At 36.3% G+C, this 258019-nt stretch overlaps 26 protein-coding genes and 2 long non-coding RNA genes across 44 annotated transcripts; 15 read left to right on the top strand and 13 right to left on the bottom strand.

Moving 5' to 3' along the window:
- Positions 1–5805: 5805 nt before the first annotated feature.
- On the top strand, positions 5806–11855 carry LOC113707781 (protein DETOXIFICATION 40-like). The gene is made up of 7 exons (XM_027230103.2): positions 5806–6310; positions 6622–7253; positions 9363–9419; positions 9567–9805; positions 11017–11135; positions 11293–11379; positions 11552–11855. The coding sequence occupies exons 1-7, from the start codon at positions 5945–5947 to the stop codon at positions 11615–11617; spliced, it is 1566 nt and encodes a 521-aa protein (XP_027085904.1). The 5' UTR covers positions 5806–5944; the 3' UTR covers positions 11618–11855.
- Positions 11856–13441: 1586 nt separating this feature from the next.
- On the bottom strand, positions 13442–23649 carry LOC113707780 (heat shock 70 kDa protein 16-like). Of its 3 annotated transcripts, XM_072064724.1 has the most exons (11): positions 23369–23648; positions 21789–23044; positions 20175–20387; positions 18182–18277; positions 17948–18100; positions 17464–17661; positions 14664–14810; positions 14452–14580; positions 14234–14364; positions 13909–14017; positions 13442–13814 (listed from the first exon to the last, which is right to left on the bottom strand). In XM_072064724.1, the coding sequence occupies exons 2-10, from the start codon at positions 22953–22955 to the stop codon at positions 13948–13950; spliced, it is 2304 nt and encodes a 767-aa protein (XP_071920825.1). In that variant the 5' UTR covers positions 22956–23044; positions 23369–23648; the 3' UTR covers positions 13442–13814; positions 13909–13947. The 3 variants fall into 3 exon arrangements, 2 of the variants coding, with proteins under 2 accessions (XP_071920825.1, XP_027085902.1); XM_027230101.2 differs by having other exon boundaries at positions 13442–14017; XR_011820983.1 differs by lacking the exons at positions 13442–13814; positions 13909–14017 and having other exon boundaries at positions 14243–14364; positions 14664–14773; positions 23369–23649.
- A 17579-nt stretch (positions 23650–41228) lies between these two features.
- LOC113709629 (polyadenylate-binding protein RBP45-like) lies at positions 41229–45944 on the bottom strand. The gene is made up of 7 exons (XM_027232422.2): positions 45474–45944; positions 44148–44616; positions 42463–42518; positions 42256–42386; positions 42079–42175; positions 41809–41985; positions 41229–41544 (listed from the first exon to the last, which is right to left on the bottom strand). Exons 1-7 carry the CDS (start codon positions 45807–45809, stop codon positions 41542–41544), a joined length of 1269 nt encoding a protein of 422 aa, XP_027088223.1. The 5' UTR covers positions 45810–45944; the 3' UTR covers positions 41229–41541.
- Positions 45945–47615: 1671 nt separating this feature from the next.
- LOC113707822 (uncharacterized) lies at positions 47616–49910 on the top strand. The gene has a single exon (XM_027230146.2). It carries the CDS (start codon positions 47762–47764, stop codon positions 49652–49654), a length of 1893 nt encoding a protein of 630 aa, XP_027085947.2. The 5' UTR covers positions 47616–47761; the 3' UTR covers positions 49655–49910.
- A 454-nt stretch (positions 49911–50364) lies between these two features.
- Positions 50365–51670, top strand: LOC113707940 (15.4 kDa class V heat shock protein-like). The gene is made up of 2 exons (XM_027230349.2): positions 50365–50962; positions 51137–51670. The coding sequence occupies exons 1-2, from the start codon at positions 50821–50823 to the stop codon at positions 51406–51408; spliced, it is 414 nt and encodes a 137-aa protein (XP_027086150.1). The 5' UTR covers positions 50365–50820; the 3' UTR covers positions 51409–51670.
- An 85-nt stretch (positions 51671–51755) lies between these two features.
- LOC113707818 (uncharacterized) lies at positions 51756–63915 on the bottom strand. Its single transcript, XM_027230141.2, has 20 exons — positions 62989–63915; positions 62006–62474; positions 61791–61876; positions 61535–61648; positions 61226–61414; positions 60862–60927; positions 60588–60638; positions 59909–60031; positions 59688–59804; positions 58366–58473; positions 58128–58263; positions 56903–57040; positions 56024–56200; positions 55329–55927; positions 54439–54616; positions 54138–54352; positions 53012–53201; positions 52481–52706; positions 52241–52396; positions 51756–52167 (listed from the first exon to the last, which is right to left on the bottom strand). The coding sequence occupies exons 1-20, from the start codon at positions 63727–63729 to the stop codon at positions 52065–52067; spliced, it is 4182 nt and encodes a 1393-aa protein (XP_027085942.1). The 5' UTR covers positions 63730–63915; the 3' UTR covers positions 51756–52064.
- A 6038-nt stretch (positions 63916–69953) lies between these two features.
- Positions 69954–76613, top strand: LOC113707879 (tobamovirus multiplication protein 1). Of its 2 annotated transcripts, XM_027230262.2 has the most exons (11): positions 69954–70296; positions 71002–71092; positions 71164–71216; positions 71686–71778; positions 71908–71979; positions 72518–72590; positions 72756–72801; positions 72947–73010; positions 74753–74806; positions 75859–75936; positions 76162–76613. In XM_027230262.2, the coding sequence occupies exons 1-11, from the start codon at positions 70147–70149 to the stop codon at positions 76252–76254; spliced, it is 867 nt and encodes a 288-aa protein (XP_027086063.1). In that variant the 5' UTR covers positions 69954–70146; the 3' UTR covers positions 76255–76613. The 2 variants fall into 2 exon arrangements, with proteins under 2 accessions (XP_027086063.1, XP_071920373.1); XM_072064272.1 differs by lacking the exon at positions 75859–75936 and having other exon boundaries at positions 70006–70296; positions 76162–76484.
- A 556-nt stretch (positions 76614–77169) lies between these two features.
- Positions 77170–81054, bottom strand: LOC113707880 (derlin-2.2). Its single transcript, XM_027230263.2, has 6 exons — positions 80536–81054; positions 80010–80109; positions 79151–79365; positions 78985–79068; positions 78284–78337; positions 77170–77654 (listed from the first exon to the last, which is right to left on the bottom strand). The coding sequence occupies exons 1-6, from the start codon at positions 80632–80634 to the stop codon at positions 77472–77474; spliced, it is 735 nt and encodes a 244-aa protein (XP_027086064.1). The 5' UTR covers positions 80635–81054; the 3' UTR covers positions 77170–77471.
- A 7523-nt stretch (positions 81055–88577) lies between these two features.
- Positions 88578–90136, top strand: LOC113708887 (pentatricopeptide repeat-containing protein At1g11630, mitochondrial-like). Its single transcript, XM_027231579.2, has one exon. The coding sequence runs from the start codon at positions 88751–88753 to the stop codon at positions 89948–89950; it is 1200 nt and encodes a 399-aa protein (XP_027087380.2). The 5' UTR covers positions 88578–88750; the 3' UTR covers positions 89951–90136.
- A 634-nt stretch (positions 90137–90770) lies between these two features.
- Positions 90771–94546, bottom strand: LOC113709519 (CDP-diacylglycerol--glycerol-3-phosphate 3-phosphatidyltransferase 1, chloroplastic-like). Its single transcript, XM_027232300.2, has 8 exons — positions 93813–94546; positions 92779–92845; positions 92577–92651; positions 92365–92416; positions 91871–91956; positions 91714–91788; positions 91197–91291; positions 90771–91109 (listed from the first exon to the last, which is right to left on the bottom strand). Exons 1-8 carry the CDS (start codon positions 94331–94333, stop codon positions 91016–91018), a joined length of 1065 nt encoding a protein of 354 aa, XP_027088101.2. The 5' UTR covers positions 94334–94546; the 3' UTR covers positions 90771–91015.
- Positions 94547–96954: 2408 nt separating this feature from the next.
- Positions 96955–99964, top strand: LOC113708888 (probable serine/threonine-protein kinase PBL23). Its single transcript, XM_027231580.2, has 5 exons — positions 96955–97357; positions 97814–97995; positions 98077–98266; positions 98464–98855; positions 99325–99964. Exons 1-5 carry the CDS (start codon positions 97198–97200, stop codon positions 99556–99558), a joined length of 1158 nt encoding a protein of 385 aa, XP_027087381.2. The 5' UTR covers positions 96955–97197; the 3' UTR covers positions 99559–99964.
- Positions 99965–102327: 2363 nt separating this feature from the next.
- LOC113709514 (phospholipase A I-like) lies at positions 102328–112160 on the bottom strand. 4 transcript variants are annotated; one of them, XR_003452727.2, is made up of 19 exons: positions 111154–112155; positions 110302–110449; positions 110044–110122; positions 109783–109936; positions 109492–109701; positions 109165–109410; positions 108910–109072; positions 108567–108827; positions 108364–108485; positions 107815–107976; positions 107502–107694; positions 107244–107380; positions 106430–106568; positions 105770–105973; positions 105195–105675; positions 104878–105094; positions 104676–104765; positions 103469–103995; positions 102328–102615 (listed from the first exon to the last, which is right to left on the bottom strand). XR_003452727.2 is itself a non-coding variant. In XM_027232293.2 (18 exons), the coding sequence occupies exons 1-17, from the start codon at positions 111847–111849 to the stop codon at positions 104604–104606; spliced, it is 3774 nt and encodes a 1257-aa protein (XP_027088094.1). In that variant the 5' UTR covers positions 111850–112160; the 3' UTR covers positions 103185–103995; positions 104600–104603. The 4 variants fall into 4 exon arrangements, 3 of the variants coding, with proteins under 3 accessions (XP_027088094.1, XP_027088092.1, XP_027088093.1); XM_027232293.2 differs by lacking the exon at positions 102328–102615 and having other exon boundaries at positions 103185–103995; positions 104600–104765; positions 111154–112160; XM_027232291.2 differs by lacking the exon at positions 102328–102615 and having other exon boundaries at positions 103185–103995.
- Positions 112161–113417: 1257 nt separating this feature from the next.
- LOC113709351 (N6-mAMP deaminase-like) lies at positions 113418–116551 on the bottom strand. Its single transcript, XM_027232098.2, has 11 exons — positions 116300–116551; positions 115914–115984; positions 115726–115817; positions 115585–115644; positions 115170–115400; positions 115007–115083; positions 114838–114907; positions 114631–114744; positions 114225–114291; positions 113900–114004; positions 113418–113808 (listed from the first exon to the last, which is right to left on the bottom strand). The coding sequence occupies exons 1-11, from the start codon at positions 116377–116379 to the stop codon at positions 113684–113686; spliced, it is 1092 nt and encodes a 363-aa protein (XP_027087899.1). The 5' UTR covers positions 116380–116551; the 3' UTR covers positions 113418–113683.
- Positions 116552–123819: 7268 nt separating this feature from the next.
- LOC113710361 (cytochrome P450 77A1-like) lies at positions 123820–125662 on the bottom strand. The gene has a single exon (XM_027233316.2). The coding sequence runs from the start codon at positions 125596–125598 to the stop codon at positions 124060–124062; it is 1539 nt and encodes a 512-aa protein (XP_027089117.1). The 5' UTR covers positions 125599–125662; the 3' UTR covers positions 123820–124059.
- Positions 125663–132799: 7137 nt separating this feature from the next.
- LOC113709232 (RNA pseudouridine synthase 6, chloroplastic) lies at positions 132800–137928 on the top strand. Its single transcript, XM_027231941.2, has 9 exons — positions 132800–133187; positions 134467–134595; positions 134706–134960; positions 135042–135123; positions 135700–135815; positions 135892–135946; positions 136133–136244; positions 136535–136704; positions 137329–137928. The coding sequence occupies exons 1-9, from the start codon at positions 132919–132921 to the stop codon at positions 137599–137601; spliced, it is 1461 nt and encodes a 486-aa protein (XP_027087742.1). The 5' UTR covers positions 132800–132918; the 3' UTR covers positions 137602–137928.
- A 592-nt stretch (positions 137929–138520) lies between these two features.
- LOC113710644 (beta-glucosidase 46-like) lies at positions 138521–139449 on the bottom strand. The gene is made up of 3 exons (XM_027233760.1): positions 139227–139449; positions 138794–138968; positions 138521–138653 (listed from the first exon to the last, which is right to left on the bottom strand). The coding sequence occupies exons 1-3, from the start codon at positions 139447–139449 to the stop codon at positions 138521–138523; spliced, it is 531 nt and encodes a 176-aa protein (XP_027089561.1).
- Positions 139450–140829: 1380 nt separating this feature from the next.
- Positions 140830–148732, top strand: LOC140014456 (protein PLASTID TRANSCRIPTIONALLY ACTIVE 14-like). Of its 2 annotated transcripts, none has more exons than XM_072065335.1 (13): positions 140830–141076; positions 141398–141667; positions 142535–142672; positions 142827–142952; positions 143194–143322; positions 143990–144079; positions 144191–144341; positions 145034–145143; positions 145857–145928; positions 147094–147199; positions 147280–147480; positions 147797–147839; positions 147927–148732. In XM_072065335.1, exons 1-13 carry the CDS (start codon positions 141056–141058, stop codon positions 148003–148005), a joined length of 1536 nt encoding a protein of 511 aa, XP_071921436.1. In that variant the 5' UTR covers positions 140830–141055; the 3' UTR covers positions 148006–148732. The 2 variants fall into 2 exon arrangements, with proteins under 2 accessions (XP_071921436.1, XP_071921437.1); XM_072065336.1 differs by having other exon boundaries at positions 140836–141076; positions 147283–147480.
- A 726-nt stretch (positions 148733–149458) lies between these two features.
- Positions 149459–152941, bottom strand: LOC140004315 (rhomboid-like protein 19). The gene is made up of 8 exons (XM_072065337.1): positions 152644–152941; positions 152412–152533; positions 151738–151798; positions 151424–151590; positions 151109–151214; positions 150786–150988; positions 150548–150688; positions 149459–149675 (listed from the first exon to the last, which is right to left on the bottom strand). The coding sequence occupies exons 1-8, from the start codon at positions 152668–152670 to the stop codon at positions 149573–149575; spliced, it is 930 nt and encodes a 309-aa protein (XP_071921438.1). The 5' UTR covers positions 152671–152941; the 3' UTR covers positions 149459–149572.
- A 541-nt stretch (positions 152942–153482) lies between these two features.
- LOC140014455 (uncharacterized) lies at positions 153483–169256 on the bottom strand. The gene is made up of 16 exons (XM_072065334.1): positions 168736–169256; positions 167453–167628; positions 166648–166801; positions 166340–166392; positions 165828–165971; positions 165588–165692; positions 165380–165505; positions 164248–164445; positions 163803–163909; positions 163556–163718; positions 163308–163373; positions 162950–163043; positions 162014–162126; positions 156028–156098; positions 154892–155045; positions 153483–154266 (listed from the first exon to the last, which is right to left on the bottom strand). The coding sequence occupies exons 1-16, from the start codon at positions 169043–169045 to the stop codon at positions 153829–153831; spliced, it is 2472 nt and encodes an 823-aa protein (XP_071921435.1). The 5' UTR covers positions 169046–169256; the 3' UTR covers positions 153483–153828.
- LOC140014457 (uncharacterized) lies at positions 157425–158547 on the top strand. The gene is made up of 2 exons (XR_011821218.1): positions 157425–157871; positions 158235–158547. It is a non-coding gene; the product is annotated as an uncharacterized lncRNA (long non-coding RNA).
- Positions 169257–172317: 3061 nt separating the features above from the next.
- On the top strand, positions 172318–173922 carry LOC140014319 (chlorophyll a-b binding protein 6A, chloroplastic-like). Its single transcript, XM_072064991.1, has 4 exons — positions 172318–172600; positions 172721–172823; positions 173166–173454; positions 173578–173922. The coding sequence occupies exons 1-4, from the start codon at positions 172410–172412 to the stop codon at positions 173727–173729; spliced, it is 735 nt and encodes a 244-aa protein (XP_071921092.1). The 5' UTR covers positions 172318–172409; the 3' UTR covers positions 173730–173922.
- Positions 173923–192900: 18978 nt separating this feature from the next.
- On the top strand, positions 192901–194844 carry LOC140014013 (uncharacterized). The gene is made up of 2 exons (XR_011820867.1): positions 192901–194341; positions 194496–194844. It is a non-coding gene; the product is annotated as an uncharacterized lncRNA (long non-coding RNA).
- A 6243-nt stretch (positions 194845–201087) lies between these two features.
- On the top strand, positions 201088–212106 carry LOC113708617 (aminodeoxychorismate synthase, chloroplastic). Of its 2 annotated transcripts, XM_027231139.2 has the most exons (14): positions 201088–201247; positions 202427–202800; positions 203746–203877; positions 204305–204372; positions 204732–204796; positions 205071–205137; positions 205922–206209; positions 206286–206409; positions 207699–207970; positions 208866–208945; positions 209057–209159; positions 209903–209985; positions 210344–210961; positions 211297–212106. In XM_027231139.2, exons 2-14 carry the CDS (start codon positions 202491–202493, stop codon positions 211793–211795), a joined length of 2709 nt encoding a protein of 902 aa, XP_027086940.2. In that variant the 5' UTR covers positions 201088–201247; positions 202427–202490; the 3' UTR covers positions 211796–212106. The 2 variants fall into 2 exon arrangements, with proteins under 2 accessions (XP_027086940.2, XP_027086941.2); XM_027231140.2 differs by lacking the exons at positions 201088–201247; positions 202427–202800 and adding an exon at positions 202840–203641.
- Positions 212107–215798: 3692 nt separating this feature from the next.
- Positions 215799–221711, top strand: LOC140014281 (chorismate synthase 2, chloroplastic-like). Of its 2 annotated transcripts, none has more exons than XM_072064831.1 (13): positions 215799–216089; positions 217089–217239; positions 217411–217487; positions 217585–217643; positions 217736–217819; positions 217934–218026; positions 219057–219137; positions 219290–219421; positions 219569–219671; positions 219862–219956; positions 220109–220174; positions 220905–220989; positions 221308–221711. In XM_072064831.1, the coding sequence occupies exons 1-13, from the start codon at positions 215942–215944 to the stop codon at positions 221448–221450; spliced, it is 1317 nt and encodes a 438-aa protein (XP_071920932.1). In that variant the 5' UTR covers positions 215799–215941; the 3' UTR covers positions 221451–221711. The 2 variants fall into 2 exon arrangements, with proteins under 2 accessions (XP_071920932.1, XP_071920933.1); XM_072064832.1 differs by having other exon boundaries at positions 221209–221588.
- A 5208-nt stretch (positions 221712–226919) lies between these two features.
- On the bottom strand, positions 226920–240168 carry LOC113708089 (patatin-like protein 6). 4 transcript variants are annotated; one of them, XM_027230561.2, is made up of 4 exons: positions 239831–240168; positions 238441–239623; positions 230183–230491; positions 226920–227867 (listed from the first exon to the last, which is right to left on the bottom strand). In XM_027230561.2, the coding sequence occupies exons 2-3, from the start codon at positions 239605–239607 to the stop codon at positions 230207–230209; spliced, it is 1452 nt and encodes a 483-aa protein (XP_027086362.2). In that variant the 5' UTR covers positions 239608–239623; positions 239831–240168; the 3' UTR covers positions 226920–227867; positions 230183–230206. The 4 variants fall into 4 exon arrangements, with proteins under 4 accessions (XP_027086362.2, XP_071921286.1, XP_027086363.2 ...); XM_072065185.1 differs by having other exon boundaries at positions 238441–240168; XM_027230562.2 differs by lacking the exon at positions 226920–227867 and adding an exon at positions 228374–228825 and having other exon boundaries at positions 238441–240168.
- Positions 240169–245291: 5123 nt separating this feature from the next.
- LOC113707876 (uncharacterized) lies at positions 245292–248752 on the top strand. Of its 2 annotated transcripts, none has more exons than XM_027230254.2 (5): positions 245292–245442; positions 246337–246443; positions 246992–247068; positions 248196–248339; positions 248485–248752. In XM_027230254.2, exons 2-4 carry the CDS (start codon positions 246343–246345, stop codon positions 248330–248332), a joined length of 315 nt encoding a protein of 104 aa, XP_027086055.1. In that variant the 5' UTR covers positions 245292–245442; positions 246337–246342; the 3' UTR covers positions 248333–248339; positions 248485–248752. The 2 variants fall into 2 exon arrangements, with proteins under 2 accessions (XP_027086055.1, XP_027086056.1); XM_027230255.2 differs by lacking the exon at positions 245292–245442 and adding an exon at positions 245449–245670.
- A 57-nt stretch (positions 248753–248809) lies between these two features.
- Positions 248810–252162, top strand: LOC113708807 (uncharacterized). The gene is made up of 8 exons (XM_027231410.2): positions 248810–249714; positions 249829–250024; positions 250166–250556; positions 250700–250837; positions 250926–251085; positions 251270–251423; positions 251530–251673; positions 251872–252162. The coding sequence occupies exons 1-8, from the start codon at positions 249632–249634 to the stop codon at positions 252064–252066; spliced, it is 1461 nt and encodes a 486-aa protein (XP_027087211.1). The 5' UTR covers positions 248810–249631; the 3' UTR covers positions 252067–252162.
- A 483-nt stretch (positions 252163–252645) lies between these two features.
- LOC113708808 (V-type proton ATPase subunit G 1) lies at positions 252646–256124 on the bottom strand. Of its 4 annotated transcripts, none has more exons than XM_027231411.2 (4): positions 255931–256124; positions 254370–254481; positions 253342–253442; positions 252646–253028 (listed from the first exon to the last, which is right to left on the bottom strand). In XM_027231411.2, exons 2-4 carry the CDS (start codon positions 254455–254457, stop codon positions 252885–252887), a joined length of 333 nt encoding a protein of 110 aa, XP_027087212.1. In that variant the 5' UTR covers positions 254458–254481; positions 255931–256124; the 3' UTR covers positions 252646–252884. The 4 variants fall into 4 exon arrangements, with proteins under 4 accessions (XP_027087212.1, XP_027087214.1, XP_027087213.1 ...); XM_027231413.2 differs by having other exon boundaries at positions 254370–254458; positions 255931–256121; XM_027231412.2 differs by having other exon boundaries at positions 255737–255937.
- Between the last annotated feature and the right edge of the window lie 1895 nt (positions 256125–258019).

The raw sequence follows: 258019 nt of genomic DNA, 5'->3' as shown, positions 1-258019 counted from the left end.
GAAGCAATAACCTGAATTCTTGTCAAGTCTTTTTGAGTGATGCAGACCAAGAAAGTAATATGTTGCTGTTCACATGCTTTTGGAAAAGGAACATAAAATGGATCATCGACTATAAAGTTGGATCACTATGATTGGTCTAAGCAATAGGCTTTTTTTTGTTTTGTTTTTTGTTTTTTGACTGAGTCTAAAAGACAAGATAAAGCAAAAGGGAGTTTGACAAAGGATAGATGAGTTCGATTATTTGGGGGGAAAATTGCACAGAAGATGCATAACTATAGAGATTGAATTATAGGCTTTTAAGCTCACAAATGTTAGGTAGAAATTAAGAAAATAGGTACATATAATTACTTTTCTCTAATAGAAAGGTACACACAAAAATGTAAGATCACAATTTGTTATGAATGCAATAATTGTTCTTGAAAAAAGATCATATGAAATTCGAGTAAATGCAATTATAGTTATATGCAATTATAAATGTTAAATATAGTTCAGCATAGATTGAGTGAGTTTACTAGTGTTTTTTCAAACACTTTACTTTGGATACAGTTATAGAGAATTTTTTTTATTTGATATTTTCAGGGAGTTTTTAACGCTTTAAAACTTTTTTGAGATGCTCTGAAAATTTTGTAGTTTAACCCTTCCCCTATCTCAACCCTCCTAACCACCCTTTACCTCCACTCTCAAAATCACCGCCACCGCTTTCCCTCAACAACCCCCTCTTCCCCGTTAGCCCGCCGTTCGCCCTTTCCATCCTTTTCCTTGATACCATCCTATTATCCCTTTCCCAACCCTCTCAACTTTTTCGTATTATTTTTCTCTTTGATAGGATACTAAATGTCCTATATTGATACTTTAAGGATTTTCGACCACATTAATAATATTTTTAATCACTCCACTCATTGCTAATTAGTATTGAGATGAAATTTCAAGTTCTGTATCATGTATCAGAGTTGGAACTTGGATTTATTTATATCCTATTTATAGTTTTCTCTTGTGATTAAGAGACTCACGTTGATAATCTAAGGATTTCTAACCACATGTTAATAAGATCTTAGGCCACACGATTGATTCATTGTCAACTGGTTTTGAGATAGAACCACAAGTTGTTATCACCCTTCTTACTGGCATTCTCATGTCACCTGAAAGCAATGTTTTGAAAATCGGATCGGACCGGCCGGTTCGACCGGTTGAACCGCGAACCGGCCATGGCACCGGCCGATTCAATGACATTGTTGACTTTGCTAGAAATCCGGTCAAAGACCGGTTGAACCGTGAAAACCGTCAAACCGGATTGAACCGGCGATTTTCCGATTTTCAGCTTTCCTCTTTTTTTTTTTTTTTTTTTTAGTTTTGCAAAATGCAACAATCAAGATTCGAACCCAAGACCTTTGTAATAAAAGACCAATGTATTAACCGTTACACCATCACATCTTATTAGTTTTTTTTGATAACTTATTTATATAAAGCAAATACTCATATTTCTTTTTTCCATTTTTCTTACAAAATCTCATCCCCTCATGGCTCTTTCTTTTTAATTTTCAACTCTCTCTCTCTCTCTCTCTCTCTCTCTCTCTCTCTATCATTTTTTCTTTTGTCACTCCCTTTTTAATCAAACCTCTTTATTTTTAATTTATTAATGTTTTCTTCCATCTTTTAATTTTGTTTTTGTCCATTAAATTGAAAAAAGTTAAAAAAGAATTTTTTTTAACCCAAATTATTTAATGCCACAACCACTCACTTTTATCTTATTTTTTTGTTTCTTATCAAGTTTACATTTCTATTTTCGATTTTCTTGATTTCCTTTGAACTCCAAATTTTCTTTTTTAAATTGCAATATCTAAATCTCAAAACGTAAATTAAAATTTAAATTCATAATATCTAAATTCTCAGATACATGAATTTTGTATAATTTCAAAATATTGTGATATTTTGGGGTTGGATTTAGATATAATTGAAATTGAGATGAAATTTATTTGTTTTAACTTAGAATTTAAAAAATTTATTTTTAAAAATCCAAGTTATTAAAAAATAGTAAACTTTTCATCATATAATATATTAAATTAGTCCATTACATGTCTTATTTTGTACATATATATATTTATATAAATTATTTTTTAAAAAATTCATTGAACCGAGGTTGAACCGGTCTGACCGGTTGAATCTCGACTCTTTCACTTCACCGGTTCAATTAACGGTCCGATTTTTAAAACATTGCCTGAAAGCAAGAGCAGATCGCAGGGGAAACGGCTGCCATCGACCTTTTTTGGGTCTGAAAGATCACTAGGGTCTCGTACAATCGAAAGTGCGTGGCCGAACAAAAGCCCGCGTACAAGCGGAATGCCACCTCACAGGTTGTGGTTTCGGGCAGAGATCTAGTATTGCGCGATAATGATTGATATTTTGAAGTTGGGCCTACATGAGTGCCCCGGTTAGGGATGGGTCTAATGTGTTGTTACATATACCCAATAACACAAATTAGACTCATTTAATTTATTTTTTAAAAAAATTAGACTCATTTATTTCTTGATGCAGATTTATTGTTATCAGTATTACTTTTTTAATTTTGTCATGTACTTCTGCATGTGACATGTCAACCATCAGAAATATTGGTGGAGAGAATTAGGGGTGCAAACGAGTCGAGCTCGAGCCGAACTTTGGCTAAACGAGCCGAGCTCGAGTTAATTTTGTGAAGCTCGAGCTCGAGCTCGAGCTCGACGAGCTCAAAATATCAAGCTCGAGCTCGAGCTCGAGTCAAATTCGAGTCGAGCTCGATCTTAAAAAATAAAAAAAATTATTATTATTTTATTTTTAAAAAAATAAAAAATAAATATTTATTTTTAAAAATGAATAAAATAATATTTTTTTAATAAATAATAAAATATTAGGGATATATATGTAATTTTACTATTAAATAAAAAATAAATATATAATTGAGCTCGCGAGCCAACGAGCTTAATATTTTTGAACTCGAGCTCGAGTTCGAGATCGACTTAATTGGCTCGACCTCGACTCGAACTCGATATTGACGAGCTCGAGTCGAGCTCGTATTCGACCCGCTCGCGATCGGCTCGATTCGCGAAACACCCTAGAGAGAATGTAGCGACAATTCCTTGAGAAGGACGGTCTTTGACACCTCACGAAGTTCGAAAACATTGAAAAACATATGAAAAGCACAAAGAATACTTGAAAGTTGCATTTGATGAGTATGAATGGACTTGAACATTGAATTAATTCTCTTCAATTGCTTCATGTTCTGCACAAGGCATAATTTCCGAAACCTCCCTTGAGATTTCCTTCAATTTCACTGAGCATCTTTAACGTTTCAAAAATTACACTTACTTCTTTATGATGGTTGATTAGTATTGAACAACAAATATGAATATAAAAAACTTGTCACTTATTTCTTTGTAATTGTGCTAAATTACTTCACAATTATTTAAAAGAATAAATTAAACTTTGTTAGATGAGGGCATTTTAAGGTTTTTAATAAATTTTTGACCATATTTTAAGGTTTAATTACTGAAAGTATCAAATCATAGGACGTAAATGCAAATTTAAAATATCGAGAGAGCTCCGTGACTGCTGCCATGATGGAAGACTTGAAACCCCTGCAAAAAAAAAAAAAAAAAAAAATGGCAAATAGAAAAGCATCATCATTGTTTTGCACCCCCATCCCGCTAATTTGTTCGTTTCTCTGGAAGCAGGAATTATGTGCAGGAACATTTGTTTTTTTCTCGCGAAGCGTGCCTAGAGCGCTGAAATCTGAATTATCTACTTCACATCGTGAAGCATCTTGTTACTTGCTACTTTTTTTTTTTTTTTTTTCTGTGGTTCTTCTCAAGTGTGATGATCAATGCCCCAAATGATCAGACTGCAAGCTTGATTTTTTAATTTTTTTTTTCCAAAGGTACATGACGACCTTTTCAAACTTGATATATCGCATCATAGTTCTAGATAACGAAGAGTTAGACGGAAATAAGGACTCTTCAGTTTCAACAGTTCTCTTCGATTGTGTAAACTGATTGTAGAATTTTGATGTAAATGAAAATGATAACCAGTTAGTACAAACTCACAATTATGTGAAAAATATTTGAAATAATTTTCAGTGTGAACTAGTATGCATGTGTGTTTGGATAGGAGTTTATTTGAAATAATTAATGATGTATATAAAACAAAAAGTCGTTAAAAAATAAAAAAAAAAGTGTATTGAGAATATATTTATGATGCAAACAGATAATTTTTATACAAATATTACCTATCAAAGCATCAAAATTATACTAGTTTGCACAATTGGACAAAACTGGACGGATCCTAATTGAAGAGGCCTCAAATTCGAGTTAGGCAGAGGAGCAGCAGGATCAGCAACCGTTCTTGAAGGTTCATAATTAAGATTTGGTAAAAAAAAAAAAAAAAAAAAAGATCTAGACTGCATCTCATATATCATTTTTCACATTATATGTGGGTTCACAAAATTTTGTTCTATAGTTGTACGTTGTTGAAAGTGAATTATACCATATGTATATAAAATTACATCTTATGCATTTTGCACAAAACCAACCTGAACAGTTTTTTTAATAATCGTACGAGCCCCATGTCCGAGTTAGGACATCTGCAACGGAGTGTGATGATACGTGTAATGCCTGCCATGATACGAGTCCATTACATGCATCATTCTGATGATGTGTGTAACAGGTGGGCTAGTGTCAGCAGACCAATTTTTTTGAAGTTGTAACAGACTAATTTTTTGAAACTACAATGGACAAAATTTATACCAGCAAGTTAAAGTTAGCAACATTCATTTTTTTTTCCAATGGTTATGTTTTAATTCTCTACATAAACACGCAACAGACTTTTTTTTTTTTTTTTTTCATATCCTGCTATTCTACTCTATTATTTCTTTTACTCTTTCACCATTTTCCTCAATCTGCTTGCACAATTTTTTAAAATTTCAATATTTTGTGATTATGGATGAGAATTTTAGTAGTTTTACAAATATGTTAAATGCTCCAAATATAGAAAATTCATCCTCCTCACAAAATCAAAACCACCAAAATTTTCCAAATTACCCATTTTCTGGACGTATCATATCTTCGCATTTGAGGTATCACATATTTGTTTAATAATTGCATAATTATTTTTCAAAAAATAACAATATATTATTTTTGAGAGATAGAAAAAGATATATTGTTCAAACTTAGAAATTAATAATATTATTTTTTAGAAAATAAAAAATTGAAAAGGTAAAAATTTTAATGAAAGTTAATAATTTATTTTTTAAAAATAACAAAATTATTTTTAAAAAATACTTTATTTGTTTATGGGATATGAGTTATGTATTATTAAAATAAATGTTTGATTTAATTGTAGACTCATGCTATTACACCTTGTGGAGTGTAATCCATTGTGAGTGGAAGTATAATAAAAAAGAAGAAAGTGAAATGCTGACGTGGCACGTGAATCACATCCTAAAAAGTGTAAACCATTGTAAATGCTCTTAGACGTAGCAGTCAAATATATTGATCAGGTCAATTTATACCATTTTTAGGGATTTGGGGCCTCTCCAATTGTAGTTCCCTTCAATTATGTAAACTAGCATAATTTCAGTATAAACTAGTATATTTTGGTGTAACCGTGAGTTTTACACCAATTTATTATAACGTATGTTTGCACCAAATTATACCAGTTTACACCAAATTCGATTGATTTACACGAGAGAATTAAAACTAGGGCAATTTCGGTATAAACTATATATTTTTGGTGTAACCATGAGTTTTACATCAACTCAATTATGACTTCTTTTACACCAAATTTGTACCAGTTTGAATTTGAAGGGCCCGATTTCTCCCTTCCTAGACCTTTCAATTCACGTTTATAGCTCATTATATAGAACTCAGTTTTGCTAAAACTAAAGGCTTAGCTGAGAAAGATTCACAGAGAGCTTAGCATGGATAACTATCAAGAAGAAGAAGAATTGCATCAACCACTCTTACAATCCAACCAACAAACACCATCACCGCCGCCGCCACCACGAGTACTGGACTACTCCCACTCGACAGCCTATGAAGCCAGCACCGAGCTCGAGAAGGTGCTCTCCAACACCCAACTGCCATGGTTCAAACGCTTCCGACAAGCCTCTTGGATCGAACTCAGGCTCCTGTTTCGGCTAGCCGCACCTGCCGTCATGGTTTACATGATCAACAATCTCATGTCCATCTCCACTCGAATGTTTGCCGGCCAACTCGGGAATCTTGAGCTTGCTGCTGCCTCCCTCGGCAACCAAGGCATTCAACTCTTTGCCTATGGCCTCATGGTACATAATCTCTTTAAATCCCCTACCAATACACATAACCTCATATATTTGCTCCTTACAACCAAGTATTATAAACTTTCAATACAGAAAAGATTAATACATATAATATCTGGAAAGAGAAAATGTGTCCGATAAATGCTTGAATTAGCCGGTGTTTTTTTTAAAAAATTATTTGCTCGTATCTCAAACACTATTTTTATCACCTTTTTATTTCACGTATGATATATCATAAACATGTTACAGTAATTATTGGAAAAAATCTTTCAAATAATCTTCTATCCAAGCACACTCAAGCTTCTTGTGTTTTACAGCTAGGAATGGGAAGTGCTGTGGAGACTCTATGTGGGCAGGCCTATGGAGCTCAGAGGTATAATATGCTAGGGGTGTACCTTCAAAGATCAACGGTGGTACTCGTCTTAACAGGGTTGCCGGTGACCGTGGTTTATGTTCTATCAAAGCCACTCCTGCTTTGGCTGGGAGAATCCAAAAGCGTGGCATCAGCAGCAGCAGTATTCGTATACGGGCTGATCCCGCAAATCTTTGCCTACGCAGTGAATTTTCCCATACAGAAGTTCCTGCAAGCTCAGAGCATTGTTGCACCTAGTGCCTATATCTCACTGGGCACCTTATTCTTGCACGTACTCTTGTGCTGGATTTCGGTGTACAAGATAGGACTTGGGTTGATTGGGGCATCACTGGTGTTGAGTTTGTCCTGGTGGATTATTGTGATTGGTCAGTTTGTTTACATAGTATTGAGTGATAAGTGTAAGACCACCTGGACAGGGTTCACATTGGAGGCTTTTACTGGACTTGGGGAGTTTGTGAAATTGTCGGCAGCATCAGCAGTCATGTTGTGCTTGGAGACTTGGTATATGCAGATTTTGGTGTTGATTTCTGGATTGCTTCCAAATCCTGAGCTTTCCTTGGATTCTCTCTCAATCTGGTAATGTATCTTTTACTGTTTCTTCCCATATAGGAGTGATGATCTTTTTAATTCCATGTCGTTCCAATATGGTTCCGCAGTACAAATTCCTGAATGCGAGGAAAAACAATTCATATCTAAGTAGTACTAATCAAAATTGACCAGTCATCTACTTTAGTGGAAAAGAAACGACAAGCGCTTTTTAACCCCACTTAGTTTGTGCTTTTAATTTCACTTGCTTCTGTACTTCTTTTGGACAATAAATTTACACTAAGTAAGATACTGGCTCGTGCTCATTTTGGCTTGCAAAGTGTAGCCAGGGAAAGCACAGAGAATTGGGTTCTCTTGCGAATATTTTTGGGGGTGACAATCAATTAATCCCCTTGGCCCCATTTAGTTATCTGATGCCTATATTCTCATAAAGTTAAAAGCTGAATATTGACCATGAATAGATATATGCTAAAAGCATTCTCAATCAAGGGCTTTCCATTAATCATAGATCTGAATCAGTTAGAACAGAATAAATGAACCAAAGAATATGAGTAGAAAGAAATGGTTCTCAAATCATCATAAATTCTAACATGTTATATAACTAAGCCCCAGTATCTCCACAACCATGCATATATGAATATGGGCACTTTTTTTTTTTTATTATTCCTTAACAGTTAGTGTTAATTTCACTTGGCAAATGAATTTCAGTTTAATTAAGACATGTTAAAAAAGACAGATTTCCTTTTATCTTTTCATTTCAAAGTCCTCTCATACTACTTATCCCAGGTTTTGAGTGTTTCCAATTACACATGCACCATGATTATTAGGGAGAACAGGAAGGACCAAAAAGTTGAAAGAGCTTCTTTTCTTCCTTTTCTCTTTAGGAGAAATTAAAGTGTTTTTTTTTTCTTAAGACACAAAGAAAAGCTAAATCTGGTTCTTAACGCACGAACCTTTTTGTAATATCATCTTTAATTATTGTCAGATCAAGAAGCATTTGATGCCTGCGCCTCAGACAGGCAAGCTTTATTCCCAACCACTGATGCCTGGTCATTGTGGTCAATTGAACAGCCCCTCCATATATTGAATAAAGGGCTAAACACAGATGCATTAAATACCCCATCCACCCTCCATTTCCAGCTCCATAAACCTTTATTTATTAGGGCACAGAGTACTTGATAGAGAGTTTCATCGAAGCTTTGTCTGTTGTGCATTAAGAGTCTGGACACAAAACTATTGTATTGCTGGGTCCTCTCACAAGGCAATATTTAAGGAACTAGATAGAATACAAAAGCTGTTCCTGCAATCAAAGCCCCAGATTTTTACCTATAATGTGTGCTTGGTCCACTATACTATTGTTGAATTATTTCTGTAGTTTCACATCACGTTTTATGTCAAGAATAAAATAAAAAAAAAAAAAGAAAAGACGTCTTACCATCTCAAATTGATCTCTATAGTATGCAAGCGGAATTGTAGTTCATCTCGTAATCGAGTATTATTGGTCATCGTCTATGATCTATTACCTCTCCTTATTTAGTTTCAATTACATTAATGAGGTAACTTTGTCCAAGGGAGAAAATGATCGAGAAAATGTGCACACTCTCACACACATGGCGACGATCGAGAAAATGATTGCATGATCATCATGAGAAAAAAGTATAATTAATACTGCTAAATTGTACTCCCTCCGTCACACTTTGATAGTCCTGTATTCCTTTTTCATCTGTCCCAAATTGTAGTCCACTCTCCAATTGAAGAATATAGTTGTATTTTCATTTTCCTAAAATACCCTTATTCAATATAAGTAGTTATTACTATAAACCTACCCCATTTAATGAGAGTTGATTCTTTTTTTACCATTAATTCAAGTTTGCATAAAGTTGTATCATATTTAATGCGAGGGTATTTTAGAAAAATAGCAATCTAAATTTACTTTTCCAACAAAGTTAACTCCCTTTTCTTAAACTGTGTGAAAAAGAAAACATGACTATCAAAGTTGGAGGGAGGGAGTACCTGATTTTTGCACTATTAATTAACACCTATAATTCTTGTAATTAAAAACCATGATACAGTCGTCGTTCTAGTTGATTTTACCATTGCGCCGAGAATCTTATGGTCTGTCTTGATGACCTTGTGCAGCTTGGCTGTAAACGGATTATTATTCATGGTTTCGGTTGGCTTCAATGCAGCAGCTAGGTGGGTTCAGCTTTTAATTAGTTTTTGTTGATAAATTCATAAGCATATACCATCTATCTAGTTCAATCATTAATTTCAGGTAATACTCTATCTAAACATACAAATTTGTGGCATTAATATTTGAGATGGGATTAACATGCATGGCAGCGTGAGGGTTGGGAATGAGCTAGGAGCAGGAAACCCAAAGTCGGCAGCATTTGCAGTGTTTATGGTGAATTTTGTGTCATTTGTAGTTGCAGTGGTGGAAGCCATCATCGTGTTGTCGCTGCGACATGTTATTAGCTACGCATTCACCAGTGGGGAAACCGTAGCCAATGCCGTGTCGGATCTTTGCCCATTTTTAGCAGTCACTCTCATCCTCAATGGCGTCCAACCCGTCTTGTCTGGTAAGAGTTTAGTACACCTTTTCAACAACATTTACCTCAGAGAATTAACCATATTGTTGTTAATCATGTGGTGCTAATTACGTAGTTAAGATTCCAATCTTAAAATGTATTCTTCTTTTTTTTTTTTTGGGGCAGTTCTTGATGGGAATAATTGGGATTAATTAGCGTATAAATGCATGTTATGTTTCAATAAACAATGATCCACATGCACATATACGACTCAGATTACTCATCCTAATTACTAACCAATTAATATAGGATAAAAATATGCGTAAGTGTGTCTTTCTCGGTTTGGAGCCTTGTGGATTATATCTTTGTCTATGCTGTAGTAATCATGGTTTGGCTCAACTGCTCATGCAGGAATCCAAGACAACGAAATGGGCAAGTTGAAGTCACTTTTATATGCATGCACTCACAATTCTCTTTACGTAACTTTCTTTTGTTTTATATATATACATATATTTTAAGTATAAGTGAGAGATTCAAATACGGGATTTTTTATTATATATATATATATTTTAGTACTATCCAATCCGTCTCTCTTAGATCTGAAAGATTTTCTAATAGGTGAAATACTCTAATTAATCCCCTATAATAAGATAGTATAAAGCATCTGTATGGAAGGGTTAAACCCCCCCCCCCCCCCCCACACCCCCCAAAAAAAAAGGGGAGAGAAGAAAGGGAGAATCATCATCGGATGGTTAGAAACCTGATATGAAATTTCCTATCAAAAGAAAAGGACGTCTTTTTGCTTTCTTGATTGAGAAGCTGTGTATGGTCTTGAAAGGAAACGAAGCTAGCTAACATGCATGATGGGTGTAAATTGTACATATCCTATTATATTACATCAAAAAAAAAAAAGAGCCTTTTGTGACACATTGATTGAAACCTTTAGGTCCCTTGATTACCACTACAAATTGGCAACCACTGAGCTCTTCATGAAAGACAGCCAAGACAAAGACCAAAACTTTGATGATAAATGAATATATTAGTCACGCTGATCGATCAATGAACTGTAGAATACGTACAGTACCTTTTTTACCAACCTCTGAAATTCTTTGTTGATCGTCCACTTCAACCATAGATAATGCAGCAGCCTTAATTTATATAAGTGCAATAACTAACACCTATACATACATCTTTTCTTCCTTAATTAGTTGTATTGATATCATCAATTCAAGAGACTCTTTTTATGCATTGATTTTCATCAGGTGTTGCTGTGGGGTGCGGATGGCAAGCATATGTAGCTTATGTAAATGTGGGATGTTACTACGTGGTAGGAATTCCGTTGGGTTGTCTTCTCGGCTTCAAATATAAACTTGGAGCTAAGGTATATGAATGAAATTAGGCTTTAATTTCTTCTTGCAGTACTACTTCTTATATATACCTGAGGTATATATAGCTGATACAGGATCTTGTGTTGTGGATGGAAGGAGATGGAAATTTGTTATTGGTTGGCAACTTTAATTAACCATTCCTACTTGCAGGGTATATGGTCCGGAATGATTGGAGGAACAATGATGCAGACACTTATCTTAGTATGGTCTACATTTCGGACGGACTGGAATAAAGAGGTTAGCAATAACTAACTGGTTAATATCGATCCTAAATTAATTAGAACCTCTTTAGTTATGATTTTAAAATTTTTTCCTTTCATTTTTGTTTACTAAAAAAAGTTATTTACGGTTGTTCAAGAAGGTTATATATATATATGAATAGCTCAAAATTTAATTAATGAGTTTTCAGGTGGAGAAAGCAAGAGAACGTCTGCGAACCTGGGATGACAAGAAAGAACCCCTTTTGAAGGATTAGAGGCTAATTATGATTGAATAGTCCTTATATTTGTCCCGAATTACAATTGAGACTGCGGCGAAGTCCCATTGGGTGTCAATTCCCTTCCCCACAAATAATAATAATATTTCATGGCTGGGAAAAATATGAGCATAAGCAATAGCTCATTGAGAAATCTAAGGAAGACAATTCTGAAGTTTATAAGTGTAATTCATTGAAGGAAGAGAATAATGAAAAGGGGCAATGAATTTCCCATAAATGCCGTGTGAATTAGATATTTTTTTCGCCTGTTTTTCATAAATTTTAGTATTATAGTAGTGTATGAAAAAATTGTTACTGTAATTGTTTGTTAGGGTGTTTTTAGAATTTCAAATATTGTTGGAGTATTTTTTTTTTTTTAAAAAAAACCGTCCATCACTATTACTTACCACGACAATCACACCACCCCCTCCCTCCTCCTCTCTCTTCCCTCTCTCTTTCTCTCTCTCCTTTTCTTCCTTCTCTCTCCTCCCTACTCCCTTGCCGGCAAAACCCTCCTCCTTCCTTCCAAAAGCCGCTCGCAACTGGAACTTCTGATTGCGGAAAGGGGAGAGGATTTTGGGGAAGGAAAGAAAGGGGAGAAGGGAGGAGGAGAAAGAGAGAGATAGGAGAGAAGAGGGAGGTGGTACTGGTGGCGGTGATTAGTGGTGCTGGTATTATGTGGTAGGAATTATTTTATTTTTTATTGCATTTGAGAATGTATGTATGGATCAAATACTTTTGGAATTGTATTTAGAATGTATTATTGCAACATTATAATTGAAAAACATATTTGTGAATCCGAATAGAGCCGTCGTTCCTTTTTTTTACCCAGTTTTTAGGACGTTAACCCCTTGGCCGGGGATAGAGCAAATTAATCCTTATCTACGGTGATGGCCAGCACAAAGTCTGAATTTTCATTTTTTTTTTTTTGTAGTTGATCTTTTTAGTTGTGCTTAGGAAATTCCAGGCTTGAAAACCAAATTGAAGGTGATGAATTTCAGTCTGAATTCTGGTGTTAATGAGTTACAAGCAACAACCATTTGTGATAGTTTCAAGGCAACAAACCATTGTTTTTGTCATTGATGACCAAACTTTTTCTTTTTCGATGATCACTTAAACTTTAGAAGTTCAGATATGATAATAAAATTTACACATTGCACTATCAAAAAATTAAATTCATGCATGCATTAATCCCTATGATGAAATTTTGAAGAAGTATCGTAATTAATTGAAATTGTGTTCAATAATATGAAAAGGGTACAGAAAAATCAAATAATCTCAATGTTTTTGTACTTAGGTTTTTTTTTTTTTTTTTTATGCTTTTGTACTCAGTTTTAACAATGTGAAGCAGTCCTTTCTTCTTTAAGTAACAATAATTCTAACTTCAAGACCTTTGTCTAAACAAGAGGAGGCAATGTGAGGAGGGAACAACTGAACAAAAGTTGAACAAAAATTATTACTTTTACAACCTTTATCCTTGCACCGATTCCTTCTTAAATTTAGTTGAGAGGAGGGAAATATTCAGAATCCCCATCTCGCTGTAACTTGTAATCAAATACAACTATTTTATATGAATGTCCAGAAAAAGAGATTTAGATGAACGCTCAAGCAAATAAAGCCACAAATCTTTTAGATTGATAAATATTTGAATTTGTTATATATATTATTTACAATCAATTTGTCTTCCAAAATTCATGTTAAATGGATTTAGGCTGTATGTACACCATACAAAGCTGCATGAGAAAATAGATTACTTTTTGTCCTTTATATCTCTCATCCAAATTTCTATGGGAGGGGAAAGCACATGAGAAAAGGAAAGAAGCATAATCAACGAAACTAACACTACTTATACTATGAGTAAAACAGTGAGTAAGGCTTACTGTAATTACAAAATCCACAAGAAGTTACCTCAGAAGACTTGTGACTCAAGAATGGTTTACATCTTCCTCGAGTGAAGTATTGGTAATCTCACCAAAACTGTTACATCTATGTCAGTATTTTTCCTCTACAAAAAAACGTAAATCCACAAGGACTACAAAGAGCAGTAAAATTTTCAATCCTCTGAAATGTTGGATCTACATCTGCAGGTGCTAGTCCAACATGGTCATCATCTGTGTAAAGACACAGCTTAAGGGTCGTAGCACCCCAGACATGAGTATAAATGCCACCAGCATTCTGTGTCCAACCATGGAGAGACCTTACAATGTGATGGCAGAGAATTATTCTGGATGAGGCCTGGCAATAAAAATACTATCCGCATAAATTCAAATTCAGTTGATCTGATTGCCTACCCAAGCTAATGCTGATCATTCCACTGGCATGCAGATCCTTCAGTCTGAATTCGGTGCATCATGCGGTGTTGGCAATGAAGACTTGGACCTCATTATACGTTTGCACATCCTGAAACACATATCATCCAAACAAATCACATTACACTGCAAAGATGAGATCAGAAATGCAATGATCACTTGATACTTCGAAATGTACAGGACACAACAGAGAAACTTATCATACCTAGAAACTTCAAATGATATTGCAACCAAGATATTCTAAACAAATCTTCCAAGAATCAACCAAATTAAATAATGAGCAAGCTCAACAAGAAAACACACATACACATCAAGAGCCTCAGTTCTTCTCCTAATTTCAGACGATGAGAGTGTAGGATCAGCATTTTTGGGTAATGAATCCTGCAGCTGGGTTCTCTCTCGAAGCCACTGCTCTGCTTTACTGCATTCGTTATATACCTGCAAAATGAAAGAGGTCAAGCAACTGAACGCTATAAAGACAATGCAAAAATATACACCTTCAAAATGATGCGAAAGTGACCGTACAGCATCTCTCTCACTTGGTGGCAGTGATCCTACAGCCATTCGATTCTCCACGATGCAATTTAATAAACTTCTTGTTGCCTGTGCCCTTGCCTCTTCATCTTTATACCGATGTTCAACAGGATTGACCATCTAAACAAAATTCTGACAAGGTTATAACGTCCACCAAGAAGAAGCATGAAAACGTTACACTAGGGCATGTACACAGGAAGCACCTTTTTGAGATCTTCAAGTTTCCGAGCATAGACGTGTTCAGACTCGTCATCTCCATCATCATACAGCCATTCCTCAGTCTGTTGCAGACTACTGGAAATTCCTTCTCTTTCTGCATCGGTAGCAAAGCTCCGATATGAATTTAAAAGCTGCGGATGTGATGTCATTTTCACACTAAAAGTGAGTTGGAGCATGAAAAGGATTAACCCCAAAAAAAAATGTTTGTGCACCAAAAGAGGACATTGATTACAGAATTTCATAAAGCAAAAGAAAAGAGCATTGATCATTAAAAGTTCAGGAAGAAAAGTTCCTAAAAAGGATTGATTTCAAAAGTTCACCAATCAAAGAATACACGACTTAAGATGAACAGGAAGAAAAAGAAGCAGAAAGAATCTCCTCTTTCGGCTACTCAGATGTAATATAATTTTGAATTCACTGACAAGTGTTTCTCAAATAAGAACAGTGAATGAACCACGTCAGTTGACAAATTCCAGAAGAAGAAGAAGAAAAACATGATGAAGGTGTTGTATGTTATTACTTTAGAACTAAAATAACATATTTTAGCTGGACTATCCCAAACTCCGAATTAAAGTATATAAGAAAAACAAAGAATGGCCCAATGGATACTAAGTCTTTCTTCGACTTTTCATCGCCAGGCATTCATTCTTAAATAGCTTGCTATTTGGCATAAATCTTTTCCCATCCAGTTTCAAAGAAATTTATCATCCTGGTGATAAAAAGGCGGACAGATTTGAAGCATTGACCTAAATAGATGCAAAATGAACGGCTCCACAGCGCCAAATTCCACGTCAAAGTGGATTAAAGGTCCTCAACTGTTTTCAGGCCAATCTTGAAATCAGAATGCTAATTGAAAGATGCTCAGTCAAGTCTTGGTTAACAAGATTACCCACCATGTGCGAATTAGTGGCTCCTAACAAATGCAAAGGTTTGACAGGGAGATGCAGCATTTATGTAAAGATAAGATTGAGTGGGCCTGGTTGAAGGAAAATCTTAATATTGTTTGCCCAAGGGATCTGAATAAACAAGTTGGATCCCAGCCAGCCCCGACTGCAGATACAATGACTTTGTTTACCTAGGTCTTGCCTTAGTGCGTGTTTCACCATTTAAGGTTTTTGCCAAGTGTTAAAACCATACATTTTCACTTTCCAGTCAATTGGATCTGCCTCTACTCTCACTGCATTAAGGACAACAAACTTTCCAACAGTAAAATTGGGTCTAGCTAGTGCTAAATCATGTGGTGTGCTGGCAATTGTCCAGAGTGGATGGCTGCAGAGCTAGTATGACCTGGCATCTGGCATTCATGAGCTGAAGTGTACAAAATGTACAATAATGAGAAGTTGTCCATGTTGACACTGTGCTAATAAGTTTCTTAGCACTGTTAAATGCCAATGCATTCTTTTGTGCAAATGAAACAGTGAAAACAGGAAAAACTCTTATCCTGTTTACAACTTACTAGTATTTTCAGAGGAAAATTGGAGGTAACATAATGATGGATCATTAAGAAAGGGCTCCATCTACTTTCAATAATCTGAAAGCAGAATCAATTAGGCTCTAGAGTTATATCCTGTGGAAACTGTTAGAAACCCCTTGCTTTTACCCCCAAGCATTATGCATCTTAAACTGAAGAATCTACAAAGCAAGGTGGTAGCTGCTTGGTGTAGCAGAAATGGCATGCTCACAACTTCTAAAAGGGCCATTTTTTATGTTCTAAATGCATCCAACAAGTTCAATCAACGGTCTAGTACTTTAAGCAACCTGAATAAATTTCAAATTTTTATCACAATTTCTACATTGTGTCAATTGTCAAATATATTTTCATTGATATGCATTATTAAAAGTAACTTTCAAAATGTTCATCTAACTATTTTGGACATGCAAGAAATCAGAAATATTTGATACAATATCATGCATGCTCCATGATTTTTAACCATTTGGTTTAAGTGCCAAATATGAATTCCAGTTAAGAAACAATTTTTCTGGTAGATTGTGACACAACTACGAATATAGTTGATTTGAAGTGTTTTCTTATGTCTTGTCCAAATTATTCAAGGAATGCAACTTAGAAGTATCTGTGCTATGTCATATTCATTACTCCTGTACATGGTGTTCTTCTTGGCTAGTGGCAACAGTAGCTAAGGAACTTATAGTCTAACATTAAAAAAAATAACAGAAAATGAAGATGACAGGAAGCAGATACAGCAAAACTTAAAGATAATGACAGGTGCAGCCTGTGGATGTTCCATAAATGCACCAGAAACAGGACCAGAATACAGAAGGAAATCCAACTGAAAGAAATTACACCAAGCCAACCAGCACAGATAATTTGACCAATTGTTGCCGAACAAACTAAATGTGTTTTGCAAACATGCCGATGTAAACAAGTAAATGTTGGCCAGTAAAAGCAATATATGGCCAACCTGTTTGCTCTTGGATAGTCATAACTACGACAATGCACCTTTATCAGATATCTGTCTAGGCAAACCAAAAAAGAAAAAAAATTACAGGTACTGAGTGTGTTTGAATACAAGTGCTTTTTTTTTTCCACATATTATTTCGCTTGCATCATAGACACATTTTCCAATCACCATTTTATCTCACACACATCATTTCACAAAAAGTGCTACAGTATTAATCTGGATATCTTTTCCAAATAATCTCCTATCCAAACACACCCATTGCTTTATGTACCATATTCATACAGAGATCTTATGCAGCTTGATCTTTTAGGCCTGGTTTCCAAACTGAAACCTGACGTACACATAACTAGATATTGAATCATACCTTGTTACGGGTGTCATAGACATAAGACTCGAGGGAGTTTTTACGATCTTTAGTTCTCTCCATCTTTGTATCTTGTTCAGCCAATTGAAGCTCTTTTTCTTGAGCTTGGGACAGTTCAACTGGCGTCATCCCACCACATATATTTTCACTGATTGGTATATCCTGTCTCCTTGTTGCTTTTGCCCTCCTTTCATCACCCTGCACAAGGATATGAATATCATACCATTTATTTACATTCAACAATGATAATCTAAGTTGAATTTGAAGGGAAACAAACTTAGTTTGGAGGACCAGCAGACTCATTTTGTAACTGAACAAAGTAAAGGTACTAGAGCTATGTTGATGTCAAAACAATTAAATTATTGAAGATGTATGCCTCTGTATCTTGGGCGCAAGCCTATCTTTTCTTTCAATTGATAATGGGGAACAACCTCAGCAATGTAATTATTCCTCAAGCCAAAAGACAAAACTTCAGAAAACTTACAGCAGCTGCAGGTGAAAACTTTGAATGTGCAGAGTTTGAGTCACCAGGACCATTAGCTGTGTAAAAAGTCTCATGATTGCTTGTCTCCATGTTCTCTGAAAGAGCATCAGCATAGTTATTTGAAGTAGGATCATCCGCATGATCTTCAATCAGCTGAAGAAAGATAAAAATTTCATGAAGAATTCAAATGAATCATGATTTACACATGTTTCTCAAATTATAATCTACACTCACCGAAGCTGATTCAACACCAACTATTCCATGGATGTTTAGGTGAACTCTTACTTTAACCTTCGCCTTCTCCGAATGGGAAACTTGGTAGGGGCCAATCTAAACCAAAAAAAAGAATATTTAACTTGAGTTTGCTTATCTTCCTAATCCAACAAATTCAGCTTGAAACAAGAAAAGCTACAACTACAGCATAATCATTGAAAGTAGGAAAGAAAATTATCCTGTGATATAAATAGAAAGTAAACTCTTTGAGAATGAACCTCAAACAAGAAAAAGACGAAACAAAATAGCATGCCAACTTTCACCCCAAAAAATCTGGTGCATTTGGGTTGAGAATTGTATATATCAGTTTCCACTTTGGAATCATCCCCATCTAGAACTGTGTTCTTTATGACCGTAATCAGTGGCCCAGAATTTGCAGTGTCTAGATCTTGTTTTTCTGGAATCCCTATGCAATGAATCCCTCCAACATATGACTTCCAATTATCACAAAAAAGTATGTCACATAAATCCAACGAAGATGTAAATTCTCGTTCAAATGTCCACATCTGTCCTTAGTGCTGAAAAAGAAGTCACTGGGAAGACAAGAAATGCCTTTTTTGATATTTTGCAAAGGAAGCTAGTGGAAGTTTACCTAAAGTTAGAGGCCTAGCATAGTTTTAGGATGTGGATATGACCATAATATTAAATATCCATATATAGTTAGCCTTCATACTTAAGATCAGGTTATTTGACTGAAAGATAATGGGAAATTTCCATCCCGTAATCTCAAAAAAAAAAAAAAAATGCAGTTCTGATACTTTTGCTCCCTAAACTAACTTTGAGGCAAAAAATTTCCCCTCATTCTAGCTTTGGCATCCAATTGAATCTAAATCTAAACAAATCCTTCAAAACCAAACTAAGAAGTTACACAACAATTACCACATTACAGTACCACGACAATCATATTTCTTTCCAGAATATCTTAATGAAGATGCAACATCTTATTTCAATTCTTAAGTAGTTTTCTTCTGAACAGACAAAATTAAATTGACACTAGATGGTGTAAAGAGGAAGTAGTGTCAAATCCCATATGCAATGGAATACATTCCTTTATCTCCTTAAAATATTTTCAGCAATTAGGTAACTTTCATTAAAACACTACAAAATGGTTTAACAATTCTATTCATCGACCAAAAAGGGATTTGATAGTTTATTTTCTGGTTTAATGGGCATTTTGAAGTGCAAAATTCACTTTCAACAGGTAACGACAGCAAATTATTTAATCTACAACATCTTGGGAACTGGCTAAAGCACTCAATCAACTAAATCAATGAGTTTGGACCCCCTTATTCAAAGCAAGAATGTTTGGTCATAGCTTTACATCATGCAGTTAAATTTCCCACCTGCAGTACATTGGCATAGAGTGCACCATACATGACAGCAAGAAGATGTAAGGATTAAATACATTCAATAATTCCACAGGGCCATCAGACTCTCTTCACAGCAGAGTTGAAATCCACCAATATCCAACTTATTTGCTAGAATATATAAATCATAAATGTTTCTGAGACATAATAGACGTCTCTCCCTCTTTGGCCTAAACTCTCTTAATGCAGTAACCACAACATCTCTTCCCAATGAGAGATCATTATTTTCACATAACAATTGGACCACCAGATGCGATTGATGATTCCAAGCATTTAAAGATACCGCATGCATTTAGAAATAAAATATCATTCAGTCAATTCATATTGAGGATGAGCAGGATGGATATATGTGAAACAACAAATGAGGAATATTAGTTGCACATACACATTCATAGTAAATTCAATGATAGAGATACTTAAAGGCATGGAAGCACACAAATAGTTGCATTATTGTAAACATGATTAGAATTGTTTAACATCTACAAGATAGCAATATTACAAATTCTGCACAGAGAACCAGATAAGCTCTCATTCGCTTAATTTAGCACATAATTTAGCAAAAAATTGCCAAGTAAAAGGAATATTACCATAAAATCACTAATTTTGGTAGACGTACAGGGTAGCAACTCATTCTCATTCGCATAAAAGGCTTCCATTTGGAATGTATTACTCTTCTGCAATGTAAGCATCTTAACACTCGGAAAAGGATGACCTCGTGGAAACAAAACACAATTTGATTGTGCACAAATTGGGCCATCACTAAGAGAAAATCCTATGGAAAATGGAAAAGAATCTTGCACCTGCAAAAAAAATAAGGCCAGAGAGAACATTATTCTATTAAAACAGCCCACAATTTATCCAACTGCCTGCAACAAAACTTCAAGGATATTGAAGTCGCTGTCCTGTCTGCTAACCGCATAGAATGAACAAAATCTTAGTATCATAATACCACTAATAAAAGATTATCTTCATTTCTTTAGTGTTCAAATTATCATTTTGGATATGCTAAAAAAACTAGCCTCTTAGAATGATCTCCAATTGTCTTCACATCATTAAAAATGAAATAGTGATTAGACAATCAAGAAAAATGGTACCAGTTGAGAAAAAATGAAAATCTAACCTATGAAAACATTATCTTTAATTGAATCTGAACCATCTGATGTCATTGAGGGACATTCATTGTGGACTGAAGGATAGTTTATGTTGAGATTAAAGAAACTAAATGTTTTTATCTTCATCGTAGGACACTCTGTTTAAACCTTTATTTTAGATTCCACAACTGAGTTTAAAATTAAGGCAATATGCTTTTGCATTTTATGAAACTAAAGACATTTGGCCTGTCAAGAATTCTTGACATTTGCACTTTTTAACTGAGAAAAGTTCAAAGAAATGTAAACCATGGATTTTACCTGCAAGGTTTTAGTATATGCCTATTTATCAGCATGATGCTTATAAATTTTAAGTACCTGTATACTATGGCTATGGTTGGTGAATTCCTATTTAAGAGTCATTAAAACCTAGAATACACAATTGATTCCCCATTTTACCAACTCATAATTGGTTACCGACCAATTTCACAGGTCAATACTATGTCACAATATGCACAATGTGACACTAGAAGAACAAAATTTCAACTAAAAGCATGAGAAAAGAGGCTGTTGAAGCACTACATCGCAGCAAGTGTACAAGACAACAGCTATAATTGTAATGATAATAGGGCTCATAATTATGGCAATGGAAGCCCGGTTACAAATAAAGGAGTAACAAGTTCCCGTTAGCGAGTCTAAGATGCTGCCAACGATACATAGAGGCATCTGCTACTCACTGATTTTGCTCTAGAATTTCATTTGTTCAACTACTGGGACAGAATCATTTTGAAGAAGTGTGCTTTCCCACAGGAAAACTACTTTAAATGCCATAATTTTTTGCATCCTCTTTTGATTCCGGGGTTTTCTCTTGAAGAGGAAGCCAAACTTAGCAAGGACATGATCATGCATGGGGAAGAGCAATGACATCATATTTTGGATTCTCCCTAAAACAAGCTACAAGCACATTTAATGACTTCTGGAATAACCATGGTGAAACAATATTTTTTTTTAAAGCAACATAAGAATAATAGACAGGAGCAGAAATAGAGAAACAGCACATGCTCAAGTAAGAAAGTAAAAAAAAAAAATACAAATGAACCATGTTTAACGAACCTCAAACTCCCTAACACGGAATGTTGGGCTCAGCATTGCACATTGAAGAGCACAACCACGAGCCACACACTCACTGACATTTATCGTTCGGCTGGGCTCTCTCCTGAAAAGGGCACTTAAAACCTTCATGATTGCAGGAATTCGTGAGCCTGATCCAACAAGCTCAACAGTGTGAATCTTTTCCAGAGTCAGACCAGAGTCAAGCAAAGCCTTACGGCAGGGAAAGCTGATTCCCTCCAACAAGTGTGATGATAGCTTCTCAAAATCTTCTCTCTTAATGAATCCCTTGACATCTTTCTCATCCATCAAGCATTCAATGTTAAGTGGTGCCTCTGGATTCGCGCTCAAGACCTTTTTCAATTTCTCACAAGCAGCCCTCAACCTTATAGAAGCCCGAAGATTTGAATGGACATCAATGTTGTACTGTTCCTTGAAATTGGCAGCGAAATATCTGAACAAAACCTCATCAAAGTCTCTGCCTCCTAAGTTACTATCAAAAGCATGAGAAAGTATCTTCATTTGTCCAGGCTGAAATGATGCTACAGCCACCTGCGTATCACAATGGCCAACATCAACAAACACAACATTTGCCGGACCCCCATTGAAGTCTGTCTTGTATATACCATAACCAAGAGCAGTAGCAGTACAGTCATGCATCAACCTCAAAGGTTTCAGACCAGCAATCTCAGCTGCGTGCAAATATGCTCTTCTCTGCAAGTCAGTGAAGTATGACGGTATACCAATAACACAATCCGAGACATGAGTCTCCAGATTTTTCTCCGAAATCTGCTTTAAATGTCCAAACAACATCACCATAATTTGAAACGGTGTAAAGCTTTGTTTCTCATCCAAGTAGTACAGATGAATCAAAATACCACCATCAGGTCCCTCAGAAGTCTCAAAAGGTACCAACTTTAAATCATCCTGCACACTTGGTTCCCTAAACTTCCTACCGATCAATCTCTTAACCTGAGAAATCGTTGATCTCGGGTTCATGGTAGCAGAGGCAGCCCCTACTGCACCCATAAACCTCTGCTTCTCACCAAACGACACCACAGCAGGGGTTTCACGTTTTGATTCATCATTCAACAGCACATCAATGCCCCGCTGTTTGGCCACTGCTACAACACAGTTCTCATTTCCAACATCTAACCCCAACACACTCATTTGCAACTAGAAGCCCAAAGCAATCAAAACCCACCAAAATTTTAGCACAGAACAGCAAAATTCACTCCCAAAACAACAAGAAAATACACCTACACAGAAAACCATTATCACAATATCAGTAGCTCATGCATTCAAAAAACTAGCTGCACCCCACAAATTCAGAAGCAGAATGAATGATCAGGTCATGTGAATTAAAAACCGATTCATAATCACAATAGAAACAGGTTTCATCATAATCACTATCAAAAACAGACTATGAATTACTGACATAATTCAAAAGATACTACTAGCTGTAGTGATAAAATATCGCAGCTCTACAGTGACGCCGGCATCTGATCATCAATGTTGTTCCACAAACAGATTAAATACTGAGAAAAAATAGAATTGCGTGGGGAAATTGGAACACATGTTACCTGCAAAAGTGAGCGATGAAAATGCAGAGATATTGTGGGGCGCCGGGCGAATAGAAGGAACCCTAAAGCATTAGGAGGAGGAGGAGGAGGAAGGGAAGAGCCTAATGGAGGAAAGAGAGATAATCTCCGGAATGATTGGGGCGAAGAGTCTTAAGAAGATCCCTTCGCACCCTTTACTTATACACGGACGAAAACGGATCAAATCATGTAGCAGTACCTAACGTATGTTCCATGGAATTGTACTTTACTTCCGCCACTGTCTTAATGGAATGATAGCTAATGAGTGAGCGGAAAGATAAAAAGGAAAAAAGACTGCTTATGCCCTTGCAATTCCGGAAATTGGCCTTCTCTTTTCTGATTGGTTTCTCCCCACCAATGCCCTTTCCGTATTACTCGGTTGCCTTTGCCTTGGCGTCTTGAATGACATTTTTCACGCTGCTCTCGAATTTGGACAGTGTATTATTTAAAATAGTTACTGTAGCATTTTTTGTGATATGATATATATAACATAAAAAGGTGATTAAAAATATAAAAAAGTAGGTTGAAAAATATATTTTCGATATAAACGAAATATTATTTGAAATAATTTTGATATCCAAACACTCCCGAAGTTGCTTCTTCACCTGCAAAAATCAAGAATCAGCCAAGCATGCAGCAAATATTTGATTCAGTGCAATTAATCCAGTCTTCCGTTCTTCAGGGCATATGACTTGCCTGAAGTTTTTTTTTTTATTTTTATAATTGAATAATTGATTATGACAAAGGTGGCCAAATATGCATTACACCTTAAATTTTGTTGTGCATCACGTCAAAATTATGGATTAACTAATTTTGTACCCGTTCGTTAAACGGGAATCGTAGAAAAAAAATAAACTATTTAGTCAATTTTATAAAAATGTCGATATAAAATACAAATTTAATGTATAATATATTATAACTTGTTAAAAAGTATATTACTATGTGCACATTGTAATATAAAGTATTCTTATAATATAAATTTGAACATCTAATTCAGTGAATAATAATTCAAAAATGGAAAAAATAACATTCAACAATACCATAACATTCAAAAATTTGACAATAAATAAAAAGTACAGTAAATAGTATCAAATAATATTCTACTCTTCATAAACTTGTTTTTGTTTTTCTTCTGTTTGAGCATTCTTCTCGATTTATCCGTGCAACTCAACATTTATTGATTTTTCATTATCACTGCATGATAGCAAAGCATGATAACTAAGTATAAAAAAATAAATGATTTATCGCATTCAAGATTATGTATAACAATATGTAAAGATTATAACTTAAGAAAATAAAATAGTATATTAAATCTACCTTCTCATGCAAATCTTTTTATGAGAATTCCCTTTCTCTGTGATTTTTTATGAACCATCTGATAAATGATTTATATGAAGTGTATTGAAATGCTGTTGATTAGAATCATCTGTTGTACTAATTGGGATCTGAGAAGAAGATACTTTAGGTTAGTATTGGTTGTCGGTTCTGCCAATCTGATAATGATTTATCAAAATTAAAGGTAAATATATTATGTGAGATATAGTATGTGAAACATAAGAGAAATTTATTGCACATTACCTGTGAAAGCATGAAATGCATTTCCCTCCCGAAATCACAGTGGAACTATCTACTCACTATAAATCTATTACTACCTTGTTCCAGATTGTAATTGTTCACCTTGATTTGGAATACAAAAGGTTTCCACGTGATCTTATTTATAATTGATGATACAATTTCATTGCTAAATCCTTCTTGGAAATGAAATGCGTAATAGATTTTTTTTGTTAGAATATTCAATAGCTGAGATAAGCTTCGGATTGTCTACTATTATTAAAAATATTTTAAAAAATTAGATATAAGTTTACCTTGTTAAATTCTTCAAGAACAAAAGAAAGTTTGCGTTTTATTATTCTTTCAGTCTTTTGATCAAATATAACAAACCAAACACTACTGGTTGCATCACTTGCCAAGACTTTTAACATATACCTATATAAATACACATATTCTAAAAGTTATGTTTATGTAGATATTGTAGCAATTAAAATGATAAAAAGATTAACACCTACGACATACCTCAATTTAAGATACTCCATATTTTGATTGCAAGCAATACACAGTTTAAGATACTCCATATTTTTCTTACAATACAGGGCCTTGGATGTCGACTACTAACAATATTTGAGAATACTCCTTGGATGTCGACTACTGACAGCATTGATAGTGGTAGCTAATATTCTGAATGTAGATAGAATTTACTTTTAAACTTCTTGATTATGGGAGCAAGGAATTGATGTATTCTGTAAAGCACTTTCATGGCGCTATTTATGAAGCATAGACTATAAGTGTATATAGCCAATAGTTGCCGGAAGCTCATGTTGTTTAAGTGATCAGGTTCTTGACCTCTCTTCTATTTAAACTATGTTGATAAGACATAAGGCTGGATATTTTTTTAAAAACCTTATGAAACCATTCTCAAGTGAATGAATATTCTCAAGTGGATTAATTAAGTAAACGGCTAGAATCTTTTAATTAACTAATGAATTTGCAGATATATCTAATAAAGATATTTATGTCTCTTGTATTTATATTGCATTACTTTCCAGTGCCTTTTGTTTTTTGTTGTTTTTCCTAAAGGCAAATTAACAAACATCTTAACATATGATCTCAAAAATCAATTAACAAACATGTTAGCAAGAATCTTACAAAAATAACGATAAAAGTACTTATTTAAATCCTATGTCTTCATACAAAACAAACATAAAATAAAACAAAAAAAATTCAAGATATGTTGCTAAACTCTTACAATTGAAGATCAATATGCCTTTTTAAAAAATATATATATTGAAAGAAAATGTACCCAAAAATGGCAATGGGGGCGGGTGACTGCGAGCACCCGCCCCGCGGGGGGTTAATGGGGAAGGGGGTGGGACTGGGGTGGGGCGGGGACGGGGGGAAAAATATTCCCCCCGCTTAGAAACGGGGCGAGGGGCGGGGGAGTGTACCCCCACCCCGCCACCCACTTTAAAAAAAATATATAATTATATATAATATATAATTTAATTAGTTACAAACTTATGATAATGATATTATTAATTATATGCATTATACAATGTCTATTAATATATATAATATAATTGATATTATTAATTATACTAATAATTAAATATGTATACTAATACAAATTATTAATTGGTTATACTAAATTTACTAATACATTTATACTAAATCCCTAATTACATTTAATACAATAATATTTTTTTCTTAAAAAAAGTATAAGCACAATAATGAATTAGTGATTATATATGTGCCAAAAGTGAAAATTTGACTACTTTAGTTATATTTATTTCATTATGTTGGATTGTATTCAAATATTTTTTGTTTGATTGTTTTTATAAATTTCAATTGTAAAATTATAATGAATAATAATTTGATGATGTGTTAATATTTTAGTATTTGATTATTTGTTAAAATTTAATCATAATAAAATTATATAACAAATTTTTATTAGCCCCGTGGGAGCACCCATGGGGGAAGCGGGCGCGGGGCGGGGATGTACGCGGGGGGAGCGGGGGACGCGGGATGGGGGAGTTTGTAGGCAGCAGGGTGGGGGATGAGGGAAGGGTCCCGCGGCCCAGCCCCCGCTCCGTTGCCATCCCTAGACGTACCTGACAATTAAGAGAAGTGAAAATCCAAAATCGATACTTTAATATGCCAACCGCTTGCACTGAAAATACCTAACCATGAATCTGATGTTTGAAATCAATATATTAGAGGCTATATGTAGTGTAGGCATAAGAAATAAGAATTAATAAGGATATAAAGAGATATTAATAAGAACATTAAAAGTAGGTTTATCTTGATTTAAGTTGCTTAAAGTACATAACTTTGGGTAGGAAATAAAAATCGTATAATATTAAGAATTCTTATAGGAAATAAAATCACAATCGTCCAAATAACTTTTTTTTTAAGAAAATATGATTTATTAATTGAAATTAGTTACTTTTCTACTTCTTGTAGTGATAACAATTCTTATTTATTTTGGTTCCTTATGTAGTACACAAATTATTGGCATGAATTTGGAGATATATCTAATAGAGATATTTATGTCTCTTTTATTTATATCGCATTACTTTCCAGTTCTTTTTTTGGGTAGGAAATAAGAATAATACAATATTAAGAATTCTTATAGGAAATAAGAATTGATATAAATTCAAACAAAAAAGGAGCAACCCACGTAAAAAACTACTTGACGTCTCATTAAATCACGTAGGAAAGAAAAAACATGAAAGGATAAGAATGAGGGTGCAATATATATATATATATATATATATATATATGATTCATGGAATCTTAAAATTTGCACTCCATTAGCAATAATAAATTGTTGTGTATCAATCAGGCGTGGAAAGTGTAACTGGATCAGTATAAGTGAGTCCACAATACTTAGTATAGCATAAAGCCTTAAACCAAGATTTTGCAGTTGGTGTTGCAAGGGAGCATGACAGCCCACAGGCCCTATCTAAATATGTTTAGTATGGTGTCCCATTGTGCAATCCAGCAAGGGAGATTCAGGATACCTACACCCCTCATGGTTGTACTTAGAGGTGTCAAAATGGGTGACTTGGATGGATTAGAGTTGGGTAAAATGAGTAATAAGTATAAGTGAGTCAACTCAATTATATCCATTTAATTAGATGCGTATAAATGGGTAAGTCAAAAAATGAATTGGGTAACCCAATTACCCATTTATAACCCATTTATTTTAATTTTTTGTAAACTTATTTAAATTCATTTTTACAAACTAAGTTATCAATTTATACCACCCTTTGCACCCATCATTAGTTTTAAATATTTACTTATAATGTTCAATAAGTTTAATTATCAATTTTTTTCCATCCGTACTCTATGTCGCAAAATTATATACTATTTAATAATTGAATAATAAGAATATAAAAATTTGAACTAAGTACTATAAAAGTTAACATAAAAAATGTAATCCAAAAATTTTGAACTTCTAACATTTTTTTCATGTGTAAATTTGAAATTTCATTTTAGAAATGTAGGAAAAGAGGGTAAAACTTATCATAAATTGGTAATGCTGAAAAATGAGGAAGTTAACAAACTAAAAGAAAAAAAATGATAAGATAAAACCAACAAATAATAATAATAATGAAACAAAAGTAGTTAACATCATGATAAAATAAAAAATTTGAAAAAAAAAATAGGTGGGGAAGAGAGGAGACTTGGGAGAAGACAATTTTAAATGGGTATTATTGGATAACTCATTTATACTCATATACAAAAATTAATAATACCCATACCCATCTATTCATGTACGGGTATGGGTAAATTAAGTTTAATGAGTTGGTTTGCCACCTATAATTGTACTAGTATAGATGCAATAGATGTGGTTGTGTGAAAATTCTTGCATATATATATTTTTACATTTGGATTGTCATTTTTTTTCGGAACAAATTTTTACATTTTTCGCGAATACATTTTTCAATCACATTTTTATCTCATATGCATCAAATTACTATAGTACATTTAAAAAAAAAAAACTTCAAAAAATAGCAATTAAAGCGGACAGTATGTCAAAAAATTTCCTTTTTCTTCCTTTTGGTCGACAAGGGATGTTGACATGATATGGCTTAAACGAGTAAACCGAGTCACTCCAATTGACACCTAAAAATATCATCTAGCATGAGCTAAACTCATCCAACATGGGGTTAACAACAAGAAGCAAACAATTTTTTGCTTTGTATTACAAGGAATTTCGTGCATTGAGAAGAAGAAATGCATGCATGTGAAAGAATGACATGCTCTCCTTAATTACTCAAAGGTTACTGGAATGCTGAATCCAGTTGTTGGTTATAGACTGTTCTCAATCATTCCGAACCATCAAAATGGTGCCTAGGATGCCAATTTCATCCAATCAGTGGAATGCAATGTTCTACGGGGCTATCCTACCTAGGACTTCGATCACAAATCTTAACCATGCCAGTTTTATCTAAATTAAACCCATAATCATCAGCCCATGTGATACCTGATTTACAATGTACTGGCACCTTTCTTCTTGATCTTTCCTTCTCAATCATGTCGGGCTCAGACCCATGGAAAAGATTTGTTAATTTAGGATAAATGTGAACGAGTTGAATGCACAATAAATAATTTGAGTGGAGAAGAGTGCAGACTAATTATTGACATGTACGGCTGCAGTGCCCACCAGCCACCACGACGACAGGCGTTGGCAAAGTCCTGCTGTCGGGGAAGGGCGGGCCTGCTTCTTCTTCTAAATTTCTCAAGCAAATGGATCCATCTTGATTTTTGATCCCACCACTTTTCATGTTTCATTCACTTAGCATGGGCAAATGATCAAGGCCAAGGTTTCTTCCGAGACAGGAAGGCAACTAGATAAAAACCTACGTAATTGGTCTCCCTGCCTTCTCTAGTATTCCCCTCAGTGGAACGGAAAAATACCTATATCAGAGTAGCATCATCATGTGTGGATGAACAAAACTATTCAAACCAACAACGGGAACCGTCGAAATGGGTGAATTGAGTGAATTTATAATTCATAACTCATTTATAGTCATTCAATTAAAACATCAAAATCACTGAGCTTGACTCAATGGCTACCAGAGAGGGATTTAAGTTCTTCCTTAGACTGTAGGTGAGGGTTCAAATCTCACCCGCAGCAAAAAAAGTCTAAAGATTGTATCGTTACCGAAAAAAAAATTAAAGCGTCATAATGGACATATCAAATAATTAAATGAGTCTAATTGGATTGCTCGTTTGGAGGTTAGGTCTCCTTAAAAATAAAGACGAACTCAAAATGTAAAGGTCGAACTCAAACTCAAGCTAGAGATTAAAAAAATAAAAAATTATTATTATTTTATTTTTAAAAAATAAATAAAATACTAATTTTACTTAATAAATAATAACATATTAGAAATATATATGTATTTTTAAAATAAAAATAATATATATATATATATATAATCGAGCAGACTAAAGAGCCAATGAACTGAACATTTTTGAATTCAAATTCAACTTGACCAACTCGAACTCGATTCGAACTGCCCGCAAGTGACTCGATTCGGCGAGTCATCTTGATTGAATTGATACTGACACCTGTGCCAACAACCGGCAGATGCTTGTTCACATGAAATTAACTTGTGGCAAGAGTTTTATTGTTGACTTCAAGACGAGCAAATATGTGGGCAGCCGGTCAAAGAGAACGGCATGCGTGAATGTTAGTTCTAAGCTGACTGCCATGGAGACTGGACTAACAGCAGCATTGTGGAGGGCCACCATGGAGAATTAATGTTCCTTGAAAAATTTTCAATGCGTGCGTAGAATTTTGTTCGCATTGTCTTTTAAAATTTTGACCAATATACAGTGTATTACTTGCTTGTTTATAGAGCCGGAGGTTTTTTTCCTTTTATTTTTTGATTTTTGGTTTGTCGTTGGAAGCATGGAGTGCCACAAAGAGGGACATATTATATATAGGTTTTTCCGATCATAGAAGCATGAAAATTGTCTCAATCTAGGTATATGTTAACTGTTGCAAGGTTGCCAACAAGTAATTGATTTGAGCTCGAGGATAATTATTGAAATCACCTTTGAGCTTGAGTTAGTATTTACTCCAATTTTTCTCGTTTTGATTATGCAATATTTATTTAATCAAAGGGATGAAAGAAGAAAGGGGTAATTGAGCACCTAACTTGTATTTCAATAGAAGATTTTTATAAACCGACTCGCCTTAGGGTCTGTTTGATAACATAAAAAACTGTTGAATCTGAATTTTTTCAGACATTCAGATGTTTTGAGTGTTTGATAAATGAAAATTCATTTGCTGAACTTGTTAAGTAGTGCTGAACTTGTGTGTATTTCTTTCAGCGCAAGAATCCTAACTGAATGCTTAATTCTGATAAGAATCAATAGAATTACTTCAATTATCTTATCTTATCTACCAAATCTACCCTTGTTTGTTAATTATGTTCAAAATTCTTATCTAATTAAACAATCTAATATTCTCTATTTAATGATTTTCTATTTCTTTTTTCTCCCTTTTGAATGATTTTCACATCTTCTCCATACTCCTCATATAATATGTTTCATCTTTTAAATTAATTTGATTTAAAAATAAATATTGTCATTTTTATACCTAACATTTTTAGCTAATTAAATCATAGGTTCTATTTCTTTTTTGGATGAAAAAATATAAGGGCAAATTTGTCAAATTTAACTTATTAAACATTCAGTTATAAATGTTTATCAAACGGTATAAATATGTTTAACATTAAAATTCAGACATGCATATATTTCTTTTCAGTACTTAAAATTCAGCAAATTAATTGTTTCAGTATTCAGATTCAGTTTTATCAAACGAAACCTTAAACGAACTGATAGCTAGAAAAATTTGCTGAAACTAGTATTCAACAAGGAACAAAAACAACAAATTAAATGTGGATAAAGAACAAGGAAAAGAAAAAGGATTCATTCAAATTTCAACGAGTTAAAATAGTCACGGGAAGTGGAAACGCCCCTACGTCGATAGTAGCGTAAATATCATATACAGTTTCTGTTGTATGTGATATTACAGATCCAACACAATCTATAGTAAGTATCCAGACTGAATATATCTAAGTATTTTCATACGGACATTTATTCATTTATCATTAGTCCAACTGTGTCACTCTCTACTACCAGGTTTGCTGCCAATTGCCAAGTAATTAATGAACCATCAAATCAGAATCGAGGCACAAAGAATTTGCTGAAACTAATTCTGGGACCAACTGCAAAAACAACAAAAACTGGTTAAAGCAACTTTGAAAGGCAAAAACAGATTCAGTACTCAAATTTCAATGAGTTACAATTGTCACTCGAAAGTAAAACACCCTCTATATGTATATATGCAAGTTTTCATAGGCCAAAAGTTCCAGCATCTTTTCACGAACAGTAATGCTGAAGATTACAGGAAAATAGATTGAAAATTTTATCTGAACATTGGCTGGAGGCCTACAATGGAGGCCCCTTGACCACGAAACAGGCCTTTGAAAGCTTTTAATTGAGAAATGATTTGCTTGTGCAAACCAACTTCAGCAGCATATACGGTAGAGAAAATGCTCTTTCTTAGCCGTTTGAACCTCCTCCCAATTCTAATCTTCAACTTATTGGTTTTAACCTTCAACCAAGATGGCCTTTTTCTTGGAGAATCTGCTTGTTGGAGGGCCTTGTAAATCAAGAATTGTGCTCTTCTATGCCTTACTTCATCAGGGTCTTCCATATCCATCTTGGAGTAAGCAAATGGTCTATTCAAGAGACTCATTTTGCTCTGAGGAAAAACCCAAAAATTGGTAGTAGAAGAAACAGAGGAAGAAGATCTAATTAGGTTAGGTGGAAGTAACTTATGCTACTGCACTATTTATAGTGAAAAGAAAAGGGTTGCAATAGATATAAATTATGCTTAGCGGGGTCCTCAGAGAGGTCATGTGGTCATGAAACAATTCATGTGCACAACTGTTTGTGTTTGTTAGAAAATAATTGAATTTTAAAATACACTCAGCAGCTGGCCAAGAATGCACCAACGGTGAAATAAATATTTGCAATTCTTCAAACAAGAACGCTGAATCTGTTTAATTTAGGTGTTGTGGATGGAGAAGGTAGTGGTGGACCTTTAGGCAGTGACTATGTATTGAATAATATAAATTAGATAAGCTTTTTTTTTTTATACATTATTGTAAGTATATAATTTTTTTTTATACTAGTAGGTTTAGATTATGCTATATAATATAAATTTAAAATTCAAATTCAAATCATGCACATTTGATATACATCTAAAGTTGTTAGTATAGAAAAATCACTATACTATCGGTGTATAAAAAGTTAATCCACATAAATGATGTGGTGTATAAATTTCATAGTCTATTATTACCCCAACTTGACGTTTACATGCATGTATAAGTGAATGATTGGACAAGAAAACGTTAAAAGATAAAAACGTAAATAAGGCATCCAATGCATACAAGCTGATGATTCTAACAGCTTACTTGCAAAAGAAAGTGCAAACAATTAAGTTTCTCGAATGAATTCTTGAATCCCTAATTATAGCCATCTAGTTGATGGTTATATATACATATATAGCCGCTATATCTTGCTTTTCTCTGTTTCTTTCCTTTTTTTTATTTTGGTTTTGAAAATGATGAAAGTACCAAATATAATTCGTGTATAGTAGGTATATAGTAATGTTATCTATTAGAGTGCTAATGACCCATTTTCTACTTGCAACTTGAGTTAAGGACCATCTTCCCAAAAAACCTAGAAGTTTGACAAAATTTTGCCGTTAATAATGCTAAGCTTCATTTTTGCTAGACTACTAATGGAGTTACTATCAAAAGTACCGTTACATTATATATAAGCAAGTATAAATAAAGATTGACAATAACGTAGCACCACACACTCTTACATCTTGATGACTACCAATATTTGGTCTATAATCGCTTTAATTGCACATTGATTATGTAATTGATAAACCATTGGGATGGGACAGTGGAAAGTTTTTAAGGTCTTTTTTAATGTCAGTCAGATTCACAGTTTTGAATTTTGCGTCTGACAGTTAGGGGTGAGAAGGGTGTGAAGTGAGGTAAGAGGGTTAAAAAAATGAGGGAGTTTGTAAGTGATAATTCTTCTAAAGAATGTATCGTAAGCACCATAATATGGACCTAACTAAGACCTTAGAGCTCTCTTCTCAGCATAATATATTTTATGCTTATCAACTTGTGGTTGACCCCATGCCCGAAACCTTCATATATGTATTTGATAGTTTATGACCAAACAGACGAAATGAAAGACCAGTCAGCCTGCAATTTAGATTTTAGAAAGGCTATAAATTGTAGGTCAATTATCAAGGCCAGTGAGTGATGGTTTACTTTAAAAAGGAAAAAACAGGAAAGTTATAAGTTTTCTTTTCTATAACTGAATTCGGAATTCTCATCCTTAAACTTCTTAGAATACTTTAGTCCCTATATTGTAAAATTTATTGTACTTATATCCCTAAAATATAGAACTTGTACATTTTTATTTCTAAAGTACAAAAATTGTTCCAATTTAGTCCCTAAAGTAGATAACCACATAGGCATAAAATCTATCTCACTTCTGGAATGAATGATGTTACTTAAATGGGGCAAATTTATAGTTTAGGGACTTAAGTATCTCATTTTTAAGTTTAAGGACTAAAATGAAAATTTGGATATAGTTAAAAGGTGTAAGTGAAATTAACCCTAATTTGTAGGTCAATTATCAAGGCCACTAGGTCAAAAGTGATTGGTTTACTTTAAAAAGGAAAAAAAAAAAAAAGGAAAGGTATGGTTTTCTTTTTTTATATTTAACAAGTAATTATAATGGGGAGATGTTAGGGTATCGAAATCTCTAATTTTCTATAGTTCTTTATGAACCAATCTCTCATTTTATATCAATGCTAGAGTATCGAAATTTCCATAGTTCTTTGGGAACCATCAACCATCCCATCATTTTATATCCAATGATGAGTTTCCACAGCATTCAACAATAATAGGGGTGTACATTGTAAATAATCTTTCTTGACACAGTCTCTGGGTCAAGAAAAAAAATTTTCAGTTGAATTTTAACATTAAAACAAAGGGAAAAAAAGGAAGAAAACTTTAAAAAAAGCAGTTGAATAGTATTGCAATGCAATGGAATGGGGTAGTTAAGAAATGCAATAAAGCCGTCACTGCATGGGGTCATTAAGAAATACAGTATAAAACTGCCACAGGGTAGTTCTTGAAAAGCATGAATAAGTTGAAGCATTATTGCGCCAACAACTGAAATAAACTATAGTATTAGTGTGCCAACAATAATTACTTTCCCCTTTCTACCAATTAATTCAATCAATTAAAGATCATTACCTCCAAGGCTCCATCCTTCATTTGGAATAAGAAAAAATGAGAGCAATTAATTAATATTTGATCCAATCTATTCTCTAAAAGTCGAAGTCCCTTAATTATGAGATTAAATTTTAGATCTCTTATAAGTTAAAATCCCGAAACGCGTATTGACACGTACAAGAAAAATGTTTAATTTGTTTGTGAAAATTTTGGAGATATGAATTCTTCAGCCAACCAACTTAATGCGAAAACAATAATATCTTTAGAGTGGAAGACGTTGATTTTGAGATAAATTATAATCATTCACCTCTAGTTTTTTCTTTTCTTTTAGTATAACTAGGAAGGAAGACTCGAGTTTGAGATTTCTCACATACACTCCTTCACCCGAATCACCCGACTCATCCCACCTCCCATCTCTAGTTAAATCTTCATGCAGCTGCAGTAAACAATTGGGCTGACTAACTATACACTTAAAGTGGAAACCTCAAAACATAAATTTATAGGACTTGGGACGGGAACGTGCCTGATCCAGTTTGCATGCTCCTCCGGGCATACCCTCCGACATGTTGCTCATTAGTATTAGCAATAAGAGTTACATTTTGCGTGTGTGTGGCAAAGGAATTCAAGCTTGTACCAATTTCAGCTCTACAAGAATAAAGGAAATTTGCTATATATTCAACTTAACCAAAAAAAAAAAAGAAAGTCAAGCTGCAGAATTTTATCTGCAACTAACCGCATTTGAACAGTAGAAATTAGGAGGGTGTCCCGTTTAGCACTCTCCAGTCGCCGTCCTACATCAATTACAGGGAAGGATGGAAGCCTCTTCACTACGAAACAAACAGTACTTGAAAGCTTTTAAATGAGAGATAAGTTGCTTATGCAAACCAGCTTCAGCATTAGATATGGTGGACAAAATGCTCTTTCTCAGTCGCTTTAATCTCTTCCCAATTCTAATCTTCAACTTGCTGGTTTTAACCTTCAACCATGATGGCCTTCTTCTTGGCGAATCTGCTCTTTGAAGAGCCTTGTAAATCAAGAATTGAGCTCTTCTACGCCTTACTTCTTCAGGATCTTCCATCTCCAACTTAGAGTAAGAAAACCTTCTGCTCAGAAGACTCATTCCTAGGTTTTGGGGGACGAAAAGCCCAAAAAAAAAAAAAAAAACCCCCAACAACTTGAGAGTGGAACAAATATTAGAGGAAGAAGATCTAATTAAGTTGGCAGTGAACTAATGCTGATGCTACATTTATAGTAAGGTCTTTGGAGAGGTCATGTGGTGGTGAAACAATTCATGTGCACCACTGTGCGTATAATTATTACATGATTGGGTTTTAAAATGACAATTATCAACTGGCTAGGAAAACCTGGAGAAAAAATTTAACAAGGTTGTTTAACCTTATCTGTTATATATAGTTGACCTTTAGGTTGTGGTTGGTGGACAAAGCGGATAATCTTCTAAAAACAATACTGTAAATTACACGTAACTCATGAAGTTTGTAGCATGTGTGAGACTAAATATGAGAAGAGAAGGTTAACAGACGAAATATAAGATGGGGTTTCCGCTAATGGTAAAAACTAAAAACACAAGATTATAGCTAGCGTACTCCATCAATGTCCTAAACCACACGGACCAACTGAGCATAGGTATACAAGAACTCTTTGTTGAGCCTTTACTCCAAAGATGTTTAATCCTTTGATCGCAAGAAAGCTCCCCACCGCCCGACTTACAACTGATAGTTACTGATATCTTTCTGCAGATGAAGTGTATCATCTATCTTAGTTAGTTACCATTCATAATCTCTTAAGCAACCGACCTCTTTAGGATTCCTGTTAATTTATTAAAAACCTTGTTCATTATGAACAAAACAATGTTAATTGACGATGGAGAAAAGAGGCCATTTCCACATAATAAGGAAATGATGGTTTATATGATAAAACTAAGTCCTCCAGCCATCCAAAATCAATCATCAAGCAAATGTGTCCTGATTGTGGCTGCTCCTCAAACTAGTATGAATTCGGGTTTCTACCTTTTTCAATCATATCTGTTCAAATTCAAATTCATGAATTGCATGGTGCACTTCATCTAGCAATCGTAGGAAACCTCAATCCAAATGGTGTTGCTTGACTGCTTCCTTGCCAGGGGTACGCTTCTAAAATTCATGCTAAGAATTTGAGGGTTCGGCATAATCTTTACTTTCCCGTTAAGAGATTATCGAATAATTAATGCCAAACATTTTTTTTTTTTGAACAAAAGGTTCATAATATGATTCTTGAGACGTCTAACATGACCTACAAACGAATAATGCCAAACATATAAACCTCACGCCAATCTTACTTCTGGACAGCGACTTCCTATTATGGGATTTTCTCTAAGAAAAATGAGAAGGATGAGCTTGTGATCACTTGCGTGTACAGGCCCAAAAGTCAAAGGGATGCTCGGCCAGACCACATTCACATTCATATATATATATATATATATATATATATATATATATATATATATATATATATATATTATGGTTAAAAACTCCACCGGCATGAAGGATGATGGTCAGCGGTGCAAAAATAAATAAAATTTGAAAATTGACACGATTGAGGAAAAATGGAATAAAACAAGGACAAGCCTGCAAATGTCATCCTCCAGCTCCAGGCACTCTCAAGTCTCAAGGCAATTGGCTAATTTATTGCATGAGGTTGGCAGGTACAATGATTAACCATCTTCCTTTCAAGTTACACAAGCTAACTATTTGACTTTGATCGTAGTCTGTAATCCTCATGTAATTTTGTATCCTCAAAAATTATAAGTGACTGAAGAAAACGTTTCCTTATGGAAACCGTTTGTATCTCTTAGTCCAATGTTAAACAAATCAAATCACAAAGACTATAAGACTAACTCCCGCCCGTGCATGGGCACATCACAAGAAAGTCTTACACAATACATCAATTAAGGACGAAATTTCAAGAGACTCCAAGTCATCCCCAGTTGAAATAGGACTCATGATTGATTACTCTAATCTGCTATATATGTCTGGTAGTATCTGCTATAATGTTACTAGTTAAATAGCTAGTAGTGCCTCGGTACATCTAATTAATGCGGGCAAGAATATGCGTAGAAACCTTCCCAAGTCGTTATGTCCTAAGATAGAGTGATATTTGAATTCGGGTGTCAACTCTGCTGTCCATTTTTAAGCAAGTACCGAGGAGGAAGTTTTAGCTAGAGAAACAATGCATCATATGTTTTTATCTACAAAGCTACGAGCTTAATTAAGAACCTGCTTTAAAATTCTTCTACTATTTCAAATGTGCCTGATTAAGTTTGCTCGCTCCAAGAATCACGTACCAAAGAAAAGAAAAAAAAAAAAAAAGTTTACTCCAAGAACCTGTCAAATGAATAACACTTTCGTCCCCTCACCCATTTCCGAAAGTTGTAGATGATCAACCCTAAAAACAATTGAAGGGCTCAATGGAATCCCACATTTACAAATATCTATCTATAAGTGACCACATTTTAATGGTTTAAAGTTTTTATGTTAGAACCCTCCCTCTGATCTGTCTCTACACCGTTGAGTGAGTGAGCCGTTTGGGCAGCTCATCAACTCTTGGCTCTTTGGGATCTGGAGGCAGAGATATAAAAGGATTTAAGGGCATGGCTAGTAGGCTAATTTCCTTTAACTTAGGACCCTGCACTGAAATGAGGAACCTGTCTAGATGCAGTGAAGATCCATTTCTTTTCTTTCCCATCTCAAAAATGAGGAACCTGTTTCGACGTGATATCAAGTGCCTTCCTGTCTTGATTTATGTGCTTGGCTTAGAATATACTAGTAATATGAAAGAGGACCGTTCGCATCTCACTTAGTGGTACTGGTGAAATGACCAATAATTGTTCATCACAAATGATTTGAAGGCACAGATTACAGGCTGTCAAAGTCACTTAGTGCCTGTTTGATAACATAAAAAAGTGCTGAAACTGAATTCATTCAGACATTCAGATGTTATGGGTGTTTGATAAATAAAAATTCACCTGCTGAACTTATTAAGTGGTGCTGAATTTGTATGTATTTTTTTCAGTACAAGAATCGTAGCTGAATGCTTAATTTGATAAGAATCAAGAGATTTACTTCAACTACTTTATCTTATTTACCAAATATATCCCTGTTTGTTAATTATATTCAAAATCCTTATCTAATTAAACAACCTAATATTCCCTATTCAAAATCCTTATCTAATTAAACAAAACAACCTGATATTCTCTATTCATACCCTTTTCTCACACAAAGAAACATTGTCATTGAATGCATTGCTCTTCACAATCATTGTCATTTTCATACCTAACAATTTTAAGTTAATTAAATTATAGGTTCTATTTCCTTTTTGAATTAAAAGATAGAAGGGCAAAATTGTACAATTTAGCTTATTAAGCATTAAGTTATGAATATTTATCAAACAGTATAAATAGATTCAGCATTAAGATTCAGACATTCATATATCTCTTTTCAGTGCTTAAAATTCAGCAAATTAATTATTTCAGTATTCAGAATTCAGAATTCAGATTCAATGTTATCAAACGGAGCCTTAGTACTGAAACTTGAGGATTAAGCAGTTACAGGCCATGTTGAAGATGTGCCAACGATATATATATATATATATATTTTTTTTTTGAGAGAAAAAGTCTGATTATAAAAGTTCTAATTACGCCTATTTATAAGACATGAAAGTCCTATCCTAAAAGGGAACCGAAATATGCTTCTTAACCCTAAACGAACAAAGTTATGTATTTGACTGGGATTATGTCTAGCGCCGGACATAAGAGACCTGACATTATTATTGTTTGTCCATTATTCCTAAATATCAAATACATTCCATGCCAGTAATACTAATAAAACTCTAAGAAATCTAATAAAAATACTACTAAAACTATTACGAGTACCCAATTTTAACAATACAAAACGATGGACTGAAGAACCAGCAGGGATTCCTTGCCCTGTATCGATGTGGTTCTTGTATGGTTTTACTGAAAAAGACTGCAATTTGTAATGGATATGTACTAGCATTTTTGCAGACCAAGAATATGTACTTGTATTCTCTTTTCAAAACTGTCTGAAGTGGGTCATCTTCGGCAGTAGAGAGAGGTTCTTCACACAATTGGATGGTGATCTCCTCTCCGTGTATGTATGAAAACGGGACCCTTTTGGATTTTCAGTAATGGGTTGCTGTGAAAAGCTTGAAATTCCATTAGCACGAGGTGAAGCCATCATACAGCTTTGTATCTGATGCTAAAGTGCAGATGACGGTCCTGTACTTCAGGAAGATAGAAACCTCGTATTAAGAACATGAAAAATTGGAAAATTTCTGTGTCCGGACTCTCTGTCTATGGTACTGGAAGCAATTTTGTCTGCTATATCCTTTCCCCGAGTAGCAAGTCCAATTGGACATGAGACCATAGAGGCTGTTCAATAGATGCTTATCGAAGCATGTTGCATGCATCCTTCCAAAAAAAAAAAACAATAACAATCCCACATTGTTTTTCTGTTTCCTTTTTCTTTAAAAGATATTTTTGTCAAATATTTGCTTCCATACCGGGGATCCTCCTCGTACATTAACAGACAATTGTCACAGTATAACATAATGTATTCCCACTTTTTTCAAAGCAAACTTTCAATCTTTTACTTCATCACTCCGCGATTATCAACTTTTGTTTGAAATCGTGACCTTCATATTCTTGGTTGAGGGAGTACAAGAAAAGCCTTGGTATAAGTCAAATGGAACAGAGATTTTCACTCGAAAGGGCTCGATCGAGACTTTGCTTGAACAAGACTCGACCTACTTTGGTTTTATCCAGGTTTGATATATAGTAGTATTTGCCAGTTCAGGGTTCACCGGGGTAATCAATTTCAGAACAGGACAGCAAAATCTATACGGCAATCAAGAGCACATAACTCAAACCAGGCACGGGTCGAAAATAGAGTTAAAAGTTGAACAATAAACCAATCCAAACGTATAAACACATGCATGCAGCTTGCACTACAGAGAGCCAAATTGTTAGACCAATTTATAAACCGGAAATGGGGAAAAAAAAATGGAGTACACAGCCAAAGGATGCCTCTGGCAGAACACGACTCATATTTAGCCCAGTCTATGATATCCAGCTACACTACACTGCATAACTCCCACAACTGCGCAGCCTCTCTTGTCAAGAAATGGTCCAAATTACCAAGAAGATTTCCATCACCATCTCTTACCAGCAAATCACTGCAAAATATTTGGCACCGGTCATTTCCTACACCAGATCAAACCAAGAGCCCCCAAAAAAGAAAACGAAAAAAGAAGAAGCGAGAAACGTATCCCTAAGGCAACTACCACCCGTCTCGGGGCAGGGAGGGATAAAGGTCCCGGGTAAACAGATGCTTCCTTTATGAAAATAGTTGTAGTTTTCTGATGTAAATAAGGGTAAAAGAAAAAGTTCTGATTCATAGTTCTCATTCTATCTTTTTGAAAAATTAGCAGAAAGAAAACCTGAGGTTGCTGCATCATCTGCGGCTGCTGTTGTGTCTGTGGCGGGTAATTCCCATACCCAGGGTACCCTCCGTAGTACATGTTTGGGTCCTGGGCTGCTGGAGCATACCCATAGGTTTCATATCCAGAAGCATAGCCGTAGTAGCCACTATTCCATTGGCTTGCATCCACTTGAGGCTGAATAGTTAAACAGAATATACATGTTGTATTTCAGCATCACAGAACATTGGAATAAAACATGGTAAAAGCAGCTCATTAAACATGAAGAACCTGTTTGTTTGAAGGACTACGGCCCCATGAAAGTCGAATGTTTTGGCCACCCAGTTGGGTTCCATTCAACAAACGCAGAGCTTCCTCAGCACAGCTTCTGTTGCAATGAATGCAAAGAACATTTAGAACATTGTTTACCGCATCTCTTCTCCATTGGAAATATTTCAAATCATTTACCTATCAGCGAATTGAACAAAACCACATCTCTTTCCTACTGGTATCTTCACATGAAGTAACTGCCCATAGTTCCCAAAAACCTGCCTCAGATGTTCGTCTGTGACGTTGGAGTCCAAGTTCCCAACAAACAACTGCAATTATAATTACTCAATGGTGAGCAAATACTTCTCAGAAAAGCAGATATATCATATCACACAATATACTAACTGTTGTATTAGATGGATCATCCTCATTCGGAGTTCCTTGAGTACCCTGATATGAAGCTGCAAAATTAAAAGCAAATATGAGGGTAACAGGGAAAATAACAAATTCACTTGCCGCCCAGAATATACACGATGACCTGTTTACAACATCAAACTAGACAAAAAAAATTGGCAAACAACAAACTGACAAGTAGAAGACCTCTGACAAACAAGCTCCAAGATAATCATATCAGAAGAATGAAGAACACAGATTTGCACATCAAATGACCAGACATCTAGGACACTCATTAATGGGCAATATAAAAAGTACGTGAGATGAAAATGAAATTGCAAATATTATTTGCTCCAGTGCAATGATAGTAATGTAACACGAAGATTAAAGAAAGGGCAAATAGAAAACGGAAAAGAATAATCCAGCTAAGATCTTTTTGGTTTTCTTTTCTAGAATGGAAAAATAGACTGCATAAAACTTCCACGTCCAGTGTAAAATAACATCATGATGAATAGGTTCTTCCGCCAACAAGTCCAAATATGCAAAACCAAATTGATTCTTAAGAGCTACATAGATCAACAGCAGTGAGGAAGTCTAACTTATAAACAATAACAAAGAAGAGGTTACATACACACAGAAACACTCAACATTTAACTAAATTATCTTCCATTCAGACTTGATAATAAGACACAATTTCAGGATAGTTCACTTTTCCCCCATTGCAAAGAGAAGTTCATATGGAAGCAAAGCTTATTGCAAGAAAGGGAAAGGTCAAGTGGATAAAAGCAAATTGAACATAAATGGATTGACCGAACCACTCCATCCATCTACTCCTCAAAAAGCTATTAACAAGAACAAGACCACGTCAAAAACTGAAAGCATACCGACTAGGCAAAGTTTCAAGACCTGACCCAGAGATTTCTGTGATAGCTCAATGAAGCGCTCTGATGGTGACACAGGTAAATAAAACTAATGGATGGGTAATAGGAGTAAACTAAACAAAACCAAATTGAACTGCAGTAAGGAATTTGTAGAGGGAGATTAATACTTGGCTTTCATAAATAAGAAAATGACAGTACTAAAATATGAAAAGTGGCTGGAAATTAAAGGAAAGTAACTTGGCTGAATGGTAAGTAAGCAAACTGAATTGAAGAAGAGAAAATCGAAAAATTGTAGTAAAGTAACTCCAAGAGGAACCGAAATAAAGACAAAATTAACGACATCAATATAAAACTGACCTACGCCAGACCACGCACTAAAAGGGTTATCATTCGGCTGAAATTAGCTCCAGGCCCCTAAATGATAGAGCCTCCTGACACCCTGCTTTGAGACAACCGGAGTTTTATAAGATTTTGCAAGTTCCAATTTTACATCCGAATATGTTTAAAGTACGCGAAGGAAATGAGGTTTTAAACTGGCGATTATCTTCAAGAATTCAAGCGCTAAGTGAAAGAAAGGAATCTCAACAGCAGACTTAATCAAGTGAGATCAAAAGAAAGCAACATCTCCAAGTAACTAAAATCCAGCCCCAGTCAACAAAAAACTCAATAAGCAAAGCCAATCATACAGAATGAGACCTGCAAAATTCCTCCAAGTATAAAGCAGTATCAAACCATAAATCTCAAATCAACATCCATTCACTAATTGTTCTGGCAATAATGTAGCCATCAGAATTACACGATGAAAGTTAAACATACCTTTTGTCTGGCCACCCATAGTTTTCTTGTTAGCAGCTGGACCAATTCTCATGGGCCTTGTTGAACAAAACTTTCCATTCATCTCAGTCATAGCATGCAATTGTTCACTTTCATCTCCAAACCTTACAAATCCATAACCCTTTGTACGCCCAGTAATCCTATCAGTTACAACTTTTGCACCCTTGACTGAACTATAGTGGGCCCTGAATGTCTCTTGAAGCATATAATCAGTAACGTCAGCTGCCAAGTCCCCAACGAAAATTGTGTAATCAGGAGAATCATCTGAACGCTTTTCGCCAGCACCCATAGATGCCCAGTTCAATCTAAAGTGTTGCTCGACATTTGGCATCAAGGTTCCATTATATGCCTGTAGGTTCCGCTCCGCACCAGCATGACTCACAAACTCAATGAATCCGTAACCCTCTGACTGACCCGTTTGCTTGTTGCGAATAACTTTAGCTGACAAAACCTGAGTATCAAACAGCAATTATTAAAGGCACATTCCCACGAAAGGAAATAAACATGGCAGGAATAGCAGCTAGATGCAAGAATCAAAAACAAAGAACAAATCCAACACTGTAGCAAAGCTTCTAAGTTTTTCAAAAGTATCTGTAACTCAGCGAGAATGTCACTTTTCACTAGCAAAACAAGACCGAGTAGATAATATGCATCAAAAGAAGCACTTCAAACAATGGTCCTCAGCAAAAACGCACAAGGAAAAAACAAAAGCACCAACTTTTCATGCAAAAAGTAGATTAATTCAAAAAAATAATAAATATTTTCATTTTTCAGCTTGAAACCTTAAAAAAAACGACATCATCAATTCCACATTGCACCTAAGCTTCGTAAATCATATTCACATTATACAACCCTACCAACAACGAAAATTCCACCCAAGATCATTATTCACAAAAAAAAAAACTCCTATCTCCATGGCACGTCACCGCATGAAAAGGAAACCCAATTCCCTTTACAAGCTAACCACATTATGTAACATGTATAAACACATCCAGAATCATCCTTACAACTCAGACTGAAGGCCCTCCTTGTTAACCCCCTTCAAACATATAAATAAACAAACTAAAGTACAAATATATTCTGGATGCCCAATTTTAAAGATAACCATTTGCTTTTCAAGTGAAAATTTCAGATACACCCATAGATAGCTCAATCCAAAATATACCCTTTCCATTTATAGCCAAAAACAAATCTTCTAAATTTCCCTATGAAACCCTATTCATTAATGGCGATGAAAGAAGATATAAGAAAGTAAATCATAAATTTTATGTCAAAAGAAAAAAAAAAGAAAACTTTATATACACACACCTCGCCGGTTTGGGAGAAGCAACTGAGAAGGTACTGCTCGTCCATCCAATACTGCAGATCTCCGATCCAGAGGCTGCGGATCCCGTCGGAAGCATTGGGATCGGCACCAACCGCGGCAACAGAGGCGGCATACTGCTGCGGTGGCTGCTGCTGCTGAGGCGGAGGCTGCTGATAATAATAAGCAGGCAGCTGCTGCTGCTGTGGCGGCGGGACCTGATACTGCGGCTGCGGAGGTTGCTGCTGCGGGGCCATCCACTGCTGCGGAGGTGGTGGTTGTTGTTGGTATTGTTGCTGTTGCTGTGGTGGCGGAACCATAGTGGTGGCCGGTTGCATCATGGTTAATTTCTAGGAAAGGAAGAAAAAAGCCCTAGATTTGAGATGGATTTGGTAAAAAGGAAGAGGAGAAGCGATTAGGGCCAAAAAGGGGAGGAAACCCTACCTGTAGCGGGGGAATATAATGTACCTGGGAAGGGTAGGGGGGAGGACTTGTGGTGTAAAATAAATAAGCCAGGAGGATGAGAGGGGAAAGATATTTTGGACGCGTGGATTTGGATCCATCCGATGAATGGCCAGATGATTTCTACTCGGATTAGGAGACTGAATGCCCACGCTCCGCCCTGTTTTGGGTCGGTATCTCTACGGTAAGAATTTTTTAGAGGTTTTTGTTAAAAAAATAAATTATAGTAATTTGATGGATGTAGAAAACAAATTATAAAATGTGTTCACAGAAAATATGAAATTTTTTGCTTGAAAAATTGCAACCCATAAGATTTATTTGCATGGACAAAGATAGAGAAAAATAAAATCATTTTTTTAAAATTTGTTTTCCCTCTTATCCTTCAAGTTTTGATCTGGCAGTGGCGGACAATCTTATTACTGGAGGTATATGTCCGTTTGGATACTATAATTCGAAAAGAAATTCAAATATTAATCTGCTTGTATTATAAAAATAATTTTGAACTATTTTTTCATTTCATATACATTATATCACAAAATAATTCATTCGAAATGGTAGCGTGTTTGAATTGGAGATTATTTGGAAAAATCTTTTGGATTAATAGCTTAACACTTTGAATGATGTCACACGTGTATAGCAATTTGCATAATATGATATGTGTCAAATAAAAATAGTTAAAATGATTTGAAAAAAATAATTGAAACACATTTTCATGATACAAAAAAAAAATTGGCAAAAAGTTATAAGACTAGCTATCGGGACACACTCAATGCAAGTGCAACTTGTCCAAAAAATATTTTTAATTTAAAGAATCATAAAAATAGTGCAAGTGAATATAACTATTTTGTGTAACATGCAATAAAAAAGTGTATTATACAAAAATATGAACAATTTTTTTTTTATCAAAGGACAAATTCTATATATAGATTCATGTGTCAGCTGACAGTAGAAAAAAGAGTTAATGGATTATAGAGATAAATAAGAATAAATTTGAAAATATATAAAGTTAACACCAAGTTAATTACTTACATAGGCTTTATTGTTGTAATATCTAAAAAATGCCTTTTACAGTTATTCTTTCTGTGCAACCAGCTATCCGGTCTGAGTAACTGCTTATTCCTTGGCCACCTGATTTGTAGAGATTGGACACGTGTTACCCAAAACTCCCATTAAGAGAAAAATAGAAAACCCCGGCGTATAAAAACTGGACTAAAAAAAATTGTAGACTGCCCAAAAACTGGGCCAAAAAAGGGCCCAAAACTGCAAGAGACCCAAAACTAGAGCCCATTTGAGATTTTCAAATTTGATCCAAAATATTGAAACTCCACACTCCATGTTGACTGCCTAGATGTTCTTTGAACCACTTCAGACTTTCTTCAGCTTTGAATAGTTCAGTTCACTTCAGGCAGCAAAATGGAAATGCAGAGCAGAGGCATAGAGCTGGTACGAACGCGAACTCATGGTCTTTATCAACAACTATTTATTCAGCAGTACATACTATTTACAAATTGAATTGCGCATACACGAGATTAGCTTTTGATCTATGCTTTTATCAGTGGCTTAATTCAAGAAATCGTGTGATCCCTCATTCAGAAATGCTTCAATAGCTTTCATTATAGTTGAAGTGAGTAAAGATCACTTCTTTCTTGTATGTAATTTGTGGGTTGGCTGTTTCAAGGCAAAATATCATTGAAAGGGGTAGTCTTGAACCAGTTGGAAATTCTGATAGAACTGATATGCCCGAGTTAAATTGCTAGACTTGGAGGTCTAAATTGTTTGTGGGTTTTCAAGAAATTTGGTCGATCTGTTCTGCGGGTGTGGGGAAGTTACTATGGATGTGCATTTGAAGAATTTGTTTACTAGATATCAAGAACAATTTGGGTGTGGCCCAGGACTTGGTCCTGGATCAGGAACTTGTTTGTTGAAGGTGGATGGCATTACTCCACCTTTTATTAAGTCTCTGCACAGAACCGCCGCTGCTTTGTACAGGACTGATCCATGGAAGTGGTTGCGCCCGGAGCATTTGTTTGGTATAAAGGTGGGGAAGGATTCAGACTGGTCTAGCAGAAAACAGCCATTTCCTTGTGTTCAGTTTATTGGTGGGAATGGTGGGGATATAGGGATTTACATGTTCAGGGCTCATGATGATGCAAAAAAAATGACTGCTTCTAGGGAGACTATTCGAGTTCCAAACACCGAGCTTTTGAGGGTGACTTATGAGCTGGAGTCAATCATGTTCCCTTCAAATAAGAGAATGATAAAGTCATTAGCTTTGGAGGTCTCGGGTACTGATCGATTTCCAGTTATTGACGTTGTTCGCTGCACATCATCTGTTGAACTTCAGTTCAGAAATCCTACTCTTGAAGAGCTTAAGTTTGCGTATGCTGTTTTAAGAGCCATTCCTTTAGTGCTTCCTCTCCTTAGGCAATATTATGATGCAGGACCAAAGTGGTCTCGAATGATGTACTTTGAATCATTTATTGAAACAGTTGATGTCCAATGGCCCCTGGAAATGGCAAGAGGGAATGATCTTGTTGCTGTTACGGTTTCACACCCTCCTGGCCACAGGTATGAGGAACAGAATAGCTCAACGGCCAGCTCAACTCCTACCAAGCTCTCAGAACCATCTAAGGAGGAGACTTTAGTTGATATGGACTCAGTGGGCAGCTTCAGACTGTGCATGATGTGTGAGAAAGAGATTAGTGGTGAGCAATCAATTTGTTGTGGCCGCTGTGGTGCAATAGTCTATTGTAGTTCTCTCTGCCAGCATCAAGACTGGAATGTTGCACATAAGGATACATGCGCTCTGTACAAGGCCATGATGGAAAGAGAAGAAGAGCTGGCCATGACAATTTTTATGTTCAATTGTTCGGCGGAACAACCATGTAAATGGCTTGAATCGTTGGGTGTACACCAGAAAGGCATGTGGAAAAGAAAGTGTAATTGCTTTTCCCGCTGGTTCTATGGCTTACTTCCTGTTGAAGGTGACCTTCGTGATTCATGGGGTGACCTGGACGACGATCAATATCCTCATGATTCACCCATTGATGATTATACAAGGGACGGTTTGTCAAGCATAATCCTCCTTTCTGGTTGGTCCGAGTATTACAACCTTCGGTCTTTGCCCTTTTCAAGCCCTGTTGCTGACATTCTCTCTCACCCATTGACAGTATACTACGCATTAACTGCTCTTAGTATCAGTTCCAAAAACCTTTTACTGAAAGGCAAAGAGGTGATTGTTCACTACATTGGACCTAAAGGGGAGTTGGATTGGATGCCAGCGTTTGCGGAGATCGGTCATCTGCTCAATGGTCTGGGCAGTATACAGATGTTTATGATTGGCCCTGAAGTACCAACAAATTTATCTGGGACAACATCTGGAGTAAGCAGCAGAGTCAGGATCAATTTTGTAAGAGGTATTTATCAAGAGGAAGTTGCTTACCTTCCTAGTCCGCAAGTTATCTTGGCTTTAAATTGTGAGTTGGAGACCAATGCAAGTTGGGTTGGAGCACTTGACTTGATAAATTTGAGGGAACATCCTGCCTTCTTCTCTTGTCAGTCTGAGATTTCAAGCTCAAGTGCCAAACAAGTTCTTCGTGGTGCAGGCTTGCATATTAGCTATCCTATGACACCAAATCCTTTCAGGTCTCCAGTTAGGAATTATGGGCCTTCTAGCAATTTTCCATCCTATAGCAATGGTTTTCTGCTAGGAGTAAATACCTGATCCACAATTTATCAGAGAGTACTAACCTGGAATTATGGTTTTGCTGTCATGCCGCAACTCAATAAATTCTTGTGGAAGAGAAACCCTGATGTGTAATCTAATCACGTTTAGGACATGTACTGATTTGTTATAATTTTTCTATTTTTGGCTGTTTTTGCTTGGCTGCAGCTGGGGTATTTAATCAACGTTGCAGCCAATTATTCATCTCAGCAAGATCTTGCCCTTTGTGTAGTTAATATGTTGTTGAAGCTCGAAACACCAGTAGTTCTTGGAGCTGAGTGCTTCTAATAATGTCCTTATCGTGGTCATGCCGAAAGTACTTTTAGATTTCACTTTTACCCATCATCATCATCATCATCACTCAGCTTTCACTGGCTAAAATTTTCAAGATATGTACTGTACCTTTAAATAATTCAATACCCTGCAAACAGGCAGACACAAAGAACAGATATTCTTTCTTTACAAAACAAACATTAAAAACCAAAAAGAAATCTTTTTTTCACAAACATCAAAACTCATCAAAATATATAATTCCGAGTAATTTTGGAAATTCTGGTGCAGCTAATTTCACCAAGCTACAATAGTAGTATGCTTAGCAGTTAGCAGCACATCATTTAGATTGTTGACAGCTTGTAGTCGTCTTTTTTGACCAACCCAGTCTTGCACACATGAGAACTCCTTTTCGGCTAACAAGTAATCAAATCATAAACATTAATCTCAACGATTTTATGGTTGCACACTTGGTCAAGTAGCCATTACAGAATGCAAGCACCAATGCAGCAGAGCACCATAAACTGTATCGGAGCATCATCTGATATTTCTTGGCTGACGATTTTTTGGTCCCACGAACATAAACCACTTGCCTATCTTTTTCACTGGATCTTATAGAGGGGGATGGAGACGCCCCTTAGAAACCTTTATCAGTTGTCTAGTCATAGCTAGTGCAGAATCCCGCAATCGGTTAGTACACCTCACATGGCCTTTCCAATTTCAGAGCCAATCATTTTCTACTTCCACCTTTAAAGTTTAAAGCTCGCCATCCCTTTTGCCTATAAATGGCTAAGGCAAACCCCATTTCCAACCCCTGAATTAACCAACATCATCCGAAGTCATCAGAGATACCAACCTTTCTAATTTTCTCTCATCCCTTTTCAAAGAAAACGATTATGGAGTACTCAACATTTTATCCTTCAACCTGGAATTCTAACTTAACAGAGTCTCTTCTCTATCCCTATCACTTTATCCCTGAAAATTATGTCCACTGGACTGAAACTCCAGAGTCTCACATTTACTCAGCTGATCTTCCAGGTAACGATCTAGAGATACTTTACTACTACTAAAACATCTCAGACTCTTTGGCCTAGAACCTTTGTTCTAGTTTTCTTTAGTTATTGCAGAAAAAGTTTTTCTTTTTTTTTTTTTTTTTGTTTGGTGGTAACTGATTTTCATTTTCTTGAATGGATGATGATATATGAGATACAGGGGTAAAGAAAGAGCAGATAAGAGTGGAAGTTGAAGACTCCAGATACCTGATTATAAGAACTGAGGCTGCTACCGGTGAATCAACTGAGCCAGCCAAGAATTTCATTAGGAAATTCCGGCTGCCAGAAATGGTTGACATCAGCGGAATATCAGCTGGCTATGAGAATGGTGTCTTGACAGTTGAAGTACCAAAATCTTTTGTGAGGAGGGGATTCTTTATTGAACCAGCTGATATGCCTGAAAGAATGCATGTTCTTGCAAGGGCAGCTTAAATTTGGATGCATGATTAGCTTCCCAGTTATTAGGTTGAGGGATGCTTAGATTGATTTGAAGATTGTGGTCCATGAATTTTTATGCAGACCAATTTTATGAAATCTATTAGAGCATAAATGGGGTCTTATGTTTTAGCACAGAGTCCATATTATTTGGTTCATGAAACCTGGAAAAGGTTCTGTAATGTTTATATTGGTTACTCAAGCACATACTCGGGTGCTTTGCTATGCTTATTTCAATAAAGATTCATCTTTTCCACCATTTGCAATCTCAATCTTGTGCAGATTTTGGACAACTTAAAAGGCCAAAAAAAAAAAAAAAAAAGATGAAAAACAACTCTAAGGTCTCAAACTTGGAAGATTTCATGACTTAGTATTGTAATGTAACATAAGCTTCATCTTTTTGCCAATTTCTACTACTAATATGCTACTTACCTCTGTTACAATCACATCTTTAGTAATAGCAAACGCTTTAAAATGTTGCAAACAATTTTGAATACACCATATTGTCCTCGGTAAAATCACACACACATATGCATTACATACATGGCAGTTCCCATGGCATGCCACAATGAATCAACTGTCACCAAACCATTTCACAAGAGCAAGACATAAGTATGTACACATGTATGACAAAAACATGCTCTGCCAGACGATCATTGACGAAAGGTCTTTCCATTTCTGATCAATGCAATGAGCTCAACGGCTTCTCTTAATCTTCTATCAATCTGTTCTCTGGATACCAAGTCCCGGTTGCTCCTGTATGTATGCAAAGATCATTAACAATGCTATTGTATAACAAAGAAAGAGCATTATTTCTCCAGCAACTTACCTCTTCTCGTTTCCAGCCTTCTTTGCAAGGTCTTCCACAAGGTTGTGTAATCGTTTCAAAAGAGCTGGTTGCTTGTCCACAGCCTCTACTCCTTTTCTGGTTACACATATCTTCTTAAGTAGGTCAGACGCAATAAAGTACCCCTCCTCTTTGTTACTGAAAAAGACATTGTAAAAAGAGAAAGTTGAAAAATATGATGAATATGCACATAGCCAGAACCACGATCAGAATAGTACAAACCGTATAAACTCCCATAAAATTGTCTTGACACATCCATCATTCTCGATAAGCACTTCTGTCAAGTGAGGGTAGCGAGCCAGGTTTCTAAGAGTAGACAGTGCATGCTTCAGAACTTCTTGATCTGGTATGCTCCTGCTGACAGAGCCAATTAGCTTCAGCAAAGTACCGATAGCTCCTGCAGCAACAAGTTCTTCACAACATCTCTGTGAATGTTCTGTAGCCATATCTGCAAAATACAAAATTGATCTCAATTCTAAAAGGTTCAATCTTCATTTCACATCGCTACCTATTGTCAAACAAATGCGAACCAGCAAAGCCTTAAAAACCAATAAGACACACTTCGATAAAAATAAATTCACCATAGCAGATATGATTTCTGACCATAAATGATTCAATGAGTCACTAAAAGCAACAACTCAGGAGAATGCTTATCATCATTAACAAAGTAGATTCTAAGAGTTAGTGAGTAAAAAGCCAAATCTACAAATTAGTGAGTAAAAAGCCAAATATGCTTTGATGTTGAATGTTTACCAAGCGTTGCACATGTATGGAGAATGCCGCTAATACTTCTCTTACTCAGGAGCTCAGAAAGAGCTGCAACAAGTCTGTTTATTAGGCGCATGCTATCATCTATATTGGCAGCAGATTTCTGCACTCTCAAACGTAAATCTAGTAGCTGCCCTCTGGAAGCTTTTCTTGCAAGGTAACCTTTCCAGCATGACTGTTAAAACAGAACAATCAAGAAAATCTTAGGATGCTGTTAATAAATCTTATTTTGAAAACCTTAGTTAATATGATTAAGTAGTTTGTAGCGCGCCAACAATCTCAAATTCCAAAGCCAAAGTGAAGCTTTGATAGAAATGCCAATGTGTGACAAGGGAAGAAACGCATTGCATGAGCATTCAAAACATAGGGAATGTGTTTGAGCATTCAAAACATAGGGAATGTGTTTGGGGGATAATCAACTTATATTCTTCTTTTGATCCCAATACACGATTGACAAGAAACATCATCTAAAATGGGGAAATTAAATGTTTGCATACGGCATATCCTTAGTGGAAGATGCACACAAACTTCTAATAATTTTAGTAGTTAGGGGATTCAACTAATTTTATTGCTCTCATGAAGCTGGCCATTTAATCCAGATTCTGGTGGAGGAAATAAAAGCATCCTGCGTCTTTGTTCACTTTGTGTGCTTCTATTACAATAGCCTACAACGTCAACTGTCATTTCAGCTAATATTTTCACAAATCTTATGCGGTAAAATATCTGGGCCCTAGAACTGCTCAGAATGGATCTTCTGTTTGGATGTTAAAAGCTGCAGATGGTGAAATATTTGAAGATATCATACAGTCCAAAAAGGCTTAGTCCGATGTTTAAAATGAAATTTTAAACAAAGCTACTCAAAGAGAGTAAGTGATGCAGCTAAGGGAAATGAGTGACATTGAACTTCATTTGGGTAGGCAATGAATCAATAGCAACACTGCACATATGATGTAGATGGTTTTGCCAAGTAAAGCAAAGTAAGGGAAAACATGCTTGCTCTATATGTAATGAACAATCAGTAGGAAAACTCTAATGAATAATTTTGCAATCCAATGTCGATTACAGGTGATCTTAAAGGAGCATGCCAATGCACACGATGAATATGACTCACTTGGATGACAACAATTCGTTGCCTGTCTCTTGCGAGTCTTTGACGGGCAATCCACGCCCGAGAATAGGACTGGATAATAATTGCAGACTCAGTTCTCAGCTTCTTGAATAAAACATCCTTCCACCACCTCTGTAACTTCAGAACTGATAGTGTAATTATTTTCAGTTCAAAGTTTCTGATGCCATTGTTTGAGACCTTCCGGCAAAAAGAAGCACCTATACCACAATGTTGATCCAACTGCAGTTCTTAAAGAAACTTTGAATTTGAAAGAGATTTTTCAATCATATCAAAAGAGAAATACCAAGAATCCTTTTCCTTGTCACGTGTCCCCTGACAAACCGTTGGATATCTACAGCAGCAACTCTGGTACAGAAGTATGCCTTCTGTTGTTTCATACACCGAAAGGCATTTTGAATCTTTATAGTAGCCTCTTTCTCGAATAACAGCTCCTTCCTCGTTAACCACCCGCGGAAATGGCTCTGAAGTCATATAAATCATTGCTTTATAAAAGGTGAAGAGTTGATCTATGGTCAGAATTTTGACCTTTACCCAAGATGCATCAATTATTCTGTAAGGCCTAGATCATTGCTCTAGATATTTCTCAAAACATCTCCCATTGACTTTTCATTGAGAAATAAAATATAATTTGTATACGTAAGAGTACTTGAGTACTTGCTACACATTCTAGAAAATTCAGGCAAAATTTCTCCCATAATGATGATAAATACTCAAATGCCTAAAATCACAATAATCATGTATTCTTACAAGTTATTCAGGCGCAATTTAGACAGTTTTATTATGTTCTTGCACTTAAAATACCCTTTCTAGACTAGCAAAGAAGAAATTTTCATGAAAAAGTGATTGTTTTCTGTAAGCAACGATTCAGGTTTCTCAGTTTGATTGAAAAAATGGTAAAAAGAAGTAAATAAGATGTTGAATTCTCTACAGCTGCCTTTTTTTTTTGGTAGCTATAATTAATTTACCCAAACAATAGTTGCCAATAACCAACAACTTCTGAAACTAGTGTCAAACAGTTTTGTAGCAAATCAAACCAGTAATTAGTACAAAGGGATGACAACATATAGTTAATTGTAGTGTATATTGGACCTATTGGTTAGGTAACTAAAGTGTAAACAAAAAGGAGATCACTATACATCAACAAACTCCAGAAACATAAGAAGGATGACTTACTTGGATTATCAAGGCATGAGATCTCAGCGTATATGCTCTTCTTCGTGCAATCCATCCTTGAACATGAGACTGGATAGTTGTTGCTGCCCTACACTTCTTTCTGTAGTGCTGGAGTTCCCTCGAACATCTCAAGCATTGGAAAATGCTTTGAACTTTTAGTACGGCGCTTTTTTGCTCTAAAAAATGTTTTCTCATCATCAACCTACGAAAGCAGCTTTGGATTTTAATTGCAGCCAAGTGCTGCTTTCTGAGAGAATTGCCAACAATGAAATTTCTCCAAGCTTTTTGGATGGTAAATGCAGCATGTGTATGAAGATTGTACAATTCCTTTTCTTGGAAATGGGTGAGAGCTTCGTCTTGAATACTACTACGCTTGCAGAAATACACAGATCTAGCTTTCCATCCACGAAAACATTTCTGGATAACAATGGCCGCATTTGACAAATTGTGACACAGCATATTTTGGGCACGGCTTCTTGAAATCCGGGCTCGTATAGCATGCTGGATGACTACAATTGATCTCTTCAACTGGACAAAGCTATGCCGGTCAACCATAAAGGTCATGTACATATCACAATTGCTAGAACTCATCCTCGTAGCTGTATAATGTGGTTAAACGTATCAATGAAAACTAAAACCAACAAAAGGAAACACACAATATAAGAAAAATGAAATTGCTCAAGAAGAGTGCATACAAAGGAATGATTTATGACGGTTTAGTTCACCAAATTGCTTGATTAGCAATCTTGATTTTATGCTCAGCCAAGCACGTATAGCAGTTTGCAACAGGCAGGCTGCTTTTTTAATTTTCATATATCTGCGAAATTGCACTGATCGCCTGAAATGAGACTGTATTATTTTTGCTGCATTTTCTGGAACAATCACAAAAAAAAGTATCAACATTACATTCCTAATAAACTAGTTTCCAGGACAAACAACATTCTGCCATGTTCATATTCCTCATTTTTCAGCACAGAGGGAAAAAGATTGACTGAATTTATAAAGAACAAACTCTTCTCAAACTATTAGATTTTGGCACCTTTATTTACATTTTACAGAATCCACCCAACTTGAGTGCCAAAGTATTAGATTGGCGAAGTAGACTTGCACAAGTAAAGGTGGACACACCAAAGAATTAGAAAATGAAAAATAAAATAAAAAGTTGAAAACTTGGGCAGTTTAGACATTCGAGAATTTGCAGCTCCCAAAAGAGAGGTGTGATCAATCTCTCTACACCCAGATACAGGAAAATAAAATTCTAAACAACTCATTATTAGAAAAAAAAAAAAAAAGTGCATTACTTCACCATTCATTTTGTTTAGCAACTACTGACTTTTACATCATATAGAATACTGCAGACAGGGTGTATTGCTCCACTGGTGCATTCGACTGTCTTCAAAGTTATGCAGCTCAATTTGAAAAGGGAAATTTTTTGATATAATCCTCAGAACCAGACTACACACTTTAAATCATTTCCAGCAAGAAGAGAGGTACAGAAAATGAAAACAAATAAATAAATTCCAGGAATAGGTACTGCATAAATAAATATTTAAAAAAAAAAAGGTTATCATCACCTCTTCTGATAATGCTATCCCTTCTGCTAGTCAAGTACCACAGTGGACTTATGGTAGCTGTCTTTAAATTGCATTTGTTGTTCCTCTGAGCCATTTCTTGCCACCAAGCCATTATGGCCTTGAAATTCCTCGAAGCATCTGCATAAAAGAGATGTGAAACATGAGAATTTAGAAAACCAAGCCAATGATTGATAATGATGCTATGCACAATAACAAGATGATAGTAGATATAGAACAACATGGAAAATTATGCCGCCACTATCCCATAAAAAATTCATGTTTCTTAGTTATACAATTTGTCTACATAAAGGCTATGAGATAAGTAGGTCGGCCATGAATTAATGAAAGAAAGGTAGTACAAACGTTGCTATTCTGACTTGATTAATGTAGCATTGTAAAACAAATGATGAGGCATCTGCTTTTCCAACATGGAGACTGATATAAGTAATCTGACAGAGGAAGTAACACAAAAGAGGAAGCCTAAATGCAAAACGTATTGCAAGATTAGGCTAGTTTGAATGCATCTGCAGCATCATTGGCAGGAAAAAAATTTCATAATGCATTTCAATGACACATAGACAGGTTCAAGACTGGTAAGAGTGGCTTCTCTTGGTGTAGTCGAGTGTTGAAAGTCTACTATATAATGATCATATCAAGTCTGGATAAAATAACACTCCAAATCACCATTCAATGTCAAAATAGTAATGGAGAACCAGTCTTCTAGAATAATTCATTCATCATCTTGTCTTTTCTCTGTTTTAATACTGAGTTTGTTTGGATAAGAGTTTATTTGAGATAATTACTGTAGCACTTTTTGTGATGTGATGTATGTGAGATAAAAAGGTGATTGAAAAGATAAAAAGGTGGTTGAAATTTGTGAAGTCAATTATTTTATCTGAAATCAAGTGAATCCAAACAAACCCACTATTAACTGCATCTATGCATAAAGGCCTATTTAGTATCATGAAACACAGAAAGGAGAATGGCAATCAAATCTTTCAGATCTCCATAAGAAGCAAATTAATAATCAAGTTGCAAAACAAAGTTAATTATTCAGGGAAAACTAGTAACACATGTCAGAGTAATGTAAATTCAGTCTTGTTGATGCCACTGCATATGTATGAAGCAAAATTAAGCCAGAGCGTATTACCTACTTAAGTGGACTACAGGCATACAAGAAATATGGGCACGTAAAAACTATACAAGTATATAGACTTTAAGAGACCTTCACCATGGCTGAACAGACTCTCTTTTGCATTTGAAACAGCTGGAGAATGCAGAAACCAATACTTTGTACTTGAGCATTTCCTTTCTGGAGTTTGACAGTAAAAACCCAGCAACTTATGAAAATTTAGCTGATCCTGGTCAAAAGACGGGAATGACAAATCTCAAATCTGTGAGAAAAACAATCTCAAAGTTTAGATAGCATTGAACATCATGTTTCAAAAGAATAAAAAAGGTACCTTGTTTCTTTTCACAAGCAGTTGAAATGACAGAAACACCAACAGAATAACTACACTACGATCGTTACATGCACCATTATGTTCAAGTATGTCGCTGACTTGCAAAACCTGAGAGAGTGAAATTTGAATGTCATTGGTGCAAGCATTCAGCATGCTTCTTTAATATGACCATTCTTTTATGCACCAGGAGTGACTTTTCAATTGACTGGGCCTTTCGCATGTGCAAAATGATTGGTACACAATCTTTAAGTGATTAAGTGACATTAATTAGCCCACTTATGCAGGTTGAATAACACTGACTATGCACAACAGATATGCTCCCTATAAATATGTGTGTGTGTGTGTGTGTATATATGTATGTATGTACGTATGTATCTGTGTATGCATGCATGTATGTATGTTTGTACGTAAAACAAAGGTTAACCTGCCAAACATATTATTCATAAACTACAAGCAAATCTATTTGTATTATATCAGGAAAACCATGACTATTGCAATCAAACTTCCCATTTTCCAAAGCATCTAAAGAATAATTTAGAAGTTTCATCAATGATTCTCCTACCTTTTTATTTATCACAATTTAAATTCCTTCAGAATATGAAAACAGAATATACATGAGGGCCAGGACAGGAAAATTGAACATCCAAGTTCTTGATGATAATGTTATACTTCATTTGGAAAGCAACATGTGAATAAAGTAGCCTTACATTCTTTAACAATTACTGTATGATGAAACTAGTAATCAGCTCTAGTATTAGAATATTGAAGTCTTCAAACTATTTTAAATGATTCATAAATGATGGAATAGGAAATATATTTTTCCTGGGAAAGAGGGATATTGGAAAGTAGACGGATGGAAGAACCATCAGGTAAAGTGTGAGTATCTTAAAAACACGAGACAAATCTCTAAAAGACCCTTTCCATTTTGTTTTCTGAATGACATGAATTTTTTTTTGGACTTTGTCATATGGGGGCTGACTATTTTGAAAATAAGCTCACTTAGGGGGTCTCACAAACATTCATCTTTATGTCAATTACAAATTCGAGAACTTCAAGGACAAAAGTCCGCTACAAATAGGGCAAAATAAAAGTATATTTGCGGATTTACCCATGGAAGGTTTCTTATTGGTGACACCAACCTCTATTACTACATGAAACTGTGCACTGTATTTATGCACAAAATGTCTAAAAGAGTTCCTTCCAATAAATCAATTTGCTGCTTTGGCATACTTAGGCAGACAATGAATCAAAAACTTCTTTTGGAAGTTGGTGAATACGATAGAATTGATTCAGTTACTGGCAATTATCTGAAGTACTTTTACCTCAGGAAAATTGCCCAATAGTGATGTCAATTTCTGAGACAATATGAAGTTGTGCACTGCATCTGTGTATTCATTTGCCGACACTAGAGAGACTGTTTCATTTGTTCTACCCAGATCCTGTCACCATATGTTTCAGCATGTTGAAGCAGCAGCACCAACAAAAACAACAAAGGAGAGAAGGTAATGTTTGAAAACTGTAAACTAAGTGTAAGGATGAAAACCTTAGAGGAAAAGGCAGAATGGTGTTGTTTGCGGAAATAATAATCCAACAAGCACCACATGGCTCTTCCGTCAACCAGTGAAGAGAAATTTTCAACCTTCAAATCATAGCTATCACCTATTGCCTGGAAGAATAAGAAAAAAATTTTCAATTATTAAAATAGGCAAGTCCATAGGCTCAGAAAATGTTCTCCTACCTAAATGCATTTCAAATTTGACATGATAACAGCACAAACACGTACAAAAGCCAGACAAGATCACTTGCTCATTTTCCGAAAGCATTGCTGTAAAGTTTGACTCTGGTAAGGTAGATTTCAACAAAAACAGGTTACACTGAAGAGATACTGGTGCAAACTTAACACCAACAAAAGGCAATAACTCAGATCTGAGCAGGCAATCTCAGCATCAGCAGCATACAAACTCTAAAGTTTATTGCTGAAAGAACAATCAGAATTAGTTTATGCAATCTCAAAGAGCAGGTATCAGACACTTAAACAATATAGTACTGTATAGCAAAGCATGAGGTGCTCTATATGATTTCTTCTGTGAAACAAATCAATGACAATCACCTGCTCAAATATTGTTTAAGCATCTTGGTAAAAAATTTCAACAACTCATTAGAGCGGCATCCGTTGTCCTAAGGAAATTACAACAGTTCATTTATTTAGATAGCAACAATACCTGGATCCAGTTAAGCAGCATGTCCAATGTAGAGCAAGTGTTTGAATGTTCCTGAAGGCGTAAAAAGTGTCATTGATTAGTGCAATGGGTAAAAAAGCATATAGGAAATTTTAAGTATATATTTAATACTATATAACAAACTTAATACAAGACTCAATCCCTATTTGATATTGGACAGTTTCCTCAACACTAAACTACCTTCCATAAAAAGCTAGTAAATTAATTTATTCTGTGCCTAACAGAGTTGAGAACAATTATCCAGATTGAAGCATACCGTAACAACTCCTCTTATTTTGGATATCTCCATGGCTAAAACCTTTTTGTTGATTAGAAGGGGCAACTGCAGATTCAGATACAAATTAATGCAAATAGAAGCTAACAAAGTTAATCAAAAGTATACCTAATCTTAAAGAGAGTGTCATTATTGCTCTAATGGAAAAGAAACAACGAAACAGAATTCATATATTAAAGTAGGTTACAGATAATACATAACATCCGTTTATCTGGAGAAGAAAATATTGTACAGAAAAGTCAACCAAATGGACAACACACTGACAAATTTAATGGTAGGAGGGCTAGAAAACTGGACGTTCCTTGACGTAGACTATTTGACCTCATATAAAAGGTGAAAAACAGACCTGCAAGTGAACAAACATGTTCCACAGCAAAGAAAGTACAAGCTCCTTTTCTCTGTTAACAATATCTGCATCGGTAATCAACATTCCGTCTTCATCAGAAAGAGGCACTCCAGCTTGTTTCAAGTATTGGAGAGCAATGCCACAGTTGGATAGACTCTTTTTGTGAGTATCTGATGGGACTACTAATTTCTGTCCATAGAAAAGAAAATGTCAAAACGGATTGTCAAAATTCTCAATAGCCAAAAAAAAAATAGAGAGTGAAAAAGTAAGATTAGAAGAAAAATTAATATCAATCAGTATTAGTCTAACCAATAGAATGGAAGAATCGTGTTGCAATAGCTGAATGGCTCGGCAAAGCCGGATACCATCTTGAAGATCTTCAAATAAATCCTTCACTCTAAAGCTATACTCAATCAAAGAACTCTGCATCACAATAAACATTGTTTCAGCAAAATGCTTAGATAATGTGCACGGAATATGCTTAGTTGCTTTTAAATTGAGCTAATCTAAGTACTGAGTTAATGCAACCTAAATACTGAGTTAATGCAAAGTTCAAGCTGCTTACCTGTTGGTAAGTCACTTTATACCCTACAATCATTAGATGTGCAAGAAGATTACCTTCTCCAAGCATCACATCCGTTGATAAAAAATCTAAGTTTGTCCAAGAGAAATCAAAGTCAATCCAAATGTGAGTTTAAAGAACCCCAAGGAACTTTGGTGGGGTTTTTTTGGTTGTTTGGGGGGGGGGGGGGGGGGGAGGGGAGGGACAAGGGAGATTACCAGTAATCAGTTGACGGCTTGACTTAATATTGGATTTCAATGAGAACAATAGGGGAGAACCCCCATCCAATCCATCTATGCCATATTTAGTGGGTAGGCTGCTATGAGATTTGGCTCTGTCAAGTATGAGCACAAGCAACAAAAATCGCTTCAAAATAACATTTCCGAGCTTCTCGAAGTAACCCGGCCTATATAGGCCATCAACCATTTTGTTATAAGCAAAGGTCTTAGCAAGCTCAGCATGTGACAGGAACTGCTTCTCAATTACCAACCTCAAGAACGCCATTTCTTCCTCAGAATTAACCTCTGCATTTGGCAAAAGCGAGTCACCTCCTAAAATAATGTGTAGTCCTATTCGCAGCCATACTGGGTTGTAACTCATAAGGATTCCCATGGATCTCTCTTTCATCCCAAAATCTGTCACTATCGGGCAGTTGGCCCTTATCTTCAATCGCCCCTCATCAATATTCTGAAAGATAATGAGCAATAAAGCAAAAAGGTAAAGAAGTTTAACATCACTGAGTAAAAAGGCAGCAGCTTTAAATAGCCTAACCCCATAACTTAAAACTCTAATATTCAAAAGCTTGCTGTCCCGAAAGAAGAAGTATTCATGATTCATTAAGCAACGTTGTAGGAAAACTCGAAATTGAAAAGTAAGCAAATTTAGAAGGAGAATGACACGTATGATTGCAACTGAATAGTTAAAAAACCAAACAAACATAGACATCAGCAAAACTTAACCTACACAATTAGAATGCCAAATGCTCGCACCGACTTCAGAAATTACTAAATTCAGAACACTCCACAAGCATTGCTTTCTTAAACACTGGTTAAAAAAATGATGGCATTAGTTACTGAAATGAAACTTGCAAGATATAAAACAATTATACATTAGCTTCCCTAGAAACATTAACAACTTTGCCAGCCAAAGAAAAAAAATCAATAATTCCAAAAAGAAATGCAAAATAAGTGCAAGTTTAGACCTTTGCTACTTGAGTCATCATATCAAATATCTCATTACAGCTTTCCAAGCTCAAGTAAGCCCTCATTCTCTCCTTTAAGTCATTAAAACTGCAAACCTCCCTCAACGAACCCTGCAGTGCCGAAAACGTCAAATCTGGACACCCAGAGACCCTCTCTCCATTCCCCGAACCTTCTCTCCACGTTAGATCTCTTTGCCTCTTCGGCCCACGCCAAGGCCCGTCAATGCCAACCTTAACCCCATTGCCCGGCCCGGTCTCTCTTTTCCCCTTGGTCAAACCCTCCTTCTTCTCTGCCACCCCAGAATCCCCACCAATGGGGTCAAATTCCCCAGTAAACGTCGACACGTCGCATCCACAAGATTTTGGGTTCTCAAAGAGAAAGTTCAACCAAACCGAAAGCGATTTTGCCAGTGATTTCAAAGACTTCTCTTTACTAATCTCATTTCTCCTGGCTGACTTGGATTGCTCGAGTTCAAAAGCTTTCAATCTACGGGCAACCTTTAACTTGGCCGTGGTAACCGATGTCTTCCTCCGAGACGAAGAGGAAACAGGGGTAGCAGCTTTCTGGACCGTGAAAAATTTAGGATTGGATTCAGGATACGGAGAAAAAGGGACATTAGGAGTTTTGGAGACATTTTTAGGGGTCCTGTAATTTGAAATGTCTTTGAGGAGTGAAGAAGAAGAGGATGGTAAAGGCGAAGGGCATGAAGTCGATTGTTGTTTATGATTTCTAGATTCCATTTTCTTTTTTTTAATCTAATTTTTGGGTAGATTTCTGCGTGGTTATGTTGAGTCTGTAATGGGTTTTCAGAAATTTCTGAGAAATTTACGAAGTATGGAAGAATGAGAAGCAAGAATCTATGGATGGATAGGTAGAAGGCGAAGAAGATGAATTGCATCTGCAGGAGGAGGGTTTTTTGACCGTTTCGGTTTTTGAATTTGAATCTGAAGAATGGCGCTTCTTCTTTTGACGGGACCGCTGTAATTAGTAAAAGGGTGCGGAGTGATCACCTCGCTTTTCTACTTTTCGCGAGTTGTGGCCCGTTTGGGCTTATGGCCCGAGCCTCTTTTTTTTTTTTTTTGTTACCGCTCATCTTTTGGCCAATAAAAAATAGGGTGTCAATAAAAACTAGTAGATTTTCAAATGGGTGTGGCAAAATTTCACTGCTGGATATTCAATTAATCATTCTCAACCCCATTATTAAATGATGATACTCCAAGATTTCAAAATCGTTTTTACAAATATTTTGGTGTTAGTTGTCACAATTCATCAGAATTAGGCTTTTTTTTTTGGCACCTTTATTATCAAAATACCTCCAAATACATTAAACATTTTCAGGTGCCTGCACTTCTTCAAGCACTCAAAATTCAGTTGCATTAGGCTTCACCTCATCATGGAATATTCTTTGCTGTGTATCTCATTAGGCCTGTCAACGGGTCGAGTCTAGACCCGGATCCGGACCGGATCCGTGAAATTATTATGGGTATGGGTAGGGATTTAATTCCGTTTCCCGGATCCGGATCCGTTTTGTCAAACAAAAAAACGGGTCGGATACGGAATATAGTATTCCGGCCCGTATTAGACCCGGATCCGGATATAAATGAATTAATAATTTAAAAAATATATATTTATCAATATAATTTGATTAGGGTGATGTATTTTAATAAAGTTAATTTGATTTCTTTTCTTATTTGATTTTTTCTTTGCATTAGTTAGAAATTAGTTTACAAGTATATTTTTTTCTCATTTTTATTAGAAATTATAAAATTTGGTAAATTTGTTCGGGTAGACCCGGATTCGGATCCGGAACGTAGAATAAAAGACCCGTCGGGTAAACGGGGTCGGATCCGGATCCGGCATAGTAATTCGGGTCCGAGTCCGGAATAATGAATTCCGACCCGAACCCGACCCGTTGACAGCCCTATATCTCATTGTGCTGCTCCTCCTCCTCCTTCTTTGCCTTTTCCAGACAAGAAAGATCTTCAAAAAGGCTCCCACCAGGTTCAATCATCAATGGGATTGCTGACTATTGGAGGGCATAGCCTTGGCTAGGACCGCAAACAAATTGAATCGAGTTGAGTCTTGGGCTAATCGAATCGAGTCTCGACTAAATTTTACCGAACTCGAGCTCGACAAGCCGGCAATTTTAAAGCTTGAGCTCGAGCTCGAAAAAAAATAAAAAAAATAATTATTTTATATTTTAAAAAATAAATAAAATAATTTTTTTAATAAATAATAAAATATTAAGGATATATATGTAATTTTACTATTAAAATAAGAAAATAAAAAATATATATATACTTAAAATTACAAAAAATATATTTTATATATAGATATATACTCGAGCTCGCGAGGCGGCTCACAAATTAACAAGCTTAATATTTTGAACTCGAATTCGAGCTCGATTTCCACTTGACCCGCTCGCGAGTTGGTTCGATTTGTTTGCAGCCCTAACCTTGGCCTTCTGAAAGCCATGAGAACCAATGAGGGCGAAAATAAAGTGGTAGGATGGATGCGGAGATACCAATGCACCTGAAGAAGCATTGAGAAGGAAAGCCAGGGATTGCGTTATGTGATAGCTATGCATGTTAATGGAAACATGAAAACCTGATCATCCTCATTTTGGATTAATCTGGCTATGAAATTTAAGTAGTAACACCAGCACGAACGAACTATGAACTGTCACTTGCACAGACGATTATACACAGACTAGCGATGACTGCTTGAGTTAGCGTGCTCCAATGAGGTAGTTGTGTCTGCATCTACTCAAGCATATGACGATTGTATCAAGCCACCTTAGTTCTTGATATCTGATACCCTGCTAAAGGACTCGTTCCTGTTCTAATAGGAATATTCTCTAAGAGGAAACTAAAGCCAGCTTAACCCCTTTAAATCTTTGGAAGAATGAAAATTTATCTGATTGTTACAAATAACTGATCTGGAGGGAACTTCGTTCCATCAAAAGTCAAACACAAAATACTGGTGTCATAGGAAAAAAATGACATAAAAACAGTGATTGATATCTGTTGCTCTGACCATATATAAAATAAAATTTTATGCTAACTGTTGCAATTTTTAATAAGTTGTTATTGAATCACGAGAAAATGAGTCTAGAATTAGAGGATCTATTACGTAACATTTCCCTTCTATAAAGACGAAAGACAGTAACAACAATAATCAATTGAAAATTAGTAACTAGTACCCTTGATGGCATCTTGGCCCTGCAGCAGGCAGGTCTTCTCTAATTAATTGAAAAGTTGCTTTCCATCAGTGATATCTATCTCAGTTGTCTATAATAGGTAATATATATTAAGCTCCCTCCAGTTTTCGGGTATCAAAAGCATATGAGTTTCTTACCTCCACTCCATCAAGGAATCTGCTGTCTATTTCATTTTTTCTGTTACTCTTACCACTTTTCCTTCTTCATAAGAAATGATTAGCGTCAACCTAATCAAAAGTACAAATTGATATCCTTAAAGATGGCAAGCTGGCCTGTAGGCTAATGACCTCCTCCAATTGGTTGAAGAGTTGCTTTCAGCAGTAAAATCCATCTCCCTTCCCTACAATAGGTTCTGTACAATAAGCTCCCTGCAGTTTTCCAAGCATTCAAAAGTGTAGGAATTGCTTTCCTTCACTCCGTCATGGAATGTGCTATCTATTTTTCTGTTACTCCTACCACTATTCCTTCAAAAGACATTTATAGTATTGACCTAATGAACTTTAAAATCATATTCTTGAAGATGGCATCTTGGCCTGCAACAAATAGACCCCCTCCAATCGGTTTGAAAAGTAGCTTTACATCAGTGAAATCCATCTCCTTTTACATACTATAGGTTCTGTGTAATAAGCTCCCTGCAGTTTTTCAAGTAGGTATTCAATGACCATAAAACATGCAGGCAATGCCACTCATGAAGACTTTTGACTTTTGATATTATATGCTCCATGATATATGGCATAGAGTATCAAAGTGCAAAATCAAAAAATTTCGATTTACTGATCGAATTTCAATTGAATTTAGAATTTTCGAAATCGATAATTCGAAATTCGACACTGAAATCGAAATTTCCAATTCGAATTCGGAAATAGAAATAGAAATTTCTGATTTCAGTTTCGTTTTATAATATATATATTATTATATATATTTATATAATAATAATTTTTATAATATATGTAATATAAAATTTATATTATATAACAATACATCTAATACAAAAGGAAAAAAAAGGAATAAAGGTTTTCAAATTCGGTGAATTTGGAATTTACCGAATTTGGAATTTAATTTGGAATCGAATTCGAATTCGGAACTGGTGAATCCGAAATCAAATTCTGTCGGTACTTCTGCCGCCAAGTTTTCAAAATATTTTGAATTCAAACTTTCGAATTACTGAATTTGAATTCGTTACGCACTCCTAGCATAGAGCACGGGAGAAGAAGAGATTTACTTGTAAAGCTCTTCGAGAAAGTTATGGAAGGAATGCTAACAGTACCAATAGATTTGCCATTCACTCTCTTCCATAGCAGCCTCCAGGCCAGTGCAAAAGCTAAAGCCATTATCGTGGAACTCATGCATGAGAGGAGGGAGGAATTGGAAAAACACGGTGCTTCCTCTAGTCAGGATTTTATTACTTGCTTACTTAGCATCCGCGATGAGAAAAACTTGCCTGTCATGTCTGATGAGGAAATTATCGACAGTGCTTTCATTGTAATGATTACTGGACATGAGACAAGCTCGATTCTGTTAACATTCTTGGTCAGACTTTTAGCTAAAATTGAATCTGTTTGCGCAAAAGTTGCTCAAGATATGTACCAATGACTTCCACTGGTCCCTCCTGGCTCCTATTCTGATATCCTGGCTCAAGGTATGGAATTTTCACGCGTGGAAACTCTTGCAATGAATGATACATTACCTTAGCTGGTAACTGGCTTTAACTGGAATATCACATCTAAGGACGATTCTTTCTACAGAGACCTAGTGCCTGTCTTCAAAGACGGGCTACAAATAAAAAATTGAGGACAATTTGTCTGTCATGTAATTTCAAGAAATGCAGGTCCATGGACTCACCATCATGCATTTGAAATTTCCAGTGTCCATGTTACCTACTCTATTCCAATAGACCATGCATCCATAAGACAGAACAGGAACAGGATTTAAGATTGTATAAGCCAAACAACAGTTGACCGGCATCTGAACTGTGGCTCATAACGTGTACTGAGATCAGTTTTATGTATTTTCGTGCAAAAATGATCTTCAATATTTGACATTCTCCAATCATTAAGGTGCAGCTTTTCTGAAGTACTACAAGAAAATTGGACAAAAGTCACAAATCTAGAACCAAAGTCACTGCCCTCTATCCCACAACCACTATGCTCTGTACAGGCCTTAATTATGACTTTTACGATTCTTGGTGCATGAATGGTGCGGATTCTGGACGGAGGAATGTGAATTTCGTTGAATCATCCGTTTCATAAATTCCAACTTGATTCCACTTTTGATCAAAATGATGACACGACAAAGATCAATGGCAGTTAGGCAAATGCTAGACATCCAATGAAATCACTTGGAAACTACGTATGGTGGCATATGCAGACTTGTCCTTGTGTCTTTTTTTTGCATGGACCTCTTTCTTTTCACTCTCTCTTCACTTGGGAAATGAAAAGAAAGAAATGATTCAAAATTTAAAAATTTCATGTTCAAGAAAGATTGGCTCCTAAATTTTGAAACGGACCCAAAACTCTCAATTGAGGGTACAAAGTTGTTGTCTAGCACATAATATTCGAATGGTGTGAACGTGATACATCAACTAACCTAATAAATCCATTTGATCACCTCGCTAATCCATCTATTACCACTAATCTAGTACCTGTGAATTGATAAGGTACTGTTATTCGTGATAACAAAAAAATGTCCAAAAGAATGAAGAAAGCTGCGTCGGATTAAATGAATTGAAATCCTTTTTTTTTTTATCACAACGATAACAGTTGTATAATCTATTTTAATTTAATTTAGGAGGAAAGGAAGTCGATGGATTTTTTTTTTTCTTCAAAGAAAGTCATAATTAAGTGACAAAGTGAAAAGCAACGACTGAAGTGTCTTGAAGTCGAGGAAGCCTTTGGCAAATGAATTGGAATCGGTTGGGTCACAAAAATACGTGTCATCAACTAGACAACTGCCACCAAAACGCAGAAAGACATGGTGGACGCTTAGGTGCGTGACCCAAAAACGACTGCTTAAGTCGTAGCCCATGACTCAACCCCCGTCCGTAATCATAGACCGGCAGGTGCTACCATACTAGTACTACTTAAATAAGTTAAATAAACTCAACCCTCGCAATTATTTATACAAAATATTATTCTTTTTTAACTTGAATACAAAATGTATTAATTTTTTTTAATCAATTCCAACAAACATGTTCTAATGAAAATTATTTTATGTTAATGTCTAAAGTGTCTAAGTAGTTCTTTGAAACTATGCAAATTTATAGTTAAAGTTGTTTTTTTCTTACAATTAAAATTTAAAATTTGTTCGGAATGTTTCGTCTCCTTCAAACACGTTGTAATGTCAAGACTTAATCCTTACAATAATTAATACATATTTCTAGTTGCGTTAAAGACAGAAATAATGATGTAAAATTTTGGATAACTGTATTATACAGTGACAGTGTATCATTTTTTTATGTCAATAAATTTAAATTATATCTCATAATATAAATTTAAATTTAAAATTTAAATTATATATATGTGATATATATGATATGTTCTAAAATTATTAATATAAAAAGATCGTTACGCTATGAATGCATAAAAAGTTAATCCACCGCCAAAATTTTAGTGTAGAAACAACTGTTAATTTTTAGGGTACAACAGTAGTAGTAGCAGAGAGTATGATTGTCCCTTCGACAGCACACACGTGAGACAACTTCACTTCGTATTTTAAATGCCTTTTCCATCGCTTTCCCTTTTTCTGGGGCTGGATTGCACCCAAGAAGCAAGTAGCACTAGTAGAGTGGCACTAAACTTTGTAGTTGCGGGGAAAAACGATTCTTTACGTCTCATTTCATTCATTAATCGGCTATTATTTCAGACACGAGGGACTGTATTTTCTCTTTTTGGGTTGAGTTGAGTTTGACTTGCTTCCACACGTTGGGGAAAAGCTGAAAATGACGAGAATGCCACTCAGCTTTCCGGCGACCCACTTCAGCCGGCCGACGGCCAACTGGTGGCACAAGATCAACGAATCCGTCGAATGGCAAGATGGGATCTTTTACACTCTCTGTGCTGCCTACGCCCTTGTCTCCTCTGTTGCCCTCGTATGGTTTATCCGCAACCATGATACTCTTCATTTCTATACATTTTTTAATTCATTGGGGGTCAAAATTTTCTGGAATTTTCGAGTTAATTTCTTATTTTAGTGAGTCTTGAAGTTTCACATTTGTTTTCGTGGGATGGATTGAAGAAAATTTGGAGCTTTGTTTATTTTGAGCTGGGTAGCTCAGCAGAGCAGTTAAAATTGTTGAAATTATGCTTGTAAAAAAGTGATCTTTTTTATTTTTCTTCTTTAGGTTGCAAGTTTAGTTAGTTTAGAACTTACTTTTTGTATCTTCTTCCCGCTTACAACCCTTTTGAGGAGGTTCATTGTTTCAAGAGAAAAGAACTAGTAATTTCTAGTATATCTTAGTAGTAATTAATAACTCAACTTATTTAAGTCGCTGCAATACTAATGATGGACAAAAAAAAAGGAATCACAGTGAAATGAAGTTTTGCTTTGCATGTATCATTATTCTCAACTCCCGTTCGCTTTCTGAAGCTTACTGGTTGTATTGTCTTGATTGCATGTTCACAATTTTATCTATGTTAAGGTGTATAATCATTAAACCATGTTAGGTTAAAGCTATAGAAATGTAAAATTTGGTTTAGACATTTTGGGAATGATGTGTTGATGTCTTGGTCTAGACATTTTAAAGCTGCTGAGTTGTTTTGTACGTTTTCTTTGACACTGTAGTGTTTGCTTGCAGATACAACTAATAAGGATAGAACTTAGAGTCCCTGAATATGGCTGGACGACTCAGAAGGTTTTCCATCTCATGAACTTCATTGTCAATGGAGGTAATTAGAAGGTTGTTTTAACTTAGTTTTGATGTCTATTAAAGGTTAACATGTTTCTTTTTATTTTTCAGTGCGTGCTATCGTCTTTGGGTTTCACAAAAAAATATTTCTTTTGCATCCTAAGGTAAGTTGGTATCCTTGTTAGAAATATTGCCAGCATACTTATGCATTAGTTGCTTGTAAAACTCTTGGTGTTTCTTTTTTTTGCTGAATCATTATACTTGCTACGTTTAACTCTAGTCCTATGGTCTTCCTTTCACTTCTTTCCTCCTATTGATTGGTAAGAGTTTAAGAATTTCTTCTGATCATTCACTTTGAGGCAATTCTTGAATGAGTTCTTGTGACAACTAATTAAACCTGCTCGCTGTCCTGATTTATATGCCATAATTACTGAGTCGTGATGCTAGCGCACCATTTATTTTGGAATATTCTATAAAAGCAATTGTCCTGTATATTATTCTTTTATGTGTCCTTGACATGTTGCCTTCAAGTAGTTTAAGAAGATGAAAATATGTAAACGGAAACATACTGGCTTCTGCAATAGATACCCTTTTTTATTGCTTAATGCTCATCACCATCTGATCTTGGACCAGGTTCTGACTTTTGTACTCTTGGATCTTCCTGGGCTACTCTTTTTCTCAACATATACACTTCTTGTCCTATTTTGGGCCGAGATTTATCACCAGGCATGTGAAGACTTATGCAATCACTTGATAATTACAAATTATGACTCTTGATTCTCTCTCTCTCTCTCTCTCTCTCTCTATATATATATATTGGCATTTTTTCACTTGTTTGTCCTTTTAAATGTGCAGGCCAGAAGTTTGCCAACTGATAAGCTCAGAATTTATTATATCTCCATCAACTGTGGAATATACTTCTTACAGGTTTATTGCATTTATTTTTTCTGTTATTCTCCACGCTTGAAGTCCACATGTACTTTTCCTTTAATGAATTCCCCATTTGTACTCTTTTGTTAATTTTATTCTGGTGGTTGTTAGCTAGGTATAAGAGCATAAAAAAGTATGTTGATTGGTTCTGTTTAAAGTGTATCCTTTCACCTAATTGTTATACTTGTATGACATGTATATCTTTTTATTGTTGGATGTCCATTTACAACATAGTCATAGTACCTTCGCAGACATGCTTGGACTCGTGAATCTTAGTTTTGAATACTTATCTGGACATTGGTAATGTGCAAAGTAGTAATGGTTTACCTGCTTGCTTCTTCCAACCTAGTATATCAGTAGAGCATTGTAGTCTTGCTTTCTGGCTGCATGAGTATGATCTGGAACAGGACATTCATTGACATCAAACCATTTTAGACTTTATGTTTATGCACTTGTTGTCTTAAACTTGCTATAGGCATGTTTATGTAGCCATTTTGGTTCTTTAAAATTCAATACTAAAGTGCTTTCAAATCAGGTTTGTATCTGGGCTTACCTCTGGATTCATGATAATAGCGTAGTTGAATTCATTGGGAAGATATTTATTGCAGGTAAGTTTCATGCTGTCCAATCTTATGCTGATAACCATTTATTGTATATGCTCAGAAAACATCATTTTTGTACCTGACTAAATAAATGAAGACATCATGTTTGTTATTCGTTAGATATTGCTTCTCCTGCCTTGCCATTTGCTAATGTCTCTCCATTTTTGGCAGTGGTGTCATTTATAGCAGCACTTGGTTTCCTATTCTATGGAGGAAGGTAAACAGTCTCAACATCTACTCTGCTGTGTTTATCTTGGATGATATGTTCTTCTTGTTTGCACACTGCAGAGATAATTTGTCTTATCATTTTTGTTTAATTTCTAAACTTTTTACCTGTTGAATTTGTCATTCTACTCAACCAGGTTATTTTTCATGCTAAGACGCTTTCCTATAGAATCAAAAGGGAGAAGAAAGAAACTTCGTGAGGTTTGCACTTTATCTTCCATAATGTACAGGATCCACATTATACGATGGTTTAGTAATCTAGTGTTTTGTCCCCTTTTTTTTAATTCATTTTGTTTTTCCTGCTATTGGTAGTTGCATGAGTGTACGAGTTTAAAATACAAAAACACTCCAATTACTAATTGAATAAGATGATAACTAAATCTATCATGGTCATGTCAGTTGCATTTGCATCATCTGGATCCAGTGGCATGCTTCCAGGCTTAGATATTGCCCGGAAGTATAGATTAATTTGGTATTCTGTGAATTGTTTACTTTTTCCTGACTTTGACATTGAGAGACATTTGAAATTGAATACGTTTCAAGAAGCGGTAAAGTGTGATCCAGAGAAAATGTTTCTGTAAATACTACCGTATCTCCAATTATTAAGTTGAGGGTAGTGATATTCACCTGCCCTTTGAATGGTATGCAAGTCAAATGACAAGCATGTCTTGTATTCTAAATGCTCAGTAAGGTGTGCAAGATGCTAAAAAGGGCATGTGGGTATCATTTCCCTAATTTAAATAGTAAGTTTAAGAAACAACCCAAACAAGGAACTGCTAAAACATCAAGAACAGCAATATAGTTTGAGTTCTTGCAGTCTTTAGCGTGTATTTATGGTGCCTGTATATCTCTGAAATGGAACCAGCCCTTGTAACTTCTTTACTGTCCTTTAAAAGAGATTTCAAAGACCGCATTTTTTTTTTCCTCGATGAGCTGCAAAACCGACCCTTTTGGAATTAATGTTAATGCTACCATTCACAAAAGGTTGTGCATTGTTCTATTAACCTTTTAGAGTTTGTCTTTTTTCTGGGTAATGTTAGTGAGCTATTCTCACGCATGTAGGATCAGGGCCTTAAACCTGATCCTTATCCTATGAGAATTGGCCTATCCAGGAAATTATTGCATTAAATTGGTTTGAAAAGGGCTGGATTCACATGAAAGCGCTTCTTTGAAATGGTTCTTAACATGATGCTTGTGATTCCTGGGTATGCTGACTAACATATATCACCATAAGATATGTGGAAATGCATGTTTACAGAGTAGCTTTAGAGCGGCTAGAAGTTTTTTTCCATAGGAACTGCAGACGTGTGTCTTTTTGCTTTGACTACTAATTATGATAGTCTGTTCAAGACAGAAAAAAGTATTGTACCATAGGCTGGCATCTTCTTGACTTGAAAATAAGCTTTACATTCATGTGCAATGGCAAAGCATGGGCCTGCACTTGTTCACAATGGCAAAAGAGTAACTTGTGGCTCTGATGTGTTCCAAGATATTACACTGTACATTGGCTCTGTATATGGTGGGAAAGCATGCTATTTAAGAGCCTGCGTGTAGCTTGACCCTGTTTATGAATGAAATACTTGGTTCATGACATTTTACAACTTGACTAACTTGAACATGACTCCCTATAGGTATCTTGCAGACAAAAGGAAAAATAACTTCATTTACAACAATTTTTTATCTGCATATGATATCTTTTTGGAGCTGCATTCCCGTGAAGGGAAACAGAGATCTACGCTGGTCAGCCAACTAGCAATAATTGATCTACAGTAAACATTTTTGTGGCACTCCATTAATGCTGTTAGAGTAAGCTGCATGTGGTTAATTGCTCCAATGATGTGTCTGTAAAGAGCCTGTGAAATTCTTAACATATTCCAGTTTCAAGGTACCCTGTTTCTATATATAAAATGCTTTTGTTGCCTGACATCTTTTCCCAATTGTAGGTTGGATCTGTGACGGCGATATGCTTCACTTGTTTCCTTATAAGGTGTCTCGTGGTAAGCTTTAATCTGCTCATGGGCTGCTTTCTGCGATATATTGAGTTTTACATTTTAGTAATTGTTTATTCATATGCATATCTATTTTGTTCTTATTGCTCTTATTTTATTTTTCTTGGTTGTAGATTATAAATCAGTGTCCTACTTTTATGTTGGTAGACTAGTGTTTTAACTGAAAACTTCCACCTTTTTCTTTTTTGATTTCAAAGTCTATGATTTTTCTTTGCCACCATTGATGTTGGCAAGAGCACATTTTACAAATTTTGGGAGTTAACATTACATTATTTATGCCAGTTGATTGACCAAAGGAGGAGTACTTGCTTGTGCAAGTAATCTAGAAGTTATCACTCTGTTTATTTAACCCATTAAATACCCAATTCAATATGTTGGAACAATCTTAATCTTTACTTTGATGTATCTTCTATTTACGTATTCACCATTTGATCCTTTGCCTTTTTTTTTTAATTCAATATTCAATTGTCAGTACCTTTTTTTTTTTTAACATATAACTTCTGTAAGCATTAGTACCATTGTCGAGTCTATCTTAATGAAATTTTCTTTGGATGTTATTTATATGCATTGTTTGAAAGAAATAGTAGCCTAAACTGTGTTTGACCAAAATGTGCATGCGGATTCACACAAAATCTTGAAGGAAGAATTTCTGTACTTAGACCACGTGAATGTTTCCCTGGAGCTGGCCTTTACTAGTAAATAGAATTATGGAAGATGACCTAATTAAGTGCAAAAGAGATTGCTTGATGTCTATGTATAGGAAGACAAGGGTTGTTTTTTCATTTGTAAAGTGTAGACAAAGCTTCTTGAGGGGTACTTAGACTCTCCTCAGGGTTGGATCTCTTCCTTAAGTTCCACAGTGACTAGAAATTAACCCTTTGTAGAATTAAAATGAAACTGAGAACCAAAAAAAGAAACATGCTTTACTTGATAGTTGGATATCATTATCTGCTGTGTTACTTCTTGCTGGTTTTGGGCATTTCTGCTGATTTGCAGTTTATTTTAAACTCCTTTCAGCCATATTACTGATCTCTATGCAGGTTGTGCTCTCTGCTTTTGATGCTGATGCATCACTGGATGTGTTGAATCATCCTGTGTTGAATCTGATATATTACATGGTACGGTGTATTTCAACAATTTGCTCTGCAGATATGTATGTTTGTGTGCAACTGGGTGCATACATGTGTATATGAATGCATAGTATATATCTGTATGTGTAACTCAGTATTTGGCCATGTTGAGTGTTTATGTAGGTGCACTTGACATTTTTATTCCTGTACTGAGTCCCTGCTTCTTCTTCTTAATTTTGCTTCCCTTCCCTTTGCTTTTGTTGGTAAAAACAGTTGGTTGAGATTCTTCCTTCGGCTCTTGTGCTCTACATCCTGAGGAAGCTACCTCCCAAAAGAATATCAGCCCAATATCATCCCATCCGTTAGCGAGGTTGCAATTTGTGGTAATTCATCATATCCTTTGCTGTGGCTGTGAATTAAAAGCTAGCTTTGTCTGAACAAGAACAGTGGAGCCAGAAATACATCCATAGCTGTTGTTAAGATAGTGGTTTGGGTAATTAATGTCAATGAATTCTTTTTCAACGCCTGGTTGAAGGCAACTATTTTGATTGAGTTCCATAGGGTGGTTCCTTCATTAGTTTTTGGAGATTAGGAAATTGTACTCGAGTGACATCGTATGCGTTTAGTTGGGTTGGCTGGTCAAATTAATTTCTTGTAATATTGACGCTGAGGATGCTTTCTCCTGTTCCAAAGTAATACAACATATTGCCTCCAGAATCTCTAAACTTTTGTAGTCTTCCCCCAAGACAGATTAGACTGTATTTTCTGTAGGTTATACTGTACTGTTCTTGCAGAGTTGGTCTATTTGTTTCTTATTCCTGGTCGGATTTATGTCCTTAGAGTAGTACAGTTCTTTGAGTGCTTGGCCCTAGTGCCTATGATGATGTATCCGAACTCACAAAGGCTTCATGCCACTTGCTTTACTGGGAAAGAAATTGCGAAGGATCACAACCTCCCTCTGCTAGCAAGAGCTTCAAGGAGTAGAAAACAAATTTCTGAAGCATTTCTCTCTCTCTCTCTCTTTCTCTCTCTGTTTTTTTTGTTAACTTTTCGTGATGAACCATGCATTCAATTGATGTCTGAAGGACTAAAATGTGTGGCCGTAATCTGTCAGCATCAAAATTTTGGAGAGAACGTTAACGTTATTTAGGTGGCTCTTCTTGAAGCAGGAGGCCGTGCAAGTACAAGATATTGCGACACTGAGCTGCTGAGTCTAAAGCACAACGATTTCATGTTTATGTACATGTGAAACAAAAACAAAATGCATTCCCTAAGCACCTCTTCTTGAAAACTCATATATTTCATATCTAATATATAGTTCTTTTGATTTGCAATAGACACATGAAAAGTGCCCTGTACTAGTATGAGATGACCCTTTCCAGGTCTAAATTACAAAAAGCGTCTTCAAACCCACTCTATGCCAAGCAGCGACACCAGCAAACAATTTTAAGGAATGAAGACAAAAAGACTTGACAAAAGAGAAACACCACAGTCACTGACAACAGGATAGATGACTACTGCAATGGGCCGCTCCACAAAATCTCCTGGCAGATTATCACCAGCACCATCTCCCAGCTATCTGATCAATTTGGTGGAACTTGATCTACTGGAGGCGGAGCAAATCTGACATTTGCAGGTCTTGCCATCACTACTGGTTCCTCAGCAAACAAAGACTTGATAAAAGCTGGTGTCTTCAGGGGACGCCGGCCAGTCATTCGTGGATACACGTCTTCCAGAAAATAGTAGGCATGACCTGCTATCATTCCCTGAAGCACAAATCAAACAATCAGCACATTAGTACAGCTTCAAACACAGAACAGGAACCAGTTGTATATCTGAAGGGTGTGTCAAAAGCAGAATCAATGAACTGAGGCTTTAAAACATGTTTACTTGTTACCCATGCTAACTAAGCCTTATTCATGGATCCTTGACAATCGTGACCGACAATGGATGATTGCATCACCTCTAAAAAGAATATATTATCCATGGGAAGTAATATGAGATTGAATACTAAAGATAACACTTGCGTCCAGCATTATTATTTTCTTAACAGTTGCACAAAATCCCCCTATATAAACAATTTTTAAAAGTTTGTTACATGTAAGAACCATAAATCTACAATAATGCATTCAAATTTGGTCATGCTAACTATAGGAATAGTACACAATCAGCAAAACCACCGCAGCATACTAAAATGGCTTACATGATCACCTAAGATACAAATCCCAAAAGAATAAGCTAAACATAAAGCTTCCTCATTCATGATTCCAAAACAATAAAGAAAAACATTTTTGACTTGCCAAATGATAAATACATTTAAGATTTTTTTCCTCTCTCTTACACAAAGTAAAGTTTGATATTCAAAAGGTGACACAACAAAAAAAGAAACACTCACCAGGAGATCCACCCAAGCACTAGCACCAACAAGCACTGAAAAGCCCAAAAGAACCTGCAAGAGAAAGGACGGTAAATAGAATCAAATCAGAAATAGGACTGCAAAGAAAAACTAGAAGAACATAAAGAAGATGAATTAAATGAACAGTAATAAGCCTCGACCAAGTACTCTCTCAAAAGCACTTTAGAGGTATAATATGTTAAATCCATAAGATTACCATTTAGAAAGTGCACGTGTATCAAGTGAACAAGAAAATTTACTAAAGGGTTTCATGGATATTAAAAGTTGTCAAAACTTCAGGGGATGCTTGTGCTTGCGAAGTCAAGTAACAGAAATGTCAATCCAACTTCACAAGTCTGTTAGCTACCATATTAAATGGTTACTCATTGAAGCAACAACTGTTTCATTTATAACATCCTAATGTTCTAGAATATCCATCAGAATGCAACACTTAACATGAGATTCAAGAGGATAAGTTAGTTCAACCTTAACTTTTTTCTAATGATAAAAAAATGAAAACCCAATGAATGCAAAAATCTTCTAAGACGAAGTCTAAGATACTAAAATATATTTGCCAAATACTAGTCGTGTTTCTACAGGTAAACTAAGGACCTAGAGAGAGAGAGAGAGACCACTTGGAAAAGGCAGCAGCATATAAATTTGGATGTCCATGCTAAGCGATATTTATAAGAATCACTAACCCATGGAAGGTAAGCAGCTGTGAAAGTAAAGAGACCCAAGAAGCTCATGTGGATGAATGGATTTTGCTTGCTCCAAACATAAACCTATAAAACAGCCAGAAAAATTAGTTTAAACAAAAATGTGAAACTTAAGGACAAACTCTGGAGCTAAAAGTTGTAAACTAACCATCATAAATGTCAGTGAATTGCTGAGGAAGATGATCCTTGCAAATGATTCTGAGACATAAGGTATCATCCCACCTATAAGAACTATTCCAGTTAAAACAGTGGCTCCAAACAACAGCATGTAAAAGAAATCTGCTGTCCTTCCCCTGAAAGAGTTTTCCTCAAGAAGCTTGCAGTAGCGAGCCAGAAAAAACATGTGAAACAGAAAGTCCAAGTCTGCAAAAATCAGAATGACATATATTTATAAAAGTGAGGAACTAAAATTGATCACATTTACTCCCAAAAAAAAAAAGCTCGCATTCTAATCAACTGCAATGCTATAAGTCAATCCTATACATCAAGGCTCAACCTAAAAAAATGCAGACACTTCAAATCTCACTCGTAAATTTCTCAAAAAGAAAATGCAAATGCAGATGTAAGAACTTAAGATTCAACTTTAAAATCTGATTGCCTCCTGAAACAGGGCCTGTCTGTGTTTTAAAATACATCCTATGTCATACAGCTTAGGAAAAGCCAAAAGCTCCAATGTAATAAAGAAGCAAATACAGGCAAAAGGCATTCAGACTAAATTGACACGATTAATAGAAAACAACCAAAAATATGGTCCGCAAAATGCAAATGTTACAACCCTTTTCCATTCTATAAGTTACAGACTGCCCTGTACTTCTCATAAAAGAAATTACATGCTGCCCTGCACATCTCATCCAGCAATCAACACTAAACACCCTCGAGTTTCAAAAGCAAAACTGACTTGACTTTTTGACTCATCGTAGCATACAGCACCTCAGCACTGATCATTGGCAGAAACAATTAAGATATTCACCAAAATGAGGTACACATCTACTTTGACAGTTAATTACCCATTTTACGGAAGTACAGGAAATTGGTAATGAGGCGCCAGAACTGATAATGCTTCACCACCAGCTTGGGATTCAAGTACAAGTTATACGGAGATATTATCTGCAACAACCACCCAAAAGAAAGCCTCAAGATTGCAATCAAAACCCCAAGAAGATTATGTAAAAAAAATGAAAGTTCAAAAAAGAAGCAATCAGATTCCAAATTTGATCAAATTGTGGCAATCAGTCCAAATCCGTATCAATAATTCACACCCACTTATCACACATCACCCCAAAAAGACCTAATTTAAACTTGTGATATGCACAACCAGAGTGTAAAACTGTACAAGTACAGTGTAAGAAAACAAAACCCTAACTCAACAACTCCAAAAACCCAATTTCCCAACAATTAACGAAACCCACAAAAATCCCAAATCCAAAAGTCCCTTTCCCCAAGACCCACCAAAATTTCACCCAAAAAAAAAAACAACCACAAAAACCAATAAAATCAACCAATACATGAAATGGAAACAAAAAAAGCACATACATCGAGGGAACAACCGATGGTGGTGACAATTGCAGCTGTGAGGTAAGAGCGGGTAATGATGGGCATCTGCTTATACCATTCTTCCACTGCTTGCGCCATTTTTCCCTTCAATTTTTTCCCCCCAAAATCAATCAAATCCTACTTTTTTTGCTTCCCCTTTTACACCTATATATATGTATAGACAGAAATTCTACTGGGATTTCTTGAATTCCAGCTCAACCAGGCGATACAATCACCAACCCGTAATCCTACCAATATATGTTTACGTATGGGAACAAATTTAATTGGAATGATGAAAATGCCCAAATTCGCTGGGACTTTTTTGTGCTAATCTTCTTGAGTTGGGCGGCAGGGTACCACTCGCGGATATGTGAGGTGAAATTCACGGACCAATGGATGATTTAGGTGATTGGCACTGACCAATTAAGTGTTAAGTGGTGATGTATGAGACCGGAGCGTGGATGAAAATTTGAATTTTGGATTTTTGGATTTTTTTTTTTTTTTTTTTTTTGGTTTAGTAGTGGGGAGAGAGTTTGTTTGGATTATATGTATTTACATGTGAAATCAATCTGGGTTCCTGAAAAAAAAAAAAAGAGAAATCAATCTGGGAATTTATGGATTGCAGTTGTGGCGCCAGGAGGCACGGGCAATCAAAATCTATCTACCTACCTATTACTCCCTCCGTCCCACTTTAATAGTTCTATATTTCTTTTTCATCTGTCCCAAATTATAGTCCACTTTCCAATTGAAAAATATAGTTATATTTTAATTTTCCTAAAATATCCTTATTCAATGCAAGTAGTTGTTACTATAAACCTAACCCATTTAATGAGAGTTGATTCTTTTTTCACCATCAATTCAAGTTCTCATAAAGTTGTACCATATTTAATGTGAGGGTATTTTAGGAAAATAGCAATCTAAATTTACTTTTCTAACAAAATTAATTACTTTTTTTTAAATTGTGTGAAAAAAGATACAGGACTATCAAAGTGGGACGGAGGGAGTATATAAGAAAGAAGCGAGATTACTGTAGCAGTCTCTATGACTGTCAAATGGCTCCCATTTAGTTTGACATGTGGATCATTAATCCTTTGAAGAAGCTATCTATATTATTTTTCCTTTTTCTTTTGGTTTTCTTTTTTCCCTCATTTCTTCTTTCCTTTTTGGCAAAAGACAACAACCACAAGAATCTTTATCCTTATCTACACTATCACTTGCACGTTCAATTTTCACTCTGTTCTCTTTTCATTTTTTTTCTCTTTTTTTTGCTTCACCCTAATCGTTTACTCTGCTTTTGTTTTTTCTATTGAATTAGTTGATGCATTTTTTTTTCAAAATTTTCATAATTAACTAAATGAATGGTTTTTGTTGTTGGAGTGGATGAGGGAAGACAGCAATTTTTGTTGAGGGAAGCTAACAATTTTTCCTCAATTGAAATTCATTCCAATTTTAGTTTTCATTTATTAAAATTGTTATTTAATAATAGGCTAATAGTGCTGGAATGAAGGAGGAAGAATTTGACAAGTGAAGATCCAAGATAAATGATGACTAGGAAGGAAATAGAGAGGCCTATTTTTTAGTGAGATTACTGTAGCAGTCTCTATGACTGTCAAATGACTCCCATCTAGTTTGACATGTGGCTCATTAATCATTTGAGAAAGCTATCTATATTTTTTTCCCTTTTTCTTTTGGTTTTCTTTTTCCCTTCATTTCCTTTTTCCTTTTTGGCAAAAAACAACAACCACAAGAACCTTCATCCTCATTTATACTATCACTTGCACGTTTAATTTTCACTCTGTACTCTTTTCATTTTTTTCCTCTTTTTTTTGCTTCGCCCTAATCGTTTACTCTGCTTTTGTTTTTTCTATTGAATTAGTTGATGCATTTTTTTTTAAAATTTCCATAATTAACTAAATGAATGGTTTTGTTGTTGGAGTGGATGAGGGAAGATAGCAATTTTTGTTGAGGGAAGATAACAATTTTTCCTCAATTGAAATTCATTCCAATTTTAGTTTTCATTTATTAAAATTGTTATTTGATAATAGGCTGATAGTGCTAGAACAAAGGAGGAATAATTTGAAAAGTGAAGATCCAAGATGAGTGATGACTGGGAAGGAAATAGAGAGGTCTATTGAATTTAAAATTAATCAAAGTCTGTTAATTTATAGATAGATAATTATATTTCCATATTTTGATTTATTTAAAATTTCTTAATAGCGACAAATGGTTATTTACTAGATGAGAACGATGATATGTAAAGGAATTGTTAGGGCTACTAACTTAGGATATGAATAAAATATTTCGTATAATCTCTTCATTTTGGGTTACTGACTTGTATCCATGATAGGTGGTTTATTTTCATAGTATGATAGTTTGAGAAGACAAGAAGTGCAGAATTAGATTTTAAAATCATTTGCTTAAGTTGGTTCTATGAATTTGTTTTTTTTTTTTATCACTTTTATTGTCCTAATGATAATATAAGGTAGATGTGGAACTGGATATATCATGACTATTTGGCTGAAGTAGTTGATAATTTTTTATAAACTCAAGTAGCTGAATTGATTGCTGTTGTTAAGGAATTGCAATTAGTGGTGGAAGTCAAAATTGAGACTTTTAACCTAGAGAGTGATTTGACAAAAAATTTGTTAAAAAATTCAATCTTGATTAATAAGATATTTTTGCGATCAAATAAATGGTTGGTTTCGAATTTGTACATGTACATTTGCAAACATGGCAGTTCATATTTTTATCTAATATTGCTATTTGTATTCTCAAACTGTTTGGCAGATAATGTTATCACCTATTTGTAATGCTATTAAAAAGGATTAAAATGGATGGATTAACAACTCGCCTTTTCTCTAAAAAAGACAAAAAAACAATGTGTAGGTTTGTATGTTTTGAAAAGGATAGAAAAATATGCAAGTTTGTATGTTTTATTGATGTTGAAAATTGTGACAGATCTTGGCAATTTTCTAAACTTTTTTCTAATTATTAAACTGCTAGAAGTATTATGACTACTTTTGGTTTAGTCACAATTAAAGCTATGCTGCCATTAAATTGGCAATGTAGTGTACTTATTATCTCTCCTTTTTTTGGTATTATTATGCACACATAGAATTGGTTCAAAAATCTTTGTCCAAATCACAATAAATAGCAGACTAACTTCATAAACGAAATTTCTCTTCATAGCAAATTTTAATTGTTTTGATGCTCAAAATTTCTCCTGTATTTACCAAAAAGATTTATTGCTCTATGTTTAACTAAACTTCTAAGGGGCACAGCACGGCCAAGATACATCTACTAGTAGTATAAATATGGTGTAGAAAACAAAATGTATTAGTGGACTGAGATTTTTTTTCCTTTTTATTTAACCAAAAAATTTTTTTTTTTACTTTTTCTGTTGTCATGCTTTTGGGGCAGGTTATAGGGTACCCGCCCTTAAAAAAAATATTTTCCAATAAAAAATATTTTTCATTTAATATCAATATGTTTTCCAATAAAAAAAGTATGCTTTCCAATTAACATTGGTAGAGATATTATAATCAAAATCCATGCATCACCATTCTCACACATTTCATCCAATAATCAAACCGATTTCATAAATTTAGTACATATTAGAATTATAATATCTAATAAATAAAATGAAATTTTATGATAATTTAGAGTACATCATCATTCTCAGGCATTTCATCCTCTACAACATAACAAACACAAGAATAATAAGTATATGACAACTTTTCCAAGTATAACAAACACAAGGATAAAACGAAGTTTTATAATAATTTTGAGTACATCACCATTCTCACGCATTTCATCATTTTACAACAGAACAAACACAAGGATAATAAGTATATGGCAACTTTTCCAACTTCCTTAAGGATGTTATGGTACAAGATTGCACTTAAAATGAGTCGATTGTGGAATCATGTCCGGAAAGAAATTGAACAGAGCTAATAATTTTTGAAGAAAGTATAACCAAAATAATCTTGAAAAATTTTCTCCAACTTTTACCAAAATAATTTTGAAAAATTTTTTCCAACTTTTTTACATCTTTGGAATAGGCCTTTTGCATTAAAGGTGATGAAAAGAAAAATAAATTTCTTGCACTAAAATAAAGGAGACAAATTTAAGAGACACAATTGCAATAAAATAAATAAATAAATGAAAGACACAAATTCGATTTGAGTATTCAAATGGGTGATAGGTGGAATAATGTCTATGCAAGTTGGATTTTGAGATTTTGCCTGATTATAATTAATCTAGGTCAGTTGCTTGGAATCCATCTGAGATTGTTAAAAATCTGGAATATTGTCAATGACTTTAATGGTAGATAAGTGGTGTTTTGTAGAAAGAAAGGGGTCAATTAGACATTGAAACTTAGGTTCTACAAATCACAAGAATTACTAGAGAGCATTTGGAGGTTGTTTGTCAAGATTTAGGTGAATTGTGCAGATTTTTGTCCTTTGCAGGCAAATATAGGACTCTCATGTAATGTAGTTGCAACTTGACGTTTGATTTGAGTATTTAAATGATGGGTGGTGGGTGGAACAGAGTATATGCACATTGTATTGGATTCTGTGATTTTGTTTGGATTCTAATTAATTTCAGTGAGTTCCTAGGAATCTATTTGGGTTTGTAAAAAATCTGGAATGTTGTCAATGACTTTAATACGTGGTGCTTTTGGAGAAAAGATAAAAGGTTAATTAGAAACCGAAACTTAGGTTCTGGAAATCCCAAGAATTACAAGAAAGCATGTTGCACCAAGGTTTATAGGTTGGTTTTTTACGATTCTATAAGGTTAATGGCAAAGAGTAGCAAGAACACACTAAAGTTTAGTTTGAAATTTTTTAGACTGTATATCCTTTGCTGGTATATATAGGACTCGTATGTAAGGAGGTTGCACTTTGGGAGGAACAAAGTGTACGTGCATCTTGTTGCAAACTAATTGATTACTTGGAATTTATTTATGAGTTGTTAGATATTTGGAGTATTGCCTATGAATTTTACAAGCAATTAGTAGTGTTCTGGTTAAATAGGTGGAGAAAAGAAAAATATGTTTGAGAAATCCCAAGAATTACAAGTATTGCCACAAGGTTCATTTGGAAACATTTTTTAGAATTCTACAAGGCTTAAGGTAACCAGAACTTTCCATGTTTAGTTAGAAGTTTGCTGTGTTAATTGTGCAGAGTTAGTTCCTTTGTAGGCATTTAGAGGAGTCATAAACAAGGATATTGCACTTCGGGATTTAATTGATTGGCCTGATGGTGACACAAGGAATTGAATATCGCATCTTTTGGATTCTGTCTAATTTAATTGATTGGCCAGATGGTGACACAAGGAACTGAATATCGCATCTTTTGAATTCTGCCTAATTTAGGTGAGTTACTTGGGATTTATCTACTGGTTTGTTACAAATTTCGAGTATTGTCAGTAATTTCATGGTAGAAGTAGTATTGAATTGAAATAGATGGACAAAAAAGAAACGGTATTTAGAATCAGAAAAATGGTATATAGACAAGGATGATTAGAAGTTTGAGTTGTGTGGAGTTTTGCCCTTTGCAGGCACATATAGGACTCTTGTGTAAGGACATTGCACTTTAGAGTATCCGTTGAATACTCAAATGGTGATAGGAGGAACAAAGTATGTGCGCGTGCTATTGGATTCTAATTAATTTAGGTGAGTTGCTTGGAATTTATTTCTAGGTTGTTAAAGTTTGGCGTATTGTCATTGAATACTATGATAGATTACTGGTGTTCCGGTTGAATGGAGAAAAGAGAAAAGGTCATGTAGCGCAGAAACTTAGGTTCAGAAATCCCAAGGATTACAGGCAAGCATATTACAGCAACGTTCATTTGTAGTTGCTTTTTAACCTTTGTGCAAGGCTTAAGGCAGAGAGCAACTACAACATACCAAGTTTAATTAGAAGTTTACTGGTGTCGTGCAGACTTAGGTATCAATTGAATATACAAATGGTGACAGGAAGAGCAAAGTTTATGTTGTATCTTGTTGGTCAAGGTGAGTTTTTGGGAATTTATTTGTGGGTTATTAAATATCTGGAGTATTGCCAATGAATTTTACAGTTGATCTAGTTAAATAAATGGAGAAAAAAAGAAAGGTTATTTAAAACAGAAACTTAGGTTTGGGAAATTCTAAATCTACATGTAAGAATATTGCAGCAAGGCAGTTTTTAGGTTGTTTTTTCTCCATTCTGCAAGGCTTGAGGCAAAGAGTAACCAGAACATACAAAGTTCAGTTGGATGTTGTGCAGAGTTTGGTTCATTTGCAAGCATTTAAAGGACTCATTCATATACAAGGACATTTCACTTCTAGATTTAGATTGATTGGTCCATATGGTAATATGAGGAACTAAGTATTGCATCTTTTGGGATTCTTTCTAATATAGGTTAGCGGCTTGAAATTTATTTGTTGGTTGTTAAATATTTGCTGTATTGATGATCAATTAGTAGTGTTCTTGTTAATTAAATAGAAGAAAGAAAAAAGGTTATTTAGTAAAGAAACTTAGCTTCGAGAAATCCCAAGATTACTACTAAGCATATTGCAGCATAATTCATTTGGAGGCTTTTTTACCATTCTACAAGGCTCAAGGCCAAGAGTGACCAGAACATACCAAGTCTAGTTCATAGTTTGTTGGCTTTCTGCAGAGTTTGGTTCCTTCGCAGGCAATTTGGGAGGACTTATATTCAAGGACGTTGCATTTTGGGATTTAAATTGAATGCCCAGATGGCAACACAAGGAACTTAGTATTGCATCTTTTTGGATTCTATCTAATCTAGCTGAGCTACTTGGCATTTATCTGTGGGTTTGTTAAAATCTGCAGTATTACCAATGATTTTGTGGTAGGCAAGAAGTATTGTGGTTTTTAGAATCTGAAAGTGAACTTCTGCAACCAGATTTACAAGATAGCATAGCACATTGTAGCAAGGTTCATTTCAGGTGAGTTGTCCAGAATTTTGTCCTTTGCTGAAAATTATAGGACTTTTATTTAATGACATTGCTCTTTGTCATTTTTGGCATTTTAGGTGATTTGATTCAAAACAGTTGTTACTTGTTTTTGTTTTTCCCAAGTATATAGTTATTCTTGTGGCATTGGATAGTGAAAATTTTTAAATGCTAAAAGACCTAGGCTTCATCTTATTAATCCTCAAATGGTGTAATTTGCTAAAAGAGTGTGATGGGATCATGGGACCATCGTAATAGAGTGATGGACCATAATGAAGGCAGTGGTACTCAGAGTGAGCGTGGATACACATCTATCGTGAGTGTGAACATTTTTAGTATTACATTCTTTTTTTTTTCTTCCTCGAAGGTAGAAACACACACACACACACACACCCGCTGCACTCAATGATGCAGGAAGCATCGAGAAACTGGCCTAACAGAGCAATCTAAGAGGGACTCATAGAGAAACCTTATCCAGTCAATTGGTGACAGGAAGGGTTCCCATGGACCTTAAACCTAGAGTAAAGATCCCACGATCTTTCAATTTGGGATGGTGCAAGCCCTTCGATCTTTTGATAGTATTACATTCACTTGTGGAGTTTTAAGCATGCAATCGATTAATCTTGAGTTTTTTTTTTTAACATATGATTTTTCCACCCCTCCTCGCTCCCAGCTGTAGGATTCGAACTCTGAATTTGACAGTGAAAAACTCTTATAGCTTTCCCCCTATTTTGAGTGAATGTGTTTTAGAACACTTTGTTTAGAAATTATCGTAGTGTGAAAGTATTTTTGGACGATTACTATTTTATCGTATTATAAAAAATTAAAAACTTTCTATAACAATTTTTTGTTTTATAGCTATGTTGGTATTAAAAATGTGGTTAATTTGTTACAGAAAAAAATAAAAAAGCAATTAACTTTAAATAAGAGTTAGTCTTGACGCTACATTATCACGATTGAATTCGGTGATACGTCAATAAAATTTGTTCAAATTTTACACATATAACATATTTAAAATCGTTTCATAAACATTTTTTTTCCAAAGTTTCACAACAGAAATAGTAGAGAGCCATTAATCCTACCCACAAATTGCAAATATGAGCAAAGGCTGGGGTTTCATTGCAAATTTGCAATGGACGCGATTCTTTGATAAGCTCTCCGAATCTCTCCACAGTCCCCAGCATAAACCCTGAATCTCCAATCCCGCATAAGAACAAGACAATCCTCTGAATTCCTAGAACCCTAGATCCCACAATGGCCCTTCGCCTTAAGCTCCGATCAATCTTGCTGCTTCAAAACCACCGCCGTTTCTCAACCTCAATCCTAAATCCCAACTCAAATACCCCACTGACCAGCAAGGAAAAGTCTCGGGCGGCGCTCTCTCTCCTTCGGGCCGAGAAGAACCCAGAACGAATACTCGACATTTGCCGCGCTGCTTCGCTGACTCCGGAATCCCATCTCGACCGCGTCGCCTACTCCAAAGCCATTTCCAAGCTTAGGGACTTAAATTACTTCAATGGGATTCGGTCTTTTGTCGAGGAATCCATGGCCCGGCCCGATATGAAGTCCGAGAGATATATTTCCCATTTTGTTGTTCTGTATGGGCAGGCTGGCATGGTTGCTGATGCACGCAAGACGTTTGAGGAAATGCACGAGATCGGTCTCGATAGAACGGTAAAAACACTTAATGCTTTGCTGTTTTCTTGCGTTTTAGCCAAGGACTACAAGGAAATGAAGCGGATTTATATGGAATATCCAAAAATTTATGGGATTGTCCCGAATTTAGATACTTACAATACTGTGATCAAAGGGTTTTGTGAGTCTGGTGATTCGAGTTCTTGTTACTCGATATTGGCTGAAATGGGTAGGAAAGGGGTTAAGCCGAATGGGACAACGTTTGGGACGATGATTGCGGGATTTTATGAGGAGGAGAAATTTGAGGATGTCGGTAAAGTGTTGAAGATGATGAAAGAAGAGCATAGCATAACTCCTGGGACTAGTATTTATAGCATTAGGATTCAGAAGCTGTGCAAGTTAAAGAGGTGTAGGGAGGCAAAAGCATTGTTTGAGAGCATCTTGTCGAGAGGCTATAAGCCGAATAAAGTAACTTATCATCACTTAATTCACGGGTTCTGTAAGGAGGGAGATTTGGAGGAGGCAAAAGGGTTGTTTGAGAGGATGGTGAAGAGTGGGATTAAACCCGAAGGCGAATGCTATTTCACTCTGGTTTACTTCCTGTGTAGAGGTGAGGACTTTGAGGCTGCACTAAAGATCTGTAAAGAGTGTCTTGCAAAGGGTTGGGTTCCAAATTTCACGACTATGAAGTTGCTTGTGGAGGGTCTGGCTAGCATTTCAAAGGTCGATGAAGCAAAGGAGATTATTGGGCACCTAAAAAAGGAGTTCTCAGCATATGCTGATCGGTGGACTGAGATTGAAGAAGGATTGGCAAAGTAGACAGGATGAACATGGTAGTCTATTGAATCTGCTTCTGCATCATACGATGATCATACTGAGACCAAGTTAGAAATAATTTGTACGTAATTTTTGTCTGGATAGAATTGTAGTTTTCTACTCAGTTATGGTAGCTCGACAAGTTTTGATTTTGATAATTTTGTTATGATCAGTTGCGCAGTTTATTAAGGTGTTTTATCAATTAAACTAACTCTGCTGGAGATATATGGTACACAAATGCAGTTCAACGTATCATATTTCCTTTCGCATACATTTGGAGATACGTTTCAATAACATGAATGTACGTACCGGTGCTGCTTTTTTTATGTATTAGGCTTCAGACAGGCTCAAGGACTCAGAATTTTCACGAGATATTATGCTTACAGGCTCCAATCGTACTCTCTGATTGATGTTAGTGTGGGCATTAATTATGCTGAATGTGGCATGTGTAGGATCATGCATTGCGATTCGGGTGTTCTTTTCAGCTGAATAAACATTCGTGCTTCTCAACCAAAGCCTTTACTCTCGAGGAATTCAATGGCCTATAACCTGCGGCTAGGTTTATTAGAATCTTACAGGACGAGCATCATTTGCTGAATGAATAATCTTTTCGAGACAAGTGGTTCACAAATGCCAGAATGTCAGTTCATTATTACAATCCTGGGTTACTTGTTCGCCAAAGAAAGAAAAAACCAGTCCCCTCCTTGTACCGCTTTCTGGGTGCAATGTGCGCTTTTATTGACAAGCTGCAAGTCTGAGAATTGCATACGAGCATGAATATTAATCTGTCATCAATTGTTGTAAATTCGAGGCTATAGCAAAAGGCGTAAAAAGTGTTTTATTTAAAAAAAATAAAATAAAATTTGGCGTTCTCATGTACAATGATTCTGTTAAGTACAAAAATACATCTGAAGCATTACTTTCTCTTCCAAAAGAAAGAAAGAAAAAGATAAAAAATATACAAGAAAAGTGAACATAAACTCATGACTCTGTTTAAAAAAAAAAAAGCAAAAACACAAAATTCCAGCTCTGCTTTTGCTCTGGACCAGAAAAGCACATAAATTTAGGCTACAACGAAGTTGCCATTGACTTGGACCCGGTCTTTAGGTGTTGTATTCCATATGCGGCTGTTGAACCGACAGTTGTTAGAGCAACCAACCAACTGAGAAGCATGCCATGTGTTATTCCGGTGTAAAATGACACAATTCTACTACATGAAATGCCAAACTACTTCCCCAAAGTAAAGTACCTCAGATATGTAATGTATGACTGTGTTTCCTCGCTACCAAATTCTGGTTGCAGAAGAGCTGCAGCAACTAGGACCAATTGGAGAACTGTGTTCAACTGTCAACATATATATCAGAACTTAGCTAAAAAGAAATAAAATTTATATTTAGGATGAATCAAGTGAGCAATATACAGCTGATCCAATACAGTCATCCTAACAATTTCCCGCACGTCCTCTCATGATATTAGTGTGCTAAGTAATCACTAGAAGCAGATCCCGACTCAGTTAGCTTCCTCTTTTCTTTTTTCCCTGCTTAAAATGACCTTGGTTTGCCACTGAAAACAACTTACTAACATGCAGATAGAGATTTCATCTTTTAGTTATGAGAAACCCATCCTTCCCTCTTCCTATCTCTTCTTGGCACATTTAAAGAGGACATGAAGAAGCATATCAAACTGCTCTCACTAAATTGATGGATTTCTGATTATTGTGCTGCATCTTTTTCACCAAGTACCCAGGCCTGAGAAAATGAACATACCTTGCTTATCAAGAGAGGTTCAACTTTCTCAGGGCAAGTCCCATCAAGGTTGAAGAAATCAAACCAACTCTTCCACTGTTACAAGAATTTAACTCAATAGTGTCAAGCAAAGATAGAGCAGCTTAGTCATAAAGAGCTTCAGGTAGATCTCCCTCACCTGCCATTGCAAACTGCTAGCTCTTTTATAGACTGCCCCGCCAACAAGGGCAACATCACGCAACACAACAAGCGCAACAAGTCCGGCTACAAAAGATAAAAGACCAATTGAATAAGTTTCTAAAGAAAGGATGATATTATCTTCAAAAATTTAATTTTAATCCTAGAAATTTCTCTTGTATCAGTTGGCCATATAACTGGCAGACTTGCATAAATATATCTTTGACAAAGTTTCTAGCTCAAAAGGTGGACATCTCTTTTGTAAAGAAAATTAACATCACACAAAGGGGAATATCTGACATACAATTATTTGGTACTAAGTATACAGAAAATAAATTACTAATTGTTTTAGAAAAAGAAAAAGAGTAATTTTTTTGTCACCACACTGTTACTTGCAATGTTACCAATGGCATTAGATATTTGATCAGTAGTTCTTCGATTTAAAAAAAATGACAAAAAAGGCACATACAAGTAGGAAACCAATTACACACTTACGGTGCAGAAGACCTTTATAAACCATGCCCAAAGCAACAGATCCAATTAGTACCTGCACCCATGAATGCAATGAAATACTGAGAAAAATTACACTAACCAAGTAATGCTGTGAAAAAGATGTCACATTCATTTATTAGAAGTGTAAGACAAAAGGAAAACAATATTAAAATTTTTTAATGTAATCGGGCAGCCAAGAAAAAGTTGATTATTACCTTGTCAGCAAGAGGATCAAGGTAGGAACCCACCACAGAATTGATTCCCATCTTCCTGGCCAAGTAACCATCTAGCTACAAAATTGGAAAAATTAGAAGATATTGGCATCCATCCAGCTACAAGGAAGATTGGAAAACTTAGAAGATATTGGCATCTCCTCGTATCAAACATCCAATAATGACAAGACTAGAATTCCCATACCCAATCAGTCACACCAGAGATACCTAGACCAACAAATGCTGAAAGATACATTTCATGGGTGATCATCCTGCAAAGTCAATTAGAACAATACTTTATAATGGCCAAATATACAAGACAAGTTGAATAATAGAACTGTTGGTTAAGAGCACAGTTGAATAACTGAATGTAGAGGTGACTGAATAAGCATCTTACTCCTATAACACTATTCCCACATGCAATGATAAGCAAACTAGACTGAAATACTATAGTACCAACCCAACACATCATATTTCAACTCTATTTGCCAAAGCAAATGCAAACACGCGCACAAAGAGAAGATAAACCTTTCAAGGATTCTAGTACAAGCATGTTTAGGAGATAATAATGGGATACTCAGTGCTAAAATTTTGGCTTAAACTGTTATATAATGTTCCTCAAGGCCCATGTGCTATCATAAACCTGATCAAGAAACAAACAATAAATAAAAGGGGGAAAAAAGGAGGAAGCAGCAAAACAAAACCCAGTAATAGAGGATTACTCACATATCCTCATCGAGGATCAGTATTGCAGAAAACAAAGATCACTATACTACTTTTGATTCCTAATGTAGTATGCAAAGGTACATTGTTACTAAACAACCGATAAATGTTGTGCAGGTTCATAATCCAACAGTCATTATTGTCTTTCAAGGTTGCCTGAAGCCTGGACTGCACTAAGAGATAAATCCTAATTTCTTAGAACGACCACTTTCTCATGTATGTTTAGCAACTAAAATCCGACTAAACAAATTAGCAAGCAGTAAAATTATGGACTTTTACAAATTAATATTCTTTACTTCTCCATCTTGTTCAATTATGCTTGGATACATCACAGAGAAAAGGTTGTAATTGAGTTTTACCATAAAGTTTTCAGCAAAATGTGGTTTTTCCCCTTCATTTCACCATCAATATCGAAAGCACGTAAACATTTTATATTTTCCGCATGAATCAAAAAACCAACAAACATATTAAATTCATGAATTTAAAAAAAGGGCCAAATTTGAAAAAGAAATATACCATCCAAGCAGTGGGCCGGAGACTAATCGACCGAAAGAAATAAAATTGGGAAGATTCAAATAGCTATCAGTAACTTTGACCAGAGCATCAGAATCAGTATGATCAAGCTTGGACCCATTAAATCCCTCACTATATTTCTTCTCCTTGCTGTTTAAATCCTGAAACCGTAGTTTGTACGTAATAATGTTATTCAGGGCATATGGGACCCTGGGTGAAAGATTGAGCAAGGCGACGTCGCATTGGAGGTGAAGGGGAGTGGCGGATTGAGATAGCTTCCAAGGGGGCGACGAGAGAAATAGAGGGCCAAAAGTGGACGAAGGGATAGGAGAGAGAAAATGGGGCCGAAGAAAAAATGGGTTTTTGATAATGTTACTATTGGAATTGTGGGATATGTAGGACTGGGAACTGGAGCAGAGGGAGACGAAGGTTCTAGCAGAAGAAGAAACAGAATTAGGGTTTTGAAGCGGGGATTTCGTGGATTGGGAAATTAGGGCTTTAAGGATTGATCGGAAGAATGCCATGGGCGATGATGGTCAAGCATTGTTTTTGCAGTTGCAGAAAGGTGGAAAGACAGTTTGAAGGTTAGGGTTTTACAAAGGGTTTTAGAGGAAGAAGATGACACGTGGCAAGTTTACACGTGTTACAGTCAGAGGAGCGGTTTTCTTTTTTTGTTTTGGAAAAATTTTCCTTTTTGGGTTTCATTCTCCTGGCTGTGCTATTTCAATTGTGTTATTTGAGATACGGCTAAGTATTTCTATTTTGAGTATATTTCTTGGAGTAAATAATGAAGAGAGTAAAATGCAGTTTTCAAACCCAAACTGTAACCGTTGAGTAATTTTGGTACTCAACCAACTAGGGGTAGATGGCCGCCATGGAGAGATTTAAAGCTTTTCTTGGATGTAGAGGAAGGGATTATTTGCATTCTAAAAAATCTAGAATTTCCTGAAAAATTTCACCAGTAGATACATAGACTAATAGGCATCCGAATAGGTATGTGGCGATTCAATTTCCTTCAAATTTCCCGTTTTGATCCATTTGGTCCTTCTTTCCCCATATAGGAGTAGTTGTAGAATGGAATGTATTGTATGAAAAAAAAAAAAAGAGTAATTTTGATACTCAAACTTCACAAAAACAAATTTGGTATTTGACGTTATAAAATTTAATCACAATACACTCATTGGAATTCTTCACATTCATTCCTACTATTAAAAAAATACATGCTGTGTATGTCAACAAAATTATAAACCAATATCAAAAAAATTGGAAAACAACACTCAAACTAGATTCCAAAGAAAGTTTCAAAACCTAATATTGAACGAAAAGATCCAAAGAAAAACCTTTCTCTATCTTTGTGACACTTTTGACTTGTCTCTCAATATTTTTCAATATTTTCGAATATTTTTAAAATTTTGCTGACATACACGTGATAGGATGTGACTTTTTCCAAAAGGAATTTAAAAAAAAAATTCCATCAAGTGAAGTATGCTTAAATATTATAATATTGAGTACCAAATTTGTTTTGAAATATATTCTCTCTAAAGGAAAATATATTTCTCTCTTTTTTTTTTTTTTGCTTTGTCAACAAATGTTACTAGGAACTACATAAGAACAATCAAATAAATTTGATAGATGAAGTTATTGTTGTCCAATAAATATATGGGACGTGAATTTAGCATGACAGGGTGTGGATTTAACCCCTCTCGTTCAAATACGGCATGTTTCATAATTGAATGAGCAATTTATTTATATATGAATGTATATTTTATGTTGGCTTGGAACATCACATGAGGTATCCTTAGATCTGCAAATGAACTCGAGCCGCTCGCGAAACTCGAATTCGAGATCAAAATATTAAGTTCGAGTATATATATATATATATATATATATATATATATATATATATTAGGTATATATATATATTTTTATTTTAAGTATAAAATTACATATATATTCTTAATATTTTATTATTTATTAAGAAAAAATATTATTTTATTTATTTTTTTAAAAATAAAATAATTATTTTTTATTTATTTCGAGCTCGAGCTTTAAGTTGCCAGCTCGTCAAGCTCGAGTTCAATAAAATTAAATCAAGACTAGGTTCAATTAAACCAAAACTCGACTCGGTTCGACTCGTTTGCAACCTTAGGTATCCTCTTCTCTCGGTTGTATGGGATTTAGTGATGATATTCCATAAACTTGAACTAGAAGCAGCCATTTATTCTGCTTACCCATCCAATGCCAAGAAAGGATTTAGTCAACTTTGCAATAACTTGGTCATATTCATACGATATATCTATAATAGAAAAAATTCTTCAAAACATCCCTTAGATTTTGTCAAATAAATTTTTTTGTCTTTTATTTTTAAAATAATAATTTTACATCCCTTATAGGATCAAGTTGATAAAATTCGGTCCAACTTAATTGTTTGGATAGTCATTTTCCACCGAAAAATGATCTTTGTTTTCCGTGAACACATTTCCCTATCACCTTTTTACCTCACATACATCAAATCACTACAGTAATTTTCCAACGAAAAATCCATAGAAAATGCAATCCAAACACAATAAGTTTTCGACCACTTTTTATTTTGAACCCACTCACACGTGATCATTTTTTCAGAGGCAAAAAGGTTTTATCTCATATATAATTAAATAAATGGTTTAATCCGTCGGTATTTTTAACCCTAAAAAAGTAAGATATAACCCTACTTATATTCATTTTTTCCTAAAAAATTGAGATCTGACCTAATCCATATTCATTTTGCCACTAAAAAATTGGGATGTGATGTGACCTTTTTGTACATGAAAAATGACTGCAAGCTGGTCTGTAGTAATTTCAGGCTCAAAAGTGATCGAAAATTTAGAATGGGATCAAATTTTGCTAATTTGAATTTTTAAGGGACATAAAGTTAATATTTTAAAAATAAAGGATAAAAAAATCATTTGACAAAATCTGAGGGAGGTTTTCAACAATTTTCCGTTTATAATATTCCGCTTATAATATTCTCGTACTTCTCTGCCTAAGACTTTAACGAATATAACGGGCTTCCATGTCATTAGCTGCCTGAAAGTAGTTACTTCCACGACCCCAATTGAGTTTCTTACCAAATCTTCTTCCAACACTTTTTTTTTCTTTCTTTTTTCCTGTGAATGAACAACCTTCTTTAAGTTCAAAAACAATACATTCTTTAGCTTTCTTTTTCCTTTATGATGCCAGCTTGAATTTAATTAATCTGAAAATATCCTTCGGCTCCGAGGAGGTATTGAAACATTACCTGGCATTGTCAATAAATGAAAGAGAAAGATGGAAAGATACCACATTTTGTGATTGTTTTCGAACCTGAGAAGGTTTGTTGGGAAAATCAAAAGGAGGGGTGTGGAAGGAGATGAGATTATTGGCCTGTTGCACAATGCAGCGCAGCACCACAATGAGGAAGGCACCTTTGAAAGCATCTAAGAGTTCTATCAACGACTTGAAGATCTCCAAGAAATATGATGACTCTGATGCATTGTCCACCATTGTCAGAAGTGTTTCTCTGAATACAGGTTACCCCAACCAAACAATATTTCATCTCGTCTTTCATTTTCGAGCTTTTTTTTCCCCTTTTTGTTTGGCGATTTATGTATCTGATAGGTTTAATCTATACAAAGTATGTGCATTTTACACCTGAACATGGTTTTTGCAAGTGTGCAGAAAATGTCAAATGTTACTTTGTGCTCCAGCATTCTTAACAGACTTAATAATGTTTGATCAATCCTCTTTTTTGACCTTAAGGCTTGTAGGAAATAACTGAATGCATTAAAATTGATCACCTTGTTAAGAACAAGAAGATTTCAACACAATTTCCTGACCACACTAGATTCTTCTTCCCAAATGCACAAGCGCAAGCCTTTGCAACATAGAGATTATGAGATTGCAGGAATATAAGCTGATTGTCTTGTTGCTTAAGATTTATCTTGTTATAACCCGTATTATACACACGAGTGTGATTATCTATTCAGGCCCTAGTAAACAAAGAACAGTAGCTGAGGACATACTTCGTTATGGACATGTTAAAGTTGCAGCAGAGGTATTCACATTTCGCGAACTCGCAGCTGCAACAGACAATTTCAATTCTGAACTACTGGTGGGAGAAGGAGGATTTGGAAGGGTCTATATGGGACGCCTCAAGAAAACCGATCAAGTATCTCTCTCTCTCTCTCTCTCACACACACACACACACACATATTTGAAGTATCATGACCATCCTTGTTCCCATTTAAAGGTTGTTGCAGTCAAGCAACTTGACAGGAATGGACTTCAAGGAAATAGGGAGTTTCTAGCAGAAGTTCTGACACTAAGCCTTGTTCACCACCCAAACCTCGTAAATCTCATAGGGTATTGTGCTGATGGCCGCCAAAGAATTTTGGTCTACGAGTACATGCGTAATGGATCACTAGAAGATCACCTCTTTGGTAAGCACAATATTAAGTTCGGGGACAGCGACATTTCCCATGGAGAACGATCCCAAGAAGCAGTATCAATTATTTGTCAAAACATACATTATTGTTTTGGTTTTATCCTTCGACAACATGCTAATTGGTCAATAGTATAAAGATTGTTTGTGCTTTATGTCTTACATTACATTCTAATGATGTTATCTGTTTTTCAGATATTCCTCCACATAAGAAGCCTCTAGATTGGTTTACTCGGATGAAAATAGCTAAAGGTGCAGCACAAGGACTCGAGTACTTGCACGACACAGCCAACCCACAAATCATCTATCGCGATCTAAAAGCATCTAACATCTTATTAGATGATGAGTTTAATCCTAAGCTCTCTGATTTTGGACTTGCTAAGTTAGGTCCAACAGGAGACAAAGATCATGTCTCCACCAGGGTAATGGGGACCTATGGCTACTGTGCTCCAGAGTATGCAATGACAGGCCAACTGACGACGAAATCTGACATCTATAGTTTTGGGGTGGTCTTGTTGGAGATCATCACAGGAAGGAGAGCTATCGATAATACAAGGCCTACAGCAGAGCAGAACCTGATTTCTTGGGTTAGTTTCTGGATTTGCTATTTTTGAATTGACTAAAGAAGCTTCGGCACTTATTTCTATAACTTAAAGAACCAGTAACCAAGCCATCTTTCGTTCTGAGATACCTTAATGTTCATTTGGATAATTGGATGCAAGATTTTTTTGGGTTCAGTATTCTGCACTAACAATTTGAAAGTCAAAAGGCAAATATTCTACACGTCTGTCTGCAGGAGTAATCATGTCAATTGGAGTAATAGCTATACTATACTATGGTACTGAACAAGAAACGTTTCAATATAGTTTATTTGTATAAATTTTTATTGTCATGTTGAATACATGTGCAAGGCAGGTGCATTTTCCTAGTTCATGTAAAATGGGGTAATAGCTATACTATGGTACTTACCAAGAAATGTTTCCCAACAATGTAGTTGGTTTTAACATTCTTTGATTGTCATTTAGTTTGCCCATGATTTTGTTCTCATTCTTGCAGGCAAAACCTTATTTTAAAGATAGAAGACAATTTACATTCCTGGCTGACCCTTTGCTGGAAGGGGATTACCCTGTAAAGTGTCTTCATCAAGCTGTTGCTGTTGCGGCTATGTGCCTCCAAGATGAAGCTAGCACCAGGCCTTTCATTGGCGATGTTGTTACTGCTCTCGAGTATCTAGCCATGAGCACAGATGAAAGCTTCAGCGACGAAGAAGAAGCGATAGATTTTCAGTAGACATAGAAAATCATTTGCTGACACTCATAGAGTCAGAAAATTAAATGAGGCCATAGACATTCCTATCCCATTGAGAAGGTATCCTTATATGAGAAGGTATCCTTAATTGACCTATCCCATTTTGCATTTGACAGGAAGAAAAAAGGAAAAAGAGAGAAACAGGAAGAAGAAAAATGGTAATTGACGACTTTTGGGAAGTCACAAGTTGTATAGTACCCTCAAAGGAGGGGGTTAAGAGTGTTTCTAGCCATTGAGAGACAAAGTATTAAACAGTTCCCTGTTATGAAGTCTGTAGGTTATCATCTTATCTGTCAAAAGATTAGCTAATGGTTGCTCTATTTGCATTGATGCTTCAGTATCCTCATTAGATATAAGCACATGTACCTCAGTACATTGACATTTGAACATTAAAAAGCACATTTTCTTGAATCTTCCACCTGCAACCTATATCTGTTACTTCACATAAAGGAATCCGAACTGGTAAGTTTCTAAATTCAATGCAGCATAATGTGCCTGCTACAGAACCTTATACATGATCACTTAAACACCTGAATACATAAAAATTCAGAACACAACAATGTAGTTGTATTTGTTTGAAATAAGCCTGGAAACAGTTGTAGGATATCATGCTTTTAACCTTGGAAATGTGCAGCTTGACAAGCAGAAATTACACTAGTTAAATGGAGTTACCCGTGACTGCATAAACATGTTTACATTCAATTGATACTTCTAAGTTCCTGTCTAGCGTACAACTAAATATCAAATTACATGAAGAAAGGGGACATGAACCAAGTACATGGTCAATATAAAAGTAATCTTCTCTTTGATGAACCAAGAGAAAGAAAAAGAGACAGAAAAGGTCCTCTTAGCTAGAGGCAGTGAGGATCTTGAGGTAGCACTATTTGGGATCAGTGCCTTCAGACTCGGATGGCCAAGCAACAACTGATCTGGCTTTTGTTAAAGACCACAAAAACCAATTGCATATGTGACAAATTCCTAAACAGGGACACCATGTACAACCAATTGCCCTCTTCCTGTAAAGGTCCTCAATCTTTAAGGGAAGCTGTTATGAGAAAGTAAACGTCATACATGATCCTCATACCTGCGGAAGGTACTACTCATCAATAAAAACATACCAAGTGAAGTACTTCAGCACGGTACCATACCAGTGGCTGGAGGTTCATTACCTGAGGAATTATACTGAAGCATGAAAAAGTTGAGATAAAGGAACTGAATCACAGTTTCTGATATTCACAGGCAACTTTTTGACGTGTATCATTTAATTTTGATGCTAAATAAACATGGAAAATCAGGTCCCATAAGATAGGAAGTCCATGAGAAAGATAGAATGTTATCTGAAAACTTTCTCCTGCCTAACAACCTTATGAAGCATCAAACTAATGCTCCATAAGACTATGGTACTAGACCTCAAACTCCTTCATATCAGCTCTGAGATTTCTATAACTGAACCGAGGAAATTCACCCAATCGATGGCTGTCGGATACTTCCACCATTGAGCACATGCCTGGTCGCACACCAGAACCTGTACCTCCTCTTCTTTTCTTCCTCCTCCATGTCAAATTCAAGAACCTGAAACTAGGCCAGGATTTAATTCCAGTGGATGTGAAGTCCTGGACATGTCTCTGAGGTTGTACAGAGCTTCCACAGCAGTCTACTTCCAGTCTTCGGAAATACTCAATCTCCTTCTTGAGAAGTGATCCAACCGTCCCCCTTGTGCCAACTTCAACTGGAGCACCTGTACCCATTTGTTCAGGCAACTTGCTAGTTATGTTGCTGACACTATATATCGTTTGTCTGTACACTGCCATGGCACCAAAGAATTGGTATGGAAGAAAGGTTGTTTGAAGCCTTTTAGGTCCTTGTCTTTGATGAAAGTGTGCTTTTAAGTTTGGATCACCTCATCTTTGATTTGCTTTACTACATGCTTTATCCAAAGTGGACAGCATGGGAAGTATGATTATAAAAGCAGCAGTGGGAATATGATCATCATATATGTTTGCAATCAAAGCAAATAAAAAGTCCTAACTGTTCCCCCTTTTTGACTTCTTGATCATGCAATTGCTTGCATATGTAACACACCCTTCATCATGATCAAGGTTCTTTCACTATTTTTTTCCCCTCTCAATGGGAGTAGTAGTTCAAGTCTCCAATGTTCATTTTCTCCTTTTTTTCTTCACATAATCGCATTTTCTAAGAATTGAGCCTGTAGCAACTGTTACCGGTTAGTCAAGAACTTTTAATGCCAGGAATCAAACGTGGTGTGTGAAACAGGCCTAAATTGCCATTGTCAATAGGCAGTTAAGAAGGATAATGACCGCTTTAGCACCGTACGAATGCACTCAAATGGTTCACTTGGGATGTAGAATGATTACTTGCGAATTGCCATCAATTGCTCGATCTTTTGAGTGCTTGTTTGGACGGACTGAGTCGTTAGAAACCATAAATACGCATCAGGCATTTCATTTTGTTTATCAAATTGAAAATGTTTATATGCGTGTGGGGTTCTTCTTGCTTTTCTTTCCACTTTTACTAATGGCGGATTCTTAAAGTGGAATTGTTGTTGAACGGTTTCAACATAATCTGCTTCAATACAAAAATTTGCAGCTTCAGGCCACTAATTGATGGAATCCAGTTTTGGTGGTGGAATAGTTCAGCTAGTCTGCTTCCATGGTTGAACAAAAGCATGCTTGCACATTGGTGGTATCTAACAAGAAAACTGTATGGGTTACTTACTCTGGTACATATCGCTGATTGAAAAGTCAGAAACCACTAAATATATCACCTCCATCTTCAAATCCATCATTTGCTGGGAGTCGTACACATTAGACTATCTATCAGATCATCGGAGGCAGGTAGAAAGGCATTCCTATCTAAGAAAACATTGACGGCGTACATATATATGTTCCAAATTTGCAAAATTAACAATCGGCTGCTTACGTTTCAATTGTACAATACTCCTCTAAACACCAATGTGAATTTGTGCAATTTGTCCACCATTTAACAGCAGAAGTGAGATAATACACAAGGTACTGGAAACTGAAACATGGTGAAATAGAAGATCGGTAAGTATGGAAATGGCATGGCATTGAGTCGGAATATATTCATTCTTCAGCGGTGACAGAGAGAGATAAATATATGAACTTGCATTTCTACTCTTGCCTTCAAATGTATAAAACAAAAACAAGACATTAAAGTTTGAATTAACTTTCAATAAAGCCCACGTTTTGACTAAGCCCTAATCCCCGGACAAGAATATTATGCAAGCAACACCCTCGACAGTTGACAGTTTTATTGTTGGAAAAACCAAGAATTTCCATTCACAATCATATTCAATTGCCTTTGTTGCATGGCTTCCATGACATGGTGGCTTCCCAGAATTTATAATTTAACCGTGGACATGAGAATATGACTTCAATTATCTAAAGAACAATTTTGTAAAGAATTTGATGGCAGCATGAATCATTTTTGATGCCCCTAAAGAATATGCAGTATTACAATTTTCTGCTCTACAATCAAAACACAGAAACGATATCAGAAGTTTATCTGTCCAGGAAAACAAGAACATCGCATAAAAATAATATAACCAACTTAAAACCAACAACATCTCAAGAAATTAGCGCATTGCAATGTAATGCTCTTGATAAAACTGAAAGATGCTTTATTCAAATAGTTATCAAATAAATTACAAGCCTCAAACTTGAAGAGCTTGCGCTCTCTCCTTTACTTTTTCCATTTTTTCCCTAACCCCCATTGTTGTTTTTTACTCTTTCAAATTTTTTTTATCCAATTTTCCTTTATTTGGATTTACATTTTCACGTATAATATAGGATTTTCTCAATATCATCTCGTATGTACTTTACAGTCTACACTGAAAAAATGATGCACATACCTCGGCAAGGCAAGAGCATGCTGCTGTCAAAGACCATTCAACTTGCACCTCTTTAGTCAGAAAAAGTTAAAATGGCTGGATCACATTATACTGGGAAGGTGGCATGAATATCTGAGGCTGCGATGCAAGGCAAGAGCATTTTGTAAGGCTACATCTACTCTTGAACCACTCTGAAACAGTGAGTCATACAACTGGCAGACAAACTGAGACAATTCCTCCTCATCATCATCCCAGTAATAATGTGAAGGTGCTCCGTTTTTTTCAGGTTCACTGTCTTCCCAGTCACTTATTGGACTGGCAGGTTCCATGTCTTCATCTTCTGCTTCTTCATCTCCAATCTCAAACTTCCCATTCTCTACAGCATTAAATTCACCAGACCCCTGGAATGTTGCCAACTGTGTTTCTTCAGGTTCAGCAGAAGGGCATATGACTGCTTTAGCACCAGAATCAAGAAGTGATTTGATCAAAGCCTGGGTAGGCCCGTAGATGCCAGTGAAGATTATAATCCTATCCCTCCAAGCCCCAACCTGGGTGTCAATACAAAGCAAGAGAATTGGTCTCGACAACAGACATGCTAAATGAATCACAAGTATCCAAATATCTAATATGCTACCAACTTGAAAGGCCGATATGCAAATCCCAAAATTTAGGGAACATAATAACAGGCTGAGAATGTCATTAGGGTAAACATAACTATTCTCTTCCAGAGGATAGAGTTTCCCAGACATTTATATTTTCAAAAGATTAGCAAAAGCAGTATTAAAATCTGAACCAAAGTATACTCAGACACTTTTCTTTTAAACCTTTTTCCACCGTTTCCCTAAATCAACAATTTAAGTGGGTAAAAATTGCTAAGGAAACTGCACAAAATGATTCTGAATGCTGAAGCACTTGTAAAAATACCAAAACTACAACTTTGGGGCAATTTACACAACCTCGCTTACTAAAAGTACCTTGACAGACAAAAGTATCAAGGGAAAAGGAAGACAAAGAGGAGTAGAATGAAGAAGAGGTTAAGGGGATTGATAGAACAATGAATCATTGAGGCATAAACTCTTTGTTTTTAAAAACCACACTGATTTACTTAGTTTAATAGTATCAAATGCCAGTTTTGAGTAACCACTATTTTACCGAATCATAGGATGGTTTCTCTAGAATTCATTAAGAATGGAAAGCCAAATGAAAGCAGATGTAAACTAGGCCACACCATCAGACGAACATCTTCTGGAGTTAAGTGAACAGAAGGAACAGTCCTACGGAACATATATGCAGCAATTTCTCGATCATCTTCCATAACCTTCAGAATATTCCAAAAGGAAATCAGATTAGTAATAGTCAGTTAGTGAAACTAAATTAAGTACAAAAAGGAAAAATAGAAATAACACAAAAAGGAAATCAGATTAGCATACTTGTGTTTGTCTTCCAATATATCGATGAACAACACCTCCAATTTGGAAGTAGGGCCTACACGAAACCAGGTCAGAAATTGTAGAAATGTCTGTGATAATTGATGCATTCTTCCTACGTCGTCCTCGAAACATTGCCAGTAGGCTATATTTTACAGTCTGCAGAAATTTTTCTGCTAGTTCTCCCGGCTCAGCAACCACAAACACTTCATTCTGCCAACTATATTGGGAAAAGAAAGGAAAAAAAAAAAAGACGCTTAAGTAAAAATGAAACAGCATTCACATGTTTTGTCGGTAGAAGATGATGATGCAAATGTTACCTTAATATGGACCCATATATATCATTTTGCAGAGCCAAATGTATCAGTCCAACTTGAGAAGAATTCCTTAGTTTGTCATGCAGTGAAAGGACAGGTAAAGTCAATTGCCTGCGTCTGGCAGGAGAGTCAGGCGGTGAAGCAGTTGTTTTTGCAGATTGGGATCCATCCAAGCTTAAAGGAGGAACCAAATCAATCCGGCCAACCCTCTGATACCCAAAATCTGGACTGTAGAACGGGGGGCTTGATGGGAAGCTCCCAGTAAACAAAGGTGATGTAAATGGTGTTGGGAATGTAGACCCTGCAGTTGCTCTGAGGGTGCCTGATATATCATTCACTAGAGATAGCTTTATTCCAGAGCGACCACAAAACGTCTCAAGTGAGCGTGCATGATGAAAAACTCTTCCAGAATCTGGACTGTTAGAAGCCTCAACAAGAAGCACGGCTTGTCTCCAGCCTATAGAGGGGCTGTTGTCATCTAGCACTGCCAACACACAAGACTTCAAAGCTAAGGACAATAAACATCAAAATAGAATCAAACCTCTGAGTAGACAACAATAAGAATTCAGCACATATACCAGATTTTAAACCTTTCGCTTTAACAAACTGCTGAGACTTTAGACTATCTGGAAATTTTTCATCATGTGAATTCTCCAGCAAACTCTCACATACAGTTCTAAATGACATAGAGTTCTTCTTGATGTAATCATCTGTGGCAGCCTCCAATCTCAACCAAACCGTTGGATCAGTCTCATCTAGCTCCATCTCACAACGCTCATCGACTGCCATTGCAAACAAAGAAAATCTCGGTTGATAAATAATCTAGAAGTTAAAAATAACATTATGCAAACATTCAGCACTATTATGATCAGGCAGCTTGATTTCTACTCCCCTAGTTTGACAACCCAAACTCAAAAGCAAAAGCAGGAGGAAGAAATCAAATCCGATTTTTTTTTTTAAAAAAAAAACACTCCAAGTGCTTGTCCTACTGGTTTCTTAGATGCTGATACAAAACAGAGTATTTCAATAACTGTTTGAAATTCTCCTCGTAAATTAAAACATATAAAAGCTAGCTTTATAGATGCATGCACTTACATTAGAGGCGCTATACTTCAATGTAGCTTTCTGCTCAATAAAAACTAAAATTTAGTTTACTTTAAGCCCAAAAAAAACCCTAAAAAATGCCACAGTTTGGAGTTCATAATTAACACATTTACTAATAGATAGAAATGGTGTACCTGGATTGAACCGAAAATATTGTATGTCAGGAAGCATAGTGAGCAACGTGCTTAAAGCTTCCTCCACACGATCAACTGAGCATGCACTTTCAATCAACACCTGACCAGTATCCAAATAACGCCATCCTCCTTTCCGAACCTAGCATAGCATGAAAACAGTAGCACAACAATAACTAAACAAACAAGATGAAGAAGCAACAATAAAACATGTACATCTCAAACTATCACATCATCTCAGTTATCTTTAAACACCCATGCTCGCCCAGCTGCCCACCCTCATTCCATCTCTTGATGGAAAAAAAAATTGTGTAAAAGAAAGTGAAGAAAAAATAAGATGAGAAAAGAAAACTATTGTATTTAGGTAAACGAGTTTAAATTTCTCAGACAATTGATTAGGTGAGAATGACCTAAAGAACAGGCCATCTGCTCCTAGGTAATAGCCTCCTGATAATTATAAGCAAAATAGCAACAAATGCAAGTGACTTGGAGTTGAAAGTAATACTGGCCAGCCAAAAATTCATGATCACAAATAAATTTCATATAATCTGATGTACATGATATCTGTGAACCCTTACTGTTACCTTCAAGTCTTTTAACAAAAATATTGATCCATAATCATTTACTGCATGAAAAATAAATTTGGTTTTAAAACATAGAATGGATTTGCAACACCTTTCAGATATTATAACTTCCTAGCACACATGCTCTTTAACTTACTTGGTTGGGGGATCTCCTGCAGGGGGTGGGGCAGGGGGAAGGTGGGGTGATAAAACTAAGTCAAGTCTCCAAAGAAGCTTCAGGAAAATCGAACTACCTTGGTAGGGACAGAACAACATCCAATTGACACTAAGCAATCAATTCTAGCATCTGGCCATAATAATTGTGCTTCTCGTACGGCAAAAATAGTAGGATTATTTGCAACAATAGCTCCATCCTGCCAACGGTAAGCACCTATGAAAACAAGACAAGAAAGAGGAGCTCAGGTGAAGATGCAGGTGACAAAGCTAGGAAAACCAAACATAAAAAACGAGAACAATATGAGCGGTAACTCAGCAAGAACTGAAACAAATACCGTCAGAGAAATCATCAAGGTAATATGGTGCAGCAGAAGATGCTCTTATAGCTTGCCATACGTGGTGCTTACAACTTCCAAGAAAGGCGTTCCTCTTGGATCCAACTTGGGCTCCAGATGTTGCTGCTCCAAGGCCACCTGTTGTCAAGTTCTCAGAAATTGCGGAGGAAATCTCTGGAGTCCCAGCAGGGTACTGCACTTCATCACAAATAAAAAGAGGAAAATAAAGCAAAACATATAAACCCTAACAAGAGACCTACAAAGAAAATACAGACGTAAAGATTGAATAATAGATAATCTCCTCACAAGGCACCTGGTAATTGCGGAATATGAAAGGCTGAGCTGGTGCAACACTGACAAGAGTTGATACCACAAATACTTTGGGAACCCGTTTAACAGCTGATTCTATCAGAAGATCTCCATCCTCATCAGCACACATCTCCTTCAATAATCGCTCAAACTGATCTGCACTGTGCTGGAAGATGATAAAAGATAAGTCTCTAGTATAAAGACATAAAGGTGAATGTCATTCAAAGGGAAAAAAGAAGCACACAAGAAGTCTCCAAAGAGAGAACAAACACTCTCTTAACCAATATCACTTACTAAACATCTCTAGGACATACAAGAATGCAAAGGGTATAATCATTTTATTACTTCTTCAAGAAAAAAAGTACCCCGCAAGGGAATATTAGTCATCTCAACTCCAAATAAGAGGGGAAACTTTAAACAAATCAATAGAAAAAGGAGAAAACTCTGAGAGCACTTTTAAAAGTAATTCACATTCTCCTCAATATAGGTAATAGGGGCTAACATTATTTCACTGAAGAAAAAGAAATTGGGTGCAAAATAGAGCATTACATACTTTGGATCCGTGCACAACAACTCTGAAACTCTGAGATGAGCTTTTGTAAAGTTGATCCAATTTTTCTCTCCAACTTGCTGCTTCATTGTCCTTCGGAACAGGTTCAGCAAAAACAAGTTTCCCTGGAAAATGTGGGGAAAAATAACATCATAAGAAGGTATAGGAACCACAAAGTGGAATGCCTTTTTATGCAGAGAGCACACCTAGCTCTTTGTATATCTCTTCACATCTTTCCAAGGACATCAATTTAATTGCAAGAGCAACTGCAAGCATGCCACCCGTTGATGTACCACAAATAAGGTCAAACAGCTCATGTATCTGTTTCCCAGTGCCCTTTTCAATTTCCTTGAGCATCCTGACAGTTGCCAGACCTTTCATGCCACCACCATCCATGGAAAGGATACGCAGCCCACGCTTTGGGACTTGCCGGCCTCTAATAGCACGCCGCAGAACCTCATTTTCGCCTGAGATTGCACAAACACGTCTCATCTTTCTGGAGATCTAAAGAGAATTGATAGCTAAACATGGATTTCAACATTGACAAACCAAGTATAGCCAAAGCACGAGCTGCAGCTTTATTCACACGTGGCTCGGATGCAACTGTCAGTCGTACAAGAAGATCCCTCAAACTTTCTGAAGTAACGAGTGTATGCCGATTCTCCAAGCAGAAAGCTAAATTTCCCACTGCCAATAAAGCTAATGTTTGTACCTGATCGATACAAAAAGTCCTTTCAGACAAATAGTGAAGATTAAGTTTAAAAAAAAAAAAACACACAAAAAGAAGCTCTAAGAGAAGTATACCTCCGTATTTCTATGGGCGCATAATAATTTCAAAGATTTTAGTATATCCTTAGTCAACATTTTCTGAGCCACAATATCAGACGTAAAAGCCAACTTAACCACAACTTGCAGCACAGATATTACTTCTTCTTGACTGGCAGATTTCAGCACTCCTTCAATTGGTTGCATGATGTCAGTCTTTATCAACTGCATTGCCACAGAAACATCTGAAGCAAGAGATGAAAGAGCAGAACAAGCTTGCTCAACCTGCGAAGAAAGCACGAATAATTAGACCTCACACCTGATGTGAAATTAAGACAAAGACAGACAACAAATTGAGTAACAAACCACGTGTTGATTGTCGCTACTTATCATACTTATGAGCTGCCGCACTGCATTCTCATCTTTCCCAACGACAACCCGATTTCCCTCATCTTGCATTATCTTTGCCAGAGCAGATGCAAGCAAAGGGTGATGACAAGAAGAAAACCGGAATATGAGAGAAAAGAAGGCACTCAGTTTATGCCGAGATGCAACAAAGTAAGAACTGTTCTCCATCTGGAAGAATCAGAGAAGAAAAGGAGTACTTAGCACTGATAGTAGAACACCAAAAAATGGGAATAGATAATTGTCTAATACCTCTATCTGCACATTCAATGATCTAAGATTGTCATCTGCAACAATCCTGATATTTGCAAGAGACAAATGACGAAGTTTATGCAATGGTAAGATATCAGGGAGGAACTCCATTGGATTTCCAAATAGCCTTAGAACCCGCAACTCAGCCATAGACCTGTCATAAGCTGGAAATGAATTAGGCCTCAAGGACAATAATTATAACCAAATTCAGGCATAAGCAGGTATAAATCTTCAACCAGTGATAAAGGTAGCTTCAATGACCTGAAATCAAGAAGAGGCCGGACCAATTTGTTGTGTTCCAGAGACAATTCAAGTAATCCATCACATTGCCTTAGTTCAGCTGTAACAATATCATATCAAGACGAGCCAGAAAATACCATGGTCACAACAACAGATGAAATAAGCATATATCTTTGATTTAGTTCAATTAATAACATAAAATACAGTCACAAGTAACATCCCTGGAGATGATACGAGATATGTAATCAACATTGTATGCAACATATAATTGGATCTTACCAGGAACAGAGGCCAGCAGGTTGAAGTCAACTGCAAGAACTTTCAAGTTTTTTAGCCCACCAAGCTCAGGTGGCAAAGTTAATAGCTTGTTGTTATCAAGATATAGCTTCTCAAGTAGTGGCAGTTGGGTTACCTCCACAGGCAAGACCTGTAATAGCAACAACAGATTGTAAAGAATTAGTAAACCTCTAAAAACTAAATTAAATTAAATAAAATCCCAGCCCCCTGCGAACAACCTCTAAAAACTAAATTAAAAGAGAGAGAGAGAGAGAGAGAGAGAGAGAGAGAGAGAGAGATTCTGTCTTCATTAACATCCTCAAACCATAAAGTACCAAAGTCATCTTGCTACTCCTGATTAGCTTAAACCAACCTCCATGAGAATAATAGAAAATCTTCTCCTCTATGCTACTGCTTCTTAACAAATTCAAAGGAGGCATTCTTGCGAATATTTGACACTGGACCAGTAATAAAGTGGGGAACATTGGGCTACCAATAGCTATTGTCATGAACAGTTTTGCCACCCTATAACTTCTACTAATATAAACAGTCATAAGTTCATCAAAGAGAAAATCATAGAACAATAAGTAAATCTTCCATCTTTTTTTTTTCCTGTATGTCCCCTACTACAACGATTATAGTACGAAGAACCATACGAATCACACTGTGATAATTTTTCTGTTCATCTCTCCCATTTTTTCTGTTCCAGTTGGTGGCAAATGCAGAATACTCTATAAACCATATTGGCTTTAAGGAAAGAAAAGGCAAAAGTAGACATTGCATTTGCATCTTATAAAACTGAAGAACACCACAAAATCTATCATCAAAAGAATACCATATGAAATGAATACTCACTGATAATCCCAGACCACAGAGACTGACCAAAGTGACACTCTTCCAATGCTCAGCACACCCTACGACAGCCCCAACCCCAGCTCCGTGCCCTGCTCCAGCCCCCTCCGCAGCCGCACCTCCACCTCCAACCCCATTCGCAAAATTTGACCTCATCAGCCTCACAAAAACTCCCATCCCATCACTCTGCTGGCCCGATCCCCCAACTCTCCACATTATAACCCCCTTCAACGGCTCCCTCCTCTTCACCACCCTCATCTCCACTCCCACCTCTCCCCCAAAATCCTCCCCAGCCACGCCGCTGGCCACACTACCCTCCCCACTTTCAACAATCTCGCCGCCATTTTCCAAATTTCTAGGACTCTTCTCCTTCTCGTTCATTTCAACTTCGACAGTGTCCTGCGGCGACGGCAGCGCGACCATGACCTGCGACTGGAGCCGGAGAGCGACCTGATCCTCATCCTCGCCGGCAGTCCAGTCGAGGTCAACTCGAAACCCGAATTGCTCATGATTATTTTCCTGTGAAAGCATTGCAAGGGATGAGCTGAATGACGAGGACCCACCCACGCCGGCGGCCGACGACGCCGACGACGATCGTGATGACCTTGGGCTGGCGTCATCCAATGCGTCATCGGCGCCGTAGCTTAAGGTGACATGGAAAGTATCCGATGGACGTTTCCAGCCCAACCCCCACGACATTGTTGAATTTGGATTTCCTTTGTTTTCTGTTGGTCATCAAATTTTATTGGACAAATTCGATCTGATTAAATTTGAACGAAAATGGTGATTGACATATCATTTTTCTGTAAACTTTTTATAGGGTTTTAGAGAAATCGTTACTCTCTCATGAGTGTGGAGAGAGAAGAAGAGAGACAAAATAATGTGTTTTTTTTTCCCCCCCCCAGTTTCAGTAGTGCAGTTTCTCCGATAAGAGGCGGGTTCAATGAGCAAGAAGACAACTCAAAAGACGCCGTCGGCTCTCGGCTTGCTTACTTCGTCAATAATCCAGAAGTCAGACCAACCATTTACGACGACGTGTCCTCTGGAATATGCACCGACCAATTATTTCATTCTACATTTTTATTTTCTTTTTTAAAACATTTCATAATTGTTTTATTTTATTTTTGGGAAAAGAGAGTATACTTTTGCGTTACTTCTAAAGCACTCATCGGGGAAGGGTCCGATATCCAGCTACCTTAAATCATCCTTTTGGTTGTTTAATTGCATTAATTCACTCAATAATCTTCCACTTGCTTTACTTCAATACAAATCCTTATACTCCTATAAAATTGACCATACCAATGCCTATCCTATGCCCTAATAAAAAAGTTTGGTTAGGGTTGATGACCGAAAATTTTGATAAATCATTTATTCTGTTCTAGATATAATATGTTAATCAAGGAGTCCTCGATACTCGTAAGATAGTAAAAAAATTTAACTAATTTATTAGGATTAATCTTCTTACACCAGTAACAAGAGTTTAACTAATTTGTTAGTATAATTAATCTTTCTTACACCGGCGAGATATAGATGCATCACATTATTTTAATCTAAATTTGATACTGAATTTGAATACCAAACTTTACATTACATATATGATGACGTCCATTTACATCCGCTAACATTATATACACTATCTGTGCATAAAATATTTACCCAATTTATTGTGTCATATTTTCAAATGTAATATCTCGTGGTGTTTTTAAGTCAAACTGCAATTTTTCTTTTTTTAAGATTACAAAGAACCATGATACAGGAAATAAATATAATTAACAAAAAAACCAGCCAACAAATGATGCAAAAACAATTTGTAATACTTTAATATACTGTTGTGTTTTTTATTGCAAAAACAAAGTGGAATTGCATCACTCATTCGTCATCTCTTGAGCTAGTTATCTTGACTAATTATGTCAAAAAAAGTTGTCTTGACTAATTATATGTCAGATGAGCTAATGGACAGCATAACGTGTAACTTGAGATAGAAATACACCATGCAGTATTAGTCCAGCAAATGCAAATATTAAAGAGAATAGTATACATCCCCTGCAAACTTTTGAGAGAGGGCAAAGAGAATTGTCAACAGATACTAAAGGGAGGACAAAAGAGAAGATCTGGATTTGGAGAAACATTTTTGACCAAGCAAAGGGGGAGATGGGAAACTGGAAAGGCAGGGAGCCACAGAGAAAAAGAAATTTGGCATGGAAAGGCAATAATTGGAATGACTGTACCATGGGTACAAATAATAAAGAGGTTAGACATCACAGGAGTAGATGCAAAAAAAATACTTCTCTAGAAACATTCTGGAAACAAATATGAATTTGGGCAACTGTAGAACCTGAAGAGCAGCAACAGTAAATAATAACTAAAACAGGAGGGAGGCATTGCCGATAATCAAGCAAATAACAGCAATAACACAAAACAATGCCAGATAGATCTCTGCAATTCTGAGGAACTTTAGAGCATACTATCTCCCTATCCTGTGAATGGTCTCTGAATGGTGCCAACAGCAGATCATAAAGCTCGTAAACCCTGATTACGCCTTCAGTTCCTTAGAAACTGAGGCAAATATCTCCTTCAGTTCCTCTTTCGCATCATTGCCCGCAAAAATAAAGTTTATGGCATCCCTTGCAAGTGTATGCATTTCCTTCATTCCAAGACCTTGATGAAGTTGAAAAAACTCCAATCAAATTCAGATGAGAGCTAAACATGAACTCTTATCACACGTACCAGAACAAGAATTTGTACAAACCATATGCAGAAGCAGCAAGCCTGTACTCGTGTGATAGGCTAGTAGAAAATACCCCCATGTCATCAGTGCAGAGGCTAACTGGATGTTCTGAATTATACAAATCAGCTGCAACCAGGAATCTTAAGGTTATATAGGTGAAAGAAGAACATCCATTCAAGGGCGAATTTCTTTTTGATTTCAAAGAGGAGGAATTATAAAAAAATAGACATTTCTCATTTCATATTCTAGGCAAAAGTTAATTTGAGTTCAGATAACTTTCCATCTTTATTCAAGATATAAATTAAAAAAAAAAAACAGGAAAGATAGACGAGTTTAGAAGGCCTACCAAAATGGTGAACATCTAACGATGGGATTGTTTCTGTTCTGATGTTCGATGTCAAACAAATCTCAACCTGTGGGCATGCAGTAGATAAAGTCCAGAAGCTCAGCTAAACGAATGTACAATTGCATCAAAAATTTAAATGAGGATGCCTAATATGAGAGAACTTTGATTTGACTCTTTCCAATATGAAAGAACTTTGATTTGACTCTTTTTTTTTTTCCCATGAAAGGATTATTAAGATGAGTAACATGTACACCTTTTTAGAACAACAACAAGAGGACCAAACTTACAATTTATTGAACTTATGAAGTGGGAACAACAAGATGTGCCCTCTTCATTTAGTTGGTTAACCAAAAATAGAAACCATTGCAGCACTGAATCTCCTGCTCTTCAAGAAAGAATTACATACCGGGATCTTAAATGACTTTAATTTTCTCCAATGGTCTTCCTCAAAGTAGCAGGCATGGCCAATTCTTCCAGGAAGAAAATCTAGCATTGCATGCACTTCCTCTGAATTCGGTACCTACAAGCACTAAGTTACAAAAACAAGATACTCAGAATGACCAGTAATAGACCAGTAACAAAAGCTAAAGAAAGAGGGACAAGCCAAATGCACCTCCCCAGAGTGCAGAGTTACAGAAAGTCCTTGCTCTTTGGCAAACTTCAAAGCAGGCAAAAATGTTTGCCTACGTATCAAAAAGCGCAAAAATATTTTACACCTCTAGGGTGAATAATGGATGAAACAAGAACATAATGATCCAAAATTATATAGCAGAGAGAACTACCATTCACCAATTACAGGATTGCCAGAAAGGTCAATTCCCACAACTCCTAAATCCTTCATTTGTAGAGCAAGCTTAACCTTGAAAAGGCAAATAAGCAAAGTCAATACTTGGCTACCGAAATACAGATACATATCAAATGTCTGATACTATCTCGTTAACATACTGTTTCCATTGCAGCCTCCGTTGATTCACGCCGGTCAATACTTAGAAGAAGTCTCACACATATCTTTTTCCTTCGACTTTCACTATTTCTATCATTAGCAGGATGAGAATTTTCAATAGCTTCCGCATCTAGTTTATGAGCAAAATCAACATCAACATTGTTGACGGCCCTTAAACCTTCCACAACAGCTTGCATGTATGATTCTTTGCTCATCCCTTTTGAATCGTTTCTCTGTATCATTACAAAGATAACAGTCCTTTACTAAAACAACTAATGGCCTATACTCGCATTGCCTAACTGGTTGACAAGACAATAATTTCTGAAAATAGTTCGAGAAGCAAGAGGACTCCACACCGCCCCTAATTCGAGTAATGAAATACATAGTAGCAAAGCCCGATTAACATAACACAAGTACCTTCGGAGTTGTTCTCAGTTCCAAATACACGACATTTTCAGCTGCAAAATCTTCAACTACCTATCAGCCATGACAGGGAAAAATTTTATTCCTAATATCTGCAGCACAATCAAAATGATCATCCGAGGGAATCTTTTATACCTCCTTAGTAATTTTTGTAACAGTTTTGTGGTCAGTAGTAATAAGGTGGATCAAATCGAACAACTTGAAAACCTCAACCAGTGAACGATCATCTGAAAATGATTTAGACTAAGTCAGTTCTGGTCTATCTCAGAATATTCAGGAACCAAATTTAGAGATTGCAAAACCAAGTGACAAAATGGACATACGTTTTAGGATGACCTGCTCAAAATCTGAGAAAACTATAGTTCCCTTATCTCCCAATTCTCTTGCAAGTTCCCTGCCCATAGAAATCTCAAACCAATAGGTGTTATTTTGAGTCAACACATAACAACAAAAGAACACAAAAAAAAAAAAAAGCGAAAAAAAAACTTTCATTTTCTACTTAATACCAACATAGTAGCAATTAGTCAAAAGTTATCCAAAAAGCAGTCAACTTTGAGATGAATTCAGAGACCAAGTATGAAGTTAGATGAAGTGAAGTTAATAAGCAAAACCCAGGTGCCCTTTTACTTTAATTATCATCAAACAATCAAAATCAAGAAACCAACAGCCCGAAAATTGTAGCATTCGGAGAGACAGAAAAGGAGCATACAGCAAAGTGGAGTCCCGGATGGAGCCATTAAGATGTGCGTGTAGTTCAATCTTTGGCATAGTTTTCCACCATTCTTCCATCTCTTTCTGGTGGGATGCTTTTTTTTGTTGGTTGTCTTGGGTGAGAGAGATTTCTGGTTCTTGATTTGAGCAGGCCTGACGGTTTACTTCAGCGGGTGGAGCACGGTAAATTCAGGCGTCACAATTAGCTCTGTTTGTTTGACACTTTCGTCGCGGAAGAAAAAGTGAAGTGAAGTGGAGTGAAATAATGGAAAAGAAAATTAACTTTTTGGCATGTGCTTGATTAACAAGAAAATGATGCAAAAAAAAATATAAATTTTTATGTTTGTTTAGCCAGAAAGTCACGAAAAAAATTAGTGAGTGTGTTCATTAATTAGAAAATATTTAATATTGAACTTCTTTATTTTTTGTATTTAATATATGTAAAAACAAGCAATAGTTATCATAGTTTGCATATTGGAAGAGTTGTTTACTTAAAAATTAATCAGGTTCTTTAACAATAAGCTTAAGTTTATGTGTGTGTGTGTGTGTGTAAGTTATTTCAAATATATATATAAACATAAAAAAAGGAGCTTAAATGTAAAAGAAAAAAAATACTAATGCCATATGAATTCAATAAATTACTAATTCATTAATTATTAAAATAAGAATAGCATGTCTAACTACAAAGCCGGTTTTGAATTATAAATTCTAAAATACTCTAATTTATGTAGAAATTTAAAGTGGAGAAAATATTTTAAAAAAAAGGAAATTGTTAAAAAAATCTGATTAATTAAAATTTTCCCGTGACTCACTTTCGTATCAATTTTAGTAAGAAAATTTTATAAAAAAAAAAAATGAGCGGTTGCAGGAAAATTTTATGTAATGGATCCCATAAACTTGCAGGCAAACAAACGTTCAGAATTTACGGGAAAGTTATTTTCTTTCACTTTCCTTCCCTCCTCCTCCTGAAAAACAAACACACAAGAAATCTACGCGAGTCAAATTTATTGGGCCTATCAACTGGAGCACTTGTATAATCGTTGCAGGAAAAGCTCTCATCTCTTGAACCAAACTTGTCCCAGCAACACACGGTATTAAAAGCCCAGTTTGATCGTTCTACATTTTTGGACTTTGGGCCAATGTAAGAGAGTTAATCTTCTTTTTTTTTTTTTTTTTTGAGAAAACTAAAATGGCAATAATCTTTCTTTTTTTGGTTGAGGAAAAAAAAATGAAAACAATCTAACCAAAGCTATCATATGAGGTAAAATCTTAGGGATCTCATGAATTGCCATTGGCAATGTACGCCAAATCACTTCCGGCGAGCTCGATTCCGTTTGAATTGCATTTTTTTTTTGGAATTTTGTGAGTTTTTATAATGTAATGTATGTAAGGTAAAAATATATATTTGAAAACGTGTTAAGCAAATATTTTCACAAAAAACTCAAAAAAAAAAATTTTTTTCTCACCAAAACTAACTTTACACCAAGAAAGTGCAACTACTTAATACTTTAGCCCAAGAAAACATGGGTTGTCTTGCATCTGTTCCAACCCTGCAGTCAATCTTCAGAGACAATCTCCATAAATTCGCTGAAGTTTCTGCAGAAATTGCAGGCTACTGAGGCATTTACTATTCAGTATTGGTGGGCAACAAAGAGCCATGTGGATGTTCTCGCTTGTCCCTTAATGTAAATGCACAACTGCTACGGTACTAATATCTTATGTTTCATCAGCCATGGTGGGGTAGGAAGGACTGAGGGAGGAAATGCAGCATCTGTGTAGTTTACTGAGGAGCGCGCAAAACGAGGAAGTTTTTGAGAATTAACCTAAAGAATTTTCAGAAGGATAATGATAATAGTACACCTAAAAAAAAGTCCTGCATTTCATCTTTTTTTTTTGCTTTTAAAGGGAGGATATCCGCCCCGGGGTCGGCTCGACTAGTGTTGGGGTAGTTTCATTAGGTCTTGGCACCGTTAGAGCTATAATCGAGTCGAGTTCGAGCGAGTAGTATTGTTAGAACTCGAGCTCGAGTTCGAAGCTTGCTCGCAATACTCGAGCTAGACTCGTATGGGTTCGAGTGCATGCGAGTCTTATCGAGCTCGGTCAAGTTCGAGTTATTAAAATTCATTTTCTTGATAATTTTTAAGCGAAAAGACATTATTACCCTTTTAAAATTTTTATATGACTTAAAATATTTTGTAAATTCGACAATTCTTTTGGGTATAAGAGTAATTTTATAATAATAATATATTAAATAATTAAAATTAAAATGCTCGATAAACCTCGTCGAGCCTTCGAGCATCGCTTTTGAATGCTCGAACTCGATTCGATAAGCTTATCGAGCTGCTCGAATTCAACTAACCGAGTTCGAGTTAAGCTTATGATTGAGCTACTCGCGAGCAGCTCGGTTCGATTACATCCTTAGGCACCGTGTGATCGTGGTTCAATTTCTCTATCATTTGGTGTATCTTAGAGGCGGATACACAAATTCAGGGAGATTAGTCTGAAAGGAATACTCTTTGTGATGACAAAAAACAAAAAGGAGGATATCCTAGCGTCACTGGCCGGCTATCGTAACTTAAGCAACTCGGACTTGTGCGGACCGTGTCACTAGGAAGGATTGTGACCTCTCGAGTTGAAGAAGTATTGTCCAGTTACATTCAATCATGTAATTGCTATAATATTTGGTCTAAATTTGAGTATAAGTATGAATTTGTTAATTACTAAGTTAGAAAGAAAAATCACAATTACACTAAAAACGTATAAAGTTATGCCAAAAATTACAACAATCAGACCGAACTGGACAAAATTTAACGTGAAAGACCCCTAATCCATGGGAGGATATATGGAGCGCCATATAATCTTCCTTTTCCAGAAAGGGTAAATGCAATTTCTCTGCACTATCCTCGCTTTCTACTTGCCCCCAACTATCAACTTTAGCAATTTAATATGTACGTCTGTGACTATGAAATTTTGAAACATTTAAAATTCAATGATTTTTTTTTTTACAAATTTCTGTTGAAAATACTTTAGTACTACCTCTAATTTCATCCGTTAATCGATATAAATTCATTCATTTAGGGGTATTTAAGTCTTTTCATTCAAAAATCGCTATCAAAATTTTTGGACTATTAATTGATTTGAGCAATGTGCTATAAATTCATGATATAAAGTATTCGGGTGTTACAATTGATAGCGGAGAGTATAGACTGGAAATTATTGAAACTTTGGGGATGCAAATTGTTATTGTTCTAACTTATTTGAAACTAGCAGCAACTCAAGGAGGAAGACTACTTACTAGAACTACAAGTAGCTTTGACATCTTTTTTCCCTGACGCGATCCTCTGTCCATTATATATCTTCATTTTTTCTGTTCAATGCAAAACTACATAGTTTTATTTATTAATATTGCTGATGTGGCACATAACATTGAGTGCATATTTAGGGTTGTTTGATAAATGGGTTTTAAATTCAATAATATCCTAATTGTACTCATAGGCTTCTACTTTTGAATTTCATGCTGCATGATTCAAATGAGATTAGGCAAGCATTTGAGGACGAGATCTTTGAATTTGTCAGAGCTGCAGTTACGTGCAGTCATGTTGATTCAGAAAGTAGGCCGTCCATGCTAAAATTGAATTTGAAACCCATTTACCAAACACCCCCTAAATATGCATTCAATGTTATGTGCCGCATGAACAGTATTAGTAAGTGGAATTACGTAATTTTACATAAAACAAAAAAAAAATGGACAGATATAATGGACAGAGGATCCCGCCTGCTCTTTTCCCTTTTTCCTACTAAATTTGCTCTTGCCGACTACTTATATTTATTAAATTGAATAATCTGCGGCCTCTTCGGGCAAAATTTTGCCCCTTTATTCAGGATTATGGTACATATGAATATATATGATATGATTTTTTCTATTCCCCAAGGACACATAATAAGAACACACCCAAAAAAAGAAAACAAAAGTGAACTCAGCATTAAAGCTTTATTACCACCCACCCTCCCAAATTATAACTCTTTCTTGGAAGAAATTTGCCTTTTTGTACAGACAAAATAACACTGATACTTTCTTATTGTGTGACTTTTGGCACTGGATACTGCAGAGACGAGCCTATAGTATCATAAGTTATCTATGCTTACTTATAGTGTAGCCTGAGTGACCAAGCTATGCTTGCTTATAAAACACTTCATTATTGGCCGAGTATTCAAGTCTTTTCCTCATAAATGCACTCTACTAAGAAGCTGCAATTTCTGCGCAAGAACCCCAGCAAATCCTTCAGCGAAGCCAGTTGAAGTGAAAAAAAACATGCAGAATACAGATAACGATGGACGTGGACGACACCCATACGGCTGGAACTCAAAATTTGCAGCTTCGATAGCCAGTAGCAGCAGTACACATAGCATTCCTTGCAAAAGCCAATATATGATTATGATATGTATTTATCTTAGACCAAGATTTCCGCAATACAAATCAACCAGAGCCAGAAAATTGCCCCATCATGTTCCGTTCAGAATTCTCATTCCACCAGAAAAGCATTGAGCAAAATAATATGCTGATAATGCCAAGTAATATATATACTGTGGCCATAACTCACTATCATACGGCCCATACCAGCTTGTAAGAGGTGATACCATTTGCATTAACTGTGTTTCAACTGCCTTGTATCCCACACTTTGCTGTCAATTGTCGGTTTGTAACAAATGCCATACCTGCCGGAGCAGTGTGAAGTTATACGTATTCATTTTACTGAGCCACCAAGTTCTACCAAATGTATAGTAACTAAATGCGTTTGTTTCATTCGCGCGTATTAAATAGCGAAACAAACAGATTTAGATCCTGTTTGATAATGCGATTCATCACTTAAGTTCGATGATTCAGATTTTAACATATTCACACATGTTTAATAACAAAAATTTGAACACCTAAATTGACTAATAAGTGATACTGAATTTTTTAAATAAAAAATGTTCCTAAAAATAAGTAATAAACTATCCACTTATCACTTAATGTTATTATTTGATGTGATATATACTTAAACATATTAGATTTAGTACTTAACAAGTCAATATTTAATGCATAGGGATGTAATCAAGTTGAGTTTGAGTATTACCATACTCGAGCTCGATTCGATATACAAGAAGGATATTCAAACTCAAACTTGATCTCGAGCGAGTAGCATCACTGAAGCTTGAATTTAAACTCGATATATTGCTCACAGAACTCAAGCTCAACTCGCATGGAGTTTGAGTCAATGCGAACCTTATTGAGATTGAGTTAGCAAGATTTGGAAATTTCATTTTTCTTGACAATTTTTTAGTGAAAACACATTATTGTCCTTCAAAAAATTTCATATGACCTCAAACATTTCATAAATTCAACCATTCTTGTGGCCATAAGGGTAATTTCATAATTAGAATATATTAAAGAATTAAAATTAAAAAACTTATAAGGCTCGACGAACCTTCAAACCTTACTAGTGGATACTCGAACTCGATTTGTTAGGCCTATCGAGCTACTCGAAATCGATTCGAACCAGATCAACTCAAGTCCAAATCGAGTTTTTGACCGAACTTCTCTTGAGTAACTCGATTAGATTACAACCCTATTAATGCATTTAAATTTCAATTTACTCGCGAGCAACTCGATTCAATTGCAATCCTATTAATACATTTAAATTTCAAATTTTAGACTTCAATTTTATCAAATACACTCTTATTAATTATTCTGATTTGTTTATCCGTCTTCAAGACAATAGAAAGCAAAATATATATTCCTATGCATTGTGCATGTTTGAATGTTTCTTTACTGTTCATTACCGCGATACAGCTGTATCCTTATTTTGGACCATGCTAACCATTCTCAATTTGAATACGTCTTATTCTTTGATTCCTTCGAATCACGTCTGCTCAGTAGATTTTAAAAACTTTTCAAGTATGAAAAGCACTCCTTTGATCACTTCATATGTGCAAAGTACCAAAAATTAGTTCCATGAGTTTATTATCTCGATTTGTTTTGAATATAATTAAGCCCATAAAAGATCATAAAGGCAAAGTAATGAACGTGGGCTCAACATCTCAATCATTTTATTTGCAATCAAGGATGAGAAGGGAAACACAATTGGAGTTGCTATTAGTACTAACTTAGATAAAAGAAACCTTTGATTATTGACATGTAAAAGCATTTACCCAAGCTAAGAATCCACGCATTATCCTTGAGCAGTTTTGCTACCAGCTCGTTTTAGCCTTGCAATCCTACCAAAATTTAAAAAATATATGTATTGTAGCGCAACGGATCTTCTGTCTCATACTCTGTGTCACTCTCTGTCCCGTTTTATAGTCTCCTACACAAAATTAATAGCTGTTGGATCTTAAGAAAATAAAAAAGAACTAAAACATGATATTTATGCAGGAGAAATACCAATATAATAAAAAACGGGACAGAGAGTGGCACAGAATATGAGACAGAAGATCCGTTGCGTTATTGTAGTCTAGCATGACTCTCTAACTTTATTTCTCTTTCCTCTAAAGCTAGTTTGCAAGGTACATAAGTCCAGATAAACCTGTCATAACTTCCTAATCATTTTTTTCCCAAAGCTAATGTTGTACAAATTAACCATTAACGATCCAACAACCCCCCGGGGAAAAAAAAGAAAAAAGAAAAAGCGCTTCAAAGTCCATTGATGAGAACTTCTGAGACTGGAATTTTTTTATGCCACATAAATTAACCCTGTTTAAATTACGTGTTTTTGCAGAATAATCCTCTCAGCACATTTCAACAAACTATAAGGCATTTGATCAACAATATAAATTATTTTGATCAACAATATAAATTTAGAATAGATTTTTGAGGACTCCATCTGTGGGCTTAAAAAAAAAATATACACCACGAATTTTCAACCTTTTTTGTGGCCAATCTTGGCCATCAATCCTTGGGAACGTTTAATTCATCCATAATCTACGTGCATGGAATTAAATGTTTCACATTCAAGTTGCTAAGAACAATCCAAATGGTGGTGTTTGGCATCCATCCGTTTGGCCATAGAATTCATACACTTTTACTTTGAAAAGGCTGGACTTGACGTTTTCAAGCTTTTTCTTTTTTAAATAGGAAGAAAAATCGTAAAGTCGTTTCCCTTTTCTTTCCTTTTTTTTTTTGTCGTTTTATTGCATCCATTTAATAGCACAGCCTCCGACTATCCATATATAAGTACTGTCGTTTTTTTTTTTTGAGATAGGTGTGCTAGATTTGGTTGGTTCCAATTTCCAAAGTAAAACAGAAAATGAAGTATCTTAAATATATAAGCTTATTTAGGCATATCCATCCTGGGAAACATATATATATATATCAAAGCGGGCTTTTTCTAATAGCTAGCTGTCCAATATCTAAATTATAGTACTACTACTACATAATTCGTCACTTGTATTTATTGGGATCTCGTCAAACTTTCCAGAATTGGGAGTGTGTTTTAAAACTGATGACTGAATAAGAAACTTTAATCTCAGAGCACTAAATTAATTTTCCAACAACCAGCAAGAGGAAATTTATTTAATTACTACAATCTGCTGACAACAAATTTATAGTACTGCTGCTACTTCACAAGGACAGAAACAGAACCCCCGCCCCCCCCCTAAAAAAAGTAATAAAACCGAACCGAACCAGACTTAGTGCAAGGAGGTAACATTAATTTACTAAAATTTGAATGTTGCAGATGAAGCAAATTAAATGGTCCAAAGAAGATTCCACCAAAACCTTCAAACCTTGTTCCTAGGCAAAATAATTGCTTTCAAAGGATTCTTCATCACAACCGTGAAGGCATAAGTCTCTGTAGGGTCAGGAGGGTTATCCGGAATTGGAAGCCACTTGAATGCCTGAACCATTCTAGCCAGCAGCAAATGGATATGCAGCGTACCCAATGTCCAAGCGGGGCAGATCCGCCGGCCGGCCCCAAATGGCAGCATCTTCGCCCCCTTCACACCGGTAATATCCACGTCGACACCGTCTCCGATCAGAAATCTCTCTGGCCTGAACTCATTAGGGTCCTCCCACAGGCTAGGGTCCTTGGTGATCCATTCAGTGTAAAATTCTACACTTGCATCAGCTGGAATAGTGTAGCCTCCTAGCTCGGTTTCCTTAGTGGAAGCATGTGACAAGACAAAATGACTTGGAGGATGCCTTCGAAATGTTTCCTTGACTATTGCCACAAGATATGGCATATTCTCCACATCTTTCTCAGTGATTTCCCCGTTTTTCCCTACCAAATCAACAATTTCTTTGTACAACTTCTCCTGAATCTCCTGATTTGTCACCAAGCGATGCATAGCCCATTCTACAGTCGTTGCACTGGTATCCGTACCAGCACTTATGGTCTCAGAGCACAGGGTAACAATTTCCTCCTCACCAAGCTTTCCACGGCCTGGAGGCGCAAGCTGGAACAAAGAATCAACGTAGGCAGCTCCAATATCGCTGACCATTTCCGACCTCGGGGAGCTATTTTTGCTTCCACCACTCTCCACAAACGCTCTTCTGTCCCGGATCAAAGGGACCAGGGAATCTAGCTGTCTCCTTCTCAACTCTTTTGCTGCCTGCACTTGGCCTCGAAATAGTGGTGTGAGAAGCGGCAAAAAGTCTGGCAGCTTTGGAGATGTTATCAGCATGACTTCTTTGAGTATGCATTCGATTTCCTTGATCCATTCTTCCGAGATCTTTGCTCCAAAACACAGACAAATGAGAATGCTGCAGATAGTCTGCCTGCAGCTGCTCATCACCTCCACAAAACCCTCTTCAGAACTCCGTTGATGGAGCCTTTTCATGTGGTTTTCGATAGCCCAGTTCCTTATCCAGCTGCACTGTCTGATTCTCGTCGGATTTATCAGCTCGGTGACAAGGTTCCGGCGGAGAGAACGCCAAAGAGGACCGTATTCTGCTGAGTTTATGGCACATTTTCCGACGCTAAATAACAGCCGGATCGGAGAGTCGGCCGGCCGGCTGGCGAAGAGGGGGCCTTTCTGAACTAAGGCTTCATGAATGAGCTCAGGGCTTGTGACAACTATAAGGGTACGTTGGCCCATTTGCATGGTGAAAATAGGACCATATTTGGCACGTAAATCACGTACCACAAAAATGAAGTGCTTTCCTTGGAGGATAACTTGGAAAAGGTTGCCTACAAGTGGCCAACCTGGTGGCCCTGGTGGGAGGTTCTTGGCTCCGCCACCGGTGACCGACCAGTATCGCCACCATAAACGAAAAAGAAGAGCCACTGCCAAGAGTATAACAAGATCTGTCCACTCCATTTCTTTGGGTTTGCTATCTTTGAGGCGCTTGTTTGGAGAAAAGAAAAGGGGGTTTGTTTGCAGGGGGGCATTATTTCCCTTATAAAGAAAATAAAAGAGTGGTGGCCTTGGGTGAATGAATTTTACTGGAGCACTACAATAATAGTCTATGATTCTCTTATTTCACCATCAACCACCAGTGTTAAATACTCCTGTATTTTATCAGCAGCTTTTACAGTTGAGTACAGATCGGAACAATTAAATCAAGAAAATGCACAGTTCAGTCTATTAAATGTGTGCATTTATGGGAATACTCAATACTAGACGAGTCAGGCTGTGCTCCACATGTGACCTTAAAAAGAATCTCATTAACAAAAGATGGAACTTAATTTCCATGCTAAATTTCTACTACGCAGAGCCAGTGTGCCCACCTCTAATCTAATGACCCCTAGCTATAAGAAATCTAACTAACAAAAAGATAGAAATTTGCAAGCTAAATTTCAACCAGTTAGCTCCTCAATTGACTAAATGCATCCTATACTTTACTAACACGAATGAAAGTTCCTCCACAGCTAACTAATTTTAGAGGGTGTTTGGACCGTAGCTAATTTTAAAATGTGATGTATGTAAGATAACAAGATAATTGAAAAATGCGTGGAAGGATAATTTTTTTCCAAAAAAAAAAAAAGCAATCCAAACACGGCCTTGCTTACGTGGAATGGGCCGCCTCTCTCTTGCTACTCTTTGCAACAAATATCGAGCTGCCACTGCTAAATCGTGAGCCACAGCTACCTGGCTCCTATCTATCTTATTACATAATGCAACTGAAGAATAGAAAGAAGACAATATCCATTGTTACATTCCCAACAGCCAAAGGCGATTCTGAAGGATCAGAGAGTAATAGGCTGCTATCAGTTTGCATTAATATGTCCTTGCAACAAAGCATTCGCAATCCAACAATCGACTCAAAGCAAGCTTGTGCTTCTGCCCGGATAGCTGATTCAACTAATTTTGGTTTAGTCACAATTTGCATTACCGTCCCGTGAGAATTCTAAACAAGATGCCCGATACCACCCTTCATTGAATGACTATCAAACGAGCTATATATCTATGATAACACTGATAGGATGTCTAGCAAACATTGAAGGATCAGGTTGAAAATGAAGCTTCGTGTTCCCTTGCGTGATTGATTACTCGAGGTACTGCTGCAGAATTCAGGCGATCGAGATGGACATTCCACCTTGTCAGATAGGATTGAGGTATTCCACATATGTGATAGGCAGACTTGCACTGGACTAATACTCACTTCTTCCCAAAGCAATCCAGATTTGGCAAAACGATAGCAGGATAAGATCCTTAGACGGGACCAGCTCCACCCATTGGCCAAACCACTGCTTAAGTATGTATTTTGTTTAAAGCGTGGGGGTACATTGTGCGAATATGAAAATTTGATATCAAACTCAGAGATTTTAGGTTAAAGATTCGTCAATCTTTCTATTTCTTGAATCTCACTATTTTCCTATTAAAACAAATCTACAAATTTTATTTATAACACGTGGTTGTTTTGGGAGGAGGGGGGGGGGGAGATAATGTATGAATATGACCATGTGATATTAAGAAGACGAGAATTTTTCTTGTGAAAGACGAGTTTTTTTTAAGTCGACATTAGTTTAGGCAAGGATTTTAAGTGGCACAAATGGACTTTGTCGAGTCAACATTAGTCTTAATCAGGCACAACTCCACGCTTGGGCAAAATATATATTCATGGTTTGGGGTCGTATTCAAGATCAATTTTCATCATACGAGCTGCTACTGTTGGCAATTGCTTTTAGTTTTCAGCCAAATGATTGATCATACTCTGATTCCTTAAACAAAGAACCCTCCAAGTTGTCTCCTCTAAGTCTAGATATGAAGAGACCTCTGCTGATGTTCTTCTGGCCCCGAAATCTTTGACATGCAGTTGGAGGGGGAGGGAGAAGTTTGCAACATCTTTCACATCTCAAACAAATGTTTTTCTACGGTTAGCTACTCACACAGTAGTGTAATAGGTATACAGTTGACCCAATAAAAAGATAAATTACACCTTAACGTCTCTTACTTCTTAACTCACACCGACTATTATTCAATGATTCAGCAACTTATTGACTCTGCAATTAAAGTGCAAAGCGCATTTCTAGAGCAATTGCGCTTTACAAATTACAACCCCACAAATGGCCGACAGGATTCAAGATTTTCTGTCCACCCTCCCGTCAAATGCAAAACTATATAGTTCCACTTATTATATTTACTGATGTAGTACAGAAAAAAAGAAAGATGGTTTGGCTGCCTTATGCTTCTTTTTATTTTTTAATAATAAGGTTCCCAAAATTGTTTGCTTACACTTACATGAGAAAGAAAAGAAATTATTTTGTTGAAGAACTTCCTTCGTCTTCTAAGCAGAAAATGGTGGCAATAGATTTTGGGAATTGTAACAGTAGCAACAGAGTTTTGGAAATTGTAACAAAATTGTGTAAATAAAGGAAATCCAAAAGAGAAAAAAAGAAGAAGAAGCATAAAACAGCCAAACAGCATTTCTTTTTTATGTGCCACGTCAGCAGATATAATAAGTGAAACTACGTAGTTTTGCATCTGACAGGAGAATGGACAAAAAATCTTGAATATAGAATCTCGTCTGCACAAATGGGTGGCTAAAGAATGTAATGGCTACACATGTCTAGATAGCCACTAATCTTTTTTTTTTTTTCGAAAACGACAACAATTGTATAATCTAATCTATTTTATACTAAGGGGAAAGGGACTGACCTAAAGAGACCCAGGGATAATTTGGAGGGGACTAAACCACCACCGAATCAAACGGGTGCACAACACACCCGTCTGAAAATTTTGAAACAAATCACTTAAATGTGACATTTTGGTGGAAGGCAAGGTTCAAACCTTGCCTCCCATCCCACCAAGCTAGGTGGTGGCCACCGGCCCAAAGGCTGGTGATTTAGATAGCCACTAATCGTAAATTAGATAGCCACTAATCGTAAAGGTTAACATGGCTAGAAAAACTTCAACATCAATCGGTCACTCTCCCCTTCCCGGGATGAGGCCCCCATCCCCCCCCCCCCCCCCCGGGTCAATGGGTTCTAATTCGTCGAAGGAGACGGCTCCCTGAACCAATCCAAAAACTGATGGGAAAAGTTCTTTCATTTCCTTATCCAGTACAGACGCCGCTCCAACATTTATCAGCCTTAAAAAATAGAAGGCTACAACTTTCACATGGTTTCCAATTGTAAATTAGAAGCGTTTGACAAAAACTAAACATCAGACGATCGATCAAGTTTGGTAGGCTAAACATGTGACATATGCCCAAGAAATAAGGGCTAATACGATTCTAGTATCCTTCCTGGTATGTTTAGACTCGGGATTTGAAATACTATTTGAGGGAAAATTTTGGTAGTATTTTTCATGAAAAAATTACTGTAACGATTTGATGTATGTGAGGGAAAAAAATAATAGGGAAATGTGATCGCGAAAAACGACGTAATTTTTCAATAAAAAATCGCAATCCAAACAAGGCCAATTAATTTATTTTCAGTCCCTTGCATGAGTTCTCGAGTCATAATTTGATTTAAGCTACTGAAAAAATATGATTGCAAGACAGTAGGCTTGAACAGATGCCAATGGGTTTCTTATTTACACTACTTACCACTGAGATGAAACATAGGTCCACGGCCACCCAATGCAATAAAGCAACAAGTCCCTTCTGCTAGTGCTTACATTTAACTGCAATCAATTCTTTGACTACTGCACTGTCCAACGGTAGGTGCAGGCAACACATTCTTTAATTTCCTCCTCTGAGAGGAAAAGTCATAGACAACTCATTGACAGTGATTTCGAGTTTTCTTTCTTCGTTTTTTTCCCCCCCCCCCTCGGAGAGCATTAAGAATGAGCTGGAAGTTGGGAACCAGCACGTTTTACCGAGCGACCCTTTTCTGTTCACTCACAAACACAACACAGTTGCTTAATTACCTAAACAACGTTAATGTGGTCGTTCAGACTTGTCTTCAGGTGTAATATCGTTGCAAATGATCTATCCTTGTGGGAGGGAACTGGGCTACGAACTTGGTTTTTGATGGGATTAACATTTTTTATTCTGATAATGTAAAGATCTTTGGCACAAGATATAGTTTGTATCAAAACACTGACGTTTTAAAAAATCTTTACACAATCAATATACTGAAAAAAATTATGCACGAAACGACTGGCAAGAAACAAGTTGCCGCGGAGAACCAGGGGGTTGGCTATCCTTTACAATAGAGGTGGGTACCGTCTAATTGGTCCGATATGGGAGTATTCGTTTCATATTTCTAGAAGTCTTGAAATCGAAATTGATGGCTTAAATCTGGGTCGCATCTGAGCCTAGCTATGCAGGTATGCTTCTCTGTAATTACACTAGCAATGACAGAGAAACCAAATCTGATTGGAATGGGACTAGAGATAGGCCTGTCAATTGAACCACATGAGTCGGGTTTTCATAAGTTCAAATTCAGTTTATTTAATTTGTAACACTTTCAGGTTTCAAACCATGAGTTTCGCGCAAATAAATATGATGATCATACTCAACTCACAAAATATTCGGATTTTGAATCATATTCGTGTTTATCCTAAATTCACTTATTGCTCCTCAATTTTCTTAATATAATTATTATAACTATTGAGTTCTAAAACTAATTTTAGACCCAAATTCAGACTGATTCACTAAAAGATCAAGCTCATCGGATTTTTTCTTGGAGCCAACGAGTCGAACTTGGGTTAACCTGGCCGAATTAACAGTCCTAGGTAGAGAGCAAATTAATGAGGCAACCATGTCCTCTTAACTTCAAAGGAGTAATTACTCTTAACTCTTGGGTAGATCTTGGTGTTGAAAAATGCTGGCCTGAATTAATTTGTGTTAATCTCTATTCCCATTCCACCTTTTCTCTTACAAGACATATTTTCCATCATCTTTCTTGTAATCAATTTTGGGTTTATCTTCCAATTTGTCGACATTTATCTTTCTATGATTTAATATTTATTCAATTTATCTGATCTCTTTTAGAGCAATCGTTTTTAGTGTTTAAGGACTTGTTTGATAGCTTTACTTAATGCTAAAAAAATATTTATTCAAAACTTTTTGAATTTATCATGTTTGATAATAGAAATACATTACCACTTAATGTGATAAACACTGCTTGATTTGTGTACAAAATTTTAAGTGAAAAAATTTCACTGAAATTTTTGAATTGACAACATATACTAACACATATTATACTTATACCCCTGAGATTAGGGATGTAATCGAACCGAGTTACTCGCGAGTAGTTCAATCAAAAACTTGACTCGCACTCAATTTTTAGGCTGTAAGATTCGGGTTAATAAATGTGATAATCATACTCAACTCATAAAATATTCAGGTTTTGAGCCTTATTTGAGTTTAGCCCAAACTTACTTATTGTTTCTCAATTTTCTTAACATAATTTCTAGAACTATAGAGTTGAAAAACTAATTTAACATTCACATGACCATAATATTAAAACTAAACATGAACAAATAATATGTCTTAAAAAGTACATAATCAAGAATTTTCAACAATATTTATATCTAATTCATTCAAAATACATGAAAAATAGTAATAAAACATGTGGTCATAAGCCAATACGTTTTCAAATATTGGAATTTCTTTACAACTTTGTGACTTGAATCCAAACATGTTTGATGATTTGTGTTTCTAGATAAAAAAAAAAAAAAGAAATCAACCAATATTGTGCTAACACAAAAATTTACTCAACCAATAAGAAAAGTTAAAATTTCAGTTATGCATTACTAATATTGACTCTTAAGAAAGATAGTAGAAGAGTCTTCAAATGTTTTTTTATGTTTTGTAATTTGTATATACTTAGTATTCAGTAATAATATATTTGGATATATAATATCAAAATATAAATATTATATAGATCATTATATATATAGGTAATTTAAGGGTCGGACCTATATTGGATTTAAGCCTAACGAGATCCAAATTCGACTCATATTTAATTCGAGTCTAATTTTTAGATTCAAACTCAGACTAATTCACTAAAAGGGCAGACTCATCAAGCTTTTTCTTGGACCGAACGAGTCAAGTTAGGGCTAATCCGACCCTATTGACAGTCCTAACCGAGTGCAAGTTGAGCACGAGTAACTCGATAATTATTCAAGTCAAGTTCAAGTGTTGATTTTTCAAACTCGATAGCTTGTCGAGCCTTATCAAACACAAAGTAATTAATTAAAAATTATATATTTAGTTATTACAATTTTACTCTTTTAGGTTTGAGAGTTCTATAAATTACAATAATTACTCTTTCAGTTTAGTCAAGTACTCGAACTCGATGATACTCGCAAGAAAATCGACCATAATCGAGTCGATCTCAAGTTTTCGAACCATTCTTCAAGTTCGAGTTCGACCTCTATTTCTGCTGCTCACTCGAGCAGTACCTCTCTACTGTCGAGTTGATATTCGCGCTCGACTCAACTCAATTATATCCCTATCTGAGACACATAACAGACTCTCGTAATATTCTTGCATATGGTATATATTTGTTTTCTTTATGTTCAATACACATGCACACACACACACACAAATACAAACATTTAAATATCACCTTTAAATTGTTTTATTATTTTCTCTCTCTCACACACACGTACACACATTTTTCTTTTTCTCCAAATAAACAACTAAGAATCCAAGTAGTTATCAATATTTATGCGTGCACGCATAAATATTTTCTTTTTCTCTCACAACACACGTGCACACAATATTTATGCATTATTTTATTTTAGTATTATAATCCAAGTAGTTATCAAATAGATATAACTTAAATAATTTAGCAACTTAATAGTTTCAACACCTAATTTTTAAAATTTAAATTTCAGATTTCAATTTTATTAAATGTTCTAAGTTTATACGCATTTCATCTATTCTTTCAGGCGCGAGGAATTGGTCTCAACTGGCAAGCATATGATTCTGCTCCTCAAGTCTGATCTTATAAAAGAATTGGAAATGTCTACATAATGGAAGATAGTAGTATTCTTTTATCGTATTGGAGTGGCCTTTTTATCCCTTTTCTTTAGGCCTCAGGAATCAGTTTCCGAACCAAAAGCCCAAATCCAAGCCTCAATAAAAAACAACTGATTGTTAGTAGCCCATTAGACATCGCCTCTCCTTCTCACTCCTCCATCGCATCAGCATCCTTGTTTTTTGGCCGATAAAATGAGATAATAAACCCCAAAAAGGCACAAACTTTGAAGTAAAACCCCAAGGAAGGGAGAGGGGCCATGGCTGCCACAGCAACCTTAGCTTCAATCTTGACTAACACTTCACTTTCGTCACTTGTATGGAGCTCAACTTACAGAAGAACTCTTCTAAGTCCTGTAAGACTGGTTTGCAGATTAGCCTCTAACCATTTTTGGACAGAAAATTACCAGAAAAACTCAAACTTTATCACCTGGGATTCACGAGCCAGAAGCCGATATAGAAGCTTTAGATGTCAATCCACTGCTTCTTCGAATGTTAACTCAACTCCTGACTCTGTTTCCTCAAATGGGTACTTCTTATCTTTTCCCACATATTATAACCAGTATAGGTGTTAACCTTTTTTTGTTTGGTGTTATCAGTTTGTTAGACCCTTCTTAAAAAAAAAAAAAACTTATCTGGCTTTTTGAAATTTGGGTTTTCTGAGAATATATTAATAATAGCTTAAACGTTTGAAAATTGGTGGGTTCCTGATGATTGTGACTCATTTATCTTCCACATGGGGTCTGAAAGTTGCTGTTGCTTGACCACTGCCTTAAAGCTTACCAATGTCTATGCATCAAAGACCTAAAAAAGATTTCTTTTAAAAAAAAATTACTATATGATTTGGTGGGCTGGAAACTGGAAATGAAGCAACATTGCAATAGGGATATGGGGATAGTAAAGATTGATGTATTGGTATTGCTGTAGGTTAAGCAGCATTCCCATAGAATAGTAAAAGTTGATGTAGGTTCCTATCTACTCTTCCTACGACATATTTGAGGTTATCCATTTCACAGCTTTGTTTGATTCCAAACATTTGATGTCTCGTCATAGTTGATTTTGAGCAATTCTGTGAGTCAAGAATAAAGCTTTTATTATCTATCTACTCTTCCTAGCAACATGTTTGAGTTTATCTATTTCATAGCATTGTTTGATTCCAGATTCCAGACATTGATGTCTCATCATAGTTGTTTTTGAGCAATTCTGTTGTATAGCTTGAACTGAAAATGGCCTATATTGCTATATTAATGTAGTTATTTGGAGTGAATAACACATTGCATCTCATAGACATGATTAAAATATCTCTTGTACCTGAATATAGTCCAGTCGTGTCATGGCTGTCGATTTTGAAGATGAATACAAGCTATTGATGGTTTGACAGGGATCATGTTGTCCTTGGATAACTTTGACTTCGATAGACATCAGGGCTGGTTATTTTTCTTTGAAAAAAAATTGTATAGGATTGATCTATATGTGCATGTAAAAGATATTCTGAATAACTACTCTGTCTGTTGTTGTGTACTTAATAAGCATGAAAATGTAATGAAAAGCAGGTAGGAAATAGATTCAGCAATGATGTTATCAAACTTACTTTATCTCTTAAATGAGAAACATCCTCTATTTAATCCATGAAGCACCATATTGGTGCTGACAAGCACGTGGACTTTTTAGCATATTTCAAGAATTTTAGCATCTTTTGTAGTTTAGATAATATGTTTGATAAAATTGGGAAAAGCCATTCCAGTTTCGGTGTATTTCTACTTTCATTTTAATCCACATAACTTGTTTTTCAACATAATTTGCCTCAGCTTCCGAAGATATGGCCGCTTGCTTCCTTGTCCGTCAGAGAATGGCCCACCAAGAGTGGAACACTTAGTTGTTAAGGAAGGAGGGCCTGTGCTTGATTATATTAGTAACTCTTTAGATCTCCCTCCACTGTGAGTATCTCTTCTTTGTGCCATTGTCTTTAAGAGGCTGAATAGGATATTGAGGTGCTAGAACATGAATAACAAAGATGTGTTGAATTATGTATATTTCATCTTGAAAGGTTTGTTGCAGATCTTATTCATTTTGGAGCTGTGTATTATGCTCTGGTATGTCCAAAGCCTCCCCCTAGTGCCACTCCTGAGCAAATTAAAACATATAAAGAAGTTACAGCTCCATCAGTTCTCAAAAACCGAGCCTCCATTAAAGGGAAAACTGTTCGTGAAGCACAGAAAACTTATCGGATAACTCGTGCTGATGAGTTTGTTGAGGCTGGAACCTATTTACGTGTGCATGTACACCCAAAACGTTTTCCGAGGTAATCATTTAAGTACCCACGACCAGTTTATTAGATCTATGATTACCCTTCCAATAATGTTGTTTTTTCAATCATTATCAGGTGCTATGAAATAGATTGGAGATCAAGAATTGTTGCCATAACGGAATCCTACGTTATTCTGGACAAACCAGCTGGTACATCAGTATGTATGATGTTGTTCAGCATTGGAATATTCTGCAACTTTTTTTAACCTATGTGCTCCTTTTCTGCTTAAGTTATCACCACGTTCTCCTAGATAATTGATACAAGTCTGAATAAAAAATGTTGTAGTCAATTGAATTCTCTACTAATTTTTATTCTGGAAGCAAAATGTGATAAAACTTCTAGGATCCCCCTTCAACAACAAATCAGAGGAAGATAACCTTCTCCATGGTTTAGAAGTATTTCTCTTTGATTTCAAGTTAGAGGATTTTATAGCACTAGTTCATCAATTAGTTGACCACTGTATTTTTCTAAATGAACTAATTGGTAATATGGAGTGTTTAGGTACATATGAGTTATGAATGTCGAGACATAGACTTTTGTTGTAGAACATGAGCACAAACTAGTCAACAACAGGGGTCCTCTATTCTGTTGATATGGATTCGTGATGGTGTGGACACTTTATGCACTTTCATGACAAGATCGTATATTCTAGAATTAGTATTTTCATTTGACATTTTCTTGCCGCGTTTTATGAGGATTTCTAAGGGTTACTATACATTTCTCTGTTGATTAGGTTGGAGGAACTACTGACAATATTGAAGAAAGCTGTGCAACATTTGCTACTCGTGCATTAGGATTAACAAGTCCATTGATGACTACCCATCAGATTGATAATTGCACTGAAGGCTGGTAAAATATCAATATGGGCTTCCATATCTATTACTCTTCTTTGGATGAAACCTGATTGTGTCATATTTATTTGCAGTGTTGTTTTAGCTAGAACCAAGGACTATTGCTCAGTTTTTCATGGGAAAATCAGGGTGAGCAGTAACTCTAGAAAACTAAAGTGAATTTGCAGACAATTTAAAACCGAAAAGCTAGAAATTTTTGCTGAATGAAACACAATATGCTTTCTGCTGTCCTTGTTAAGAATTTAGTATCAACTGGTCTTATTGTTTTGTTGGTTTGGTCTGCTCTCCTTCTGAAAGCGTATGTTATTTCATCAGGAGAAAAAAGTTAAAAAGCTTTACCTTGCACTTGCTGCTGCTCCTGTGCCGGTTGGAGTCATTACCCATTACATGCGACCAATTAATATTGCACCAAGACTTGTTTCTGAAGGTAGTCCCTTGAAGATAGTACTTGATCCTATTAGTTGGAATTCGTTTTTAGTTGCTTTTAACCCATGCCACAACACTGCCTTTTTCTTGTGGCTGACATGACCCCTTGCTTCCTTTCTTTTTAAGGGAGAAGAATAATTGCACTTGAAGTTCTATCCTTACCCCTTATTTTAGAGAACCTTCTGAATATCTGAACACACCTTCAATTTTATGATTGCTGCCTATAAAAAGTATACATTTTGAGTGTTGATCTTGGACATGCTCTGAAGCCAGCCCTTCTTTTGCATGCAGAATCTGTTGATGGATGGCACTTGTGCCAGCTTGAGGTCCTAGAATGTAAGAAGGTTGCCTGGCCCACAAGCATGACGGAAAGGAGATATAGCATTGAGGATTGTGGGTGGCCTCCTCAAGATTTCGCATATGAGTGTAAAGTCAACCTTCTGACTGGTCGAACTCATCAGGTACCTAAATGAATCTTCTCCTTTTCTATTTCTTTCTTTTTTCCTCTTCTTTTCTACATTAGAGGAGCGTGGAAGTTAAGTACCTTTTTATTCCCAAACTCTGTAATTCATGTGATTCTCTTGCTTTTGCTGTTGGCTTATTTTACTAGCTTCTGGATGGGACTTCCTAGTAATTCACATTGAAAAATATTTAAATGCAATTAGATTATGAAGTAGTAGGTGTGAATGTTGCATTGGGAAGTAAAGCCAATTCCTTAAAAGTTGAGAAAGAGACACGAAATGGAGCCGTTTAGTTTCATTAAAATTGTTTTGCTCATTTGAACCCTCATGGAACTCACCTAAACCAGGCACATGCAAAAGAAGAAAGAGACTTTTACATTGAGTCAAAGTGTTACTGCATATAATAGTTGACTTTGTGATAGGCGTTTTGACCTCTGTACTATTAAATTCCCTATGGTCTTTATGAAAGTTGCCAGACAAAGGAGATGGGAAAGGTGAAAAAAAAAACAGCAGAACAGTAAAAAACAGCAGAACAGTAATAAATAATTCACAATTGATTTTTCTTTCCATTTGATTAACCTGACCACTATTGTCTTACTGACAAGTTATACTCACTATATTCAGATTCGAGCACAGTTGGCTGCCTGTGGTGCTCCAATAGTTGGTGATTCAATGTATTTGCCAGCTGCTGTTGCTGAGATCGTCAATCCTAGGCTTAATCCATTTAGGAAGAATAGTAAAAAATATGCAAATGAGACTGATAAAGCACAGGCTATTGAAGAGTGGATAGCTCAGCATGGGAAAGAACCAGCCGTGGCTATTGGTCTTCAGGCATGTCAGATTTTGTGGGACAATGGAGAGCACTTTTATGAGGCTGGAACTCCTTGGTGGAGGTAGATGATGCTTGGCTATGCTTCTTAGAACCAGAATAACTGATGACTGAATTATGTTGTGAGGTGGGAGAATTTCCCTTGTCAATTTTGACGATATGCCAATTTCAGCAAATAGCACTCATGCAGCTTCTCCACCTGTTTGAAAAATTTTCCACGTATTTAGAAATCTATGCTTTTGGGAAGCCATTGGTCAAAATCGAAATAGGAAAGGACATGATATCCTGATATCGTTGTATAGATTAGATTGATAATGGGGTAGGGTAGGAATAGAATACAAGACTTTGGAGGGCCATTGTGCTTATATTTGAGTTAAGGTTCCAGGTTGATTTCATGGTTTCCTTGCATCAAAAAATTCTTTCTAGTGTTCTTTTTAGTATTCTTTCTTGTGTGTTTATTTTTGAGTTAAGGTTCCAGGTTGGTTTCTTGTTTGTTCAATTACTGCAATCTGTGCCTTGAAATCTATCGTTGTTTTGGTTGCATATTCAAGCTTCAGTGAGGTTTCACAGTCAGATTGTCGTCCTCATGAAATATGCTGGAACTTTCTGTGCTTGTCTTTCTGTAAATATACTCTAATTTGACTTATTGGGAGTGTAGCTGGCGACAGAAATCAGTCTTGGTCCATGTGAAAATACAGGCTTACAAACAACTATAAGATGCCTATGTCTACTTGTCAGATTAACCACAGTTACATGATCCATGACAGATCAAAGTTTGCAGATAAAAGGTGAAATCTGAGTGAGCTGTTAGGTAAATAACAACCGACTCTGCTGCAGTGTGTTCTTTTAACATATCTTATCCTGCTCAACAGCTATGAAACAAGAAAGAACGGCAGGTGATATCGTAGGTATTTCTTTAAATATTGCGCAAGTTGAGGAGTTGTTTTGTGTTTTGCAATGAACTCCTTGTACCAAGTTGCTGATGCTTTAGGAGTGTGTTTCAACTTTCAATGTGGTGTGGTCAACATGACGAGGTCCGAATCTTTTGGTGAATCCATGTAGCCACTCATAGGCATCGAGCAAGGTCCAAACAAAGTAACCCCTCACATCAGCTCCTTTCCTGATTATATCCATCAAAACTTGAGGATAAGATGAAGCTGTGGATTTCTAAACCATATGGTTCATTTTCGGAAGGAATCATCAGTATTAAATGGTAAGTTAAACATCTGGGATAGTCAACATTCACATGCATCTATTTACCTCATGGCTCTTGACAGATAATCCAAATAGTCCCTCAAGTACTCGACTCTCTTGACATCATTTAAGGGATTCATCAAAAGTGGAGTTAGGGTTGGTAACCTCACGGTAACCTGGAACTCGATCAAATCCAAGTCAGCAAATCGATATCTTCCACCGCCCTCCCCAACACAATAAGCTAAAAAAAGAAAGGGAAGAAATGGGGAAAGGAATGACAGGAAAGATACTAAATGGAAAAGCAGAAAACCTCATCTCTAGATGATCACTCACCATTTTCTGTAATAATTATTGGGATATTATTGTATCTTTCCGAGATATGGGTAACAGTTTTTCCATTCCTGGTGGGTGAGATTGTAATGGCTCATCACCTGTCTGTTAAACTTCAGCATTTATGGATGATTCACATATGGAAAATGTAAATTCAAAGCGGGTAAACTGTCTTGCAAGTTCTCCAATGGGGATGCCATCTTTAAAGTTGGTTTGTCTAATGAAACCTTCTGTCCTGGTACTTCCAGGTGAGGGTTCGCAGGAGGAATACAGCAATCTCCAACATAAAAGCTTGTGTAGTGGTTGATGCCAATAAAATCCACCCCGAGTTTCAAATTGTCCGAGTCATTGCTGGAAAATTTTGGTAGAGTAGATCCCGGAAGATCATTCATCTCTTTAGGATATCTCCCAAATGCAATTGGGTCCAAGAACCTGATCAAGTTGATTATCGAATCAAATATATAATTCCTGTACAGGTCACTAAGTTTGTGTACAAGTATGATGTAGAAGATATATAGTTACCAGTTTGATAAGAAGGATTGAGCTCATTCTGCAGCCAACTTGTCTGCTGTAGAGTTGCTTAGGGCCTCAAACCAACCAGTCAGCACAATGATGCCTATGGTACCTCCTTGATTTTTCTGAACAGAGTTTCTGCTGCATTAAACTTTGATGTGGTAAATGGTATCCTATTTATACCTGGTACTTGGCTTTGTATATCTTAACAGGGGCTGCATGAGCAAGAATGATATTGTGCGCTGCAATGAAGGGCTCCTTTTCTGAATCTCCATTAGAGCAGTTTCCCAAAAGGCTTTGAACAACGACCAGGAGGAAAGATTCCAGAACGATATGCAGCAATGACAAATACATTTGTTTCACTGAATGTTACCCAGTACTTTACCCTGTCCCAAAGTTGTTGAAACAGATATCTGCGAAGTATTTGAAGTCTTCCCTGGGAGGAAAAAAAAAAGAAGCTTAATAAACGTTCAATGGCAAGCTGGGATTACAGACATAATGTACGAATGCTTGCACTAAATTGGGGCTTAGCCAAGCTCCATATCTTTCCTCTAGTTCACAAGGAATATCGAAGTGAATCAGAACGATAAACGGTTGTATCCCTGTAAATCAAGATGAGCAAAATTTTACAAGCATTCTAATGAATGGCCTCAGATGAGCATTGAAATTTCTTGTATTTTCATTTCACAGCTCCTCAGGTTAGATCGTGGAGGCAAACCTCTGAGGAGGAGAGCGCTGATATGCAAAATTTACAATGGTCAATCCCTGCAAAATTTATGCTTCCATATCTCCCTTCTGCAGGCATACAAGTTTGAATCAGGGAAATGAGTTTAACTAAATACTAGTAACAGGTCATTGCCAAAGGATTTTTTTTCTTTATTCTTTAATGATAGTTAAATGGTATTAAACAATCAGCAACACACTCCCCTGAAGGAGTTCAAAAGGCAATTCAGCTGTATTTTGTCAAGGCAAACCGTGGGGTTCACCAGAATACCGGTGATATTCATCAACAACAACATCTCCATTGTCTCCATCAATTACTGATCTCGCAAAACTATAATATATACTAGCTGTTTTCGAATTAATTTTCGAACCAATGAAAGAATTTCACATGAATACTACAATTTTGATTTCCAAATTATTGGCCTTTAAACTCAGACTGAACCGATCCGTGATCCTCCTGACCTGAGTGTGTGTGTGCGTGTGTGTGTTTTTTTTTTTCAAATTCCCCACCTTTTCCCTCCAATCAGAACAGTTCCCACGAAAATGCTTCGATGACTAAAATGCCCTTAACAATTATCAGTAACAGCTAAAGGATTTAGTTTGGCTTTCTGAACCTCTCTTCGACTCTTCTGCCACTCTATCCCCAAGGCCAAAGCTGAGGTTGAGGTCCATCACCACCGAACTCAGGCATCCCATCTTCCAGGAGCCCTTAATCATTATCCTTACTGTCCTTTGGTCTTCCTCTTCCCAGAATTTTGCTTCATGTTGAAGAATAGTTTCCTGGTAACACTTAATTCTGCGTTCAATATTTGCACCATTTTCAGAATTTTGTTTTTCGATGATGAATAGGGCCAGGTGGCGTTTTCTTTTCTTTACCTATTTTTAGTATTGGAAAGAACAAGTAGATTGTAAAGTTGTAAACTTGATTTGGGATTTTGAAGTTGGACAAAATGGACAGGTTTTAAGCTCTCTAACTGAATAACTGGGTACCTTAGGGAATGAAATGAAATTTTTTCGCAGATATATTCAAGAGAAAAATTAAAGTTGTCTTCTTTCGTTTACAATCTTTTAATGGGCTTTTATTATTTTGTTTGTTTGTTGCAGTTGTGTAGTGGTGTGTGTTATCTCCATGTTCCAGTACAACAACCCATTTTTATATGTAAGAAAAGAAACAGGTCCATCAAATCTGCTGCTGCTGCTGCAGTTGCTTACAATGCAATTAGTTCTAGTGCTGCTGCTGCAGTTGCTTACAATGCAACTAGTTCTAGTGCTGCTGCTGCTGCTTCAACCTTAGAGATATCATCTGCTTCATCTCCTTCATCGTTCCCACTCTTTCAAACCCCTTCATCACTCCAACCTACTCCTGCCTCCGAGGTAGGTTCAATTTGCACCCTTTTTTTATTGAGTTTCATATTACTTCCTATTAATTGTATATTTTATTTTGTTGATTCACCCTTTGATAAGTCATTTGTGTCCTGTGATGAATAGGGTTTTCATTGGTTGCTCACCTTTTTATTCTCATCATGTATCTTGGGAGTAAGAAAAGCTAATCCTTAGTAGTAACATTATATTGGCAGAAGCTGTAATTCTATAACTACTGTCACCAAACGCTTGATTCTGCTGTTCCTTCTTTCTTGAAATCAATAAACATGAAGAATTTTCTATTCTACTGGGATTTCAAATTGATTATGACGTAGCTTTGGAAAAGGAAGTGACTTTTTTTTGTAAATTGAGAAGTGTAGAGAATGTCGTGCTTATATTGTGCTCTTGGTTGAACTTTGTCATATGGAAAGGGAAAGAGGATTGATGAATGAAAGAAATTATCTGTTTTTAATTTTTTTTAGTAGGGAAGGGGTAGGATTTAAGGAGCAGGGAGGGGGAAGGTGGGATTTGCACCCAGGACCTCTAATTCCTTGGACCACAACCTTAGTCTTTAGACCAAGGTCTCCTTGGCAATTTATTTGTTCATGCATGTATGATTACTTTTTAGTGTGGAATAAGGTCAAGAAAGACATGTCAGCAATTATTGGAACTTGGGTGGAGAAATTTTCTGCAATGTGGTTGTTCCATTTTCTGCCTTCTCCATTCTTCGATCTGTGAATCTTCATATTATTACCTTGCCATATACTTGTCTGGAAATTTTTGGTATAATTATTGTCTCTTCTATTTTTTAACTACATCCATTTGTTTGATTTTATTCTCTATTTTGACTTGAAAAGTTCATTAATTTTCCATTAACAGTTAGAACCGGCAGACCCAGATTTCTATAAGATAGGATATGTTAGGAGTGTTAGAGCATATGGCATTGAATTCAGGGAAGGCCCTGATGGGTTTGGAGTATATGCTTCCAAAGATGTTGAGCCTCTTCGTCGAGCTAGGGTTAGTTTTGCTTCTAGCAGTTGTTATACAATGTACTTAGCTATAACTTAAGTTGTCATTGACTATGGCAAACTTCAATACCTTTTGATTTGTTGTTTGTGAATGCGAAACAAAATGATATTCTTTCCATCCAATTATTCATGTGATTCTGCAGGTCATCATGGAAATTCCCTTAGAATTGATGTTAACTATAAGCCAAAAGACACCCTGGATGTTCTTTCCGGATATCATACCTGTCGGCCATCCTATATTTGACATCATCAATTCAACCAATCCAGAGGTAAATTTTTAAGTATGTTGCTCATTCGATGTTTAATCTTTCTATTCACAGCTGACAGTTTCATCATTGCTCATTATATTTTCTTTTGTAGATTCAAGTATTTAGGTAATATTCAGTGATGTACTATTAAATTACTTAGCCATGCTCACTAGAATCTTTTTCATCTGTAGGTTTTCTTTGTATTCTAGAATAGGTCATGTATTTTCTTAAAGTCCTAAATATAATAGTGGTATTTTGACAGATAGACTGGGACCTGAGGTTGGCATGTCTTCTTTTATATGCATTTGATTGCAAAGACAACTTCTGGACACTGTATGGTGACTTCTTGCCAAGTGCTGATGAATGCACTAGCTTGCTTCTCGCGACCGAGGTTTGTGAATGAGGATCCTAGTAAAAAGTAAATGCCTTATTGCTAACTCAAACGCATTTGGCTTTCTAGAAGTACTATTTTGTCTCTTTATGTGGTCTTTGTCAAGGGCATATGCAAATAGTGGATATTAGATGTACAAGATAGTTTACAATTTGTTTACTGTGTGTGTTTTATAGGTGGACTCTGTAACCTAATTCAGAATTATTGTGATGTTTTCACTACAGACATAACTGTGTCTATATATATATATATATTTTGCTTTCAAGTATCTCTTAACTTTTGCATCCTGTAGGTTGAAAGCATTGGTTCATGTGAAAGCTATATTTTGTGGACTTAATATGTCAGATAATGGAGCAGAAAGTCATTTTGAATCCTTTATGCTACTGACATTTATGTCATGCTTTGGAGCTCATAATTCATCTTAACATATTGTTGTATGATTTTTCATTTATGGTTAGGAGCTGTATGTTTCTGCTGAGATTTACTCTCTACCTGTTCAATGCTAAATATTCCCTGACTTTTGAGTTCTGGAATTGTCTACTAGTATTATTTGCTTTATGTGGTTCTAATACTGCCTTCACTCCCTCCCGTGAGTCCATAACTATTCTGTTGCTTCTCATTTTGCTGTCTGACATATAGTTCTTTTTTGTTTTCTTTTTATTTTCAGGAGGACCTTTTGGAGTTGCAGGATCACAATCTTGCTTCCACCATGAGAGAGCATCAACAACGGGCATTAGAATTCTGGGAAAAGAATTGGGTATTCTGCGGTCTTATCTGCCCTGTTTATCATCAGATTTTTAGTATAGTTAGTTGTTTATTTTAACTTTTATCTGTGTCTAATATGTTGACCTGTTCTTAATTCATTCAGCATTCTGCTGTTCCTCTTAAAATAAAGCGTCTTGCTCGTGACCCTGAGAGATTCATTTGGGCACTGAGCATTGCACAGTCTCGATGCATTAATTTGCAAACAAGAATAGGTGCTCTGGTTCAAGATTTAAACATGTTAGTTCCTTATGCTGGTGAGTTCTTCAGCTTATCTTTTTTTATTTTCTCATACCACAATGTGTCATTAGTTGATATGCTAGAATCATGTGGTCCTTCAGGTTTTTATTTAGATATGCAGCTCCAGTTCTGAAGCTTTGTATGACTTTTGGAAATTTATCTTGAATTGCTGGAGTAGAGCCAAAAAAAATGTGGAATAAGATAATTTTCTTAATCTCTTCCTACAAGAAAAATGAAAATCTGTGGGTACAGGGTGCTTCAACTGCAATTCTGTTGTAATAGAGTAGGAAAATGAACAGATTAGTAGGACAAACATCAAAAAATGAACATTCTTTATAGCCTAAAACTTAAAAAAATGTAAGGAGGTGATTGTTTGATTAATTTCCTCTGGCAGTTTTGAAGGACAAGGAGATGATTAAGGACCTCTTCGTGACATGAAAATTTTCACTCGGTTAAGCAAGACTGCTAATATGTCTTTGTTAATTAGAGTCTCTCTTGAGCATTGTTATGCCACTAAATCTTGCACTTTTTCACTTGCATTATGTCATTTGTATGCCAGAGAAGATCAGAATTAGAGGCTAATGTTTAAAGAGTGGAAATGTTGAGAAATCATAAACTAATGGAATTGTTGTGAATATGTTGAGAAATTATAGATTAAAAAATCTTAATATATGAGTGTAGTGATTAATTACTGAGGGTTCTTATCCAGATATGCTAAACCATTCATTCCAGCCAAATTGCTTTTTCCACTGGCGTTTCAAAGATCGCATGCTTGAGGTGATGATTAATGCTGGACAAAGGATTAGAAGGGGAGATGAGGTAAATGCTTGTCAATTTTCCGTGCTAAATGGTTGATCTGGATTGAGTGATATATGTTAGTAGAAGCAGCATGGTGATTGTAGTTCTTTGTCACATTGTAGAAGGCATGAATCTTTTTTATGATTTAAAATTTGTACTAGTTGTTGGCATCCTAATTGAATTCTGGTTCATGCATTATTGGACAATTGATGTCCAAGTCACAGTTTACCTCTTAAGTTACTAAAAGATTGTTTAGGGATGGTAATAGATGTAAAATCTACTTGCAGCCTCCAAATCCTGGCATTTAAAACTTGGAAAACAAATTTTCTTTCTTGTGCTGGCTTCAATCTGTCTTTGGTGTTATTGGCTCAACTCACATCAGGATGAGAAAAGAAAATGTTCCTTGATTTTCATGCTTAAAATTTTCCAACATTTCCCAATAAAAAAGAAAGAAAAAAAATCGAAGACGACTGTCAAATTTCTCTAATTAATTATCAGAAACTATAATATGTGATATAGCAGACCGAATACCAATAAGCAAAAACTTAATCTCTCTTACATTGTGGTCTATTATACTAGCTGTTGCAGACTTGAAGTCTCTTTACTAATAATACTTGGTTGTTGTTTGCTCATACCAATTTCTCTACTTCTTTTGCCTCCATTAGAGTCTACGCCTATTTATAAAGTGCATACTGCAGATATGATAGGCTGTTACTTTCCTTAAACCTTTGCAGATGACTGTCAATTACATGAGTGGATGGAAGAATAACTTGTTTATGCAAAGATATGGCTTTTCATCGCCTGTGGTAATGGTTCTTTTCCTTGCGCTGCTTAAAAAATTGCAATAGCTGTTACACTATTGTAGATAATGTCATTGTACTTGCTTTCCAATAAAGCAGATCTTTTCCATTGCCATGGTTGAAAACTTTATCATGGGCAGAGCCAAGAATATAGTAATCTCTGTATTGGTCCCACAGCGATAATTTTACTGTTTGCCTCCATTTTGTTTTATTTTTTTTTTTAGAAAAAAGGGAGGTAATGGCTTGTAACATTCTTGTTTCCTGATTGTTTGCAATAGGCTTAGAATGTTTGAGAATATTATTTGATTTCAACTTATGAAGCAAAAGCGAAGTCATTAAATTTAACTTTTAACTTAAACATGTAGTACGCTAGTTGCCAAATTAGATATTACAGTTGTGTGCTTGGGTAGGATAGAAAACTTTGGCATAAGAGTCAAATAGCTTTGTTCCAATAGACACTAGAGATTTCAGAATATGACACAACCTTTAAGATGTCATGATCCGTGTGCCTGTAATGAAGTCTCAACACTTGCACAAGTGTAAACTCAAATTAAGAGGTTTAAAGATACAATGAGGTAGTGACTAAATTTTCTTTGATCCACCAGTTCTGTAATCTGTCTTCTGTGAGGATAAAGAAGGACAAGAGGAAATAGAAACAAAAAATAAAAGAAAATTTTGAATAACTCAAGGAGGAGTTAGGACTAATTTCTATTTCCTGATCTTATCTATTGACTTCATTCCTTAATTTCATCTTCTTTTCTAATGCTTTTATGTGTAGACAATGCTGCTTCTCTCTCTTTTTCCTTCTTTCTTTTGTCTTTTTTGTTTATTTTAATTTTTAAGCATTTTTTGTGAGAACATCATATATCCTAAGGGCATGGATAATGGGGCGTATAATGGTAGTGATGCATGTCAAACCTTGGCATATTGCCTGAGGAAAGATGGCTTTAAGCAGTTGGGCTAAACTCTGAACTCAGGAAATGCAGATCTTGGTATCTTAAGTCCTTATTACCTGCGTAGTTCTTTGTAATAGCTTTCTGGTACAGCTAAATTGCCTATAGTTCCACCGTGGATTTGATGCCCTTCTTTTTGGCTTTGAGTTTTTACTTTTTCTATTTTTAAATTTTTTTTTGGTATTAATACAACCTTTCATATATTATTAAATATGCAGAATCCTTGGGATGTTATTCAATTCTCTGGTGGTGCTCGGATTCATTTGGATTCTTTCTTGTCAGTTTTTCACATATCTGGCCTTCCGGGGGAATATTACCACAACAGTATGGCTGATGGGATACTTTCATTTGAGCTTTTATCTTGAATTTTTAGGATTAATTTATCGAATCAACGAAATTGCTAGCAGGTCGGTTGTCAAATAATGGAGACAATTTTGTTGATGGAGCTGTTTTAGCAGCAGCTAGGACAATGCCAACATGGTCAGATGGAGATGTCCCTCCAATACCAAGTATAGAGCGGAAGGCTGCAAAGGAGTTGCAAGAAGAATGTCAGCTAATGCTTGCCGAGTACCCCACAACTGCCAAGGAAGATCAGCAGATTCTAGGTATCATCAGTATGAAAGATCAAGTTCCAATAACAGAAATGTATATAACCAAAAAAAAAAAAAAAAAATATTCTGCTGCCTTTAAACATGGGGTGATGAAATAATTGTTTTTCACCTGAGAACTAGATTTGCAGAAAAATTTGGTCTCTGTCTTGGAACTTTGAAGCTTCTAAGATCCAAGACAGAATTGTGCGAAGGGAAAAAACTTGATCAAAATGTAGTATTTTTGTCATAAAGTGGCTGAAATTTGGCCTCAGATGTTTCACGTTAGAAGTCTAATGTCCTCGTTGTTATTTTCTTGCATTGTCTTTGACAGATTCTATGCCTGAAGCTAGGAGGACGCTGGAAGCAGCAATAAAGTATGTAACCACCAGTATGCACACACTGCTTTCCTTACTGTTCATCAGACCTATGAGATTTACATGACATTATATTCGTGTTTGCAGGTACAGATTGCACAGAAAATTACTCATAGAGAAGGTCATCCAGGCATTAGATGTGTACCAAGAGCAAATATTGTTCTAACGCGGACAAATTTACGAGGTTTAGCCACTTTTTCTAAGTTGGGAGGAGCCGAAACAGACAATATTCATCTGAGAATGAGTGGGGTGATCCCGTCCTCCCCTCCCTGGCCTCTGCATCTTTTCTTCCACGGATTGTTTCTTCAGGAGGATGGGGGAGTAAGGACTAAGGATTTGGATCCTGATATCAACGATGTGACTGCCACTGGGCTGTCACTTGCGGTGCCTCTGCCTCGACAGCTCTCACTCTTTTGAAGCTTGACCAGTCCTGGGGATTCTTGGATCTCCTAAACTTCAACTAAAACATCCTGGCTGTTGACTTTGCAAAGAAGGGAAAGATCAGGTTGGAAAACAAAACTGAAGAGTCGAAGTTGTATATTTGGAACCTTTTTGCCACCACACTGGGGGGACAAAACTAGATGATAATCTATGACATCCCAGAATTAAGGGCAAAACTGCAGTAGGCCATATCGGTAAAAAATCTGAATCTCAATATGAACCATACCCTAGAGCACTCGTACCCCTCTGTGAATCGCAGAAAAGGATGACAAATTAAATAGAAAAACAATTCTTCTTCATCGGGCATAGTTACGGGAAATCTGTTTCAATTTTTTTTTGACTTGGTAGGTAATCAAGCAGTGAACTGAAGGAAGAGTCTTGTAGTAACAAAGGTAAGATCATTCTTCTTATTCAACAATGTATGAAAGGAAGGTTAATCTACTATGCACTCACTGGTAGTGTATACACTTTCACTATTAGACGTATAATATATAATTTGAATTTGAATCTGTAACTCAAATTTTACATATGTATCATATATCCAACCATAATAGTGTATACATCGTTTGTGTATATCACATTTATTCAAAAAAAAATCAAATGAGTAAAATTTTGTATATGTGCTTGTATTCAATCGTAATAATATATACACCATTAATATATTTAAAATTTACTCAAAAAAAAAAATCAAATGAGTAAACCAAAAAATAACTTGTTTGCGTAGTCATGTGAAGACCATCGCATGAGATTTAAAAAAAAAAATTTTTTTTTTGATTTCTCGTGTACATTGGGATGGGAACACCGTACAGTCCCCATTTCCAAAGCCATCCAAAGTCCAGCCAGTTTTCTAGCTAGAGAAGGAAATTTAACTGTACTCACTGGGAACACCATTCAATGTCCAGCTAAGAAGAACAGACGAATTGCATTTTATTATGATGCACTTTAGCCGAACAGGACAAACAGGTCCATTCAAAGTTTTCCATGTACATCAATAGTAATGCATGTCGAGGTCCATATAGTATATTTAAAAAAAAAAAAAAAAAAACCTGCCGTCTGTAATGTGCTAAAGTACAATTAAAGACTGCCACCAAAAAACTAAATACTCACTTCTCTAAGCAGTGGTAAAGACAGTAGTGTGCAAAACAAAAAAATGGCGCTAGTTGGTACGATGCAGATCAGAACAAAAACGAGGCAAAACTGGTATTCAGTATCCAACTGCTTTCACATAGCTTATAATGTGTCTAGAGATTTCGGTAAACTTGAATTTTTAATATTTGCATTATAAGACATTTTTAGACATTCTCAGCTGCATCTCTTTGTGACTCTTCTGACCTCCCTGCAGCGGCCAGCCTCTCTGCTGCTAATCTCTCTTCGAGTGCGCGAGCACCCCTTTCCCTGCAATTGACCAACCGCAGTCAGATAAGTAATAATTTTGTAAATCACAATCCATGAACCTTAGCTAATTTTTTGATAACTCTGGAAAGGACATTTTTCATTCATCATCTTATTAAAGTGAGAGTTCAGATTCCACAACCAATTTTTACTTCATACTACCATCAGTTCTTTCTTTAATAGACTTCTTCAAGAAATGAATTCTCTGTTAAAAGGCTTCTATTAACTGATATAAAAGGAAAAATCATTCAATCAGCTTTTAATCTCAGGTTATATCGACCTGAAGAGTTTTAATTCATCTCAAAATCAAGCACGTGAGATAACCTAGACAACTTATCTGATTGATGAAATCCTCAACATATGAACAAGTTCTGAGAGAAAAAGAACTCCTCAAGGCATTATCCCTGTTACAAATGACTATATGAAGCACCAAGGAGAGTTAAACATTCTTTATCAATTATCAGCTCTCATTATTCAACTTGCAGAAGCTCTCGAATGTTTCTCTTCCTAGTCATCTTTTTCTTCTACTAGGTGTCCATTACCTATCCCATTCATAACACCAAAATTGAACCGCTCCACCAAGTACCATCAAGCATGGTGTTACTTCTGCTCTAACTACATCAGTCAGATAAGTGTTTCAAATCTACGTCCTCAAAAAGAACGAATTGCAGAAAAGATTGCCTTGTGGTAGAAGTACACCTTCAAAAAAAATGAATTACTATACCTGAAAAAACAAACCTATCCTTTGCACCCATTTTAAAAGTTCCATTCCAGATCAGAAGGCTATTGTTTGACTAAAGCTCATTTAATCTCATCCCTTTTGAGTTACATTTCAAGCTTATTGCTTCCACTAAATAAATAACGGCACAGGTTACCTCCTCCGAGATGCCTCGATAGGATCAGAACCAGGCAGTGGCTCACCCCCCAAGGTATAACCCCTGGCCTCATCAGAAGTTTCAGATCTTCTTCCACAACATAATCGCCCAAATATTGTAGCAATGGGATCAATTACAGGTCTGCAAGCCATTCATCAACGTATAGTATCAAGGAAAGTAAGGGAATGAAGTGCAAAAACTAAGCTGAATACGGAAAATTGCAACTCGCATTGCTTGCCTTAAAAATTCAGGGAAGAATGTAGAGAAAGCAAACTCATCACTTGGATCACCCCTGAGTTTTGTTTCAGGTTTACTTTGCCAATATCTGAGGTAAATCCAACCTATATATGCACCAAATACTAAAGTTGGGAGGTATGATGCTGAATCTGCTGTAAAAAAGCTTGCAGCAATGGACACCAATAACATGAGAGAAGGCAACCACTGCAGATAACCATAACAGATATACAAGAGCATGTCATACAATATTCTGAACCTCTTCTTTGTATATGAATTTTCCAAACATGTTGAAAATTATCACTCAAGTACTCTCAAGTTACATACTTTTGCTTTTAATTTCAGCACAGGCAGCTCTTGGTCAGGTATAATTTGCTTAATGCCGACAAGAAATCCTGATAGAATCCCTTGAAAGCCAGAAATTGGCATATAACTACAAAAAAGGCAAATAAAAGAAATCAGATTGTTCCATGTTAACAGTCAACAAGATGGCATATGGAAATCAGAATAATTTTGCGAGGCATAATAAAATTAAAGTTTCATACTTATATTTGAAATTTTAGCATTATAAGATATAGAGCATCTAACATATGTAAACTCCAACAATGTTTCTGCATAACAAGTAAATCTTGAAACGCTTACAGGTAGTTTTCCTGCCTTGTTATGTAGTACAAGCAAATGGCCGTGATGAAAACACAGACAGAAGTTAAGAAATTAACCACAAAGATAAACTTTAAGAATTCTCGAGAACCCCATATTGGTTCAAGCAGTTTTCCAAGGAAAAGGAGACCAAGAGTGCTGATGACCACCTGAAAAATAATTATATCATTAACATAGATCTTTACAAGGTAAAAGGAAACAAAGAAATGACTTCTCTAAAATATTAAAATATCTTTCTAAGGGCGGTGATGATGAAGATATGGAGCACAAGGTGACAGAAGGGACAAAATACGCACTCCATGCACAGATTGCTCAATGTAACCGGCAGTTATAAGATTCCAAGCGAAAGGAATTGTCCTGCAAGAATAGGAAACAACAAAGTTTCAGCAATGAAATACTACTTCCAGATCCAGATATGGCCGATACAAGATTTTTTCTTGACAAGACAGACTACTAGCTAGCAGACCATGGACATATGATATGGATCAGAAACGACCAAACATGACAGAAACTCTTATATGAAAATTAAAAAAAAAAAGCCTTAAAAACAAGGATTCAGAGTGTTTATCGGTGTCAGCGACTACTTTCTCCAAATTAAGTGTCTCGCGAAAAGTAATTAATTTCTATAAGCTCCCATTGGCGTAATACTAAAATCACAGACCAAAAATGTATGGTTGTTAAGGAAAACCAAACCCTTCCAAAACCTACAATGGCAGGTGCTTCCCTGGATAGGCTTGACCTTATTTCAAATACTACAACCATTTATTCAATTAACTCCAGTTGGAAATTCACTCCCTGACAGCCTTACTGATTAATTTTGCAGATCACATTCCATAATTCAACCAAATGCAGAAAAGAATAAACATATAAATGAAATTAGGCAAAGGCCAAGCAGTAATTATCCAAATACCGAGCTTAGTATTAACATATATTGTATCGCAACAAAGAGGAGGAGGAGAAATAAGAGTACTTGGCGGGGATAAGAGCAAGATATGAAGAAGCAGTAGGAATAATCTGCACAACAATGTGGCCGCCCACAAGCACCACGGCAAGCCCTTTACACAACTTAGTGAAGCCCCCTGTCAACACGCCCTAATTCCAAATACAACGCACCCAATTCTCAATCAATTTCACAGATCTAAGTTCAATATGTCAGTAGAGCCTAAAAAATAAACATAAACTTGCGATATATGTACACTTACGCCGCCGGATAGTGGTGGAGTGCTCATTGCTCAGCGGCTCTTTGGCTTCCACCGGCGGTCTTTTCAGTTTTTAACTCCGATTAGATCGAGCTATAACGCTGCAAATTTATGCTAGGGTTTCTCTCTCTACTCCTTTCTAATTCTGCAGATTTTTATGTATTCTCTGATTAATGATTCTACCAATAAATTTCTACTCCGATTTTGATTGATAATTCAGCTCCACCGGCTTTCTTAGCTCTCAAGGTTTAATAATGATCGTCTTTTGCCTCTGAAATAGATGGATCACGCAAAATTGCCTGGTCAGTCCCTCAAGTATTTATAAAATCTAATTTGTTTACCCATAGTTCTTTTTTATTTTTAATCAAAAAAATGATTAAAAAAAGAAAAACATGAGATATTATTGTATCGCAGGACGGGCGATTTTTTTGTTTCGACTGAGACAGAACTAATAAGTTGGCTCACTCTCGAGTAGTAGTACTACTGTGTTTTAGCCATGAATAGAGCAGTGCCATATGCCTTTCACAGGTTCCTATCGTTCATTAACTGTCATTGTTAGCTTATTATTGTTTGACGTGGAGAAGTTAACAACTGAAGGACCTTTTTAACCATTGCAGGTAACTAGAAATGTTTTTTCACATCGTTAAAGAATGCTTGTGCTCAAGTGATAGTGATCAATTCGGCCTAAAGAAGCGAGTTAAGATCCAAGTTGAGACTGGATAACAAAGGCACTAAAATTAGCTGGCTGTCTTGTCTCAATTCTCAATGGACCAAAAGATCCATGCTCAAACTGGAAAGAGGTCAAGCACGGAGGAAATAGAAAATGGTAAATGCAAGAACAATTAAGCACTCTAAACCAATGTGCTGATTTCTCATTCTTTTACACTGTTAAAGCTCCTGAAACTATACAGAATATACAGTCGGCCTCTGTTGCCTGACAAACTGCAGACACCCATACAAACACACGTCATATAACTCTCAAATACAACTGAAGTGTAAGCAGCTCGATCGCCTCCATTCATAGGTTATGCAGGTGCCCAGGTGTAATAACAAGTATACAGTACCACTTTAACTCGTGTTAGCTCCTCAAAGATGAACCATCTCCAACAGAACCGCTTCCATCCAACTCCACCCTCATCTGAAAAATTACCTCGATCGATGTCAGGACCCCTTGAGGCCATTGGAAAATCATACGCCGACAGCAATTCTCTTAGGGGCAAGAGATATATGAGCCAAACTGGCTTCAAAGAGGGTAACCAACACCCGATGACATGCCATTGCAGATGCTGTGACCAACATAATAAATGAAGTCCAGTAGAACCTAAGCATCAATATTGGATCCTTCCTTGCAGAATCTAGTATCTTGAACAAAATAATTTTTATCCGTCGATCTCTTAAAAGGGACTGATAATCAATCATTGGTGTTATTCTAGAAGATGAATCTATCTCAATGTTGCTAGCGCCTCTACCCAACTGCACTTGGGGACTAAATTGTACAACCTGAACACCATTCCCTAAAACCCTGCTTATCCACTGATAAAGTATATCTGCGATGACTCTACAAAATTGCTGACGCATGGAATTTGCCTCCTTTGACACCATAGCTCTGACTAATGAAGTTCCATTCTGTGTGTTGAAATGCAGAATCATGCTCAAGTTAAAGGTCAGATGGCATAAACGACAAGGTCACACAAAAGGGAAGGCTAGCTCAGAATATGACAACTATTATTCCCCAGTAACAAACCCAAGTTAAAACTTCATACTTGCATCTGCCATCAAATTGTTCGACAGTCAGCAATGTTGTTCAAGAGAGTTTCGTGCGTTTATTTTTATTACAGCAAACACCTTTTGATTCAACAATTACAGTTGGTTGACCAAAGAAAACCAACGAGTCAGAATCTTCTACCTCAAACAAGTTACTGCACTCCTTTCACTCTATCCCAAGTAACAAATATGTTTCAAACTAACAAACTTGAACTTAGCTGGAAAAATAGCTGATTTTCATATCATTTGATTAGTTCAAGAATTATAGAAGTTTGAACAGAATAAATTGGTGTAAACCAAAATGAGATAAAAAATCAAGAACTACAATGGAAATGGATTATGCTCATCCTTCTACCCGACTTAACGCATCTTTAATTGCCTTCACGAGATTACCATGAAGATAAGAGTCATATTTAACCAGCCAATGACAATGCAAACATTGAGGAGATATTTATGAAGAAGCAGCTTGAAGCTGAACAATACTTACTGCAGTCATTAGGAGTCTTCTAAGCACATAGCCATCCTTTGAAGGTAAGAGTCTCAAAATCAGGTTTGCTACATCAAGTTCACCAGAGACTCCAATTGAAGAAGGGTCACAAGATGTTTCAGACTTTGATGCCGCCACCAGATGCAATCCTTTTCTGGACAGAGGCAAGAAACTTGATTTCAAATCCACCAAAAAAGTGATGAAAAGAAGGCAATAACATATAGATAAGACATCCCCATAAATATCAAAGAAGGCAAAGACCTAAAAGTCAATTATCAGACCGCCAATTTTGGAACCGTGTCCTTTTCAATCTCAGGACTTGGAGGCAGAAAAGGACTGCTGTAGAGTGGTTCTTCAGGAATCAAAATCTCTCTGCTAGATAACTGATTAATTTTGGGTTGATGGGTACTTCAAACCCAATGCGTTGCACCAGAATGACAGATGAGAATGGAAACAGATGTCATGATCAGAAAGGACTGGGCTAATGCTTACCATCTGTCAATTGGAAGTTTCCTGAGTTGGGTAATATTAGTTGTTTGGACAACTGACAGCTACCTTCCTTAAGGTTCATCATAATTATAAAAACATGACCATTTGTTAATAAAATATGGTGTCCTCGTTCAAGCTTATCAGATTTCATATATTCTGACATAAACACTCTAATGCTAATTCAGCACAAAAGACTAATTGTAGTTCCAGATGAACCTTCTAAACACTTTAGAGAGGATAGGAGTCGTAATATTAAAGAGAACTTTACAAAATTGACTAGTGAATCAATAAAATTTCATAAACAAGACGGGTCTCTTGTGTATCATAGTAAGCAAAAGCAATTACTGCAATGTCTTCTATCTATACTAATAGCCAATAAGAGAGAGATATTTTTGTTGAATCTTTGAAAACATGACAGAGAAGCACATTTCAAAAAAAAAATTTTGAATTGAAATATTGCATTTGATAAGAATGGCTTATGAATCAGCAATATGTAAGAAGAAAAACTGGAGAGACCAAGAGGCCAAAAAGCAAAGTCAGAGAATGTATCATGCAAAATGTGCAGATTTAAATAATAGAAGCTTGAACCATATAGAGAAAGTTTGCTCCACTGTTAATGAATCAAAGAAAGACACTAGTCAGTATACCTTGCAGCTCCAACTCTTAAGAAAAGAGCAAGCTTTTTCCATTGAAATTCCTTTTTTCTGTTGAACACAACCTATCAAGGGACACAAAATTAAAAAAAAAAAATCAAGACAGATCTACCAAAATTAGTAGTAGTATCTTGATGTCCAGCTGGTAGTTCACATAAAATCCGAGAAGGAGGGAGGGTGGAAGATTACTACCTAACATACACAATGAAACAATTGAATGGATATAGCTTTTAGATTTACAAAAACACACACACAATCACTTCAGCTGATTTTAATGAAACAAGTATAGGCCCAAAATTAGAGTAAACTGAGTAATATGACTTGTGAAGTTCAACTGCAGAAATTAACTTTATATCTTGATCTAGGTTAGTCCTAAATGCAGACAAGGGAACATTTGACCTGTTGAAGATATGTGATCTGATATTATGGAAAGATTTGATAATATAAATATTAGGAAAGATTTGATTATAGTATCATATATTAATTAGGTATCATATGATTATAGTATCATATATTAATTAGGTAATAGTATGATTATAGTATCATATGATTATAGTATCCACTTGTGTATATATATATATTTGTATATTGTGTAGTCCAAAGTGAAATAGAAGAAAAGTATTTTTTCTCTCCATTTTTCTTAGTTTACATGGTATCAGAGCCCCTCTAGGGTTCTGGGAAAAATACCACCTTTGCTTCTTGTCAATTCCAGCCTTAATTGCTGGTTCCTTTCTTATTCTCTCCAGCCTTCATTGCTGTTCCTGTTACTATACATTTTTTCCCCCCCTCCTATTCAATCATGGCGGATGCTACATCCTCAACGCGGCAATTGTCTTCAACTATGGAAGAAGAACAAAGTACACGGAACACAACAGAGCTTCAAAACATCCAGGCAGCATATAGACTAAATGGAAAAAATTATTTGAAGTGGTCTCAATTGGTTCGAACATTCCTGAAAGGAAAAGGAAAGTTGAGTCATCTATTGGAAATAGCACCGGATAGTGAAACGGCGGGGTTTGAAGCATGGGAACAAGAGGATTCAATGATCATGTCTTGGTTATGGAATTCCATGATTCCTGAAATCAGCGATACATGTATGTTTCTTCCTACAGCAAAGGCAATTTGGGATGCCCTTCATCAGACATATTCCAAGGTTAATGATGCAGCTCTTATCTATGACATCAAGACAAAGACAACTGGAGCAAAACAAGGGACAAAAACAGTGACGGAGTATGCCAATTTTCTGCAAAACCAGTGGCAGGAACTGGATTATTACAGGGCACTTGATTTGAACTGTAGCAAATGTGCAGTGTTTATCAAGAAGTTCATAGAAAGGGATCGAGTTTATGATTTTTTGGCTGGCCTAAACTCTAAATTCGATCTTATACGAATTCAAATTCTGGGCAGGCCAGAGTTTCCTTCTTTAACAGAAGCAATATCCCAAGTACGTGGAGAAGAAAGTCGCAGGGGTATTATGTTAGAGCTACCTTCAATAGAAAATTCAGCCCTTTTAAGTTCCAAATCTCAGCGGTTGGTACTGAACAAGGTTGCTGCGGACAAGACCAATCAAACAAGTGGGCAAAAGAATCGCGAGGAGTTGTGGTGCACATACTGCAAGAAACCACGACACACCATAGATCAATGCTGGAAACTACATGGGAAACCACCCACTCGTGAATGGGGACAAAAAGGTGGCCAGCAAAGGCAGGCTCATATGTCGGTTCAAGATCCAACTCAAGTGATTGGAGGGTTTAGTATGGAGGAAATTGAGAAGCTTAAAAGTATGTTAGAGACAGTTGACAAACCAGCAACTAACAATTCTCAATCAAGGAATCCGGGTATGTGTTCATTGACTCTTTCAGGTAAGGCTCTAGTCTCTTTTACATTTAGTGTTTTAGGCAATGAGCTTAGGAATGTCTGGATTCTTGACTCTGGTGCTACGGACCATATGACTCATACTTCAAATAAATTCAAAACCTATAATCCATGTCCTAGCAATAGAAAGATTGTTGTTGCAGATGGTACTACAACCACTGTGGCAGGTATCGGAGATGTCCAAGTTACTCCAAATTTGATTCTTAAAAATGTTCTTCATGTTCCTCGATTATCTACAAATTTGGTTTCTGTAAAAAAACTTGCCAAGGATCTAGCTGGCTTTGTTATATTTGATGAATCCTGATGAATCCTGTTGTGACTTTCAGGACCGGGGCTCGGGGAAGAGGATTGGACTAGCTAAGGAGCATGATGGACTCTATTACTTGGATACATCAAGTCAACCAGAATTTAGTAAATCTGCCCTGTCCACATTGTCTTCACCCTCCAATAAAGATGTCATCTGGTTACATCATAGACGTCTAGGTCATGTGTCTTTTTCTGCATTAAAAATAATGTTTCCTTCCTTGTTCAAGGGATTTGATGTTCAGTCTTTTCATTGTGATATCTGCGAGTATGCTAAACACACTCGTGTCCCATTTCCTATCAGTAATAAACGATCGTCTTCTCCTTTCTTTTTAATCCATAATGATATTTGGGGGCCATCAACTATTCCAAACATCTCAGGGTCTAAGTGGTTTGTCACATTTATCGATGACTGCACAAGAGTCTCTTGGATCTATTTACTCAAAAATAAGTCTGATTTGAGTTATATTTTCCCTGTTTTTCATGCAATGATTCAAAATCAATTTGGCACCAAGATAAAACACTTTCGTTCAGATAATGCTCGTGATTATTTCAATCAAACCTTGAGTCAGTTTTTCCAAAAAGAAGGAATCATACATGAATCATCCTGTATTGCCACTCCACAACAAAATGGAGTGGCAGAACGGAAAAACCGACATCTTCTTGAGTGCACTAGAGCCTTACTGTTTGAACAAAGTGTGCCAAAAGCATATTGGGGAGAAGCTGTACTCACATCAGCTTATGTCATAAATAGAATTCCTTCCAAGGTTTTGGGGTTTCAAAGTCCACTAGAGAACCTATCCAAATTTTACCCCGATATTCGATCTTCCTTTAATCTCACTCCTCGAGTTTTTGGATGTACTTCCTTTGTTCATGTCCATAGTCATAACCGTGAGAAGTTAGATCCTCGTGCTCTTAAGTGTGTCTTCGTGGGGTACTCATCTACTCAAAAGGGTTACAAATGTTATCATCCACCTACTAGAAAACTCTATGTCTCGGCAGATGTTACATTTGTTGAAAATAAGCCCTATTTTATCACTCCTTATTTTCAGGGGGAGTTAGATACACTTGAAGATAAGGAGTTAAAATTTCCCTCCTTAGAGTTGACCACATCTGAGTCATCCAAATTTGAATTCCAAGAGTCAATTCTTCAATCTGATGTGGTAGATGAAAAAAAGGAAGACCGTAAAATCTATGACTGGTTCCGGTTTGACCAAGTGTATACAAGAAAAGGAGATCCCATCGTGGTTACAAGGCAAGAACAATCCTCTAAACCAAGCTCCGGGAATGAGGTAACAATGAGTGAATCAAATTTGAATTCTACACCACCGACCGACCATTCTTCCAGCTCTAAATCACCTTGTCCTGAGCCTCTTAGCCTTGACCAGGACCTACATCTACCTATTGCTGTAAGGAAAAAACCCCGAGAATGCACCAAAAGACCCCTATATCCATTGTCTCACTTTGTGTCTTTTGAGAAGTTTTCCCCGAGCCATCAAAGCTTCCTTTCCACCTTAAATGCAGTCTCTATTCCTAGCTCATTGTCTGAAACATTATCAAAGAAAGAATGGAGACTTGCTATGGAAGTAGAAATGGATGCATTAGAGAAGAATGGGACCTGGGAATTAGTTGATTTACCAAAGAACAAGAAAGTAGTGGGCTGTAAATGGGTATATGCAGTAAAGTTTAAAGCAGATGGGTCCCTAGAACGCTACAAGGCAAGGTTAGTCGCGAAAGGATACACACAGACATATGGAGTAGATTATCGGGAAACATTTGCTCCAGTAGCAAAGATGAATACAGTGAGAATTCTGCTATCCTTGGCTGTTAATTTTGATTGGGAATTACAGCAATACGATGTGAAGAATGCTTTTCTTCATGGAGAGTTAGAAGAGGAGATTTATATAAGCATTCCACCGGGATTCAGTGGGGTTGACAAGAACAAGGTTTGTCGGTTAAAAAAGGCATTATATGGGCTGAAACAATCCCCACGTGCTTGGTTTGGACGATTTGCCAAGGTAATGATAGCTAATGGTTACAAGCAAAGTCAAGGAGATCATACCCTGTTCATCAAGCATTCAGCCTTGGGGGGAGTTACTGTTTTGATTGTATACGTAGATGACATTATAGTGACAGGAAACGATGAAGTAGAGAAGAAAACTTTGAAGTGGTGCCTAGCCAAGGAATTTGAAATAAAGGATTTAGGAAAATTGAAATATTTTCTGGGAATTGAAGTGGCTCGATCAAGGCAGGGAATTTTTATTTCTCAACAGAAGTATGTTATGGACCTGCTCAAGGAAACAGGCATGACAGCAAGCAAACCAGTTGGAACTCCCATTGAGCAGAATCACAAATTAAGTGAGACTCATGGAGATACAGCTGTGGACAGAGAGATGTACCAAAGACTTGTTGGGAAACTCATTTATCTCGCACATACTAGGCCAGATATAGCTTACTCAGTCAGTGTTATTAGTCAATTTATGCATGATCCTAGAGCAGTTCATCTACAAGCAGTTTATCGAGTGCTTCATTACTTAAAGGCACATCCAGGGAAGGAAATTTTATTCAAAAAGGGTCCTGAAATTGATCTGGCAGTTTACACAGATGCAGACTTTGCAGGGTCTCCAGTTGACAGGCGATCAACTTCAGGATATTGTACATTTCTTGGAGGAAACTTAATATCCTGGAGAAGCAAGAAACAAAGTGTGGTAGCAAGGTCAAGTGCTGAAGCAGAGTTCAGGGCTATGGCAGCAGGGGTATGTGAATTATTGTGGGTTAAAATTATCCTAGAAGACTTGAGGATTCAATGGAGCAAACCGATGAAGCTATACTGTGATAACAAATCTGCTATAAGTATAGCTCACAACCCAGTGCAACATGATCGGACGAAGCACATAGAGATAGACAGGCACTTTATTAAAGATAAGCTAGAAAGTGGACTGATTTGTACTCCATATGTTCCGACAGGACTTCAACTTGCAGATGTGATGACAAAGGGACTGTGTAGCAACATGTTTCATGAAAGTGTTGTCAAGCTGGGAATGGAAGATCTATATTCACCAGCTTGAGGGGGAGTGTTGAAGATATGTGATCTGATATTATGGAAAGATTTGATAATATAAATATTAGGAAAGATTTGATTATAGTATTATATATTAATTAGGTATCATATGATTATAGTATCATATATTAATTAGGTAATAGTATGATTATAGTATCATATGATTATAGTATCCACTTGTGTATATATATATTTGTATATTGTGTAGTCCAAAGTGAAATAGAAGAAAAGTATTTTTTCTCTCCATTTTTCTTAGTTTACATGACCGAATAGGTATATCATGGGCTACGAAAGAGCTGAAAGTTCGAGGGTCAAGGATGTAGCAAAACCAGGTTTTCAGGGATCTCTGTGCGTTTTTCAGGCTGTTCATCAGATAAAGTTACAGTCACATATCACTAATTTCTAGTGGTTCCAGAGGATGATTGTGCATCGATAAGTGAAGTTTCCAACTCTAAGATATAAAGCAGGATAGAATGGAAGTTTTATTTAAAGGAAACTTGCTGCAGTTCAAATTAACTAGAAGATCTATATAACAAAAGAAGTGCAGGTAGCAAGTACATTTAACCCCCACTCTGAATTCACAAGTAGCAAAGACATCCCCTTAATTCACTTTCCACGACAACTAACTCTCAGATAATGGGCTTAAACATGATAAATATAAGCTGCAGATATTTGAAAGACAATTTTGTGCAACCAGAAAACCCAGTACAATGATGGCAGTGTTATAATTTATATATGTACCGAGTGCAGAATTCTCCCCGAGGAAGCTGAATTATCAGTGAGAAGTTTACGGACAACATAGGGATATGCAGCCTCAAATGTTTTAAAATTTGGATCTGCAGCAACTGCCAATCCTGCAATATATGACCAAAAGGAAGGTAAATACATGTTTCAAAAAGAGGCAATTTTCATAATATAGTATTAGCAGCTTGTAGAAAGCTGTCAAATGCAGTTCCAGTTTATGGATGACAAACATGAGAATTGAAATCACAACCATAACAAGTATATATGCAAAGAAAGATAGAAAAACAATCCTATCGAAATACTTCTTTGCACTTAAGAATCTAAAATCCAGCAAACAAAAAGAAGGATGTGTTCATTTGAGGCCAACTATGCTTTATCGACAATTCTACCACTAGCAGTCATTTCATTTACTAGCAAATCAAACCAGGTCATGTGTGCCTAGACAGAGACTTCCTGACACTTATCTAGTATCCATTTTTTGAATACACTCCACAACCCCAAAAAATGAAGGCCATAAGGAAAAGAACCAACCACTTGATACATAACTCTGGTTCTGTGTTACAATACCATGGGCAATCTACCAGAAAATATAGTACCAACCTTTTCGACATTTTGGCCAACAAAAATTTTATACCAGGTATTTCCAGATAGAATTTGTCTGATGAGTAACCTTGTGGCACTGGTTAAGCAGGGCCCTTAGTCCTAGTTTTTTGAAAAGTGAAGCTGTATTGAGAATGTGTGAAAGGGGCAATAATAAAAACAGATAAAGAGACAGATGGATAATAAAACACCATGCACATTACTCTACATAATAGCCTCAGATTAAGCTTTCCAACAGGTCATTGTTTTTAAAGGAAAAGTTAGCAGAATTCCGTAAAGTTGACATTGCTAAAGTCAAAGGGTTGACGAAAGAAACATGACATGGTAGTCTACCTTCCAGTGAAGCCAAAGACCGCAGAAGCAGAGTGTAGTATGGTGGCATGCGAAAATGATACTTCAGTGCCACAGACCATATTTTACCAAGAACCTAGATCACAAATGTCAATGTCAGCAACCAGTTATGGAAGAAATGGAAGAGAACAACCAAGATTTAGATTCCATTTTTCAAATGTCTATTATATTCTAAAAATAAAGTTTCAAAGGGGTAAGAGAGAGTGATAGAGCTTCATCCTTCCTAAGGATATGTTTGCAAAAGAAACTGAGAGTGTGCTGTTACAAACTCAACATGTTCAGAAATCTTTTGTCAAATTTTGGTCACCCCAAGAATAAGTCACCATATTACAGTTCTCACCCGACTAAACTTGACGTTGGGGATTCCACGGTTAAGTTCTACCTCTCCCAAGGCATCTTCCAAGTCCTGAATCATTTTTCCACCAAAAAAGTAGATCCACATACGAAAATTACTTGAGCAATAAGCAGAAAAGGACAAGATGAAAATAAAGCCCAATTCATTGGAAAATGATTTAAAGGATTTCATGTAAAGCATGAATAAGAGAAAATAAATGGATCAGCTATTGCTTATTGTACACCATATATTACCATGGTAACACGCAGAACATTAGTTCCTGGCCGTACAACATCCATTTGAATTAGTGCCTGCACAAGAGATGCCCAATCTCCATAAACTATATGCACTATGGATGCAAGCATGGCAAATTGATGTTTCTTTTCCATCTGGCAAAGCAACCCAAAATCAAGAAACCTAACATAAAACAGAAGCAAAGAAGAACCATATGTAAATCAGATCTTCCTTCAATTAAGTAACAAGATAGCCAATTAATCATACCCAATTTGCCCAGATGATGTGTAGCGCAAGTTGCCCGGGTGGGGGTCAGCATGCAATAACCCAGTCTCAAGGAGTTGAATTAGTGATGCTTCCACTCCTTTATTAACCTAAAATAGGTAAAGCACAAAAATCTATGATAAACACAGTATTAAGAACAAGATATTTCATTAACAATAGTGCATATGGCCAACACAAGAAAGCGACAGTGTTTGCGCCTTTCTCCCATTACAGGTCATCACAAGCTCAACAGCAAAAGGTTGGATTACCTCTACAATACCTAATTCTCTAGCAGATATATATAAATTCTAGTATACACACGTAAGTTTTATTCTTGCTATGTTGTGTAAGATCAAGCAGCTTTGAGAATGAATGATTAATTTGTGGACTGCCAAATACATAACTCATAATCCATTGACGCATACAAGCCAGAATGCAGATTGCATACCAAGTCAAGAAGACGTCTTTTTGCTTCATTTTGCCGCCTCTCTGTTAATCCAGGGTGCTGGTCAAGTGATTCGGTAGAGAGGAAAAGTAAATCGCGTGGATTATCACCAACCATCCATTCCATGGTCAGAATCTTTTTCCGGCTAAGATGTCGGAAAATTTTTGGAACACATATAAAAGGATACCGAGAATGTGCTTCCTGCAGTAACCAAGAAGGAATTAGATTGTAAGATTTTGAACCTTTGGTAGGTAAAAAGCAGATTCTTCAAATGACTCATCACACAAAGAAACAAGAAAAACACATGATTTTTCTTTCTTCAAGTATGTCAATTTGTTTCATACAACACTATTTTGCCAGCATGAGGCAGACATTATCTCTTTTTACTTTCTTTTGACAAGATTTAGATGTCAGGCTAAGTTCGAACTGTAATGGCCACTCTATTCAACGAGAGCAATGGCCACTCTATTCAACAAATTTTGCATAATTCCACAACCCATCATGATATTTAAAGGAGTATCCAAAAGAAGTGATAAAATATGAAGACTGATTCACAGAAGTTTACTTGGTTCCAAACAAATATATAGAGATGAAGGAAGGGATAATTGTGCCACAGCACAAAAGAGGAAGTGATGTCTGGCAACAGCAGTATACTACCTGCCAACTTCCAGGCTAATCTCATCATGATCCCTGCACCGTCAGTTTGACATTCACAAGTAAAAAGGGACTGCCAGCCACAAGTCTGTTTCTGGAACAATATGGTGGCAGCAAATTTGGAGATTTTCAAATTTCAATATGTTGATAAAAGGTCATAAAATGATTTAAGCGAAAATCATTTGTTAGCCAATTACAGTAATTAAAGCATTGCCTAATGTGCAGAGAAAATTCCAAACACTTCAGCTGACTAAATAGCCATCAACTAAGTCTAAGCTTCCTTTTTTTTTTCTTTGAATTAATCTTCTATACACTAACAGTATATACACTTTCACCATTGGATGCATAACACATAATCTAAATTTAAATTTGAAACCCAAATTTTGCACGTGTCATGCATCCAACTGGGACAGTGTATACAGTCATTGTAAAAGAATCCTGCAAGGAGAAAATGCTTATAAGCATAGAAGAAAATTTGTACCATAAATTTCTCTGCATTGGCAGCCTCCAAGGTGTAATCTAACTCCCCAACTAAGCCTTTTCCCAGTTCATCAGCATAAAGCCTGGGGTCACTCTTCCTTTTTGCTATTTCTTTCAATAGCCCCAGCTGAGACAATTGTCTAAAAAATTATTTAGGCAAAACTGCTTGAGTTCATAAAGTATTTTCCACAAACAGAATTTAAACTAACCCCGAGGCGAAGAATGTAAATATCTCGAACAACCACATGATGTAGGTTAGGGCGCTGGACTTTCACAGCAACATCAAAACCATCAACAGTCCTAGCTCTATAGACCTAAAATGGAAGTCAAACCCAATACATGAGAAAAACACACAAAATGACAAAGAATAAGAATAGAGGAAAGCCTATGTCCAATTACTATTTCCAGATAGTACTAAAAACAATCACTTTCATAAGTAAATGAACTACCTGACCAAATGAAGCTGCAGCAATTGGTTCCTCTGAAATATAGCTAAAGAATTTTCCCACAGGAGAACCCAGTTCTTCTTCAATGATCTTGAAAGCAACAACCTTGGGAAAAGAGGGGATATTCTCGTGCAGCTCAGACAAAGCCTGCAATCATGATTTCGACCCAAAAGTCAAACATGAAACAGACGCTCATAAAATCTTCAAAACATTGACATTTTTCAATTATGTTTTTACTTTTCCAACTGTCTTTTTATCTCACATACATCACATCACAATAAGTGCTAGTGTTATTCCAAAGAATTTTTCTAGATAATCTTCTATCCAAACACACTCAATGAATGACAGCCTGCCACCATGGAGGCTATGCATCCTGTTTTATATGAGTGCTTCATATAAATATCATTCAAACTTCTGCCCTCAGAACAAATCATACACGAAGACACAAATCAAATATGAGAATTTCAAATAGGTTCTAACAAATGGATTCTATAATTTAAAGAATAACATGAAACCTTGGAGATCTCAGTCCCAATGATATCCGGTCTTGTGGACAGGGACTGACCAACTGCAAAACAAGCAAATGAATAAAGTAAAGAGCTCTGCATCTCTCAACTAAATTATTTACACAAATTTACAAAACTTACGATTCTGTAGAAGAATGCTAGTAAACAAAAGAAAGCAGCTATACACATAAACTTGTGATTATGTTGCCCTTTGACCTTTGCTTATCTTTTAGTTATGTTGTCAACACATAAATCAAAAAGAAAAAACAAAGCGTATATTAACAAATTTGTGGGCTCAGAGTAAATGGTATGCTTACTTTTTATAAATGTAGGGCCCAAATTTAGCATTGTTTCCTTTAACAATATTCCAAAACTGTACTGGGATATATCCTTATCAGCAACATTGCTTTTGGAAGAACCGATCCCTGAGATTCGCATTCTTATTGCAGCAGAAGAAAAGGCAGCAAACACCTTAAATAAGATATCAACGCGATGAGGAAGAAGTTCAACAAAATAGCTTGTAGTACAATTATAATGAAACCCTTAGTGATCAGCTCGAAAATCTTTCAACAGGGATTCTCATGCTGAAAGATAAACCATTCAACATCCATCACGAAACTCAAAATGCTAGCAGATTGCAAGGAAACATTCACAAAGTTGAAGAATTCAAGGTCCTTAAGTGACTGTTGTCAAAATATTTGCATTTCATTGATTTCCAGCATTTAGACAGCTTCAACTATGAAAGTGATAGAGCACCCATATATTTGTCTTCTCCCTTCAAAAGGTTGTATAATATTAGATACACACCATTTTAAACATGGGAAAGTGCAATAAGAGATCATGCATTCTTATTTCAGGGTAATCTCAAAGTTAAGGTCAAGAGTCCTCCAACTGGAGACAATAAGACAATTCAAGTGTTCAAGAAATGAATTATTTTAAGCTCCAATGCAAGATTTTTCAAGATTATTATGGCAACTACATATGGTTGTCAGAAGCAACCAATACAAAATCTGAGACACATCAGGCATCCTCAACAAAACAATTAGGTTGAAATCAGAATACTTGCAACTGTGACAGAGCAAAAAATCAAAACTAAACAATTCAATAGGACATGTAAAGTACCTCCAGAAGACGGAGGGCAACTACATGAGGCCTCAACCTAAAATAGTCAGCTACTTCTTGAGAATCATATGACTCGGGCAATGGCTTCGTCCATAACTTGGATAGATAGTAGAAATAGCGAATATATGCCTCCAGTGCTTGAAGATCAGCAACAAGTAAATCAATTCCAGAAAGCTCTGTCGGGATATATCAAATGCCCAAAGTCAATTAACTAAGAAACAAGTTCAGCAATATTAACTTTCACATGCATATCAACCACACGATCCTTTCAATGTTATCATGAAAGGGCAGGTTAACATTAGCTAAAGTCAGTCAGCCAAAGGTCTTAACACACGTCAACAATTGCTAGTTGTAACATTGAGCATTAGCCATCTTCTAGCTGATTAAAGTTTTACAAACTGTTGCTCCATCATTTGGATGGCTTGTTGCAAGGTTACAAGCAGCAGCCACAACGTAGTGCACCTTAAACAGGATTGGACACAAGCGCCATCTGAGTACTCCCACTGCTTCAAATTAGATATCCCACTTGTTTACTGTCCATTCCATTCCCATATGATGTCCGCTGACCTAAACTGGGAAGTGCTATTTGTCAAAAACTTCAGGTAAAAGTGAATCGTGGGACTCTTAATTTCTTTCAAATGCTCCCCGTCGAATGAAAAATTCATTCAATCGTTGACAATTTTCCCCCATCAAGAATCAACTTTATCCTGAAACATGGCCTATGTACAACTCTCACCTAAATAGAAATAAAAAATATGTAGAGTTTCTCAACAAGCCCAAGCACACAGGTGGCATTTGATTCTAGGGCAAAACCCATACCTTAGAAAGAAATGTTTGACGACTAAACTGATTCTCATCCTTTAGTAATGCTTCTAATTGATAAATCTTGATTGAAAACCCAGTTGCTAGAATATAAAATTCAACAAACTGAACATTCTTCAAAACCATAATGCTGCTAATTGTTAGTTTTAACACCATAAGGTTCAGTGTCAAATTTAACATTTCTTATGCTTTTCAATACTTCACTGAGCGAACTGTGATAAGTTACAACTTAAAACTTGAACCTGCTTATGTAGATTAAAAGCTCTCATAAATTACCTAGCCAATCTCATTATCATCAATTTAAACAAAAAAAAAAAGAGTTTGCTAATGATGATCATTGGTAAAAGATAAAAAGTTTAATAACTAAAATTCAACTTGACAAAAGTAACAAAATTGCTAAACCAAAAAACACAGAATTAATCAATTACCACTCTACCAGTATGGAATTAAGAAAACTAGACCTGGATAATAAGGCTGAGGCCAAGAAGGAGTCCTGAGTGGAGAAACAACACGTGGGTCTTCAACATGACGGAGCCAGATGAAGTCATCAATTGATTTTGCAATCTTGGGAAGGTGAAGAGTAGTATTAGCCCATTCCACACCTTTACTAAATCCCTTCCTCAGAAACTCAAAATCCTTTTTCACCACCACCGCAACGTTTCCAACAGCACCTCCTCCACCAGAACCACCAGCTTTTAGCTTGTCCTTGATGGGTTTTGCGGTATCATTGCCAGAGCAAAATATGGGCTGGAGTGCAGAAGCGAAGGCCATTTCAGTGCCTCGCAATTCACAGCGAAAAAAAAGGGGATTTAATCACCCAGATTTGCAGTAACAAGACAGGAGATGACAGTAGAAATGAGAAGGCAATGAATGAATGGCGAGCAGGCATTCGCTGGAGAGTAAAGAGTAGTTAGCTGTATGTATCGGGAGCTACAGCTACCTGTGATGACTGTCGCTATCCCATGTATTTGTCTTTTTAGTCTAGTCATCTTTACGTATTTCTCTTTTCTACATTACCTTTTATAGCTTTACCCGGATTTGGATTGAGGGATCCACAATGGGTTAATTTTTAAATTTCAATATGGTCCTCTAAAGTGCAATATCTTTATGGGTTAATTGCATTTACCTCCCCTGAGGTTTGACCATATTACCAATCAGTCCCTATAATTTATTCAAATAACGGTCTCGCCCTTTGAATGATCAAACATTTAACAAAAACCCCCTTAATGCCGAAAATGCCCTTATTGAGGCTATGTTGCATTAAAAAACAGAACATATTTTTATTTTATTAATCCTGAAACAATCCAAAAAAAAAGAAAAAATTTTTGCTTATTATTTTATAAAAATCATATCTTTGCTTCCATAAATAGTTTTGAATCAATAATTATTTTAAATCTTAAAAATAAATATTAAAAATTAGATAAATTGAAAGAAAATAAAAAAAAGAAGAAATTATTTTAATTCCTGGAGTATGGTTCAAATTGAGGAAAACATGCCTTGTGCTCTCCACAACATGCCTTGAACCACAAATTTGAACCATCTTGAGGATTTAAAATAATTGCTTCTTTTTTATTTTTCTTTCAATTTATCTAATTGTTAATATTCATTTTTAAGATTTAAAATAAGTATTGATTCAAAATTATTTATGGAAGCAAATATATGGTTTTTATAAAATAATAAGTAAAAACTTTTTCTATTTTTTTGGATTGCTTCAGAGTTAATAAAATAAAAATATGTTCTTTTTTTAATATAACATGGCCTCAATAAGGGCATTTTCGTCATTAAGGGGATTTTTGTTAAATGTTTGATCATTCAAAGGGTGAGACCGTTATTTGGACAAATTACAGAGATTGATTGGTAATATGGTCAAACCTCAGGAAAGGTAAATATAATTAACCCTATCTTTATTCTGTTTGGCATTCACATCGAAAAGTCTCATTTGATAATTTTCATTCCTCGAAAATTTTAGTCCCTCAAACTAGAACATCTCAAATTGGTTTGCCAAATTGAGACAAAAAATGTTCCAACTTGATCTTTTAAACCTAATATATTGAATTATACTAAGGATTAACTCTGTATACACTAAACTTTGGATATATGTCACATATATATGATTTAAATTTAAAATTTGAATTCATGTTATGTGATGTGATTTGGACCTGCAAGTGTAAAAAACAAAAATATATACGCTAACAATGTATAAAAATGTTATCCTCATATTAATGATTTGATAACTATGAAAGAATTAAACCGTAAAGAAACAAAACTAATAAGATTTACTGTCATTCTATTTTAAGTTTTTTCCAACTTTAGTGATTTAAATGACATGTAACTTTTTTCACCAAATTAGCACGCTCCTTTTATGTCCGGATGAAACTACTACATTGCTGCATACTGAAATAAAAATAAGTAGCTAAAGACCACCCATTTATCATGAAAAAAAAAAGATTAATGAGTGAATGTTTCTTGGAGAACAACTAAACTTTGCTTATTTTTCTCTTTTTGAAGTTAAATCTTTTATAATAAGCAAAATATTAATGTATTTAACAAAGAGTAAATCTTATATATACTGACAATACATACATTATCACAGTTGGATGCATGACATATGAACAAAATTTGGATTTTAATTTTAAATTCAAGTGAGTTGTCATGTATCTAATGGTGATTGTATGTACAATGTCAGTATATAAAAGATTAATCCTTTAACAAAATATGATAAATTGATCAAAATTAGAACAACTTTCTTGTTTAAAGGACCAAATTGAGATTTTTTTTTTTTAATTTGATGGACCAAATTGATAGCTCTTGCTACTTTTGAGGATCAAAATCAGACTTCTCAATTGAAGGGGATTAAATGGATTCATTTTAAAACTTTAAATGACCAAATTAAAACTTTAAACCACTATACAGGACTAATGTGAAATTAACCCTTTTAAATACACCTAAAACAATTTGTAGTGACAAATTGTAGATGGTAGAAAATACATCTTTATTCCTTTTCTCTTTTTTTTTCTAAGAGAATCAATAGTGATTTTTCATTTTAGCACCTTGATAACTCGACATATCGATTATAAGTAAAGCGTTTTACTAACTAAGTTACGGTGTCTTATTGACTAAGTTATTCTTGGTTGTCAATCTCTCTCAATACTAACTCCAAAAAAAATTACATTTTTTTGAAATCCCTAACGTTTTTCTAAAGGATGAATGGCACTTTGCTACTTGAATTATGGGATTAATCCCACTTTACCTCTTCAAACTAAAATAATATATAGTTTATCCCCTCGAGACTAATCATACCTAAATCTTGTGAATTGGCTTTAAAAAAAAAACTAATAAAATGACTAAATTGCCCACTTTGTATATGGATATAAGTGGTCAAAAATACCCTAGAATTATTGTTGAAAGCCACAAAATATGTTAGCTCATCCTCACTGTATCATCTCTCTCGATCTATAATTTATTTTTTTTCATTCGCAAAATGGAGCCTAATATAGTCAAATTAAGGGTTGAAATCATAGAGAATTAGGGGATAATTGGGATTGAAGAATGATTTAAAAACACCTTTTTTGCAATTGTATGTTGCGTTAAATCGACATGTTGATGAGTTGCTTGAGCTGTATATGCTGTGAGACATTTTGCCATATGTCTATAATGTGAAAATGGCTGTGATCACTGCTGAAAACACTCAATTACATAGCCATGGTTATTTTGACTGTGATGATAGTGTTTGAGTTTTGATGGTTTTTATATGCTTCTACTGAAAACAGTACTGATTACATTAACCACTTGGAAGTTTCATTTGGTGACATTTACAGCCACCTCGATCTTTCTAGGCTGGAAAGAGCTCCCACCACAGAAAACACCATAAGATCTCGACCTTTAAGACCTATCCACTTGATATTCCACATAAGATATCCCCATGGATTAACAACTTATACGTGGCCCAATAACACAACACAATCTGGTATCCTTAGCCAATAACGATCAACATTTGGATTCGCTCTATATCCTTCTTTCTCCCTTATACCAAGTCCTGCTACCCTGTTGTCACACCCCTTCTCCTTGTCAAACCATCTTTTTGTCTTCTGCCATTTTTTCTTGCTTTCCAGAATTCTCTCCAGTTCTGAAGAAGATGGCAGCAAATACATTGACGAGCTGCGGCATCGCCGCCGTTAGCCCTTCAGTCCTCTCATCATCCAAGTCAAAGTTCGCCACCTCCCTGGCACTGCCCACCAGTGCTTCCTCCAGCAGCAGGTTCACCATGTCAGCTGAATGGATGCCCGGCGAGCCACGGCCACCGTACCTTGATGGCTCAGCTCCAGGGTAATGAATTATACTACAAGTGAAAGATGACTGCTTGGACATTTTTTTTTTTTGTTTTTTGGCTTCTTAAGCAGCTTAATGACGTGTGATGTACCATTACGATCTCTTTGTGTTGTTCAGAGACTTCGGCTTCGACCCACTTCGTTTTGGTGAAGTTCCAGAAAACTTGGAAAGATACAAGGAATCTGAGCTCATCCATTGCCGATGGGCCATGCTTGCTGTGGTATGTATCATGCATGAGTCATGATTCTCTTATTTCTGGGATTCAAACTTCTAACCAACTCATCCCCGTCATACATTCATGGAAAATGATTATCAGGCAGGAACTCCCGAATTAAACTTCACACGCGATATACCATGTATCTAACACTGACATATTTAAGTGTATTCCATCCCTCAAATTCTAGCATCGGCAACATTTACATATAGGTGATCAATTTCCTGCTTTTTATTGGTTTTCCGCGAGGCAAAGTTGTCCCATTTAGTCTCTTTGTACAGTACCGGGTGTCCAGTTCTTGATTAATTAGAAAAGTAAAATTACTGTCAATCACTTAATGAATTGCAGCCAGGGGTCCTAGTACCAGAGGCATTGGGTCTGGGAAACTGGGTTCAGGCTCAAGAGTGGGCAGCCATTCCAGGAGGACAAGCAACCTACTTGGGGCAACCAGTTCCATGGGGCAACCTCCCTACCATCTTGGCCATTGAGTTCCTTGCCATTGCTTTTGTAGAGCACCAGAGAAGCATTGAGAAAGACACTGAAAAGAAGAAGTACCCTGGTGGAGCCTTTGACCCGTTGGGCTTCTCCAAGGACCCTGCAAAATTCGCAGAGTACAAAGTCAAGGAAGTCAAGAATGGTAACAACAACACACCTTCATGCTTGCTCATCAATTTTTTCTTTTCTGTTTTTTTTTTTTCCCTTTCTCCCAATCCCAATCGCATATATTCTGATGATACACATTTTGTTTTTGGATCTTTAGGCCGCCTTGCCTTGTTGGCTGTCGTGGGATTCGCGGTTCAACAGTCGGCATACCCTGGAACTGGACCGCTGGAGAACTTAGCTGCTCACTTGGCAGATCCATGGCACAACAACATTGGAAACGTCATCATCCCCAGATCTATTTATCCTTGAATCACATGATGATCGATGCAGTACTTAGATCACACACATTGTAAAAACTTTCTTGTGTAACGTTAATCGACATTCATGGAATCCCAGCTGCCTGTTATGGAACGTAATGTACTAGTTCCTTCCAACACCTTTCTGCTGCACTCAGTTTCGCAGAGCAAACATGAATACATCCAATTTCCCTGTGTTGAGAATACTCATCCAAAAGGAATTCCTTCTGTAAATTTACTCGAATCGTTGAACAGAAAGAGTAATAAGAGAAATATGGGCATATACTAGAGGCTAAATGGCAAATTGCTCCATTGTAATGTTAGATGAGTGGCAAATAGCCCATGTAGTAAGAAAACATTACTAATTTCTCCTGCAGACAAAAATTTGACTGTAAAAATTTGAGGACATATTTACCCTCGTAAATTTCATGTAGCCAACTAATTTTTTTTTCCCCCAAGCAGACAACCTGCTCAAATAGATTAGGTAAGAGGTATCCAATTTTTTATCGAAGGGGGCAATATGCGACTTATCAAACATTACGAGGGGTATTTGTGACTAAACCTAACCTGCTCAAATTTGTGCTCTTCTCATCTCAATTATCAAGATTTAAACTCTGAATTCGATAGTGAAGAAAATCCTTATAGCCCTCCTCTAGCCACTGGATATGATTAACCCTAGTGGCTATTCAAATAGAGTTTGATGATACATCAGTTGCAAAAATTGTGAACATCTTGTTTCAATTATTCCCTTCGAGAATGCTTTTGGAATGTTGAAAAAATGAAAGGGTTGAAAATATCAAAAGGCTAATAGAGATTAGAGGCCCTTATGCCTAGTCTGGGAAGCAAGAAATGATCAAAAAAAAAGAGAAAGGATTGGACGGGAAATTGCATCCTTTTTCAGTTTGGGAGCTGTCAGACGGAAGGAAAGTAAGGGAATTGGTGGGATCAGACTCTCCTTCTGCTAGTAACAAGTTTTCGGGTGACTTAAGTTGACTTACCAAGACGACATTTTTTACTCTTAATAATTGCTAAATATTACCCTTCTAGCTTGTCACATCATGATTTAATTAAAGGGACACACTTGCAAACTAAGTATCAGAAAATCATTTCCTTCCCTTCCTCTTCAACTCACAAACAAAAAGAAATCAATTCTTTTCTTTTCTTTCCTGAACTCTTAAACAACCTAGCTTGAAAGAAACTTGTTTCTTTTCTCTTCCTCCCTCTTCTCTCCAAACCAATCCTGTCTTTTCTTTTCTTTTCTTTTCTATCTTAACTCCCAAACTAGCCATAAATGTAGTGCTGGTTAATGTCAAGGTAATGACGAAAAGTTCACCAAATATTGCTTTTATTTGCGTCTGTTTTCGGCACTTCTGCACGGAAATAAAATTTCATCTTTTGCAAGTTGTGATAGTGGGATGGGCTACAAAAATGAAGCAGCCTGGGCTTAAAGCATGCAAGTTGGGCCTTTGTAATTTCCCAATGAGATGGTCCACCATTTAGGACAACATGCATTGATGCATAAGGGTCAAAGCTGTAGATGGAAATTTTGCTTTTCTGGCCCATTTAGTCATTGTACAATTTCTTGACCTCTAACTTTTGCTTTTTTTCTTTTTTTTTTGGAAGAAAAAAGTTTAGGCGAGTTTGACTCCGATCACCATTATAGGTCAAGGCATGCCTTCGAAAAGGTTCTTATAAATCGCCCGTCAACACAATTTTCATATGGCCAACAAAATTCGAAAACACAATCTTTTGTGAAAAGTGATCCGTTCTTACCAACATATTCAAATTGTGCTGGCACTTGTGACTTTTGCTAGTGGCCATCATTGGATATTTGTAATTAGATGAAATTTAAACTTGCGTCTTTGATCCTTTCGGCATCCAGTTCTAAATTTTGGAGGAATTTGCTATGTTTAAAAAAAAAAATTCTGTCCATTATCCAAAGGTGTTAAATCAAATTTTGTTCCGTGAGTAGATATATTAGTTTTTGACTAAACTTGCCAGATTGCATCTTGAAGAATCCACGTTAATTTTAATACAGTTTAGTGCTCCAAAAATTTAATTTGAATGATACTTAATGAAACTAATTGGTTTTTGGTTGCTGACCAACACATAGCTAGAACAGAGGCGAAGTATATTGGATGACAATAATGGAGAAATGTTAAATGAGATGAACACAATGTCCTTGTTAACTAAGACATCAGGCACAAGTAGATGATTAACATTTTTTATTTTTTTTTTTTGCGTTTCCAACTTGTGGTTAGCCTAGAAATGTATAATTACAACTCTAATAAAAGGGCCATAATACAAATTTATCTTAATCATGATTCGAAAGTTAAGGAATGCTTAAATTCGAGTCATCCTCCAAGCCTCCTAAGTCTTAATGTATAAAAAATAGTTAATCATGTATCTGAAAGTTAGATAAGTCAATATTGACATAAATTAGTTAGATAAAAAAGTTAGACTATCACATGACGTTTTTGTCGGGCTCCGAAAAAATTGGCACCGTGTCCATTTTCTGGAAAAATGGATGCTTCATGCCTGCTGCAGAAATACATACAAATCTGTCCCAGCGTTGGTTGATGGGAAGAAAATTTTGCTGGTTGATGGGAGCATTTTCTGGCTCTTTGTACAAGTGACAACTGGCTGCCTAATGCCAAGCAAAGTCCTGCACTGAGAGATTGGGATGCAATCAAGCCAAGCCACTCGCGAGTACCTTGCGTGCGACTTGATCAAAAGTTTGGCTCGAACTCGGTTTGATCGAATTCGAACTAGCTGCTCATTACGCGTAATGAGTCGAACTCGAGTATCAGAATTAAATACTTGAGTACTCGATAAGTTCAATCGAGTATTTATATTATTTATATATATTTAATTATGGAATGACTATTATGGGTTCGTAAATTAATAAATTTACATGAAATAATGTTCAGTAAAAAAGTGATGGATGGCCAAATGGTAATCTGATAAATCTAAAATGTAAAAAATTAAAAACAAGAATAGAAAAACTCGAGCTCAAGGTCGAGTAGCTCAACCTTGATAAGGTTTGCAATTTATTTGAGTTCAAACGAGTCGAATTTGAGCTTGATTTCAATTATGTCAAGTTGAGTTCGAGCTCAAATTTATATACTCGTTCAAACTTGAGCTCGAGTAGCACTGATAGTGATCGATTTCGAGTTTGAGTAATATGCTACTCAAGTTCGACTTAACTCGATACCACTCCTATTGAGAGAACAACATATTCTTCAATTCTTTGTTGAAAAATACAATAAAATGGTCCCTCATATTGTAAGTTATTCTTTTCTAACACTCACGCTCAAGATCTACACATTTTTTTCTTTGCTACATAATGCTTTTTACATAATGTAAAGAAGTAATACTTAGGTGGCATTTGGTAAGAGGGTTTTAGAATAGAGAATTGGAATAAATCTCATAATTGTTGTTTTGATTACTATTATTGGAATTGGGATTTTGAAATCATATCTAAAATTTTGGAGTTCCCTAATTCCCTTATAATCTGAAGCTTTTGGACAAAACCCAAGTTTGATTCCCATTTAAAAAGGGCCCGTCCCGCTACCCGTTAAAAAAATTAATATATAATTATATACATATATATAATTATAAATAGTATATATTATAATTATAATATTTAAGTATAATTATATATTTTATTATAATAATAGTATAATTATATAATATATTTATAATAATAAATATAATTATATTTATATAAAATATTATACATTTATTAATATTATATAATAATATATTTACAAATACATATTATATGTGCATATAATTATAATACATATGTGTATATAATAATAATATAAATTTATTAATATGACATAATAATTTATTTATATTATTTATAAATATATTTATAAATGTATATTACATGTGCATATAATTATAATATATGTGTGTATATAATAATAATAATATATTATATAATTATAATTATATTTATTATTATAAATATAATAATATATAATAATTATTATATTTATTATATAATATACATTATAATTATATAATATATTAGTATAGTTATTATATATGTTGACTAAATAAAAATAATTAAAAACCTTAATTATATAATTAAAATAATAAAAATAATTATATATTTATAATTATATATTTATATTATAATATTTGTATAATTATATTTAATTATATAATATTTAATTTAATTAGTTACAAACTTATAATAATGATATTATTAATTATATGTATTATAAAATATATATTAGTATATGCAATATAATTGATATTATCAATTATACTAATAATTATACATGTTTACTAATAGAAATTATTAATTAGTTATACTAAATTTACTAATACATTTATATTAATACATTTAATTAGTGAAAATTTCTTATATCCTATTTCGAAAGAGTCAACGAACCAAACATCAACTATAGTAATGATATACATTCATGGTACTGAACAAAACAGATGTGTTGGAATAATTGAATTCATTCCAAACCTAAGATGAATGATTTCAAATCCAAATCCAATTCCAAGGCGTGAACGAAACGTCACCTTAGCTATTATAACGTACTTTTGAGAAGAACCCAACTCCGTTTTCTAACATGGCAAATTCTTCGGTGTTGATGAGGATATCTTTTGGCACATGCCGACTAGTACCAGAAGTTAACAAATAAGGAAGGGCGGAGCTAAAAAAAAAAAATTCAGTAGAGACAAACTTATAGTGTTGAATTATACTCCTTTTAAATCTTAAATCCTTAAAGAATGATTTTGCCACTTTATCTATCGAATTCATAATATATATTTCCTATTTGTAAAAGTGAAATAATGACGGAACTTGCAACTTTTATGAATCTCAATATTTAAAGAAATAAAAATTATGGCAACTTTTCAAATAGATTTGTGTGTAGAGAGCACATTAAAAAAGAAGGAAAAGAAGAATAAAGGTAAGTTGAATATTTGTTGGTTGATTTTTATTTAACTATGAGAAGTGAAATAGGTTATCTATTATTTTTAATCAATCTCCTTGTGTGGACAAAGTGATAATCGAAAAATAATATCAACTAAATACCTTTTAAGGCATTGTTTGGATTGAGGGAATGGGAGGAAAAGGAAAGCCGGAAAGGAGAGGAATTGGAGGGATTCAATTTTTATTGTTTGGAATGATTTTTGAGCAGGGAAAGAAAATGATAGAGAGGGAAAGGATCTAGTTGTTTTGTTGAACTATAGTTTTCGTCCAAGAATGGGTGGAAATAGAGGGAAATAAAACTAAATTGATTGAAATAATTTAAAATCTTTAAAAGATTAATTTTTTCCCAGTAAATTAGCACACGATTTTCTCCTTTCCTTTCTTTTCCTTCTTCAGTTCATACAAATTAAATATTTCCTTTTTATTTCCTTCCGTACTTAATCCAAACAAGATGGATGATGCTCTCCTTTCCTTTCTTTTTCATCGATATTTTTTCCTTTCCTTTCCCTTCATTTTCTTCAATCCAAACGGTGTCTAAATATCTTATTGAAGGGTAATGATGGTAATATTATGTAGTTATGAAGGCAAGGATATGAATTTATATGCGTAAATCATATATATATATTGATTGGATCAGTGGGGACAATTGCCCCCCATTGTATCTCCAATTCTCCATCACAGCAAATGAGTAATTCAAGCGTAAAGTTGGTACTCGTCAAGGATAATAATGCTTACGTGGTTAGTGGTAATTGATTTCTGTATTGACGAATTCGACATTATACCATGACTTTCCTAACATGTTCAATACATAACTTTGCACCTGCATATCATATTAAGTGGAGGGACACATCTGTTTAATTCTTCTTTCGTTTTAGTCTGATTTGAAGGCAAGTAAATATTTTTCTGAATTGGTAAAGGAACATAATCTACTGTTGCAGGAACATATCATATTAGAACTAATTGAGCTTTTGCTCGTATAAATGTATATTTTTGTCAATCAATACATAATCTATCGTTGCAGAAGAAAAAAAAAAAAGAACATAATTCTTATTTTACCTCTCTCTCTCTCTCTCTTTTTAATGGTTTTGTATGTGGGGATAGTGAGAAAAATGATTGTAGATCCCAAGTGTTAGCTATAGTTGTTTGAATCACTGGAAAGTAAAAAAGTAAAAAGGGAAAAGACAGAGTAGCTTACAAGATTATGAAAAGGTGTAGTGTATAGGGTTTACTGAGGTACGACCTACATTGTACTTTAACTAAGCTGAAGCCTGAATGTTCTGTTTCAAGCTCGTCATGGTTCCCTGAGCCAGAGAATTGAAGGCTACTGTTTCTGTTTTCCTGTATGTATAGTAGCATGGTACTATTAATTAGGGTTTGCACCTGGGAACAGAAAGGGAGCTGAATAAGAGAAGCGGCGGAATTCCAAAACCATATATTTCTCTCTCAAAAGTAGAGCAGCGTTGCTACGCATGTTGTGGGGAGCTTCAGTTCAATCTCATGCGTGATGGACTTCTGCAACATTCGAGGGACTAAAAAGAATATATTGTACCACTAGTAAATTTTTTTTTTGCACTAAAAACAAAAACAATTAGAGTAATATTAGAAAGAACAAACACAAAATCATGTCAGCAGAGGCAGTATATAAATTGGGATTCTTATAGGTGGATGATAGTAGTAGACAAATAGGGAGAGAGAGAGAGAGAGAGAGAGAGAGAGAAAGAAAGCACAGAACTAACTGCAGAGAGACGCAGCAGCAGCACATGACATTCCTGCAGGAGGAGATCAAGTGCATTTTCTCATCGTCATCAGCATCAGCATCAGCATCATTTTCATGGAAAAGAAAAAAAAAATTACTACAAGTTTTCATGTTGTTTGTGGTCTACCGTGCGTGAATGCGTGTCTGTGCATTTCGAGGTGTATAGAAGCAAAGAAAGAAAGACAAGAAACCAGGCAACTGACTGACTTGGGATTTGCTGATCTCCAGCAAAAAATAATACTACATATTACAGACACTAAGTAGTTTTTAATGGTGAATGCCTCATTTGGTGAAGAGTATTCTAATAGAAATGATAAGTGTTTCATTTGGCGAGTTCTATTCGCTTTCCCGATGCCAAATTCGGCACCATGGTTGGATTCGAATACATACTATAACATTAATAAGTACTAGTAAACTTATCTACTCGTACATAGTTTGTGGTGTTTTCAACTGCACTTGCTGCGTGTACTGTGTGTAGGTATAAAGAGAGAGAGAGAGAGAGGTAGCTCAGTAGAACCTAGCCGTGAGGCAAAAGAGTACAGTCTGTACAGGCAGCCAGGCATTTGGTTAGCAACAAAGCCCTTCAGTTTTACCCAAGAAACAAAGAAAGAAAGTTAAAAATTTAAGAGAACCCTTTGTTTAATAGTAGTTAAACCTATCTGACAACTGGATTCCCACACTTGTTCCTTCCAACACCCTAGACGATAAAAATTTTGCCAATTTTAATCAGGTTTCGCCTTTTCTTTCTTTCTCTTCGCATACCATTTTCCACTTCTATGGAAAAAGAATTCTAAATTTCTTTTATTTTTTCTTTGCAGCCTTTCCAAGACTCGTTGGACTTGAAGAAGGTTCAGCTCCTGTCTACCCCACCCCCCACTTTGCTCATCAGTACCAATCAGTCCCTTTTGTTTTTTTGACTTATAGCCCTTATTTCTTTCCTCCTCTATCTGTCTAAAAAAACTCGTACAAAATGTTTGTCTCAATATTCTAATCTCTGTAGGCAGATTTTGTTCCTTGTCATGTGAGCAAATAGTTCCCCCTTCGCTCCAATCAGTATATTGTATGGATCATAGATGATGTCTTGCTCTAGAAATGGACAGATACAAATGTGCTTCCTAACTTTAGCAACTAGTATTTTGTAGTAGAGTTCTCAGTAATATCCCCAGTTTCCCTAGTTGCATGCTTTTTTGATCAAGAATGTCTTTTCTTGGTTATCACTTTTCCCTATGTCATGTACTACTCACTAATATATGTCTGGAGAATTTTAACTTTTGTGTTGGTCTTCTAAGCAAAAAAATATGTGCATTGACAAATAGGCTACTGTTTCTTATTCCATTATTTATATATCTGAAAATTCTGAATACCTAGTAGACCCATTTCAATCAGAATTGTGGTGATTTCGGAAACAGTGACAGTGAGCAGCAAGTTGGTTATGTTATTTCTGCAAGACACTGCTTTGGACTGGCACAGCTGCATGGGGGTGAGTGATTTGAATGATTTGAAGCTTCGGTTTCTTGGTAATTTGGTAGATTGATACAATTTTGCATAAATTTTGTTTCACATATATCGGGTGGTGAATTTAGTTCTCGCGATGTCAAAGTTTAGAAATGCAGGCTCTGAAATTCACCAACTTTCTTGATCACCAGTCCAGGAAAGAAAAGGAAAAATCGACCCAGACAAAATAGATGAATTTGTCGTATAATTGTAGATAGGGGTGATGTTGAACTAAATAACTGAACTTAAACTTGCGAGCTATTCGATCAACAGAGTTCATTTTGACCTATCTCAAGCTCAAGTTCGAGCCACCTGTTTGAGTTCATGAGTGAGTTCCAATATTTTGTACTCAAATGTTCGATGAATCAAATCGAGTTTTTTATAATATATATATATATATATATATATATATATATATTAATTTTTATATATTTATTATTATGAAATGTCAATAATATCTTTTATTTAAAATTATACGTAAAATATTAATTTTTATTACGTAAATTTGATTAGACTCAAATATGCTCGATTATTTTACCTCGAATAATGCACTGCTCGAGCTTTGACTCTATTCGAATGCACTCCTAATTATGGATTGTATTGAATCATGTGATTATGCCACCTTCTAATTGCTATAGTCGCAAAGAATGGAATCTCAATGTATACTGTGGTCATCAAGTACTCTCTCTCACGCTGGACGTACATCAGACTGAAAACATTATTATTATTATGCTAGCACTTGAAAATGTAATGCCTCGTTGGATTGTAACTTTAGGGGAAAGAGTTTTTGGAGCTTTCGAGAAACGTTTGTTCAATAAATATTTCAATTATCATTTTATCTGACATACGTTACACGTAAAAAAAAAAAAAAAGTGTTACACTGTAATTTTTATACTAAAATTTCTATTAAAAAAAATCTCAAAAAATGCAATCTAAATGAACCACTATTACTTTGACACTACTATTATCCCATGAATTGAATTAATTTTAGCTTTTCTTGAATGTGGTTCCTATAGCCACCCTATTCTAACATGCTAATAGGTTTTCAAATGACCGAAATTGGGAAGTGGTCTGATCTCCCACATAGGGACAAGGGGCACAAAGGATTGCAAGTGCAACTGTTTGTGCCGGTTTGTGCATTTTTCAACAGCGCGTGACATTTTTTGCACATTGCGTAACTTTTTTTACACACGAAGTAACTTTAGAACAATTTTTTGTGAGTCCCGCACATGGCGTGAAAATCGAATTACATGCTGTAATCTGAGCCGCACAAATTTTTGAGGCCACACCGGGGCCGTGAACTTTCAGGAACGGTTCTGCCCCATTTCCCCCACATAGCTGGAACAGCAGGTCATTATGATTGATCTAGTGGAAGTATAGATTTTTTTTTTTTAATTTGTTGATTGCGGTCATTCTGCTATTTTAGTCAGTTCTCCACATGGTTCACAAACGAAGGAAGGGTGTATTTGGAAAAATTATTTTAAATAATATTATAATATTTTTGTGACGTGAGGTAAATGAAATATAAAAATAATTAAATATTGTATTTATAATGCAAATTAAATGATATATGAAAATCTTTTTTTAACAAATCATACTAACTAAACGGACCCTAAATTTCAAAGTCATTGTTCTTCAAGATTGGGCTTAATTAGTAGAAATTTGATTGTGGAGAAGTTTTAAAATATATGTTCCAAACATCATATTAATTCTTGCAAAATTGCAAAGTGAGGTTTCATTAAATTTCTATTGTGTCAAATCCAAGCAACAAACAACAACTTTAATTTACATTCCAGGTGACATGTATGATGAGCTTTGAAGGAAAAATTTTTTTTTTTCCAAGTGGAAAGATTTTCTTTTATATTTTCAAAAAGATTGATGCTTGTGATTGTATCTGTGTTAACAAACAAAAAACTCCTAATTTCTTTCGACCAGATTAGACTTATTAAAGAAGAGTTGGGAGCTGTGATATGTAAATAACAGCTATCCCTGGAGAATGGAGAAAATTTCACCAATTCATGGTCTTCCAAAGTCCAGTGAAATGAGTGATTCTTGAATAATAATAATAAGTGTTTAGAATATGAAAATTGCGCCTTTTGTCTTAAAAAAGTTTTAGTAGTCAAGTAAAAATATTTCAGAAGTATTTTCAGGACCTTTTTAGTTTTCCAGAATGAGTTTATCTTTTTTGGTTCAAATGAACTGAAAACAGAAGTCAAAACGAACAGGATACACAAAATCCTTTTAACTTTAAACAAATTCAATGAACTATAAGCAACTGAGAACTTGGACTAAATTTGACCATCATAGCTGCCCGATAGAAGCCAGCTCCCGCTAGTCAATTCAAAGGAGACAAATTATGGAAGGTTGGCCTATTTTGTCCATCTTGCCAAATTATTTACTAGTGTGCACTATTGCTGATGTATGTGGGATTCTGGCTATTTACCTACTAAAAACAAGATTTTTTACTGATTACACCTAACAAAAATTTTGGACCTATTCCAAATTAAACATTGGCCACACTTTAATGGATTAAATGGATTTGACTTTTTAAATCAAAACACTGTGAGTGTGTTTGGATAGAGATACTTTCAAAATTTGGATAGAGATAATTTGAAAAAAATTATTTGTCTCACAAATCTCAATCACCTTTTTATCTCACATACATCACATCATAAAAAAGTGCTACAATAATTATCTCAAATAAATCATCCAAATAAACTCTTATCCAAACAAACTGACAAGTATTTCAAAATACAAATCTAAGAGTATGATATACATTGAAATTGACTGTTGCAGGCCCGTGACACGATTCTAACTCCATCACTTGCGTTTTTTTTTTTTTTTTTTTTTTGCTGATGGAGTGGGTGTTCAAATTAATTCTTACGGGGCCCGACTAATTTCACTCCAACTCGGGAGGAGAGACCCCATCCCTCCGAACACGATAACCACGGGACTCGCATTCTTGGGAGTACTGGACACCAACTCTTAAGGAGACTTGTTGAGATCCATCGAATTGTCCATGAGAGGCAGACAATTTGGTGGGAGGCAAGGGTTAAACCCCTAACCTCCTACCCCACCAGGAGAGGTGGTGGCCAATGAGCTAGAGAGTTGCACTTTAAAATGATAGAGAGTGCCCAAATCCATGTTTGTGGCGTGGAAAATTGCAATGCAAAATGTTGTCGCGTTCAAGATGTTAGAATCACCTGTGGATGGCTCGAAGAGAATTATCTTTGACAACGAACGTTAATTATCCTCCACAAAATTATTATTTTATTGTCGGAACTCTAGCCGGACAAAATAACTCTAGCCGAACAAAATACCAAAGGAAAAAGAGCACGACATCTGACATGGATGAGGTTGCTTTTCATGGATCAATAGAAACCATAAACGAAGAAACTTTTTACGTTTTGAAGCTGTTGTTGATTAGTCGACTTTGTTATCGTGGATAACCACGAAGGTTTGAGATGACATTAACTAAGGTAAAGAAATGCTCCCCGGTGAAAATTCCTTGCTTCCTTCCCCGTTTCTTAGATACTAACTCTTTCCTACTAGAATTTTTTTTTTAAAAAAAAAGGTTAAAGAAAAATCATTAATGATCAGTGCAATTATAATTTATGCAAATATTTTAGTACCCACTAGAATACCATTTCTATGTATTTGAATCATTTTACCATCCAAATGAAACATAAAATGGGAAAGCTATTAATTAAGCCAACTACGATAGTGCACGTAATCATGTGAAAAGTTACAACTTGTCCGGATCTAACAGTTCAAAACGAGTCATTTACAACTCCGATCCAATTGCTAAATCAGCTCGATTCCATGATTGGTCTACCGATTTGATCGGATTTAATAGCAGGATGATAAAAAGTTGATGGGCTTTTTATGCGTGTTTACCCGTACATTTTTTTTTTTTTTTTTGGGTGGGGAAAAGTTCAAGCATTTTCTCTTGGCAGATAAGAATCAATTGAAGGATTAGTACATATTAATTATATAACGGTTCTTTGTCTGCCACTCTACAATTATAAGTTTTCTCCTGTAAAGAAATCGATTGAATTTTATTTTATCAGGCATCCAACCGATGCTGGTAAATAGTTTTTGGACCAATAGTGTTGCGTTTTCCCTTATGTAAGTGTCATTTATCTTATCTAACTTCGTATGATTATCACAGGTGGTGAGAAATTAAATTGATTATTCTTTAAACATTGAGAAACTTGCTTTTATTTATAACGACTTGTTCAACAATTTTCACGAAGATCTCTTTTACAAATTAATTTGTCTATTAACTCTTGTTTTATTACGTTTACTGATAATTAGAGGGATTATTTAGCAAGCGGGTACGTTTAGGAATATGAATATGCGCATCAAAGATAATGATACCTATATGTGTGTTGCTCTCGTTAGGCTACTATGAAAATAATTAATTTGATAGGCATGGCAGCTGTTAGATTTTACCCCTAATCATTTCCCACTTGGTGCTTGAGTTTCAAATTGATTAGATCTTTAACAGAACAAAAATCATTCCACTTACAAATGAACTAGAGGGATTATTGATCGAGAAGTGACCAAAATCCATATTTAATAGAAAAGTTTATGGTTTAGATTCCGGAATACGACCACAACCTCTAATTAATACTGCTAGTTTGGTAGCGAAAAAAAAGGGTCTTAGCTAGGTAATTAGACCATAATGTTAGCAGCATCATCACACACACACACTGTCTAGTACTACTAGACGACATTCAACGTGTAATAATGAATTGATGCAGCTAGCTAAGACACCTTAATTTCACTTTGGTAGGGGTGCTATAGTTCTTGACGGTGGTATCAAATCATCATAAGATACAAGTGTCTGACCATGCATTCTATTCTTGGTCCGAGCTTTTTCACGTTGAAATAATGTCTTTTAAAGTTGAAACCTCATCATTAGCTTAATGTGCGAGTTTGATTGATGTTATTGTGTGCTAGTGGTTAAATTCAATGTGGTTGAGATCGTGGCTTGTTTGCATAGCTACTAATACTATAGTCTTTTTTTTTTTGTTGTTTTATATCAGAACTACTTCTTTGACTTGCCTAGAATGTGTCATTGCCCCAAAAAAAGGGGAAAAAAAAAAAGAAGTTAGTCCCACTTTCGAATCATTTTGACTTTTGAACAAAAAGTAGTTTTAGCCAATCTAATGGATGCATCCTTTAGCTACAACTTCTTTGTACAGATATAGCAAGCATTTGGATTTGCATCACCATATATATTTCCTTGTTCTCGATAAGTAAAATATGTTGTGAAGATACATTTGCTAGTAAATAAGTTTCGATTAAGATTTGAAGACGCAGAGGTTTTGGGTTCAAAATCTTTTTCTCCTTCCTCACTTCTTAATTAAATCCCGCTCTTCTCTTCTCCGCCGAAGAAAAAATTAAAGAAAAGTTTTGATATTTCAAGTTGCTCTCTGTTTCCCACTCATTAGACTGTTTGTGTCCAATTTCGCCAGGTGTTAATAAAAGTACTTTTGTGATTTGTCTGTGGCCTTGTTTGGCAAGCAAGTTTTTTTTTTTTTTTTTTTAATCAAGTTTGTCTGTTACAAGTTTTTTAACAATTTTAATTACAATAATCTCAAAAAACTTCTCAAAAATTTTAAACTGTACACTTCAAAATATTCATAAATTTACACACTTCAAACATTTTTTCTATAACTTCTACAGTAAGTTACAGTAAAATTTTAGACAAACACTCAAAAAACCCACTTACCAAACAGGGCCACATTATGTTTCAATCTAGTTTGCTTTAATTCCTGTTTTTCCGTCCTCAATCCTGCAAGCTTCTTGTACCCTACACATAAAGAAACTAATTTTCCTAATCTCCAGTTCTTTCCTTCTGCTGATGATTCCTGGAGGATGTACTAATCGTGACTTAACGTACATAAGTTTATTGCTATGTTTGAATCCCTGTCATTGTATCGTAGAGTGTTAGTGCTGGCCGCATTTCCAAATTAAACGCAGAATATGTTCTTGTTTAGCGGTTTGTAATCAGCTAATGCTTTGGTGCCTTAATTGCACTGTTGGATCTCTCGGCTTTAAGAACAATTCACATTTATTTGGGATTGAGGACCATTTCCTTTACTTGTCTAAGTTTTATCTTTTTTTTTTTTTGGTGTGTTTTAAAGCATTGTGAAAAAGTTCATTACTTTTCTGATTCCTTCATACTTTTTTTTTTCTTTTTACATTGTCATTCTGAAAATTTGAAAGTCATATACTCATCAATTCAATCTTCAAAATCGATATTGGTTTATGAATAAATCATAGTAATTCCTTTCATAATAACTCCAATTAGTAACAAAATTGACTCACTAGTGTGACTCGATTAATTCTTTACACAAAAGTACGATTTGATCTAACTCATTGTCAAGAGGAGGAGCTAGGTTCTTACTTTAAATTTTTAAATTTGTTACAATTTACGGGTCAAAAACACTTATTATTTACTATCTAACTGTGGATTTCACTTGAGAGCATGATATTCAAAAAGGGCGATAGAATCTCCCGAAACTAGTACCATATAATTGTTGCCACCACAATGGAGAGAAGTTATAGATGGGATACTTTCATACACTTTTTAGAAAGTCAATTTTGCCAACTACTTTGGAAAGATTGAAAAGTTGAAGTTACGTAACAAATTTGAAATTCTTTTGGAATTGGAATTTTTCGAAAACGTGATGCTTAACTACCAAGCTTTCACTTTCATCAATACATCCTTAAAAAATAGTAAGTTTTACCCACCACACAGTATTCTCAGTGTCACTTTTTCCGTGACAATTCAGTGCCACTTCTATAGTTATATCAAGTGTTCTATTTATTTAATTTGTCACGTGACAATAGTGGCATAGAGGATCCCGACTGTTTACCCACCTATAGAAAAGCTTGCCCAAAATCTAATAATTCATTACTTGAGCTTTATGTTATAAACTTTTTCTTTATTTTCCTTCGAGTACTGTGACAAAGAAGAAATGTCGAATCCTAGTTCCGGGAGCATTTGAGCAAAACATGCTCCAAACAAAACAAATATCTCTCAGGAATGTGGATTTACTATTTGCATAATATTCTATTTATGCAAATAGGGATACACACTCCCTCGCTTGATTAAAAAAAAAATAAGGAAATGAAAGGGAACCATGAAAGCAATCTAATTTTTTCTTTTAAGTATGAGTGAGAGAACTCAAATCTGAAACGTCTCACTTATATTTCCTCATTCGAAAGTAATCTGATCTGTCCAAGTATATCGTCAATTCATTTCTTCTTGGTTTCTTGTACATTGAATACCGGATTCAAAGTCGGGCATAATGATAATTTAAGTTTCTATATATAGTGGAGCTTATACTTTGACGAGAAAAGACAATCCCTATGAATCATCATGTTTGGACATTGCAACCCTGTTTTGTAGTTGGAAAGCTTTGCTTTACATTTAGTTAGAGAGACTTTAATTTTCTATAAATCATTGAAGGGGTCCTCCACTTTCTTTTTACTTTAATTACTTAATTCTGGTGCTTTCTCCACATCTATATTTAGATTATAATATCCTTAAAAAGTCAAATCAACTCATCTTTTCAAAAAAATTAGTTAACTTGAAGTTCAATATTTAAGTCATACCTTTTCTTCTTCTTCTTCTTCTTCTTCTTCTTCTTTTTTCAATGCTAATCAAACTTAGACAGTGCGGAGACATCTGTAATTGAGTGGGGGCAATTGCTTCCACTCAACTTTGAGAAAATTAGTCCTTAATAGTATAAAATTTAGAATTTTTTTATTTGTCCACCAAAATTTATCAAATTCTCTTTTCATTATACATTGATCCCAGGCAATTAAACGTTCATAATTGTTAGCATTCACAAAAATTTTGCACCTACTTAAAGTTAATTATGGAGGTTATTTTATGAATATATTCTTTCAAGTTTTGAAAAATTCATATAAAAAGAATGGTTTTCGCTTCTAAATTTAAGCACTATCTTAGTATCAAAACATGTTAAATTCAGAAAAAAAAAAATTTGTGTATGTTTAATAAAAACATCCATTGGTTTTAACTGTATCATCACTTCATTTCGTGTGCCCGACCCTAAGATCTTGGTTCCACAGCTGAATTTAGAGGGATGCCCTTTACAAGAAGAATAAAGGTCCCATTCCTGAGCTATGCTTTTGATTAAATCCTGCATTTTGTGTACAAAAAATCATCATAGCCCATAAAATCATCTATTAACAATAGTTGTCACGTGTAATCATTAGCATTTATTGAGTCTCTGGAATGAGAACCCCAGCGGCCCTTGTGGTCATTAAGGAAAATTGATTACCTTAAGGAAAATTCTCGAGTCCATTGGTTCCCTAAGATACCGCCATTATAATTGAAAACTTAGCAGAAACCGAGAAGGGTCGTAAATCTGTGAAAATGATCTATGATATCAATCCCATCAGACCAGTACAGATTTCATTCAACATGCTATGGCACAATCCTGTGGAAGCATCTAGTGTTGCGGCCCAAAACATCATTATTTTGTACAGAACGGAAGCATGATTAAACATGATTTTCATGCAATAATTGTGTTCCAAGAATTAGATGATTTAATGTAGGGCACGTGAAACAACTTTTGATAATGAGTAGTTTGATGATAAACGAATTGTCATCTTGACTGAAACTTTTCTGCAAGTTCTTCATCGCTCTCCACGGGCAGCAGGTAGCTAGCATAAGCATAAATTCGTGTGTGGAGCTTTTTTGTCCAGAAATATCAAAGAACTTCCTTGTGTGGACATTACTCTAATGCTCTAGATACTGTGTGTTAGTTTCATTTGCAGATAAAAGTTCACTTCTTTGATTAATTAAGTCTTGTTGATTTCTGAGCTTCTGTGTTGTTACCTGTTCCAAGTTACGATAAGGCATTCTACTCCCTGTCAGAGTCAGGAAAAGAAGATGATTAGGGTTTTCTTTTTGTTACAGGGCTGTTTGGTACACATTGCTATTCAGGAGAGTTTTCAGCAATCCATTTTCCGCCAAAAGATAATTTCTTGAATTGCCTGTTGTACTCTTTTATCCTTTTCTATTCAGTCGTAGCCATAACACGGACACAGAACATGCCCTAGTTGTACTATTGATTCCTGTCAAACGTCATTTGAGTGTTTTCCTAGAAAAAAAAAAAAAAAAAAAGGGAAGAGAAAGTCATTTGAGAATTGAGATCTGGAGAACTTTGTTGTGCCCATTTTATGGACTTTGGATTTCTATCATTGGACTAATTTGGAGCATGCTTAACATCTTATGCCATGTATTAATAGGGATCATTCCACAACATGGATATCACAGATGTCTGGATTTAGATAACAAACTAGCTAAATTAGCATGTATGAAAACCTCACAAACTTAAATAAATTCACGTACGTTTAGAATACCTAGGTGGAAAGCAGTATATTTCAAATCCAGACAGCCCCATCTTCCAAATGCAACCAAACTAGACCAGAAATGAAAGGAATATACTACTTCTAATCAAGTCAGGGTCTTGTAACATAACTTTTGGAGGCATGTAATACCATTTACAGCTTGTAAAGTTCTATGCCATTTGGCTAGCAATGTGCAAATAGTCTTTTGAAACTTTTTGAACGCATAGATAACAAAGTCACCATTCTTTTTGACTCAACAAATCCTCCCTCTTGTTGGCTCTTCCCCGCAATATTCTTCTCCAATCTGTACATTGACCCCAAGAAAGGTCTGAACGTCTATTTACATAAATTCCCCCCCCCCCTCTCTTGCTGCAGTAAAAAGAATAAATGAAAAAAGAATAAGCAATGTAGTAGTACAGATGCATTGTTGGAGCAATTAGTTGATGATTAATTACTAGCTACAAGGTGAAAACATGTATATAGTTGAGACAAAAGAGATGACATACCTGACTTGCTTGTTGTATTTATGTCAACCCTGGATGGCAAAAGATTCTCCTAAGATATTGACCATTCAACGGAAAATCAAATAAGGTTAGAACTATCATTGTGAAGTTCCGATCACTTGCCATGCACATATGAGGCAATGATGACCGTGCAAGAGGGAAGCTGGAGCTGCTGCAGCACTGCACAGCACATCACAGCGTACACACACACACACACACACAAGCACGGAGTGAAATTATAAGGTTATTTTACTTAACTTTACTATTGGGAAAAAGATGTACCGTTACTGTACATAATAAAGCAATTAAGCTCCCCCACCTTGTCTAACCTTTTCAAGTTTCAACTGTCAAACCACCGAGTCAATTGGCGGGATCTTACATAGTCTAGGATTTTGATATAAATATTCATGCTATCAAAAGCTAATCAATGGTGGTTTATATGTATATGCATAAACATACAAAGATCAGTCCAAATGAATGGGATTTTAATTAGCTAGATGAAGTACAGGTTTAGACAGTTAATCAGCAGTTAGAAGTAGTATATATGTTCAATGTTAATTAATTAAGATGGCAACAGGAGCTTGGATTATTCTAATTGTCGCAAAGGCCAGCAATAATGTGACTTTTTATTTGTTTCAGGCTAATTGAGGGGGGGATCACCTAATAAAAGTGTATGGTACTTGTGGTGTATTTTATACACACACAGATATATATATATATATATATGAGCTAGCTAGGTAGGGAAAGATGACAAAGAAGAAGTGATGGGGGGAAAAAGGAAAAGAAAGATAAATATGTATGGAGTTGGGTTGCGTTGGGTTGGGTGGTTTAATTATGGTTTTTTCTTTTGTTCCTTTTTCACTTTTTTGTTTATGTAAAAGCAAGTAGAGGGTGGGATGGGAGTAGAGCAAGTAGGAGGAGTATTATAGGGAGATGAGGAATCCATGTCGTCCAAACACTCCCAGACAAAGGAGCTCCAGAATAGAAAAGCTACATTTGCTTTACGACCCAGAAAAGGAGATTTCAAACACCATAAGGCCATGAGCCCCATATGAGATTGAGAGGGGAGAGAAAGAGCTCTTAGGAAATTGCGTGGCTACTCCCATGTCCCAAGTCCTAACCCCATTTGCCCGCCCTTCTTCTCTGCTCTCTCTGCTTTCTTTCTTTCTTTCTTTCTTTCTTTCTTTTCTCTCTTGTTACTAATACGTGTACTTTTGAGTTGTGTGTGTCTATATTTAGTGGGGTGGACTTGGATGAACAACAGCCCCACATTCTCCTCCTTTCCCTCACGACACAAAACCCACCCCAAACGTTTAGACAACGCGAAACTCCTCCTAGTGTTTCGCCACTGGTTTTTTGGGATTGGTTTAGTTTACCCGGCAAGCCATCCAGCCAGCTCCATCTCTATCTCCATCTCCATCTTCATCGCCACTTCAAAAGGAGTTTCGATTCTTTCTTTTCCCTTTCCTTTCCTTTTTCTGATGGATGGGAATCAATAAAGAGCTTTTGAGGATTAAAGAGCCCATTTATTCAGGTCCCAGATTGATCCTCCAAATCTCTTCCAGTCTCCCCCTTCTTTTTCTCCTGAAATATAAATATATAGATAGACATGTACATGTATATATATATTAGTACCCTCCCTCACCACTCTTCCCTTCCTCCTCACGGTTCCATTCACTCCCCGTGCATAGCCTAGCTAGCTAATTCTCTCTAGAGAGACCTTAGGGCCCCGCCCTTTACTGTTTCATCTTCATCATCCTCACCAAATCATAAAAGCCGTCACTTGATTCTCCCAAATTTCTTGCAGATGCAAAGCTGGCTGCTTTTCTTCTCCCTTCTGTGTGAATTATCATCAATTTTGGCCAACGCATGGAAAATTTTGTAGCTTCTAGAAGCTGGAACGAGCTAGCTTATGTACATATATCAAGATGTTCATAGCTAGATAGGACGTTGAAGATCATTAGTAGTATTTGTTTGTGTAGCATGTATAGGGAGGGACTGGGGAGGCATTAGGCAATACTAGGCACATATATACTACACATATATGCCTGGCTCCCTGTATGCCATTTGCAGAGAGCCCACCGAAAATCGATGGCCTCCGTGAATGGCGTATGAGGAGCCATGCATACATATGATATCCCATGTCGTGTATATATGACAATTCCAACTCATAAAGCCTCCTCTACTCCAGCTAGTCCTGGATTTCAGGGTCCTTTTTCTCGTAAAGAAAGATCGGTTGATATGATCCCTCTCTCTGGAATTGGTGGTGGGGGTGTTTCTGGCTGGCACCCATCCTTAACCGTCTGATCCGGGCAAGTATCATACATCTTGCGAATGAGCTGAGGGGTGAAGAGGGGAAGACATGCTGGATTTTCGGGTCATTTCATTTTTTGTTAGAAGATGAAAAGAAGCCGAGCTAAAAGGGCAGCATTGCGAATTCCCGGTTGTCCATAGATCCGGTCCCACCTAAAATATACCCTTGTCTGAAATGCACCGGCCAGCTAGCCAGCCAGGTAATTAAGAATTAAAGATCCATCTTGTCTTGATTATACTAATTTCTAGGGTTTCGTAAATTCTTTCTTTTTCTGTTTCTTCTTGTTTCTTGCTTTTTACTGAGGATTTTTTTTTCTTTTCTTTTTGCTGGAATCTGATGTGGGGGAATGCTAGATGTATTGTATTCAAGGTGGTGGAGATGTTAATAGGATATTGGTCCATCCATAGTATGCTTTGCTTTCTGGGAAATGAAGGCATCATCTTTCATCGGTACCACCCTACAGGAATTTTTAAAAGCCGTAGTAGCAGTTGTAGTAGTAGTAGGAGTAGGAGTAGGAATGCATCTTTTGATTTCCATGCGAACTGATCGACACCAAATCAATTCACGTGTAACAAAGTAGAGCTGCAGCTGCTGCTGCTGGGTGCTGAGGCTGAGGCTGAGCAACCTAAAACTTCTTTCTCATATTCCGATGAAAAAAGCATCGAAACTAAGCATATATGACAACATGAAAGTTACAACCAATATGCTGCCCAATTGCATTTTCTGCACCACTCCACTCCTCGTCTGTCTTTGATTTGATCATCACATAAATCAGTCACTACTGCTCTTTGTGAGTAGTATTCACCGCCATCAATGCTGTCCATATATATATATGTATGACCTCTACAACTCTGCCGACTATACTTCAAGAATGCACTGTTTCATTAGGACCTTAAAACCCACGATTAATTCCTTCAACCCTATTACTAGAATCATCATGTGTTCAGTGTGTGTGTGTATATATATATATATATTCATAAAGGAAAACAAAAATTTGGGCATTTTCCTGTTTAGTGAAAGTACAAAAAACCCCAATCAGATCGAAAGGTCCTGAGCATCTTACTGACCATTTCGTATTTGGCGGTTTTCTGTTTATACAGCCCAGCTGATCTGCAGATCTGGGGAGCGAATCAAAACATAACTAAATGGGAAGAAGCTAGCAATCATGAACAGTAGCTAGTCCTAGCCACCTAGCTGCTTGTATAAGTTACCCGTAGTATTAGAAATGTTGTACTCTGGTAACTTGAGGTGCAATTAATCCAGTTGATCTGGAGCTGGGATCAGTCTTTGTTAAGTACCAGTACATGTGCTAATAAGTACTCAGGTCCAGTGCAAGTAGAACTTAATTAATACTTACGTAGGAGCAATTGGTTTCATGAAAAAAAAGGAAGAAGAAGAAGAAGAAGAAGAATACTAGTTAACTAATGTTTTTATGGGATGAGCTATTTTGATCTACGGCAGCTAGCTAGGGTATCCAGGCAAGACAAGAACCATATATATATAAATATGTCGTGGTCACTTTCTAGTTATTGAACTGGTGCAGAAGACATGTTTAGGAAAATCTGAACGGGTATTTAGAGTGGGGCTCCTGGATTCATCAACCACCTTCATCATCATTAACAGGTACCCTACTACAACTGCTCCTCATGATGAAATTTACTCTTCTCAGTCTCCCAGACTTTGTGTTTACCGGAGGGGGTGGTGGGTTTTGAGGTGAGAGAATAATATATTAGAATGGTTACGAGCACAACAGGTTCAGCCATTAGCTAGCTGCTGCTTCTGGTTGGGTCTTCTGACCCTGGGAGGGTTATTACTTATTAGATAGGGATCGAAAGAGAGGAAGGGGGGGACATTGGGGAGGTGGAATGTTGGGTGGGGAATGGGGATGCGGGGTTTGATTGGGGTAGCTAGAGGAGGAGGAGGATGGACCACTGAAACTTTTCTGTTCCGCCCTAATCAGTACTCATCACTAGTCTCTATTGCTACACCAACACTTGCTCCCGGTTGGTTAGAAGGGAATATGTTATACGGTCAATGCAGGTCAAAAAAGGACATGGGGCTGGGAGGGGTTTCTGCTGCAAAAAGGAGAAAAGGGACCACCACACCACCCCAGATCTCCTCCTGAAACCTATTGGATTTGGGTGATGCATCCTCTCTTCTTCTTTTTTCCAACATTTTTTTACACACATTCACACACTGTACCAGCTGCTCTTTCTCTCTCTCTCTCTCTTTCTTTGTCTCAAGAAAAAAACACAGTAACAACACACGCACGCACGCTCGCACACGCGGCTGCGGACTGATGATATGTGCTTCCTAACCTAACCTAATCTGCTGAACATTCTTCTGAGTGATCGGCCTTTGTCTAAAAAGCATGAAAAAGATACCACTGGTAAAGAAAATGGAAGACTGAGGGCGGTGGCTTTGCGCATTATTTATACCCACCACCACACTTCTTCAGACTGCAGCCCATGTCCTTAAAAGTAGATTCTGTACCAACAAAATATCACTCCTCCTCCCTCGTCAATTTCTGACCTCCATATCAAAAAAGAAAAGAAAAGAAAAGGAATTACCTTTCTTCTTGATTAAAGAATTCTTATACAAAAACCCAATTCAATTTCCTACTTTCATCTCAAATGTGAACTAGCTAGCTTAATTAATCTTCTTTCTTTTTTCCATTAATGACCGTGAAATGATTATTACAACAAGCATTGTATTCACTGAGTGAGTGTGTTTGAATAGGAGATTATTTGAAATAATTATTGTAACGAACATAGGAGTAATTTTTTCTTGGCATTTTCATTTATTTTTTTTGTTTTTGGAGGGTAAAGGGTGTGTCGGGAAATGGAATGTGGGTTATATATACTTGGCCAGTGCTCCTGCATGGATTGGATATACATAAACGATAGAAGAAGCACATACATTTATGATCCACTGCTGAAATCTGATCGTACATATGTTCGTACAAAGTTTTGCAGAAGTTTTTTGATTTCGACTACACAGGTAAAAAAAAAAAAAGGGGGGGGATTTAAACAAATTTCTGCTTCCCTGAAATAGTTTTCTATCAGCCCTATGATTCACCCTATTCAGTCGTGAAGTAATTTAGCTTAGTCTTTCAATGTCTATGATGTTATTTTTGATATTTGCTGGCAGGGAACTTGGAGCTCGTTTGAATTTCTAATTTTTTGGATTTTTTTAAAGAAAAATGTAATATAGCAATTTCATGCTATATGTGAGGTAGAAAGATGATTGATGGAAAGCAAAAAAAAAAATTTTGGAAAAAAATGACAATCCAAATAAGCCTTAAAGATTTAAAAAAAGTGTCAATCGATCAATTTGAAAAATAATTTAAGATGAAAAATAATCGATCAATTTGAAAAATAATTTAAGATGAATTATACAAACGAATTATGTGGAGTTTGGCATGTACTCGATACTTCTATGGAACATAAAATTAAATTACTACTCGAGCAGTTTCAAAATATACATACATATATACATACATATATGCGAAACCTGCAGGGTTATCGTTTTTGGACATTTCCTCTCTTTTCTTTGCTGTATTTTTTGATTTAAACAGCAAATATTCCTAGTGAGCTCAAGCTCAATCTTATTAAAAATTATTAAAAAAATGAAAAATAGAAAGAACGTTGCCTCTTGCCAATTTTTGGGTAAGCCCGTATCATACATTCTTGGTGAAGACCAGCACTAATTTTCCATGCTATAAAATTAAGATTCCTACTGTAGACTGACGCTTTTTTGGGTAAAAATTAAGCTGGGAATTAAATTAAGGAATCACTTTCTTGTAGACTAGACTCTTTACTGGTATCAAACAAATAAAATATAAAAAAAAACATAATTTGTTATATATATATATATATATATAACTAATTAGCTAACATTTTGTACCAATGAGGCTTGTATTTTTCCTTTAGCTGGTGAACATTACTCTGGCCTATGCCACTCTATTAAGGCATCAAAAACAGGAATGATATGATGTGGTTTGCAGCTATAATTTTTCCATTGATTTACATTTTAATGTCAGAATTTCTCCCATCTTTTTTATGTTTTTTAATAGTGCTAATGCCCATCCCATTCATGTGTAATATGTCCACTGTCCAGAATTCCATTTGATATCTAGGCAAAAGAAAGTTTCTTAGTGATATATGGAGTTTTCAAGATTTTAGTTGACCAGTTAGAACTTAACAGCTAGTGTTGAAATTCCAATCTTTTGCATTGTATAATTCTGCAAAATTTGTTGCGGTTATACGCTCTTTAAATTCTACTACAAAAGGTGGTTTACACCAACAAATTTGTGAAGTTGGGACTATATTAGAAATGGAAATGAATTATCTGTACTTCATGCCAAGACCACAAGATAGTTGGAGATAAACCACTAAGGATGCAAGATGAAAAGAGAGAACAGAAAACTACTGCAGATACAAAAAATAGGATTGAAGGAGTCACGATAGTGTATACATTGTTAGTATATATAAGATTTATTCGAAAATTAAGTATTAATCTTCTATACACGTACTGACAGTGTATACACTTTTATCATTGGATGCATGATATATGTAATTCAAATTTGAGTTTAAAACATAAGTTGTACTTGAAATAACCACTAAAAATGTAAAATGAAATTGAGTTTGTAAGGCAGACCGCTGTTATTTTAATTAATTTGAATAGAATCTCCTCTTCTTCTTCTTCCAATGCTTTAGCACGAATTATATTAAATGACTTGTCTCGGCCACAGCAACCGATCATGAAATGCACTCAGGTGGAATATAGCACCTAATCATAATTGGGAGATGTAAAATAAGAATCGTGCAAATACATGACGGGCAAAGTAAAACGAGCTTGTGTTTATGTTTTATTAACATAAAAAAAAAAAAAAAAAAAATCACGCAGCGCAAGTAATTTTCATATTATAATGTGAATTAATCTTTCCTACACCTGCAGCTACAGACAGATACAAAAACTAAATATTTCAGGTTTTAGATTCAACTATGCAATAGGCGCTTACATTTGTTGGCTGAAGAGAAAAACAAGAAAGAAAGAAAAATAATTGCACCATATTAGAGCAAGAGAGATGCTACCTCTCATAAAAAGTCGACAAAAATGAAAATTTTTTTCATCAAGCGAACCATATAATTACAAGGTGACTGCTAACTAACAAGAGCTCCCCAATCAAAATCAATGCAGAGAATGAGTAAAGAAACTGTTTGATCATCAAATTGTGTCAATAGAAACTTTTATTTACATTAAGCAATCCTAAGGAGAGTGGAGACTATTTACCTATTTCTTTTACAACAATCACATAATTATGCATGATACAGTTGTTTGGATAGCCAATTATTTGGCCAAATATATTTGCTGACATCACCATTACAATTTCCAATACACCTTTTTATCTTCCCAATTACCTTTTTATCTCACATACATCACATCACAAAAAGTGCTACAGTAAAAATATTTCAAATAACTTACAATCCAAACACACTCTTGCAAGTTAACAATAATAATTTTAGTAATTTTAGGGGCAGCAACACAAAACAGTTCCCAGCCAAATGGAGCCCAAATAATGAAGTTCCTCTGACTCTGACTTTACCGCGTGCTTCAAATTTATACAGTCCGTTTGAATTGCTATTTTTAGCCGTTTTTACAGACTAATGTATCGTAACGATTTGATGTATATAAAATAAAAAAGATAGCTGAAAAATGTATTCAAGAAAAGCATGAAAATTTTTCTATGGAAAATTGCAACCCTAACAAGATAATAATGTTTCTTATTCCATTTAATTTGTAATCGTAAAACCTAATTTGAATAATTTCAATAGTGGAACTAATCATATAATTATGCAAAATTAAAGATAAAGAAGATTCTTGTGACTTGAGTTGCACTCGAAGAAATTGGTGGTGCTATAATTCATAAGAGTCTTTGGTCAAAAACTGATTATTATCATTGTATTTTTTTCGGTAGGAGGTCAAAATCTGATTATGGTGGTATCCGAATATGGAAATTAGTCGGTTGGTTAACGACGTCGTACATTTCCATAATGCTTTTTCGTTGAGACACGTCTCGCAATTTGTTTACGTTAATGAAATTAGATTTAAGTAACGAAACTAACCGTGAAATTATAAAAGTCATTACAGTTTCAAAATTGTTTTTTTTTTAAAAAAAAAGTAGTTCTACTAGTAATTTTGAGGACAGGAAAATAGAATAAATTAATTGATACTCGAATCCAACTTAGTCCTATAAGAGCTTGTTCAAGGCTAATATATCAAGTAATGAATCCAGGCACGAGCATGATTATATGTTTATAACTTTGTGTAATATATCAAGATTTTCAAGCTCTATGAGCTCAAACATGATAAAAACATTTTTCACATTCGCCGTAGAGAATAATAAGTTTAACTTTAAATCGATTTCTAAAATCGTTGCATTAATAATCAAATCGATTTAAACAGTAGAGTGTTCTATTGGACTATAAATTAACGTACTATTTCACAATCCGAGAGAACATTGGCTTTCAATGCCTTTTAACAAGTGGTAATAGGCAAAGATTGAAACTTTAGCTAAATTATGTAGAGAAAATTCACCAAATATATGAACATAGATGGCCAAATCGATATCATGTAAACCCTCAATAAAATTGTCCATAAGAAGGTCTCACTTTTTTTTTTTTTTTTTGAAGGATGTCCAAATGAAAGTCCAAGCCAAAGAAGCAGCGTGGAACTAAACAACCACTACTAGCATAATTTTCTTGATTTAGCCGTCCCTTGTCGTCGAGTGTGCATATTCTAGCGTCAAAATATGAACAGCCTCTCCTTTGGAAAAAAAAACGGTGGCTACAGATGCTTCGCCTTTTCCTCAATCCGATTGAGTCAATCGTCACCCACCACTTCACCTATAAATAGAAAAGCCCATTAAATATCTTAGTACTGTACTCCACTCATTAATTAAGGAATATAAAAAATTACAGCCTTAAAGAATAAAGAAACAGATTTCCTTGCCGTTTGTTATATATATATACACACACACACAAACACACACACATATCTCTGTCTCTCTCTCTCTCGTGTGCTGCTTCTTCTGAGTTCTGAGGTAAGCTTTATGCGAAATCTTCAACATCGGCCTCTCGTTTGTTTGAGGAATATTTATATGTATTACATCTGATGCATGCACGTTGCGTTCCTTCATTGAAATGTTAAGATCTAATTCCTTTAAGGTTTCATGAGTTGCTCAATCCTGCTTGATTAATCAGCGTTGTTCCTCGTATTGAAACTTTTGCTTTATGGCATTCGTGAAGTGTATTGGTAGTAGTTATCCTCTCAATTTTTTTTTTTTAAAAAAAAGAATGGCATTTAATGGTTAGCCTGCTGATCAGTTTGTAATCTACACGACAGCAGAAGAACGGAATGAAAAGTGGTTAATCACATACTTTGTTCATATTTTTTGATTGCTCGTATTTAAATTGAAGAGTGTATAGTAGGAATACAAATTGTATTCTTATAAGGTCGTCTTTGCGATATGAATCTTGCATTGGAATTTTTGAGTCACTCAATTGCATGAAAACATAGTTCAAATGAACATGCTTAACTTCAGAGATATGATGAGATGCTTTGTTTCCCTGCATTGGTGTAATGTGATGAGGAATTCTTTTATAGTTTCATACGCTTGTGGACATCAATCTTTTCTTAAGGGTTGTCAAAGGGTAGGAAGTCAGGCAGGTGTCAACTGTTTGAAAGGGGGAAACTGGTCGGGAGCCTTACTAATGAAGAGCGTTAGTCATTAAAGACATGTTTCATTTAGCTTATAACTTGAAAGAGCAATCGTTGAATTGGGAATTTGATTGTTTCGTTTCTCTTGGTCTTAAGGGATGAAACTGGTACTTTTGCTTTTCAAATAAACTTGTTCCATTTCATTGGCAGTTTCACATCTGTATATTGCAAATGTGAAAATGGGAAAGCAATCTTTTATTTTAATGTTCTTTTTTTTTTCTTTTTTCCTGGCTAGGGGAGAGCATGAACTGTTTTGCAGTTTATACTCATAGGAACTCATTTCTGGTGTTGCTTTTTGCTTTTGTATTCCTGATGCAAAGCATTAAAAGAGTGTACTGCTGAAGTTCGGTTATTCTTTGTAGAAAAATGTTTTATTTGATGTATTTGCTGTGCTTGACCTTTTCAATCAAAAGATTGAGCTCCCTTTATTGGTTATTGAGTAATTAAAAGTGATACTGAAGGCTGTAAGACATATCTAACTGTCTTAACTTGTTTGTTGCAGAAGGGCTAGAGGTAGTGGAGATTTTCTTGACAATTTTGGTATTGTTTTTCTCTTAAAGAAAAAAATGATCGTCTCTATGTGCTCAATGTCATCTGAGATAGCATTTTCTTCATGCGAGAGTCTCCAAGGCCGAAACCTTTATTTGATGCCTTTAAAATCTTTTGGCAAAGATAATGCTCGGATGCAAAAACGTGTTGTGGGGAATGTTCTTGTTTCCAGCCATTTGATACCTCATCATTTGGAGGAATCCTTTCCAAGAAAGGCACGGCTAGAGGGAAAAAATCAGAAGTTACAGTTCATCCGGACGTTGTTGATTGACAACTATGATAGTTATACCTACAATATATTCCAGGAACTGTCCATTGTCAATGGCGGTATGCTGTTATTCTCTTGCTGTCTTCTGTGCCCCATACCAATAAGTTTGTTAAGTTACTTGATATGCTTAGATTTTGTAGTTTCTGTTTGTGAATAGTGGTTTTCCTGTATAGCTGCACATGAAGATAGTTAAACATTAATCTGCTAAACTGAATGCGGTCGAAAGCTGATTCTTGTGTATTGGCATGCTCAGTCCAGGTGATTGACTCTTGGTGAATATACCACCTTATAATCTGAAGTTTAGCTATATGATACAATGGGATAAAAATGCGAAGAGAAAAGTCTTGTTTGCACGTTTTCCAAGCTCAAATATGTATGTTTTTTATTATTCCTTTCCCATAGGCAGATAACCTCCCCAATCATGTTTCTTCTACAGAATCTAATACAGATGTATGAGTGGACCTCTTGAGGGAAAAGAGTTGCCTTTTGATATCATCAGCCTCAGTGACTTATTCTCCTAACACTGATATTAGTTTTACAGTTACCATTTTCACCACATCCAGTAAGGATCTGGTTAATAGCAACTTTCAGAGACATTAGAAAGTGATTTTAGAAATAAAAAACAATTATGGTGATACATCTAGGACAGTCTTGTGTATGAAGCCCAGTGTACCTGAGAAAGATGGAAGGTGTGCCTGCATTGCCACTCATAATTTCTATCATGAGAAATGGATCATGTGAAGTCCCTTTCATGGTTGTATATGTCTTTAAACTGCTTTGCAAACCTGATTTGCTTTTTTATGGTTAGCCTCCAGCACAGTTTATGTCTTTCTCCAGTTGTCTCAGTAAAAGCTGGTAAAAGCAAACATATTGTTGGATCTTGCTGCAACTTCTTGTTGTGTATGGCAATCACATCTTGTTGTTATGCACTTTTTATTTTAGCTAGTGGGTTCAATATTTTAGGCATACACTGAACATTTCATTTTGGCCCCTGAACTCCACAGTTCCTCCAGTGGTGATTCGGAATGATGAGTGGTCATGGGAAGATGCATATCGTGTTTTATATCAAGAAAAGGCATTTGATAATATTGTCATATCACCTGGCCCCGGCACACCGACATGCTCTGCAGACATAGGTAAGATACCAACACTATGACCTACCCCTCTGTACTTTTAGACTTTAAAGAAGCATGCCTACTGTCTGGATTAACATATTCTTACAAAATTAACATAGTTTGCATTCACTGAGGACGAAATGCATTGCCTTTATTGTTTTGGGGCTTTGTGATTGTCCAGAATACGTTGGTATTGCTTGGTTAGTCAGATTCATCTTGGCATTTTATGGATTTTGCTTATGTGTAAGAAAAAGAGAGAATTCTATTATCATAACGCTGTTGGTGTCAAAACTTTAACATCACATGTTAGGTCCATTGAGTTAATCCTGATATGCAAGTTGCTGCTACAGGAGATTTGACCTTTACATGTATGTTTCTTTTCTTCTCTATAATATAATGTGGTAGGATCATCTATGAGCATGCTCATACATTTTCTTGCAATAACCAGGAATATGTCTTAGAGTGCTACTGGAGTGCAGAGACATCCCTATTTTAGGTGTCTGTCTTGGTCATCAGGTATTCGTGCTCATTGTGAACTTATCTAGTTAGTCTTCTAAATTCTTTTGTTCTTTCTTTACCATCTAGCTGGATTTTCCGCCCATCCACCAGTATGCTTGTCCTTAGTTGACAGTTGAGGTTCAACTGTTTTTGTCAAATATTTCTCCTTTCAAAAAAATTTGTTACAAGCATTTAATTTACATTATTACATCCAAAGTCATCATATTGTGGAATGTTGATTGCATCGTGCTTCATCCTAGGTAACAGACGGTGCAAAGTTTGGATTTGAATTAGAGTGAGTTGATTGAAATGGAGGAGAAAATAATAAACCTGTTTGTAGGGTGAACTTGTGATATTGCAGTCTATTTGTTCAACAGGCTTTAGGATATGTGCATGGAGCTAAAGTTGTTCGTGCATCTGTGCCTGTTCATGGACGTCTAAGGTATTGATACTTTGAAGATTTCATGCTTGATTAGGAATTTTCTGTGTTCAACTACATAAAGAAACATGCTCCACTACTGTAGACAGGGGAACAAATCAATTTTTTAGGCTTAGGATATTATGCAGGATCTTTCTTTTGAATTTATTCAATCTTTTTTCATTTATAATTTGTAACACGCTGAGCATCTAAGTGTTGCATTTTCTTTTTGTAGTTATACTGTCTGTTGATTAATGCATAGCATTACAACTTTTATTATTGTTGATCTCTTTTACAGTGACGTTGAGCATAACTGTTGTAGACTGTTCCATGATATCCCTTCTGGAAGAAATTCAGGATTTAAGGTCAGCAAGACAGCACATGTGAATTTGCGTATTTGAATTTCTTGGACAAAATGTAAAGCATAATAACTTCAGCTTTAGGCATTTGTTCTTTTCTTAGGTTTAGCTTGCATTTAAATCACTAGGAGGCATGCTATGGATCAAGACATTTACTCTAAAAGACAAGAGCGCTACTTAATTTGTTTCAATGACCATGCTCATTAGTTTTGAAGTCACGTAGTTCTCTTTTTGTGTACATGTAACTAACCTTTGAAGATTGCCATTTATTTTGAACTTTCTCCACTGTTTTGCTTATGATGGCACGAGTACTTGAAAATTCTTCCCAGTGATTCTATAGAGAGTTGATAACTATTGCAAGTCCCTAAATGCATTGGTAATTTCATTTTTACACCATTTTTTTCCTCCAGATGCTCTGTATGTTGAAGAAAGAAAAACCTGAAAAAAAATGTTATTCTGTGCTCTTTATGTAAGGTATGCATGATATGTTATACTAATCTTCTCATTTTGCAAGCTGTGATCATGGTTTTCAAGATGTATTCTTCAAAACCTAGTGAAATTGTGTATCTCAGCTGTCTTGGTTTATTTAGTTTTACATCTTGCTCATTCATTTTGTGAACTTTTTTTTTAAAATTATTTTCAACTTGCTTATTTGGTAGAGCAGTTGAGTTTTGTTATAGTATGTTTTAAGGGATAGTATGTGGTTTTAACACAGTAGAGGAAAATTTTAAATGTCAATCATGTATTTTAATACGATATGATTCTAAACTGCTGTTGCTTTTTCTTGTAGGTTGTTAGGTATCATTCTCTTGTTATTGATCCACAATCCCTTCCAATGGAACTTGTACCAATAGCATGGACTTCTTCTCCTGAAGCAGTTCCTTTTCTTGGTATCCAAGGATATGATTCTGTCTCTGACGCTCATGATAGACAAGGTGACCAACAAATGTTCGTTGACTGCATAGCGACAAAGTTGAATGAAAGGAAATCATGGCCTTCTTGTCACCCTCAAGAAACAAAGAGTGAAAAAGTCCTCATGGGCATCATGCACTCGACTAGGCCTCATTATGGTTTGCAGGTAGGTGTTTGGTGATTGCTATCATACACAAACTGGCCTAGTTTTCCTGATGTATAATCATGTTCTTGCTCTCCAGTTTCATCCAGAGAGTGTTGCAACTGGTCATGGGAGGCAAATATTCAAGAACTTTGCTGACATAACAAAGGATTATTGGCTCAGGTTCAGATCATCTTCCAGTCCTGAGGGACAGGTTTATGCTGGTAAAGTACCTCCAAAAGTAGAATAATTTCATTTGCATTTTCATTTTCTGTTCTTTTTCTTTTTCTTTTTTGAATTATGATAACTGGAGGAGATGATTGTTTACACTATGCTGTGATTCCTGTAGTGCTAAGGATTTTGTTAAGCAACAATCAGCTCTACTGGATTTTGATGAAGTCAAATCCATGATGGATCAAGAAAAGTATTGATGCAAAAATAATTTACTGGAAAAAAAATTCTAGTATCTGATGTGACAACACAGATATTTTGCTTTGAGTTAAATGACGTTCAGGCTTAATGTTGCATCATAAAATATGTGATAAAGCTGCTCAAATTGTTTCTTTGGGATTCAATAAAACTTAAGAGCTGACAAAAAAATTTATTTTAGTAGTTTCCAGACACACATGGTATGATGAAGAGGTAGTATGGTGGTTGATATATTATTGGTTTTTCATCTTTTTTTCTAATTCTAATATGATTTGGAGCTTAGAATTTCATTAGTCCTGAAGTTTGCTAGGGTCAATAAATTTAGTGGCTAATTAGATAGACAAACTTCTGGTTTATTTTTCAGATTGAATTATTGCACATGGAACTATAATTTTTTAACCTTACCATTTGTGAATGTAAGCCTCTTTTTTATCTGTTTCCAACTTGTTCAAAAGCTTTTGTTCTCATTCCCTGCAATTACAAAACTCAAATGAATTTAAACTTGAATGTCTTTCCTTGAAGCCACTAACCATTTTAGAGAATTACCATGATTGTCTAATTTATTTAATTCATTTATTCTCTGTAGTTAGGATCTGTATCAGCATTACAAAATGTAGCCATATTACATACTGTATTGTAAAGTCATTTCCTCCTCCTCTTTCCTTCTTTGGGAACCATTTGGAGCCCATCTGAAGTTGTGCTTTTAACTATTTAGCAAGTCCTAGATGGAAGTCCATTATTCCCCATTCTTTGCTCCTATCATGGAAATTTCAGATAGTTATATTCCTAATATAGGATTTACGAAAGAATTTAAATTTAGAAGCCCACCAGGCGAAGGATCAGTTCTATTGGTTCATGGGTCATTTGTGGTCTCTGTTCCTTTATTTTTATTTTTTTTTTAACCTCACTGTGTTTCTTCTTCTTCTTTTTCTTCTCATTGGTTTTCATCCATGTCTGTAGCTTGGTTAGCTTGACTGTTCAATATGTTCTGGATGTTTTGAGAGTTGGAATTTCTTCTTTTCTAGTTGATTGACTTGATTATGTCATGGCCTCATATTCAGTCTGAACAGTAAACTTTACTTAGCATGCATGCAGGTGCCTGATGTTAGCCATCTCCTTCAAGATGTTATGAGAGGACATTTGGTGAAAAAAATGGATGAGGCGAAACATTTTAATTTTTACAACATGCCAAAGCTAAAGTATTTAAGCAATGATGTGAAATTTCTGAAGTTGAGATGGAGAAAATTGGCATCCCCAGCAGGCCGACTCGGTGGAGCTAGAGATATTTTCTGCAAACTTTTTGGAGATTTTAAAGCTGAGAACACCTTCTGGCTGGACAGTTCGTCTGTGGAAAAGGTCTTCTTTTTTGCTGCAGAAAGTCTTGCTCGCTATATGTGTTTAGAGAGTTAACTTTATTTTCAAACGTTCTTCCTCTTAGTTACTGTACATAGTCCTTTCCCATTATCTAAATGAACAAAACATAAATACTTACAAGTACTTGTAGAAGGCATGACTAATAGGTTTAGTTTGTCATGGATCTGCTCTTTTATCACCATACCCATGGCTTCTGAGAGGCAAATGGTTTAGTTTTGGTGTTATCACAGGGTATATATAGTCAAAATTGTTTTCAACTTGGTGATTGATTTTATAGAAAATTCTGAGATGACAGATTTTTTATGTTCTGAATTTTTTACTTAATAAGTGAATGTTTTTGTATCCCTTGTTAATCAATAATGTTCATTATCTGTTGTTGAATGCTAACTCCAAAACTTCGTTTTGGTGATGTTTATTATTAGTATTTGCTGCTTACGAACTCCTTACAATGGAATTACAGATAAACAGTGCTTATATATTTTTTTTCTGGTTTTTGTTATAAACCACTTTGCTAGTGATTCTAACAGCATAAGATATGCCTCTTGATTCTTAAAACTGTCTCTGGCTGCTTTAACACCATTTACACTCTTCTGATGTAATGAGTTACTCTTTTATAATAGATTATATATGTTTACCTAGTTGCATAAAGTGACAGAGGTTTGAGATTGACACTAGGGTAAGTTGTTGCTTTGAATTGAAAATGTCTCCTGCATGTTGATTGCAAATTTCAAACTTTTTTGCCTTACGGCCCTATGAGACTACCTACCCTTTGCTTCAAAGACTTAAGTAATGGTGTTATTTTGATATGATCACAGTTGGAGGTTCATGGTTGTCTTTAGTTTGACCTGTTGGGTTCTAAATCTTTTGTGTCACTCAGGAAAGGGCTCGATTTTCATTTATGGGGGGAAAAGGTGGCACCTTGTGGAAGCAAGTTACCTTTAGACTGTCAAACGAAAGGTTTGAATAATATCAAATTTGTTCTGCGTAGTCTAATTTGGAATTGTCCTTTTATTTCTTTTTCTTTTCCAATTATCCTTTTTTACATTTGAGACTTCTTTTTCATTCCAGTGATGCAGAATTTAGAAGTGGAGGGTATCTATCAATTGAAGATGCCCAGGGCTTTACCCAAAGTATTATTTTAGAGGATGGCTTCTTTGATTTTTTGAACAAGGTATGTTATAAGTTTGCTTTATGAAGGTGTGCAGCACTTCAAAAAGCAGTAAATTATGCAACTTTTGGAATTCAATGCATGAATTGTTGAATTAGCAAATGTTCTGATGAAGAAATAGTCCAACAGCAGTAAATTTTTAGAGGTATGTGATGCTCTTTTTGAGGTGATCAGCCCTTGCTATGAATCCCAACTTTTCGGCTTCCTATCACTTCTGGCATGGGTGGTGGACCATTGAAATTGCCAATATGTGTGTCATGGATATCTTTCAGGGAAAACTATAATATGAAGTTTGATGCCTTTGTGTCTTTCTGTTTTGGGTCATAAACATAGTTTATTTGCTATCTGTTTTCTGTGCTTATAATGACCTTAAACCTCAGTATAGTGCAAGACATTTCACCTGCTTTTTTATCCCATCACATACTTTGGTCTATGAGGATATTTATGAAAATATTATCTCATGTTGATTGCTGATCAGATCATATTTCTGGTTGATAAGCTTAATAAGCTTACATTTCAGTCACTCATTTTCCCACATATTTGTGTTATGCCATTTAGAATGAGATTGTTAGATTACGCCTTTTCAATGTCCAGCTATTACTCTCTGTGCTTTTGATGTCCTACATTCTTTTGGGCATTCTCAAGCATGCATTTCCTAATTTTGTTGTGCAACTTAACAGAAGGTAGATGTGGATATTAATATCAAAATAATCTTTATTTAATAGATGTTTTTATCTGTGCATCAGGAGCTGCATTCCTTTCGTTATGACCAAAAGGACTTTGAAGGATTACCATTTGATTTTTATGGTGGCTATGTTGGCTATATTGGGTAAGTATCATATCATGTCAGATTGAAATGCTTCATAATATCTGTAAAAGGAGGAAGCCCATGTGTGAAATATTTTTTTTCTTAAGGTTGTAGAGCATAGGTTCCGTAGAAGATGAAAACTTCTATGACGTATAGTAATTTCTTTGACATAATTCAACTTATTATAAGCAAATTTCATAGTTTCCCCTCCTTGCTATTTGTCCACACAGTTTTTGCCCTTGCCATGAAATCCTTTGTTGTGCTACCCAGGATATTAATAAGCTCTGCAGGCTAATGTGATGATTTTAAAACTTTTCTCATGCTCAATTTCTATAAGGCTGTAAATTCTATGCCAACATCAAAGATTCACTTAATGCAGGTATGATCTTAAAGTTGAATGTGGCATGGCCTTGAACTGTCACAAATCAAGGGCCCCGGATGCTTGTTTTTTCTTTTCAGATAATTTTGTTGTGATAGACCATCACAAGGATGATATCTATATTTTGTCTATACATGAGCAAGGCACATCTGCTAGTACATGGTTGGATGATGCTGAGCAGAAGCTTCTTAGTATTGAAAATTCCACAACAAAAAGCTTGATGTTTCAAGTGTCTCAAGGTTCAATAGATGACCCATTGAAATTAGGTTTTTCTGCTGGAAAATCTAGAGAGCAATATATGAAAGACATCAACAATTGTCAGAAATTTATTAAAGATGGAGAAAGCTACGAGTTATGTCTCACGACTCAGTTGAAGAAGAAAATAGGGGAAATGGATCCATTGGGACTTTATCTTAATCTTAGAGAAAAAAATCCTGCGCCATATGCTGCGTGGCTCAATTTTTCAAAGCAAAACCTGTGCATCTGTTCTTCTTCTCCTGAGAGGTTCCTTCGATTGGACAGACATGGTATTTTGGAAGCAAAACCTATCAAGGGTACTATAGCTCGTGGATCTACCAAACAGGAAGACGAATTACTTAAATTGCAATTGCAATACAGGTAATTTATCTGGGTTATTTTTCAGCAACTTGGTTTTCTTCTTCCACTTCCTCATCTTTCTAGCTTATTTGGCTATTAGCTACTTGAACTTTTCAAATCTGAACTGCTTCTCTAGAAACTTCTAAAGCAATCATTTTCTTTCCGTTTCCTTTTTCTTTGTGTCATAATTGCTCTATGTGTTTATATTGGTTCTCATACTCATCTGAGTTTCTTGACACCATGGTTCTGGTACTAATTGTTGGCAATTTGTTCGGCTGCTTAATATGCAACTAATGTTAGCCCCATCCCCCAACCCTCCCGCACCCCACCCGCCAAAAAAAAAAAAATTTTCACAGTGAAAAGGATCAGGCTGAAAATCTGATGATTGTCGACCTTCTGAGGAATGATCTTGGACGTGTATGCGAACCTGGTTCAGTTCATGTTCCTCATCTTATGGAAGTGGAGTCATATGCAACAGTTCACACTATGGTGAGTACTATTCGGGGGAGGAAGCAAGCAAATGTATCTGCAATTGATTGTGTCAGAGCTGCATTCCCTGGTGGGTCAATGACAGGTGCACCAAAGCTGAGATCCATGGAAATTCTCGACGCTCTAGAAAATTGTTCCAGAGGCATCTACTCTGGATGCATTGGGTTTTTCTCATACAACCAAACGTTTGATCTTAACATCGTCATTAGAACAGTAGTGATACATGAGGATGAAGCTTCCATAGGAGCAGGAGGGGCCATTACAGCTCTTTCAAGTCCGGATGAAGAGTACAAAGAAATGATTCTGAAAACAAGAGCTCCCGCTAGTGCTGTTTTCGACTACGAAAGCAAGTCACACAAGTTTTAATAGTACATAGTTCAGAAAAATATTTGAAAGAGCTGCTGATGTGCTAATCTGGATTGTTGGAATGAGGTAATTGTAGAATACCACAATAGTTTTGTCATTCTTTTAGGAGAGCTGGTAAGGAATATTTTGGCTCTTCACGCAAATCACACCTACAAATAGAATTTTTTTGGAAACAATTGGTGGGAGTCAGGGCATGAAAATGTGGTTCTGCAGAGCATCATTCCAGTGCTGATTCCCTACCTCCATGCGTCTGTAATATCAATCTCTGGAAATGTTGAAATTTAACAGGTGTGGATAGCGTTGTAATCGAACCGAGCTGCTCGCGAGCTGTCAATCTCTGGAAATGTTGAAATTTAACAGGTGTGGATAGAGTTGTAATCGAATCGAACTGCTCGCGAGCAGCTCAGCTCGGTTGACCGAGTTCGAGTCAAGCTCGAGCAGCTCGATAAGGCTATCGAGTCGAGCTCGAGCATCCAGAAGAGATGCTCGGAGGCTCGACGAGCCTTATCGAGCATATTAAATTTAATTATTTAATATATTATTATTAAAATTATATATATTATTTAATATATAAAATTACCATTATACCCAAAAAAATTATCAAATTTACGAAATGTTTCAAATTATATAAAAATTTTAAAAGGGCAATAATGATTTTTTACTCAAAAATTATCAAGAAAATGAAATTTAATAACTCGAGCTCGATAATGCTCGAATGGACTCGAGCCCATGCGAGTCGAGCTCGAGTACTGAAAGCAAGTTTCGAGCTCGAGCTCCAATAATACTACTCGTTCGAGCTCGAGCTCGAGCTCGAGTACCCCTATCTCTATGTCGAGTAGAGCTCGAGTATGGCGATGCTCGAATTCGATTCGACTCAATTACAACCTTAGGTGTGGAGTCAAGTGGACCTGCAGAAAGTAAACTTCCATGGCTTCATTGTTCACTTTCTCTAAGAAATGATTGTTATTGATACTAGGGATGATTTAGAGCTTTTATGTAAGTGATTGATGGCATTATCTCGGTAGGATTAAGTGTGGCAGACAGAGGTTAGTTAAACTGCTTATGTATCAGCAATTAGCGTGTATAATCCTCGTCTATGGTCCTGTGGGAATTTGATGAGACTCGTCCTAGGACATTGCAGTTCTACAAAATTAGTATGTTGCATGATCCTTCTTCAAGCCTGCTAGTTTTCACTGCTACCAGTTACTAACTCAATAAGCTAAGAACTTTGCAGAAAACTAGACCTTTTTTGCTGATGGCTATATGCACTTCTCTGAAATGTCAATGCAAGAGGGTGCTTTAATCACGGAAGCACTAATCAATTTGCTAATTGCAATAAATTTTCTGTTTCACTTTCCATCTCATCTTTTATCGCTGTATATTGATATATCTCTTTCATAAATATCGGATTTTAATTTTTTTTTGTTTCCTTAAAATCTAACAATTATCAAATTGAGTGATACACAAAATTAAACAAACTCAAAATATCAAAATATACATAAAAAAAAATTATTCAATTAATAAAAATGGGATAAAAGATCGGTTACGCTTACTAATGCTCAGGGGCTGTTATCGCTTTTTCTTTACAGGTAGTACCAACTAGTAATTCCCTCACAACTTACAAGCTGTCATCCACAACCCAAAATAAATGAATACAAAATAGGAAGAAAAAAAAAATTTGCCAGTCAATTGGTAGCACCTACCCGCATAACTTTTCTTTTTCCATTTTCCTTTTTGCCTTCTTGTGGACCAGCGTAATATAGCACCAATAATGTTATTGTATAGTTCTATAATATACGCATGTGTTGCCAAAGATTGCACGTGTATGCTCCTGCAAAACATGGGCTTGTTTGGAACCTGAGTTTTTTGGGAGTTTGTCTGAAACTTTACTGTAGTGCACTGTAGAGGTTTTTGAAAAAATTTTGTACAAATTTTTGTAAGGTGAAAAATTTTGTAGAAATTTTTGTAAAGTGAAAATTTTTTTTTTCCTTTTTTTTTTTTTTCTCTTTCCCTTTCTTTTTCTTTTTTTCTTTTTTCTTTTCTTTCCTCTCTTTTTCTTCTTCTTCTTCTTCTTCCCCGTTACCTCCGCCACTCCCAGCAACCGCCACCCCTCTCTTCCCTTTCCCCTTCTCCTCCCCTCCCCCCGCCGCCCCCCTCTACCCCACCTTCCCTCTCCCCCCGCAGCCCCCCTTTGCCCCTCCCCCCGCCTTCCGCTTTCCCCCTCCCCCAGCCGCCCTTTGCCCCTCCCCTCCGCCACCCCCAGCAGCATTGCCCCTCTGCCCCCGCCTTCCTCCTCCCCCTGCCACCCCCCTCTGTCCCTTCCCCTTCCCCCCGCAGCCCTCCTCTGCCCCGCCACCCCCGCCTCTCCTGTTCCCTTCCCGCTTCTCACCATCTTTCTTTTCTTTCTTTTTTTTTCCCACAGAGAGGTAGGAATGGTGCTGGACGTAGAGAGAAAAAAAAAAAGACAAGAGAGGATGATGGCAGGGGAGGAAGAGGGGGAGAGGGAAAAAAGGGGGAAAAAAAAGAAGACCGGCACCGGCACCGGAAATTGGCGCGGGAACTGGCGACGGAGCCGGCAATGGAGGTGGTGGTGGGAAAGGAAGAAGAAGAAAAGGGGAAGGGAATTTTTTTTTGTTGTGTTTTGGATATTTTAAGTGTGTTGGTTAAAAACTTTGGTAAGTTTTTGGGGGTTCCTGTAGTACAAGTTGTTAAAAAACTAATATAATAAAAACTTGGTAAAAAACAGGACTTCCAAACAGGTCCCATGTGGCAATTTGAAACCTGAATAAGAGATTGAGCGGGATTAGGGCTTCTACAATCCCAAACAATCTTAATTTTAATTGTAAGGTGCAACTATGGAAAAGGATTGTGTTTGATTCGAAATAAGGTGAACATGGTAATATATAATTTTTCAAAAAGTGTCGAAACTGATATATATTTTTATATAATTGTTATGTTAAATATTTATCCCTTTTTTTTAATCTTTCCTCCTCTCCTAATTCCTCCCTACTATGATGTACGCGAGCCGAGCCACTCGCGAGTAGCTCGATCAACGGTTTGACTCAAACTCGGTCAAACCGAGTTCGAGTAGCTTGATTGGCGTTCGAGTCGAGTTTCGAGTCTCAAATTTTTGGCTTGCGGCTTGTCGAATAGCTCGTCGAGCCGAGCTATTTAAATAATATATTTATAATTAAAATAATATATATGTATTATAATTATAAAATGATTATTATGGGTATAGGTTATACGAATTTACAATATACTTTTCTTTATAATAAAATTTTATAAGGGTAAACAAATAATAACATAATTATAAAAATACCTGAAAAGAAAAAAGTCTAAAAAATGCCTCATTTTTTTGGTCGAGTGGAGTCAAAAAACTTGATTAGACTCGGCTTGATAAGGCTTGACTAAGGGTCGAGCCTTATCGAATCGAATTTCGAGTTTAGAGTGAGTACATCGAGTCAAGTTTCGAGTATCAATTTTTTTGACTCGATCAAACTCGAACTCGGATATATGAGTCAAGTCGAGATCGAGTATAGCACTACTCGAGCTTGACTCGGCTCGATTACATCCCTACTTCCTACCCTTACACCTAACTGTTTGAATCCTAATTTGTCAGATGAAACATAAAACTCCTATTCAACGGCTCCAATAACGGTTGACTATTAATATTTATATTACACCATATAAATACAAATGTGACACTGATGATTATGTAAAATTGCGCTATATTTTTATAATATATCTGTTATGTTAATATTTATGCAGTAAATTTGTAGCATACGAGGGGATGATGGGGAAAGAAAGAGGTTAGTTTTTTTTTTTTTTTTAAATTCCTTTCAAATGGGAGGGAGTAGGTAGATGGTGCCGCGAAGAAGACTGCCCAAAATTCCCAATCTCAAATTGTGTTGTGGGGCCGCCCAATGGTTTAGCTATGGTGACCCCACCACATACCTTCCCTACCCAACTACACTCACCACCAACTCCCTCCTCCTCTTCTACTCGTTATTTTAACAACCAGCCTCCCACCGAACTTTTCTTATTCACGTTTAAATTTTCCAATCCAATAATCTTTCACTTCAATACCACCCTTGCAATTCGTATTTTCCATTTCGGGTCAAAGCCCATAACCGACCCCCGAAAATGGCTTCGTCTCTATCTACCAAACCTTTTCTCGGAGCTCCCTCATCTTCCGATGGATTCTCCGGTCTCGGATCGCTCCAGTCCACATCTAAGCTTCTCCCTGCCTCCCTGCATCTTCCCGCTTGCCGTTCCCACCCCAGGCGCCTCCGTCAGTATTTTCTTTTTTTTTTTTTTTTTTTTTAACTTCGTCCTTAGCGTCTCCTCTCTTTTTTTTTTCCTCCTCAAAAATGTCATTTGCTGTATTATTTGATCTTATTTCACCTGAGAACTTGCTAGCATATTGATTTGGATTCGTATTAATCGAGCTCAAGCACGTTAAAAATTCTGAGAATTCGATTGAAAGTGAAAGCTTCAAGCTTTTAGCCTTGATTTGAATTGTTAAGGAGCCTTGGAAATCGTTTTTGAGCTTCGCTTCCTACTATAATTTTGTGCCTGAGCGGGAATGACCTTTTTGTTGAAGTCAAGCAGGAGCACCTTGATTTCCTCGTAACGTGTAAATTAGGCTTTTTGCCTGTTGAGCCGGGCTGGCGTTCAGCCTAGATTGTCAGTGAACTCTAAATTCTATTTGTTCAGGTTTGGTTTGATTAGTTGATGGACTAGTTTTGAAGTATCTCTTAATCAGCGAAGCTCAAGTTATGCTTCTACTTACACCAAGGATATTAGCTAAGAAGAATTTGGTTATATTCCTGTACTTTTTGCTTTCTATGACTGTGGTCTAGTAGCATGAATTTTAAGTGCAGTTGATTTGTAACAATATTGTGAATATCATTAGCATTTCTTCATCTGTTAGTGGACTATACTTGATGTGGTGATTTTGGTAACATCGCTGATTGGATATGTTGTGATGTGTGATATTATAATAAAGGTAATCGCAGCTTGTTGTCGAAACAGTTATGAGTTAGTTGATTTTCCATAACCTGTATGCTGTATTAGTAATTTGAGGGTAATGTTTGGTATTGCTTAGAAAGTTGGAAAATAAGTATGCCATCCAGAAAAGATTGATCTTAGAAGCCTTCAAAATTGATTTTGCCAATGCCGTGATCGGAAGCGGTATCTGGAGTGCACTGGTTTCTTTCTAACTTCCAGTGTTAATTAATAGGCCACTAGTTTTTGCTTAAGATTCCTAACCATTGTTGTACGCTTACAGAGATACAGGCTGCTGGTAATTCATTTGGCACTTACTTTCGTGTTACAACATTTGGAGAATCTCATGGTGGTGGTGTTGGATGCATTATTGATGGATGTCCTCCTCAGATTCCACTTTCGGAAACTGATATGCAAGTAGATCTTGATAGAAGGTACTAAAGTGATCATGCTTATGTCATCAGTTATAGTTTAATGCAAAAACGGTGTGCAACTCTAAAGACTATGTTTTTGTCTCATTTGTTTTGTTTCTAGTACTGAATGTTACAAGTTTTCTTGTTGTGTAAAGGCTGTTTATCAACTGAAATTTAACACTTTGCGTACAGGAGACCAGGCCAAAGCCGAATTACCACTCCTAGAAAGGAAACTGACACATGCCGAATATCATCAGGGATTGCAGAGGGTAAGATCTTTACTGGATCTCCACATATTTTCCTATTTTTCTTTTGGTTGTCACCTGCATTTGAGAAGTTGACTAATGCTTGATCCTTTAATTGCAGGAGTGACTACAGGAACTCCAATCAAAGTAGAAGTACCCAATACAGACCAGAGGGGGCATGTAAGTGGTTATCCATGTTTATCTGTGCATGAATCTTCAATATGTTAATATTGTGGTGCCTCTGCATTTCAAGGTGCTATTTATTTGTGCAGGACTACAGCGAAATGTCAAAAGCATATAGGCCATCTCATGCTGATGCAACTTATGATTTTAAGTATGGTGTGCGATCGGTACAGGTAACTGTGTTGAATTTTTCTGTGATTTGGATAAACCGAATAGCTTCATACAATATGGAAGTATCATGTATAATATTACCATTGAATCATTTCATGGCCTTTATGAAAACATAGGGTGGTGGAAGATCTTCTGCAAGAGAAACTATTGGAAGAGTTGCTGCAGGAGCTGTTGCCAAGAAAATTCTCAAGTTAAAATCTGGAACAGAGGTAGGTTTGTTCAAGTTTGATGAGTGAGTTAGGTAATTGTTTCTAATTTGTAATACCATTTTAAGGATCTCCAACATAGACTTTAAGTATCATTTTGTACCTGCATGTGCTTAGTACATCCGCCATCTGTGTTGACAAGCCTTCATTATGCCAAAATTATCTTTTCTTACCTATGTGTAGCTCAAATTAAAAAAACAAAAAAGTATTCCCGTAGATTTGCATATTCACTTTGAAAACATGACATAATAAACAAATTTTATTGATTTTATTAACTTATGTACCATTTCATTCATGCTTTGGGAAGAAGGAAGTTTTACAAGGATGAATACATATACACCCACACACATACATACATACATATATGTATATATATGTATTTATATCTTATTGAAGAGGAGTTTTCTAGGAAAGCTTGTGTACCTCTTAACAAGTTTTACCAGTTTTAATCTTTTCCTTAGTTATGGGTCCTTAAATTCAATAAGAGTAAATACGCTTTCACACCTATACTACATTTGCAGCTTACCTTGAGCTATCGAATTATTAGATGTAGAGAATTAGGTTGTCTGAGTATTTAATGAAGACAGTCTGGCTAAAATACCACAATATGCTATACAGCCTAAACTTAACTCAGCCTTTTTCTAAATAGTTGAGCTCCAATATCTTCTGAGATTTCCAACATCCATATCGTGCGAATAGCAATTTCGTTACAGATATTTTGTACATGCAAAGTTGTCTTCTAGTGGTTCTCTGGGTTTCATGGCAATCTTATATACAGACGAGTGAGAGAGGGCTAGGATAAAGGCTGAACTGCGACTTTTAAATAACCAACTAATGCACCGTCTCTGTATTCTGCTGGAATTTTTCCTGTCATATTGCAAGGCTGTAAAGAAGCTTGAATGAAGTTTGCATCACAGAAGATCATGGTTTTGTCTGTATTGTTGCTGCCATGCTTGTGACATATTATACGAACTGAATAGTGATTGCTTGTTTGCATCATGGGGAGCTTATTTCAATATTTTTTATATTGCAGATTCTTGCTTATGTCTCTCAAGCTTACAACATTGTACTTCCTGAGGGTTTAGTAGATCATGAAACTGTGACACTTGATGAGGCAAGTTTGCTGAATTACCATTTTGTTTCCTTTTGGAAGCATCTGATTCTTCCCTAGACGTGGCATAAATCCTGATGTTCTTTTGACATGACTGCTTTAGTTATAAAAATATACCTCAATCATGGACTGACTTCTCAATCCATAAATATCAGATAGAGAGTAATATAGTGCGGTGTCCAAATCCAGAGTATGCAAAAAAGATGATAGATGCTATTGATGCCGTCCGAGTGAGAGGTGATTCTGTTGGTGGTGTGGTCACTTGCATTGTCCGAAATGTCCCACGGGTAAGGTTACTTTCTATTTTCAATGTGCTTGTACTGATGTGAATGCTGACTTGCTTGCATAGTTATTGTCAGAAGCTTGAAGGTTTGAATGCTCAGACAAATTCCAAATTCATAGTAGGGTTGTGACAATGTTTAATATTATTTTAGGGGCTTGGCTCACCTGTTTTTGATAAACTTGAAGCAGAGCTGGCTAAAGCTGTTATGTCACTACCGGCAACAAAGGGCTTTGAGTTTGGCAGTGGTTTTGCAGGTGGTTGAGCATTATTATATCTGTTGTTATACCAAAACTTGGTGACAAGCAATTGATATCTTTTTTCTTCTAATTTTTTTTCCCACCATCTAGAGGAGAGGCCAAAGTTGTTTGCTGATATGCCTGCTTTATTGCTTTAAGGGTCTGGGTTTCCCCATTCTGATCTGTTTTTACTGGTAAACTTCACAAGGTACATTCTTGACTGGCAGTGAGCATAACGATGAGTTTTTTATGGATGAACATGGACGCATCAGGACAAGGACCAACCGGTCTGGAGGGATACAGGTAAATGTGGACTTCTGTCCAAAATGGTATTCATTTTGCTATGTGCATTTATCTGATATGTAATGATTGTCATTCAAAATATTCTTGTAGGATTCGTATGCATGTGTGCATGTATCTGATATTAATGTTTGTCATTCAAAATATCCTTGTAGGGTGGAATATCAAATGGAGAAATGATAAACATGAGAATAGCTTTCAAACCAACATCTACAATTGGTGTAAGTCTCTCTCTCTCTCTCATACTAATCGAGTTATTTTCTTCTTGTTGTTATGCTCCTAGTTAGCTTCATAATCTTTCATTAACTGTTAAGCTCCTCTTCGCACATATGTTTGACCTTTGATGTTGAAGATTGACTTGAATCAACAACTTGTGTGTACAAACAAGTCCATGTGAACATTTGCATTTGTTACAATTTAGCAACAAATTTCCAACTCTATCTAGGCCCTATCTACATGGATTTATAAAGCTTTACAGATTGGAAAATGTACTATTGCTTCAGGAGTACTTTGACGTATTGAAGTGTCAGTGTCTTCATTTCGTATATATAGTCCACTGTGTTATGGAAACTGTTTTCTGAAACCCAGAGGAGTTCTTTGTCCACAACAAAATCATTGACGAGACTTGAGATTCTTCAATTTTCCTGCATAATGTTTACTCTTTCACTGTTTTGGAGCTCTAATCATTTTCTTTTAACTTCTTTGACTATTAGCTTTCATCTCTTTCTAGTGTGAAATCATCGCCTCAAAAACTTGTGCAATTCTGGTTGGGAGTGTTTTATGGGGCAGCTGGCAATTTCCTAGTCTTCTTCTTGGGCAGAAGATTGGATTAGGATTTCCACTGCTCTATGTTTGCACAAGCATGTCTTCTCTATAACTATGTTTCTGATATGTTCTTTCTTAAAGAACCTTGGTGTTAAAATCACATTGTTTATAATGATGTTTATCCAGAGGAAGCAGAATACTGTGACCAGAGACAGGCATGATACAGAGCTTATAGCTCGTGGACGCCATGATCCTTGTGTTGTCCCACGAGGTTTGTTTTATGAATATTGCCACTGTCAGCATTCTATAAACTATCTGCCGTTCATCCTTATTTACACCTTTTAGTGACTCTTTTCATGCTGCTATAGAGCAATGTGGATTGCCCTCATTGTGACTTGATAATACAGAGTCATGCTTTGTTCCTACATTTTTTTTGGTACGGTTTGTCAGTTTGTCGGTGGGGAATAACTAATAATGAAATTGGTGCCAGGAACTGAGTTCTTTTGCATGCTTTGGAGTTTAAATAGAGATAGTTACAAGCATAGAGCCAATTGGTTAAGTCTATGATTTTGCTATGGTGATTTTGCAGCTGTTCCAATGGTGGAAGCTATGGTAGCCCTGGTTCTCGTTGATCAGTTGATGGCACATCATGCACAGTGTATGCTTTTCCCTATTAATCCTGCATTACAGGAACCAGTGGAGATGGCAAGATCTGAGCCAGTGCAATTTTGAGCCACTGCAATTTTGGTGGCTGCTCTCTGTGATATTGTTGTAACCTTTGCTTGATTTCTAGTACATCAACAGGAAATACTTCCTGGAAAGAGTGCAATTGTGGCTTTTTAAGTATAATAAATTTTTTTGTTATGAAAATTTGCAATTTTGTATCATGCAGAAACAGTGAACTTGATTTAGGGAAGCTTGCAGTTATTTTTAAGACATTGCAAATGTATACAGGCTTGCTGTTGACTTAAGAAAGTATTTCTTGCATTTTCATCCTCTCTCTCTCTCTCTCTCTCTCTCTCGTCTTTGGCAGAGTGGGAATTACTTTTGCGGGGTCTGGGCTGCTAATCTGCTTGGAATTTGGTTCCATGGAAGGATTTTTTTTCATTTTTCCGTGCCTTAGGTTGTAGAAAAACAATCCATCTCTGCTTTACCACAAAATTAATGCAAAGACTATGACAATGCCCCAAGGAAATAAAATCCATAAGCGGCTAACCACCACAGAGATCACGAGGCCAAACTTGTCGTCTCCTTCAAAACCATTAAAAGAACAGCAGGGAGTGGCTGGGACTTTGGGAGGAGAGAAGAATTCCAAGGGTTCAGATCGAATCGGTATATCAATTTTCATAACAATTTTCACATTGAACCCACAAATGCCCATATTTTTGAGTTACATTGAGATCATTAGAACTTTCTATTATAGTAAAATCACTCTACTTCACATGGGTTTGTATATCCGAAACCTCTTCTTTATTATTATTTATACTTTTGTCACAAATGGAACTATAGATGTAACTATCACTGTAATTATCCCCTTCACTTACAATGGAAGTCTCAATTCAAATTTGAGACTGAAGATAACTGTCAATGCAACTATTACTATGATTATTCCTACTAGGACAAAAAATCTCAACGGCCACTAAACTATTGACGGAATCATATTTTGACCGTCGAACTATTTTTTGTTAATAATTAGCCACTAAACAACTTAATCAATAAATTCGTCACCATTTGATCGATAATTACTTTTAATCTATGAAATTAGCTATACACGTGACAAAATAGGAGGACAATTTTGTCCAACAACTATGCGACCTTCTTCTCCCTTGAATTTCTTTCCTCAAACAAGCTCTGGACTTCATACATGAAATTGGTTGGCTCATCCGTAGAAGTAAGTTGAAGTTTAGATTGGGTCTTCAAGATCCCAACTTGGATACATTTCCCTTCCAGCGTTTCAGATGGCTTATAGAGTTCTCATTCTCAGTCGAACATGACTGCTGTGCAGTGGTCAAGATGCTTTTGAATGTTCTAGTCAACAAACTCATGGGTGAAGAAAAGCGCTCTTCAATTGAAGATGCACCGCTGGAAAATGGGTTGCTCCATAGAGCTGTTCGGCGAAATTATAGGTCCATGGTTGAAGTCCTCCTAAGATACCATCCAGATGCAAATCTGAAAAAATTAAGTCCAATCTGCTATGTATTTAGACCGATGTCAAAGGCCCTGGGGCTTGACTCCTCTGCACATAGCAGCCGGATGCGACGGAGCTGAGCAAGTGTTGGATGCATTAACTGATAATCTTGGACTGGTACGGCTCTTCTTAATATGCATACTGTTATTAGCAGAACATTACTTTTGGAAATGGAAAAATAGTGCTCAGATCCCTCAGTGGAAAAATACGGCCTTCCTAATATCTTTGTGGTTGAAGATTTGGAGCTCCCAATTAAGTCCATATTTTTTCCTCCACATAATGTTCCATTCGGTGATTGTTTGAGGAAAGAAATTCAGGAGAGAAGAAGGTCGCATAGTTGCTGGACAAAATTGCCCTCGGACATTGCCACGTGTAATACTAATTTCAGAACTTAAAGAGCAATTAACGAGGAAATAGTCATGGGTTTACGGATTAAATTGTTTAATGGCCAATTATTGACAAAAAATAGTTTGATGGCCAAAACATGATTCCGCTGATAGTTTAATGGTTGTTGAGGTTTTTTACCCTTTCTACTATATTGAGTATCATACATGTAATGATTATAGCAGGTATCTTCGCTCATAGATCCATTATTCAGATAACTAAAATTTCAATAAGTATTTTTTAGTTCACTCCGAAACGAATGATTGTTGTCAATCTCAAAAATTTGATTTTTAATATCAAAATATATGGAAAAATGGTCTCCATTACTATCCTTAACTAAAAAAGTGTCATCGGAGATGAAATTCTGAATGTTTTTAACGACAAATAAATGATCAACCTTACTGTAGCTAGAATCGTCATGACTCTCCAACTCTGAATATTTTTAGTCCTATCTTTTATATCCGGCTCATCACCTTCACTATCATTTTCAATAGAACCAAGACTTTCTATTGATTTATTTAGCCCACACCGGCATTCGAACTCCTTCTTAAACAATATTGAATTAAACCACCATCTTTCCATAGACTTTTCTTGCCTCCTATTTGTATGAAAATACAATAGATGAATAGTCATTCGATCTAAAATTTATTTATTTGAATTTGAATATTTTATTTCCTATATAAAATAAACATAGAAATCCAATCACCAGAATTTTTTTTAGTAACTAACAAAATAGGGAGTTTGAGTATTGAAAAAAATTCTTTTTTGTTTTGTGGAAATTTAGGGGTAATATGTCACTATACATAAATATAATATGATGGAACCGCTCTTCATTATAAATATCATGATAAAGAGTACTTTCTCCTATGTCGTGTCAAATTCGCATGAAAAAAAAAAAGAAATATTTGTTTTGTTCTATAAATCTTTTTTTCGTAAAATCTCGTCAATAACTAACTAATAATAAGTAATAACTTAAGGTTTTATTCCATCAATATGGAATGAAAAGGACGATATATGAGATACATATACAATGGCTTGCTTGGGGGAAATTGCAGAATATAAAAGAATATAAGTATCTAGAGGATTAATTGTGGATCCAAGACATTAATAGAAAGATTTGATTCTTAGATTTTTTATTTAAAATATTCTTTATCTAGATGAGTATGTATTTATCTAAAATAGATTCAATAGAATATTTGTATTCGGCTCGATCTTTTAGTAAAAGATTGGACTGAGTTTAATTGAAATTTGACTAAGAGAAAAAAGGTAATTATGCTTTTTCCAAAGAGGGAGAATCGGAAGCCAGTGAAGCTTGCATTTTTCAAGGAGAGGGCTATTGCGAAGGGGAGTGGCAGTTGGGTTGGAGTGGAGTGGCCCGATGGAAAATAGGAGTGGGCTAATGGGCTTGAGTTGGGTTGGTATTGACAATTGGGTGGGTCGAGCAATTGTTCTTTTTTCTTTTTCTTTCCTTTTTTTTTTAAAAAAAAAAGAAAAAGAAAGAATCGTTTCCGTGGTAAAATGCACTGAACCCTCCAATGTTTAGTGTGATTTACACTTTTCCCCTTAATATTTTGTTTGATTTACTGTCCCTCTTGACTAATGGTTTAGAGGAAAAAAAAACCTTTAAATTTCCAATCAGTAGATAAAAGCCCAACAGAAGGAAATTGAGTTTTTTTTTTTTCTTTTAGGAAAACACTATTAAAAATGGGATTGAATAACCTAAAAATACCATGGTCCCTTGCCAATCAGGGCTTGTTAATGTAACTAATTTCCAATTATTTATTTACTCTAATTGGTACAGGAGGAGGGAGGGAACCAGTTTTTTTTTTTTTTTTTTTTTACGTTTTCTTTTTCATTTTTCGTTACGGCCATTTTAAAAAAATTCTTACTCTATATAGAACAATTTTAACCTAAAAAGAAAATCATGGAGCAATTTTTTGCGATATTTGTACTTTTTGTTAAAATTCTCCAACCCCACCTATATATCTTTTAGTACATGTTACGAGGAAATGTGTGCTATAGGATATCTATATATATAATCCCCTTAAAACCCTTGTCTCTGTCATACGGATTGCCAAACAAAAATCTATTATGTAGTAAGAAAGAGAATTCCATTATTTATAGGATAGGAGAGGGGAGGGATTGGAAGGAAAAAAGAGTAAGAAAAATTAACCTCCATTTAAAGAATTTAACCAACCAATCTGATTAATATCTAACTCCACACAGCTCCTCTATCATGAATTAGTAGTAGTACAATTATGATCAATTAGGATAACCGCATGCAATAGCAGTACTCAATGACACATACCATGAATGATGAATCCCTTCCCATTCATTAGTTTATATGTTCTTTCTTTTTCCTTCATGTCCCTTCCTTAATCCCAAATTTTGAAATGCTTTTTTGCGTTGTTAATCGGAGTACCAACCACTTCTAAGCATGATTGAGTGCACGGATGAGAAACTTTTGAGCCCACAAGTCATAATCATCATCATTATGAAAATGCTACTGGTTGTTTTCAAAAGTAGTTTTGTATTAGACCCTTTTGTTCCACCCACCATACATTCAAAATTTCACTAAAATTATGAGGGACAGCACTGTTTCTTTGATAGGCAATCAGAGGCGGCCTACAAACTTCATAATCATGGAAGGTTATGGCTCTTGTAATAGTCGAAAGAGGGAAGACTAAAGTAGATTCCTCATAAAGTTGGGCTTGACATCCCTACAAATCAAGATTACACAATTTAATTGACATGACATTTGAATGCATGGTGTGCTTTGTGTGTGTGTGTGTTTTCAACTGATTGTCATTACATGAAAGAAAAGTAGCAATCCCAACTTGGGATGGTGACCAAATTGTTCAAGAACCAATAATAATAGCAATCCAATTGTCTTTTGAATTGTATTATCCAGTTTGATTCTATCTAGTCTTTGTTTCCATGCGTATATTCTCTTCTCAATTATTTAAAGGGCAGGCTTCAAACAACTCAGTAAAACCAAACATTAATGCCCGCCATCACAACTGGTAGGAATCATCTGATACGGACAGTTAGTGATGGCCTGAAAAAGATAGGTCTGCGAATTGGTAATCTTAATGGCTAATACTTCTTTTAAAGATGTTCCAATGCGCTCATCTATCTATGTTTTGTTTGTATCACATAGTTATGGTGTGTCATGCATTAGACACTGCTGCATTATGCTAAAATTATCAACTCCAACCACGATCACATGTACTTACAAATCTTTTAGTTTACTACTCGCATGCTTTCTTCTTCGTCCCACTTTGATAGTTTTGATTTTTTTTTTTCACAGTCTAAGAAAAAATAGTTAACTTTGTTGGAAAAATAAATTTAACGTCCTAACTTTGCAGGGGAAAAAAAAAAAAAGAAATAAAACTGAAAAAAATGTATCAATGAAAGGAAAGAAATGAGTATGTGAATGTAAATGAAAAATTTATGTGAAAAAACATGCATGCATGGACAACATATAGTAGTAATTGACACCACCGAATCGATTACCACTTGCATTAATTAAACCATCGCCAATCATCTCATGATCCAGCTAAAATACATTATTATTATAGTTGTAGCACAAAAGTAGGGAAGGGAAAATAATTAACTGAAGAATAAAATGAAAACCAGAAAAAGGGATGTAGACAGCCACCCTGATTTTTATTATTTATAACATAATAAGCCATGGATAACAACACACATCATGAGGCAAAAAAAGAACAAAAACTTGCTTTTGCCAAAAAATACTAAACCGTAAAAGAACTCTAAGGTGCCAGTTTTTGGGAGAAGGATCTTATAAAACGAATCCAGGATCTTCAACAATTTGAACCTTCAACAAAGAGGGTGTGCAGAACCCCACTCACTCCATTTATAAATGCAACTACTACTACTATTACTGCTCTGTACGTGCATATATATATATATATATATATATGCAAATGGTTGGTTGTAATGAAGGAGAAGGAGATAGATACCCACTGCCAATCAGTTCTCCCCCACTAAATTTACAGTAGATTAAAGATTCAGATCAAATGGAAAAAAGGGCCAAAGATTAGACAGAGAACTTTGGCAGGAGTGTATATGTGTGTTGCTCCTGCCCAGTGTCCACCACCAGCACTAGGACGAGAAGACAAAATATTTGTAAACCCCAAAACAGAGAGAAAACCAGAAACGAAAAGATAAAAAAGGAAAAGGAAAAGGAAAAGAAAAGAGGGGAAAGTGAAAAGAAATCCCAGGAAAACAAGTTTCCTGGCCCCCGCAAAACCTCACTTGAACTATAAGGACACAAAACATAAAGTGTAATACAAGAGTATTTCAATCTTCTTTGACCCTAAGCAAATAAGCATTTTGGAGTTTGTCCAATTGCCATCAAATGCCTGTCCTTGGGCAGGCAAAAGAATCCCACCAAGATCATCCACTACTTATTACTAGCAGTAGTTGCCCTTGCGTTCTTTCTCAAATCCTTTTGACCCCCCACCTTGCCTTTCTGTCTTCTCTTTCAAAAGTGAAACCTGCTTTCGCTGCCTTCCTTCTTCCGTTCCTTTCCCGACTCCACACACGTTTACATACTGCATTACAATTGCACAACACTTTGTTAAACAGTACTGCTGATGAAACTTGCAGAATTGCCAAATTAGAGGCGAAAACTCTTCCAGCCTTTAGATACAAATTCAAAATGATGTCGAACAGCAGCATGATGGTCTGTCTACTTTCTCTTCTTTTTTTATAGTAGACCATCCTTTCTGACCCCTCTATATTCTTTAGTAGTAAGTAGCATTTAAAATCAAAGTACGTTGGCCACTCATAGCAACTCTCCATTTGGGTCCTAAGCTTTTAGCTGAGGGGGGCCAATCATTCAAAATCAGGCGTCTAGCAGTGATTACTAAATTGTGGGTTTTTAAAAGGAGCAAATCTTTCGTTTTGCCATTTTATGCCCACTCTGACCAATTTTGTCAAAAATTGCAATATTCTTTTATTGATTCTGAATCACCTTTATCTAGCCTACACTCAGTTTGAGAACAAGCAAAGTAATATTTTGCCTCCAAAACTACCAATTATGGATTGGGAAACGTCATCACATTCAAGGGCTAAATCAAATTATGCAGAAAGGAGCGGCACAATAAAGTTAGATCCCAGCATTTCTACTCATGCTGTCCCAAAAAGTAACACTGTTTAATTCGCCAAGTTAAATTTAGGTAAGAGGTCAGGTTTCCCCGCGGGAGGGGGAACCCTTAGCAACACAGTCTTTATGGTCCCATCCTTCCCTAATCATTTGGTATTGATCGCTGATATGGCTGCTGATGGTGCCATTTCTTAGACGAACCAAGTTAATGGAGGGCAGCCCCATCAGCCTGTACACCAAAAATGAAAACAAAATAACGGTTTTCATGTCAAGAATATTCCTGATGACCAGAGTTGATACTCTCTAGTATTTGTGTACTTTAGGTCCGAGCATCAGCCTTGGAACGGCTCTTGTCAGGCATCAAGAAATTGTGCACTGATGTGAAGAGAGCGAGCGAGAGAGAGCTGTAGTTGATTAGAAACAAAATATCAACAAAGTTGAATATATATATATGTAGGAAAATACGGCAGACCAGATTTTGAATGGATTTGGCTTCAACCCCTGTCAATTTAATGTTGATCTCATATTCTTGTCTTACTAAATGTGAAGAGTACTTAGAAGATAAAAGGGCACAATTATGTTGTGAAATGCCAACATCAGGCTCACGAAAAAGCCAAATGCAACAATAGACTATACAAAAAAGGAGAACTTATCAACCACCACTGATTCTTTGCAACGCTGACTATGCCCCTCTTGGTATAAAATATCATCATCATTACACGAATTTTCTTAAAAAATAATAAAATAAATAATGAATAATAAATGTGCTTGACTAGCCAGTAAAATCGTCAGCAAGGTTAGGAAATGATACTAGAAGGAAAAATGAAGAATTTGGGTTTACCGAGAGGAGAGGAATAGCCGTATTTTAACGATAGGGATTGAATTCGTTGAATGTGGGGAATAGATTCAGGAGGGCAAAAAATTCATAGGAGGGACAAAATTGTTGGCATGGAATCTGGTGTAAAAGGGGCGAGGAGACGAAGAAGAGTCCCTACATCAGTCATTCATTCCGTATCACGGACGTGTCCCTAATAAAGGCTTAACCCATATCCCCTGGTACGATTCTTGTTCTCTCCTTAGTCTCAGGGACCCCCCCCCCCTCCCAACAGCACAGACCCCAGCACCCACACCTACCAGGTTCAGGTTCAGGTTCAGGTTCGACCACTATTCCTACTTCTTACTCAGGTAAATTCATAATAACAGGCATGCCCTCATTCTCCTCTTCTTTAAAACTGTCGGTAGGCCGACACAGCTCACAGTCGCCCAGCTGTGTGCTCTGGTGAACGACCTCCCTTCCCCAAAGATCATTCTGCTAATTTTCATCCCCAAGATTTGCTGCCAAAAATCAGAAAAAGACGGGGTGGGGGTGGGGGTGGCAATCAACATTGAACAACCACCGGTGGTTATAACCTTTGATTTTCGGAATCAGAAAGACAATGACGCGACCGAGCCCACGGGGAGCACAGAAACAGCCGAAACGACTATCCTCTCGTGACCCCTCTAAATAATTATACTACTTAACTTTGCTGATTCGAGCAAAGAAAGGGTAAAAAGACATTTTGGGTTCCCTTTTTTTTTTTTTTTCCTTAGCATCATGTTCCAATTATGAGTGAGCACAATGGGTCCTGTCCTATTCTAGAAATGATTAGGCATATTCAGTCAAGTCAATCACAGCGATAAAGATAATGTGTAGTAATTTGACAAGTATTCTTCTACTAGTGGGTAGCAGTATAATGTGTAGCAATGAAACAGAGTTCTCACCAGTTAAATAGTAGTACTTTTTATCTACTGTTTGGGGCCATCCTGGTCTGCTAATGTAGCTTGTTTGAAAGCAACAGTGGGAGCTATTCTGCAGCTCCTCCTCTGATGCTCTAGCACAAGTTCACTGGCGAACCAGTCCAGTTTCTCCAAATTGCTCTGCTCTCCAATCCTCTTGCCATTGAAGAGCACCGACTCTACATTCTTTTGCTTCAGCATTTCATCTGCTACTTTCACCAGCAGTTTTACGTTGTCGGGACTCGGGTCGGAGTCTGTATTCGCCCCACATCGCCCAAAGCTGGATCCGGTTGCCTGCGCCATTCACGAATTTGACAATTTATTAAGAATGCACTGACACGCACTAGCGCGACTGATAATCAAAAAAACAGAGAGATAGTAAACAGGATGGTTTTCTTCATCCCTTGACCAAGAATTGCTTGTTTTGTTCCCCCGCCTTCATCCCTTGACCAATCTTTGAAAATGTCCTTGATGAACAAAAAACTCATAACATGGTAGCAAGAAATCCAAGTACTACTAGTAGTAGTTATTGTTTCATCTTAATCCATCCCATTCCCAGCTCACGGATGGAGTTTGTATGGTCCTTGCTGAGGTGGTCTAGAAATTACTTGTAGTATAAAATAAGGTAGAGGCTTCCTAGTAAAGAATCAAAAAGAAGAGGGCAAAAGGGACTCAGGTCCTGAGCCCTCCCTGTATGGGGCACTATTGGACCTGTATGGGGCAGTATTGGAGTGAGTCATATGACTATTCTGCGTACCGTCAGACGTAGGACCAGATATGTCTAAACATAGCAATCAGAAAATTTGTGCTAGCATAAAATTTTTAATCTTCCAGATGAATTGGGTGAATGAAACATATAATAAGCAGGGTAAAATCCTCCCAGACCACACAGCCTGGGACCATTTCCAGCACCGGCCATGGTAATTGCAGACGGGTACAGGTAGCCCAATTATGGAAAGAACAAGCCAGTCTTCTTCATATTTTTACACAAAGTCAAATTCTCTACAATTAGCATAGGCTTTACCAACTTTCGGTTTGGTTAGCAATCAAAATTTTCATCCACTACCAGTCTACCACCTCCACCAGTCAGTCAGTCAGTCAGTCGGGCTTCTTGCTGCAGGTGAAAAAGTTGTAGACTACATGAATCATGATGTCTTTGAACAGAACACTAGTAACAACATGCTTTACCCACTACCCTGAAACTGAAATCAACCTTTCCAGGATTCGTTTCCAGCTTTAACTGCTTTTGCCTCTCAATCAAATAGAAATAGGAGGACCGAGTCAAAAGCCCAAAAACACGGATGGATTAAACAGATGAGTACGACGATGGAAACTCTTTTTTTAAGGAGGCATGGGAATTTGACCATTTGAGGAGAGCAAGTAAAGTAAGTACGCATCAAAACACTAGCCGGCTGGGCAATGGGTCAACGAATGAAACATGCTAATGCACCCAAAAAAAAAAACAAACCGGCATCTAATCTAGTTATGCTTCCAGGGAGAGCCTATAAAAAAAAACAAGAACAGTCTTCCGCAGCACCAAACCACAATCAAGCAGCAGCCAACACATTTTGCAAAATCCAAAGTATCACTAAATAACCACGAAAAGAAAACGTCACATAGAGCATGTGGAAACAGGGAACAAGAAAAACCAAAAAAAAAAAAAAAAAGAGACTGAGTCACATACTATACACTACTGTCTCGCTCTCCCCAACCAACTTTTGAACGTCATCGTATCATATTCAATATTCAATATTCATTGTCCCACTACCCAAAGCTGCCACGTTTTGTTGCCAACACATTTTTTTTTGCCAGCCCAACTTACAACAAATTAATTACTCCGGTTGAGTCACTCATAGTCACTGCCTGGCCCCACTGATACACGTGAACGGGGTTACGTAAGTTTAGGGGCTGCATGTGCGTGCATGGGGTTTGCATGGAGGGCCACAGCTGGGTTTTGTTGCAGTTAGTTACTGAAAGTTGTTACAGTTAGTTAGTACTGATTTGTAAGATTCTTATGACATCAGCAGATGTCATAAGTTTGTTAGCCGGTTATAAGCTCACCGTCTTAGCACTTATAAAAGGCGAAGATGGGCACCAGTAGAAGACAGACAAAATCTGGGAAATTTGTTATATCGGCACTTTCCATTTCTTCTGTAATCTTTCCTTCTTTATTCAAGTCAATAAAGTTCTCTTGGCTTTCGGATTACTTCTCCGCCAGTTTTTGTAATTCCTAAGTCAGAGATTGAGGACCTCTACTGTCCTTTGCATCAGTGGTATCAGAGCTGGGTTACGCCAGCTCCAATCATCGATGGCAGAGGGCACTAGGTCTCAGGATGTCAGGAAAATGGAGGAACAAGTCAGAGCTTTGCTGAAGGAGCAGCAGGAGCAATTTGAGAGGGAAATGGCGGCTCTGCGGAATTTGGTGATCGAGCTTCACACACAGAAGGCTCAGGGCGAGGGGAACAGCTCTCCTCACCATTCGGATACTCCAACAAGTAGCAGGGGAGGATATCAAGTTCCTTCGCGACTGTCACGTATTGACTTCCCGAAATTCAACGGGGAGGACTTCCGAGGATGGTTGTACAAGAGCGAGCAGTTTTTTGAAGTGGATGGCACTCCTGGCTCAGTCAAGGTCAAAATAGCGGCCATGAATTTGGAAGGTAAGGCTCTTCAATGGCACCAAATTTTCATGAAATCTAGGCTTACTCGTGAACCCCCTGTGTGGGAAGAATACGTAAGGGAGCTGTCCTCAAGGTTTGGCGATTCCCTGTACGACGATCCAATGGGCGAATTGAAGAGCTTGAAGCAGTCTGGGACAGTACAAGACTACCACGATCTGTTTGAAGAACTACTCAACAGAGTGGACCTCCCAGAAGATTACGCTACAAGTTGTTTTCTGAGCGGGTTGAAGCCCGAAATCCAGTTGACTGTACGGATGTTCATGCCTAAAAGTGTGCAACATGCCAGAATTCTGGCCAAGATCGAAGAAGCAAAGATATCAGTACAATCGAATGGAAAGGTGACACCCAAACCTTTCACGAATGAACTTTATTGACTTGAATAAAGAAGGAAAGATTACAGAAGAAATGGAAAGTGCCGATATAACAAATTTCCCAGATTTTGTCTGTCTTCTACTGGTGCCCATCTTCGCCTTTTATAAGTGCTAAGACGGTGAGCTTATAACCGGCTAACAAACTTATGACATCTGCTGATGTCATAAGAATCTTACAAATCAGTACTAACTAACTGTAACAACTTTCAGTAACTAACTGCAACAAAACCCAGCTGTGGCCCTCCATGCAAACCCCATGCACGCACATGCAGCCCCTAAACTTACGTAACCCCGTTCACGTGTATCAATACCCGCCTCTCAAAACAATCCTTGTCCTCAAGGATTGAAATGAGGGAACTGTAGCCGCAAGTCCTGCAAGTACTCCCAAGTTGCATCTTCGGGAAAGCTGTTACTCCATTGAACCAGCACCTGTGTAGCCGCAACTCGCCCACGCTTGACCAGACGTCTGTCAAGAACAGCTATGGGCTCTGCCAACATCTGTCCTTGGTGTGTAATTCCTGCGGGAATCTGAGCTTGAGTGCCCCCTGTGCCAACCTTCTTTTTGAGCAAGGAGATATGGAATGTGTCATGGATACGGGCATGCGAAGGTAAAGCTAACTTGTAGGCCACTGCTCCTATCCTTGCCAACACCTGAAATGGACCAAAGTAGCGAGGTGACAGCTTCTGACAGTGGTGAGAACGTAGGGAATGCTGTCTGTAAGGCTGAAGTTTCACATAAACCCAGTCACCAACCGCAAGTTCCCTCTCCGACCTATGCTTATCAGCTAACTGCTTCATTCGATGTTGAGCCTTGGACAGATTATGTCTCAAGGAGTGAATGACCTTCTCCCTAGCTTGTAAGCTCCTATCCACGGAAGCACATGCTGTGGCCTCAGGTAGGTATGGAATGTGAAGAGGGGCCGGCTGCCCATAGACAATTTCATATGGAGTGAACTTAGCAGAAGAATGGAAATTTGTGTTATACCAGTACTCTGCCATTGGCAACCACGAACTCCATTCTCTGGGATGGTCACCCGTCATACATCTTAAATAGTTCTCCAGACATCTGTTGACTACCTCTGTCTGACCGTCGCTCTGAGGGTGATAAGAAGAAGACATGTTCAACTGAACCTGCTGCAACCTGAAAATTTCTCGCCAGAAGGAGCTTAGAAAGATGGGGTCTCGATCACTAACAATGGTCTGGGGAAGACCATGCAACCTGTAAACCTGGTCCATGAAGAGCTGTGCAATGGAGATGGCTGTGTAAGGATGAGCTACGGCCATGAAGTGGGCATATTTACTGAGCCTATCGACCACCACGAAAATCACCTTCTTGCCATGTGAGAGAGGTAAGCCTTCGATAAAATCCATAGAGATGTCAGACCAGATCCTCTGAGGTATGGGTAGAGGTTGTAATAAGCCCGGATAAGCTACATTATCTGGTTTATTTCTTTGGCAGATGTCGCATGCTGCTACAAAATGAGCCACATCCTTGAACATGAATGGCCAGTACAAGATCTGCTTAAGCCTCCTGTACGTTACCTCAATTCCAGAATGCCCCCCTTGTGAGCTCGAATGCCACAAGGTAATCAATCTGCCCCTTAAAGACGGGTCATTGCCAACCACCAGTTTTCCCTTCCTCTTTAACACTCCCTGGTGCCACGAGTAGTTGCTCGAGCACGGACCATTATTGGCTAACCTCTGGATCAAGTCCTGAACTACTGCATCCTGTTGCCAACTCTGCTGTATGTCCCTGATCAAGGACGTTGTGATAGTGACCATGGTACATAGAGAACTGCCCTCCTGAGGTTGCCTGGATAATGCATCTGCCACAACGTTGTCACTCCCCTTCTTATATTGTATTTCATAGTCATACCCCATCAGCTTGGCTATCCATTTCTGTTGCAGTGGTGTATGTACCCTTTGTTCAATAATGTACTTCAAGCTCTGATGGTCCGTTTTAATGACGAAATGCCTTCCCACCAAGTAAGCTCTCCACTTCAAAATGGCAGTGACTATGGCTAACATTTCCTTTTCGTATACTGATAGAGCTTGATGCTTGGACCCCATGACTTGCTGAAGAAAGCTAGCGGTTTCCTTTTTTGCATTAACACCGCCCCAATCCCATTCCCAGATGCATCTGTCTCCACGATGAATTCCTGGCTAAAATCTGGCAGAGCTAGGACAGGGGGGCTACTCATAACTTCCTGCAACTTCTTAAAAGCTTGAGTAGCTCCATCGTGCCACTGAAACTGATTCTTTTTAAGCAAGTCAGTTAAAGGCTTTGTAATTTTACCATAATCTCGTATGAACCTCCTATAATACCCAGTGAGACCCAGAAATCCTCTCAATTCCTTGACTGTCTGCGGCAGTGGCCAACTCCGAATGGCATCAGTTTTCTTGGGATCAGCTTGGACGCCTTCTGCATTGATAATATGCCCCAAATAGTCAATTTGCTGCTGAGCAAAAGCACATTTACTTCTTTTTACCTTCAGTTCATGACTTCTCAGTAGTTCAAACACCACACTCAGATGCTGCAGGTGCTCCTCCCAACCGCCACTGTATACCAAAATGTCATCAAAGAAAACCAAAATAAACTTCCGCAAGAATGGCCTAAAAATGTCATTCATTAGACCTTGAAATGTTGAAGGAGCATTAGTTAGCCCAAAGGGCATAACTAGAAACTCATAGTGGCCATCGTGAGTTCTAAAGGCTGTCTTCTCCACATCTTCAGTTTTCATTCTAATCTGGTGATAACCAGACCTCAAATCTAATTTGGTGAAGAACTTAGCTCCAAAAAGTTCATCCAACAACTCTTCTATTAAAGGAATGGGAAATTTATTCTTTATTGTGGCATTGTTTAGCTGCCTATAGTCAACACACATTCGCCAGGACCCATCCTTCTTTTTCACCAAAACTACTGGTGAAGAGAATGGACTAGAGCTAGCTCTGATGAGCCCACACACAAGCATTTCAGCGATCAATTTTTCAATTTCTCCCTTCTGGAAGGCCGGATACCTATAAGGTCTTACATTGATAGGTTCCGTACCTTCTTTTAAAACAATTCTATGATCATGCAATCTTTCAGGAGGTAAGCCATTTGGTTCTTGAAACAAATCATCATATTCATTTAACAAAGAATCCAGACCCAACGATTGACTAACCTGCTCACCACTGGTTCCTACAGCAATACTAGAAAGAGGTAATGGTTCTGGCTCCGGCTCTTGGATCATCCTGATTAGGCAGATTTGAGCTCCTGCAATTTGTTCAGGCTTTTGGAGTAGCCTCTGCATTTTTCTCTGTTTCACCAACTGTAGCCCATGTTGCTTCATTCCCCTCAAGACCACCTTGTGGCCATCCGACAAGAACTCCATCCTGAGATCCCTAAAGTTCCATTTCACGTCCCCAATGGTGGTTAACCACTGCATTCCCAATACTACTTCGCATCCACCCACAGGTAGTACCAACAAGTCGGCCTTAAACTCTTGCCCCTGCATTTTCCAGGTGAAGCCTGAACAGAGTTCACGAGTAGTCAACTTGTTTCCGTCTGCTACTTCTACAATTAGGGGGTCAACCTGCCGTGTACTTAATCCCAGCTTTTGTGCAACCTTGGGGTGGATAAAATTATGTGAGCTACCACAGTCTATGAAAATGTTCACAGACTGCCTTCCCACATGCCCAGTGACCCTCATTGTCCTGAAATTAGGAACAGTCATGTTAGTCATGGCATTGAGGGAAATATGAGCTAACTGTCCCTCATCGACCGTACCCCCTTCCTCATCTGTTTCCGTCTCATCCTTATCTGATTCATCATCCCAAACCTCCAGTCGGTGGAATTGCTTACTCCCGCACCTATGCCCAGCAGTAAACCTCTCATCGCACCAGAAACAAAGTCCTCGTGCCCTTTTTTCATCCATTTCTGCCCTACTCAATTTCCTGAAAGGCCTCCTAACAACTAGCTCCTTTTGTCTTTCATTGCTAGGGAGTGCTGGAAACGTAGGCAGGGGCAGCACTGCCTTAGAGTCCGTCTTCCATTTAGGCTTAAGAGCATTCACATGGATTGGTGTGGTACCAGTGCGATCATAATAATTCGTGAAAGGTTTGGGTGTCACCTTTCCATTCGATTGTACTGATATCTTTGCTTCTTCGATCTTGGCCAGAATTCTGGCATGTTGCACACTTTTAGGCATGAACATCCGTCTGTCTTCTACTGGTGCCCATCTTCGCCTTTTATAAGTGCTAAGACGGTGAGCTTATAACCGGCTAACAAACTTATGACATCTGCTGATGTCATAAGAATCTTACAAATCAGTACTAACTAACTGTAACAACTTTCAGTAACTAACTGCAACAAAACCCAGCTGTGGCCCTCCATGCAAACCCCATGCACGCACATGCAGCCCCTAAACTTACGTAACCCCGTTCACGTGTATCAATTATTGATACACGTGAACGGGGTTACGTAAGTTTAGGGGCTGCATGTGCGTGCATGGGGTTTGCATGGAGGGCCACAGCTGGGTTTTGTTGCAGTTAGTTACTGAAAGTTGTTACAGTTAGTTAGTACTGATTTGTAAGATTCTTATGACATCAGCAGATGTCATAAGTTTGTTAGCCGGTTATAAGCTCACCGTCTTAGCACTTATAAAAGGCGAAGATGGGCACCAGTAGAAGACAGACAAAATCTGGGAAATTTGTTATATCGGCACTTTCCATTTCTTCTGTAATCTTTCCTTCTTTATTCAAGTCAATAAAGTTCTCTTGGCTTTCGGATTACTTCTCCGCCAGTTTTTGTAATTCCTAAGTCAGAGATTGAGGACCTCTACTGTCCTTTGCATCACCCACTTTCCCTCCACTGACCTCTCCCCAGAAAAATTTAATTGCATCCCCAACCCACGCCCCCTTTTCTTTCTCCTTAAAAAAAAAAAAAAAGAAAAACCCAAAATAAAAACAAGACAGAAAAAAAAAATGTAGAATACAATTCTTTTTTTTTTTAAAAAAAAAAAAAGAAAGAAAGAAAGAAAACCAGAATTTGAATAGTAACTGAAGGCGGGGGCCCGTACGACTTTAAACGGAAAAGACCCGGAACATAAATTTGACCCATGCATATAAAATTCAAAAGATGATGCAACAAACAAACAAAACAAGCCCCCGGTGCACGGTAGAAAGAGGCGCTACTATATAGGAGGATTACCTGGATACGGACGTAATTACTGCTGCGACTCTGGCCGAAAGCCATGGCGACGGCGTGGTCGACTAAGTCAGCCGAGCCGTCTCCGGATATGCGAGCCAGAGGACGAGCCCAGTCCTTGGCCTTCCAGCTCTTCACTTGCTCGTACCCGAAGCTGCCTTCCAGGAGCTGGCCGGTACCTAGTGAAAGTACCAAAATGTCCTCCACCCCCCGCACGAACGGGAACTCTTGTTTGTTGTGAAGCACGTGGGTTATAGCCGCCGCCGTTGGATTGCTCATGGCCAACCCCCCGTCCACCCCCACGCAACGACTCTGGCCGTCTACGGACTTCAGGCATACCGGTTCGAACGCCGCCGGTTCCGCCGACGTCGCCCGGCAGACCTCCCAGAGCCGGAAGTCGAAGCTGTCTGTCTCCAGCGCGTCGGCTCGTGAGAACACGAACGGCGCCGTGCTGGACAAATCGTAGCAGGGAATCAGCACGGGTTTTAACGTATCCTTCAACGTTAAGCTCCGCCCCGTTTTGTCCGCAAACGCCTCTATCATCGACTTCTCCAAGGCCGCTGATGCAGCGGCCGTGGCGCTGCCGCCTCCTCCGCCTCGGAAAACACGCCTGAGGAAGCTGCCGCCTCCGCTGGAGCTCGAACTCGAGGAGCGGTAGAATTTCTTACCCTGCTCGGCCAAGAATTTCCACGTATCATCGGCGTGGAAAATCGGGCGTCCTCGCTCCTTGGTGGCGAAGAGCATGGCGGTAAAGATACCTCCGACGCCGGAGCCCGTGGCGACGTCGAAATAATCAGCGATTCTAGCGTCAGGATTGCCCGATTTTAGCTTCAACGCATTTTCCAAATAAGCCAAGGCTTTTCCAGCTACGATGCCCCGCATTCCACCACCGTCGATGCTGAGGATGCATATCTTCCCCCTCTGATTCTTTATCGCCTGAACGCCGTTTCCGTCGACCATTTCTCCTCGGGGCGACGTCGAAACGACCTCGTTTTTATTATTCTCTTCAACGACGGTGGCGGCGGCGGGAGAAATCTGTTTAGGAATCCAAAGCTTCTGATCGTCGTAGCCAAACAAAAACTTGCTCTCCAGGATGGAAAAGATTTCATAGCTGAGCTTATCGGTATCGATGCTGGGCTCTTGCGTTTCAGACCGAAGATTAAAAGCCATTTCCTCTTCCCAAGAGCTAAACAAAAAAAAAAAAATTTAATTGAACAATCAACCCCACAGCAGAAGAAGAAGTCCCTCGATATTTTTCTCAACCTCTCAAATTTATTACATTCTAAGCTTAGAATTACAACGATAAAATAAAACCCATCCTCCCAATGAAGAAGCCTTATATAGAGATATAGAACATGTGTGTATGCATATATGGCATGCCTGTAGCACCCACCTTACTTGCAATAGCGAAAGGTGAATGGATATGTATAGGATTGGTGTGATCTTTTTTGAGATTTTAAGGAAGGAAGGAAGGAAGATGAAAAAAGAAATTTACTAGAAAAGTAATTGTTAGCTTTACGAATCCTTTTACTTCCCCTCTACAATACACTTTATATTTCGATCACATATGATATTCCATTAAATACAAATAGAATAGAGGGAAGATTTCAAGGTAGAAGGTAAAGGAGGGGGAAGAGGAGAATGCAGACGAATCAACGAGACGCGAAGAGCGAGGAGGAGGAGGAGGAAAAGCCGGTAGGAAACCATGAACCAGCGCGACTGCTCAGCATGCCTGTGTTGTTGGCCTTAAATACCAGCCTCACCTCGCAATTACTATAAGAAAATCCATTTGTTTTTTTCCCTTTAAATGAAGCAAAAAAATAATAATAATAAATTTTTTTTGTTACCCAAAATTTAGACCTTAGTTAGTGATGTCTACCCATGGCCAGTATGCTTGGACATTGACCTTAGGGGTCTGTCATTAGGCACTTGGGCGCATCCCCATTATGTTTTCTGCGCTTGGATCATGCTTTTGAGTTTTGATGCTCCATTTGGAAAATATGTGATTTTTTAACTCTTGCTAAAACAATTCTCTGCTGGTAATTCCCAGATTTTTGGCATGCACCGTTCCTATATTGTTATAAAAGGGTTCTTTTTTATAATTTGTGTGACGTTAAGGCACATGCTAAGAAATTATCTCACTATTTAGTTATTAATTAAATCTTATATGCACTGACTGTGTATGCACTATCGTAATTAAATATACGACATATATACAAAATTTGAGTTTTAAATTTATGTTCGAATCATGTGTCATGTATCTAATGATGAAAGCGTGTACACTGATAGAAGATTACTTCATAGTTATTTACTAGGATCTTCTCAATTTAGGAGGTAAATAATAATATTTAAAATTTATAGTGACCCGCCCCTATGATTTTACGTGCTCTAAACTAATGGCATAAAAAAAAATAACAGCCTTTAACATAAAATATTTACCCACTCTTCTAAGATATAAAACTTGCAAGCTATCAATTCAAATTCTTCTGCATTTCTATCACTCTCACAATCAAAGGATATCTGATATTTCATATCTTTTCTTTTGTTAAGATACAAATGAATTAGTAAAACTTTTTTTTTGGTTACAAATGAGGATACATAAATGAACCAGTAACCTTTTTTTTTTTTTTTTTGGTACAAATGAGGAAGTAGTGTACTCTATACTAACGAGAAAACGGGTGGATCTCTTTTTTTTTTTTTTTTTTTTTCTGACGGAGTGGATGTCCGGGTCAATCTTTACGGGGCTCGACTAATCCCACTCCGGCTCGGGTGGAGAGGTCTCATTCCCCGAACGCGTTAACAGCGGGACTCGAACTCTGGTTGCCAGAAAGGTCGCCATACCCTAAAGAGGGAGAGCGGACCGCTCGAACCACCCCGTGGAGGCGAGAAAATGGGTGGATCTCGATGTCACTGATTATCCGGGTTTCTGTGAATCTATTGGTTAAATTTTTAAGAAAGTCTTGATAAAAATGCAAGTACAGAGACATCCAAGAAAAGCGACGGAGGAATTTGATCTCGCAACCTATATCTATATTTAAGGAAAGTTTCGATAAGAATGCCAGCAAGGTGAGCTTTAAGCATGTCTATGGTGGCTGACATACAAATACATTAGGTTTGTTTGGATTGTAAATTATTTGAGATATTTTTACTGTAACACTTTTTATGATGTGATGTATGTGAGATAAAAAGATAATTGAGAAGATAAAAAGTTGTATTAAAAATTGTAATGGTGATGTAAACAAATATATTTGGAAAAATAACCCACTGTCCAAACAAACTGATTCAATGTTCAAATTCCAATTGTTCATGCCTAGACTTCTTAACTTTTGGACTCCAGAGGTTCGGCAAGCAGATTATGGCTCAAAATTGTTTTCTTCCCAAAATGAAACAATTAATAATCAGAATTTCAAATATTTTTTCTACGTCATCAATTTTTTATTTTCCCTTCTTTCCTTTCCCTCTACATTCATCAAGTTCTACTCTACATTCTCTTCCATTTTACTAGCATGGTCGACTTGAGGGGTGAATTTTACGTGGACTAATAGTAGCATGTATTTCTTTCACCGCCGCGAGGGCAAACGTAGGTCACCGACGGTGGACTAATCCATCCCTCTGGGAATCAAACGGCTTAAATTGATTGACAACAACTGCTTTTCTCCGTAATCAACTGCTTAATTCTGATTTTTCTAATTTTGTAAATTTTTTATGGAATGCGGAGGTTAACGTGTGGGGTCAAGTCCGTCGGGGAGTGGGGTCCAGAGACGTAGTCGGCGGCAATAAAATGGAGACGCCCGCTAATTATGCTGATGTGGAAATTTAGTTTTCTTTTTTTTTTTTTTGTGGGGAGGGCGTTGGGGGCGGATAATTGAGAGGAAGGCTGTTCGTGTATACGTGACGGGACTGGAGCCTGGACAGGTCTTTGATTACTTTGGGCTTGGAGAAAGGGGCCCACCTGCTAAGAGGATTGATAGTGCTGACTGGGTCAGACATCTGTTGGAAACGGAGAACGGGCTGCGGATTTAGGTGTGTGGACTGGGTTAGGCGGTTTTTGTCTGCCGTCTCCGGGTAATAGACTTAGATGCACTTTGTTGGTTTGGGAGTGAATTTCATCCAGAGTTTCTATAACAGGTACCAAATAGGCGCTCGTCAATAGACTTATATGCACACTCAATTTATAACTAAATGCACACATCGACAATTGATACTTCCTGCCGCTGATTATTTGATCCAGTGGTACCATATCGGTGATGCTGGAGGTCAGAGGATCAACTCCTGCCGCTCACAATTTGGTCATAATATGTGGCTGGTCTTAGTTGATCATTCCCCTGCTCCTTCCCTTAGACTAGGCTAGAGTAGGTTATACAATATCTATCGTTGCCCGAAAAAAAAAGAGACAATTGATACTTCCTATTGCACGTGTACGCTTTTCCCAATTAACTTTATTTTTTCCAAACATTAACACTTGAGCTGAATCTTAACGAGCCTTTGATAAGCACTCGTTAAACAGACCCTTCATTCAATCTTACGTCTCATGCGTGCTTAGCAAACAACCCTCGACGTGGACAATCACTGGATAGAACGTTAGACTAAATTAGAGCAGTAAAATGCTGCAGTTTGGATACAAAATGGCTTCAAATATTATTTGCTTATATCATAAACACGTCTTCCAATTCACATTTTGATATTCTTAATTATTTTTTTATCTTATACATATCACATCATTAAAAGATCTATAATAATTATTTCAAGTAGTAATATTCCAACCAAAAACACAGCGTTTAGTTTTCATTCCAATTGGCAACTCGCGGGACGATGTATTCTTTTTCGTTTTCTTTCCTCCCTCTGCAAACTTTAAGAGGCATCTTCCTTTGTCAATTTGTGTTAAGCCTTGTGATGATATGCTTGTAGGAGTCTATCTTTCATTTCATTGGCTGCATTCTGTTCTTTTCAAGAAACAGGAAAGAAAAAGATACACAATGACAATAATGAGAACCAAACAATTGTTACGGGACGAGACATGACATATATCACTCACTACTTTGTACAATTGCTTCTCTAGGTGGTGCCTTATCATATTCTTGAATAAGTTTGGCATACGTCGTAATGATCACGATGAATATTTTTCTTTGTTTAGTAGTAACCATTACAACTTCGTCATATTCCAAGCATTCCATCTTCTAACTATCAATCCATCATGCATCTTTTCACCAAAAAAACAAAAAAAACTATCCACTAAAGCATGAAATTGAAAATGATTGTCCATACCTTTGTGATTGAGAGTACGTTTTCTGCCTAAATGCATAGTGTCGGTGCTTTTGGGTAGACTCTATTCAATGAACAAAGTGGATGTAAAGAAAGAGTTAGGTAAATCTTGTACACATTAGTTTGATGCCGTTTAGGTTTTAATTGGATAACAAGCACCTAATCTTCGGTTTACGTACTAAGAAACAGATTATGTTGGCTTAAAGTTTTTATTTGGCGCAAGTAGTGATGGTAGACTCTAGTTGCTTGCTTGTCCATGGTTCAATTAATCACATATTTGGCTGTCGCAAAGGGCAATGGACAAAGTATAAAGCACTACTATGATTGTCCAAAAGATATCTATACTGTATATATATATAAAGAGGAGGGAGGGAATCTGCGTGGGGAACGATGAATTGAATGATACGGGAGGAAATAGTGTAAACGAGAGATCTTGGATTTGAAATCTTGTACTTATATTAAAAATAAAAAATTTTTAAAAAAACTTTATACTCATAAATAAAAGTCGCTTATTATTTTATTACCTAAACACAAATTGCTAAAATAATTACCACTAGCTATTTTTAACTAGAATTAATCTAAATACATCTTGACAAAATGATTCCCTCTATGCATTATAAATAAAGGACTTGCAAGACGGACAAATAATCTTTCATTAGCAAATTCAACATTAGAGTACAATTTATGGTGTAAATTGTGTTTTTTTTTTTTTGTATATACAATGGCCGTGCTTGAATTCAAATATTATCTAAATGAACTTGTATAGCACAATTGGACGGTTTTGCCCCCCAGTTTAACACTGAATGAAACTCTGCCCCCCTTCCCCCCCCCCCCCCCAAAAATATAATACTACATGATCAATTAAGGTACTTAAAGGAAATTTTTTTTAAGGGACCAACTAAAATATATTATGAGGCAAATGATATTGCGAAAACTAAAATTTTAATGTCACAGCAAATTAGACAGTAGTTTCCAAAATTATGCTTTGTGTCAACCTTACTATTCTTAGAGTAAAATTGACTTGTCATGGTCGTAAGGAGAATCTTGATAATACTAAAATTTTGTTATTTTATGAAAATGATTCTAGTAGCATCACAAACATTATTGTAATTTTAAATTTACAAACGTGGTAGAAAATCTTTTAAGAATAAGAAGACAGAACAATGATAAATTTATAAAATCAGTTTTGGATTTGAGATGATTTGAGATAAAATAATTTGCTTCACAAATTTCAATCACCTTTTTATCTCACATACATCACATCACAAAAAAGTACTACAGTAATTATCTCAAATAAATCATCCAAATAAACTCCTATCCAAACAAACTCACTAGTGACTAAAATTAATTAACTTTCAAAAAAGTCACAACGTACGTAAAAATTCATTTCTTGGGTGAAAAATTGTGATCGTATTAAAATTGTAGCTTTGGCAAATTTCATCAACCAAAATGAAGCTTCATGGGCAAGAAGACGCGAAAGTTGAACTTTCCTGGCTTGATAAACAGGGCAAAAAAAAAAACCAGAGTTCAACCAGGGCTATTGGCTAGTGGTTATTGGGCTAGACCTAGTTGTCCTTTTCATCACTTGTAAGTACAATTTCAATAAATTGACTGGGTTGGACTATGGAGCCTCAACAATTGTAGACGCCATATATAGCCCGCTGCACTTTTGGGCCTCCACGCTTCAGCTGTTTAAAGAATTTTCAGCAGCAGCTGGCAAGAAGCAGCAGCAGCAGCGCGCAGGTATGCTTCTCCCTCCTTCCTGCATCCTTCACTTTCTCCAACCCTTTAATCGTTTTCTCTGGGTTCCATTTTTTCTCATACCCCTTGTATCCAATTTTATCAGCGGTGGTGATTATCCTGTTGATCAGTTCTATATCTTTTCGCTGTTGATGACTGCCCTGCCCTTTAACCCCTTTCTTTTAAATACTATTCTTCTTCTTGAACTTTTTTAGATGGGCTGCACAAGAGGTAAATGATGCTAAAGAACTAGTCTTTTTCTTTTTGGTTTGTTTGCCCTATGTCTAATAAAATAGTAAGACTTTAACCAGGCTATGATTTGGAGGCATTGGAAAGAAAAAATGGTTTTTGCAATTGGGGTGTAGGATTATGTGAGGATTAATCAGTTACTGAAGCAGACTAGTGATTTAAGTGTGTTTTGAAGCTGAGGTTTCCAGTTTTGAAATTCTTATTATGTTGATAAAATGCTTGAGCAAGTGACAGTGCTAATTTAGATAGAAAGTCTGCATCTTAGATGATGCTGTAAAAAAAAGGTTTTTTCTGCGTATACATCCATTAAGGAAAATAACATGCTCTAATACATTATACATTGTATTTTGCAATTTTATATCGTTAAATCTAGTAAGGCATTTTCCCTTTTGCCTCCTGCTTGTATAGATGATGAAACTCTGCGAATGAAAATGATATGCTCTTTCATTGGATGTGGTTTTAGTAGGACGGTTGTACTAGAGCAGAATAGGAGGGCGTAGAGAGAGAGAGAGAGAGAGAGAGAGAGAGAGAGAGAGAGAGAGATTGGTTGCTGTTTATATATTAATTGAGTGGCGAGTTTATCATTGTTTTATTGATTCTTGAGGCTTCTAAAGTTTCTATTCCTACTGCTTTGTTAATGTATTGCAGTACTTAATGGAGCACGGGTCGTACCAGGATCAATCAAAGGCGACTTTTTCATTGACGGATGAGGATCATACCCTTGCTAATTCTCTTAGATTTACTCTAAATCAAGAGTTAGTGGTCTCCCCTTTCCCTGTCTACAAATAGTTATGGGACTTTGTAATTTTCCAACACCATTGCATCCAAACATTCAGAATCATGTACTTGCATGTGATTGTAGTCAGAAATGAACTTTATGAATAGTTGAGAACAAGAACTTCTAGCTTTTAAACTTCCAAAACCACTTGTTTAGAATCAATCGTTTATTCTTCTGGTAGATTATTGTAAATATTCATTCTCTACCTAAGCAAAATACTTCTCTGCTTTCTTTGTAGATAACAAATGAATTTGTTCACCCTAGTATTTCCTAGAATTATGTATGCTGAAGGTGTAATTCTTTTAATTCGTTCCACTAATTTTTTTCTCTCTTTATGTGTCTTGGAGTTCCCCATGGTACTTTGTAGTCAAGTCATTGCTATTACCGTATGTATGTTTTAACTATTTTAAAGTTACATCATTGCGTCTGCTTTCATGGAATCACATTCTTGTGACATTTCACTTCCATTAAACTAATAAAAATTAAATGTAGTTTCTTAAGTATTGTCCTTATAAATTTGTGCAGTCCCAGAGTAACATTCTGTGGCTACAGTATCCCACATCCTTCTGATGCCCGTGTGAATATTAGAGTCCAGACAACAGGTAAAACACTACAATCCATTGTTTGCCTTTGAGTTTAAGTGGCATTTGTTGTGATTGTACTTATCATCTCATATCTTAAGTTGTTGATGTTTTCTATCTATCTGGATATACCAACTTTTTGCCCTAGTGTCAGATAGGCAATTCCTCTAATTGTTACTATAATTTTTGCTGTAATATTCTTACACTGCCTGTAATTGTTTCCGTAGTTTTCACTATAATATTCTTCTTACTTTCCATTTTATGTCATTTTTATTTTAAAAGATAGACGTCTTATTTTTATTGAATCAGAAAAAGAATGTAAACTGCTAATAAAATACCATGAATCATATGACATACATAGAATAGGGTATGAGACCCACTCTGCCTGTATACCAAACCATTGTTGTTGACACCCATCATGCCTGACGCCAATCTTCCTTGTCCTTTTTGAATCCATCCCATCCTGGAACTACCCACAGGGCATCACTGAAAATTTTCCTAGCAATAATGGCATCTGGTAGGCAGCAATTCTGAAAGATCAACAATCCTGTGCAATCAAAGATGATAGACTGTGGCTGTAACCACCACTCCCTGACTTGTCAATGTGGTTTTATCAATCATTTTATGTTAGTGCCTCAGTCACTGAATTCACTCTGCATATTTGCAACTGGTGTTTTGTCTGAAAAAGATCTTCTTGTTAATATAGATGCCATGTGAAAAGAGTATTTTTTTGGAATAAAAGGCAAGAAAAGTCTCTCACACCAGGTTGTCAACTTAAATTCGTGGAGCATGATTCATATAGCACAGGTGACCTTTGTTCATGAGATTTTTCTAGGAGGAAGAGAGTTGTCATTTTGTAACATACCTAATTGTTGTTAGTTCTAAACTCCATTTATTTTCCAATTCAATGACGTTAAATACCTTTAACACCTGCAATCCCTTAGTTATCAGAAAGATGATAATGTTGGGTCCTGTTATCCTTGACAGATTGAGGAGGTTCTTAACGCTTTGAAAGAAAATGAGAACTGTTCTATCTAGTTTTGACACATCTAGGCATGTTTCTTTTTGCATGAGGACAATCTCTCTGAAGTTTAATTGTCCTTAACAAAACTCACTCAGCTTGTCTTCAAATCGTTACTAAATTGCAGGAGATGCGGCTAGGGAAGTACTGAAGGATTCATGCCAAGATCTGATGCTAATGTGTCAACACGTTCGAAGCACCTTTGACCAGGCTGTTCTGGATTTTAAGAATCAAAAGAATTTAGAAGCAGTCAATATCAAATGATGATATGGTAGAGCTTCTCTTTTACGTACACTTACCGCTTATTTTCAAGTGTCATTTAAATGTAAACATCCACAGCTCTCAAACGTCAATGAGTGTTAACAGTGTGACAGAATTTGGATTTGAAGCATTGTTGTAACTACTCTGTATTGCAGATAACTGGTGGTATACATCCATTTGATGATGCAACTAGCCCTTTCACAAAACATTCTTTACTTCCTTTTGGGCTGCTTTTTCAAGTCAATCGTACACTGGATGTCTGGGATGTTGTGCGGGGCAGGATGCAGATACAAATACTTGTCTGATATATAGATACTTTGTGTAGAGCCAATAGAATGGAACTGCGCGAAGCACCAGATAATTTGTAGTGGAACTTAATTGTTTGATGACAATAATATAATCTTTTTCGAGCATTTTACGTGAGATTCTCTTATTATTTCTTATAATTCAATAGACGCACTAGTATTTCTAATTTCCCTCGCCTAAACACATATCAGCTTTCAACTCCTATTTGTTTTTCTTTTAGTTCGTGCTCTTATCAAACTCTGCATGAGTGCTTTAATTGGCGCTGACTTCACTTCTTTAACGACTTGAGCCATTGGTATGAAACATTATACCCAGTTGCCCAGAATCAGACAATCAGAACCATCATATTAAGAAAGAAATTAAAACCCCAGGCATGAAGGGGGTTGATTTAAAATGTAGGAGCTCTTATTTAGGCCCTTTTAATTTTATGTTCAAGAAGGAAGCAAAATATTATAATGGATAGGATTTTCTCAACTTCCTTAATTCCAATGCGTTTCTTGTTCGTATACCACAAGTCCAACTACCTCAACAAGATGAAAACCTTTATGCTGATTGGAGAAAATGCCACTTATACTAGTGAAAGTCTAAAAGAATGAGAAGCAGAACAATTTATTGGAACCTTTGTTATGGAGATATTATTAATTCGATGTTGGAAGCACATGACCTAAAATGAGTAATAAAGGACTGGAATAAACTTCTTGGGGAAATTCAAAATGTGGAAAACTTTTTGAGTTTGCAGATGACTTCCAGGTTGATAATCGAAACCGTGGCGCGTAAATGTCTAGCATAGTCCCAGAGCTCTTTGGTCCACTAGTGTCTGCTGAAAACTTCCGTAGGCTAGCTTTCCATTGACGTGACTGTAGTTTTAACGAAGGCATTTTCTTTCTCCAAGATATTTGGGGAACTAGCTTTCCAGATTGAGGTCCTCAACGTCCATATACTCCTCCTGAGTCCTTCCTGCCACCCTCTTGGGTGGATCCTTGGCTATCTGCTGCCATGATTCTTCAGTGCAGACCAGGTTACTTGTGGGTGGCAATATGTCCTCAAGAGAACACTCAAATGTGCTTGAAATTCAGGATGTAAGATTCATCATTTTCCTCTTTTTGAATGACAGGATGAAGGTTGAAGGGTGTTTCCTACTTAGGTGCAAATTGTGCCTGATTATTATTATTTTTTTTTTGTCTGCTCTACAGCCACTTTGAAGGGGCAAGGCAGGCACAAAGTTTCAGACTTTTAGCAACCAGGAGGAGGAAATGCACCTTAAATTTGCAGGAAGAGCCTCTCAAGATTTCCAAGAAAAAAGGCAGTATTGCTGGTGCTGTTTCTCTGATTATTGGAACCAGTATTGGTTCAGGAATTCTTGCCCTCCCAAAGAAAACATCGCCTGCGGTAACTTTTAAGCGCTCTCTTTAGTCTTCACTCTTCACTACTTTTGGCTTGAATCTTTAAAATAAATCATGTTTCAAGCTAGATTGTTAAACTGATTCGTTGGGTGGATGAGGAGATTATATTTCGTGGTTCAATTTGCAGGGGTTCTTTCCAAGTTCAATATCTATGACTGTATGCTGGGTTTTTCTATTAATAGAAGCATTATTGCTCGTTGAAGTCAATGTGAGGCTGCTGAAGAAGAAGAGCATGAGATTAAAATCGGATGAATGGGGGATCATCTCCATTAGGACTATGGCTCAGGAGACACTGGGAGAATGGGGTGGAGCTCTGGCTACTGTTACCTATGTTTTCTTGGGTTATACTTCTATGATCGCCTATACATCAAAGTCAGGAGAGATCCTTAACCATTTGATTGATCTTCCAGAATCAGTTTCAGGCATCTTCTTCACTGCCTTCTTCACCACACTCATCTTCGTGGGTGGGACACAAGCCACTGATCAAGTGAATCAATGGCTCACTATTGCCATGTTAGGTAAATTTTGTGCCGAAATTTTTGTAGCTTGCAAGTTGTTAAATTATCATTAGTGGGGTCATCTTTTATTCTGGAAGAGATTTGAGAATTTCAAGTTCCGAGTATTTAGCTGAATGCTTGCTAACAACGTGAGAGTTGATCAGGTCTGCTGGTGGCAATTGAAGTTTTAGCTGTTGCCTTCGGTGGGTGGTCAGGATTTGGAGGGAGTGATAACTGGGAAAAAGTTCCGGCAACCATTCCAGTAATCATATTTTCGTTGGTTTATCATGACCTTGCTCCTGGTACATATTAAAGGCTTCTTGTTCTTGTCTAAGAATTGCAAACAGTTGATTGCCATGCCTCCTGGTTTATGGATGGATTCTTTTGCAGTTCTTTGTTCTTATCTGGGAGGGGACCTTTCACGCATCAGGGCTTCAGTTTTGCTCGGCAGTATTGTCCCTTTACTAGCTTTGCTTATTTGGGATGCTATAGCACTTGGGCTGTCAGAGCAGGTTGATCAAGTTGCTGATCCTGTTGAACGTCTTATGAGGTCATTCAATTTTTGGATGTGTTCATTGACTATCCAATAGGATGATATAACAACTGCTATCCCAAACTCTTTAACCTAGTTTTTTGCAAATGAATCCCACCACTCTTGTGGAATTAGTTTCAACTTCATACTCGATTATGAGCGTCTAGGATCCTCAAGCTACTAACATACTGTTTTGATACAGAGTAAGCTGGGGAGGGGTGTCATTTACGGTTGAGGCCTTCTCACTTCTGGCTATTGGAACTTCACTTATTGGCACCCTTCTTAGCTTTTCAGAATTTTTCAGAGAGCAGCTTAATAGCCTGTTAACCTTCTCACCCATGACTCGAAAACTCAAGGTAGTTATCTTTCTGCGCTATCTATGCTATGTTAGCATTATTACCATTCAGATTCTCTTATCAGAGAAGTCTGAAAGCTAATCAGCTACGTAGTTTATACCTCCAGGAGAGATCAAATTCAGACTTTGGTTTAATGGAATGGTGGACGAGTAAGAAAATAAGCTTCACGGCAACAGCAATGGTTGTTGTTCCATCCCTTTTTGTTTCAACAACAGTTCCAGATGCATTTTCTGCTGCAACAGATATTGCTGTAAGTTCCGTTCTGTTGTCTTCAATGTTACAAACTCACAGCTGAAGCCACTGCTCCATTTTATCCTTCTTTCTAAATTTCTCAAGATGGGATTTCTGGTGTTAGTAAAACCCACAAATTACGCCGAGTATGATCCTCACATTTGTTTCTGTGACAATATCATTTTCTGATACAACAGTTGCTAATAATATGGAACAGGGAGGCTACTGCATGACAATGCTCTATGGAGTTTTTCCACCTGCAATGGCTTGGGCCGTGCTTTCCAAAAATGGTGAAGGCAGTGACCACATAGCAGGATCCAGATTCAGGCCAACACTTATCTGTGTAGGAATATTGGCTGGTGCAATATTGATAGAGCAAATATTTCAAGATCTGTCAATCTTGCAATCCTAGAACAGTACTAACAACACTGCATATTTTACTATTTGATTTCTTTTTCTTTTTCTTTCTTACAACCTTCGAGCCATCTATCTTGATCCAACTGGTTATTGTAACCAGTCTGTTAAAAAACCTATATACAGTCCAATAGTGATAAACTGCAAGCCCTGCTATATACACTCGACGGGCAATGAGACAAACGGGAAACCAGTAAACACGGAATGCATTAGAAACATGCTGATTTATACAGGCGTACCATAACAGCTATATTATGCCAGATAGTAAACGGTGATTCATGATCTAAAAGCCAGAAATGTCTTTAGTCAATTTAAAGGAGTCAATATCTTAAAACTACATGGATTTTTCACACAACCACTCATTGCTACGACAATTTAGTATTAACAGAACATTTCAAGCAAAAATAGCACGCCCTTTAAAGTAGAAACACATATAACAACTGACTCTCTCAAAAGGGTTTATTCATTTTTTCACAAAATAATAAGAAGCAGAAATATCATTCTTCTTTCCTCCCAAATCACTTATTCATTTACTGGCAAAGGATGTCACCAACAATAAGAGATTGCATAGTTGATCTGGAGGAAATCAATAACTGATTGGACTCAATTGTTTGATGTATATCCTCAAAAGTAACAAATACTGATACAAATAGCCATAGGAACATCACATTTTTATTTGGTAAGAGGCCACAATCAACAAATACAGGTAATAAATTACTAACGTACAAGTAGACACCAAGCGTTTGATTGACTAAGCACAACATCCATAAAAAATGACGAAAAAGCCTTCAGTAAAACCCATGAGCTACCAAGAACTTAAATCTTTACAGAAGTCACGTGCCTCAGAAGCAGCTGAACAACATCATGGGAAATTCTGGAAGATTCATTCTTAAGGTGATGGATCTTTGCCTCCGTTTCTTGTTCAAGTCGTTTCACATTAGCACCCGAGTCTCCACTAGTCTGTTTGATAGCACCAATATAGAATCTTATAAGTAGTTTATATAAGAGGTAGAAAAACAAGAAATAGATTTCAAAACAACATATCATAGGGAGAACTCAAACAGAAGCAAGATTTCTTAGCAGTAAGACTTCACAAGTGCTTGGATCATTACTTTGTATGTCAGAGTACTTGAAAAAGAAATACAAGTATAGTGTTAATATATCAATTTCAACCAGAGTGCAAATAACTTAAACCACTAAGCATTCATGTGATTTGACCCCCATAGCATTCTATAAAGTTTCAATTACAGTCCTTTTCTCCCCCAACTTTTACCTGTGCAACCTTTCTCTGAAACTCAGCTTCCATTTGTGCACGGAATTCCGCAATTTCCTTCTCAGCTTCTTCCTTGGCCTGTTTTAGTCTAGCCTGTTTTGCTGCACAATAAAAACAACAAAACTAACCTGTTAATTAATTGCAGATAATTTGACCCTGCAACATTGACATATGCAACACTAAGTTTGTCCATGAATAATCAAGATCTTTTGCAACGTGAAGTTCTTAGCTCATGGAGTTACATGAAATCACAAAGGCAGATAGCAGCAGCAACAACAACTTCTAGTTATACAGATACAAAAAAAATAACGTGATGAGATTCTCTAGATTTCCTGAAACCTGATTCTTTGGGTGGAACTTTAAACCAGAAGGACAAAATTCAAACCGAGCATGAAACCAATGTCATTTGCAGGATGCACAGTCCCTAGTAAACCAGTTGGATCAAAAGGTGACAATAAGTTGTTGGCAAAATATTATGTACTAAGCCAGATCCAATTTCGAGGTCCAAATTCTAAGTTATGTGCAGCGGGTAATTAAGTTTGACTTGTCCTTGTCAAAATTGAAAGAGAAAGCTTCATATACCTACGCTACATAACTCTTGGGACAAGTCCAGTCTCAAACACAATTAATTCTTTATGAATAGTATACCAACCCACATATCATAGATCATCCTTTTTCAACCATTCTCCTCAAATTATCCAACTCTAAGACTAAGAGGGTTTCTAGTCCTCACAATCCGCAATGCTTGTTTAGTATTATTAATTTCACTTGCAGTTCAACCATACAGCTGAACAGTAATCGTCACTTTCTAACTCTACATAATATCTCTAAACAGAAAATAAACAACCAGAAATTGAAAAGTTGGAGAACAATAAAGCATTCCTCAGCCTCTTATTTCAATCTATAAACTGGATCCCCACCCCAAGGAGCACAAGTTCTTTAGTTTACCACCCAAATGTAGTCTATACCACGTAATTACAGGTGCAAAAAACAATTAAAAAAATTCAAATATAAGCAAAAAGTATTACCAGCTCTAGCAGCATTGACAATGTGTTGAGCTTCCTGTTCTGCCGCTAATAACAGTTGAATTCCATTCTGGCCTCTGTTGGCATCCATACTTGCAGAGATAGACCAAAGCAGCTGAATTGATTGAAAAAGTAACTAAAGAGACCAAATATGACACTTGCAAAAGCCATACAATTGCTTCACGGAACAAATTGATTGTGACACTTGATTGCTGAATTACACAGTACACACAGTATTTGATTCTAACAGACAGACAGCATTTACTTTTGGTAAGCAACAGTTATTTGACCACACTATAGAATCCAACAAATGTCTGTGAGTTCATATATCATGTTCCAAATACCAAATACAATTATCTGGCTTCAAGATGTGCTGTCTGAATCAAACTCTTATCAAGCTTCTAATCACAACATCACAAAGACCAGTCCATTAAAGCCACTTATCAATCAAATCAATGATAAAAATCTCATCCTTACATCTTCAATAAAACTATTTAGACAACGTTCAGTAGCAAATCTGGTAGACAAACAACCACCTATGACTATGAGTGCATTCAGCCTAAGCAAGACATTGAACATTCAAGTACTCAAGTATGTATCCTCATTTCCACTTGCTCATCAGCAGGATCAAAAACAGCTTCTCTTTTTCACAGACAATCCCTAGTTGATAACTACATTCTTACCATACTCCAGCCAATCAGCTAAACAGCATCAAAGTGGTATCTGGACAAGGTTGACCAAGTTGATCTTTTGTTTCACATGCAACCTACGGCCACTAGTCCTATAGGAGCCAAAAGGCATATAGCAGAAAGGAAATCTAAGAAAGAGACCATTTTAACAAGATGTAACCAATATTTAACCCACTGATCAGTAAAATACCTTATTCTCTAAATTGATTTTTGCACGGTAAACTTCTGAAAACTAGTAAACTAATCCAATTAAGTAAACCAACCTAACGATCAGCAGAACATTACAAAGATCAGTTCACACAACTTATCAATCAACCATGAAAAAGATTTCATCTTTACATCTCCAAAATGAACTATTCTATTCCAAACTTGTATTCAGACCATGTCCAGTAGCAAAAATTCAAATCCGGTTGACAAATGACCAACCAAGAAAACAATTCAACATGAAGGAGAGATTCTAGCAGAACCCATCAGTCCAAAAATTTTCCATTAACTTCAAACAAACACAATCCTAAATTCATCAGTTCAAAAAATACACGAACCCAAAAAAAAAGGGGAATTCTTTATCTAAACAACCATCAAGGAGAATGAAGGTTCAAAGCCACAAGAGACTAAATTCTTTTGCCACGCAACTACATCAAATAAGTTTAAAGAACCCTTTAATCCAGATCCAAAACTTACCGAATCAGATCATAAACCAAGCAAAACAATCTCGATCTATCTTAATTACTATTAGGTACTTCTACTGTCCAGGAAAAAAAAAAAAGAGACCCAAAATATCTAGCAGGGAAGAAAGCAAGAAGAAGCGCCGAGCAGTTAAAGATTTGGGAGGGAGAAGGAGATGGAAATGGAGAAGCAGGGGGAAGTTGTTTTACCTGCTGCGGAAACGGAGTTAGGACAATGACTCAATCTATCCAGTAGTAGCAAAGATTATGACTTTATCACTACTAAACTCTGACCACGGCCCTCGAGTTTATTTTTGTTCCGGAACGCACGTCCTATGTGTTTTGGGGAAGTTCTGAACTCCAAAAAGTCGGGTGGATCCTTGTAAAAGCGTCAATTACGTGACACACCAGTTTCCTTGGCTAATTGCTCAGAATATAGGGCAAAAAAAAAAAAAATACTCGCACATGTATGGCTCTGACAGTGCTGGGCTGACAGCCATTAGGTACGAATCTATGGGTGCTGACAGTGCTGGGCTGACAGCCATTAGGTACGAATCTATGGGTGCCAGCCCGGCACCCAAAAGCATTTTTTACTCTGACTTTTCGGTCAGAATTGCAGTTCAGAAAATTTTTTTTTAATAAAGCTGTCGGCTACCAGGCTGACAGTGCCCGGTAACCGATAATGTCTGCTAAAGCTGGTTATCGGGCTGAGAGTGCCCGGCAGCCAGTCAAATTTTCAAAAAAAAAAAAAAAAAACTCGCATGCAGTTGGCAGGGCTTATGGACAAAAAAAAATGGGTGGCAGCTCCCGTGAGACCAAAAAAATAAAAGCTGATACTGAACTGGACAAAAAAAAGCCTATATGTTTCACCCACGAGAGCTTAGCTTCCCGTGAATTGGCAGGTTTTTTTTTTTTTGAGCAACTTTGTAATCTGTGAGGTGCTGTGAGAAAGTGAGAAATGTAAATTCTTAGTGGGAGAAAGTGAGAGGCGCGGAGTAACGATGAGAAAGCTCTTGCTTATATAGAGCTTTAGTCAAAATCTAGCCGTCCAGACGGACAGCTAGATTACAAAGTTGCTCAAAAAAAAAAAAAAAACCTGCCAATTCACGGGAAGCTAAGCTCTCGTGGGTGGAACATATAGGCTTTTTTTTGTCCAGTTCAGTACCAGCTTTTATTTTTTTGGTTCAGCTTTTTTGGTCTCACGGGAGCTGCCACCTATTTTTTTTGTCCATAAGCCCTGCCGACTGCATGCGAGTTTTTTTTTTTTTTTTGAAAATTTGACTGGCTACTGGGCACTGTCAGCCCGGTAGCCGACAGCTTTATTAAAAAAAAAAAAAAAAAATTCTGAACTGCAATTCTGACGGAGAAGTCAGAGTCAAAAAATGCTTTTGGGTGCCGGGCTGACACCCATAGATTCGTACCTAATGACTGTCAGAGCCATACATGTGCGAGTAATTTTTTTTTGGCCTATATTCTGAGCAATTAGCCAGTTTCCTTAGACAAGTAAAAGTACAACCTTAATTACGACAACTTCTTCCTTATTTCAAAAATTAACAAATCCGAGGTTTGTATGTAATTATTCGACCATTTTTAACGTGTTTGTTTGATTCTTTTCACTAATATTTTGGCCCCCTAATCAAGTTCAACGATCTCTCCTCTTTGCAAACACATAAAAAAGAAATCATAATTGTTATCGAAATTAAACAAAACTTATCTAATATGTTACAGTGCCAAAAAAAAAAAATCCAATCATATTTGTGAAAGTTTTAGCATAAATAAAAACTCCAATCAAATTTGTGAAAGATTTTATGTACTTAGTACTTATCTTATGTGTTATAGCAAGATTTTGTTTAAAAATATAATACTAATTACACATTATGGGAGATTTCGATTTCATTTTTGGGAAATTAAAAAGTAAATTAAAGAAAAGTACCAAATGCGATTGTGAGGGATTCAAGATTTACCTCTTTCTTTCTTTTTCATTTTTTAACTTGTCGAGAATGTTGGAAATTTACCTTCTCTAATAAGATAGAATCTACCTTAATTTAGTTTTATCAGTTGGTAAGAAAGTATATATAAATAGCAAAATCTTACTCTAACTTATATGACCGACTCAAACCATGAAACTAATTAATAATTTATTTCCTTAATTTTAAAAATTTTCATGTTTATTTCTAGGCATTATGATTCTCAATCACTTTTTTTTTTTCCTTTTAAAGCGAACTCATATAAATATCTCTCTTTATTGAATTAGTTTTTTTCTTTTAACTTCTTTGGTGAAGCGCGCAAATTGGTGCCT

This window comes from Coffea arabica, chromosome 9c, assembly GCF_036785885.1.
Source record: "Coffea arabica cultivar ET-39 chromosome 9c, Coffea Arabica ET-39 HiFi, whole genome shotgun sequence".
NCBI classification, from domain to species: Eukaryota; Viridiplantae; Streptophyta; class Magnoliopsida; order Gentianales; family Rubiaceae; genus Coffea; species Coffea arabica.
Note: the sequence above shows the minus strand (reverse complement) of the source record. Positions and strands in the feature narration are given on the sequence as shown.

Bases quoted from the DNA above. Each gene is read 5' to 3' on its own strand.
- LOC113707818 (XM_027230141.2), bottom strand. From the start codon at position 63,729: ATGGAATCTAGAAATCATAAACAACAATCGACTTCATGCCCTTCGCCT. The intron at 59,805-59,908 runs GTTTTCATCCTT...ATATGGTGACAG, and splicing joins ATTCTGCCTTTTCCTCTAAG to GATCTGGGTAGAACAAATGA. The intron at 57,041-58,127 runs GTCTCTTAAAGT...TCTTTTATGCAG, and splicing joins TCTGTTCAGCCATGGTGAAG to ATGCTTCGAGGAATTTCAAG.
- LOC113708089 (XM_072065185.1), bottom strand. From the start codon at position 239,607: ATGGCTTTTAATCTTCGGTCTGAAACGCAAGAGCCCAGCATCGATACC. The intron at 230,492-238,440 runs GTAATCCTCCTA...TGAATGGCGCAG, and splicing joins GTAATTACGTCCGTATCCAG to GCAACCGGATCCAGCTTTGG.
- LOC140014281 (XM_072064831.1), top strand. From the start codon at position 215,942: ATGGCTTCGTCTCTATCTACCAAACCTTTTCTCGGAGCTCCCTCATCT. The intron at 216,090-217,088 runs GTCAGTATTTTC...GTACGCTTACAG, and splicing joins TTCCCACCCCAGGCGCCTCC to AGATACAGGCTGCTGGTAAT. The intron at 219,672-219,861 runs GTGGTTGAGCAT...AAACTTCACAAG, and splicing joins GTTTGGCAGTGGTTTTGCAG to GTACATTCTTGACTGGCAGT.
- LOC140004315 (XM_072065337.1), bottom strand. From the start codon at position 152,670: ATGAGCACTCCACCACTATCCGGCGGC. The intron at 151,591-151,737 runs GTGCGTATTTTG...ATTATTTTTCAG, and splicing joins TTGAGCAATCTGTGCATGGA to GTGGTCATCAGCACTCTTGG. The intron at 149,676-150,547 runs GTAACCTGTGCC...GGTCAATTGCAG, and splicing joins ATCGAGGCATCTCGGAGGAG to GGAAAGGGGTGCTCGCGCAC.
- LOC140014455 (XM_072065334.1), bottom strand. From the start codon at position 169,045: ATGGCCTTCGCTTCTGCACTCCAGCCCATATTTTGCTCTGGCAATGAT. The intron at 164,446-165,379 runs GTACAAATTTTC...TGGTTACTGCAG, and splicing joins CCAATGCAGAGAAATTTATG to GAAGCACATTCTCGGTATCC. The intron at 154,267-154,891 runs GTAAGTATTGTT...TTCAACACACAG, and splicing joins GAAGACTCCTAATGACTGCA to AATGGAACTTCATTAGTCAG.
- LOC113707940 (XM_027230349.2), top strand. From the start codon at position 50,821: ATGGAGTACTCAACATTTTATCCTTCAACCTGGAATTCTAACTTAACA. The intron at 50,963-51,136 runs GTAACGATCTAG...TATGAGATACAG, and splicing joins TTACTCAGCTGATCTTCCAG to GGGTAAAGAAAGAGCAGATA.
- LOC113709351 (XM_027232098.2), bottom strand. From the start codon at position 116,379: ATGGAAGAATGGTGGAAAACTATGCCAAAGATTGAACTACACGCACAT. The intron at 115,985-116,299 runs GTATGCTCCTTT...TTCTATGGGCAG, and splicing joins ATCCGGGACTCCACTTTGCT to GGAACTTGCAAGAGAATTGG. The intron at 113,809-113,899 runs GTTTGTACAAAT...AACTTCATCAAG, and splicing joins GCTTGCTGCTTCTGCATATG to GTCTTGGAATGAAGGAAATG.
- LOC113708617 (XM_027231139.2), top strand. From the start codon at position 202,491: ATGATCGTCTCTATGTGCTCAATGTCATCTGAGATAGCATTTTCTTCA. The intron at 204,797-205,070 runs GTATTGATACTT...TCTCTTTTACAG, and splicing joins CCTGTTCATGGACGTCTAAG to TGACGTTGAGCATAACTGTT. The intron at 208,946-209,056 runs GTTTGAATAATA...TTTTCATTCCAG, and splicing joins TTTAGACTGTCAAACGAAAG to TGATGCAGAATTTAGAAGTG.
- LOC113707879 (XM_027230262.2), top strand. From the start codon at position 70,147: ATGACGAGAATGCCACTCAGCTTTCCGGCGACCCACTTCAGCCGGCCG. The intron at 70,297-71,001 runs GTATGGTTTATC...GTTTGCTTGCAG, and splicing joins TTGTCTCCTCTGTTGCCCTC to ATACAACTAATAAGGATAGA. The intron at 72,591-72,755 runs GTAAGTTTCATG...CATTTTTGGCAG, and splicing joins TGGGAAGATATTTATTGCAG to TGGTGTCATTTATAGCAGCA.
- LOC113707780 (XM_027230101.2), bottom strand. From the start codon at position 22,955: ATGAGTGTGTTGGGGTTAGATGTTGGAAATGAGAACTGTGTTGTAGCA. The intron at 18,101-18,181 runs GTGAGTGTAGAT...ATCTTTCTTCAG, and splicing joins TTGGTGTTGAATCAGCTTCG to CTGATTGAAGATCATGCGGA. The intron at 14,811-17,463 runs GTATGATTCAAT...TCACATCCGCAG, and splicing joins TCTATGACACCCGTAACAAG to CTTTTAAATTCATATCGGAG.
- LOC140014456 (XM_072065335.1), top strand. From the start codon at position 141,056: ATGTTGAAGAATAGTTTCCTG. The intron at 144,342-145,033 runs GTGAGTTCTTCA...GTTCTTATCCAG, and splicing joins CATGTTAGTTCCTTATGCTG to ATATGCTAAACCATTCATTC. The intron at 147,481-147,796 runs GTATCATCAGTA...TGTCTTTGACAG, and splicing joins GGAAGATCAGCAGATTCTAG to ATTCTATGCCTGAAGCTAGG.
- LOC113708888 (XM_027231580.2), top strand. From the start codon at position 97,198: ATGAGATTATTGGCCTGTTGCACAATGCAGCGCAGCACCACAATGAGG. The intron at 97,358-97,813 runs GTTACCCCAACC...TTATCTATTCAG, and splicing joins AAGTGTTTCTCTGAATACAG to GCCCTAGTAAACAAAGAACA. The intron at 97,996-98,076 runs GTATCTCTCTCT...TCCCATTTAAAG, and splicing joins GCCTCAAGAAAACCGATCAA to GTTGTTGCAGTCAAGCAACT.
- LOC113707822 (XM_027230146.2), top strand. From the start codon at position 47,762: ATGGATGTGCATTTGAAGAATTTGTTTACTAGATATCAAGAACAATTT.
- LOC113709629 (XM_027232422.2), bottom strand. From the start codon at position 45,809: ATGATGCAACCGGCCACCACTATGGTTCCGCCACCACAGCAACAGCAA. The intron at 42,519-44,147 runs GTATGTTTAACT...TTAATTTTGCAG, and splicing joins TATGGGTGGCCAGACAAAAG to CTTCATATCAGGGTACTCAA. The intron at 41,986-42,078 runs GTTCTTCATGTT...TTAACTATTCAG, and splicing joins GTAGTCCTTCAAACAAACAG to CCTCAAGTGGATGCAAGCCA.
- LOC113708807 (XM_027231410.2), top strand. From the start codon at position 249,632: ATGATTCTTCAGTGCAGACCAGGTTACTTGTGGGTGGCAATATGTCCT. The intron at 250,025-250,165 runs GTAACTTTTAAG...TTCAATTTGCAG, and splicing joins CAAAGAAAACATCGCCTGCG to GGGTTCTTTCCAAGTTCAAT. The intron at 250,838-250,925 runs GTACATATTAAA...ATTCTTTTGCAG, and splicing joins TTATCATGACCTTGCTCCTG to TTCTTTGTTCTTATCTGGGA.
- LOC113709514 (XM_027232291.2), bottom strand. From the start codon at position 111,849: ATGTCGTGGGGGTTGGGCTGGAAACGTCCATCGGATACTTTCCATGTC. The intron at 109,073-109,164 runs GTATACTTCTCT...TGTATCGATCAG, and splicing joins GCGCCCATAGAAATACGGAG to GTACAAACATTAGCTTTATT. The intron at 104,766-104,877 runs GTATGCTAATCT...AATATTCTGAAG, and splicing joins ATATTGGAAGACAAACACAA to GTTATGGAAGATGATCGAGA.
- LOC113709519 (XM_027232300.2), bottom strand. From the start codon at position 94,333: ATGGCATTCTTCCGATCAATCCTTAAAGCCCTAATTTCCCAATCCACG. The intron at 91,789-91,870 runs GTGAGGGAGATC...TTCTTGTAACAG, and splicing joins CTAGCAGTTTGCAATGGCAG to TGGAAGAGTTGGTTTGATTT. The intron at 91,292-91,713 runs GTATGTTCATTT...ATATGTTGACAG, and splicing joins AACCTCTCTTGATAAGCAAG to TTGAACACAGTTCTCCAATT.
- LOC113710361 (XM_027233316.2), bottom strand. From the start codon at position 125,598: ATGGAGTGGACAGATCTTGTTATACTCTTGGCAGTGGCTCTTCTTTTT.
- LOC113707781 (XM_027230103.2), top strand. From the start codon at position 5,945: ATGGATAACTATCAAGAAGAAGAAGAATTGCATCAACCACTCTTACAA. The intron at 7,254-9,362 runs GTAATGTATCTT...GACCTTGTGCAG, and splicing joins TTGGATTCTCTCTCAATCTG to CTTGGCTGTAAACGGATTAT. The intron at 9,420-9,566 runs GTGGGTTCAGCT...CATGCATGGCAG, and splicing joins GGCTTCAATGCAGCAGCTAG to CGTGAGGGTTGGGAATGAGC.
- LOC113709232 (XM_027231941.2), top strand. From the start codon at position 132,919: ATGGCTGCCACAGCAACCTTAGCTTCAATCTTGACTAACACTTCACTT. The intron at 135,124-135,699 runs GTATGTATGATG...TCTGTTGATTAG, and splicing joins ACAAACCAGCTGGTACATCA to GTTGGAGGAACTACTGACAA. The intron at 136,245-136,534 runs GTAGTCCCTTGA...TTTTGCATGCAG, and splicing joins ACCAAGACTTGTTTCTGAAG to AATCTGTTGATGGATGGCAC.
- LOC113708808 (XM_027231411.2), bottom strand. From the start codon at position 254,457: ATGGATGCCAACAGAGGCCAGAATGGAATTCAACTGTTATTAGCGGCA. The intron at 253,443-254,369 runs GTAATACTTTTT...TTTATTGTGCAG, and splicing joins TGTCAATGCTGCTAGAGCTG to CAAAACAGGCTAGACTAAAA. The intron at 253,029-253,341 runs GTAAAAGTTGGG...GCTATCAAACAG, and splicing joins TTCAGAGAAAGGTTGCACAG to ACTAGTGGAGACTCGGGTGC.
- LOC113707876 (XM_027230254.2), top strand. From the start codon at position 246,343: ATGGAGCACGGGTCGTACCAGGATCAATCAAAGGCGACTTTTTCATTG. The intron at 246,444-246,991 runs GTTAGTGGTCTC...AAATTTGTGCAG, and splicing joins AGATTTACTCTAAATCAAGA to TCCCAGAGTAACATTCTGTG. The intron at 247,069-248,195 runs GTAAAACACTAC...ACTAAATTGCAG, and splicing joins TATTAGAGTCCAGACAACAG to GAGATGCGGCTAGGGAAGTA.
- LOC113708887 (XM_027231579.2), top strand. From the start codon at position 88,751: ATGGCCCTTCGCCTTAAGCTCCGATCAATCTTGCTGCTTCAAAACCAC.
- LOC140014319 (XM_072064991.1), top strand. From the start codon at position 172,410: ATGGCAGCAAATACATTGACGAGCTGCGGCATCGCCGCCGTTAGCCCT. The intron at 172,601-172,720 runs GTAATGAATTAT...TGTGTTGTTCAG, and splicing joins CTTGATGGCTCAGCTCCAGG to AGACTTCGGCTTCGACCCAC. The intron at 172,824-173,165 runs GTATGTATCATG...AATGAATTGCAG, and splicing joins GATGGGCCATGCTTGCTGTG to CCAGGGGTCCTAGTACCAGA.
- LOC113707880 (XM_027230263.2), bottom strand. From the start codon at position 80,634: ATGGCGCAAGCAGTGGAAGAATGGTATAAGCAGATGCCCATCATTACC. The intron at 79,069-79,150 runs GTTAGTTTACAA...GCTGTTTTATAG, and splicing joins ATTCACTGACATTTATGATG to GTTTATGTTTGGAGCAAGCA. The intron at 77,655-78,283 runs GTGAGTGTTTCT...TTTGTGCTTCAG, and splicing joins GTGCTTGGGTGGATCTCCTG to GGAATGATAGCAGGTCATGC.
- LOC113710644 (XM_027233760.1), bottom strand. From the start codon at position 139,449: ATGAATGATCTTCCGGGATCTACTCTACCAAAATTTTCCAGCAATGAC. The intron at 138,969-139,226 runs GTTTACCCGCTT...TTCTTTTTTTAG, and splicing joins ATTGGAGAACTTGCAAGACA to CTTATTGTGTTGGGGAGGGC. The intron at 138,654-138,793 runs GTAAATAGATGC...GGATATAATCAG, and splicing joins TATCTGTCAAGAGCCATGAG to GAAAGGAGCTGATGTGAGGG.